The 266,888-nt window shown below is 52.6% G+C and overlaps 87 protein-coding genes across 87 annotated transcripts; 40 read left to right on the forward strand and 47 right to left on the reverse strand.

Annotated features, from left to right (window-relative positions):
• Window positions 1-4,279: 4,279 nt before the first annotated feature.
• J4E87_008179 (uncharacterized protein) lies at window positions 4,280-6,004 on the forward strand (the record flags this gene model as incomplete). The annotated part of the gene is made up of 1 exon (XM_049379770.1): window positions 4,280-6,004. One exon carries the CDS (start codon window positions 4,280-4,282, stop codon window positions 6,002-6,004), a length of 1,725 nt encoding a protein of 574 aa, XP_049230337.1.
• Window positions 6,005-7,106: 1,102 nt separating this feature from the next.
• J4E87_008180 (uncharacterized protein) lies at window positions 7,107-8,706 on the reverse strand (the record flags this gene model as incomplete). The annotated part of the gene is made up of 4 exons (XM_049379771.1): window positions 7,107-7,613; window positions 7,662-7,843; window positions 7,889-8,473; window positions 8,526-8,706. The coding sequence occupies 4 exons, from the start codon at window positions 8,704-8,706 to the stop codon at window positions 7,107-7,109; spliced, it is 1,455 nt and encodes a 484-aa protein (XP_049230338.1).
• Window positions 8,707-9,619: 913 nt separating this feature from the next.
• On the reverse strand, window positions 9,620-10,772 carry J4E87_008181 (uncharacterized protein; the record flags this gene model as incomplete). Its single annotated transcript, XM_049379772.1, has 2 exons — window positions 9,620-10,690; window positions 10,743-10,772. 2 exons carry the CDS (start codon window positions 10,770-10,772, stop codon window positions 9,620-9,622), a joined length of 1,101 nt encoding a protein of 366 aa, XP_049230339.1.
• Window positions 10,773-19,740: 8,968 nt separating this feature from the next.
• Window positions 19,741-21,867, forward strand: J4E87_008182 (uncharacterized protein; the record flags this gene model as incomplete). Its single annotated transcript, XM_049379773.1, has 2 exons — window positions 19,741-19,974; window positions 20,023-21,867. 2 exons carry the CDS (start codon window positions 19,741-19,743, stop codon window positions 21,865-21,867), a joined length of 2,079 nt encoding a protein of 692 aa, XP_049230340.1.
• Window positions 21,868-22,231: 364 nt separating this feature from the next.
• J4E87_008183 (uncharacterized protein) lies at window positions 22,232-22,694 on the reverse strand (the record flags this gene model as incomplete). Its single annotated transcript, XM_049379774.1, has 2 exons — window positions 22,232-22,479; window positions 22,535-22,694. The coding sequence occupies 2 exons, from the start codon at window positions 22,692-22,694 to the stop codon at window positions 22,232-22,234; spliced, it is 408 nt and encodes a 135-aa protein (XP_049230341.1).
• A 1,163-nt stretch (window positions 22,695-23,857) lies between these two features.
• J4E87_008184 (uncharacterized protein) lies at window positions 23,858-24,292 on the reverse strand (the record flags this gene model as incomplete). Its single annotated transcript, XM_049379775.1, has 1 exon — window positions 23,858-24,292. One exon carries the CDS (start codon window positions 24,290-24,292, stop codon window positions 23,858-23,860), a length of 435 nt encoding a protein of 144 aa, XP_049230342.1.
• A 515-nt stretch (window positions 24,293-24,807) lies between these two features.
• J4E87_008185 (uncharacterized protein) lies at window positions 24,808-26,541 on the reverse strand (the record flags this gene model as incomplete). The annotated part of the gene is made up of 3 exons (XM_049379776.1): window positions 24,808-25,231; window positions 25,293-26,109; window positions 26,157-26,541. The coding sequence occupies 3 exons, from the start codon at window positions 26,539-26,541 to the stop codon at window positions 24,808-24,810; spliced, it is 1,626 nt and encodes a 541-aa protein (XP_049230343.1).
• A 311-nt stretch (window positions 26,542-26,852) lies between these two features.
• Window positions 26,853-28,033, forward strand: J4E87_008186 (uncharacterized protein; the record flags this gene model as incomplete). Its single annotated transcript, XM_049379777.1, has 3 exons — window positions 26,853-26,907; window positions 26,958-27,236; window positions 27,285-28,033. 3 exons carry the CDS (start codon window positions 26,853-26,855, stop codon window positions 28,031-28,033), a joined length of 1,083 nt encoding a protein of 360 aa, XP_049230344.1.
• Window positions 28,034-28,891: 858 nt separating this feature from the next.
• On the forward strand, window positions 28,892-29,276 carry J4E87_008187 (uncharacterized protein; the record flags this gene model as incomplete). The annotated part of the gene is made up of 3 exons (XM_049379778.1): window positions 28,892-29,008; window positions 29,063-29,186; window positions 29,239-29,276. The coding sequence occupies 3 exons, from the start codon at window positions 28,892-28,894 to the stop codon at window positions 29,274-29,276; spliced, it is 279 nt and encodes a 92-aa protein (XP_049230345.1).
• Window positions 29,277-29,718: 442 nt separating this feature from the next.
• J4E87_008188 (uncharacterized protein) lies at window positions 29,719-30,974 on the forward strand (the record flags this gene model as incomplete). The annotated part of the gene is made up of 2 exons (XM_049379779.1): window positions 29,719-30,055; window positions 30,115-30,974. The coding sequence occupies 2 exons, from the start codon at window positions 29,719-29,721 to the stop codon at window positions 30,972-30,974; spliced, it is 1,197 nt and encodes a 398-aa protein (XP_049230346.1).
• A 1,761-nt stretch (window positions 30,975-32,735) lies between these two features.
• Window positions 32,736-34,418, forward strand: J4E87_008189 (uncharacterized protein; the record flags this gene model as incomplete). The annotated part of the gene is made up of 2 exons (XM_049379780.1): window positions 32,736-32,795; window positions 32,841-34,418. The coding sequence occupies 2 exons, from the start codon at window positions 32,736-32,738 to the stop codon at window positions 34,416-34,418; spliced, it is 1,638 nt and encodes a 545-aa protein (XP_049230347.1).
• Window positions 34,419-34,696: 278 nt separating this feature from the next.
• On the reverse strand, window positions 34,697-35,692 carry J4E87_008190 (uncharacterized protein; the record flags this gene model as incomplete). The annotated part of the gene is made up of 1 exon (XM_049379781.1): window positions 34,697-35,692. The coding sequence occupies one exon, from the start codon at window positions 35,690-35,692 to the stop codon at window positions 34,697-34,699; it is 996 nt and encodes a 331-aa protein (XP_049230348.1).
• A 1,295-nt stretch (window positions 35,693-36,987) lies between these two features.
• J4E87_008191 (uncharacterized protein) lies at window positions 36,988-37,947 on the reverse strand (the record flags this gene model as incomplete). Its single annotated transcript, XM_049379782.1, has 3 exons — window positions 36,988-37,221; window positions 37,270-37,582; window positions 37,775-37,947. The coding sequence occupies 3 exons, from the start codon at window positions 37,945-37,947 to the stop codon at window positions 36,988-36,990; spliced, it is 720 nt and encodes a 239-aa protein (XP_049230349.1).
• Window positions 37,948-38,713: 766 nt separating this feature from the next.
• On the forward strand, window positions 38,714-42,794 carry J4E87_008192 (uncharacterized protein; the record flags this gene model as incomplete). Its single annotated transcript, XM_049379783.1, has 2 exons — window positions 38,714-41,947; window positions 42,003-42,794. The coding sequence occupies 2 exons, from the start codon at window positions 38,714-38,716 to the stop codon at window positions 42,792-42,794; spliced, it is 4,026 nt and encodes a 1,341-aa protein (XP_049230350.1).
• Window positions 42,795-43,345: 551 nt separating this feature from the next.
• J4E87_008193 (uncharacterized protein) lies at window positions 43,346-45,524 on the reverse strand (the record flags this gene model as incomplete). The annotated part of the gene is made up of 4 exons (XM_049379784.1): window positions 43,346-43,719; window positions 43,755-44,807; window positions 44,918-45,393; window positions 45,451-45,524. The coding sequence occupies 4 exons, from the start codon at window positions 45,522-45,524 to the stop codon at window positions 43,346-43,348; spliced, it is 1,977 nt and encodes a 658-aa protein (XP_049230351.1).
• Window positions 45,525-46,761: 1,237 nt separating this feature from the next.
• On the forward strand, window positions 46,762-47,610 carry J4E87_008194 (uncharacterized protein; the record flags this gene model as incomplete). The annotated part of the gene is made up of 1 exon (XM_049379785.1): window positions 46,762-47,610. One exon carries the CDS (start codon window positions 46,762-46,764, stop codon window positions 47,608-47,610), a length of 849 nt encoding a protein of 282 aa, XP_049230352.1.
• A 1,760-nt stretch (window positions 47,611-49,370) lies between these two features.
• J4E87_008195 (uncharacterized protein) lies at window positions 49,371-51,684 on the reverse strand (the record flags this gene model as incomplete). Its single annotated transcript, XM_049379786.1, has 3 exons — window positions 49,371-51,286; window positions 51,345-51,530; window positions 51,579-51,684. The coding sequence occupies 3 exons, from the start codon at window positions 51,682-51,684 to the stop codon at window positions 49,371-49,373; spliced, it is 2,208 nt and encodes a 735-aa protein (XP_049230353.1).
• A 2,504-nt stretch (window positions 51,685-54,188) lies between these two features.
• On the forward strand, window positions 54,189-55,851 carry J4E87_008196 (uncharacterized protein; the record flags this gene model as incomplete). Its single annotated transcript, XM_049379787.1, has 2 exons — window positions 54,189-54,889; window positions 54,942-55,851. 2 exons carry the CDS (start codon window positions 54,189-54,191, stop codon window positions 55,849-55,851), a joined length of 1,611 nt encoding a protein of 536 aa, XP_049230354.1.
• Window positions 55,852-56,305: 454 nt separating this feature from the next.
• J4E87_008197 (uncharacterized protein) lies at window positions 56,306-57,887 on the forward strand (the record flags this gene model as incomplete). Its single annotated transcript, XM_049379788.1, has 4 exons — window positions 56,306-56,362; window positions 56,423-56,933; window positions 56,995-57,572; window positions 57,657-57,887. The coding sequence occupies 4 exons, from the start codon at window positions 56,306-56,308 to the stop codon at window positions 57,885-57,887; spliced, it is 1,377 nt and encodes a 458-aa protein (XP_049230355.1).
• A 408-nt stretch (window positions 57,888-58,295) lies between these two features.
• Window positions 58,296-60,134, reverse strand: J4E87_008198 (uncharacterized protein; the record flags this gene model as incomplete). Its single annotated transcript, XM_049379789.1, has 4 exons — window positions 58,296-58,752; window positions 58,807-58,901; window positions 58,953-59,023; window positions 59,075-60,134. The coding sequence occupies 4 exons, from the start codon at window positions 60,132-60,134 to the stop codon at window positions 58,296-58,298; spliced, it is 1,683 nt and encodes a 560-aa protein (XP_049230356.1).
• A 641-nt stretch (window positions 60,135-60,775) lies between these two features.
• On the reverse strand, window positions 60,776-64,268 carry J4E87_008199 (uncharacterized protein; the record flags this gene model as incomplete). The annotated part of the gene is made up of 6 exons (XM_049379790.1): window positions 60,776-60,943; window positions 60,991-61,742; window positions 61,795-63,231; window positions 63,280-63,928; window positions 63,986-64,030; window positions 64,083-64,268. 6 exons carry the CDS (start codon window positions 64,266-64,268, stop codon window positions 60,776-60,778), a joined length of 3,237 nt encoding a protein of 1,078 aa, XP_049230357.1.
• A 7,876-nt stretch (window positions 64,269-72,144) lies between these two features.
• On the reverse strand, window positions 72,145-73,351 carry CGA1 (Glucoamylase 1 precursor (Glucan 1,4-alpha-glucosidase) (1,4-alpha-D-glucan glucohydrolase); the record flags this gene model as incomplete). The annotated part of the gene is made up of 4 exons (XM_049379791.1): window positions 72,145-72,188; window positions 72,238-72,794; window positions 72,843-73,185; window positions 73,234-73,351. 4 exons carry the CDS (start codon window positions 73,349-73,351, stop codon window positions 72,145-72,147), a joined length of 1,062 nt encoding a protein of 353 aa, XP_049230358.1.
• Window positions 73,352-77,213: 3,862 nt separating this feature from the next.
• On the forward strand, window positions 77,214-78,932 carry J4E87_008201 (uncharacterized protein; the record flags this gene model as incomplete). Its single annotated transcript, XM_049379792.1, has 1 exon — window positions 77,214-78,932. One exon carries the CDS (start codon window positions 77,214-77,216, stop codon window positions 78,930-78,932), a length of 1,719 nt encoding a protein of 572 aa, XP_049230359.1.
• Window positions 78,933-79,940: 1,008 nt separating this feature from the next.
• Window positions 79,941-82,521, forward strand: J4E87_008202 (uncharacterized protein; the record flags this gene model as incomplete). The annotated part of the gene is made up of 5 exons (XM_049379793.1): window positions 79,941-79,994; window positions 80,153-80,295; window positions 80,563-80,647; window positions 80,698-80,992; window positions 81,044-82,521. 5 exons carry the CDS (start codon window positions 79,941-79,943, stop codon window positions 82,519-82,521), a joined length of 2,055 nt encoding a protein of 684 aa, XP_049230360.1.
• A 4,914-nt stretch (window positions 82,522-87,435) lies between these two features.
• Window positions 87,436-88,452, forward strand: J4E87_008203 (uncharacterized protein; the record flags this gene model as incomplete). Its single annotated transcript, XM_049379794.1, has 3 exons — window positions 87,436-87,690; window positions 87,746-87,991; window positions 88,039-88,452. The coding sequence occupies 3 exons, from the start codon at window positions 87,436-87,438 to the stop codon at window positions 88,450-88,452; spliced, it is 915 nt and encodes a 304-aa protein (XP_049230361.1).
• A 513-nt stretch (window positions 88,453-88,965) lies between these two features.
• On the forward strand, window positions 88,966-89,922 carry J4E87_008204 (uncharacterized protein; the record flags this gene model as incomplete). The annotated part of the gene is made up of 1 exon (XM_049379795.1): window positions 88,966-89,922. The coding sequence occupies one exon, from the start codon at window positions 88,966-88,968 to the stop codon at window positions 89,920-89,922; it is 957 nt and encodes a 318-aa protein (XP_049230362.1).
• A 95-nt stretch (window positions 89,923-90,017) lies between these two features.
• On the reverse strand, window positions 90,018-91,237 carry J4E87_008205 (uncharacterized protein; the record flags this gene model as incomplete). The annotated part of the gene is made up of 3 exons (XM_049379796.1): window positions 90,018-90,483; window positions 90,541-90,926; window positions 90,977-91,237. 3 exons carry the CDS (start codon window positions 91,235-91,237, stop codon window positions 90,018-90,020), a joined length of 1,113 nt encoding a protein of 370 aa, XP_049230363.1.
• A 1,806-nt stretch (window positions 91,238-93,043) lies between these two features.
• On the forward strand, window positions 93,044-94,748 carry J4E87_008206 (uncharacterized protein; the record flags this gene model as incomplete). The annotated part of the gene is made up of 4 exons (XM_049379797.1): window positions 93,044-93,606; window positions 93,658-94,038; window positions 94,092-94,542; window positions 94,590-94,748. 4 exons carry the CDS (start codon window positions 93,044-93,046, stop codon window positions 94,746-94,748), a joined length of 1,554 nt encoding a protein of 517 aa, XP_049230364.1.
• A 581-nt stretch (window positions 94,749-95,329) lies between these two features.
• On the forward strand, window positions 95,330-96,115 carry J4E87_008207 (uncharacterized protein; the record flags this gene model as incomplete). The annotated part of the gene is made up of 3 exons (XM_049379798.1): window positions 95,330-95,419; window positions 95,468-95,642; window positions 95,694-96,115. The coding sequence occupies 3 exons, from the start codon at window positions 95,330-95,332 to the stop codon at window positions 96,113-96,115; spliced, it is 687 nt and encodes a 228-aa protein (XP_049230365.1).
• Window positions 96,116-98,328: 2,213 nt separating this feature from the next.
• Window positions 98,329-99,053, reverse strand: J4E87_008208 (uncharacterized protein; the record flags this gene model as incomplete). Its single annotated transcript, XM_049379799.1, has 2 exons — window positions 98,329-98,505; window positions 98,556-99,053. The coding sequence occupies 2 exons, from the start codon at window positions 99,051-99,053 to the stop codon at window positions 98,329-98,331; spliced, it is 675 nt and encodes a 224-aa protein (XP_049230366.1).
• Window positions 99,054-100,268: 1,215 nt separating this feature from the next.
• Window positions 100,269-101,477, forward strand: J4E87_008209 (uncharacterized protein; the record flags this gene model as incomplete). Its single annotated transcript, XM_049379800.1, has 2 exons — window positions 100,269-101,211; window positions 101,266-101,477. The coding sequence occupies 2 exons, from the start codon at window positions 100,269-100,271 to the stop codon at window positions 101,475-101,477; spliced, it is 1,155 nt and encodes a 384-aa protein (XP_049230367.1).
• Window positions 101,478-101,945: 468 nt separating this feature from the next.
• On the forward strand, window positions 101,946-102,861 carry PHB1 (Prohibitin-1, subunit of the prohibitin complex (Phb1p-Phb2p); the record flags this gene model as incomplete). Its single annotated transcript, XM_049379801.1, has 2 exons — window positions 101,946-102,266; window positions 102,334-102,861. The coding sequence occupies 2 exons, from the start codon at window positions 101,946-101,948 to the stop codon at window positions 102,859-102,861; spliced, it is 849 nt and encodes a 282-aa protein (XP_049230368.1).
• Window positions 102,862-104,395: 1,534 nt separating this feature from the next.
• J4E87_008211 (uncharacterized protein) lies at window positions 104,396-107,087 on the forward strand (the record flags this gene model as incomplete). The annotated part of the gene is made up of 5 exons (XM_049379802.1): window positions 104,396-104,727; window positions 104,781-105,343; window positions 105,469-105,678; window positions 106,136-106,490; window positions 106,541-107,087. 5 exons carry the CDS (start codon window positions 104,396-104,398, stop codon window positions 107,085-107,087), a joined length of 2,007 nt encoding a protein of 668 aa, XP_049230369.1.
• Window positions 107,088-108,524: 1,437 nt separating this feature from the next.
• On the forward strand, window positions 108,525-109,544 carry J4E87_008212 (uncharacterized protein; the record flags this gene model as incomplete). Its single annotated transcript, XM_049379803.1, has 1 exon — window positions 108,525-109,544. One exon carries the CDS (start codon window positions 108,525-108,527, stop codon window positions 109,542-109,544), a length of 1,020 nt encoding a protein of 339 aa, XP_049230370.1.
• A 2,454-nt stretch (window positions 109,545-111,998) lies between these two features.
• On the reverse strand, window positions 111,999-113,563 carry J4E87_008213 (uncharacterized protein; the record flags this gene model as incomplete). The annotated part of the gene is made up of 2 exons (XM_049379804.1): window positions 111,999-112,809; window positions 112,857-113,563. The coding sequence occupies 2 exons, from the start codon at window positions 113,561-113,563 to the stop codon at window positions 111,999-112,001; spliced, it is 1,518 nt and encodes a 505-aa protein (XP_049230371.1).
• A 3,155-nt stretch (window positions 113,564-116,718) lies between these two features.
• On the forward strand, window positions 116,719-118,048 carry J4E87_008214 (uncharacterized protein; the record flags this gene model as incomplete). Its single annotated transcript, XM_049379805.1, has 3 exons — window positions 116,719-117,106; window positions 117,159-117,578; window positions 117,630-118,048. 3 exons carry the CDS (start codon window positions 116,719-116,721, stop codon window positions 118,046-118,048), a joined length of 1,227 nt encoding a protein of 408 aa, XP_049230372.1.
• Window positions 118,049-119,513: 1,465 nt separating this feature from the next.
• Window positions 119,514-124,130, forward strand: J4E87_008215 (uncharacterized protein; the record flags this gene model as incomplete). The annotated part of the gene is made up of 4 exons (XM_049379806.1): window positions 119,514-121,525; window positions 122,215-122,375; window positions 122,426-124,034; window positions 124,067-124,130. 4 exons carry the CDS (start codon window positions 119,514-119,516, stop codon window positions 124,128-124,130), a joined length of 3,846 nt encoding a protein of 1,281 aa, XP_049230373.1.
• Window positions 124,131-124,921: 791 nt separating this feature from the next.
• J4E87_008216 (uncharacterized protein) lies at window positions 124,922-125,941 on the forward strand (the record flags this gene model as incomplete). Its single annotated transcript, XM_049379807.1, has 1 exon — window positions 124,922-125,941. The coding sequence occupies one exon, from the start codon at window positions 124,922-124,924 to the stop codon at window positions 125,939-125,941; it is 1,020 nt and encodes a 339-aa protein (XP_049230374.1).
• A 509-nt stretch (window positions 125,942-126,450) lies between these two features.
• Window positions 126,451-126,978, reverse strand: J4E87_008217 (uncharacterized protein; the record flags this gene model as incomplete). The annotated part of the gene is made up of 2 exons (XM_049379808.1): window positions 126,451-126,924; window positions 126,976-126,978. The coding sequence occupies 2 exons, from the start codon at window positions 126,976-126,978 to the stop codon at window positions 126,451-126,453; spliced, it is 477 nt and encodes a 158-aa protein (XP_049230375.1).
• Window positions 126,979-129,667: 2,689 nt separating this feature from the next.
• Window positions 129,668-131,166, forward strand: J4E87_008218 (uncharacterized protein; the record flags this gene model as incomplete). The annotated part of the gene is made up of 3 exons (XM_049379809.1): window positions 129,668-130,423; window positions 130,475-130,589; window positions 130,646-131,166. The coding sequence occupies 3 exons, from the start codon at window positions 129,668-129,670 to the stop codon at window positions 131,164-131,166; spliced, it is 1,392 nt and encodes a 463-aa protein (XP_049230376.1).
• Window positions 131,167-131,334: 168 nt separating this feature from the next.
• J4E87_008219 (uncharacterized protein) lies at window positions 131,335-132,185 on the reverse strand (the record flags this gene model as incomplete). Its single annotated transcript, XM_049379810.1, has 2 exons — window positions 131,335-131,640; window positions 131,709-132,185. The coding sequence occupies 2 exons, from the start codon at window positions 132,183-132,185 to the stop codon at window positions 131,335-131,337; spliced, it is 783 nt and encodes a 260-aa protein (XP_049230377.1).
• Window positions 132,186-132,528: 343 nt separating this feature from the next.
• On the reverse strand, window positions 132,529-133,083 carry J4E87_008220 (uncharacterized protein; the record flags this gene model as incomplete). The annotated part of the gene is made up of 3 exons (XM_049379811.1): window positions 132,529-132,868; window positions 132,916-132,966; window positions 133,013-133,083. 3 exons carry the CDS (start codon window positions 133,081-133,083, stop codon window positions 132,529-132,531), a joined length of 462 nt encoding a protein of 153 aa, XP_049230378.1.
• Window positions 133,084-133,311: 228 nt separating this feature from the next.
• On the forward strand, window positions 133,312-134,781 carry J4E87_008221 (uncharacterized protein; the record flags this gene model as incomplete). Its single annotated transcript, XM_049379812.1, has 1 exon — window positions 133,312-134,781. One exon carries the CDS (start codon window positions 133,312-133,314, stop codon window positions 134,779-134,781), a length of 1,470 nt encoding a protein of 489 aa, XP_049230379.1.
• A 140-nt stretch (window positions 134,782-134,921) lies between these two features.
• On the reverse strand, window positions 134,922-136,514 carry J4E87_008222 (uncharacterized protein; the record flags this gene model as incomplete). The annotated part of the gene is made up of 1 exon (XM_049379813.1): window positions 134,922-136,514. The coding sequence occupies one exon, from the start codon at window positions 136,512-136,514 to the stop codon at window positions 134,922-134,924; it is 1,593 nt and encodes a 530-aa protein (XP_049230380.1).
• Window positions 136,515-137,452: 938 nt separating this feature from the next.
• On the forward strand, window positions 137,453-138,978 carry J4E87_008223 (uncharacterized protein; the record flags this gene model as incomplete). Its single annotated transcript, XM_049379814.1, has 5 exons — window positions 137,453-137,741; window positions 137,820-137,939; window positions 137,999-138,386; window positions 138,441-138,509; window positions 138,558-138,978. The coding sequence occupies 5 exons, from the start codon at window positions 137,453-137,455 to the stop codon at window positions 138,976-138,978; spliced, it is 1,287 nt and encodes a 428-aa protein (XP_049230381.1).
• Window positions 138,979-139,502: 524 nt separating this feature from the next.
• Window positions 139,503-142,468, reverse strand: J4E87_008224 (uncharacterized protein; the record flags this gene model as incomplete). The annotated part of the gene is made up of 5 exons (XM_049379815.1): window positions 139,503-141,143; window positions 141,193-141,739; window positions 141,933-142,093; window positions 142,153-142,292; window positions 142,366-142,468. 5 exons carry the CDS (start codon window positions 142,466-142,468, stop codon window positions 139,503-139,505), a joined length of 2,592 nt encoding a protein of 863 aa, XP_049230382.1.
• A 940-nt stretch (window positions 142,469-143,408) lies between these two features.
• RNR2 (Ribonucleotide-diphosphate reductase (RNR), small subunit) lies at window positions 143,409-144,844 on the reverse strand (the record flags this gene model as incomplete). The annotated part of the gene is made up of 4 exons (XM_049379816.1): window positions 143,409-144,031; window positions 144,081-144,414; window positions 144,509-144,748; window positions 144,812-144,844. The coding sequence occupies 4 exons, from the start codon at window positions 144,842-144,844 to the stop codon at window positions 143,409-143,411; spliced, it is 1,230 nt and encodes a 409-aa protein (XP_049230383.1).
• Window positions 144,845-146,166: 1,322 nt separating this feature from the next.
• Window positions 146,167-149,754, reverse strand: J4E87_008226 (uncharacterized protein; the record flags this gene model as incomplete). Its single annotated transcript, XM_049379817.1, has 5 exons — window positions 146,167-148,350; window positions 148,399-149,164; window positions 149,217-149,420; window positions 149,471-149,622; window positions 149,749-149,754. 5 exons carry the CDS (start codon window positions 149,752-149,754, stop codon window positions 146,167-146,169), a joined length of 3,312 nt encoding a protein of 1,103 aa, XP_049230384.1.
• Window positions 149,755-150,811: 1,057 nt separating this feature from the next.
• On the reverse strand, window positions 150,812-152,865 carry J4E87_008227 (uncharacterized protein; the record flags this gene model as incomplete). The annotated part of the gene is made up of 3 exons (XM_049379818.1): window positions 150,812-152,118; window positions 152,166-152,545; window positions 152,600-152,865. 3 exons carry the CDS (start codon window positions 152,863-152,865, stop codon window positions 150,812-150,814), a joined length of 1,953 nt encoding a protein of 650 aa, XP_049230385.1.
• Window positions 152,866-153,441: 576 nt separating this feature from the next.
• Window positions 153,442-155,423, reverse strand: VAC8 (Vacuolar protein 8; the record flags this gene model as incomplete). Its single annotated transcript, XM_049379819.1, has 7 exons — window positions 153,442-153,770; window positions 153,816-154,565; window positions 154,615-154,860; window positions 154,907-155,020; window positions 155,073-155,193; window positions 155,244-155,329; window positions 155,381-155,423. The coding sequence occupies 7 exons, from the start codon at window positions 155,421-155,423 to the stop codon at window positions 153,442-153,444; spliced, it is 1,689 nt and encodes a 562-aa protein (XP_049230386.1).
• Window positions 155,424-156,838: 1,415 nt separating this feature from the next.
• Window positions 156,839-158,743, forward strand: J4E87_008229 (uncharacterized protein; the record flags this gene model as incomplete). The annotated part of the gene is made up of 1 exon (XM_049379820.1): window positions 156,839-158,743. The coding sequence occupies one exon, from the start codon at window positions 156,839-156,841 to the stop codon at window positions 158,741-158,743; it is 1,905 nt and encodes a 634-aa protein (XP_049230387.1).
• A 1,726-nt stretch (window positions 158,744-160,469) lies between these two features.
• J4E87_008230 (uncharacterized protein) lies at window positions 160,470-162,577 on the forward strand (the record flags this gene model as incomplete). Its single annotated transcript, XM_049379821.1, has 4 exons — window positions 160,470-160,475; window positions 160,567-160,858; window positions 160,912-161,051; window positions 161,099-162,577. 4 exons carry the CDS (start codon window positions 160,470-160,472, stop codon window positions 162,575-162,577), a joined length of 1,917 nt encoding a protein of 638 aa, XP_049230388.1.
• A 231-nt stretch (window positions 162,578-162,808) lies between these two features.
• J4E87_008231 (uncharacterized protein) lies at window positions 162,809-163,341 on the reverse strand (the record flags this gene model as incomplete). The annotated part of the gene is made up of 2 exons (XM_049379822.1): window positions 162,809-163,081; window positions 163,141-163,341. 2 exons carry the CDS (start codon window positions 163,339-163,341, stop codon window positions 162,809-162,811), a joined length of 474 nt encoding a protein of 157 aa, XP_049230389.1.
• Window positions 163,342-163,669: 328 nt separating this feature from the next.
• Window positions 163,670-164,695, reverse strand: J4E87_008232 (uncharacterized protein; the record flags this gene model as incomplete). Its single annotated transcript, XM_049379823.1, has 1 exon — window positions 163,670-164,695. The coding sequence occupies one exon, from the start codon at window positions 164,693-164,695 to the stop codon at window positions 163,670-163,672; it is 1,026 nt and encodes a 341-aa protein (XP_049230390.1).
• Window positions 164,696-165,159: 464 nt separating this feature from the next.
• Window positions 165,160-165,747, reverse strand: J4E87_008233 (uncharacterized protein; the record flags this gene model as incomplete). Its single annotated transcript, XM_049379824.1, has 2 exons — window positions 165,160-165,570; window positions 165,622-165,747. 2 exons carry the CDS (start codon window positions 165,745-165,747, stop codon window positions 165,160-165,162), a joined length of 537 nt encoding a protein of 178 aa, XP_049230391.1.
• Window positions 165,748-170,186: 4,439 nt separating this feature from the next.
• J4E87_008234 (uncharacterized protein) lies at window positions 170,187-171,907 on the forward strand (the record flags this gene model as incomplete). The annotated part of the gene is made up of 3 exons (XM_049379825.1): window positions 170,187-170,374; window positions 170,426-171,647; window positions 171,701-171,907. The coding sequence occupies 3 exons, from the start codon at window positions 170,187-170,189 to the stop codon at window positions 171,905-171,907; spliced, it is 1,617 nt and encodes a 538-aa protein (XP_049230392.1).
• Window positions 171,908-173,694: 1,787 nt separating this feature from the next.
• On the forward strand, window positions 173,695-174,698 carry J4E87_008235 (uncharacterized protein; the record flags this gene model as incomplete). The annotated part of the gene is made up of 2 exons (XM_049379826.1): window positions 173,695-173,746; window positions 173,776-174,698. 2 exons carry the CDS (start codon window positions 173,695-173,697, stop codon window positions 174,696-174,698), a joined length of 975 nt encoding a protein of 324 aa, XP_049230393.1.
• A 525-nt stretch (window positions 174,699-175,223) lies between these two features.
• J4E87_008236 (uncharacterized protein) lies at window positions 175,224-177,461 on the reverse strand (the record flags this gene model as incomplete). The annotated part of the gene is made up of 3 exons (XM_049379827.1): window positions 175,224-175,832; window positions 176,122-177,277; window positions 177,457-177,461. The coding sequence occupies 3 exons, from the start codon at window positions 177,459-177,461 to the stop codon at window positions 175,224-175,226; spliced, it is 1,770 nt and encodes a 589-aa protein (XP_049230394.1).
• A 946-nt stretch (window positions 177,462-178,407) lies between these two features.
• On the forward strand, window positions 178,408-179,380 carry J4E87_008237 (uncharacterized protein; the record flags this gene model as incomplete). The annotated part of the gene is made up of 3 exons (XM_049379828.1): window positions 178,408-178,416; window positions 178,714-179,247; window positions 179,303-179,380. The coding sequence occupies 3 exons, from the start codon at window positions 178,408-178,410 to the stop codon at window positions 179,378-179,380; spliced, it is 621 nt and encodes a 206-aa protein (XP_049230395.1).
• A 7,452-nt stretch (window positions 179,381-186,832) lies between these two features.
• Window positions 186,833-188,075, reverse strand: J4E87_008238 (uncharacterized protein; the record flags this gene model as incomplete). Its single annotated transcript, XM_049379829.1, has 3 exons — window positions 186,833-187,486; window positions 187,538-187,947; window positions 188,012-188,075. 3 exons carry the CDS (start codon window positions 188,073-188,075, stop codon window positions 186,833-186,835), a joined length of 1,128 nt encoding a protein of 375 aa, XP_049230396.1.
• A 2,973-nt stretch (window positions 188,076-191,048) lies between these two features.
• On the reverse strand, window positions 191,049-194,805 carry J4E87_008239 (uncharacterized protein; the record flags this gene model as incomplete). Its single annotated transcript, XM_049379830.1, has 5 exons — window positions 191,049-191,076; window positions 191,234-191,504; window positions 191,559-191,775; window positions 191,825-194,107; window positions 194,158-194,805. The coding sequence occupies 5 exons, from the start codon at window positions 194,803-194,805 to the stop codon at window positions 191,049-191,051; spliced, it is 3,447 nt and encodes a 1,148-aa protein (XP_049230397.1).
• Window positions 194,806-198,095: 3,290 nt separating this feature from the next.
• J4E87_008240 (uncharacterized protein) lies at window positions 198,096-200,802 on the forward strand (the record flags this gene model as incomplete). The annotated part of the gene is made up of 5 exons (XM_049379831.1): window positions 198,096-198,123; window positions 198,359-198,389; window positions 198,443-199,559; window positions 199,606-200,603; window positions 200,655-200,802. The coding sequence occupies 5 exons, from the start codon at window positions 198,096-198,098 to the stop codon at window positions 200,800-200,802; spliced, it is 2,322 nt and encodes a 773-aa protein (XP_049230398.1).
• An 815-nt stretch (window positions 200,803-201,617) lies between these two features.
• On the forward strand, window positions 201,618-202,364 carry J4E87_008241 (uncharacterized protein; the record flags this gene model as incomplete). Its single annotated transcript, XM_049379832.1, has 2 exons — window positions 201,618-201,918; window positions 201,994-202,364. 2 exons carry the CDS (start codon window positions 201,618-201,620, stop codon window positions 202,362-202,364), a joined length of 672 nt encoding a protein of 223 aa, XP_049230399.1.
• A 485-nt stretch (window positions 202,365-202,849) lies between these two features.
• J4E87_008242 (uncharacterized protein) lies at window positions 202,850-203,720 on the reverse strand (the record flags this gene model as incomplete). The annotated part of the gene is made up of 3 exons (XM_049379833.1): window positions 202,850-203,013; window positions 203,078-203,302; window positions 203,363-203,720. 3 exons carry the CDS (start codon window positions 203,718-203,720, stop codon window positions 202,850-202,852), a joined length of 747 nt encoding a protein of 248 aa, XP_049230400.1.
• Window positions 203,721-204,583: 863 nt separating this feature from the next.
• J4E87_008243 (uncharacterized protein) lies at window positions 204,584-205,336 on the reverse strand (the record flags this gene model as incomplete). The annotated part of the gene is made up of 3 exons (XM_049379834.1): window positions 204,584-204,616; window positions 204,667-204,976; window positions 205,029-205,336. 3 exons carry the CDS (start codon window positions 205,334-205,336, stop codon window positions 204,584-204,586), a joined length of 651 nt encoding a protein of 216 aa, XP_049230401.1.
• Window positions 205,337-205,721: 385 nt separating this feature from the next.
• J4E87_008244 (uncharacterized protein) lies at window positions 205,722-206,502 on the reverse strand (the record flags this gene model as incomplete). Its single annotated transcript, XM_049379835.1, has 3 exons — window positions 205,722-205,939; window positions 205,997-206,449; window positions 206,499-206,502. The coding sequence occupies 3 exons, from the start codon at window positions 206,500-206,502 to the stop codon at window positions 205,722-205,724; spliced, it is 675 nt and encodes a 224-aa protein (XP_049230402.1).
• Window positions 206,503-207,032: 530 nt separating this feature from the next.
• J4E87_008245 (uncharacterized protein) lies at window positions 207,033-209,454 on the reverse strand (the record flags this gene model as incomplete). Its single annotated transcript, XM_049379836.1, has 7 exons — window positions 207,033-207,481; window positions 207,529-208,071; window positions 208,118-208,427; window positions 208,534-208,978; window positions 209,204-209,229; window positions 209,314-209,388; window positions 209,449-209,454. 7 exons carry the CDS (start codon window positions 209,452-209,454, stop codon window positions 207,033-207,035), a joined length of 1,854 nt encoding a protein of 617 aa, XP_049230403.1.
• A 6,855-nt stretch (window positions 209,455-216,309) lies between these two features.
• On the reverse strand, window positions 216,310-217,087 carry J4E87_008246 (uncharacterized protein; the record flags this gene model as incomplete). The annotated part of the gene is made up of 3 exons (XM_049379837.1): window positions 216,310-216,396; window positions 216,482-216,808; window positions 216,860-217,087. 3 exons carry the CDS (start codon window positions 217,085-217,087, stop codon window positions 216,310-216,312), a joined length of 642 nt encoding a protein of 213 aa, XP_049230404.1.
• A 715-nt stretch (window positions 217,088-217,802) lies between these two features.
• On the forward strand, window positions 217,803-218,309 carry SMD3 (small nuclear ribonucleoprotein Sm D3; the record flags this gene model as incomplete). Its single annotated transcript, XM_049379838.1, has 4 exons — window positions 217,803-217,850; window positions 217,907-217,967; window positions 218,020-218,149; window positions 218,198-218,309. 4 exons carry the CDS (start codon window positions 217,803-217,805, stop codon window positions 218,307-218,309), a joined length of 351 nt encoding a protein of 116 aa, XP_049230405.1.
• Window positions 218,310-218,695: 386 nt separating this feature from the next.
• On the forward strand, window positions 218,696-219,592 carry J4E87_008248 (uncharacterized protein; the record flags this gene model as incomplete). The annotated part of the gene is made up of 2 exons (XM_049379839.1): window positions 218,696-218,774; window positions 218,823-219,592. 2 exons carry the CDS (start codon window positions 218,696-218,698, stop codon window positions 219,590-219,592), a joined length of 849 nt encoding a protein of 282 aa, XP_049230406.1.
• A 70-nt stretch (window positions 219,593-219,662) lies between these two features.
• J4E87_008249 (uncharacterized protein) lies at window positions 219,663-220,472 on the reverse strand (the record flags this gene model as incomplete). Its single annotated transcript, XM_049379840.1, has 2 exons — window positions 219,663-220,273; window positions 220,325-220,472. 2 exons carry the CDS (start codon window positions 220,470-220,472, stop codon window positions 219,663-219,665), a joined length of 759 nt encoding a protein of 252 aa, XP_049230407.1.
• Window positions 220,473-223,034: 2,562 nt separating this feature from the next.
• J4E87_008250 (uncharacterized protein) lies at window positions 223,035-225,164 on the reverse strand (the record flags this gene model as incomplete). The annotated part of the gene is made up of 1 exon (XM_049379841.1): window positions 223,035-225,164. One exon carries the CDS (start codon window positions 225,162-225,164, stop codon window positions 223,035-223,037), a length of 2,130 nt encoding a protein of 709 aa, XP_049230408.1.
• An 883-nt stretch (window positions 225,165-226,047) lies between these two features.
• J4E87_008251 (uncharacterized protein) lies at window positions 226,048-226,983 on the reverse strand (the record flags this gene model as incomplete). The annotated part of the gene is made up of 3 exons (XM_049379842.1): window positions 226,048-226,452; window positions 226,507-226,782; window positions 226,840-226,983. 3 exons carry the CDS (start codon window positions 226,981-226,983, stop codon window positions 226,048-226,050), a joined length of 825 nt encoding a protein of 274 aa, XP_049230409.1.
• Window positions 226,984-228,457: 1,474 nt separating this feature from the next.
• J4E87_008252 (uncharacterized protein) lies at window positions 228,458-229,903 on the forward strand (the record flags this gene model as incomplete). The annotated part of the gene is made up of 2 exons (XM_049379843.1): window positions 228,458-228,898; window positions 228,953-229,903. The coding sequence occupies 2 exons, from the start codon at window positions 228,458-228,460 to the stop codon at window positions 229,901-229,903; spliced, it is 1,392 nt and encodes a 463-aa protein (XP_049230410.1).
• Window positions 229,904-230,476: 573 nt separating this feature from the next.
• On the reverse strand, window positions 230,477-232,259 carry J4E87_008253 (uncharacterized protein; the record flags this gene model as incomplete). Its single annotated transcript, XM_049379844.1, has 2 exons — window positions 230,477-232,084; window positions 232,137-232,259. 2 exons carry the CDS (start codon window positions 232,257-232,259, stop codon window positions 230,477-230,479), a joined length of 1,731 nt encoding a protein of 576 aa, XP_049230411.1.
• A 1,069-nt stretch (window positions 232,260-233,328) lies between these two features.
• On the forward strand, window positions 233,329-234,788 carry J4E87_008254 (uncharacterized protein; the record flags this gene model as incomplete). Its single annotated transcript, XM_049379845.1, has 3 exons — window positions 233,329-233,921; window positions 233,968-234,079; window positions 234,129-234,788. The coding sequence occupies 3 exons, from the start codon at window positions 233,329-233,331 to the stop codon at window positions 234,786-234,788; spliced, it is 1,365 nt and encodes a 454-aa protein (XP_049230412.1).
• Window positions 234,789-235,195: 407 nt separating this feature from the next.
• On the reverse strand, window positions 235,196-236,416 carry J4E87_008255 (uncharacterized protein; the record flags this gene model as incomplete). The annotated part of the gene is made up of 1 exon (XM_049379846.1): window positions 235,196-236,416. The coding sequence occupies one exon, from the start codon at window positions 236,414-236,416 to the stop codon at window positions 235,196-235,198; it is 1,221 nt and encodes a 406-aa protein (XP_049230413.1).
• Window positions 236,417-236,970: 554 nt separating this feature from the next.
• Window positions 236,971-237,999, forward strand: J4E87_008256 (uncharacterized protein; the record flags this gene model as incomplete). The annotated part of the gene is made up of 1 exon (XM_049379847.1): window positions 236,971-237,999. The coding sequence occupies one exon, from the start codon at window positions 236,971-236,973 to the stop codon at window positions 237,997-237,999; it is 1,029 nt and encodes a 342-aa protein (XP_049230414.1).
• Window positions 238,000-238,295: 296 nt separating this feature from the next.
• On the reverse strand, window positions 238,296-238,818 carry J4E87_008257 (uncharacterized protein; the record flags this gene model as incomplete). Its single annotated transcript, XM_049379848.1, has 3 exons — window positions 238,296-238,414; window positions 238,477-238,699; window positions 238,810-238,818. The coding sequence occupies 3 exons, from the start codon at window positions 238,816-238,818 to the stop codon at window positions 238,296-238,298; spliced, it is 351 nt and encodes a 116-aa protein (XP_049230415.1).
• Window positions 238,819-239,316: 498 nt separating this feature from the next.
• Window positions 239,317-239,938, reverse strand: J4E87_008258 (uncharacterized protein; the record flags this gene model as incomplete). Its single annotated transcript, XM_049379849.1, has 2 exons — window positions 239,317-239,561; window positions 239,617-239,938. 2 exons carry the CDS (start codon window positions 239,936-239,938, stop codon window positions 239,317-239,319), a joined length of 567 nt encoding a protein of 188 aa, XP_049230416.1.
• Window positions 239,939-240,369: 431 nt separating this feature from the next.
• On the reverse strand, window positions 240,370-240,865 carry J4E87_008259 (uncharacterized protein; the record flags this gene model as incomplete). The annotated part of the gene is made up of 2 exons (XM_049379850.1): window positions 240,370-240,479; window positions 240,547-240,865. The coding sequence occupies 2 exons, from the start codon at window positions 240,863-240,865 to the stop codon at window positions 240,370-240,372; spliced, it is 429 nt and encodes a 142-aa protein (XP_049230417.1).
• Window positions 240,866-241,909: 1,044 nt separating this feature from the next.
• On the reverse strand, window positions 241,910-244,695 carry J4E87_008260 (uncharacterized protein; the record flags this gene model as incomplete). Its single annotated transcript, XM_049379851.1, has 4 exons — window positions 241,910-242,331; window positions 242,380-242,802; window positions 242,851-243,961; window positions 244,012-244,695. 4 exons carry the CDS (start codon window positions 244,693-244,695, stop codon window positions 241,910-241,912), a joined length of 2,640 nt encoding a protein of 879 aa, XP_049230418.1.
• Window positions 244,696-248,889: 4,194 nt separating this feature from the next.
• On the reverse strand, window positions 248,890-249,909 carry J4E87_008261 (uncharacterized protein; the record flags this gene model as incomplete). The annotated part of the gene is made up of 2 exons (XM_049379852.1): window positions 248,890-249,802; window positions 249,869-249,909. 2 exons carry the CDS (start codon window positions 249,907-249,909, stop codon window positions 248,890-248,892), a joined length of 954 nt encoding a protein of 317 aa, XP_049230419.1.
• Window positions 249,910-251,232: 1,323 nt separating this feature from the next.
• J4E87_008262 (uncharacterized protein) lies at window positions 251,233-252,694 on the forward strand (the record flags this gene model as incomplete). Its single annotated transcript, XM_049379853.1, has 2 exons — window positions 251,233-251,570; window positions 251,704-252,694. 2 exons carry the CDS (start codon window positions 251,233-251,235, stop codon window positions 252,692-252,694), a joined length of 1,329 nt encoding a protein of 442 aa, XP_049230420.1.
• Window positions 252,695-253,126: 432 nt separating this feature from the next.
• On the reverse strand, window positions 253,127-256,075 carry J4E87_008263 (uncharacterized protein; the record flags this gene model as incomplete). The annotated part of the gene is made up of 4 exons (XM_049379854.1): window positions 253,127-253,366; window positions 253,419-253,615; window positions 253,677-255,722; window positions 255,769-256,075. 4 exons carry the CDS (start codon window positions 256,073-256,075, stop codon window positions 253,127-253,129), a joined length of 2,790 nt encoding a protein of 929 aa, XP_049230421.1.
• Window positions 256,076-256,329: 254 nt separating this feature from the next.
• J4E87_008264 (uncharacterized protein) lies at window positions 256,330-257,349 on the reverse strand (the record flags this gene model as incomplete). The annotated part of the gene is made up of 1 exon (XM_049379855.1): window positions 256,330-257,349. The coding sequence occupies one exon, from the start codon at window positions 257,347-257,349 to the stop codon at window positions 256,330-256,332; it is 1,020 nt and encodes a 339-aa protein (XP_049230422.1).
• A 596-nt stretch (window positions 257,350-257,945) lies between these two features.
• J4E87_008265 (uncharacterized protein) lies at window positions 257,946-265,416 on the forward strand (the record flags this gene model as incomplete). Its single annotated transcript, XM_049379856.1, has 3 exons — window positions 257,946-258,012; window positions 258,224-259,158; window positions 259,207-265,416. 3 exons carry the CDS (start codon window positions 257,946-257,948, stop codon window positions 265,414-265,416), a joined length of 7,212 nt encoding a protein of 2,403 aa, XP_049230423.1.
• Between the last annotated feature and the right edge of the window lie 1,472 nt (window positions 265,417-266,888).

Genomic DNA, 266,888 nt, shown 5'->3' on the forward strand with positions numbered 1-266,888 from the left:
AAAGTTACTACTTATCTATTATAACTTTAGTTTAGCTAGAAAATAAAGATATTAAGGTATAGAGCGTAAGCGCTACCTAGTAGACTAACTACTAAGTAGAATTACGTAGTGTTACTTTTTCTACTATATACTTAACCTAACGCCTATATTATTACTATTAATTAACGTGTCTTTTATAAGTAAGACTCTATAGATAGCCTAAGCCTATAACTAAGAGATATAATAGAGAATATAAAAGATATATAGAATAAGAAAGAACGCTATATAACTTATATTAGCCTACGTAGCTTTTATAATATAGGTATTATATTTATTATTATAATTATACTAATATAGTATATTATATAGAGTAAAAAGAATTACGTAAAGTATTAGAACTTACTCTTTTTAAAAAGAGAGGTAGTATAAAGAATTAAATCTATAATCTTTACCTAATTAGACCTAGCTTTATATTAGGTAAGTAGTTTATATAAGAAATATTAAAACCTCTATAAGTACCTAGATAGACTTATACGCAGAATCTTAATTATTACTTAAACTTAACCTTTACACGCTATAGTTTTAAGTAGTAAGTTAATAGCTAAGTTTTATAGACTATAGTTAGTAAGAACTTTTAAGTTATCTTTTAATTTAAAGTACGTAAACTTAGCGTATTATAGAAGTAAACTACTCTTTTTAGCTTTTTTTAAGCTAGACTAAAGTATTAAAGTAATAAAATAGCTATATATATCTACTATAGAATTATATATAGTCTTCTTAAACTTTTTAGCCTTTTCTAGTATAATCTTTTTATAGATAGTTTTATTTTTAGACTTAGTACTTTAAAAAAGTAGCTTTTATATAAAGTAGCTAATCTTTAAATAATATATATCTATTTAAAGTAAACCTAAGTATATCTAATACTTATAAACTTTTATAATAATATATAGAATATTTTAAGTCTTTTATTTTCTATAAGAATCTACTATCTTTATAGTTACTATAGTAGTACTATAAATTTTTAATTCTTTACTATTTACTCTATCTACTAATAGCTTAGATAAAAAGTAAACTAATAAGCTTTACTTTACTATAAGTAACGCTAAAATAAAGTTTAACTAAAAATCTCTATTTACTAGAGCCTTAATAAACTCTAATTAGCTAAGTAATACTTTTACTATTAGTAGCTTTACTAGCTTTAAGTAAAGTATATTATAAAAGAGTTCTAAGTTCTAAAATACTAAGTCTAAGGTAATATAGATAGCTAAGAAGAACTCTAGCTTCTTTACTTACTACTTTTTCTTAATTCTTAACTAAATAAGCTTTTAAAGTTTCTCTTAGACTTTAGATAGTTTTTTTAAAAGTATTTAGTTTTATTATACTTTTAATAAGTTATATTAAAGTTTTTTAAACTATTTTAGTCTAATTTAGCTAGTTATAAGTTAAATTTTACTAAACTAGTCTTTTTAGCTTTTTTCTAAGTCTAAGAAAGCTTTAAAAAAAAGTTCTAGACTTAATAGCTATAAGATCTCTTTTTATAAGCTAGATACTTAGAAAGTATAGTAGTATACTTTATCTTACTTTAATAGTAGTAAGCTAAAGTATTAAGCTTAAAGACTATATTATAGTCTTTTTAGTTTTAAAGTAAAAGTTTTTTCTAAATATTAAAAAAAAGAGTACTTATAAAGTTTATATAGCGCTACTTTTTTAAGTAGTTATTTAGTTTACTCTAAAGCGTATTAAGGTAGACTAAAAAAGAGTTAGAATTCTAATCTAGCCTTTATTTAGTCTACTTAAGTTTATTATAAACTATAAGATACTATAATAACTTAGAACTAAGTATATTAAGTATAACTACTTTAAGTTTTTTCTAAGTAAGTATTTAAAATACCTTAAGTCTTATATAGTTCTAGAAGTAAGTATTCTAAGTAAAGTAAGTAGTTTTATTAAAAAATTTTATAGTAAAGTCTACCTTTTAAGTACTTATTAGAAAGGTAAAAAGTACTTTTCTAAAAATAGCTTTATAATTATATATTTAGTAGTTATACTATAAGTAATTATGCGTAGTAAATATCTTTAAATTCTTAAAGTATAGAGCTTCTAAATTTAACTAGAACTTATTTTTTATAGTTAAAGTATAGTAAGTAATATTTACTTTAAAAGCTAAGTAGTTATCTATAAGTACTTTACGCTTTAATTCTTTAAAATAAGCTATATCTTAATAAGTACACTTTAATTATTCTTACTTATATAACTCTTTAAGTTTATAAATTAAAATAGCTTATTTATCTTTACTTTTAGTAGTAGTAGCCTATAAGAGCTTAGTTAGCTTTAAAATAGACTTTAATAGCGTATTACTATCTCTAATAATTAAAGCTAGATTAGTAATACCTAAAGAAACTTCTAATAAGTTTATAAGTTTCTTAGTAAGTAGTATTACTACTTTTAGAGATATAGAAGCTAATTTCTTTTAGTTATTATTTATTATGCGTAAGAATAGTATAGCTTACTTACTACTATATTATATTACGCTAAAAGAACCTACTTTAGAGTTTATTATATTTAAATAGTATATATAAAAGTATTATAAAGTAGAGTAATTTAAATATTAAATAATAGAGTTAGTTAAATACTAGATATATAATATTAAACTATAATTAGGTATATTATTCTAAAAAGACTAGAAATAAATTACTACTAAGCTATAATAGTAATTCTAAGGTATTTATAGCTAATGCTAAGTTAGCCTAGACTTTTTAGAGCTAGAACCTAATATAAAAACTATTAATATTAGAGGTATTACTATAATATTTAGTAAGAAGATATCTAGATCTCTTTACTAATTATAAAGCTACTAATTTATAATCTTAAAGCTATATAAAATAATCTAAAGAGAGTGCTTATAATAATTAAGAGCTAGCTTCTACTTTTTTCTTTATAGCCTTTTATATATAGTAGTAGTTTTACTTTTAAAATATAAAATATATATAAATAAAACTACTATTAGTATAAGATATATCTAAGATAATACTTTATATTACTTTTACTAATTTATATTATTATAAATATATATAGATAAAGTAAAAGACTTAGATTAAAAGTAAGTATATAAGATATATAGTATATAAGATAAATATAGTAAAATTATTTAAAATATTAGAGAATAGCTATAAATACTTATATTAAAGCCTTTATTAGTACTAATTAAAAGAAAAAAAGTAGAGATTAACTAGAATAATACTAATATAGTAAAAAAGTAGCTTAGTAGTATTAAGTATAATAACTTTATAGTATATAGTAAGAGTAGAATAAGATTAAAAAGTATATATATACTAATAATAGCTAAAAAGTATTAGAAATATTAAAGATAATCTTAACTATAAAATATAAATACTAAAAATATAGTAAAAAATAGTTAGATTATAAATAATATTACTATAATTATTTCTAAAGATTACTTATTAGTACTAAGTCTATATTAAGAAAAGTTTATATATTTAGAATATTAATATACTTTTAAAATATTAGTGCTATAATATTTTAAATAATAAAATAGTTTAAACTATAATTTTATATATTAAAGACTATTAAATTTATATTTAAAATAAGTATCTAATATTTTTATATATAAATTTTACTCTTTAAAAAAACTATATTATTTTAATATTTAATAGTCTTTTTATATATATATAAAATTATAGAAAAGCTTATAAATAATATTATTATTATATATATATTATATAAGATAATATTTATAAGTAATTATTTTATAGAAAAAATAAAAAATAATATCTAGAATACGCTAAAAGTATTTTAATATAGCTTAGAATATTAAAAAAATTATATATAATATAAAAATAGTACTATAATATCTATAATAATATATTATTTTTATATATAAGTATTAGTAATAATACTATATTTTATACTATAATTATTAGTAATAATATAAGACTACTAGTAAACTTTAGTAGAGTAAGCTATATATTAAGTTATATATTAGAGGTAATTTTAGCGTAAAAATAGTCTAACTATTAAACTTAGGGTTAGAAGCTCTACTTCTAGCTAGAAACATTGTTGAACACATTAGACTTAGAAGATACAGGATATGTAGCAGGTTTCCAAGATGCGCCGCGCCTTCTAGACGGTCGGTCCAACGCGTCATCAATCCCCAGCCACACTTTCCGCATTTCCGGGCAGGCGTAAGCCAAGCCAACCTACCCCGCCAGCAGCTGGATCGCAAACCTGTGGCTGTTGCTCATACACATCCTTACCTAACTTGCCCCCTCTATACCGTACCATGGCCGAACTAATATCAGGCATCTCGAAGCTCAATCCCTTCGCGAAGAAGGAAGTCGATGATGAGGAGAAGGGCGATTTTGTCGACGCGGGAACTGTAGCGGGCGGCGGTCACGCCGCAAGGCAGTCGCATATCACCAAGGACAAACTACGTGTCAGCGGAGCACTCAAAAGCTTCCTAGTCAAGGAAGGTGTTTTGCAGGAGTCCGAGGCTGGATTGAAAAGTGAAGAGCCGACTACGGCGTTGCGAGAATTGCTCGACAAGAGTCACATCAACGTCCCACCAGAGGCTATCGACAGGAACCATCCACTTCCCGAATACTTCATCAGCTCATCTCATAACACATATCTGATGGCTCATCAACTCTTTGGCGAATCGCATGCTTCTGCGTACGAAATCGCGTTGCATACTGGGTCGCGTTGCGTCGAGATCGACGCCTGGGACAACGACGACAACAAGGAAGAGCCGAAGGTCACGCACGGGTTCACGCTCGTGTCTAACATACCCTTCCGCCAAGTATGTGAGACGATCCGCGATGTCGTTGACAAAGAAGCTGCCAGTGAAAAGAACGCTGCACCTATCATGATCTCCCTAGAGAACCATTGCGACGCGCACGGGCAGCTTCGCCTCGCACAGATCATGCAAGAAGTCCTCGGTCCCCGACTCCTCAGCAAGGCCATCCGCGACAAGGGCACGCGCGAACAAGACGACCCCAGCAAGCATGAGCATGTCACCCTCGCTGAGCTTGGAAACAAAGTTGCGGTCATCGTAGAGTACCATTTGCCGAACGAAGAGGAGAGTAGCAGCAGTGATTCGAGTTCGGACGAAGAGGAACAGAAGCAAGCTCGCCAAGAGTATGATGCGAAAAAGAAGGCTGCTAATGCTGGTACTATTGTCCCTGAACTGGCCGAGCTAGGAGTATATGCTCAATCAGTCAAGCCTGTCAACAACTCTTGGTTCGAAGCGGAGCTTGAGAACGCACCACATCACCAACTCATCAACGTCTCAGAGTCAGGTCTGAAAGCGCATCTTCCCGCCAATAGCGCCAAGATAGCAAGACACAATGCGCACCATTTGATGCGCGTCTACCCCAAAGGAACTCGCATTTCCTCGAAGAATCTTGCGCCGGTACCATTCTGGGGTATTGGCGCCCAGATCTGCGCTCTCAATTGGCAAACCTTTGGCGCAAGCTCACAAATCAACGAAGCGCTCTTTGCCGGCTCTGGTGGCTACGTACTCAAACCAGCTGCGCTACGTGCTGGTGGCTCGGGTAACCTCAGCACCGGACGCCGGAAGAAACTTCGCTTGCACGTTGCTGGCGCTACAGACGTTCCCCTACCCAATGACCGCGAACATGAAGACATCAAGCCTTACCTGACATGCACACTCGTTCATCCTAACGACATGAACAACCTGCCACCAAAGCGCAAGACTGCTCCTTACAAGCCCCACAAATTGACCGGTTTCATGCACAAGGACAACTCGCCCGCAAACGATCCTATCTGGAAAGACGTCCTGCAGTGGGAGTATGAGGATAATGAACTGACATTCCTGCGCCTGTTGATCAAGAGCGATGACAGTTTCTCTCGCAATCCCATCTTCGCCGTTGCCGCGGTGAGACTGATGTACGTTACACCTGGGTGGAATTTCATTAGGATGCTGGATCTTGGCGGACACGAGACCACATGCACATTGCTCGTCAGATTCGAGCAACTAGACCTATAGGAGTGGTGGGCTGGGAGTGAGTATGAGAGTGATGAGCCTGGAGACTGCGGGAGAGGCTGGTTGTGTAAAGTCGCCAAAGTGCGCGAGAAGTTGTGCGGTGACGGAGGAAGATTTTGAGCATTCCATTACTATCCTAAACCTCCTACAGCACCGGATTTAATTCTAAAGAAGTGTTTTCGGTTGCATGCTTCTGCCCCTCGGCATCATAGCCCGAGGTTTTCTCCGAGGCTTGCAGATCTCTGCAGAATCCTGCAGATCCTTGCACTCACGACCCTAGACCCTGAAGGTTCGACTCTGCCAGGACAGTACAGTAGTGAGCACAAAGCCGCTCACTAACACCCGTTAATCTCCACTTGTCGAAACATGCCAAAAAACGCCCGAATGCGAACACGGACGCAAGCACCTTGCTCCCGCGCCAAATTGAGAGATACTTCCGTGGCGCGCCCATCCCGCATGTTAGCTTCGTACCTAGCTCGTGATGTCAGCGCCAGAATCTTGACCCCTACCAGCCCACCCACCCCTCACTACACCAACACGTGTTCGCGCCCGTCCCATATCACCAAGCGATACCTACGCTGCATACGTGCAGAACTCCAGGGGCGGCCCGTCGCGATACAGTGGAAGTGATTATACCACCTACATCTGGTGGTGCGTCGCTGTAGGCTCAGTGAATGCAGGGGATAAAGGGGAAACTCTAATGGAGTGTAAACCTTTGTATACACAATCGAGAGTTCCGCGTGGGTGGGTGGACAGTGAGCGAATCGGAACAACGGCCCAAGCGATAGCTTCTTACTAGCGCACCTACATCGTATGCGTGCACTCACGAACAGGTTTCTGCTTCCCATGGCCTGCCTGATCTGCATGATACCACACTTCTATGCGCATGGGGTCCCATAGCGCGGGTGATGGACGGTCCAGCCTGAACGGTGAAAAAGCAAAAGCGCAGGAAAAGCATGCATGCACCGATTGGGTCAACAGTCTTGCTGCTGTGAGCGCTACAAGCGATACCTTCGTTTAAACATTAGAGTGCGCAACGCGACCTATTACAACTTGTACTGCAGTGAAATACTCCGAGAAGGAAAAGATGTGCTGGACCAAATACTCAGACCTTTTCTCCGCTACTGGATCCGTCCTTTTCGGTTTCCGCAACATACCCCTCTTTCGCTTCTCGATCTCGAATAACGACTTCGTGGCCTGAAGTGATGCCTTCTTGCTCCAGGATATGGTTTGGTACTACCGCGCCCTCCTCGGCACGATTGTAATTGGTGTCTGTCATGTGATAGAATCCCAGGTAGTAGAAACTCGCGATACCCATCAAGTAAAATAGCAAGATGCCGCCTGCCTCGGCGATGAACGGGATTTTGATGCTGTCGAGGCCGAAGCAGATTGCTTCTCCTGCGCCGAGCACGCCGCGAAAGACGCCGACATAATGTGTGAGCTTCTGGGGGGAGTTCGTGAGGGCACCAATCCAGTAGTAGACTATGTTGTGCCACAACTGTGAGAAGACCCAGTTTAGCATAAAAAGGAAAAACACCCAACCGAATTTGAGCTCGTCCCAGTCTGTAGGGTTGGTGGGCGGATTGTTGCGATCATAGTTACGGGTGCGAATCTAGATAATGTTAGCACGCAATGGTGGGTGATCGACTTCGAGGCATACCATTTCCCAAACCCACGCAATTACTAGAGGTATACACACGCCAGTCAGACCGATGAGTCCGCGCTTGCGACGACCCCACCCAGGGTAGTCAAGAACATACTGCAAGATCCATCCTGCTGGTATTTGCATAACGACAGCAATGAACGAAAGCAGTGAACGGGTGCGGAGGTTGTTATTGAAGGCTATGAACGTGTGAGCGTTATATTGACGAGTGCTCGAAGACATACCATTGACCGATCCACTGTATACCAAGAATCCCTCAGCTGGCAAGAACGCGGGTAACATCATGAGAAGGACAGGGTCGGTGAAGACCCGCAGGTTGGATCTCAACTCCTCCCAAGCTCCTCTTGGTCGATCAACAGCAACGACAGAGCCATCATCTCTGGTGAGCTTGTGTGGCCGAAGCAAAGCCAGACATAGCAGACCGCCGATGACCATAATCGTGATGAAGGCGATATACACTGATCGCGGTACGCCAGCAACAGTGTCCGATTTTCTGTTGATGATGACCGGAATGATGCCACTAATGACGGACCCGAGCGCTTGCATGTTCATCAAGATGGTCGCATAAGACCCCTTTTCTCTTTCTTCCGGATATCCTGTCGCAACATAGCCCGCAGTGATAAAGACCATACCTGCGCCAATGCCGATGATAGGGCCAGCGGCATAAGGGTAGCCCGTCTTACCCGTCTCATCGTAATACCAGAGAGACCCAACGTACACAGCGTAGGTCTGGACACCAATGCACATTGTCAGACCGGGCCCGAGCTTATTCAGGATTGAGCCGCCAAAAGAGGACGAGAAGAACCAAACTGCGGTATGATCAGTATGCGTCGTCCTCTTAGATTGTGAATGATCGTGTACCTGCACATAATGTCGCATTTACAACCTGAACTACTTGCGCTGAGTCCGGCTTCCCACCACCAGCTCCAAGAAGGTTGAGCGCAACGTAGATGCCCGCTGAAGAGCCAACACCGAGACCAGCAATCAGCATCTGCACCCACGGTCCATGGTAACGAAACTGGGGGAGGGCCAGGAACCCCATGACGTCGCACGTCAGCTCTTCCGGAAAGAACAACGCAATGCAAAGGCAAGATGGAAGAAGGATGGATAACTTCAAGTGCGGAGGTGAACGTTACACTAACAAACAGACGGGCCGAGGAGGCGTGCGAAGGGTTTAAACTTTAAGCCATCCATGACTGCGCCTCGATGAGAACCATAAGAATCAAGAGTGGGCGCAAAGCGCTAACCCACAGCACAAACTCACACCCTCAGTACGAGGCGACCAAGGGCTGGATGCAGCGTCCACCGATAGATAGTACCACGTCAGAAACCGCCAGGGTCCTGACGCATGGTGTTCAAGGCCCCATGCATTCATCTGGCTTCTTTTGGCATTAATCTTCGTTAGCATCCAAGTGGCTTTGAAAGCTAATGCGCAGTGTGCTTACCGACGAACCAAAACTCCGTGATAGCGGCTGGCCAGATGCTAGCGTCAGGTTCCCGTACTGGGCTAGCTGACTCGCTAGGGGCGGCCCTCAACCCGTGAAGAGAGCTGGTGGCCTAGGCCAAGGAAAAAGAAATTGGAGAGCGTTGGAGTGCATTGGAGGTGCATTGGAGAACTCAAGTCCCGTGCTGAGCGCTGCACCTCGCGGGAAAAGGAAGTGGGGATGCTGCGTGAAGATAGGGCTCAGGTGGAGAACAGCATGCACATGCATGAGCAGATTTGTGACAGAATGTGCAAGCTTTCGGAAAATTGAGTTGTGGTGCGTTTGACGTTGCATAAAGTTGCTGAAACTGGGTTCATTAACGCTCCGAGAGCTGCTCCACCGTGGAGTGCGCTACGCAGCCGCCGGCAGCAAAACTACGACACCGAGCGTACGGATCCGATTGTCACGAAGGCACTCGTGTCCAGTGCGATGGAATCCCACAGACGGGCCGGCCCTCTGGCTGCCGTTGAATTAATCCCAGACCTGCCGACAACTCACGTTAATGCGCTTGGTTCCCATATAGCCCTTCCACTTCTTGTAAGTCTTCTCTTCGGCAGCTGTAGAACCAGGTGTGCCAGCTGGCCAGTTTGCAAGGTAATCTGGGCATGTGCTTGGTATCGAACGCGCCATCGCATGCCAAGCCCATCGAGCGTTGCCAGTGAGATGCACAACGTCGCCACTGTGGACTCGAATCGCAACGCTTCGTGGGGCGTTCTCACCTTCCCCGTCATCTTCTCCTCGAGCCATGATGAAGATGCCATCGCATCCGACGCTGAAGCTCGCTAGCGCACGTTGACACTGCTCGCTGACGTCGCGATGCACAGGCATAAAATCCTTGGCCGAGTACATCAAAACCACGCCAGATTCAGGCCGAATATGTGGGAAAAGGCCTGTCACAAGCGTTGTCAAATCTTCCGGAAACGGCGTCGCATGCTTCGCGTAACTACGCGTTGGCCAATCGTATTGTTCGCCGAGGGTCAGCCAACGAAGCTTGGTGTACAAGAATTGCTCGTTGTTCAGAGGTTTCAACTTGTCTGGAAGCTTTGGAGTCAGGCAGTCATCCGGATCTGACCGTTGGCGAAGGAAGAAGGAACTATCAAAACGCAGTCCATCTGACGTTGGTTTCGGGGGGTATGGTATATCATAGTCCGCCTGGAGGTTGATCTTATGGCCTGGATCTGCTAGGTCTCTGTGCATCAGACATGACGTGAAAAGAACTTGCGTCTCAGGTGGGAGGAGCCCAGAGATGACTTGAAGGCCAGGGAAGTCGCGATGCTCGAAGATCTGTGCGTCTTGTGCAGGTACAGAGAGTGGTTTGCCCCTTGCATACGCCTGGCAAGCAGCGTCAATTTGAGCGGCTGGGATGATGCCTGCTGGTCGCCAGATATCTTTGCGCTCTTCACTGAACTCATCGCGTTTACTAAGATCGAATATGTTTGGATCGGTATCAAGGTCGGCTTTGCGCATACTTTGATATCGCCAATGCTCTTTCTGAATAAATTGTGGCGGGGTAGCATGGGTGTCATGATGCACCGAGCCCTTCTGCCATGATCGTCAGCCAGACCCGTTCAATTAGAAAGGGTGACATACGAACACGCTCATTGGCATCCGTAGACAGATCCATAGCCGCGGCAGGATGGTAGAGGTATGGCCGGGCGAGGGGGCGTATCGGCACCTGGATCAATTGAGGCTTCCTTAATGGGAAATACAGCCGTTCCAGAAGTCGCATCAATTGCGATCGATCGCAGAGAGTTCGCAGAGATAGGGTTAATACGCGTGTTGCACGAGTAGCATCACGAGCGGCCAGACAGCCAGACCCAAGAAAAGATCGAGTGAAAGTCGGCCCGTGCGGCGGCTTATCGATAAGCTGACTAGCGTCTTCCGCAATTGTCCGTCCACGCCGGCGGGTAAAGAATTCAAAACATGCCACAAAGCACATTCAAGAAGGCGCTCTATGTTTGTCGCCATGGTCTGCTAACTAATCAGTAAAGTTTCTCTTCGATCTATCGAGGAGATTAGGATGCTCTCACTCGCCACTTTCGACCCACACAGCGAAGTGCGACTCACAATTCACAATATGGCATCATGGCCGACTGCGGGAAGTCAGCCTCGAGGTCTTTGAGAATACATCTTCGTGCGGAAGGTGGATTTATACGAGGATGTATGCATCTTCAATTCAGACGCCTAGTCACCAGCGCGCTTAAAACCCTCGTAAAACCTAACTCTCCTTTGATGGAGACGAATGCAACATGACTAGTGACATGATTGTGGAGGTATTTGGCAGACCTTATGAAAGAAATACCTCTGAACAATTCCTTTGTATGGACATGTAACGCACCAGCTTCTTGCGACTGCCAGGGCCTTCTTCCTCAATCCGATGCGACAAACACATGTTCCGGGTAGCTACGCAAATAACGTGGCGACAAAAGGCCCGTGTCGCCAGTGCTACCATGCCCATATCGTAATCCACGTCTGATACCCGTCAAAGTATCCATTTCCAGAAAGTATGCCAAAGACCGCGATGGGGCCCCTCGAGCAACGCATCTTTAACCTCCTTTGGCCACACCGACCTCCCACCAAAGATGATGCGGATATGAACCGACAGATCGAGGTAGTCGCTAGTAAGCATCGAAGCCCCAACTACGGTCATCGCTCTGACATTTACCCAACAGACAACCTCGCATTTATCGTTCGTTGGACTCTCACACCCATCGGTCATGAAGTAGATTTTGTGGTATCGATTCCGGTTGCGCTGGAAACTGTGCTGGCCGTCTATATACATGCGTGCGGAAGAAGCGAACGTATTCTTAGTGCATCAGCGGATACAGGCGAGTGTATTATTGGGGAGTTGGAAGAAGCCATTAGTAACTTTATGGCTGAGCATGGCTTGTAGTCGTGCCGATGGGTAGCTATCGTTCGACGTGTGTAATGGTAGCGCGTAAGACTTGTGGACTACGGAGCTGAGATGTGAGACATCAGCATGACTTCGGGGGCTGGGGCAAAAGTGGTCTATGTATACATGAGCGTTAGCAGATGGTGCATAAAAGCTCTGAGTTTGTAGATGGGAATGGGCGGGTGTACTAGGGACAGGTAGCCGCTATGAAGTCGAGCTACATAGGTACTTGTGAGGCGCTTCATATCTTGTAATAGGTACCTCGTTCTTTATGGACTGAATTGCGAGCCCTCAACGTGAAGCGCAGTCGTCATGGCGGGAACAACGACTTTCTCGCGAGGATGATTGTACGAGTAGTTGAGATGGGCGCAGTGGTGTAGGTGCCAATCTTCGTGCAGTGTCGACAACGATCTCGATCTCGATCGGCAAAAGGTACTGGTGTTGGCCCTTCGTATGTTGATAGGCATCATAGCAATGTAGTGGGTTACGTGAGAAGAAGGCTCCAATGCAATGTGATCGGGGCAAGGCTGGAGCGCGTAGCAAAACAGCCCAACGCGGCACAGCCTCGCGTATGGGGGCCACAATACCATTGCAGCCAACAAAACAACAGCGCTAGGCAGCCACGCGTGGGCAGTGTGACACAAAACATTCTAGATGTGTTCCTCTCTACCAACATACCGCAAGCTAACAAGTAACGCAAAGCACAGCTTTTGGTCCCTAACCCCACGGCGCACTACCCTCAACCAAACCTCCGGTGCCATGTCGCTCATACACATGGTTTGTATCGCATAAAGGGTGCTAAAGGAAGCTTCACACTACCTCACCCCATTCAGCCGCTTCTCAGACGCCACCACTCCGTTCATCCTTGCCTTCCGTGGCTCCGCTTCATCCTCGTGAACCTCGAATGCCACGACGCATGTACACGCCGCAGCGGACGATTCACAGGCACCTCCTTCCCGTATATTTTCGCTCAATTCGACCGCGTACGAGGTTGTGAGAAGCCTGACAACCTGGGGGGAATCGACGGGGAGAGAGCATGCTTCGCTCAGTTTGCGATGGCGCGTACAACCCGTGTGGGATACAGGAGGCTCGACTATGAGAGGTCAGTACCTTCTGAATCAAACTGGTGGTAGGTCACTGTTACCTCCGTTCGTTTCAGTGTTGGTCTGGTGTTCTTCTGTTTTGGCCCACATCCCAACAAAGGTCAGGTCACTACTATGAGTCCTGACAGCAGTACCAGTAGAACTGTTGCCGTTTGCTTGGGCAGTGCCGTGCTGATGGAATGATGATGAGGGAGGTTCTTGGCCATCTTGCTGAGAAGAGCCAAGGGTAGCCACGGCCGAAGTCACGGCCACTGGTGCTGAGGAAGCCATTTTGTTCAGTCAAGCAGTAGTATAGTTGTAGAAAGTTTGTCAACCACGTTTCAACAGCCGCGCGCAGGGTGCTACTTATACTTTGGCTGCCATGACATTTGCTAGGGTGTAGTGAGCCAGTCTCCGCGTGTGAGACAAGTGCTAGTTGCGCAGCGCCTCAAGCAGAACTTTAACAGACAGCACATAGCCAGGATGACTCGAATCATTCACTTCATCTCTCATTCGCAATGCCGCTTAGCCGTATCTAGAAGGTTTTCTTACTTGCCTCGTTTGCGCGGAAGCGGGAAGATAGCCACTGCATGCTCTTGTACCCATGGGGCAAGAGTAGAAGGACCCCTAACCCGGGGTGGGAGCGTGGCTGTGGATACTGAGATCCCACTAGCTGTTCGGATTGGAAGACCCCCTGATCATGGCAGTTACAGCCAGCTTCCGCGGTCAAACCAGACGCGAGATCCGTGGGGCTAAAAACGGGCTCAGGGCACGTTCTCCCACTGGACGGTACGATCTGGCCGCGGATGTAGTGCCGACTAGGCAGTGAGACCATTTGTATACAGCCTGGTGGTGCATAGAGCAGGGATCGGCGTACCGAGGATCACAAGCAGAAGAGGCGGTCGAGGTCGCCGGTCTGCTCACATCGGCCTTGTCGGGTGTTCACGAAATACGGCCCGGGTAACCCGCTTTGACACAGGAAGTGGCACCGGACCAGAGTTGCACAGCTTTTCCGACCCGAAGTCGCTGCTTATTACTTGCTGGCCATCCGACCTCCAGGACTGTGAATGATGAGTGGCGGTTTTTCTTTCGATCACTAGAACATTGTTAATTGTCTTTCGGAGGTAGGTTCATGCCACTTCCTCTAGAAACGAGGGTTCGGTGTTACGTTGCGTGAGGGGGTTGAGGGTTTGTCCCAGGCACGCTTGTGCCTTAGGATCTGACCCTAGGTGGTATAGATAAGGGACCTGATAAGAGGGTGACGAGAACAACAGCTCGAAGAAGCCGCTTCCCCGAGATATCTACACCATTCAGTAGTAAGCACCATCAGGGAGAGAAGCCGATGCGAAGACAATGCAAGGGTGCCATCAAGTCTGTAAGCCCTGTTCAGCCTTGACGGTCCAAACAGGAAGGAAGGGATGCAAAGCCGCTTCCCCGACAATTTCGAAGTGCGCAACAGCGTCATCCCACACTTTCGTCATCCCGTAATGTTACCCAGATGCATCACTGCCCTGGTGCCGTGACACGCACAGCCCTGCCGATTCCGCGCGAGGCAGTGTGTCCACATCAGCCTAATTCTCGGTCGCATTGCCTACCGATCAGCTTCCCAAATCTCTCGACCCGCTGCAAAGCGTCAAAATGGTATGAGTGTAGGAAGATTTATTCACAGCAAAATTCATACACGAGCGCAGCGGGGAAACAGGGGACGGCAAGTCCTTTGGCGGCCGAACGCTCGTCGCTCGTCGCACAAGCTATCATAAAGGCTGTTGCAATTATCTCCTTCGGGATTTCTAGCTCAGTAAAACGCAAGATTGAAGTTGCGCACACTCAGGATGAAGTTGAGAGTATTGCGCATCACCAGTCCGCACGCCAACGGTTTGGTAGACCAAAACTCTCAAGCAGGTGACTGCAAGGTTGAGGCTGGCCGAATGTCCTTCCACCGAAAGCTGTTGGAAGCTTCTAGAAGGCTGTCGGTTGTGGAAGCGGCAAAGCGTTACTTCTTCAGGCCCACGCGACGACCCCAGGCGCAGTGCTGGGGTGAGATCGACGACAAGATCATCGGCGAAAAGCGCTTTCCTCTACACAGCTGAAGATCCAAAGGCTCTTATGTGCATGATCCGTGCTGCTGCTATGAAATGGGTGCCATGGTCGGTAATCGAAAGTCTAACAGTCGCAACTGTAAGCGCTTCCCCTGCATCTGCCTGCATGAAGTGTGGCAGGCAATTTATCTGGTTGGATGTGAAGAAGCCGGAAGCGCGAAGCCCAAATCTCTCTCGCGTCCGTCCAACCCCCCGTTTGCAGTTCAGTTTCCCTAGAATGAATGTGCATATTCGATCATGGGTGACAATGCATTGTGTGGCTGTGGCATATCCGCAGCGCAGCAAACTCGCCACTGATTCTGCATTACCGTGCGACAGATGACTCAAGCCGCACATTACTGCGCAGCTGCGCATGAATCCCCGGAAGATCGAGGCGTCTCGTATGCAGTTCTATTCTGCCGCGTTTCTTCAAGACCGTGGTGCTTCAGCTCTGCTGGTAAGGCTCCGCGGAGAGTGTCTGAGCTAAGTTTACGGTGTTTTTTACGCTGGCAGCAGCGTAGGAGGAATAGTACCTCGAATCCGAAGAGGCTTGGTGTGTTTCAAATCTTATTGGAGTTCCAACTGGCAAACAGGGATATGGGCATTGCTGTATGATTTGCTGGCCGAATGCAGTAACGGAGCGAGGTTTCTCAACTGGCGTGGCTTCCTTTACACACCGCTATGTCAAGCCAAGGATCTAAGCGTCGTTGAATAGCCTTTTGCGTGTTGGCTAGGCCTGTGCAGTCGACGCTAGGTCACCAGGCTGACCATAACCGAACATTTCGTGGAATATGTCTGCCACGTGCTGTACGATGTAAGACGGAGCTGAAGGTGAGATTGAAGATTTGACATTGTAATGCGGAGATGCGATATCTTCCCCTTAGACCAGCATCGCGTTGCGGTTGCGATACTCACCATGAACCATAGTGGGCCTTCAACATCAACGAGTTGCTCGTAGTTAATGCAAACCACATGATGTATACGTGTTAGTCTGCATGTCGAACCGAAAATCGATGCTCATGGGATTAACAACGTGGGGGTATCCAAATTAAATCGTCAAGGCGTCCATGCTTACAAGCACAAACAATCCACGGAGATTTGGTAAGTGCCGTACCTAGACGCGCTTGCCATTGGGCTCGGGCTACTTCCGCTCCGTTCGTGCAAGGGTTGTTAGACTACAGTTAGCAGATTGGAGACTACGCCTGTCGTTCGACCAGCCTGGCGGCAATGGCGCAGTCTGTGGGTAGTAAGCTCGTCTGTGCTGATTGTGGTGGCGGCATCGTTGATGTACAGCAAGGAACCCATGTATGCTAGCGAAGTCAAGGCAATCGCTTAGCATGGGAGGTGACGATTGGTGAAATCCCTCCCAAGTAGGATGTAGTCGGGCGGAAGAAGTGTAGTAATACATTGTAGAGTACAAAATTCGGTAGCAGCTGCTGCAACGGTAGAAGAAAAGGTTGCCCCGATAAGAGAACGACACATCTGCAGCGGATTCGGGGACAAGGCTTGCCCGGAAATCACGGGTGCGGGGCTCAGCAAGCTGATGACAGGACGCTTTCCCAGCTGTCAATCCGCCTGCGCTTTGCTCATCGTTGCCCGGAGGTGTTTGTGGTAGCAGCGATCTTTGAAGCTCGAACGATCGTCTCGATCTCGCGAGCCATGTTGTCCCCTCTAATGCCCCTAGCAGATGCACACGTACAACCACTATTCGCTGAAGTACCAGTAGACCAGTCTTGCGTCAAGCAAACCGGTGGGACGTATTGGAGCATATGGCGAGAGAATGACGCTGAATGCGAGCCAGGATGCTGAGGACGGGGTCCGAGCACAGCCGCATGATACATGCATGGCGCATCTGAGGGTAACCTCCGTGTTCCGTTCGTGGCCGGACAGGACAGACCTTGGTCGTAAAACTGGAGAGAAAAGGCATCGTGTTGATTGTTGCTGCCCATCTTGACAATAGACGAGTGTTGCATTGAGCTTATGTGGTAAAGTACTAGATGTGATGCTTTGAGCTAGTGTCTCCATAGGTGGACCTCAAGGAGGAGAATGATCTTGAACGTACCAGGAGTCTCGACAAACTGTGCTTCCAGGGACGATTCGGCTGTGGCGGACCAAAGAGATCTCGAATTGTTGGTGTTGGTGTCGATATCACAGTGGCACTGGGCCTCTTTATATCCATACCCTCCCTATGTATTCCAAGCGGCGCACCGACCTCGCAAAAAGCTGATATCTAGCTTCTCCCTCTGCTGACACCCGGTCATGGCCAGTTACGGCAACATGAAGCATGGGACTTCACTAGTCGTCGCGGTTTGGGCAAGAGCAGCGAAGGGCCGGGGTAAGGTACAAGGATGTGACGGCAGTGAGGTGGCGTTCTTATCCTCCACAGCGGTGTCCACGAAGGAACTCGCATCGTTCAGTTTTGCACTTTGACATGGCGTCCGCATGCTGTCAACGAGAGTCTCAAGCTCCTACCCTTGTCATGAAGATCACTGCGAATGTTTTCTGCATGTGCGAAGATGTCGGTACAAAATCTAAGCTCTCTCATAGTGGTCGATAAAGCAGAAGTCTCCGACTTATCCGAGCATCTCTGGTTTCATAATGCGAAGTTCCAGTGAAAGGGGAATACAGGGACAGGGACAAGGGGTGTAGGGCTAGCATACATACTGAGGACGAGCATCGGCTGACGCAGGTACTATACGTACGAAAGCGGGCACGCGCATCGCGTATCTTGCCAACGTCAAGCTACGAGGCCCTGGTCGCCTTCATGATGCCGGTATGCTAGGATGGAACGTGCCAAAACACAGCCATCCCGTCACTATGACCTGAGAGCGTGGGGAACATAAAAGTGTGGTGGGTGCAACCTGCATGCGCTTGGCACGCATGTAAGACACGAAGATCTGCGACACCAGACCATGCCTGCACGCTCAGCAATATGCCCAGAGCTGCGTCGAGACAGCATCCAATTTCTTTGGCAGCATCTCGGCATGGCTCGGCTTCAGACTTGCGTTTGCGTTGGAACAAAGCTGCGGTCAATCTTAGCGATGCCCCTGGAAGGCTTACTGGCGACCCGACCATAGACCCAATTGCAGAGTTCTAAAACGCATGGTGATCTGGTTTAGTGACCTGAGACCATACGAGTGTTCGCGCGTCACCACCCCAGGTAGCGGTCAAGTGACGGGTGCAAGAAAGGCTAATGCAGGTACCAATCTTCCACACATCCTTGTACCTGGAGCAGCCAGAGCGAACTCGAGGTTCGGTTTGGGTGTGGGCCGGGTGGAGCAAGCTCGCCTGAATACCTGGTTTATGATGGCCCCTCTAGTGCCGTGTATTGAAAACACCCGATTACAGTCGTTTCTTGACGAAGAATGTACACTCATATACACGTTTATCTCATTCGGGGCCGGTGTTGCTCAATGGAGAATCTTCCACAGCTTCAGCGTAGGCGGCCATGGCAATCCTCAAGGTTTCAGGATTCTCAGATGGACCAAGCAGGCTGGAGGAGCAAAATGGACGGGATCATCCAGAGTTCAACGTGCAAGTGTGGTGGATTCCGACGCTAGGAAAGCAGGCAAACATCGGCGCCACCGCGTGAGACTTCTGAGTGAGCATCTGATCCTGACGCCCATTCGCGACAGCCGTGAAATTGTTTCTGCACCCGAATCTTGCCATGAGGTTTGCAATCGACGCTCCAATTTGCGCAGGACTAGCGATGTATACCAAGTACGCTTCGCAATCTCCTGAGACGAACTATCGAAGAACAAACGTAGAAGGCCAGACGATAGAGTGGCAGGTGCTCGATACTGAGGAGTGTGCAAGGACCAGGCGCTACCCCCATCAGGGATAGGCGGGGGATGCGCTGGCCGTCCTCTACACACCATTAGCTTAGATGCGAACGACCCCGGAAGACCGGTGAATTTGGCCCCAAGGCAGAGTGTCGATCGCAGGTCTGAAACTCGACCTCGAGGCAATGGAAGAAACGGAGATGAAAGTGTTGGCCGGTCCTTCCCTTCATGGGCTCACCGCAGCGTCCGTATGTCGCGTGCCTTCCCCGCCCGAGTTCTTCGTAGTTGTGGGATAACGGGGATGAAACTGTTGAGTTCGCGTGGCTGTAATACAGCTGCGAGGGCTGCTGAAAGTCGACGCGTATTCTGAAATGGTTGGGTGCTTGGGCGCGTAGTTGACGCCTGCGCATATGCGCGACGTAGACCCCACAGCCTTGTTGGGATGACGTAGGCAACGCATCGGCAGCCTGGTGAGTCGATGGAAGGATAGATGCCAAACTGGAAATACGCGGATCGGACGTGATGATGGCTCCACAGTCGATGGAGGTGGTGTGGTATTTGGGGTGGGGAACCGCGACGTTTTCGTGATGCGCTACTGTATCGGAACTTGCCGCTGCCAGACATCGCATGGGGGCGCGGGGAAACCGAGACCTACGTCGAGAATTATTAGGAGCCTGCAATAGCCGCAAACCTCAATTTTTGCACGATTTCGGTATTTACGGTTGGTGAGAACACCTACCATAACGATCACGACGCGATGAACGGCACGAAGGGTGCCAATGGCACATCGACAGGCCCCAAGCTTCTCTGGAAGCACTCCTCGCCCGAGACGACACCCATGTACCAGTTCTTGCAGTCAGTGAACAAGACACACGACCTGCAACTATTCGACTACTCGCAACTACACAAATGGAGCATCGACAACATCAACGAATTCTGGCAAAGAACGTGGCAATTTGTGGGTGTCCGGCACCAGGGAGCCTTCACATCAGTCAGTCATCGTAGACCCATCCATGTAGCCTGTACTTATAGACGATAGGCCGTGGATGAAGAATTGGCCATGTTTCCCCGTCCGGCTTTTTTCTCGGGAGCGACATTGAACTTCGCTGAGAACCTCCTCTTCCCGACCGCCGAGGTCAACCCCGAATCACCCGCCGTCATCGCCGCTACAGAGACTACACGCGAAACAGTGACATGGAAGGAACTCAGGGATAGAGTGAAGCTATGTCAGGCCGGCATGATACATTTTGGTCTCAAAGAAGGTGATCGAGTAGCTGGCTATGTTGCAAACCACACCAACGCGTTGGTAGCAATGTTGGCCGCGTCGTCGCTGGGGGCCGTATGGACCGCAGTAAGCCCAGACACTGGCGTTCATGCCGTTCTCGATCGACTACGCCAGATTGAGCCAACCCTGCTTTTTGCAGACAATGCGGCCTTCTATAATGGTCGGAGTCATCCAGTACTTCCCAAGGTTACTGAAATCGTCAGGGATCTCCCATCGCTCGAAGCCGTCGTCATCTTTCCTACTGTATCTTCAGTAGAATTCGACGTCACCTCTATCCCGGTACAATCTGGCAAAGCCTACGACTACGCAACATTCACATCACTGAAGGTTACGTCAGAACTCACCTTCAAGCAATTGCCGCCAGACCATCCAGTTTATATCCTTTACTCGAGTGGCACGACAGGTGCACCCAAATGTATCGTTCATGGGGCCATCGGTACGCTACTCCAACACAAAAAGGAACACATCATTCACTGCTCGATAAAACCCAGCTCACGACTCTTTTACTTTACCACATGTACTTGGATGATGTGGCATTGGCTGGTCAGTGGGCTCGCCTCGGGCGCTACATTAGTACTTTATGACGGTTCTCCGTTCCGGTACGTAGACAGTTCCGACCCATCGACATCTGTTCCAGACGACCTAGCAATGCATCGTCTGATAGACGAGTTTGACATCACGCACTTCGGCACGTCCGCAAAGTACCTTTCTATTCTGGAGCAGAAGTCGATCGACCCATCAGCTGCGGGACTCACGATGAATAAGCTTGAAGCAATCTACTCGACAGGATCGCCACTCGCTCCTTCCACATTTTCTTACGTCTATTCCGCCTTCCCTTCAACCATCAATCTCGGCAGTATCACTGGTGGTACAGACATCATCTCACTCTTTGGTGCACCCAACCCACTTCTACCCGTCTATGAAGGCGAAATCCAAGGCGCCGGTCTAGGCATGGCAATCGCTGCGTATGACTACACAGGTGCCGATGTCTCGATGTCAGGCGAACCAGGAGATCTAGTCTGCACCAAGCCCTTCATCTGTCAGCCAGTGGCATTTTGGGGTCCTGAAGGGGAGTCAAAGTACCGGAAGTCGTACTTTGACAAGTTCACGAACGATAAGAATCAGCCAATATGGCATCACGGCGATTTCGTGCGATTCGATCCCGAAACCGGTGGACTGTGGATGCTTGGACGCAGCGACGGCATTCTCAAGCCTGCAGGCGTACGCTTCGGATCAGCTGAGATCTACAATGTGGTGCTCGAGCATTTCCCCGAAGACGTCGCGGACGCGCTTTGCATCGGCCGGAGGAGAGAGACTGATACGGATGAGACTGTCGTGCTCTTTCTCAAGATGGCAGAGGGTCGTCAGATCTCTACTGATCTCGTCGGAAGGATCAAGACAACGATCAAGCAAGCGCTTAGTGCCCGTCATGTCCCAGCTGTAGTGGACGAGTGTCCAGAGATACCTGTCACTACCAACGGCAAAAAGGTTGAAGGTGCTGTCAAGCAGATACTTTGCGGACTCAACGTCAAGACGAGCGCGAGTGTTGCCAACGCCGAATGCTTGGACTTCTATCGAGAGTGGGCGAGGACGCATTGAGCGCTCAGTTCGGAGCTTTGCGCGAAATTCTGGATAGTGCGATTTACTCTGCCCATTGTGAAAGCCCATTCAGATGAGGCTCACGAGTCAGACACCTAGCTTGAGCCATGTCTTGGGGTCTCAGACTAGCAAGCCCCACTTTAACTGCAACCAGACCATCCCGTCACACGTCAGGAGCTGGGACATGAGCTTAACTCCACGACATTGCAAGGAGCAAGTAAGACAGCGGTGGTACTGGGTTCTATCACAGTGGACATCTCGTAAAATTTCAACCACCGAGGAGCTAACGCTTCCATCTGCTTTTGCCGATCATTCCTTACCCGCCAACATTACTACCTTCTGCTCACAACTGCCGCTGAATGCTTCAGAAGCTCGCAGCAAGCATCTCGTCGACCTTCGTACACAACGCGTCAACGACACTGACACCAGCCTCAAATGTAGCCTTGACAACGCCCATAGTACCCTCCGGATAGCGTGCAAGAACGGCAATCGCACCACCTGTCTTTGCCACTCCGTCTCCCGTCCAGCCTCTCATCACCACGAAGATATCGGAGGCGTTGATCGTCTGCTCAGTGTTCGCAATGTTGTTGTGTGCGAGGAATGAGATATTCTCTGATCACATGTCAGTTGAAATGCTAAGCGCGAAACAAATGGGCCTTGGACGTACGAGCTAGAACGAGGATCCTGCGCTCGAGTTTGACAGCGCGACTGGCGGCGGCGACTTGATCGACAACAGTGTCGGGCGCTTCATAACATTCGTTACGGAACGGGCGCATAAGATCGTAGATGCGCTGTTCGAGCGCGTTTGCGGGTTGGGGCGAAGACATTGGCAAGAAGGCTTGTTTGAGTTGACGTCAGGAGGTTGGTTATCGTCTACGGGTGTTTGTGGAAGGAGAGAAAGGTGTGGAAAGTGGTAACTACCAATGACGAGAACGCCAAGACACCGCGACTGCACTGAAATTATAGACTGAAAGCTCGAGTCTTCACCCTCACCGCTCATGTAATTGCCGATAGTGCTTTAAAATCTTCCTCCCTCCCTTCGCCGGTCTTCACTCTAGTCCGCTAGCACAGTGACTGCCTTCGCGCTTGCCCATCGCTCTCATTGTGGCTCCACCTTCACTTCGGGAAAGAAGTTCGCCAACGCCCTGTCACATTCCTCCGTCAGAATCTCGATTACGCTTTTCCCGTCTTCCTTCCTCGCCCAGCAGCGCATGACGGTGTGTGTATATCCGTTCCCGTTGACAAAGATTCCCATTCCAGCTATCCCCCCGCCGCCTTTGATGATAGTAGACCAGTTGCGAGAGCCGACAGAGATATCGATTGGAACGATGATTTTGCCGTACGAAGACTGGTTGTGGCGGATGATGAATGATATGTTCTCTGTGGGAAGGAGTCAGGCTTGAGTAGAAGTGAAGTTGAAGCGGGTAGAATGTCTGCGTACCACAAAGTATGAGAAGCAGGCGTTCTTCTTCTATTGCCGGTGCGGTGTTGGGAGCATTCTTGTAGCACTCCTCGCGGTAGGGCTGTAGGAGATCGTAGAGTCGCTGTTCAAGCGAATCAGTTGGCATGATGAGGTGATTGGTCGCGGCGTAATTGGTATATTGCAAAGTGGGGAGGATAAAGTGGAGAGATTTGGACGTACGAGACTCCCATGTAGGCAGCAGAGTGGACCTGGGGTGTTTGCGCTAAGGACAGAGCCTGCGTCACGGCATAATCAAATGCTGGTAGTATATTCTCAGTGAAACATAGAGGGTCGTGCGGGACAGCGGAATTATCTGAGAGCTATGACTTGGGATCTGGTATCATTCTTATGACGCGGATGCCGAAGGCAAGTTTGCTTTACAAGCCGGCCCACTGACTAGCAGTTATCCTCCCCAATCAAGTCGACCATTTCCAATCGCGGAAGTGCGAGGTTGTAGTCAATCTCCATGTGGCTGATGTACAAGCTTGTCACCACCCACCCGGTTTTCAATCATCGAACCCACAATCCCTAGTCCTTGAAGTCGCCATATCCATCATTCCCCTCGTTCTTGAGGATCTCTCTGACAGCCTTATCCACCTTCTCTCCGAGTGCCTGCACAACATTCTGGCCCGATTTGACTTGCTTCCAGACTACGACCGTAAAGTCACCTGGGCCGTTGTGGATGCATACAGTCGCCTTGTGACCGACTTCGCTATTATCGTGGCTGCGGATATCGACGACAGTGATTGAGATCTGGGACGCGAGGATCTTGGGACCGCCATGGTACTTGATCAGAAAGGTGATGTTTCCTGCATGTAGGCCGTCAGTTAGTTCATGTCTTCGTTGGAAAGCTTTGGACTTGCCGGCAATGGTCTCGGCGACGTCGGCAGGCAGACTGCCGCGGCGGGGGTCGAGGTAGGCGAGCATGTGCTGCTGTAAGGGATCGCGAACCATGGACGTCATTGTTGGGAGACGGTGTGTCGTCAATATTGGATATGTTGGAGGAGACTGTAGGTGGGTGTGAATGAGAAGTGAAGCAAGCCACTTGGCCGGGTCAGTCGTTTGGACACTACTAAGCAAAAGTGGAGAGGGCACTCATCTTCACATGCTCTCCCACATTGTCCTGGTCGTCCCGAAGCGGTAGGTAGTGCTAATTTGGTGGGTCAACGAAGATAAAAGCCTAGGGTTTAAGACAATGTTGGTATAGATTTCGTGTGGCGTCGTTATGATACCGATATAATGCTAAATCGCCTGTCGCAAGCATCCACCACCCCAAGCCAGCCGACTGCTCCCTTTGATGCATGCCCAAGCGTGTACAGTTGGAAAGATACGATACCCAATGCTGGATGATAATACACAATAGAGCCACCACATTACCCACCAATGATACAGTAAAGATACATGCAATACCAAATAAACACCTTCCTGTCCCGCACGCCAGCGCCTGACCGCGGCGCGTTTTGCATCTACAATCCTCGTCACCTGCCTTCCTTGATCTTTACACAATCAGCAAACGCGGGAAAGTTGCCTCTGAAGCTTGGGCCCAGTGTCCAATTATTCAGGTCGCGGAGGTGCGTTTCAAACGCGGGGTTGATAAGCCACTGATCGTCTTCCTTGGGTAGCGGACCCATGGATGTGATACCGGCGGAGGTATGCGCCGCAGGAGGCTGTGGGGTGGAAGGATCTTGCGGCGAGCCGGCGTTGACATGTGTGGAGAAAGGCGATGAGACCGAGACGGAGGAGGTCGTCGAGAGAGCCGAGGTATGGACTTTCGAAGCAGGAAGGAGACAGTCGCGGGGCTCATAAGGCCAGTTCAGGGAAATGGTAGTCGTGAAGGGTATGAAGAAGTTCTCGAAGGATACTGGCGGGTGGCCAGCGACGAGTTTGTCGCGAAGGCGAGGCCTAGAATAGATCAGTCATTATGTGTTTTCAATCGAGTTAAGAAGCGGATATTAGTACATACCATGGGAGATGATCGATCCATAACGCGTGAGCAGTGAACAGCTGAGAAGGTCGTGGCGTAGCCCAGTGTGGCAGCCGATCGTAGTTCTCCTGCGTAGGTTCGATCTGCCAACGCATGATCAGGAACATGATGAATACTATCGCAACCTGTTCCGGCCTGCCGCAGATGTCTGGAAACGTGCGCAAAATGTCTGTAAAGAGCTTTGACAGGGGGTGTGCATCTACTGCGCGCTCGGGATACGCTAGAGACGTGAAGTTGGGGTAGTGTGGTCCAACCAGGGTCTTCATGGGTACGCCCTCGGCAGCGCGATTCTGACGATCTTGCAGAAAGTCGAGCAGGATGACATCCAGAGGGCATGTCGCCGGAAGATTGCGAGGTAACGTGAGGTGGGCGACCATGCTCGGCGCATACATGGCATGTTGGCTACTACTGACGTTGCTGGGTCGCGGCTGCTGTGGAGGGGGAAGATTTGGATCGACAGCCCTCCTTTGCCCGTTGTCGAGTATGAAGTCTACGCCTAGACGCTCATCAAAGGGCATCTCTGACTGCAGATGGGGTGTTCGCGACTGGTCGAAATGCGGTCCGGGACTGCCATTGGAGTAGCGGCGCAAGTGGCTGTTTGGCGCGTCATTGGGGTATAGCCATGCTCTTCCTCCCTCGGTCACGCTTGGAGAATGTACGCCGTTCTGAGGTGAGGCCGTGGATAGCTCGTGGGACGCGATGTGGTACTGTCGTGGTTCGGTAGGTTGCACAGGCGCGTCGCGCTGTTGGTGAGGGTGGATAGGAAGGGGCGATCGCTCGGCAGCAGCTGCCAGTTCTACCTGCTGTCAACATTCGTTCCTTCTTTGGGAGTAGTCATCGTACCATTGAGGCCACCCGTCGCGCGCACAATAGGCTGAATGATGCTCAGGACGCTCTCGAGCCTCTTCCTGATGTCTCCGTTCTCCGCCTGGACCGCCTCCTTCTCGCGGAGGACGACTTGCAGGTCATGGTACGGCTGCTGGCTCTCCAAATCCCGGATGCGCTGATTGAGGCGATCGATCTGGTTCTTCGTGCGCTCACGGATGGCACGTTGAGCTTCGCGGTCATTTGCGCGCTTGCGGGCAAGCTGTTCGGGGGTGAGGTTGGCGACGCCACGCGAGTTGGGGCCAGTCCTGCGCTTTTTGTTGGGCTGACCATCGCCCGAACCATCGTCTCTAGGGGCTCCTTCGGGCGTGTCTGCCTCCGCCGGCGACGCCATGCTGATCATGGATGCGTGTGGGTTGCGACTCAGGACAGAAATGGACAAATCCTACCTCGAGTCATGACCCTGACACTGCAGCTGCGATGAGTTTTGCCTACAGCAAGCTAAGCCGGAGCAGGCCTAGTGGATGATCGCCGCCCTGATCGATCGCGGGGACAGCACGCGTGGGGGACGCGAACCTCGGGAATCTCGTCGGGTAACGCTCTCCGCACTTGCACGGCTCCCAGAGTCTAGATCCAGACGCGCGCCATGGGGTAGCTAGTTTGCTGTGGGTGCTGGCAGCGTCTTGCTGCCATCGCATGCACCATCACAACACAATGGCAGATCAGAATGTAAGCAAGCTGGGCATCGCTTCGGCGACGCTCAAAGCCAGTACGCGCCTGCATCATCAGGTCAAAAGCAAGCACTAACATCTTCGGCAGTGGGCTCTGCGCTGCAACGCTCCGTTACCTCACCCTTCAAAGGCGAGAATGGCTCCAACACGTACTTCAAGGACATCATGTTCGCCATGTTCCGGACCAATCTGGGGAACCTCGACCTTGCGCAAGACCGGTACATGAACGGCGCATCATCCACGCCTACGTACCTTCAGCATGCCGAGAAGTACAAGTTTGTTCCAGATAGCATCAAGCTGCCCAATGGAACACAAGCGCATTGGCTGGGTAGTAGGAGCGCGAAGAAGGTCTTTGTGTACTTCAATGGTCGGTCTCCGCTTTCCAGGATGATGGACATCTCACTGACATGAACAGGCGGTGGATATGTGATGCCATGCACACCAGGCCATATGCTATGGCTCGATGACTTCCAAAAGTCTCTCGGTCCCGGCGTATCCGCGCTCCTCCTCGCGTACGATCTCGCACCAGAAGCCCGATATCCCAGCCAGTTGAAGCAGGCAGTCGAGCTGCTTCACCATCTCGTGCACGTCGAGGGGCGCAACCCTTCAGACCTGATTCTGGGCGGCGATTCGGCTGGCGGAAACCTTATACTCGGTCTGCTTTCGCACCTCGCACATCCACATCCCGAGATTGCGCCTTTGGAACTTCCATCCAAGATCCATGCCGCGCTTCTCATCTCGCCATGGTGCTCTTTGACACAGACCAACACGCCAGCGTTCGTCACGAACGCACAACGCGACATGTTTGACGCGCGAACCCTTTCCCGCTGGGCCACTGCTTTCCTCGGCTCCTCTTCTCCATTCGCTGGCGACTTCTACAGCGAACCCGTTCTCGCAGCTCCGGAGTGGTGGGGCCCTGTTGCCGATTTTGTGGAAGAGGTTTTAATATGGGCGGGCGATAACGAGGTGTTGAAGGATGGCATTGAGGCATTTGCACAGAAGTTCACGCAGGGCTTTGGCAGCAATGGTGGGCTGGTCACTACCGTCGTAACGCCAAAAGCGTGCCACGAAGAGATGGTTGTGGAGCGAATTTTGGGTTATAAGGGCGATTCGGGCACCGGAAGTCAAGAGGTGGTGCAAAGCTGGGTCAAGGCGAAGCTGTGATTGTTGAAAGCTCGGATATCATACATATGTACGAATGAAAGACTTGGGCAACATGAGTTATGCGGCCGTGAAGACCACAATGCAGGTAGACTCAACCTTGGAATGGTGCAATGAGTTGCCAAAGATGACGTCTTCTTGGTCACGCTAGGCGGTAAGAACAAAAGGCAAGGACGACGATTGTAAATTGGGCGGAGTGCGCAAGATTCAGATCCAATGTAAGATGGCCTGTGGGGTATACGAGAATACGAGCCCGCGGAAAGGCATCCGTACTAGCGCGATCGGGGCCTTCGGAGACCGACCGCGGGTGATTGTTACACCTACGCCATCAACGTCCTTTCGTATAGCTCCTCGGATCTGGGAGGTCGGCGCCTCGGAGGCAATTAACTGTGTCGAAATCTACGGCGATCGCGTTTCCATGTTGCAATGTGGCTTCATGAGCTTCGTGAGCACCATGAGGCTCGCCGCGGACCGGTCCTTGGTATCGTCGTGACCGCATCATTTGCCGCTGACCTACCCAAGCGAGGTACCTGGACAACTACGCAGGGCGTTTTCGTTATTTCGCCACGGATAGTCACTCACAATCCTGTAGAAACTCCACTAGTGATCGGACGAAAAGCAACATGGACTGCACTTTCATGACGCGCATGATAGAGTGCAAGTGAGATGCGGCTTGGGTGTGTCACCACACGCGTCATATCACCATCCACATGTACATAAGCTGCTGTCTTCAGGCTCTCCATCGAAATCATTCAAATACCATTCGAATTCCATCCCAAAATGCCTTTCACCACACAGCTCCGCACTATTTCCCGACCCTTCATCCAACAATCACATCTCTTCAAACGAACTTCCATCAGAATGTCTTCCACCAATGAGCACGGCCAGGGTGCATCGCACGCCACTGGTCAGAGTGCCGTCCCCAAGAAGGTCCAGGAGGCTGCACCAAAGGGTCTCGAGGAGAGCCTCCCTGAAGGTGTAAGTTGATTATATCTACCTACCACGAAGTGAAGCATGTTAACATTGCCACAGGTCCACCCCACTGGCAGCAACCCCAACAGCCAGTCTACCAGCAAGACCCATGCTCTGAACGACGGCGAGGACTCAATCGTCCCCAAGAAGGTCCAAGAGATCGTTCCCGAGTCTGTCGAGCGAGGTAAGAGTTCTACATACAATGCAATAATGACGCGATTCTGACACACACGAAGCTCTTCCCAACTCAATCCACAACACTGGAGACCAGTAATCGCGTCTTACTACCCACCTAGGTAGTGCATGATTGGCAAATAGGAAGTTTACTGTATCATAATAATAACAATCAACGTCAATCCAAACGACATCGTGTTTGAAGCTGCTGTTTGTATTGATCATAGAGGAAATCGTGCCATCAACCCATTGAACCTCCACTTACAGCTGATAGTAAAAGTAGAAGACGTTGGAGTCGACATTACCTTCTTGTCCATCGTCGTTCTCATATGTATGCAAATTACAGCGCACCTTCTCTCTTTCTAAGACATGTCACAGGGTTGTTCGCGCCGAAGATTCCCGTCATCTGGTGTGTACCTGACGCTAGTGTCGAGCCGCGGTAAACATGACGTTGGCCGAGCCCCACCATCCCGCCAGGGCTCCAGATCTTTTCCTAGCCACCACGACAACACGCCTCTCTACCCACGTGTACGCATCTCACCATGGCCTCCGCAACAGCAGCCGACATCCAGGGTCCATCTCACCCAAACCCGGAAGGTCTCAACACATCGGCAAGCACGCAATTCCCGGCTGTCAACATCGGCACGCGCAACTCGGTACTCGCCCAGATCCAGGCCCGCGCAGTCGAGCGAAGCTTGAAGGATGCGTACCCGGACCGAACCTTCAACATTTGCCCCGTAGTGGTGCAGGGAGACAGGGACAAGATTACACCCTTGCAGCAACTGAGTCAAGGCGAAAATGCGAAGAGTCTTTGGACGGGCGAATTGGAGAGCATGCTGGAGTCGGGCGATCTGGATATCATCGTTCACTGCTTGAAGGGTATGTTCTGAAGCTCGCGCATTGAAACCTCGAACGAATCGGGCTGACTAGTAGAACAGACATGCCCACACAGCTGCCAGATCACCTCGAGATTGGTGCCATACTCCAGCGTGAAGATCCCCGCGATGCCCTCTTGATCTCCCCACGCCTGCCCAAGGAGACGACGCTAGCTACCCTCCCGCAAGGTGCCACCATCGGTACGTCATCGGTACGACGAGCTGCCACACTGAGGAAGCTATACCCACACTTGAAGTTCGCCGACCTCAGAGGCAACGTCGGTACGAGACTAGCGAAGCTCGATGCCGAAGACTCCCCGTACTCAGCTATCATCTTAGCGGCTGCCGGCTTGAAGCGAATGGGTCTCGACAATAGGATCACACAGTATCTGAGCAGTACGAGCGGAGGTATGCTTCATGCGGTTGGTCAGGGTGCTCTAGGAATCGAGATTAGGAAGAAGGATGCAGCTATGAAAGACATCTTGAGCAGTGTTCGATGCGAGCGGACGACAAGAGCATGCTCGGCTGAGCGAGCGCTACTACGCACTCTGGAGGGGGGCTGCAGCGTGCCTATCGGCGTTGAGACATCATGGAGAGGTGGCAAGGGCCTCACTATCGGTGCACAACCAGCAAAGGACTACGACATCCACGGAAATGCGGTAGAAGAGGAAGAGCCAGATGTTGACGATCAAGAACTAGTGTTGAGAGCCATGGTGGTGAGCGTAGATGGCACGGAGTCTGTTGAGTACGAGGCAGCCCGCAAAGTCCGAAGCTCAGAAGAGGCAGAAGAGATGGGACAAGAGGTTGCCAAGGTCTTGATCGAGAAGGGCGCCGACAAGATCTTGAAAAAGATCAACGTAGAGAAGCAGTGGGCGGCCAAAAAGCAACTCGAGGAGCTACAAGCCAAGGCTGCCAGCTCATAGATCAACCGCTATAACGATCAATGTATTACGAATCAGTGAAGCGCCCTCAGTCGCTGGTCTCGATGACAAGATTCTTTTTCGGGGCTTGCTCTGCTTCACTGGCTAATGAACACCAACATCTGTTTATGTGTTTGCGAACATATCTCTGGAAAGGAGTACTACCTGAGTATCGATTACTGCCAGCAGACAGGACAGAGCGGAATTTTCACAAAGATACAGACACAGAAAGCTCGTTGGTAAAGTTGTGACTCTTGGCCGCCTCGATATATAAGAAGTTTCGAGTACGCAAAGTATGATCTTCCTGCTATCAACTCCCCAAAACTACTAAGCACAAGCCTTCAATCGCTACAAGACTATATCACCAAAAGCATCTCTCCGTTCCGAAGCATCAAACCCACGTCATCGTGCGCAAAGCCATATACACAAGATCATCTCTACCCAAGGACTTCATCAACTTTTACTCCCGACATGTGCGAAGAAAGGTGGACCCAGTACAAGGACTGCAATCACGAGCATACCCCCATGAGGCGAACTATACGCTGTCATCGACTCGAAGACGATGTCAACGCAAGGCAGTGTCCGCGGTACAGTCGCGTGCGGCGGACCATCGGGTATCCGGATATGTGCGGCACCTGTAGGGCTAACGGGGCTGTTCCTGACGAGGGATTCAAGGGTGGAAGATGGGATAGTCGATAGGCTGCACGGAAAGAGCAAGCAGAGGGCAACATGAAGACGTTGACAGTCATGCGAGGGGGTGTTTGGAAATGTGTACAAATCTGAACAATTGTTGGCTGACTTGTATCCTATGAGACATATGCCACTTTTCGATATCGGGAGTAATCAGTCAGAAGTGAGGAAATCGATTTTGACTTGTACGTTTCATTGATTGAGGGCTCCTTGATGGAAAGAGAACGCTAAGACAAGGAAACTGAGGCCAATCAGGTATAACTGAACAGTCTCATTATCATTCCGATACTGAAATCATAGTACTCATCTTGGTCGCCTCCACGATATGGCTTTTTTGTTTGAAGGCGACTTTATTTTAGGAGCGGTGTTGCGAGCTGGCGACGACCTGGAGCTTCGAGAGGTTCGCCCAGCCGCGAGGTCACGTGATACCGCGTTTTCCAGGATGAATCTTGGTTCGGCACCTCCGGAACTTCGCGTTTGAGACATGAAGAACCTGGTAGCTTCCGTCGCTGGAACTCCAGGCTGGAGCACACTTCTCTTCCTACACATACCCCCGTTGTCATTCGATCTGTTGGATACGTCCATCTTCATCCAGAAAACATCCGTTTTACCTGGTCCTGAAGTATCGACTGCGTCGTTGCCGGGTTCGTTCAAGAGTTACACGTCGACGCCCATAACCTCGTGCGCGTCGCGTAACCGCGCCGCATCGCTCATTTTACCTACCTGTTGGGTCGACCAATCTCCGAGACAGGACTTAAACAGTACTTAAATTCAAACACAGAGCCCAAACTGGGACTCATCGAAAAAGCATCGTACTCGCGCTGGCAGCGCGACGCGTGCACGACGCTAAGGCTCGTCCCGCAATTAAGCTGGAGTCAACTAGACCCGTGGACCAAGGCTTCCCCACACAACGCTATGGGCATTCCAAAGTGCGTCTATGCTCAAAAACCACGACAAAAACTTACGATGGCAGATTACGGGACGTTATTGAAGGGTGTGAAGAGATAATTCCACTCGCAAAGCTAGCCCAAGACTGCTACTACGAGCATGGAAGACCCTTTCGGGTCGCTATAGATGCAGCAGACTGGCAGTTCCATAACGTCAGTGCAGCTCAGGAGGCTTGGATTCGAACACGTAAGTAGCTATTCGTTGAACCCATGATGTACTTGCTGACAAGAGCATGTAGAAGAGAGTGCGGCAAACCCTGTTGAGAAAAACATCTTTTTCCGCGTCTGCAAGCTTCTGACATACAACATTCGCCCTGTCTTCGTGTTCGATGGGCCCAATGCTCCTCCCAAGCGCGGTAGGGAAGCTGGGCGGAAAAAGAGTGAGAAGGCGTGCACTCTGCTAAAAGAGGCCCTAGATGGACTTGGTGTCAGTCATATTGACGCTCCCGCGGAAGCTGAGGCGGAATGCTGCAAACTTCAGATCCTGAATCTGGTCGATGCAGTATGGTCACAAGATTCAGACTGTCTGATGTTCGGTTGTACTTTCTGGATCCGAGAGCTTCGAACGGCACGAGAGCCGGGGAACAACAATCGTCACATCGGTAAGACCAAGAAGGATGATAAAAGAGTCAGGGTGGTCCGAGCAGCAAACCTGAAAGTCGACGGCGTTCATCTGAAGAAAGAAGGGTGTGTACTGTTCGCAATGCTAGCAGGTGGTGACTACGATGAAGTAGGTCTCAGAGGCTGTGGTACGAAGAACGCACTGGAGCTCGTCAAGGCCAGTCTCAGTTTCAGCCTATGCTCCAGAAAAAGTCAGCAAGAATGCGACGTATGGCGAGAGAGGGTCTTACCAAAGTTCCTTGCGAAGCTATCGATCAACATCGCCATCCCCAAGACATTTCCGAGATTCGAAATTCTACAAATGTACAAGAACCCTAGGACAAACACGGACGAATTCCTTAGGAACGCATCGGCGCTCAGCTCGAACTTCAACCAGCCACCCCGCGAAGCGGAACTATTACGGACGTCGTGTATCTACTTCAACTTCTGGAGCAAGAAGTATTACGACCACATAGGTCCCGTGCTTCTTTCGCGCTTTCTCTCCGAACGAAACAGATCCCTACCACGCGAGCTAGTACATGGAATTGAGCTTGCCAATACACGTGCTAAGAAATCTGAAGAAGAGCAAGAGCTAGCCACTTTGGAGAAGAAACTCAGTTTCTCGCCATTTGGCGTCACCATTCTAAATACGCCAGCAGAGTTTGAGCGTCGTTACAGCACACGCCCATGGAAGACTGACACTAGCTTCGACCCAAACCAGCGTGTGACATGCGAGATCCCTACCTTCTTACTGCAAGACACTCTGCCACTGAATGAGCTTGATAGATCAAAGTCTGGAAAGAAGACACAGCCGCCCAAACGGAAGAGTGCGGGCGAAGCCGAGCACGACGCAGACGCAACACCGAAGAAGAAAAGAGGTCGACCTCGAAAGGAGACTACCACGCCCTCTTCAATATCAGCCACTTCGCCGTTGACGCCTGCTAGTCACAGCAACGCGGCGGTCGACCTGGTAGACTTGGAAGAAGACCATGTCCAAGAGGCTATACGCAGAAGCATCCAGGATCAGACGTCGAAGAGATCGGGCCCTTCACCATCTGCTCACACTCCATCCAAAACCAGTTCGAGCACCTCGCGCGCTCTTGCGCACACGCTCAACGGTAGAAGCGAGACATCAAGGCCATCGAAACCTACTATGACATCTGGGAGGAGTATCTGGGAGACCGAGTGTATCGATCTGACTGAGGATTGAGTGATGTACTTTGGGCCATGGCCGTTAGCCAAAGAACTTGCGGAGTGTGTAAGGCTGAGTTATGGATGTGGCATCAACTACTGTGCTCATGTTCTGCCTTCCATAAAGACACGTTGGAGATAACATGTGGTTGAGATTGCGCTTCGCTTCAGGCGAGAGACGGTGTGCTAATGATGTTCGTTCAGTCTTGAATTGTTCTACTATTTTCGTGGAGACAAAAAGGATTGTGGGTATCATTGAATGAAAGTAGCTATACATGCGGACGCCATATGCCCAATCTACTGCTGCGGCTTGTACACCATACCTCCCGTCCTCGTATAAGCGTCTGTGCTCGCCGGCCCAGCCCACCGTCTACTAACCTCCTCTCTATGCTTGACCTCCCTCTCGTTCTGCACAGTAACACAGCAACAGCAGCAGCATCCCTTGAGCAGATCGCTCCCAAAACTGCCTTCTAGTTTATACGCGCGCCGAATACGTGTCCGCTGCAGCATAGGGAAAAGCCACCACAGTCCACACGAGAGACCCATGACCATGCAGTGTCCGTTCGTGGAGCTGTGACCAAGCATATCCGTGGGATCTTTCTTCGCGGATTTCTGGGACAAGCGGTACGAAGTGCGGCCGTAAAGGACGCAAGGGCAGAAAAGGCCTGTCAGGCAGGTTGAAGGGTCGGGGCTGCATGCGCAGATGCCGTTTGACCATTCGTGTGATTTCTCTAGCTCCATGTTTGGGTGCGATATCTGGCCTGGCTGGTGTGCAGCAAAATCTAGGCCGTTGGGGCCGTGTGCGGCGTCTGGGGAGAATACGGCGTGGAAGTTGCTGTTCTGGTTCGAGAAACCATGTGGTGAATAGGGCTCGTTCGGATACGGCGAGGTTCGGAGCGTGGGGGAGGTTGGATTGTCTCGTGGCTGCTCTTTGTGCATCGAGTTGGCGGAGATGGGCGTCATTGGTGTCTTGTGCGGTAGCGGCGAGGTTTGATGTGTGCCCGACGGGGGCGTAGGAGGGATGGGCGGCATGGCATACGTCCGGATGTTCGTGTTGATGGGTGACAGGTTGCTCATCTGCCGAGCGTGCCTGCTCTGCTGTGTCTCAACCTGTGGTATCTGATGAACAGGTTCTGGTTGTGGTATTGGCGAAACTGGGGAAAAGTGTTGCGCTTGCGGAGCATGCTGAGGCGAGTTGGGCGAGACGGGGGGTTTAACGTCATGCGCGTAAGACGGCGGCATGTAAGCTGTTTGCGATTGGGGCGGAATCATCGGGAGCTGCGCGTCAAGCATCGATTGGGGGCGAGGGTCGATCGGCGTGTATCCCACTGGCGATGTCGGTAGTGAGATGGGCATGGAATGTGGCATGGGTGGATCATTCGGCGAAGATGTGTATACGAAAGCACGCATTTCTGCGGGTGTCTGCGCATACGAGAAGTGCCGTGATGAATCTGTGTTGACTTGAGGTTGTTGAGGCCGCTGAGGTTGCTGAGGCTGTGCCGGCTGCTGGTATTGCTGAGGTTGTTGGTACTGCTGAAGCTGATGCTGTGGTGCTTGCTGTTGCGGCTGTGTATAGGCCGGGGCATCATCCTCGAGAGGTTGCTGCCATGAGAACCTGTTGTGCTGCTGGGAAGTCATTTGAGGCTGGAGCTGCTGGTTCTGTCCATGCTGCCGGGGATCCATGATGCGCGATTGTCCTCAAGGGAAGTATTCTTGCAACGAGGTACTTCTAATAGGGAAGACGAGTTGCGTGCTCTATCGTATGTGAAACCGGTGTTTACTCAGAGTGTAGAGTCAGCGGGAGCATCCGGTGGCACAGTCGTTATGAGCTGTTGGAGGTGAGCTGGAATATGGGTGGGTTCAAGCTGGGGGCTAGGAGGTCTGATATCAGGTCAAAGGGCTGCACGTCAGGTACATGCACAAGTACGAGGTCCAAAGAAAGGCAGCCCTGCATCAGAGCCGCCTATCGCTCCGGTTGGCTCTTGGCCATGCTCTATGGCGTAGGCGAGCAGCATAGTGGACGCAGATTCGTAGAGCTCCCGCCGTAAGATGGCTCTCTTTTTAGACTTGCAGTGAGGCGCGGGCTTGGCCAATTGAGGTTGGAGGTGAGGTGTGACAACGTTGTGGAGCGAGTCGGTCGGCGCTTACGGGTGGCTCGGCCCCAACCTGCAGACCAATCACGAGGCCCTCCCCTCCACTACGCGTTTTCGGCCACCGTTCCTGGGTCGCATTTATGGCCCTTCTCTTGCATCCGGACAAAGGCTCCTCATAATTGGAAAACGCCGCAGTTTGAAAAACAACGAGCACAGCCCGGTGGCGCAGAAGCTGCGGGTCCAGGATTGTTCACGTGTTTCAACGCGATCGAGCCATGTCCTACGATTGCAATGCCATGACAGCACCGGGCACGTGGATAAAGACACTGTGCTTGGAACTCCACATGTACCTTCGCAGGTGAGACACACAAAAGTCACGTTTGAAGTGGTGACAAGTTTGATTCAGGACTATACAAGGGCGGCGGAATGCGCGCTCGCCGTAAAGGTATTATATGAATCGAGATAGTGAGGGCCGGGACGAGATAAGGGTATGATCTATGCGTCCTTGTCCTGCTGGGCCTTTCCACGCTCCTCCTTGTTCTCCGCGCCTGGACGCTCAGTAGAGACGGTTCCTTGCAGCTTAGCGGTTTCGGCAACGCCCTCGCCCTTTTTGCTCTTCTCTTCCTGCTTGGAGATCTGCGAGGTGTGGTGGGTGTTGTCGTTGGAGAGTCCCTTTTGCTTGCCGGACATCTCGTTCTGGCTCTTGGTCTCGTCCTTGCGGGGGTCGGGCTGTACTAGTTAGCATCCTGTGCGCAATGAAGATGTTCATACACCGACCTTGTCGGACACGTCAGGAGATTGGCTGTCCTTCTCCTCGCTGTTCTCCTTGGTAGGCTTCTCCGGGTTCTGCTGATCGCTCTTTGGCTTCTCCTCAGACTCATCCTTGGATTCGTCCTTAGACTCGTCCTTAGATTCCTCCTCGGGCTCATCATCCTTGTTCTCTTCTCCGACGGTAGATCCGGTACCAGTCTTCTCGGCACCTCCCTCGCCGTGTGGGTCGCCAAGAGGGTGGTGTTCAGCGCCGTGGTTCGTGTCTTGGGTTAGGACAATGTAGAGGCCAACACCGGTGCCGACGACGGCTGAGGCCATCCTGGATATCTCGGTCAGTATCAGGTATTTTATAGAAATTGATACAATGTGTACACAGCTTGGCTGCTTTACGCAAGCGGAATAGCACTTCCACACACCCAACTACTCAATTCAAGGGCTGTGTGCTTCTCAATGGTAACACGCTATATCCGCATTCGCGCTCATCTGAATAATCGAAATGGAATTGACATACCATGGGATATCGCTGCTCTTAGCCTCGCCCTCGGGACCGTGGCCGCTGGCGTAGGTCCGGCGTTGGACAGCTCGTTGCCATGGCTGGAGCTCGGCAGCGCGGATAGACCTCGCCGGGCGAGCTGCGCGTGCCAATGAAGAAGCGCGGAGAGCAGAAGACCTGATGAAAGACATGGTGAAGCTGTAGAGAGACGAATTGAAGCTCGCGACGGGCAATTGATGGCAGACTCGGAGTTGGGATGCGCGCAAGAGAAGATCACGTCAGTCAGAATTATCGGTACGTCACATTGTGGCCCCTGCTTCCGAGGTCTAGCTCCGCGTTCTTGCATCACGTGTGCCCGACCTCGAAGACTCGCGAACCTGCGCGAGGCTGCAGAGCCATCGCGTAACGATTGTACATGTAGTATCAAATTATTATTCGTAGAGCTCGCGTAAGAGTGTTTCATCATGCTTTGTGAATGAAAGAAATTATGTGAAAACAATGCCATCTGCTCACACCTGATACAAGGGAAAAGCTGAACACTATAGAGCCTACGTTGACGTCAGGTCTCTACTTTGCACAGCTTGATCTTGATGTAGGCTCTAGGGTGTTTAGTTTTCCCTTGTTCAAGGTGTTTACGCGTTTGGAGCAGCTCTTGGATACCCTGTAATTGCATAGAGGCCGTGCGCGGGTTGGAGCTCTGAAAGCGACGCAGGCAACAATTGTCCAAAAGCTCCTCCAACCCGGCCACTGGTGCCTCCCTCGCATACTAAAACTGCAGCTCCCTCACAGGCTTTTTCCTTTCTCTCCCTCCCTTCCGCTCCCCACCGCGACTTTGAAGCTGTACAGCACCGTCAACCCCGCCAAAGCTGCCCCGCCACACCACACGCGCCCCAGACTGCGGGCTCACATCTGTGATACCAGACGCGCGAAGTGCTGCAGGCCTTCTAAACACCAGCCATGGCGCCCTCTTCGGTCCCGCCCAACCCCACCTCCCATAATGTCGCCCAGCTGCTCCCCCGCTTCGCCGACGATGACCCCGATTTCCGCTTCATGGCCCTGAGCGACCTGCACGACATCCTCCTTATAGCTCACCCCGGCCTCCTCCTCCACGATGATGTCGTCTCGGCCAAGACGGTCGAGGGTCTCCTCACAACACTGGTCGACACCAACGGCGAGGTCCAGAACCAGGCCATCAAGTGTTTGGGCCCTTTCGTCAACAAGATCAGCGATAAGACGCTGCCTGTCATGATTGACAAGCTCTCTACGCTTCCCACTGGCAACACGGTCGACCAGTCTATACCCGCTATGGCCCTCCGCGAAGTCGTCATAACCCTTCCCCGTCCTACCACCGGTGCTGCGCGCAGCAAGTCGGTACAAGATGCATACAGCGCCATCAGCAGGGTCCTGATACCGCGTCTGATCGGATACAATGTTATACAACCAGCACAACAGGGCCTGACACAACCGCCTAAGGGCATGTTGGAGTCAGACCTGGAGAAGGGTTCGGACAGCAACGCTCTTGATGTTCTCATCGAAGTCGCCAAGTGCTTTGGTCCTATGTTGCAGGATGTAGAAATCCAGGCTTTGCAGCAGATCACCTTCGCCATCCTCGAGAACGACCGGGCTAGCTCCATGATGAAGAAGAAGTCCGTCACTGCCATCTCGGTACTGGCCGGTTACTTCTCGGACCAGCTTCTGAGCAGTTTCCTTTCAAAGGTCATCGAACTTCTGCGCGATCCCCACCTCACTCGCAGCAAGCGGAAGCTGTACATTACTATCTTAGGCTCCATGGCCCGGTCGATCCCGCGCAAATTCGGCCCTTACCTAAAGACACTGGCGCCCTTTGTCCTGAGCGCCTTGAGCACACAGGAGCAAGACGAGGAGATGGATGTCTCAGACGACGAGGGTGAGCGCGACCCCGAAATCGACGAGGTGCTCGAAGCCGCCCTTATTGCTTTGGACGGTTTCCTTGCCTCCTGCCCGCAAGACATGCGCATGTACACCGACGAAACCATCGAAGCCGCGACCCGCTACCTCAAGTACGACCCTAATCTGGCGCAAGACGACGACGATGAGGACGATGATGACATGCCAAGCGACGAAGAAGACGCGCTCGAAGGCGATGACTTTGAAGAGGAGACGGGTTACGATGACGACGAGGACGCAAGCTGGAAGGTCCGTAGGTGTGCGGCCAAGGTACTTTACACTCTAATCTCCACGCGGAGTAACGGGGATCTTCTCGACGACGGAACTCTCTATGACCGGGTTGCGCCAGCGCTTATAACACGATTCAAAGAGCGGGAAGACAACGTACGCTTGGAGGTCCTGGCCACTCTATCCAACTTGATCAAGAAGTCGGGTGACGGACCCTCGCCTGTCAAGTTCGCCGACGAGACTCCTCAGAGTGGAACAATGCCACCACCGCCAAGCAAGAAGCGTCGTCGCGGCGGTAGCGATGCTAGCATGTTTGATCTGCAGGGTAGTTCGTCCTTGTCAATGGGCTATGCTTCACCCGCACCAGCTGGCACGCCTCCAGTCGGCCCTCGCGCAAGCTTAGCTAAGATCAGCCCGGAGATTGTCAAGGGCATCGCGCAGCTTCTGAAGCAGTCATCATGCCCGCCTACCACTAAGCAGGCGTCCATCTCTTTGATCAAGGACATCGTCATCACCCAGCGTGGTGGTCTCGATGGGTACCTCAACCAACTGATCAACCCTGTTGTAGAAGCTGCGAAGATTACTGGCGGTTCGACAAGTAGTGCTTCCGCTACCGCTAACACCTTACGTACTCAAGCTTTGCAGCTGATAGGAGCCATCGCCGATACTCACTCGTCCAAATCCATCCAGCCATATGTAGCGGCTATCATTGACGCGCTCCTCCGTGGGGTCAAGGATAAGTACAGCAAGTTGTCTATCGAAGCTCTGGCAGCAACAGAGCAGGTCATCAAGGCCCTCACACCTCCCCGAGCTGCTACAGCAGGAACGGAGAACCAGCAGCATCTAGAGCAATTGTTCGATGCGTTAGTCAACCGCATATCAGCGAACGACGCTGACGTGGAAGTTCGACGGAGTGCTATTCACGTCCTTGGATTGTTGCTTGGTAGGAGCTCTGGTGAACAAGGCCTCCTCTCCTCGCCAAAGCGAACGGCTGGACTTGAACTTCTGGTAGAACGCCTGAAGAACGAATTGACAAGGCTTGCTTCGGTACGTGCAGTTGATTCTGTCGCTGCCCACACCAAGGCGCAAAATGAGTTGTCAGCCAAATGGGTACAGAATGTCGCACTGGAACTTGCTGCACAATTACGGAAAGCCAGTCGCGTATTACGCGGTGCCAGCCTAAGCGCGCTACGCACTCTCTCATTGAATTCGCTATCACGGAGCCAACTCGACAACAAGACAAAAGCACAGGTGGTGGAGATGCTGCTTCCGCTGCTGAACGCCAGCGACCTGCACCTCCTGGGACCGGCTCTTATCATCCTGGCTACATTCGTCAAGGACGACGCGCAAGTCATCATGACGCCCAGCCTCAACGATGCCCTTTGTCAAGTTGCTCAAGGCTCGATAAGCGGAACGCCGTTGGATGCACTCCTCCAGCTAGTACGCACTATCGGAGAGCAAGGCGCCGGAAAGGCCTTGATGCAAGCACTGCTACAACAAGTCGGTGTATCTGGGCATCCAGAGGTGGTAGGCAAGGTCATTGGTAACTTGCTTGTATATGGTGGCAACAGTGTTGGCGTAAAACTTGAGCAGTTCATCACCGAGCTTGAGACGGCACAAGACGACAAGCGCAAGTGTCTTGCCCTGGTAGTGCTTGGAGAATCTGCATTGCGCCTTGGTTCGCAATCTACCATTGATCCCAAGTTGTTCATCAAGTACTTCTCTGCTAAGTCCGAGAACGTACCACTTGCGGCCGCTGTTGCGCTTGGCCGAGCCGGTGCTGGAAGTGTCGGCAAATATCTTCCCGTCATTCTGTCATCTATGGGACAGCCTTCTTCACCGCAGTATCTGTTCCTACACGCTATCAAGGAAGTCCTTCAGCATGACGACACGGAGTCGGAGATCATCCCGTACACATCAACACTGTGGGAAAACCTCGTTGTTGCTTCGCAGCTCGAAGACAACAAAGCAATCGGTGCAGAGTGCATTGGCAGGCTTACTATCATTGACCCGAAGACGTACCTTCCTCAACTTCAGGTAAGCCCTCATAGTTTTTTTAGTTTTTTTTTTCAACAGCTAACTTATAACCTAGGCGTTCTTGAACGACCGCAAGGAAAGCTTACGCGCCATGGTCATTTCTGCTCTACGATACACCTTCACCGATACCGATGAAGCCTACGACGAATACCTCCGCCCCATCGTTGTGCCTATGCTTGTACAGATGCTCAACGAGCCCGATCTCGAGAATCGCCGTCTTGCTCTTATGACGTTCAACTCCGCCATGCACAACAAGCCCGACATTATCCTCCCTGCGCTCGACCAGCTGCTTCCACTGGCCATGAAGGAGACCGTCATCAAGCCTGAGCTTATCCGCGAGGTGCAAATGGGTCCATTCAAGCTCAAGGTCGACGATGGCTTAGAGATCCGCAAGAGCGCATACGAAACTCTCTATGCTCTTCTTGAGAAGGCCTTTGCACGGCTGTCACCCATCGAGGTCTCCGACTTCTTCGATCGCATTGTCGCTGGTATCACCGACGAGCATGACATTCGAGTTCTGTGCAACCTCATGCTCACCAAGCTCATGGTCATTGCACCAGATCAGGTCCGCTCGCGTCTGGATTCTCTTGCCGAGAACTTCCGCACTGTACTTGCCGTCAAGCCAAAAGAGAATGCTGTCAAGCAGGAGATCGAGAAGATTCACGAAGGCGCCAAGGGCGTGCTCAAAGTGTCAATGCAGCTTAACAAGCAAATGGGCACCGAAGCCGGTATTGGTCAGGACGATTCACAGTCTCGCATCTGGGCACAGTACTGGGATCAGATCCAGAAGGAACATGAGAAGGGTCTAAAGGCTGTTGCAGAGGAGCTCAAGGAGCGTGATCGCTAGCGGCGCACAACTAGGCCCCCTCTCTGGTACCTCAACAAGTACCCAAGCGATCCTTCCCATCCGTTATATTTCAGTTTCCGCTAAAAGTTTGCGCGATGAGATAGCACTAGAAGGACATGAAGGGATGTTCGAATGCATGATATGAGAATGGCGCGAAAATGGGAAGTAGAGAAGGCAACTGGTGATCGCATCGAAGCGATATGAATACGAAACATGATACCATTCAAATCATCCCGGGTGAACTCTAGCATGTGCAGTGATGTCGTGACATGACCTATCCACCATCTCATTGGCAATCTTACCCAGCTAGCTTACTCATCCTCTCCATTTAGAACCCCATGTCTCCCAAAAAGACCCATCGCCAGCAGCGCGAAATGCCCCCCAACGACTGGCCTTGCCACAAACGGGTAATCAGTATAGCCCCCATCACCCGTCGTTATAAAGTGATCTGAAAGCGCCTTGTCTGTACTCGTCTCATTGATCCACTTCGCCAACGAGTTCACAAACAACGCTCTTGTTTCAGGTCGACTCGTAGCCGCAGCCCACATCTCCTAATCACTCTTGGTCCACAGGCGTCTGTTATCGAGGGGAACGCCGTACTTCTGGGCGACAGTCGGGTAAAAGTCCGACTGCATGGTGAAGAGAGATTTGGGGATTGCGCGCAGGTTGAAGAGGAGGGCTGGGAAGATGTTGTAGAGGATGCTGTAGGAGTCGGGGAGGTTGTAAGCGAGAAGAGTATGGTTGGTTGCGGGGTCTATGGCTGATTCGGACCAGAGGGTATAGTAGAAGTATGCGTTGCGTATCCATCTGCCTGCTCCATAGCCTCTGTCGCCATTGGCTTGGGCAATGACACCCATGCAATTTAGGGCTACGATGCCTTTTATTGCGAGGTTGGTGTTGTTGGCAGTGGGTTCGTTGAAGTCATCTTCAACTCGTTAGTACAACGTTCTTGGTGTTCACATGCTGCTTTGTACTTGCCTGTCGTGGTCTGATGCTCAGGGTATGGGCAATTTTCTACGAGGTATTCCGACCACCGCTTGAGGATATCGTAGTGGCTAATAAGGAATGCGGTGTCGTTGGTGGCCAAGTAGTACGAAGCTGCCAGAATAACCATGTTCGCGCTCTCTTCAACGGGCATCGCTTCTTCCCCTTCCTCATCGGGAACGGTGGAGCTGTAGTATCCTATGGCGTTTGGGTAGAAGCGCCCGATATCGTGCATGGCATATCGTTCGTGATAGAGTCCAGACTCCTGGAACTCGAAGACGGGCTTGAGCAGTAAGCGAAGAAGCTCCGGGTTTGCATAGAGCCAGAAAGGTAACGCGGGGTAGATGACATCGGCTGTGTTCACTTTGCCGTCTGATGAGATTTCTTTCTGAAAGATAGTTGGTCCCGTAGTGTTGTCTGCAGATTCTGTGAGGACGTTTGCGGCCAGGATCTGGCGGGCAGAGAGAGCGACAATGGCATAGTATGACTCCTCTTCAGATAGCGAGGCTACTTCTGCATGCATATCTGTCGCTTTATCCTCGGCATAGTAGTACTCCACATCATTTCGCAGCTTCATGGTCCAAAATTTGGCCTCTTTTGCGGTAGCTGGGTAGTCTTGGTAATGCCTGCGGATCATGTTGTTAGTATTATAATAGCAGTTGCTCGTAAGCCACCATGGTCGGAGCTCGACGTCCCCGCTAGCAGTGCGGTAGTTCACAGCAGGCTCTTGAGTCGTGCCAACAGTATACAGCGCTGACCCGGATTGACTAGACGCAAAATTATGCAAGAAACCGAACACTAGCATTTGATCAGGTGATGGTCCCCGAGACTGATTCTGATCGAAAGAATTATCCACTGTGTCGCCATTGACGAACTGCTGTCGTATAGTGGTTGCTAAACCGTTCGCAGTATCGAAGTTGGTGCTCATGCCGGGAGAAGAGACGTAGTGTAGGCTGCCCCAGTATGGTTCTTGCTTGTGGCCACGATCGGACCATGAAAGCTCATCCACAATGAGTGCTTCCCTTGAAGCTGGTTAGAGTTATACTGAACATACTTTGATTAGACAACTTACCAATGAAATAATGTGTCGGGGGTCTCCGTTCCCTTCGGCGGGCATTGAGTTTCGCCGAAAGACTCACCAGGGCAGTTGATGGTCCAGTCGGATGAAATGTTGCCGCCTGCAAGCCAGCTAGAATCGATGTCTGAGTAGAGCTGTACATTATGCGAGAGCTCGTCGGTGGCGGCCCACTCGACTTCCAGATAGCTGAGCGGAATACTGCTCTTACAAAGATCTTTTGGTAGAACAGGAGAGAAGAATCGCGCCTCTAATCGCACAGGTCCAGCGTCGAATGTAAAGTTACTGTAGTGGGAGTCGTAAGATACAGTAAGTGGAGTTGCTTTCTCGAGACCTTGTACGGAGGGCGAGTCTCCCATGTATTCATAAGCCGTTCCGTCTACGCGTATGATGCCACTCCATCCTATGGGATCGCCAGTCCAGAAGGTGACGTTTTGACTGTTAAGCGTACTGCCGCCAGAGGTTGTGCTCCAAGCACTGGTGTATGGGGAGCGGACTGCGAGAGGGATGGAAGGTGGTCGCAAAGGCGAGTAGACCGGTCTAGAGAGAGTGAGCAATTACAACACGGGTTTTAAAAAGACAAATTCGCTGTCTTACCCTGCTTGTTGAGCAATGGCGTTGCCTATATAAGAGAGGAGAACCAGAAGATATGAAAACATGTTGTCTGGCATTGCTTGAGCATACGGCACGAAACTGTCTTCCGTGATGTGATATATAGAAGGCATCCAGAGACAGAGGTCTGTACTCGTGCTCAACGGCGCACAGCGCCTGTCAGAAGGCATGGTGCCCAATAGCCGGATCGTTACCTCGATAAGGCTCCTCGCAGCATCGTGTTATACAGAACATGATTTTTGGGGTTTGTGTCAACGTAGATGCCTATCTAGGCAGGACCATAGATGAATCAAGTTATCCTCGCGTGCTTGCGCTCACGATGAGCATGCCGTTGGTCTCTTTTTTGCAGGTGCGCAACTGTTTCGAGCCTATGTTTTCCCCACACCACACTGCGTACGATATAGATGACTGTTCATCTGATCAGATCGATAGCGTGTGATGACCGTGCAAGCTTGCCCGGCCGCGTCGCGTCTCGACGCAGCTGGGAGGCCAACGCGTCATCTACAGCTTACAGTCTCCTCCTCATACAGGCGCGGATATTTCCACATATCCAGCTCACATGTGTTGTCCAGTCTCTCCATCTTTGTATGTCTCAGCGCGTGAGTATGGCTTTCCGACATTGCTGGCAGAGCCTCCGGGCGTTGGGCAGACGGAGGTTCGCGCTCGTGTGAGTCGGCACCGCGCAAGCTCAGTATCGATTGGTAACGACCCACGAAGGCGAGATGGGATACGCAAGTGTTGATATGACGTGTCAAACGTTGCATTCGTTCGCTGGGGGAAGGATGTGAGGCATGTGCTCAAAAGTCGCGTTGTTCGCGACAAGCAGAGGAGGACGGCGGACTTGCGCCAAACCGTTTCGGATCCGACATGTCCGGACGAGCCTCCTCCGGGCGCTACTTCCAGATGTCCGCTCGTTCATCATCTCTCAACCACAACACTACCACGTCGATTGCAGCTCTGGAAACGCCTGAATCACTGGCGAGTTCTCGCTATAAGTCATTTACGTTAGTATAGTGTAGCTGGGCGTAAGCACAACGCATGTCAGCCTTGAACGCCACCAGCCAATCTAGTCTGCCCTACAAAGGTGTAAAAACAGAGCAGTATGACTAAGGTCGATTCGTCGGTCTCATAGACGTCCGACGCGGTATGCATGCCGTAATCTTCATGGCTTCATGGCGTTTTGGCGCTGTAGAGATGACTACATAAGACGTAGAGGCAGCCGTCTTGCTGTATGCTCAGCACATCAAACCCTACCTACCTAAACATACATTGACAAAAACCTCAAAAGCTATCATTATGACTTCCAGTTCCCCACATCAACCAAGCCAAGTCGCTGCCCTGCTTGAAGGCCAACGCAAGGTCGATGTGTACGAGGCTACAGGTGGTGCCGTGACTTCCCAGTTCGCAGCACACAACCTCTCGCTCCTCCCATCCATGCCTCCGAATGCCATCATTCACGACAACGCTTGTGGAGCTGGCACAGTCTCTCGAAAGATTCTCTCCTCAGACATACCCTCAGGTCTTAGGATCCACGCCACAGACATCGACCAAGTCTTCCTCGACGCACTCCAATCAGACGTGCAGAAGAACTCCTGGCCCATCGACGTATCAAACCAGAGGTCTGAAAATTTATCGTTTCCAGACGACCACTTCACACACTCAATCAACAACACCGGCATCTTCTTCACCAGCTCCGCCGGTCTCGACGGCGCCAAGGAAATCTACCGCACACTCCAACCCGGCGGCACCGCGGTAGTAAACTGCTGGGAAGACGTCACCTGGCTCCCGCCCTTCGCACTCGTGCACCAAGCCCTCCGTCCAGAGAAACCGTACCCCGCACCGCCTATATTTTGGAAGGACGGTCAGCAGATCCAGAAAGTGATGTTGGAGGCGGGTTTCTCGCGAGCAAACATGAGAGTAGAGAAAAGTGAGGCATGGGCAAAGACTAGCGATCTGAGAGACTGGGCAGAGAAATCTTGGGCGTATCTGGGTGGTATAGGCGGATGGGCGGAGACAGATAGTGAGAGGTGGGATGAGGCAGTCGATCTGCTGGTGAAGCATCTTTTGGAGCAAGAGGGTACGAAGAGGGTTGGTGGGGAAGTTTGGATGAGGGCTAGTCAGTGGGCGGTTATTGCTACAAAGTGAGGCTAGGCGATGTCAGCTGCCGGTATTGTTGCAAGGAAATTGCTGATATGTCAAAGGGTTTAATTTATCATTGGGAGCTATAGAGTTCAAACATGTACTGCAGAGCTGCCAATGATCATCATGCGCAATCATCGTCCATAGCCATAGCTAGGCCTCTCCCTGCTTCCGTTCACTCATGACTCTCAGTCGAACACTGGTCTTCGGCATTTAAGCGCAAGCCATGACATAGATCATGCCAGAAGACGGACCAGGAGTGTTGGAACTAAAAACCGCGGAATGCTTCACGGGTGTGTTTGGTGGAGTCTTGGGCCTCGGTGGTGGTGTGGTGCCAGTTTTAGCGTCCTTGACAAAACGGTCAGCTAAACTACAGGATTAGATTGGCGAAAGATAGTACTCACAGAGGGCTCTGGTAGAGGAAGATCACCTCGTCTTTTTTCTGGCGTATTAGGCGGCGGTGCTGGCGAGGAAGGAGGTGTGTAGCCAGTCTTAGCGTCCTTGAGACAACAGTCAGTTCACTTGCTGATCAGGCTCCCGGAATGAGATCCTTACAGACGGCTCTGGAAGCACAAAGTCTTCTCGTTGCCTGTAGGGCGATGCGGGAAGACCGGAACGTGGATCCAGAGGCCTTGGAGGCTCCGGGCCAAGGTTCTTGTACGAATGTTAGCTTCTGCACGGTATATATCTTTTTACATCATGAGTACTTACACATTTGTATCCTCCCGGAGGTGTTGGAGGTGGGGTGTCAGGAGGGTTGGGCTCGGGACCCTTGCTTGAGTTCGGAAGACGAGGAATCTGTTCACCGAACAGAGGTTGGTTGATGTCGCACATGGTATTTGTGTAACCGATAGTTATTGCTTGAATGGATTGCAGGGTGCTGTTGCTAGTATTGTTGTGGATGCTGTAGCTGGGTGGTGGTAGAAGTTGCAGTGGTAGTTATGTAAGAATCAAGAAACGCATAGCGGACATGGTTTATATACCTCTCTCATTCATTCAATCTTCATGATTTTGTGCTCTTCAAGGGTACCGGCGTTTAGGGTATTGATGATACCGTGAAATGGATAGAGAATGGCGAGATTGCGATAGCGGGCGATTCTTGAAGGTGATACCGTTATAGCACTTGCGATCGATGAACCAAACACCCGACTCCAGCTCTAGTATGGATATCCAGATATTGGAGTAGCCTTGATTGATGCTGACTGATGGTTCGCCGCTTCTTCCAAGCCTGACCACGTTTGCGGAAACGCCCAATCACTCGATGTGGACACCTTGAGTGTTTAGCTGTGTGCATCGCGGAAATGACAAGGAATCACCCAACAAGGCAACGCAAAATGATTCTTCAATCGATACTGATAAGCCCACCATGGTGAGCAGTAAACATTAGGTATGTTACATATATGTACACGTGCAGTCGGACCTCGTTATTAACAAAGTAAGAACAGTCTCCCAGCGACTGAAACCTTCCAACAAAAGGTGGTATATCGAGCACCACCCAAAGCAACCCCAAGCATCGGTGCTTGACCACCATCCAACATCGATACAAAAGACAATTATAAGATGTAGCGAATGTATAGAGTAAGGGGTATAACGCAGAACATATGGTAAAGTAACAGCGGACTGGCCGGGTATCAGAAAGAATGAAGAGGGTGAATATTCATGCAAAAGGCCCAAACAAAAACCAGATCGCTAAAGGACGTGACAAATGAAAAGCAAAGTATGAGCAAGAAGAAGCAACGACAACGGTTATGCGAGAGGTGCATGGTTCACGCCATCATCATGAGCCTTGTACCGCGCTTCTGGAGGTTTCGCGGTCTATAATTGCCCGGGCCTAGGTTACTTCTCGGAGGTGCTGCGGCGCTTTGCGCATGTCGATCACAGTATCGCCGGCCAGCGACTTCAAAGTAGCCGTCGCGGAGGACGATGCGGCAGGTCGTGCACGTGAAACATCTTGGGTGAAACTTCTGGCGCAAATCGGTTTCGAGATATTGGCCTTCGATGCCCCGGTTGCAGGCATTGCACAAAGATCCGTTGAGCTTGTGGTAGTGCTGTTCGCAATATGGCGAGTTCTCGAAGACATAGAACTCCGCTGTCGGGAAGGGATCAGCGCACGTTCTGCACGTGAAGCAATGCTTGTGGTAGCGTCCCGTAAGGCGGCCGGAAGAGTCCTTCACGGACTTTCCAACAATTGGCTCCGAGCACCCACGACAGTTGCCTTTGCTAGCAGCCTTAGGTCGGCGCACGTCTTGTTGCTGGGGTTCAGGCTCGGCCATGCGTCTTGGTGGGCTTACATTGACTTGCGCCGGGTCCTGGGGTGTTGCCGGCTCTCTTTCGAATGTGTCACGCGGTGTTGACGCGCCCATCTGTATGGCGGGGTCCATTGGCGACTCAGGGTATTTCGCATATCCTCCAGGCGGAAACGTGTCCTGGCGATATCCCGGTGAAAGCGACCTTGGGTACGGCTCCGCCCCATCGGGCCGCATGTAACTCTTCGGCGCTCGAACAGGCCGTGCTTCGGCGTAGGACTCCGGGCTTGCGCTTCTCTCAACATTCTCCTCGACGATGTTGTCAGGACGACTGATCTTGGAAGTCTGGCGTGAGTGCGCAGCCTCGGACTCTGGGGGGCTTGATCTGGAGCTTGTCATGCTGCGGTAGCCCGAGCTGGCGTATGAATCGTCTGAGAAGCCAGAGTCCGAAGGGGTGTGGAGTGCGTTCATGGGCGCATCACCGAGCCCAGAAGCTGCTAGTGGCGGTGGACGTAAGGAATGCGTTGGCGCAAGGCCTCGTGGCATGTCGCTTTCCGAGCCACTTCGGCTTGAGCCGCGAGAAGGGAACATGTTGTTTGAGAGAGACATGAACTCCGGGGGGTCCAGATCGGTCATGTCTGCTGGCGGTAGATCTTTTTCTGAAGGCCTCCTAGGTCTTGGTGGGGGTTCTTTTCGCTCTCTGCTGTTCGGTCGTGACGGAATTGACCTTGCAAGGTTTTCTTGGGAAGCTCTGGAAGGCTTGGTAGATTCCTTCTGCAAGCGGTCTAGGAAAGCATCAATACCCTCAGCCTGTTCGGACGTGGATGGCAGTGGTGGCAGCGCATTGGCTCCACCCATGCCCGGCTTCGGGCGAGCAGGAAGACCTATGCTGCGATTGGAGTGTGCTGAACTCCGCGACGCATTCGATGTTGTGGAAGTACGCTGTTTCGACACGCTCTTATTACTGGCGATACTGCCGTTTGTGCCCATCCTTCTATGCCCAAGCGCCGGCCCTTCTTCCGCGAATGGTCTTGCTGCGCTTGATGTGCTCGGCCTTCGGTCTGCCGTTCCGTCGAAGGGTCCTGGTGCAATGCTGTTCATGCGCTTGGCGATGTTCTCTCCACCATCAAACCGGGGGCTGAGAGGTGCGAATAGAGGGCTTGGTTGAGCATAGTTTTGCTGGAAGGGTTCCAGGCGTTCTCGTGGTTGAGGTTTGGCACTCTTAGGAGTACCGTTCTTGGAGGGAAATCGGGGAAAGGCGCAGTCCAAGTTGGAACTGTAATCGGGCGATGGGGGTGCCATGGGTCGCCCAACCGGAGTTGTCACACTGCGGTTCATCTTGAAAGGAGACTTTGGTGGCGCCAGACCTGGGGATCGACTCTTGTAGTCAACTTGGTTGCTCATTGGCGATGGTTCCAGCGGCCGGAATGGTTTGTCTAAACAGATCAGCACAATGTCTACTACTCAAATTGATTTACTCTTCTGGATGCTTACTCGCTGCATTTGAATCGATTCTGGGCGGGGGAGGCATGCGCCCCGATTGCGCTGGACGTTCCGAGCGGTTGCTGAACGTGGGACCGCCAAAGGTTGCTGCGCGGTTCATCTTGGGCGACAGTATAGAGGGCGGGGAACCCATAGAGATGGTCGAGGTGGGCGACATTGGCTCAGGAGCGGGCGTTGCTGCAACTGATGAGTGAGTGTTATAGTGTGCATTCGTGGCGTACTCACCCGCTGGGGGTGCTGCAGCGCAGACATGGTCGGCTAAATGGAGGATGTCAATGTCCACCGCGCAGGATGAACACTTGATAGTCGGAAGCGTGCTCATTCGTTCCATGTTGGGCGCGTATCCGGTGCTGGTTCAGAGAGGGAGTCCGAGGCGGATCGTGCCTGGACATTCAGTATTAAGGCCGTTCACGTCCAGCGGAATATCGTCGTAAGGCTATCTCGAAGATGGTGGCACGGAGTGGGAGCAGGCAAGGTATGCGGCGGTGGTCGAGGACGGATGATGGGCGGGAGCGCCGAGAAACAAAGGTGCAGGGTTGTTGGATCCTCAGAAACGGTGTGGGTGGGCCTTGCTGAATCAGGGGAAGCACATGCGGGCGTCGTTCTGAAGTGGCTAGCAGCCAGGGACGGCAGCGGGATAAAGGCTAGCCTGGCTGCATCCTGCGGTCTAAGAGGCTGCTGGGCCCCACAATCGACACGCGCAATGTTGGGTATTTGATGCTAATGAATTATCCTCATGAGATAGATAATGACCGCGTCTGAGCGCCGGCCACCCACAGCCCGCCGAGCACAACAGGGCTGATCGGCATCAGAGATGAACACCCAATCGCCAGCCAGTCGCAAGGGACGACGCGCCCCCTTCTGCGCGTCTTTGTGTGTCCTGCACGTAACTCGCGCGTCCCTGAGATGCGGCGTCAGTGGTCGAGCACGGCGGCCGCCATGATTCGATGGCCATGTGCACGGGACGGCGGCCTGTACCTAGCTACCTGGGCATGGGCACATCGTGTGGTCCTCTCCGTGTCAGTTGCACGCACCAGAGGCGGCCGGCTGCGATGAAACCATAGTCGCTGGCGTAAAGTCTCGGACCCAACACCGCCGCAGTGACGATGTCACGGTTGCGACCCAAGACCAACAGAGTTCGCAAGCTCCAGGAGGTCGCAAATCGCGGCAACAACGTTTGCCAGATGCGTGCCCCGTGTATAGCCAAGTCCTGCAGCGACGAGCAGGTGGCTTGAGGCTCTGGTCGCCTGCTGCCCATGCGCTGGTAAGCCACCAGGGCCGGACATTACTCTCGGCCTTGATTGGCCACTCGCGGCATCGTTCTCGTTGGTCGATCGACGCTGCAGATACAAATTATCCATAACTAAGCGCCCCTTTCGCTACGTCAACAGTTTCTCGTCCGCAATGTTCCCATCAGCCATGTTCTCACGTCGGCGTGGCCCGCGACACACAGTGCTTGACATGTCGCAGGTGCTAGAAGTTTCGAACTGCTCGCATGCCGTTGCGCCAACTCCTGCCCTGGGGAGACCCATCTCCCTGCGTGCCTGTCTCCGTCTGCATGCAGCATGGTGGCCTAACATGGTTCCCTTGGCGAACGGCGAGGCTGATTGTCGATCAGCAAACTTCCCATGCAGGTTGCCGCATTCGTCGTTCTCCCAGCCGACCCCAGGGTCTCCCCCATGTTGCTTGCCATCGCGGCTAATAACACCAAGAAAATAATGTCAACACTTGTCTCGTGTGGACACTTTGCGAGCAAGCAGCATCTGTCATCTGTCAACAGTAGCCGTCTTGCATCGCCGAGACTCCACACAAAAATACGCTGCGGACTGTGTCGCGTGCCTTTTTTTCGTTCCGTAAACATGTCTGACGCACACAGCGTGTCGAGTGCTACCACAGTGCTTGACTGACGACATCACCGTGCTTTGAAACAGTCCGTGGCTCAGACACCGTCCAAATGCCATGCTTGCCATTCTGGCCCCAGGCCAATTCCCATATGCCTGAAAACTCTTACACATCGACACCCGGCTCCCGAGATCCCCTCTCTGTAGTGTTGCGCACGTGATGGCGGGGTCCGTATCTCCGTACCCGTACCTAGGTACTCTAGCACTAGCTACACACCTGTCCAGTGCGTAGCTCATAGGAGGAATTAAACAATTCCCACAGCGGTACACTCGAGCATGCAGAGACAGCTGTCCATGCAATGTTCCTTCGCTTAATGCCAACAGAGCGCTCTCGTCGCGTCGCTTACATCGTCACCTTCCCTACTGCGGTTGTCGCTGCTGCTTGTTGAGGTAGTGAGGGAAATAGTGGGGCAAGGCGAGCATCGCGAATACCACGGCTACGCGCCATTGGTGTTGTACGTCCCGAAGACGGCTACGGCGATAGTCATTAGCATGAAAAGTGGGGAGTATGGAAGGTACAGGCAAAGAAGCGGTGGGTGAACACGCTGTCCGGCAGGAAGCGGGAGCGATTGCGTACGATTATTGCTAAGTCAGCCGGACACGGGAGGCATTTATATCGCGACTTCTCTCCCTCGTTTCTCACCCCACCGCAACACACCATCGATTGTAAACAACAGCCCACTGTCAAGCTTGCAATCTCTCCCCCTTCTATCAACCACACCCAGATTTCCCCGGGCCATTGCCCAGCTGTCAAGACGTTTTCCAATCTCCTCAGCTCGTATGTGCCCCGCCATAACCCCATGGGGACCGCCTTTACTTACACTTGACAGGATCCACAACCCATTCGCCGGCCGACGCACTTCTCCCTCTGGGGCAGCGTCGGATTTAGACTTCCGCAACTAAGTTCACCAACTCAACAAGAACGTAAATCATCATGGCACCACACGCCGAAGAACGCGTCGGTCACGCGAATGGGTTCGAAGCGAAGGCAACTCCCAAGGATCTCTTTGTCGTCAGCTCTCCTAACGTAGAATACACCGAGGATACCATCAAGTCAAAGTACACTTACCGTACCACCGACGTTACCAAGAACGACGACGGCAAGTATGTTGCTATCCCCAAGGAGACGCTCTACGACTTTAAGGTCGACCGCAAGATCCCCAAGACTGGTGTTATGCTGGTTGGCTGGGGCGGCAACAACGGTACTACGGTCACGGCCGGCATCATCGCGAACAAGCGTAACCTCGTTTGGGAGACCAAGGAGGGCAAGCGTGGCGCTAACTACTATGGTTCGGTCATCATGGGATCTACTACCAAGCTCGGTGTTGACAGCAAGACTGGTCAAGAGATTCACATCCCATTCCATGACCTCCTGCCTATGGTCCACCCCAACGACCTCGTCGTTGGCGGATGGGACATCAGCGGGATGAACCTTGCTGAGGCCATGGACCGCGCCAAGGTTCTGTCACCGTCCCTCAAGTCTCTTGTTCGCAAGGAGATGAGCGCCATGAAGCCTCTTCCTAGCATCTACTACCCGGACTTCATTGCTGCCAACCAGGAGGAGCGTGCCGACAATGTTCTCGAAGGTACTAAGGCTTCCAATGCCCATGTTGAGCAGATCCGCAAGGACATCCGGTAAGCCGAGACTCAATGCATATCAACCTCACCTTTACTGACGATATTGTAGTGACTTCAAGTCCGCCAACGGTCTCGACAAGGTCATTGTGCAGTGGACTGCTAACACTGAGCGCTATGCCGACATCGTTGAGGGCGTCAACGACACGGCGGACAACCTGCTCAAAGCGATCGAATCTGGTCACGAGGAGGTTTCCCCGTCCACTGTCTTTGCTGTGGCCTCTATCCTTGAGGGTGTTCCCTTCATCAACGGTTCTCCCCAGAACACATTCGTTCCTGGTGCTATCCAGCTCGCCGAGAAGCACAACGCCTTCATTGGCGGCGACGACTTCAAGTCGGGCCAGACCAAGATGAAGTCGGCCCTCGTCGACTTCATGATCAGCGCCGGTATCAAGCTCACCTCAATTGCCTCCTACAACCACTTGGGCAACAATGACGGCATGAACCTTAGCTCTCAGAAGCAATTCCGCTCCAAGGAGATCTCTAAGTCCAACGTCGTCGACGACATGGTCGCTGCCAACAACGTCCTATACAAGGAAGGCGAACACCCCGACCACTGCGTCGTCATCAAGTACATGCCTGCTGTTGGAGACGACAAGCGCGCTCTTGACGAGTACTATGCGGAGATCTTCCTCGACGGCCACCAGACCATCAGCCTGTTCAACGTTTGCGAGGATTCTCTCTTGGCTTCACCTCTGATCATCGATTTGGTTCTTGTCGCTGAGATGATGACCCGTGTTCAGTGGAAGGCCCACACTGCCGAAGGCAGCGATGGCAAGTTCAACAACTTCCACAGCGTGCTCAGTGTCCTCAGCTACATGCTCAAGGCCCCTCTTACTCCTCCTGGTACGCCTGTCGTCAACGCTCTTGCCAAGCAGCGCGCGGCTCTCACCAACATCTTCCGCGCCTGCGTCGGTCTTGAGCCGGAGAACGACATGACCTTGGAGCACAAGCTCTTTTAGGTCTCTGGATGAACTGATGGCGGGCATGCATGTTGATGGTGCCAGCTGGCAGACGGCGCATGAGCTCTTGAAGCACATGTCACTCACGATTTGATTTGACCAACTCACTACTTTCTTTAAAGCAATAAAAATCTGTTTACGAAATCCGCACGTATATGCAACATTGTCGGTCTTCGGTGAGCTAATAGTGGTGATCAGGCCATACGATTCATTGCCTACGTATGTGCACATAACAGATATAGCCGATTGTGGTGTGGATGGTGCGACTTCCTTGTCGTGGTTCCAACGTGGGTCGCACTTGCGCAAACAGCAGGAACGCTCCTGCTTCGATCCTCACCTCATAAGTTACTTCAGAGACCGCCACACCAATACCTCCAACTCGCGCCAAACGAGAAAATGCCCGCGTCTTCGTCAATACAGTCTTACTTCTCATCTTCGCCTACGAAAAGCAGTGATGTCTTCACAGCAGAGGACGTACAATCCACTGCTGCGGAAGGAGCGACCACGGCAGGTACATGGGCTGTAACATATCTCCCTCAATGAACTTCAACTCATCGCTAATGTACGGAAGCCCACTCTCGACTACGAAGAAGCAGACCTAGACACACTTGAACCTGGCCCTTGCAACCTCACACTCATGGGCCGCGTCGTCTACTTCAACGACCAATCCAAACCCAGCAAATCGCACAAAGCAGCTCAAGGATGCATCAAAATCCTGCTCGCAGACGACACCGGGGTACTCACCGTGCGCCTTTGGTATGCTAATACTCAGTACAAGCTCAAGCTCGGCCAGCTGCTCAGCGTGTGGACGGTGCATATCTCGAACTCTTCAGAGTACAACTCACTAGCACCGAATACTGCGCCGCTGTTCACTACGATATTCCCCGAAGGTGAGAGACACTGCCATGTCATGGTGCATGAGAACAGCGATGATGGGACGAGGTTCAAGAGGCCGTATGGTGTGAGGGACAACAGAGTGCTTAGTGGGCTGATGACGCTGAAGACATTTACTGATGGCGGTTATGATGTCGAAGAGCCGAAACTACTGGTATGCGTCAAGAGTATTGGCGCGCGGAAGAAGTGTGCGTGGTCCTCCTCTTTACGGATATCTTCAAGGATGATTCACGGCTAACTTGCCAACAGACATAAACCGCAACAGCACAACCTCTGAACTCATAACACTCGGTATCTTCGACGACACATCCGACGGCCTACTCACCCTATACTCTTCCATGTGCGACTCGGCCTCTCTGTTCGTCCCCTCAGAAACAGTCCTGCTCATCTCAAACCCTGGATGGCGCATCGACAAGATGGCCAAGCTCACAATCAGCGGCAACTCACGTGTGGACATCGACCCCGACATGGGTGACGCGCGGCGATTGCGAGCCCTAGCACAGAGACTGACGAAGAAAGAGCATGTCAACCCGCCGTTCCCCATCGCTGACGATGTAGTCGAGGGGTTCGAGAATGCAGCCGCGAGAGCACTGTATACACTTGCGGATGTAGATGATGTCGCTCGCTCACTGTCGAGCAAAAGGTCCAAAGAAACTATCGCTGGGTACCTGAGCGTCATCATCACCGAACTCAATATCGTCACGCCGTTCAAACGAAATATGCTCATGAGTAATGAGTGCTGTGGTATACCCATCTTCGCCAACAGCACACAGGTCGTTTGCAAGCAGTGTGAGAAGCTTGTCGGACTGAGAATCAATCCTAGGATAGTAAGTCACGTCCACCCTTCGCACACTCCCTTTCTCACAATCCCTACTTCGTCTTCGTCTCTGACTAACTCCCGACCCTCGCAGCTCGGTCCCCTCCTCGATGAAACCGGCCAGATCAGCAGCGGGAAGCTCATTCTCTCAGACGCCGCCTGGACCCAATTGCTCGGTCGCTCGCCAGAGCAGCTCGTCGATACCCGGCTTGAAGTCCTTCGTTATCTGGAACAGCGCTTGCTGTTCCTGCGTATCTCAGTGGGGTTTGCGTTGAAGCTTGAAGATGAGATTGGGAGGCTGGCTGTGTGGTGTGTCAAGAGCTGAGTGAGAGTGACTGAAGGAGACACATAGAGAGATGAACAGGATGTAAGGTTCTGGAAACGAGATCTGTCATGACATTTCAAGAACGTTCGAGCGCACTACTTTGATCGAATGATTTGCCTGGCGTGGCTCAGAACGGATGTGATGGTAATCCTTCTCGAAAACATTTACACGAAAGAGTCTAGAAAACAGAAGGGTATATCGTATCCTCCCAGTCCATTCCCAAGGCCGTAAACACCATGCGAAGATGCGTCAATGATGTGTCTCTCTAAAACAAGGTGAAAAGGGTCAAAGAAAGTGCGCCACATAGATCATTCTCATAAGACCTCCTAGGAGTGTCTGTTCGGATTGTCAATCCTTGCCCGTTCCTGCCGGCAACTTTGTTTGGTATTGAGTGCAGCATGTTTATACTCATTGCTCGCCAAGTACACCAGCAAGGCCTCTCAATATATCGCCGACTCCAATTCCCTCTGTGCCCACTCTTTCCTTTGCTTCTCGATCCCGCTCTTCCAACCTCTTTGCCGCAGTACCTAGCACACGATCCGCTACCCGTTCGGCCGTTGCGCGATACTGTTCGATCTTATGAACACCGTCTGCGAAAAGGTCGATGTGCGGTTCTAGCGAGTCGGCGAGGGAGGTGAGATGTGATTGTAGTGCTGTAGGCGAAGTGAACGTGAATGCCGACGTTGGTGGTTGGATTTGTGATGACTGGAGGGAGGAAAGTATGGCGGCTTGGGCAGGATCGAGGAGGGACGTGTCGATTTCGGATAGTGTAGGTGTTGATGTCGGTATTGAGGGCGCGGGTGGCGGGGGCTTGGTTTTCGAAGCTGATGCAATGGCTTCCCATGCGGCTTTCTCTTCTTCGAGGCTGCTTCGCTGTTAGCATGGAGCAAATATAGAACACGCGGATTCTGTGACGTACCGCTTGACTTCCTCCTCCAATTCCTCCAGTGTGGCTTTGTTCTTCTCGTTCTGAGGATTCGGCTTCTTTACCACAGGTGGTGGGGCTACTTCTTCCTGTAAAGCTATTAGCTCATGCTCTTGCCTCGATGGAATTGATCCCCATACCCTGCTGAACCAGTCGGAAAGCTCGGGTTTGCTAGCGAAATCGTCTATAAGTTCTTGTTGAATAGCTCGCGCTGCGCTCCTGTCAGTCTTCGTCTTGTCCGCCCTGCTTCGTTTGGACATACCAGCCATAATCGCATTCGCGTTCTTCACGTCGCCTGATGGTTTTGCTGGTAAAGCTCGCGATCCGCACCATGTCAAAAGCTGCTTCATCCGTCGTGGTTCGGGTAGGCTCTGCTCGATATATTTGTAGAAATCTCGCACTTCGACTTCTGAGTGCGGTAGCGCTGCGGAATTGTTAGTATCCACTGATCCCCAGGGGCGCTTTTCCATGCCGTTAGGGTCCTGTGCCCAGCCCTCCTGTGCATCATTGCTTGACTCACCATTCGACTGGCCGCTGTCAATCAGCGAGCTTGCCCTTCTCCCTCGCAAGCCTGTGCTACTCCTTCTCGACCCATCTTTGTTGCCGCCTTTCCGCATCTCTTTGTTCCTCGTAATAACTGGGGTGTCCGCAAAGGGCAGCATGATCTTTTGAGCGTTGGGATCGCGCTTCTTCGCGACCTGTATCTTGTTGTGTGTCGGCGTTTGCACGCCTGCATACGCGCTCTTAGGCTCTGGCTGTGCCTCTGGAGCTGGTGTAGTCTGCTTCTTCCTTTCCTTCTCTACGGGCGCGGTCTTCTTTGTTCGTGATTTCGCCGGTGGAGGTTCTGTAGACTTGGGTCGCACTTCCAGCTGTCTACTGTCACCAGATATGCGCGCTGAACGCCGACGCTTTCCCGAGTCTGAGGATTCCGGGTCGGCTGCCGCCATTGACTGTTTCTTCCGCCGCGCAGTGGATTTGGCCGGTTGCGCTTCGGCAGCGCGCGCGAATGTTGCTGGTTCGTCCTCGGGTATTGGTTCTGGTGCCAGCACAGCCTGTGCCTTGGTAGTCCTTCGCGACGACGTGCGACGCGAAAATTGGAAGCCATCATCGTCCTCGTCGTATGCAGCTGCCTTTGCTGTCTTCTTTGGCGCAGCAGTCGCCTTTTTGCTCGTCCCGTTCACGTCCGCCTTTGCTCGTTTGGTCGTCGGCGCCGGCGCATCATCGTCGTCGAAGGCTTGTCTTGCGCTCCTTCGTCGCGTCGTGGGTCGGTTTGTTGCCATAGGAAGCGATTGGAGCGGTGGGCGCGCGAAGACGGTAGTCATGAGTCCAGTCGCTGCGTCACGGGAGTTTCGGGGAGTTGAAGTTCGGTCAAAGCGCGTGCATTGGCGCGACAAACGGGCGAGCGCAGACGGGGCGAGCTACGCAGGATGTGCGATCGGCGAGAGGCTGGTACGCGTGCAATTAGGTATGTGCCTGGGTATCCGGGGCTCGTAATGATTTGGCGGTAATGCGAATATCCTTAGGCGTCGGGCGTGGAGGGGAACGGTTGTCACACGGGAGCAAGGAAGCTGGTGTGTGCACCTGCCGCCAGCATCATCAAAACAATGGTTTTGGGACTAGCGCGTTCACGTGAGCCTTTAGCGCTCCCCACATCGACGAGCGCTGTCACTTCGGCTGCTCTCACTCGGTCTTGGATGCAGTAAGCCAAGGTTCAGAAGATGATAATGGTTTGTAGGATCCGCACCGGCTGCGCTGCATGTATATAAATAAAGTCTTCGTAGGAAGCGAAGGCAAAGCCGCTCAAAAACGCCCAAGAACAAGCGACTACCCGTGCCGCCAATCCATATGCTCTCATACTTTCATAACCACGTTACTCCAGACACGCCAGAACAATGTTGAATATCCAAGCCTGCCCATTTCCTTTTGTGTATTCCATTTCTTTTGCACTTCAACGGGGACTATTCTACATCCCAGCTCCAGGCATGGGTCCTTTCACGCCCGGCGGTGCAAAGCTGCCCTCAATGCGGCGTTTCGCGTCCTGCTTCTCTTCATTGGTGGGGTTGTTCTTGCGCATGTCGGGAACATGAGCTGGTCTGTTGGGGCTATGGCCGATGGACATGCCGACGCGAATCTGTCGTAGTTAGTAAAGCGAACTGATCGCAAAAGGCGGCGACTTACAAGAGTCTCGAGAGCCGCGTTCGAATTGTCTACGAGGTCCTCGTCGTATCGCATCTGACCTGGCTCAAAGAGAAGCAGCAACGTGCTTCCACCGAATTTGAAGTACCCCAGCTCTTCGGCACGCTTCACGTGCTCACCCTTCTTGCGCGTAATGACGGTGCTACCTACCATCATGGCACCGATGCAGATGACCATGACACGCCCATGGGCGACAGAGTCAATGGGTACTACAACGCGCACGTTCTCGCCGTAGACGTCCAGGGCTGAGCGAATAGCCATTGGGTTGACAGTGTAGTATTCTCCCTCAATCGTCTTCGGTTCATCCATGACACCGTCAACAGGAATGTGGAATCGATGGTAGTCTTGCGGCGCGAGCCGGAAGATACCAAGAGAACCACCGTGGTAGCGCTTTGCGTCCTCAGGGTATGCATCACCAAGCAGCCGCTCGACAGTGAAGTCGCGACCCTTGACCCAGATAGCCTGTGCTGAGTCGATCGTGTTGAAGACCACAGTTCGGCAGTCGGAGGGGGAGACGATGACCCTGGGATCATCTGGCGCAGAGCACGGACGCGCACCAGGCTTCAATGCTCTGTAGAAGAACTCGTTAAAGTTCTTGAATTGGTCTGTTGGCAATAACACCTCAGACATGTCAAGCTGATGGAAGTTGATGAAGGGTAGGATTTCCGAGGCTGAAGCAGGATCGTCGTACTTCCTTCCCTGTTTGAAACTGAGGGACTTGAGTAGTTTGCGAACTGCGATCAGATTAGTATGCGACATGGAATCAACAAGATCTGGATGACTTACTTCGCTTCTTTTCCATGCTGTTCGATTTGAGGCCCTTGTACAGCAATCTAATACCCAGTCGGACGTACACGCTCATGCGCTCTTCGTTGATCTGCCCTGTAAGGCGATCTTGGACAAGGATGTTGGCCGAATTTGCGCCTAGTTTGTATCCGCCGTATGAGATCTTGGTAATAACCTTGGAGTACCACTTGCGCTGGGCCTGACTCGAAGTGACAAATCCAGCCATGACAATGTTATTAACTTGTCTCCAATCTTGACTTGCGCATGTAGCAATGTGTGTAATGATATTAGCATCGGACCTCTTGTTCAACTTTGGTTGATGGCAGATGGGGCATTCACGGATCTCGATAACATGTTCTTCTCCCTTTTCGTCTGCGAGATCATCAATCTGGATGTTGTCGCCTTCCTCGCCCTCCTTTCCTAGTGTGTTTGTTTCAAGTACTGGAATGGATGTTGTCGAGCTGTCCTGGTTGATGGGTGTGAGCATTCCGGATGCTAACGAGGGAGTCTGCGTGCCCGATGCGAGACCGTTCTTTCGGGAGTCTCTGGCCTCCGTGGCCTGGAGCTGGTCTTCGAGGCAGATGACAGCTTCGTCGAACGTAAGCAGAAGGTCTCCATTGTGAGCATCCGCAAACCGCTCGAAAAAGCTGTCGATAGTCGACTCATGCAGGGTGGAGCCTAACGTGTCAAGCATGGTGGTCAATTCCACTTTGTCTAAGAGGCCACTCTCATCGGCGTCATACTGCTTGAGCATAGCTCTCCAAAATTGCTGTCGGAGGGCCTTGTATGGGAGATACTTTGCGCGAATGTAGAGAGTAGAGTTGTGCTTGTTGCCCCAGCGCTCTTTGTCCTTCAGCTCCAATGGCAGAGTATACATCTTCAGATCCTCATCATCTACAGAGGACGGGTTGATATTGACATCGCCAGCGACAGCAAGGTTTCCGTTGGAGTCGGCTGCAGCGTTTGGCGGAGCACCCAGAGCCGCGTTGGATTCTTGCGCAGATAGTGAACCTGTCGAGGTTTCCTTCTTCAGAGACGGCCGGCCTAGACGAGATAGACTGTTGGTTGAAGCAGAACGAGAGATGGGAAGGCGGAAGCGGGATTTCTTAGAACTGCCCGAATCAGAGGGAGAGATACCAGGAGAGTCTGATGGCTCCGGTAGTCTGTAGAGTCCTGTCTCTGGGTCTTCCTGTGGGGCTGTGGAAACGGCCTTTTCGATTGGGAAGTTGACAGTGCCGACATAGTCGTTGCCCGAGAACTTGTCCTTGTCGATGACAGTGAAGTTGACAGAATAATTGGTCTCATGCCGTAAGACTTGGAAGATGAGTTTCTCGTCGAAGACGGGGTTGAGGTTGTGGCTGATGGTCTTGGTACGGTACGTCTTCTTTCCGAGGGAGGTTACGACGAAGGGGTCCATGTCGAAGGTGGTTCTGGTCACTATTCATGTGTAAGTTCAGGCAGTAGCGCGCTGTTGGGGAGACTTACCATTGCGTTGTGGGGGCAGATCGGTGCACTTCTGGATCTCCAGGAAGAGCACACCAGCTATGTCTCCCGTACTGGAGTATTCGTAGGCCTTCTTACCCTTGACCTTCCTCCTAAGCCTGGCCAGCTTGAGCTTCTTCCGCCGCTTCTCCCGCTTCTCGGCCTTCTTGGATTCGTCCTGGGCCTCGTCTGAGCTCGATTCGTCGTCTTCGGCATCGGTGAGGTTGCTGTCGCCGCGCTCTAGGAGGTCTTCGTCGTCTTCGTCGGGGCTCGGTGTCTGTCCAGCGATGGCGTAGAACTTCTGGAGGATCTGCTCGGGCGTGGCGGCGAGGTTGAGGGGGTCGATGAGGGAAAACTGGATCTGGATCTCGCCGGAGACGACAGACTTCTTCTTGCCGGAGCGCCGCGACTGCAGCGGGAACCATTGCGGCTCCTGCTTGGTGAGGCCGTTCTGGAACTGCTCCTCGAGTATGACGTCAAACTCGCCCATGTAGTCCTTCCCAAAGCGGTCCTTGTCCCAGCAGACGACCTCGAGCAGGAGGCTCTGCTCGCCGACGATGGGCAGTTCGAGCGTCTCGTTCCATTCCGGGTTCAGCTGCTTGTTTATCGTGGGCGTGGTGAATTTCTCGTCGCCGAGGGAGAGGACGAGGTACTGCAGACATGCACGTCAGCGGGAGTTTGGTAGCAGTTCAGACGGGGCACGACTCACGGGGTCCGAGGTGCCGCTGCGGTCCTTTGCAGCGAGGTCTCTGCCCTGCGTCGCTGTTAGCTGGGGCTCCTCCGCGGGGAAGCGTGGGCGGGCGCACTTTGATGACATTGGCCCTCAGGACAAGGCCGGGCGTGGGCTGCTCGTTCATGGCGCGCAGTTTGGGGCTGCCGTTGCGGCTGGCGGGGACTGAGGTTGGGGTAGAATTGGCGCCGTTGGTGTAGCTCGACTGCTGCTTGAGGCGATGGGGGAGCGAGAGTTTGCTGGTAAAGGCTGGTCGCGGCATGGTGGGCTACGTTTAGGTGCACCCGGCGCCGGCGTGGCTACGCGTTCAATCGGAACGTGCTGGCCGGACCGCGGTAGCCAAGTGCCTAGGGAGTGCTTGACGTCGCGCCGGCGGTTGGCAGAACGTGGCTCAGAGCATGCAATATCAGGAGTATCACGAGGGTAGAAGAATCAAGGACGCGCTGCGAGTGCTGACAGCGGCCAGGTCAAGAGTGAATTGAATTAAGCTTGGGGGCCGCCGCATACCTTAGTGTCGGTACATGTGCACGCGCAGCCAGCTGAAGGAGGGCAGGCCCGCAATGTGTCTCTTGCGGCGTCGATAGGAGCAGCGCCTGCCGGAACTTGCGGCTGGGCCCTCTGGATGTGCCTCTCCCATGTGTGATCGACGACTATGCTCGACTTCTATGCATGGCCCAAGACAAGACGGCCAAAAGCAAATACCGCCCGCTGCCAGTTGCTGCATCTACGCGCGACTCAGCCGCCAATAGTCAGAGCCGAGAACTGTCTTCCATCTCCACCCGAAACCCACCGCAAGGCATCAGGGCAGCCGCAACCAACAAAACTCAGTGCAAGCAGCCCTAATCAGCCCTGCGCGTATTACCTCGATAGGAACCCCTCATTCCGCGCCTACTAGCCATCCGAGCAACCGGCCGCCGTATATATAGACATGCGCGCAAGCCTGTCACAAATGCCGCATATCTCATGCCGTCTCCTCTGTCTCACTAACGCGTCGCGCTGACGGCTTCCGGGCCAACAACACATCGTATACATCGCGGATACCTATCTCGATTGAGATGCTCCGGGACTATGCTGGGCCCTTACACTGGGGCTGAATGGGGCTACTTGGGAGAGCCTGCAGCTCTACGCGAACCGTCCTGTAACAAAATCCTCTAACCGCATCAACACTACCCTACTGTACTCCCAAAGACCACCTTCCACCTTTAGCGGGGTACATGTGAACGAGTGGGATCCTGCACAGCCCGCGCATCACTTCTTCCGATCTTTCTTGGGTCATGTAGCATCTCATCTTCGATGTACTGCATGGAACCACAAATTATACTGTCTACGTTGTCAGCCGGGAGCTTGTGCTCGAATCTGTGACTTGTACCACGCCCGTCGCTTGGCTCGATTCGTCAAGTTTCTGGCTGCCGGTAATTCAACGCGCGCCTTGGGCGCCCTGCATGCCGTCAGATACGTTGTACCAAACTCCAAGACGCACGTCGACTACGGGTAAACGACCTCGTTGGTGGGGCTTTTGTTGGATACTGTACCGGCAGTCGCGATCCGCACGCGACGTCATACCACCTCTCCACATTCTTGGTCTGCCCATCCGTTCCGCTAGCCGTGGCTGATGACGTGGCTGTGGCTGTGGCTGTGGTGGAATTTACTAATTGCATTCTCTCATCGATATTCAAAGGGACACCATTGCAGGCTCAAACAATCGGTCAACAGCAAGACTCCTTGTGGTAACAATCCATGTTGATTTCATCGTCGTCCAGCGACATGTTATTCTTTCTTGACTTCCAACTAATCTAGTTTACGGATGTGGAAGATGCGTAATTTGTCGACGAATCACCATTTTCTTCTGGAATACTTCGCACACGAAGGCTTTCCGACCCTGCTCTAATATGTCTTCCTCTCTTCTAATCATCTGTGTACTTATGTAGCGTGAACCTCTTGCCGACCACGATCAAAACATGTACACGACTTGAAACTTGGGTCTTCAGTTGTTCCATCTCCCGAGCTCTGTCATCGTGTTCGTAGTCGCGAGTGATGAAGAATGTGGAGTTGGGGGTTGAGCTCCTCTCAATCGTTCATGGGGTCGGACTTGTGGACGTGGACACAATAATCCACTGATGATGTCGAGGGCGCTGGGATCATGATTCCATGGTCTCAGGTGTCGACTCTCCTGGGTTGTTCTCGTCATCCGTATATAACTGCAGCAGCCTCGTTCAGGTACTCCAGGTAGCAGGCCTTTTTCGCATCCCGCACTGTCTCGTCTCATCCACCTCTCGCCGCTCGTGGCACGAGTGCCGGTCTCGTCGCAATGCTGCATCAGTACGAGGGTGATTGGCGAGAAGTTACTGACGCTGTCTTTCGGGTCGTCTGGAGATAAGTCGGTCCATCTCGCGGACTTTCCCCGGCTCTGGGGGGCTTTGCCGCAAAGGTGTACCACTTCCTTCGTTACGCAACCATCATAAAAGATCGATATCGAATCGAACGTTCTCTCCGCATGCAAGATTGAAGACAAGGTAATTCGTGCGCTTGCCGTCCAGGGCGTTGATGTTATTGTTGAAGGCGATTCCAGGACTTAGGGATAGACGAACGTTCTGGTAGGGTTTGTCGGTACCTTGCGGAATAACATGTCTCAAAGAGCCATGCCGGAACTATGGGCTTGATCTTCTTCCATTTATATATACTTTCTTGGCTTTCTTCCGAGGAAAGGGCAACATCGATATATAGGCGATCCCTGACGGTACGTAAAGTCATGAGAGGTGTTCTACTCGACTCGAAGAGTGGGTGTATTTGAGCGTGTTGAACTCCAGTAATGAGCTTGACAATGACGTGTATAACGTCAGCTCGAAGGATCCGCGGCATACGCAGAGACGCGCTCCGATGAGGCGTCAATTCCATTCGCTGGGATGTAGCCGGCGATGTCGTCCACGCGAATGTCGATGGCCAGCCCCCTCAAATCACCGCTGAAAGGCACGTATGCATTGAGAGTGGCGACGAAAGCAAGCAATGTCATCACCTCACTTACTGACACTGGCTCTCGATGAGACTTCTAGAAATGCTGATAATGCGTAGCTCTCCCCAGACGATTTACTAGCGCTTTGCCCGGCATTCTCTCTGAGATAATCTCTCTTCAACAGGGGGTTATATACGTGAGAATCAAATCCGTCATCTCGTCGTTGTCTCGTACACAGTCGCTCATGCGTTTTCGCGTAGCTTCGGCGGCAGCTCTTGTACTGCGCTGCGCTGTGGCACAGCACGACAGGTAGAGTAGTATTCCAGCCAAAAGGAACTTGCCATCATAATAATGCATTGCAGATGCCGTTTTAGAGTGATACAAACTCCAAGCCAGGCATAACAACGACAAGGTGACAGGGTATCCGTCGAGTGTTTATATATAGCGATGGCTACTACGGCCTCCAGGCGATAACAGTAGGCGTCAAGTGCGTCGACAGTACATTGTAATGAAAGTTGGCTTGGCAACGGTAACAACACTGCGATGCATTGGATTGAAGTTGGTCAGCCTACACATGTAGATATATATATGGTTGGGGTTGCTTTGAGAGAGGCGCGATCTAGTCTCAAGGCTCGGTAACGGGTGTTGCTGGTCTCTAAAGAGGTGACGCTGGCCTCTGCATACGTCTTTCTGACCTTCTTATCTCGTAAAGAAAAGAGTGGTAAGGTACGTCGAGGATGGGGCCAGAGGATGCGATAGGCTGATTGGTTGCGGTTGTGAACGAGGAATGCGACATGGTAAAAGGTTCGACATCGCCGACCTTTCTCGAACGAGAGAATATAACGTAAGAGCAGAGGGCAAATTCATCCTCATACATGCGTCTAGTTTCCTGTTCCTGGGCGATGGCATTGTCTTCAGCGTCTTCGGCTGCATAGTGGCTCGTAGTCTGCGAATCGCAATGCTCCTCGTAGGGAACATTGGTAGGGGTAAACCGAAGCGGTTTGTTTCATACCTAGTATATATAGACTCGTGATTCTCGTCTCGGCATGACTCCGGGGTAGGGATGATATCGAAGTAGCGCTCTGCTTGCCATCGTAATGTCTTACTTTCCCGCCTTGAGCTTGGTGTGATGCCCCCCTCACTTCGTCCTCGCTCTCAAGTTCCATCACAGCATCGACGTATCCACCACCCTCTTCTCCTGCATGGTATATCTGCATAGTTGTGTCGTATGGAGAGAGGTTCAGGCGCCGCTGCGTGAGTATCGGAGTGTTTGGTGTCCAGAGCGAGTACGTCTATAATGTCTAGTTGGCTCTCGTGTATATAGATATATTCCTCTCTCTTTGCAGATCGGACATGCGTGGGAGTACCGGAAATAGGAAATCGTGAGAGGCTGTGAGAGGCAAGCGAATGTGCTCCAATGGGGCCTCTCCTACCTCTATGCGCTTGCTTGCCATCCCGCGCAAGTAGGCTTCTTCACCGAGTGTCTTAGTGCCGTTCTGGAGGATCTTAGAGCGTAGGCGCTCGATGGCAAGAAGTTCAGCCGCCTTGCTAGCTATCCCCGCGTGCGTGTCAACTATGTGAGTGCTCGTCGATGCTATCTTCGTCCTCGTTATTGGCGGTTCCAAATTTGGGTGTCGAGGATACAGTCCAGACAATACGTCCATCGGATCTGATCTGATTGTGTATATATATATATCAATACGAAGGGCTTCCTTCACGGTGAAGCGGTACAGATTCAGGGAACGCAGATAGTAAGACCTTGTGGCTGTTAGCCTACTACGTATTAGCTATGTTGGCAGACTACGTACCAGAGTGTCGTCAGTGTTGTCGGAGAGCTTGGATGGCACCCAGTAAGGTCGGTACTGGGGGAAGGCCGCAGGTTTATCCAGCGCTTGGCTCAGCCGACGGCTTAGTGGAATAGGACACATAACTCGTGCCGAATGCCGTAAGCAGAAATAGAAGAGACCACACGGGATGAAACCGTAGGCAGTTCGTACGTTGAACGCCTACTGGAATGATCCAGACTTTATATAAAACCTTTCGAAGAGCAGCAGTGTCTCTGGTAGACTCTTTGACGTGTCGAGCGAGGCATAGCAGCCAGTCATCCATGACAGTAGACTTCTGCCTCTTCCCCAGATTACCCCATGCCTCCTACGGTTGCTTGGATTGGCCTGTGACAGCCTGGGAATGATCAGGAAGGTCCTGACATCAGTAGTACAGAAGGTATGGGTGTTCGTAGGCGCATGGGATATCTCGGAGTGGATCCAGGCTCCACAGGCGTGATGTCGAAGGACAATCCTTCGAGTGGGCTGAAGACTAGTGCGGAGGTTCTTGGAGATGCGATGCTTCTCTCTTTCGTAGAGTATCTCCTCGCGTATGAGTCGAACGACTATTGCGCAAACATTGGTAGCAGCATAAGTGCATGCAGATGGGTGTGCGCTATATATAGTTCTGAAGGATTTCGAAATAACACAGAATGTGCCGAAAGGCTCAGGAGTGGTGTATATACAAAGCTACATTGGTGCGTTCGAGGTGGCGAAACTGTTGGACTGAGCACGCCTGTGGAACCGCAAACGATGGGGATGGCAGAGACGATAGGAGTGGCGCAGTCGATAGAGCCGCGGATGGCCAGGAACTGAGCGCAATAGGCGACGAACCTGCCTCTGAGATAGTTCCGCGTAAGACGCCGTGGCTATAGAGTCTGTCGAAGGTCCATGACCTGGAGAGTGGAAGGCTGGGATCGATACGTCGACGTAATGCTTTATGACAGCAACGGCTAGCTCGGCGCAGAATAGTATTACTCTCTCTTTCGTCCAAAGGCGCTCGTCCATCTTTTTCGTCTCTCCAACTTTAAGTGAGTAATGGAAGTCATGGAAGTACCCGCATATCTTGAAGAGCAGCCATGTCGGGTGTCATATCTCTGCTCCGTATCAGGCATGTCGACTTCCTGAGGACATCGAGGAATTCAGGCCCAAGGTTGGATACGATCCTATGGGTGCCGGAGGCAGCGGGCCATTGGTAAGGTCCAGGTGCGATAGAAGCAGCGGCGAATGCAAGGGTCATATTCCAGGCCCCATGGCAGCCCTCTGCGCCTCCGGAGGTGCGCTATATAAGAACAAAGGAGACGGGATATAAGTGAACAGAGTGCAACGGTCCGGGTGTATATAAGAGGTTTTGGATGCTCAGTAATAGTAGGCTGGGATGGCTGATCTGGGCGAACAGTATGTGTCAAGATCAGAGTACGAGTCCTCTGGCCAGCAGACAAAGTGTACTACGAGGAGGCATGAGCCAGAAATAGGACCGGAAGAGAATATGATGAGACGTATATATTCTCGATCAGAGAGAAAGTACATGATTGAAAGAGAGGGAGATATACAAAGCAAGATGCAAGACATAGGAAATGAGATATGATAAAGACTTGAGTGGGAGAGAGGCAGTATAAATACCTATGCCTCAAGCAGCTGGCCATCTCATATCCGGTATAGATGGTACTGCAGGATGACTACCATTTCTGCAGCAAACAACATCAGCGCACCCACCGCTACCCGCTCACAATTCCAACCACGTAGCTGCGTGACGGAACCTCATCCGCTAACGGTATGCAAGAAGATGCCAGATGTCCAGACAGTAAGGCAGGGAGAGTGCCAACTCAGAAGCATCTACGCGGAGTCATTGGAGTCCAATGCGAGTGCTGAGACAAACACCGTGTATGTATGCGTGCCCGCATTGACTGATGCAGATTCGCGGCCGAGACAACACTCACCGCCTTGCGACTTTCGACTAGGCAATAGCATATGCAGATATACCCACAGCTAGAAGCAGCTTCCCTAGACAGCGACGTGTATGCAGCCTCCAGTCAAACATTGACTAAGCACCGCCAGTCGCGTTCCGCTACCTGCAAATATCGCACGATCCGAGATCTCGGTGTATGGAGTAGATATGAACCCTGGTGGTGAATTCGATACAGATTTTCACATGTAGTGAGCATTGCAAATCATTGAGGGGTAGATGTCGAATTGACGATGTGGTGGAGAAGGGAAGTCACGACCAACCCTCTGGGATGGCGCCACATCCGCGCTAACCGCATTCCCTTCCGCACTTTCACCTTGATAATCAGCCCGCACAAACAACATCACATTTACCATGCTCACGGGTCCCGAATCAAAACCCACAAGCTAGAAGATGCGTCATGTAAATTCCGAACCCAAACATCAGGTAGCGAACCAACAAAAGCACTGGATGAGGGCCGTGACCCTTGCTCATTGTGAGACTGACCGCGCATGTCCACTATCACACTATCGTGACAATAGCCGTAATGAGACTATCGCATCACATCGTATCGCATGGCGTCACATCGTAGATCGATCTGTGCCCGTATTCCAAGGGCAACAGCAGCCGAACCAGTTCGTCTTGGCCGGCCCGAATACTGACTTGCTATGGAGAAGGGGGGGAAACCAGAGTGTCGGGTTTGCCAGAAAGTTGTCCATGTTTGTGTGGGTGTGCACGATGCTGGTTCCCTTGCTTTGTTCCCGTAATTGTTCCGCGAAATTGTCCCTTTGTTTCTTTCTTCCGGAGACAAGGTTGCTCCCGCACTCTGGGGTCCGATTATGCAAGGTGTGCGAGCATTGACTTGTTGGTTGGGACCGAATTGATTGGCATGGCTTTAGGCGTTGCGACTGGGACGAGACGATTTGTAATATGATCTGATGAGGGGAGATGATTGGGAGGTTAAAAGTAATTCATCATTTCACTACATATCTCACACATGCTGTATACATACGAAGGCCAAAAAAGTGCATGCTGCGGTGAAAATAGACTTGGAAGAACAGGTAGTATTAGGAAAAAAGCTTCTTTTGGCAGCCGCTGTACACACGCTTCGCACGCCGTTGGAAGATTCTTTATATCAAAGGACACGTTCCAATTCCCAATCCCTCGTTGGGCCCAAGAAAACGTTAAAAGAAATAAGAAGATGAAAAGACGCTTCGCTGGTGGTGTGTTCCATGGTCTCTTCAGCCCGCCCGCAGGGTATCAAAGAGGTAGCGACCCGGGCCTGAGCAAAACCACTTCTCGACAAAAGAAGCGCAAACATGCAAAGCAATGTCCACAAACGCCTGTGGAGGACATGAGGCATGCAACCCGTGATTCGAGATCAGTTGGAAGATGTTCGTTTATCCCGCCGCCATTGCACTTATATCAAACCGCACAACCGCAGGTTCTCCTGAATAATAATGTCTAGAACATGTCAGCGTAATACAAGGATAGTAGTGTTGGGTAGTCGTACCGTTTACTGCAGCCATGACGAAGCGGATCTGCATAGTGTCTGTGGCACATGTGAAATGCGTGTAAATTTGCTTTGTCTCGTGTTGGTTGAGCGAAACGAAGCGGTTCAGGATGTAGTCACACGCAGCAGCGTAGTCTGGGCCGCCCTCGTAATCGGGAAAGTAGTTCTTCATGGGGCTGACGGGCAGCTTCTCCTTGAAGCGATCGATCTTGTTGAGGAACAGGATGATGGATGTCTTGACGAACCACCGCGAGTTGCAGATGGAGTCGAACAATGTGAGGGCTTCTTGCATACGGTTGACGGTCTCGTCCTCGAACAGCAGCTGGTCGTATTCGGAGATGGCGACGAGGAAGAGGATGGTGGTGACGTTCTCGAAGCAGTGTATCCACTTCTTACGCTCGGATCGTTGACCACCGACATCGAACATGCGGTAAGTAAGATCGCCGATGATGAAGGTAGTTTCGGTGATACCAGTCGTCTTGACACGCGATCGGAGCACGTCCTGGTCGTTGGGAATGTAGTCGGGCGCAGCGATACGGTCGATGGAGTCGAAGTAGCTGCAGCGGTTAGCGGTGTTGCGCTTTCATTGCACGGAGCATGCTCACTATTTAGCGGAGTCGTTGAGCTGGTACTCGCGCGAGCGCTGGAAGCACTGTTGGACACCGGCGTCCTTCCACAGGACTGAGATGGCGTTTCCAACCTCCGGGGGCAGGCTGTCGCCCTCAATCTGTGCCGGCTGCATGAAGATGGTCTGGACGTGGTATTCGGCACGTTGGTCGTCGAGCGGCAGCTCGAGCGACTCCATGGCCTCGAGGATGACGCGCATCGACTGGACGGTGTTGCTGAAGATGATCTCCTTGAACGACTCGCGCTCGTCGCGTGAGTATCCGCCCTCGTGGATGAGCTTCATCTGCTTGAGGATAGTCGACTTTCCGGACTCTCCGGCTCCTGCGCGCTGTTAGAGGCTGGCGACGTGGCGGGCGTCGCAATACTGACCGAGGAGCAGCATCTTGATCTCGTTGCGCTGCATCATCTTGTCGCGCTTGAGCTGGTTCTCAATCTCCTCGTTCCTCTGCTTGCCCTCCTTCTCCTCTGTGCTCATTCCGCAACCCATGATGGCGGTAGGGGACGGTGTCCGGGGTGATTATTAGGGTAGGGTGGGTGATGTTCCGTCGAGGCCGGCCAATGCGGAAATCTGGAGGGCAGAGTCAATAGGAGCTCAATGGCAGACAGCGTCGGCGTGGATGTCGTGCGAGTGCAAAGGGTTGGCGACTTTAGCCGTGGGCGAGGCGAGGGCAGGCGATGCCGATGTTTGCTCGCTCGCGCTCGACGGTGGCGCTTGGGTCCCAGAGCTCAGGCAGCGGCAGGCGCGACGGGGCGTCGAGAAGCAAAGGGAGGCTCACCTGGTATTACAAGACGACCCCCAATGGAAGGCGCGGTGGGCAGCGGTCGGATGTGGAAGGGATGAGGGTGGAGGACGAAGGTGAAGGGATGGCTGGCGTATGAGCGACGACGAGGCTCGCTTCGCTCCGAGGTCTCAGGGTTGCTGCACGGTCGGCTCGGGGGTGGATCGGCTGGGGGAAGCAACGTTGGCTGCGCGCTCGCCGACGTGTCGCAGCAAGAAACAAGAGGCGCAGAAAAGGGCCGGGAATGGGACTGCAGCGATTGCGACGAAGTACAGCCGTGGATTGACGTTTGGGAGAAGCAAAGAACAAGAGGCGAGTATGAAGAAGGCTGATGAAGGCCGCGAAAGGAGAGGCGCTTGCCCGCGAAAGGAAGCATCGCCAGGCCTAGCTAGCCTGCAGCTGCTCCCGGGCCACTCTACCACCAAACCCTCCGATGCCCATCTTGCAACGACTAGGTGCTAGCATCACTAACACCTTTTGCCGATTCCCCCTGGCTGGTTCGCCATCTTCGCTGCTTCTGCGCTGTCCGCTGTCTTGACGTGGAGACCTGCCTGAGCCCACCCACTGCCGACCCAACACCACACCCATCAGACGTGCCCGCCTGTTCGTCCGCCCGTCTGGCACCTGTTCGCCTGTTCGCTCACCGTAAGTTGGCCTTTGCCATTGGCCGCCGGGCACAGCAGCTCTATTCGCTGCAGCTCGCCCGCTCTTGCTGCAGGCCTTGGTGTCGCCTCCTCAGCCTCTGTTGCACTACGCGGTTTGACATGGAAGCGCTGTCGACAACACCGCCAGATGCGACTCCCGTAAATCCCGTCCCGCCTGAGTCTGACTAGCTGCGCTTCTAGAAGGTTTATGGAAATTTTGGACCCATCGAAAGAAGAGGGCCTTGACGCTTGGAGCCGGCAAAGCATCCAGGCACGGTGCCTTGAAACGCCGTCGCGTTTGGCCTTTCCTTCTCACCCGTCCTGTCTTGCATCTGCAGGCAAGGTCCCGGCCTCGCACTGCGTCGCTCTATCTGCTGCTGTTCTACCTCCATCAGCAGCCCGTGGTGGTGCGCTGACAGGTTTGGTATCACGCTTCTGCCAGCCACTCGAGTCGCTCCTCGGCCAAGCACTGACCGGGGGGCTATTGACTCTAGTCCCCTTACAGCTAGCCCCGCAACACACGAACATTCGCCAAACGTCCGTCGCATCGCTTCATCTCCCCGACTCGCGCGCTTCGGCCAATCATTGCGCAATCAGATTTTTGGATTTTCCCAAGTATCCTCGCCTCGCCTTTCTGCCGTTGCACTCGGCTGCTCGCTCGTCATGTCGCCTCAGGTCTGGGTGGATGCTGGATTTATGCTCTTCTGGGGTACTCAGCACTTATGAACATGAACGTGTCGCGGTCATGCGACTGCCATCTTCGTCCCGTCCTTGACGAAACTATAAATCACTAATCTGACTGGCAGCCGGGGCTTAGCCGTGCCGAAGACACTCTGTCTGAATACTATACTTCTTACCAGCGTTGTGCTGTTCCAGTACCCTTCTCCTGGGATGATGCATCAACAGTCTCAACTTCTGTCTCAACTCTTGCGCACAGTCCCGAGTCAGACTGACGGGAGGACCCACGAACGACACGTGGGAGCAATGACCGCCCGTGAATGCCGCTGAATAGGGGGACAGCTCTGGCCACGCGAACAGGTGACTACTTTTACACCTCGTCCATGGCTCGAAGCACGAGCATTCCCCCAGCTTGTCTAATGCCGAACCTTATAGTTCTATGCCTTTGCAGATACCATATCGTGGTTATATTCGCGTTCTCCTGTTCGATAACTTCATCTCCTGTTATCGTCAAGATCTGCGTCCCATGACGGAGTATGGCTGTATTCCACCTCTTCTCTCCGTGAGCTCCACATGCCTACGCAACATGCAGACCAAGTTATCCGCTTTGGTGGTGACGTCTCCACATAGCGACGACGTTCCTGCGTATTTAGCCATCTGGTAACCGATTTGGGTGGGTGCCGAAGAACATCCATATTTCTCTTCTTGAAGCTCTGTTATCTCGGCCTCTGGGCGCCGTTACAAGTCATGCATACTGCAGTGACAACGGGTAGCTGACGAGCTGTTGTCGATCGCCTTTGTAATTGCTGACTTGCCATGGTATCGGTTTGATCAGTGTGCGATTTGCGCTAAGACTGAAATTGTCATCTTTTGCGCGTTACTCCAGTCTTCAATTAGAAACTGGGACGAATATGGTTCTCTCGAGAGGTAGCACCAGATGTCGCAGCCGTTGTCACGAAGACAGACGATAATGCCAAACAGACGCGCACAGCCAGATGACGGCCCAGAATAGCCCATGACCTCGTCAGTCGAGTTTCGCGTCACCAACGCGAACGAACACCAATGACGCGGTTCTCGGGTAGTCGCTAACGCTGGGCTGCAGCGTGTTTTCGTCCCACGTAATGCACGTAGGCCAAGGCTCGCTTTTGTGTTCTGCTCGAAGTTTATACAGGCGCCGTGCAACGACTGGCTGACGTGGTAGACTAGCCCGAACCCCAGCGCTTAGCGCACGACGCGAGCGCCTAGAATAGCATCTTTGCACCACCACATCTTCGAAGCGACGACTCTCCAGTCAATCAGCCTCTCTCAATTCTGCGAGCGCTTACCATGGGTGTCAATGACCTCGAGAAGCCGCTATCGTGGCGCCTCAGCGGTTGCTCACGCAGGGCTCTGACATGGCGGCTGGCAACGATGCCAATACATATTGTCAGCCTACCATCCCCCACTTAATGGCTTTTGTATACATCAACAAAACTTCATGAGACGGTGGACGCGTTACGAATTTCCTTGAGTTTCTCTCCTTCAATTTCCTTGTTCATTCCGCTGCAGGTTCAGCGCTTCTCCGCATCTTCCCTCATGTCTAGACCTCTTAGTGAGTAAACTATTGTCATACGTCCATCCTCGAAGATGTAGCTAACACTGGTACAGATACTGTACAACTATGCTTATGAGCCACTTCAAAAGGCTATGGATCTCATCAGTCTTTATAATACTAGCTTCGCCGATGCAGGCAGCTCCCACTGTCGCTTCCACACCAAACTCCCTTCCGCAGGCGCTTCAACAGAATGTACCCCAATGCGCACAATCATGTTTACGGTCTTCGCTGGACGAAAGATTTCCCGTAGCATGTTCTGGTCAAGAGAGTCTTCAATGCCTCTGTTCTCGTTATAGTAATGCTGGAGAGTCACTTGGCGAAATGGCTCTCGGCTGCATCTACCTATCGTGCCCCATGGAAGATGCCCAGGCATCACTCAGTTCAACCTACGGGATTTGTCTGGGGCAAAAGGATGCGGTCATGCCGACCAAGAGTGTTCTCACGTACGTCGTGACGAGCGCAACTCGCACCATGTCGCCAACTATCAGTCTACCAACCACAACGAGCACACCCATCATCACATCCTCTTCACGAATTCAAAGCAGCTCTACCCAGACCGCTTTTGCCGATACTGTTCCTTCACTCCCGTCCGCTACTTCGTCGGCAACGTCTTCGCCTGTCGCAGCAACCACGGCTTCAAACAACCCTCCCAGAATGACACCTGCGCAGATTGCTGGACTTTCAGTAGCTGCGGTAGCAGCTTTTGTTATGGCGATTGGACTGATGGCGCTCAGTGTGTGCTTGCGCAGACGAAAGGAGCGACGGGTGGTCTTCGATGGAGACGAAAAGGGAGAGACTCAGCGAGGAAAGCAGCTTTCGACAAGATTCTCGCACTATGTCCAAGTAGGACACGGTACTGAACTACCGAAGCAGTTCCCCTTGGCGCCTCCGCGAGCTTTTCGCAGGGGCAGCAAGCAAGGCCCAGCACGTCCAGCGCAACGACTCGGGGTGGGAACTTCCAACAGTTCCTCAAATTCCTCGTTGCCACTGGATCAGATAGGTCTGGCCATCAGTGCCGAGCTGGATGGCAAGCCCGTGGTACCTCAGAAGGCGCCAAAAGTCGGCACAACGCATCAAAAGACACCTCTCGCGACACAATCGCATACCAGCACAGCCTTTCGGCCTGTCAGTACGATGACTCAGGAGACTGTCTTCGAAGAAGACGAGACCTCACCACACCGGAGATCCTCGATGCTGTTGCCCACGCCTCCAGTACCCATTCCTCCGATCCGCGCTCTACAGCCCTCTAGACGAGCACCAAACGTCGCCGTCAACCAGCGTTCAGTAGGACGTGGATCAGAGTTGTTTCTTAATATTCCTGTTCGTCACGAGAGGCCCCAGCCGAAGCAGATTGCTGCGGCAGCGACACGCTCTCATGGTGCACCACTACCACCTCAAGCGCAGCCTGCAACACGCCCGCGCTTGGCACCACCTTTCCAGATGACATCTACAGCCACTTCGTACGAATCAAAAGCGACGACTGCCAGCTCGCGCGACGCAAGCACATCTGGAGACATCATCGACTACTATTTTTCCAGTGGCCAGAGCCGTGACCAGACACCCAAGGCCAGTCCAGCGCGCATCGTCCGCCCAAAAGAGTCACCAAAGACTGTGCAGATTAAGTCCAAGAAGTCGCACGGTAGCACACTGTCGCGTACTACATCGCGAACTTCGACTAACCTACGCGATTCCCTGAACAGCCAGACGTCTTTTGAGACGACAAATGCCAACGACTCCACACCTGAAGATGAGGACGAAGACAAGCAACTGTCGGATGACAGTGCCAGCAATAAACAGCAGCTATCACCTGTCGCTGAGTCGCCAATCTCCAAGCTGCGATACCCAAAGGTGCCTCGGTCTTCGAATCAGCTGGTACCGCGTAGCCCAAAGAGTTCGCCACAGCAGCAGAACTTCAGAAGTCCACGTAGGGCCCCAGACGCGTCAGCACTTCTTCAGAAACGCAACAATGCTCTTCCGCCACTGCTACTCGAGTCCCGGCCTAGACTAGAGAGCCCTCACCGAGACCCGTTTACATCCCCGCCGCGTGTGACTAGTCCTCCGCGCAGGACTCGGTCACACATGCGCAGCAACAGCACAGAGTCGTGGAGCACGACACCTGCTTCAAAGACAGGTATCGACCGTAAGAGTCGCGTGCAGAGTGGCGCTTGGGGTAGAAGCCCAGTCATGTACGAGGAAGACGTCGTGCGGCCGTTGAATGTGAGGAGGAAGAGAGACGAGATGTCCGAGTTGAACATCGGCCGAGATGTAAACGTCGACTTCGATCGGGACGGATTGAAGAGTCCTGCATGGGTACCCCGACTCACGCCGAGGAAAAAGGGCGAGGACCTATTCCTGGAGGTCGGGTGGAGATGAGGAACTGCGAGGTGAAGTTCAATTCTTGATTACATAACCTTTTCTTGTGTATAGATTTTCTTAATGAATGATGATGGCGGAAATGGAGGAGGGGATGGAAGACGACAAGACTGTCATTTCCTTTACATGTTTGTACAGTACGAGATAGATACCCACAGCGCTCATTTATTCTTTTACGTATGTCGAAATTGTAACAATACACTTATTGATTCTCTATGGTTGACGCGTCAATCAAACAGCCTGGTTGAGCGGCCTTGGTACAGGGACTCCATGGTGTTGAAATGGTGATTAGCCAGCCAGCGGTATATAGCACGGCGGGCGCGCTATTTACCCAACTGCCCTAGCAGCCTAGTCTCACGTCGTCGCAGTCTCTCAGCGCAACCGGAGAATAAACAGGTTAAATGTCCGGCTCTAGTCGAGACATCTGTATTGGGGCTTTCACGATTGAGCCTCATCTACGCAGTTCTGTTTCGGCCGCGGCGCCGATCCCGGGTGTCGCGATAGCCGCCCGGAAGAATTCTGTCGCATCGTGAGTTTTCTGCATGGCGCAATAAGTTCGAGCAAGAGTCTGAGAGAGGCGTTCCCTGCGCTATCGGGGCACTGTGGTCCGCCAGTGCGGTCGTTCTCGGCGCATGGCGGATGCAGAGGGAACAGAGGCTGGCCAGGGCAAGAGGTTAGTAATGGACAGTCACTTGCAGCTGCAGCAGCGCGCCATTGACCGGCGGGACGAGACAGGACGAGACACGGCAAACCATGTCAGCACACGGCGCAGGCTTACTAAAAACAAAACACGCAGCAGGTGGGATGTGGCATGTTGTGGCAGAAAGTGCGGCGACTGGTTGATGTAATCGGGCTTTGAGAGACCCCACTAATACGTCCACTCTGGCGTTATGAGTGAGGCAGGCATGACGGCTAGCCACCCCACTATAACTACAAAACCTAAACACCAGCACGTCTGCGACAACTTCTCTTCTTTCAATCTTTTCCCCATCGACAGATCTGCCCATCATGCCGTACGGAAAGACCGATGAGCTCGCTATCAACACCATCCGCACCCTAGCGGTACGTTACATCCCTCTGTTGTTTTGGAGCCCGCCCCACCATTATCAATAGCTACCCCGCTAGCAGTCCTGCTCCCAACAAAAGTGGCAGCAGCTTGTTGGAGCCTGTTGAAGGTCGTTTGAGAGACTCAATGGCTGACTTTTGGTGTTTTCATATAGGTCGATGCCACATTCCAGGCAAACTCCGGCCACCCGGGTGCCCCCATGGGTATGGCCCCGGTGGCCCACGTTGTGTGGAACAAGTTCATGACTTTCAACCCCAAGAACCCTAAATGGGTCAACCGCGACCGCTTCGTCCTCTCGTACGTACTTTTCTGTACTTTTCAACACATACAATGGCAGTCATGGCAGGCTTGGAATCGCGCAATGATTCTGGGGCGGTCTGGATGAGAAGTTGTGGATCTCCGCGGCGACGGCAGATAAGAGAGCATTGCTTTCTTGATGTCAGCCGCTGTCGGAGATCCAGTTGTGGCTTTTGCACCAGAATCATCTCCGCGCAGACACAGTGCTTGCATTGGGGCTGCAACATCCCATGTTTTATCAGATGGAAAAGCTGACTGAGTGCCTAGCAACGGTCACGGATGCATGCTCCAGTATGCGCTGATCCACCTCTTCGGCTACAACGTCAGCATTGACGACCTGAAGAACTTCCGTGTACGTATTCAATATAATTCTACTGCCTGTCAAAACTAATTCCGCTGCAGCAAGTCGACAGCATCACACCCGGTCACCCCGAGTCCCACGACACCCCCGGTATCGAGGTCACCACTGGCCCTCTTGGTCAGGGTTTCGCCAATGCCGTCGGTCTCGCTATTGCTGAGAAGCACACCGCCGCCGTCTTCAACAAGCCCGGCTACGAGCTGATCAACAACCACGTCTACATGTTCTTCGGTGATGGTTGCGCTATGGAGGGTATTGCTAGCGAGGCTGCCTCCACTGCCGGTCACTTGAAGCTCGGAAACCTCATTGCCATCTACGATGACAACCACATCTCCATTGGTAAGTTTGGCAGAGAGTTCGAAAGGAAAAACGGGGACTGACGTCATACAGACGGTGACACCAAGTGCGCCTTCACTGAGGATGTCATGAAGCGATTCGAGTCCTACGGATGGCACGTACTGCACGTCGAGGACGGTGACTCCGACCTCGAGGGCATTGAGAAGGCCATCGCTGAGGCCAAGAAGGTCACCGACAAGCCTTCGATGATCAAGCTCACTACCACCATCGGTTTCGGTTCCAAGCTCCAGGGTACCGGCGGTGTCCACGGAAACCCCCTCAAGGCCGACGACTGCAAGCAGGTCAAGGAGAAGTTCGGTTTCGACCCCGAGAAGATGTTCGCTGTTCCCCAAGAGGTTTACGACATGTACCACAAGCACGCCGCCGAGGGTGCTGCCGCTGAGGAGGAGTGGAACAAGCTCTTCCAGAAGTACGGCGAGGAGCACAAGGAGCTTCACGCCGATCTCTCTCGCCGTCTGACCGGCGACCTCCCCGAAGGCTGGCAGAAGGCCCTCCCCACATACAAGCCCACCGACGCCGCTATTGCCTCAAGAAAGCTCTCTGAGAGCGTCCTCGAGGCGATCCACGATGTCGTCCCTGAGCTTCTGTCCGGTTCCGCCGATCTGACTGGCTCCAACAACACCCGATGGAAGAAGGCCGTCGACTTCCAGCCCCCTGAGCTCGGCATTGGCGAGTGGTCTGGCCGATACCTGAGATATGGTGTCCGCGAGCACGCCATGGCCGCCATCATGAACGGTATGTCCGCATACGGCACCATCATCCCTGCCGGTGGTACTTTCCTGAACTTCGTTTCATACGCCGCCGGTGCCGTCCGTCTGTCCTCTCTCTCACACCAGCGCGTCATCTACGTCGCTACCCACGACTCTATTGGTCTTGGTGAGGACGGCCCCACCCACCAGCCTATCGAGACTCTCGCCCACTTCCGCGCTCTGCCCAACATGATGGTCTGGCGCCCGGCCGACGGAAACGAGTGCTCTGCTGCTTACTACATGGCTCTTACCTCCAAGGGTACGCCATCCATCCTTGCCCTCACCCGTCAGAACCTGCCCCAGCTCGAGGGATCAACTCTCGAGAAGGCCATCAAGGGTGGTTACGTCGCTCTTGAGGACAAGGACGCCCAGATCACCCTCGTGTCCACTGGTTCCGAGGTCTCTCTCTGCTTGGAGGCCGTCAAGACCCTCAAGGACCAGGGCATCACCGCCCGTGTTGCTTCCCTGCCTTGCTTCGAGGTCTTCGACGCGCAAGACAAGGACTACAAGATGTCGGTCATCCCCGGCGGTATCCCATCGCTCAGTGTTGAGGTCATGTCCACCATGGGCTGGGAGAAGTACTCGCACGAGCAATTCGGTCTCAACCGCTTCGGTGCCTCCGGACCATACAAGGAGGTCTACGCCAAGTTCGAGTTCACCCCCGAGGGCATTGCCAAGCGTGCTAAGGCTACCATTGACTTCTACAAGGAGGTCAAGCCTCTCCGATCTCCTCTCGACCGTGCGTTCCAGCAGCTTATCTAAGCGTTTGCGCAGCGTAGGATCTGCTTTCTGGAAGTATTTAAGGTTTTGGAGCATCGTCTCTGGCTTTTAATGAGTGATGATATATAAGAAGCGGCAGCCCGCTTCATGGAGGAGAAGGGAAAGGCATAACCCGAATGTATAGAATTTGATTCCCCCATTGATAACGCCTGAACTGTTTTGTGATTCCCTAGTCCTTAAGAAAGTGAGCGCCATGTTGTCTATCCATGTTCTTCCGAGAGTAGTTGTCGTGGATTTGCCAAGACATTGGTTGGGAGGACCGTTGATGGTAGCACGAGGCTGCGCATTTCGTGAGCATTAGATCGCAAATCTGCGCGAAAGCCAAAACAAAAAGAATAAACGCGCATTCACTCCGTAGAGATTCCGCTGAATTGCACAGCTGTCGAGTTTCTCATATCTGCGAAAACGAGAATCTCCAGTATCACACTATCGCCCATGTTTCGCGCAAATCGAAGCTTTGTCTTTAACACATATATATTCGCGAACATCTCATGTATTGTCTAATGTCATCGGAAGCTCAACATACCTTCTCGACTTGACGGCTTCTCAATCGCCAACCACAAAATTGCCATATCACATCCAAACCAATAATGTCTTCTTCCAAAAGCACGCACAACATGAACGACGACCTTCTTCACATTGGTAGCTGGGCGACAGAGAGTACCAAAATAGCCCCTTCTTCTACCAACGTTCACGATTCTGATGACATCGTCCTCCAACCACACCCTGAGATCGCCACGACCGACATGCATACTGCGACTATACTCGAGGCCTACCTTCCGACCATGAACAAGAAGCCAAATAACGCATCCTCGCACTGTGTTGCAGCGACGAGGAAGGAGAATGTGCTGCATCCTTCCTCAACCAAGGGTACTACAGGCACATCTATTGAGCTAGCAGGAAGCGTAGCTTCTCACACTGGCGTTGCGGATCACTCCACTACAAGGGGAGGAGAGACGGGAGTACAGCCTAGAGATGGAGGATGAAATGTGTTTGGCCGGCAGCTTTAGGCGATAGACTGGTCGCAATGTTGAGTCGAGACCCTGATATTGATTGGGAATGCGATAGTTTACCACGAATTCCGCGTTTGATGTGAGAGATGCAGGATCAAGAAGTGAAAAGTGTAATGCAATATGGTATCTGGAGAAGTTTTTCTGATATACCATCGTGCAATATTCATGAACAAGTCGAAAAGGTGCTTAGCGACGGACGATGTGAACGTGGTACCAGGACGAAGCTACTCAATCTGCTGCCACACCTCTTTCAAAACCTTCCTTTGTGTATTCGCTCATATCGTGATGTGTTTGGGTAGGCTCTGTGAACTCAAGGGCTTGGATGTTTCCTGGCATATCCTCCGTCAGTGCTGCGTCGAGCCAGGTAGAGTCGAAACAAGGACTGTGCAAATGTTCCGCTTGTGAGTTATTGGTCCAGTTCGCTGAATTGTCGCACCCGAGGAGCATCGGAGAGTTTGAGAATTCGGTATTGTTGTGCCAGTACGAGGGCATAACGTATGACTGTGGATGGCACTGATTTTGCACCTGACCATTCAACGTGGAAGTCGGTACCGCTTGTTCTGGTATTGGCATCTCTCGTGTTCGTGTCGCTTGGGTTCGTACGCTATCAAGATAAGCACTTGACAAGTCTTGAAGACATCCTTTCACGATGTCCTCGACCTCGTTCTTCAAAATCTCTCCCATCAGCGTGACTTTTCTCTCCATGATAGCCCAGCAAGCTTTGCGCACTTTTCTTGGCAACTCACGGCAAAGCAAAGCGTAGAACTGTGTGAGATCCGGAGGCTTTGGGAACTGTCGTTTGGACGATGGTGCTGTAACTTCGGCATCATGCCCGTAGTCTCCAAAGCGATTAGCGCCAGAACATCGGAGGGACGGATCGACTTACACGGAGAAGGAACTTCGAAGGGACGCGTATCTGGAAACAGAACGCAATATACAAACTTCCATTGGTTCTCCTCGTTACCAGCCTGATGCATGCTTTGTTTATTTTTCAGCTTCAATAACTGCTCGTTGTCGAAGCCTTCTACGAGCTTCGCATCTGTCACCGCGCAGCCATTTGCGGAACGCGAATGGGCCGTTAATGCTGTGTCATCGACAAATGTCGTATAGCAACGTTTACAATGAGGAGGTAGGGCATGAACACGGTAGAGATGATCTCTGTGGGAGAAAAGTTAGCCAAGTCTATTGTGGTCAATGCAATGTGACAGATCATACTTGAGTTTGGCGATTGTAAGGAAACCTGGCCCTGAGCAAGCCCGCGATGACCGATCTTTGAAGGGGTCGTGCTTGAAGTAAGGACATGCGAATCGTTTGGGCGATGCGAAGTTTGGCTCCATCGACCTATCATTTTTCCTTCGCCGCTTTCTAGATCCATCATCATCGTCGTCCTCGTCATTGTTGGGGTCGTCCTCGCCATCTTTGCGTATGTTTTCGTGAGTTCTCTTCTTTGCACTGGATCCAAGATGTCTCTGGGATGCAGGAGCTGAGTCTTTTGGGGGATCCGTAGTCTCGGAGTTTGCGCACTCAGTATGCAATGTCGAATCACGCGTAGTAGGGACGTTGTGGGAATGAGCCACCAGTTGGCCGGAAGCCTGCTCTTTGGAAAGATGACTGGCCTGTTCAGAGCTTGGGCGCTCATTCCGCATGAGAGAGCCAGATGTTGGAGAGATAGTGTAGCCTTTAGGCTCTTGAGCGCGGAGAGGGTCGACAACCTCAGTGTTTCTCGTGTCTTGTGCATGCTCCAATGGTGTCGAATCCCGAAACCGTCCTCCTCTTTGATATACGTCGATGTTCTCATACTGGAGAGGTGATCTCACCGCCCCAACTTGGTCGTTTCCAACGGCTATGGTCGGATGTAAACCGCCGGCATTGACACGGCTGGACAGGTCAGCCTCGCTTTTGAATCGCCTAGATTCGTTGGCGTGTTCGGTTCTTGTTTGTGTAGACGCATCCGCTGTACTTGCTGAAGAAGGGTTCACCGCCGCAATGAAATTGCTGCCGAGTTGAATGTTCGCATGAGCATCGCTTTGATGATTTCGAAAGCCGAGCTGATCAGTGGCAGATGCCGAACGAGCATTGCTGGACGCGCTATACTGTGTTCGAGTCAGTGAGCACCGGTTAAGTGGCTGTGCAGCATGCTCATCTGGAACGACATCTCTTGTATGCTTCGTCCTGGCATGTTCCACTGTAGCTTCTTCTACAGGCTCGCTTTGGTTGCTTTCTTTGATTGCCCGGGTGGTGGAGTTTAGAGAAGCGTCGCCAGACATGGCCACATCGCTATGCGGTTGCCCAGACGGATGATCCACTGTGTATGGCGTATGATGTTGGGCAGACTTCTGGGTAGCCTGTTGCTGTGGATGTTGCAGAGGCTGCAACATGGATTGGATTGATGGGACCCGTTGCTGTGGATGTTGCATTGGCCGCAACATAGATTGAATTGGTGGAACCCGTTGCTGTGGATGCGTGTATGACGGGTATGCTGAGTATGCTGAGTATGCCGAGTATGGTTGGGTCAATCTCAACCCATCGTTATCCTTTTGAGTCTCTTCTTCCATGTCCAAATCGCTGATACCGATTCCGCTGTCTTCAAAATCATGATAAGTTCCATTTTCTAGCTTCTTTTGCGCACTGCGAAAGGCTTGGGTAAGATTCTTCAAACCTTTCTCCATGCACTGAACCGTCTGTTAGCGACGATGCACATGGCAGCATCATTATCTGGGGGTCAACCATACCTTTGTTTCAACTAACTGCCACTTCTCCCCGACCCTAGCCGCAAGCATAGACCACATGTCTCGTCGTATCTCCATGTACGCTTGAGCAAGAACATCTAACTTAACACCATCCCATTGTTCAGCGTTTTGGCGTTCCATCAAACGCTCGTGTCTCTTGCGACAAGCATTAGGCGTCTTTGATGGAAAATGCTTTGGGCCGATTTGATTCCAATTGAGCCCATTAGCACGTGCTTGGATCAAGGTTTCGTCGTCCCTTGCTGACCATGACGAAGACTTGGTCCCTCCTGCTGCTGAAAGAAGGGTGTCATTTCCTGATTCCCGTGATTTCTCAATCCGATACGCGCTATCTGATGGATGCCTCTCTACTTCTGGTTGGGTCGTATCGGGGCTGCGTGACGCCGATGGTAACGTGACGCACTGTAATCTGAGTGCTGGCGTGAAGCGACCGCCTTCCAGACCGACACTCATTATGACGGATGATTTCGTGGAAATGACCGATTTCAAGGCCAACGGTCGCGATTTTGGTCACATATGAAGGATGTCCGCTCGAGTGCTGGCATTCGCACAAGTGCGCGATTCTTGCGCGATCCTCGCGCATTTTCCTGGATTCCCAGCGCTGGAAATATATCAGCGCTTACCGGCGGCAGGCTGTGCATCGACGTGCATGTCTTCTGATTTGGAGGGAAGGCTATTGGATAGTGCCCGTAATAGCTGTGGCTGAGCCTGCCTTCCAAAGCTGTGAGGATACACATCTGTGCCCTGGTGTTATTTAAGACTACATATTGTATAACGGTACGTTAGAACCAGTACAGATTGTGTAGTCGACTGGCTGAGGCGGCTGTGTTGGTTGGACAGAATGATCTGTTTGGCTTCTAAACCCTCTCGACGCGTCGCGTGGTGTTTTCGGCAGGTTCTCCATTTGACAATGTATTCGCAATTGGCAACAAGCGGGCAGATAAGGCCTCACGGGTTCTGTAGCTTCAACATAAACAATTGGTGCAACGCGAGAATGTGATGTGGAAACGAATGTGGTGATTGTGTAGTCGATGGGTAGGAGAGCGGCAGCTATGACGAGGTCGGCGGGCTCTCCTCCGAGGCCGCCGCATCATCAACTTTTCGCGACACCATTGCCAGTATCACCACGCATAGCCATGATGTCTCGACCCGACGATGACAGCGCTTCCGCTAGAAGTATCAGAAGACAGCCATCGTCGCGCAGCCTATTCTCCGTTCCCACTCCAATAAAGCAGCTGTTCGACCAATTCCCGCTCATCACGTATCCCGTCAACGACTTCCCACAACGCGCACCACAACATCACGACACCCATGTACTCTATGTATTCACTACTGATGGAGGAGCAATTCGAGGCGCACCATCTCATAACCCAGCGTGCTTGAAGTGGCAGGTCAGTCCATGTCGACAGGTGCCCATACCCCACCAACAAGCTCACATTGTCGCAGGCGTACCTTAAGTTTTCCAAAATCCCCTTCAAAGTTGCCTCGGCAAACAACCATGCCTCGCCCAGCGGCTCGCTACCCTTTGTAATACCATCATCGCCAGATCCTTACAGACGGACGCAGCCTGTTCCCTCGAACAAACTGCAACGATGGGCCATGAACAACAGCGAGAAGGCAATAGAAGAGCCTGGAGATCTGCGCTACGAAGCATACCTGAGTCTGCTAGACCATCGGATACGGAGAGCTTGGGTACGTCCATCGCCAGGACGACTTGGCTCATGGCTAACATATCCCAGCTCTACACTGTCTACCTCTCTCCCAACTTCACCACCATCGCCGAGCCCCTCTACATCCTCCCAAGCTCCCGCAACTCCTTCGTACGCCTTACCATATCCCGCGAACTACGACTCGCCGCCGAAACCGAACTGCTCAAGTTCTCGAGCATTATCAACGACGAGACGCTCTATAACCAGGCAGACGAGGCATTCGCAACACTAGAGACACTGCTGGGTAAAGACGACTGGTTCTTCGGCGCGCAAAGACCGGGCTTGTTCGATGCTAGTGTCTTTGCGTATACACATCTGCTATTGGATGAGCAACTGGGCAAGGATTGGGTGGACACGCGTTTGCGCGACGCGCTAACGACGCGCACACGCCTGGTCACGCATCGGGACCGGATACTTGCTAGATACTTTGAAGACGCGTCTTGAGTTAGGACGATACCCAGGAGCAATAATGGAGTGAACGCTGTACGAATCTCTCCTCAAAGTCGATTCATGAACATCACGAAACAGCAACTATGCGCATGCGCGAAGCATACCGTAGCTCTCAGCGGCTCGGTTCATGCCGACTGGGAAGGACCGAACGCATGTTGAGTGAAGGTCGGACGTGGCGGACGCCGGGGGCAATTTAGCGCGAGCCAGAACCCAGCAGATGCAGATGTGACTCACGCTACGGAGACATGCACGACATATCGCCTAATTGGGCAATGCTGGATACATGCTGGGCGTGGAGAGGGCGTGCAGAAGAGTCATTGGCTGGAGCAGGCTGGCATATAAGACTTCGCCAGGCACCGAGCAGGAAAAGCATCAATCCTCAGGAACTTTACCCCACTTCAGATCTGCAGTAACCATTCGTCATCTGTTTCTAGGCCCAGCCAACCAACTGCCATCTACAATCAGCGAACAGTCTTTCATTCCGCCTTCGAGAGCACCATTACCAACATGACTCAGCCAACATCCATCGATATGACTTTCGACACGTCCCTCATTGACGTCAACGCAGCTGCCAATACCTCCTTCTCGACCACTGAATCGGACTCAACTGTGGATGGCCAACAAACAGCAAAGCGTACCCAAACCTTACAACCGACCACGGCTCCACAAAAGCCTTCAACTCCAGTCCAGCACATTCCGACTCAAGCCGCCTACGACCAATGGGCTGCCATCTACGACACCGATGGCAACATGTTGCAAGCGATTGACGATCTAGAGCTCCAGGCCCTCCTTCCAGAGTTCTTATCCCAAGTCAAGAACAACACTGCAACAGAACAAGAGCTCCTTGTACTGGATCTAGGATGTGGTACCGGACGTAACACGGAAAAACTTGTGCGATACGATTGGAACGGGAAGAGCGTTAAGGTCACTGGTCTGGACTTCTCACAGGGCATGTTAGATGTCGCTGCGAAGAAGCTGTCGCCGTTGTTGAAGGAGAAGGATCAGCAAGGGGTACGGTCAAGACTAGAGTGCTGCAACTGCTTTCCTACTGTCGATAACCCATCAGGCTCTCCGCTACCTGCGGTATCAAACCTGCGACCCGTTCATGCCGTCACATCCACTCTAGTCCTGGAGCACATCCCACTGAAGGACTACTTCGCCACACTTGCTGCATTGCTCTTACCTGGTGGTAACGCCTTGGTCACAAACATGCACGCGGACATGGGACGCGTCAGTCAAGCTGGGTTCGTCAATGCAGAGGGTGTCAAGGTTAGGGGAAGCAGTTACGTTTACACAGTGGAGGAGACTGCCGCGGCAGCCAAGACTGCAGGACTTGAGGTAGTGAATGTGAACGAACGGGAAATGAGGAAGGAGGATGTAGAGGGTGGTGCTGTGGGAGAGAGGGGTTGGAAGTGGGTTGGTACAAAGGTTTGGTTCGGAATGGTTTTCAGAAAGACTTCGTGAGACACCTGTGAGCCCTGAAACAGAAGTAGATACAACGCTAAAGTCAAGCAATGGGTATAGACATAGTAAGCTGTGTGACAGCGTAATTCGTAATCTCATGAAGCGTGATAACTAGGAAGCATCTTCTCCTCGTCGTGCCCTCGCATACTTCCATCCATATTCTGCGTCGAAGTTTTTGATCCACTTCTCCGCAGTTCTACGAGGTGCACTTCGTCGTCCGCCTTTCCAATACCCTCTAGCGTCTCGTCTACCGTCCTCGCCATCGTTGTGTTGAACAAGCTTGCATCCAGCATGCTTCTGCTTGGCTTGCCTCTCCTTTTTGATGGCCGATTGGGCGTGCCGTCGTCTTCGTTTGGATCCGAGTTGTTTTGCGTCGTGCCGAAGCATTTGGGTACCAGCTGAGCGAGGAATCTTCGGAAGGCTGGCATCGACACGCATATTATGCCGACGTTGATCTCGAGAATGGAGTATACGCCGGACATGAGGTTGTCGTACATGGGATTCGTTGATGTGGCGTATTTGGCGACGGCGCTGAGGCGGATGCAGGAGACTATGATGGTGCTGAGATATATTTGTTAGCATGCGGCGATACTTTACTAAGTGAATGGGTTGTCTCACATGCCACCGACGCCAAAGATCGCGCTGAGGAAGACCTTTTTACGCGAACTGAGCTTCAGCGTCATCAGGTTTGGAATCGGTATCAGGACGATGGCGACGTCCAGACCGATGTTGAACGCCGCTGCTACCAGGTAGAACAGATTCTGGTTGATACAGTAGTCCGGTGTGCTCGTGCCATCCCATGAAGTCCATACTGCGGAGATAGGTCTGCAGGCAAAGGTCATCGTGAATGCGAATGCGATGGTCCAGAGCACTGATATGACGATAAACACCCAGATCCATTTTCGGGTCGTCTCCGAGGGAAAGATGCGGAGGAAGAAGAATAGGAAGGCAAGCTTGGTGAGTCCACAGCAGAGGAAGTAGGATATTTGGGAGCCGTAGGTCAGCTGTCAAGCAGTCAGTAGTCATCCAAACACATTGAGTGTTGTGTGCTTACCCTCAAAACCTTGTAGATATCGCTGTGAGGAACTACCCAAGTGTCTTTCCCGAAACCCAGCTTTGGCGTGTAGCATTGTATCACCGTCACTGGGAGACACGCTGCTTCGGCTGCGATTGCAAAGACATCATCTAGCCCGAACGAGTTCTGACTGATTGCGGACCACGTGCGGACGGTGACGGCGGCGAGAGCAACGGAACCCGCAGTGATGCCCGTCAAGAATATGACGTTGGATCGGTCGCGAACAGGCCTCTCGCACATGGTGGAAGTGACATTGACAGCAGCTATTGTTCGCCTCAGGTCAGCGCGGTTGATGGATAGTCTGGTGGATTCTTACTGAGAGACTCTTTGACTGAACATGCGCCACCCACGCAGGTCTGGATGGCCGCGTTTATGGATTCACTTTCACAGATACATTGCACATCAGTGGGTGCGCATGTTCTTTGGGCAGTGACAACATTCTGGAAGCATTTTGCCTAGTACTGTCAATGGTAGACTCTCATAGAAGTGGAGGAGGAACCAGGACTTACTGCGCATGGCGGTAGCATGTTCAAACCATCTTGTGCTAGAGCTGTATGCACAACACTACTCAATGTTGTGAGCCCTATGACGAGCACCTCGTTCCACCGCATGTTGAGTACTAAGAAATATCCAAGAAGGCGAGCCACAAATACGACGACCTGTCGATCCTCGTTCAATGATCAGTGATACATATAGTATACGATGGTGGTGAAAAAGCAGAAGGAAGGCAGCCATGGCCAAATGCCATCCCGAATCTTGGGTATCATCAGCACGTTTCCGTACATCCTTACCAACATCCCGGTATTCGATATCCCAGTTGATATTCAGGAGAATTTGTTTCTGCTTGACCTGCGTAGGATTCGAGGCGAACTCTACCGAGCAGGCTGCATGACAGACGTGCCGTCCCAGGCGGCTCGGCATCCGGACACTACCGAAACGGTTAATGGGATCAGAAACCTAGCTGAATTGAGTCCTCGCCGAAGTACATATCGATGCGGAAGTTGTTTTGTGAAAATGTAGTAAGCCGCGTAGTGAGTAATCCGATCAATTCTTAGAGTGCGTGGCTACGCCAGTGTACAAAGGCCCGAATGCCTACTACACGGCGTTACCCTCACGACCATAGTATTCCTGGTGGCCTGGGAAAAAAGATGGAGAGGCGTTCAAGGTTGTGCATCCACCATCGCGGTTTCAGATCCTATTGGCTCCCCGCGGAAGTCCAGATATCCACACAACGTCAAATTGATAGTCTAGACGTTGTTGCAAGCTAAGAAGCGGCTCTTGGGCTTGCGCATTTGTAGACTATAGTCTCATGCCTCCTGATTATGCATCTCTGGCGTAATTGAGGCGGCATTGGGGGACGGTAGGTGTGTGGAGGGCCGGCTTCGCTTCGCTTCGTGGCAGCGTGGGGAGACTGTAGACAAACACACGAGTAAGCTGCGTCGATGGTCGACAGCAAAGTTAGAGAAATCACAAGTCATGCAGAACTCTGGAGACGGCAGGCGGGATAGGCGACACGGGACGGCGGCTGAGCCTGCTATGAACAGGGTGTTGCGATTAGGGTGCTGCCGTGGACACCCTTGCAAAAGCAACCCCCATTCGACCATTCCGAGCGCGGCAGCATCCTTCCGACTCCCCGCCACATGGCAATGAGAAAAAGCGATGCTGGACAGTCTGGACACATCAAATTGAACAACGAATAGTTCGTGGGTCTTCTAAGCGACTCTTGTTCAGCTGGCGAAGCTGAGAATATCATGAGTTTGCTTTTGCGACTCGTGTAAAGCGCACACCATGGCCAGAACGCGAGGGTCTGCGGTACGCCCCGGCACTTGCAGCGTGCCCACAGTAGAGAGACCCGCATTTCGGCATCGTCTCTCCTTTCAGTATACTGGGACGGCCTGTTCGAGTCGTAGCTCGCTATCGGGGGCCTGAAAGGATTGGCTGCAGAGTGCTGCAGTTACCGATGAGCGACGATGGAAGATAATTCCGTCTGTCCCCTCCACCATCGTTCGCGTGGTGTTTCTGTCCTTCAACGTCGGGATATGCAACATGACGCTTCTACATGATGTTTTTCTGGGTGCACATCTTCGATCTGTCCTCTTGATCTACCTTTCTACATCTTTCGTCTCATACTATCTCGTCTGGACCATCTATACTCGAACCCTCCATCCACTAGCCAAGGTTCCAGGACCATTCTGGGCATCGGTATCACGAACATGGCTTATGTGGCACCATCACAAAGGCGACATTGAGATTATCGAGCGCGTTCTTCACCAGAAATATGGCCCCATCATTCGAATCGCACCCGATGAGGTAGTGACGACCGACACCACGGCCATTCCACACATCTACCCGGTTCAAAAGGCCCTACAAAAGACGGATTGGTACAATCCATGGCGACCATCAGGACTAAACAGCCAGCCGGACTTGTTCACGCAGACCAACGAGAAAGCGCACGCAGCGTATCGAAGGATTGTTGGAGGTGTCTATTCCCTTTCCAGCATACTGAAAAACGAACCGAATCTGGATGCGACCTTGGAACTCTTTCTTGAACGATTGGGTAGCTTCGCCGATAGCAACGAAGTATTTGACTTTGGTCTTTGGCTCGAGATGTAAGTTACAAATTAGCTTTCACCGATTTCACAGTCTAACTTGTGGATTAGGTACTCGTTTGACAGCGTCGGTGTCGCCTTCTTCGGTCAAGCCTTTGGTTTTCTCAAGGACAGCATCGATTACAACAACTACATCCACTCGGTCCATCTTGCAATGCCATTTCTTACCCTTCTAACAGTCACTCCGTACTACATCCGACCGTTCCTGCTTCTGGTAGCTGTGTGCATCCCGAGCTTACTGAAGGCTGTGCTGGCTGTGGAGGATATCAAGAAGACTGCGATTATAGAGACGAAGACAGCTACCGAGAGAACCCTTGAAGTGACGGGAAAGCGGCCCGACTTACTTTCTCAGCTGCTGGCGATTGTGCAAGAAAAGGGAGAGAAAGTCAACTACTCGCACAGAGAGATCACATCGGACATGTGGGTTGCAATGTATGTGCACTGACAGAACAGCTACCCTGGAGTATCATGCTGACTGTTATTAGCATGGCTGGAGCTGATAGCACGTCCATCGCAATGCGCTCCGTTTTCTACTTCTTGATGAAGAACCCTGAGAAACTGGAAAAGGCGCGCGCAGAAGTCGATACGGCCTTTGAGAACGGCACCCTCTCATCCCCAGTACAGTACAGTCAGGTATCTTCTCTTCCATACCTCGTAGCGACTGTAAAGGAAGCCCTGAGATTATTCTCTCCGTTCTCGGTATCGATGCCTCGGTACGCCCCGAACGAAGGAATCACTCTGTGCGGGAAGTACATCCCAGCAGGCTACACAGTTGGAATGAACCCTTCAATCGTTTCGCACGACAAAGACGTATTTGGAAAAGATGCGCTAGACTTCGTTCCCGAGCGATGGCTGCAGAGTGAAGATCGTACGCGGGCGATGGACAAGACAATCCTAGGTTGGGGTGCTGGAACAAGGACATGCGTTGGAAGGCCTGTGAGTGCACCGTGATCACAAAGTAGAAAAGTACTGACAATACACAGCTCGCTTTGACACAAATCTACAAAGTGACTGCCGAGGTATTGCATCGGTTCGACTTTGAGATGGCACATGACAAGCCATGGAAAACGCACAATGCTTCTTTCAATGTCCAGACCGGTGTTGAGTGCAGGTTCAAGCGAAGAGGTTCGACCAGACCTTAGTTGCTCAGATATAGTCAGTATTTCGGTTACGCAAGCAAGACCGTCGCAGTCTGAGTATAGACGAGACCGGACACACGTAGTTATCGCCGCAGTCGAAATGCACAATCAGAAGTTGTATGCAGTGTACTGAGCTTTTCCTCTCGTGTGCGATTAGACCTTGAAAGACCGCTTTTAGCAGCTTTTGGTGTTGTGTTGGTCCAAAGAAAGTTCAGGCCTCCTTATGGTTGCCAAAATTAATGAGAAAATCATGTTAGAGAAGACGCCGACAATGACCTAGTTGAAGATGCATTGTCTTTGGCGGTCGGCTTTTGCTTCCCCAAGAAGAGACCTCGGGATGCAGGGTTCGGTGTTTTACCCAATCAAAAGTCATCATGACGTCAACCTCTGTTCATGGTCCCATGTGCATTCTCAAAACTTCGCCATTTGAGACGCCGATAACATTTCCTGAACGGCGATTATCATCGGCGACTTCTACAAGCAACTAAGATTAAAAGCAAGGATAGATTTCATATCTCCAAGGCCTTACCAGTCGTAGCATCAGTCAACACTGAGAACCAATATCTCCCAGAACACAACACAACATGGACTCGCTTCCCGTAAACAACAAGACGGCCGGTGAACCTGAGAGTGCATACAACAACACACTTGAAACCGGTGCTGGTATGACTCAGGTAAGCATAATCTCGCTCGTATAGTGACTACGCTAACCAATTGTACAGAACTTCGCGCCAGTCAAGAGGATATGCGCTCACCTCAACGCCTTCCACGCATACGCTCACGACCCCAAGCGCGATGCAGTCGAAGCAAACCACTACTGCGCGCACCTGAACGATGAAGTACGCCAATGCATCCTCTACGACTCTCCCGAGAAAGGCGCGCGGATTATCGGCATCGGTAAGCATCCTACTTCCTGAACCGCAAAATCTCATACTAAACCAATAACAGAGTACATGATCTCCCCCAAACTCTACTCAACCCTCGACGCCGAAGAGCAAAAGCTCTGGCACTCCCACGTCTTCGAAGTAAAGTCCGGAATGCTAATCATGCCGCGTCCAACCGGCGTACCAGAAGCCGCATGGGAGGTAGCCGAGAACAAAGAGATGGAAGAAGTTGTCGAGCTGTACGGCAAGATCTACCATCTCTGGCAGACTGACCGTGGTGACAAGTTGCCGCTTGGACCCCCACAGCTGATGACGAGTTATACGGCCGCGGATCAGATGCCGGATTTTGAGAAGAGGTTGAAGGAGAGGGATCAGCGCTTTGATAGCGATTATCAGAGGAAGAAGGGGGTGAGGGAGTATATTGAGGTGCCGAAGATTCATGAGAATGCTGATGCGACGTGGGCTAAGGGAGGTGTTGGTCATTAGACGAGCATTGATGGAGAGGATGGTGGTGTGAATCAGGCATTCTTGAGGCGTTGGCGATGCATGTTGAAAGATGAGGGGAGGGGGGTAGGCAAGAACTGCATGTAACATAGGTGGGCCAAAGCTGTTTCGCTGAATCGATGTTAAGTTATGCTAAAGTTACACAATACTAAGTACATAGGTAAGAAGCAACATGCTGCTGAAGAAAACAACGTAGCAAACACTCGAGCTCCCCTCGTCTCTCCATCGAGTCTAGAGCCAGCTCTAAACCCATACCTCACACCTTCTCGTCCACGCAATATTCAAACCCTAAGACAATATCAACACTAATGACCAATGACACCCGTTCGTTAAGTATCCATCACGATCGATCCTGGGTGTTAATTCTGGGAGGGTGGACTGGGAGTGTGGTGCAGAAGGCTCCTCATGTTCGATTTCCTCGGAGGCTGCTTTCCTTCTGTATCTCCAGTGTTCCGTCGCCTTGTTGGTCGTGTATCATCATCCTCCGATGGTGGACTATGTCTTGGCCTTCCGGATGGGTTGGCGGTTGTAGCGCCCATTGGGGTTGCCTGATAAGTCGGTTCTCGAATCGGACGTGGGGTTATGTATAGAGTTTCAAGAGGCTGAGTAACAGCCGCGTACGGGTCCGAATCTGAGGCTGTCTGTTGCTGACGCGGAGTTTCAGGAAATGCTCTGCGTGCGTCATATCCAGGTCGACTTGCGTCATAGGGATGTGAGTCTTGCTGTGAACCATAGGTAGCAGTTTGACGGGGAACATATCCTTGAGGGTGATGTGGAGCATATTCTTCAGCGTAACCTAGCTCGAGTCTAGGTGGGGGTTGCTGGAAGGCACGTGGAGGTTGAGCTTGCTGTGTGAACTGTCCAGGTGGGGGGTTCTGTGACACAGGCGCACGCGGCTGTTGCCGTGTAGACTGCCGGGAGCGACCTGCTTGAGTAGGCGGCAAGTCCCATGTATGTGCTCTTGCAGGTGGAGGGGGATCAAGAATCGACCGCATTTCTGATCGTGGCTGTGGGGGCTTCCGGGAGCTACCTGCTTGAGTAGGCGGCAAGTCCCATGTATGTGCTCTCGCTGGAGCTTGGGAGGCATTAGGAATCGACGATATGGGTGCTGGTTGTTGCTGCGGGGGCTGCTGCGCATCGTAGGGATGAGGATTGTGTGCGTCGTAGTGATGTGGGCGCAGCTGTGAATCATAGGGAGTAGCATGGTGGGGAGGATGTTCTTGAGTGTGGTGTGAATCATGTTTTTCGATGAGGCGTGTAGCATGTTTTTTTTGGTTGCGTGGAGCAGGTTCTTCATTGTTATGGGTAGGAAGTTCTTGATACCAGTGTGAGGTAGGTCTGGTCGGAGGACGTCCGGTCGGAGGATGCTGTGAATACTGCGTAGATGGGTCGTAATGTTCAAATGTGAAGGCCGGGGCAGCCGGGGCAGCCGGGGCAGGCTTTTGGACTGGTGGTGGCTTATAAGCGGCTCGCGCGGCATCGTCTTTAGCCTTTTGCGCTGCATACCATCGTTTTTTTTGTTCGTCGGTCACTACCCTCTTCGGCTTCTGCTTATCACCATCCTTTCCCCCGGAACCCTTACCCTTATCTGGTACTCCGCTCATGATGTAGACTTATATAAGAGAGGCTTGGGCTGTGAAATGTGTTTGACTAGAAGTATATACGGCCGTTGAGCGTAGTGTCTTATGAAGCTGGAATGTTGGTCAAGTTCGTTGTCGATATAGTCGAATGATGCTGTAAATGGTAGTGTGTGTATGCGTTGTCTGTGAGGTCTAAGGAAGAGTAAGTGTAAGTGCTGGGGCGGCTACTTATAGCCACCAATGCATCGTGGGTTCTTCACAGGACGAAGCATTGCGTGCTTGCAGTATGTGATTGTGTATGCGTGATATTGATATCCAGTCGTTCAACTCCGAGCCTAGGTCCCATATCTGCAATGTCTACATTGTACATTGAAGAGCATACCGGAAGGTTGCGTGATCCTTATGCTACATTAGCTTCCGCACAGAGCCACAGGTGAGGGGTTATACCGAATCTCGTTCGCTCTTCACACATCAGGCCTTTGACAGGCGAACCAGTGGCTGGATAGGTGAAGGCCTCAGTATGAGCATGCGGATCGCGCACAAACACTGTCGTATCCGTAGCTCAGTCCGTTTCTGAAGGCGCCCGTAATGACGGCAATCATCTTGGCCAGCATCTCATGTTGACTCTGTTGTGTTTTGCACGACCTCGATGCTCGCAGGATCTCTCTTCTCGCGCCCCATCAGCTTGCCCAACACATCCTTTTCCTTATCGCTGTCTTCCGCATCGCTCGCGCTGTCCTTGTCGCTGTCCGCGTTCGGGTCTTTTTCTTCGAGAACACCTAGTCCGAGGTCCTAGACACTGTCAGCAGCGCCCTACGATACCATCAAGATCCATTACTCACCATCTCAATATACGGCTCGCCCTCGTCCTGTCCCTCTACAGATTCCAGACTCTTCAGCGTCCCGGCCTTCTTCTGCGCCTCCAGCTCCTCGTTCGCAGCCTTCAACTGCGGCAGAAAGTCTTTGAGGAAGCCGCGAATGTCTGGTCCTAGATCTTCGTTGCCCAACTTCATAATCGGCTTCGTGCCTCTGTTGGCGCGGAGGTTTACGACGCCATCTTGTGATTGTGGCTCTTCAAGCTCCATCTCTGTGTCCTCGCCATCGTCGTCTTCCTCCTCGCTTGAGCTCTCGTCGCTGCTGGGCTCTTCGCTCGATTCGGATAGTTCGCTGTCGCTATCCGAGGTGCCAAAGTCGCTTGCATTCGTGGTAGAATCGTCTGCAGCGTTTGTCGACGCGAGGGCGGAGTCAGAGGATATCGAGGGCGGCGAGGACTCAGGCTCGTTGGAGAAGCGCACGCGTTTGCTGCGGTGCGCGACGGCTTCGTGGACGTATGGCGACATAATTCCTCCGTGGTGTTCGATATGGGTAATCTTAGGAGAGACGGTTAAGGACGTCTACGCGTTTGGAAGTGGGTTACAAAAGTCTGGGGAAAAAGTTGGCCAAGATTCAAAGTTTCGCGCAGACGGGTGCAGATCTCGCGCCAGGTAGCGAGCCGGAGAGGACCCTTGGCTACGTCACCGCCCTCTCCAGCACATGGCGCCGACAGCCAATGCCAACCAGATATGCACACATGACATGTTCAAGTACATCTGTAATAATGGGATATCCCGTCAGATGCTCCACAGTCCAAGGCGTGCGGCTGCAGATTGGCCTGAGGCAGAAGCGACTCGTTGGTGTCAGCAGGGGTCGTGAAACGGCGTCTTGAAACGTAGTTAGAGCGGGCGCCTGCATGGCTGACTTGTGCTGTCCGAGGGGTTAAGCCTCTTAAAGCTCCAGCTGGCCTCGTACATATCCGACCTCACCCCTTCTCGTCAATCTTTACAGTCTCGCTGCTGTGACCCTCCTCTCTACCTGTTCTCATAGCTTTTGTGACGCTGTCTGCAAGAGTCGGTGTGTCGCTGCCCCGCTTCCGACTTTCATCAGTATTCACCAACCGTGCCCAGGTGTGCAAGGCTCAATTGTCTTTGCGCGAGATTTCTGCATATCAGACATTAGGTATGTACTCATTCTCTCATGTCTTTACAATCTCTACAAATTCATCCATCTCCGTTCCCGTCGTCTCTTTCTTGCCACCCGATCGAAAGTCGGCCTCAGACTTGTCCACATGCACCCATCCATGGATCTTATCAAGATCGATCTGCCCCGATCCAGCATCAGTATCAGATGATTGCATATTTCCCTAGTGAGCATCTGCTATCGTCTTGCGCGTTCTGCTATTGTGCCAGCATGATCAGATTTCATCGAGCCCAACGCTGGGCGCTGGTTGGTCCACTCGTCTTCACCTCCAGCGTTCACCTTCACCACCGTCATTCAAGCGAGCCCACAATAGAATTCCCTGATATTGTTTGTCTTTGCAATGAGGAGGCTGGGAGAGCATAAAAACTTTCCAATCGCTCGTCCTTGACTGTCTCTCGTCCATCACACTCCAGTTCTTCACAAGCCTCCACAATCTGCAAACCACCATCCGCCAGTTTTCTATATCTATTCAGAGACACTCAGTCGTCACTTCTTCTCTCTACATCACTCTATCCTATACCGCATTCACATCCATCACCATGACCATGAACGAGACCATTCGTATCATCGGCATGCTCAGGGCCTCTGCTGCTCAGAACGCTGACCAGGCCAAGCTCAAGGAGCGCGAAGTTTTCTTTGCCTCGGCCACCGAGACCCGCAAGAAGCTTAGGACTGCAGCAGCTGCCCGCAAGTCCACCTCCGTCTCTCTTCTTGAAGACCTCATCTACGCGACCAAGCACGGCGTACCCTACCCCAACGAGCCCCTGACGTACGAGGCCAAGGTCGCCGCTGATCGCATCCTCGTCACCCTCAACAAGGCCATTGCCCGTGAGACCATCCTCGTCGTCCCCAACGTCCAGCCCAAGGAGACCTCCGAGGACCTCGCCAACGACCTCGCTATCGAAAACAGCAAGCGCATCTTCACCGCGCGTTCCAACATCAAGGAACTCCAGCTCATCAGCAGCAACCTCGGCATCCCCATCACATCTCCCGCCATGGCTGGTCGCTTCCCGGTGCTCAGCACCTCTGACCTCCCGAAGGCATCCGCTGAAGAGCAGTCGGCCACAGCCTCGCCTGCACGCGGCACCGCCATGCTCAACAACATCTTCAAGTCGGTGCGAGTACCCGAGTTCCGCTTCAAGTGGATGTTCTGGGCAGAGAAGGGTCAGCAAGCCGCGCCCAAGGACAAGGCGGCTTCAGAAGAGTACCTCACCCGCCCCAAGCCGCTTGGAGACCAGATCGTCTCCGTCAAGGAGTTCTACCAGCACTTCAACAACATCCCGGTGGAGAACCTGAAGCTGCGAGACTCGATACACCTCTTCCACCTGGGTGTGAAGCCGGTCTGGGAAGACCCCCGGAATACGCGCGGCGGCGCATGGTACTTCAAGGTCAGCAAGGACGTGGCGGCGCAATTCTGGCACGAGATGTGCCTGCTTGCGGTTGGTGACGTCCTGCAGGGGGCTGTCGAGACCAAGCGTGCCTGTAAGTTTATTCCTCTCCAACATTTCACACGTATTCAAGACTAATCATCAACAGCCTTCAACGACGACATCTGCGGGATATCGTACAGCGTTCGCTGGAACGCTGTACAGATCGCCGTCTGGAACCGGGACGCGGAGAACGAGGATGGCCGTCAGAAGCTTCTGGCGGTCATCCTCGACAAGCTGTCAGAGGAGCTCCGGCCGAAGAAGGAGGACAGCTACTGGTACAAGGCGCACAAGGAGCACAAGGGCTTTATTGAGCAGTAGTGAGCCGACCTTGTACCGGTAGCTGTCGCTCGGTTGAGAACGAGGTGGTGGAGGAGCTGATGGATGAGGCGGGGAGTACGTAGACGGGCTTGAGCCACACATGTGCATATCAGCATCGGCGTTGATGAATACATCCTTTTCGACACGCACATGAGTGTCTTTGTTGATCCACAGAATGCCTTCTCCCTGATCTGACAGCCCCTCTTTCGTGACTTCCTCATACACGGAAGCGTACCAGGGTCGGGTAAGGGAACAATGCAACAGCCTGGACTATCTAATGAAGACGCCTCAACCCGCCGGCATGTTCTCGTTCTGCATCCGTGGTGGTAGTGTTTGCGCCAATCACGGGCATCGTTCGCCGCAGACGCTCGGACCATATTTCCAGTAGAAGCATCATCCACTTCTCACGATTCTCCGCATCTTGCCTGCCGCCGCCTCACCACACCAAACCCGCACAACCCGCCAACCATGGCCGCGATACCCACCTCCCTCTTCCGCTGGGTCGTTCCTGCCGCCATCGGCGCCAGTGTCGTGCAGAGCTCGCTCTACGACGTCAAGGGCGGAACCCGCGCCGTCATCTTCGATCGTCTGTCGGGAGTCAAGGAACAAGTCGTCAACGAGGGCACCCACTTTCTGGTACCATGGCTGCAGCGGGCAATTGTCTTCGATGTCAGGACGAGGCCGCGGAACATCAGCACTACGACGGGCAGCAAGGACTTGCAGATGGTCACACTCACACTGAGGGTGCTGCATCGCCCAGAGGTCAAGCAGCTGCCTAAGATCTACCAGGTATGTCTATGCCACCCCGCACTCGTGCAGCAGGCAGCTTGAGGAATTGCATCTAACGCGCTAGTAGAACCTCGGTCTCGACTACGACGAGCGTGTCCTGCCCTCCATCGGTAACGAAGTCCTAAAAGCCATCGTCGCCCAGTTCGATGCCGCCGAGCTTATCACCCAGCGAGAGGCCGTCTCGAACCGCATTCGCACCGACTTGCTCAAGCGCGCCAACGAGTTCAACATTGCCCTCGAAGACGTCTCCATCACCCACATGACTTTCGGCAAAGAGTTCACCAAGGCCGTCGAAGAGAAGCAGATCGCACAACAAGAGGCCGAGCGCGCGCGCTTCATTGTCGAAAAGGCCGAGCAGGAGAGGCAGGCCAACGTCATCAGGGCAGAGGGTGAAGCCGAGGCTGCCGACACAATTTCAAAGGCAGTGGCCAAGAGTGGTGACGGCTTGGTGCTGATCAGGCGCATTGAGACACAGAAGGATATTGCGCAGATGTTGGCGAGGAACCCCAACATCAGCTATCTACCCGGCGGTAACTCTGGCGGCAATGGCGGTGGTTCAAGTGGAGGCAGCTTCTTGCTGGGCCTGAGGTCATGAGCGTTTGAGGATGTGAAAGGTTGAGCGGAAGAGGAAAAGAAGATAACAAAGAGCTGGACGAAAGGCGAAAATGCATAGCCAGCGGGGTTGCTGTACAATATATTGACATGAGCATGATAACGCTTCTCTACAATCGAAGGCCGGAGTCTCTTCTCACCTCTCATTGTGTCTACACGTACCAGGCGTAGTGTCGGCTGGGAGGTTGTCTACGAATCATCCCCACTGTTTGCCCTGCTGACACTGTTTTAACACTATACAGCACCTATGCATCGAGCCGATCGATGCTCATTATTCAGCATGCTCCGAGAGACAGCAGCTTACACAACGATCGCAGAGAGAATAACGTACCAGTGTATGATCACGCGAAATATTGTCGCGAGAACTGAAATACCTCCTACACCTCGGCTCGTGTTTGACAAACCTTACCGCCTGAGGCCTCTCAGGTTTCGGTACACATCTCTCCGCCCAAAGATTCAAAACTTGTTCATGCATTGCCCGAGAGGAAACGGGCTTTCGGAAGCCGCGAGGCCGCACGTGATAGTTCGCATGCATGGTCTGCATTTGGCATCCGGATCTACACTCGGTGCGGACATGTTGCGATTCGGCAATGGGGTGTGGGGGTGTTTCGTGTGACGCCGGGTTATAGGCCTGGGATGCTGCTGTCCGGGAGGCGGATCACGTTGAGTCGGATCAGAGAGTTGGCGACTTGAAGTTGGGGGAGAGGGCCGCTCATGCCACGTGAGAGATAGATGGTATCGGAAGCATCCAACCACCGCAACTTCAATGCCTACATGTTTTCTTTTTCTCACATCACGTCCATAATCACCAAAAGCTTCGTCCTTATCGTTCGAGTCCTCTTTACCGATGATCAGCCGCAACCATCCCCAGCTATGAGACGTCATGCAGGATCTGTGTTCCACCTTGTTTCGGAAGGCCGCAACACCATCATGGCGGGGGGACTTCGTTACATCCTAGCCGCAGATCCCGAGGGATTCACAGACGTCAAGCGGTCAGCGATACTTTCCGATGGTCGCTGAACGTTCCGCATGAAGACGACACCGGTGCTGGAGGAATACAGGCTGTCTCTCAAGGCAACGACAAAACGATGGCGGTCAAACGACTGCAACACGGCACATTTGCGGGGGCCTGCCCACAAAGTGTTCGTGTAAGGTAGGAGAACCGCTGCGCCACGCTATTCACTCAATGCGTGACCTTGTCTTTTGCCAGGCTGTCCAAACGATAGGGTGGGAGAAGTGGTGTCGAGTCTGGCGTTGATGCCCCAGGTTATCAAGCGGCATTCTGTTGTGGCTGAGCACTTCAACAAGCCGGGAGCCAGCCAATCACGCCGCGTGTGGCCGTACAGCGTGGCTTGACGGTTTCCTCTCATCGAAGCAGGCTCACCGGCAGGCACTCTGCAATGTGCTCCGCCCTTGGATGATTCCAAGTATATACATGCTAGCTGCGAACGCGAGAGGCGAAGGTTGAGTACACGTCGTCTCTTCTTACGTCTTCGGACCGCCCGTCTCGCTTAGCAATGGCGATCCAGCAGCGCAACAAGCAAACGAGCATTATCCTCACCTTTAGAATCCTCCAATTTGTCAAACAGCTTCGTCGTCGTGTCAAGCCGCGTGTGCAGCATGGCTCAATCGATGCGAGCCCTCTTGGCATCAGCCTCGCGCCGAGCCTCCGAAGTGTCGCCCAGAATCTATCACGGATCAGCGTCCAGGATGCGAAGCAGTCGCGTCGCGTCGCCAATCGCATCTGCAAGAGTCAGAAGGGTGCGACGTTCACTCGACCGTCGCGCAACCTGCAGACGCCGGCTTCGGCTGCTCCCGCAAGTCGAAACCTAGGGAATGAGGTGCAACAGTACGTTCACGGAAGCTTTTGTTTAGTTTCAACTACTGAACCTGCGGGCCTAGTATGCTTCGCTACGTCGACGGCAAACTCCATGTAGCGGGAAACGCGTTCTCGTCTATCGCGGACAGCGACAGGCTCTTTCTCAAACACGACAACGCGTCGATCTTGGAGGCTCGTTCCATGAACGAAACTATCCAGCTCCTCGTGGCAGTACACGAAGCGATCAACGTGCTTGCGGGGTGTCGCCGGCAGTATGGTGACGACTGGCTCTTGGCCCAAGGGCTTGACCTCGGACTGATCCTTGACGAAAACTTCATTGCCAACTATGAACATCTACTGCTGCGGCTACAGACAGACCTAATCGAGTCCTTGGCACGCAAGGCTCTGGAGGAGTTGCTCTGCGGCGATCACGACAAGAGACAGCGCAAACTCCTGGCCTGGTTTACAGAGTTCGCTGAGAAGCCACAAGCGCTCAGCACCTTCCCATGGACTATCAAACCGTCGCTAGCCGTTCTGTGGGGAGTTTGCTGGATGTTTTACGAGGGAACTGGCAAAGACCGCGTGCCGTACAACAACGTGCTACACAACCTCAATCTGTCGTGGGATACCGATGCATCGTCAGACTGTATGTGTTACATTTCTTTCCGCCCGATGAGGCTTCTGCTCAGGTGGATGACTGGTTGCGATTGGTCGAGCGTGAAAACATGAAGAAGGTTTGTGGTTATCCCGATTGGTGCTAATGCATTGCAGACCTCAGCTTTGGCCAAGAGCTGATTGGCGAGCAGCCGCAGCATGCGACGCCTGCGACAAACGTCCATGTGGACCATGCTCCATTCCAGGCACGAAACACGGAAACCTGGGAGCCCGATCTGAGTTTGAATGGTCTTGCGGACAGGCTGCCAGTTCCAGTCCTGCGGGTTAGTCAGGCTGGAGAAGGAGCGGACCCAGAGCCGCGACCAGGTAAGTGCCTAGTGTCCCGTGTCCGTTTGAGTTGAGTCACGACTTCTCTGCCTACCCTGGGTTTCAGGCTGGACTTGTTCGCAGCTGCGACTAACAAATCCAAATCCAGATACTTATTATGGCGTATCCGCACCAACCTTCCAGGCAGTTCCGCCCGTTAATTTTTATTCGCCTCAAGATCAAGGCATTGCTGCGCCACCTCTAACGGCCTTTCCGCATCTGGGCTCCGACCACGAAATTCCTTGGCACTCATATACGTTGCCACCTCAAGACAGTCCGCGTCATCTGATCACTTCTACTCAAGATCCGAGAGTTAGAGTCACCGGAGCGGCGGGAAGCGATCTCTTTGCTCAGCCACAAACTGCCTTCGCGTCTCCCGGTATATATCAACCAAGCCGCCAGCCTCAGGCCCAGCAACACAGTTACAACCCTCAGTATTTCAACCTTGGATATCCAGACATCATGACTGAGCTTTCGCCAAACCCTACTTCCATGCAGGTGCCGCACGAGCACAAGCGGAACATTTCCATCAGCTCGCTCACCGATATGCCTACCCCGGTCAGCATGAGCGCTCGATCACCTATGACCTCTCCAACTGCTGGCGAACGACAAATCATCGTTACAAGCCCGCCCCGAAGCCACAGCAGGGGACTTTCTGTAGACTCTTCGCAAGACGGCGATGACGACGGATCACTACGGAAGAACCACAGCTACAAACGCGCCGAAGAACCACCGCGCAACGAAGACGGCAAGATGGTGTGCAAGTATCAAGAATGCCGCGGTACATCTTTTGACCGAAAGTGCGAATGGAGGTGAGTGATAGTATTCCCAGACTCACACGAACAGACACTGACGTTTACAGCAAACACATGGACAAGCATGACAGGCCTTACAAGTGCAACGTCAAGGGCTGCGAAAAGCTCCAAGGCTTCACTTACAGCGGTGGCCTTCTTCGCCACGAACGCGAAGTTCACAAGATGCACGGCGGTACCAAGAAGTCCCTTTTCTGCCCCTTCCACGACTGCAAGCGCAGCTCAGGCGCCGGCTTCACACGGAAGGAGAACCTCGCTGAGCATGTCCGTCGTGTTCACCGCAGAACATCAATGTCGGCAGATATGCATGGCTTGATCATCCGCCGCGACATGGTCAGGCGTGAGATGGAGGGGGGTTCTCCCATTCCTGAGTCACGCACCTCGGAGTCACCGTACAACCGCACCATGGACTACCGCGAGGAAGATGAGATGAGTCTGAAGCGCAAGCGACTTGGCTCTGACTCTGGCCTCTCGGACCGTGGTAACGATGAGATGCGCTCTGAGATCAAGCGCCTCCGACAGGAGAATGAAGAGAAAGACTCGAGGTTACGGCAGCTTGAGCAGGCAGTCATGGCTCTTCAACAGAGTCATAGGTGATGATGATAACTTTGCGTTGCTCTCACTCGATGCATTTTCCGGCGTTCTTCCGCTTAGCCTCATTCTCTGTTCCATAACTTCACTGTCGCTCACTGTACATATCACTTGAGCGTTTTTGTTTTCCCTGTAACACCCCTAAACTGTAATATCTCTTTACTACTTACGCACTCTACGCATGGCTGGCACATGTTCACCCACGATAGCTATGATACCAAAGACTGCGATGGAATGGGTTGGAAAGGGGAAGGAAGGGGGGATACGGACAGATGATACCTCGCTCAAATCTATAGATGGAATATGCCACTCTACACTATTGTACTGTAATTTAAAAGATAGAACCTCGACAGTCTCGCTCCTTCTTGCACTTTTCGTGATCTTGTCGTCTGCCGCGGTATGAGGTTGAGTTTGGCTTTTGGCCCCCAAAAACAATGCACACCTTAGCCTCGTTCGCAACGCCCCTGGTGCCTAGCAGGATTGCCTTACCCGCGATGTCTTACGGCAGAAGGGCGCGTGCACTAGCTGCCTAGACAGACGTTCGCATATGCCCAGGCAACCGTGCCGCTATCCATGCCGTTACGGGTGTGATATCCGAGTACGAGGTGCATCGCGAGAACCAGAGTATGCACTGCGTAGCATCACGTCATTTGCGCCCTAAAAAGTGCCTTCCACAGCTTCCGGCTTATGCTTCCCTCAAAAATTGTGATTACGGTTGTTGCCTTCTCGATGCGGTGATCCGACGGACTCCGAACGGACATTCGCCTTCTTAGTCACCATCGCCCCAACACAGGCTTCAGCTTCAAAATTTTGGGTAACATTCCGCTGAGGCAAAATTTAGCCACAGCAGCCACGTCGAGCGAAAGTATGACTCCCACCCGCCTCTCCTCATCGCCCAACAACCCAACAACCCAACAACTGTCGTTGTCGCGACCTGATTGGGCGCCAGGCCAGGCCATGTGACAGCGTGTTAGCGCGTTTGGTGCAACGTGTTACGTGTCCTGATGCCTGACTGTGCCGTGTCTTGCCGCCTGTTGGCAGTGGATGTGATGGGGAGAGAATGGGATGGAAGAGGGTAGATGGGATGATAAATGGCGGGTGTGGCGGTGCATAGGGCCTGGAATCGCGTGGGTGGCAAGGGTGCGAAATCGTGGCGTTGGCGCCTGGCTGCGGCGATCATTGTTGGACCTGCATGCGCGACACGCTGCTCGCTTGCTTCGTGACTGCCCAAGCCTGCCCAGGTGACCTCGGGAGTATCAACACGACGATGTCATAACTCTGTAATTGCTTTCGCGTACGTCGCAATGCTTCCATGATTAGCAATATTGGGTTTACGATTGTGGAGCCTGCGCGTAGGGAGGACGCCTAGCTGTGCCGCAATGCTTTGCCCTTCACGCCGCACAACACGACGACATCATTCTCCTTCTCTTCTTCCCCATCGTTATGTCCAGAGGCAGAGGCTCCGGCAACTATAGAGGCCGGGGTAGAGGCCGGGGATTTAGCAAGCCCAACGTCCGCGTGCTATACCACGACCGCTTCGAATCACCCAGAGAAGACGAGCACAATGTCAACCCTGCATGGTTTGAGCAACAGAAGCAGCGTCATTCCCAGAACCATGACCCAAGCCTTCGCGACTGGCTTGCTACGGAGGTCGACGCGTTGAAAGCATACCACGATGGCCACATGAATGCAGATGAGGCGGCATTTTCCATGACTCACCCAATTTCCACTTCGCCTGTACCAGCACTAGGAGGCTATTCTGATGAAGTTCTGGCTGTTGATGACTTATGGGGAGTCATCATAGACGCTCTCATGGAATGGCCATCCACACGTGTCCCAGACATCTTTACGCTACTGAATGCGATCGGAAAGGTGCCGGGTTACATCCACAAAGGCGAGGCTCTTGCTGCGGGGAAAAGGCTCACATGGGCACGATTCTCGTACTTCGGCATGGCCTGGCACGAGAGGGCTCACTATGACATCCATCCAGGCCAAATTTGCCGGCAGTATTCCGATTTAACCTTAGTCGAATTAGGACGGAAATCTTATTTGAAGATGAAGGACCTCGAAGCTCAGTTGTATGCGAACCACGTGTTTAGGGTGGACGGGGCAATGATTCGATTCATCATCTGGGCGCTCGAGAAAGAGATCGACCAGAGCGACGAGCAGCTTGCTCCAGATGAAGCTACTGCTTACGATCAAATCAAGCTTGACTGGCACATTCCCGCCGTCTCATTCATGTTCAAGTACAATGGGAGCGAAATCTACGACGAAGTTGTGACGATAGGATTGGGGAATTTGACAATGGGTCGACTGCCAGATAAAGCAAGGGAGTTCCAGAATGGAGCTGAGCGATGGTCGTTTTGGAGGAGACGTTTGGAGGAGTTGTCTCAAGGAGATTTCGATGACGAGGTAAAGGCCGCTGCACAGGCAAGCTTGGAGTACATGTCATCGGTCGTTTAGCATTACGAGACTTTATGAATGAAGAGACTGCAGCACAGGTTATGACACGTACCAAGCGAGGGATGTTAGTTCGTTCGCGGTGGAACATTGTAGCTTTGTTGGTCTCTGGTGAACCACAGCGAATTCTGAAATACATGTGGGCGCATTCGAAGACGTGCACGCTATGACAATGCAGCCTCTTCGCCGTGTAATCGCTGGCAATTGAGCGCAGGGTCATTGGCCCACCCGCGGTTCCTCGCGAAGCGCAAGCCTCCCGCTACCAAGAACAGCACCCTCGGGAATTTTTGAAGAATGTATGGCACAGTCAAAGTCCCCGACTTCCGGCCATCGATTATCCCATCTCCCTTCATCACCTCCTTGCGGGTGACTTCCTTAAGCATGGTACGACTCAGCAGCGAGATGTCCACCCCGATAGCTACACCTCCCGCATCCGAGACAGGCGCACGCTCGCCAACCCGACCGGTCACCACCCCCGGCGGTGATGACAATACTATCACCAGCGTTCTGGGAACCATAGCTTTCATGTGCACCTTTTTTGTGCTCATTTTGAGCATTTACGTCACCCTATCCGGCACACCCGACGAGTCGCAGATATACCCTATCTGCTTGTTGGAACTACCAGTTGAGCGCCTACTCGCTCTTACTAGCCAGAGGAAGCACTAAGCATATACAGTTGTTCATGATAGTCCTTGTAGCTACCTCCGCCGCTTTCTCGAAACTCGCCTCTGCCACACATCCAACGACCAATCGAGTATTCCTAGCTCTTCCTGTACCCCTCTTGGTTCACCTTGCCTCCTATGGCATCTGTATCATTGTTCCCGATCCAGTCACACGCCTGCATGCGATATTCCTTGGGTTGCCCGTAAGTCTCGCCATATCAGACTGTCGCATGGTGTCCTAATGTCCGCAGTTTCTTCTATTCCTGATTTCAATGCTGATTTTCAGTGCTGTTTTCCCTTCTCCTACCCCTCGAATCGAGGCAAGTCCGCTGAATCTGATGGTATGAGGCACAGTGAGAGAGGCATCTGCGTTTAGCTCCACATTTTGCGGATTCACGAAGCGGGTATTGCGGATCATGAGTGTTTATACGTCCCACAACCTCGACAGGTTGTACGAAGAGCCATCTTTGTACTCGTACGGGGAAGAAAAGGCACTGACAAGGAAGTGAGAAAACGCGTAGCTGTATTGTACGGCCGGTACACGTGGAGATTCTCGCTACCAAATGGCATGACCTTGAAATCTCTTCTCATACCAGTTTAAAAGATTCCGTCGCGTTCGATTCTCCTGTGTCTTCACAAATGACAACTACCAATTCTCACCCTATATCGAACTACGACGACATGACTCAGTCTAGATTCACCGGAAGCTGCGGCGCTCATCAACACGCCAGTACCAGCGGCTCATCACCTTTCCTCTCGCTACCTGCTGAGCTTCGGGTGGAGATTTATCGATCCATCCTCGTATCATCGGGGCCTGTCGTGCTACCTAGCGACGGCATCACCAGTTTTCGATCTTGCGATGGCAACCCTCGTGGTGTTGCCCTCTTACGCACTTGTACGCAAATCTACACCGAGACAACGAATGTCTTGTATGGCGAAAACCAGTTCCGAATCAAATCCGGGCGTATGGCTTGCGGCAGCCTACTTTGCCTCCCTCGATCCAGTTTCCGTCATCTCAAAGAGCTCACGATCCCGGCACCTTTCCGGGGATGTATTCGTCGCCCTCCTTTTCGGCGACAGCACTCGTCGAACGTATCTGACTACGATCTACAACCAGACTTCATCAATCCAAACCTCTGTCGGACGGATCTTCCGTCTAATCGCGCAATCCGTCAGCTTCTCAGTGCAATCGCCAACGCTCCGCTTATACAGCAGCTCAACCTGCTATTAGACAAACGCAGCGCGTACGAAAGAAACTATGAAGTTTCACTGTACAACTCGGTTTCTGGGCGATACCACGCCTTCATCAACAACGAGGATGTTTGGGAAGATCTAGCAGGTCTGTTGCGGGTTAAGAAAGCCTTACAGGTCACAATCGTCCAGCACCACTATCCAGTCCCGCAATTCTTGTCCACAAAAGCAAAGCGATTCTTACGTGCTATGAGATCTCGATTGGGGGTGTGGGATGTGCGTGATATAGATGAGTATAAGACAGATTACCCGTGGAACGATTATAAGACTATACCTGCGGCGAGGGAGGAGGACAATCCTGATGAATGGCTACGGGCGGTTCGAACTCTCTTCGAAGACTAGCGGTGTCACTCATAATATCCACGGCTCCTGTGGAAAGTGCACGTTGGTGGAAAGTACTGGGCTCTTACAACGTTTCGCTGTCATACCGGAGACGAACGAGTCAAACAAGACTGGGCCCGTGAACAACAGTCTTGTATACTATGTTCTTAATTAAACATCTACGTTACATGTCATTATCTATCCCAATTACACCAAAGTCGTGCTACACGAACAAAGGTCCGTACCCAGTTCCATCACCTCTTCCAATATCCGCCATCATCGGTTTCTCGTAAGCCACTCCATTGTCTGCCTCGCCCTCGGTAACTGGCAGCGACATCTCCCTCCAGTGATCTTGAATCTTCTTCGCACTCTCCAAGAAGCGGTCTTGCAGCGCTGTGTATCCAGCTACGGCTAGCTGCCAGTCTCGCTTCTTGAACTCTCCGTTAATCATGACATGCCTGATGTCGCCTACGTTCGCGTGCAACATAATGGCAGCGATCGGATCGGTCCAGCCAAGTACACTTGGAGCGCGCCCGTTCCATACCAGTAGGTCTGCTTTGGCTCCAGGTGCCAGGATACCAATGTCGGATCGTCGCAGTGCGAGCGCTCCGCTGCGAGTCGCGAGAAGGAAAGCCTGGTTGACAGACATGGGATTCTCGGCGGGAAGATGGCGTCGATCAACGACTTCGCGGTAGAAGATCTTCCTGACACTCTGGAGCCATAATCGCGCTTGTGTCAGTATATCCGACGAGAACGTGAAATGTGTGTCGATGCCTAGAGCTGCTTGGTCCATGATGAGGTGGCTGTTTGGGTGCAGATGACCGTAGTGCATCTCGGACTCTGGGGTGGTGGAGATGTAGTGGTTGTACTGTCGCAGGAGTTGCGCGTCGGTCGCGCTGTGATAGCTGGCATGTGCGAAAACGATCGGGATGGATTGGTTGAGGAAGTCGAATTCGTGCAAGACCTCGGGGAAGTTTGGAGCGCCATAAACACCGCCGTTTGCGTGCGTTGAAACTACGGATACATTCTTCTCACTGGTAACAGTTAGTTATGTGCTCGTTCTCGTGGGGTGGGTACTAACATTGCTAGATCAAGAATTTTGCGCGTTTGGTCCCTGTTGGTGCTAGCGAAACCATCGTATGAGATGCCTAGCTTTGTAGGCGAGCTGTCAAAGCGCGCATCGTTGACCAAGTCGCGGAAGAGGTCCATCTGCCCCTCGACGGTAAAGTTCGCATAGTCTTGGAAGTAGTAGGCAAATTCAGTCCGTACTCCGCTCTCAAACGTCGCGTTCAGCGCAGCCATGGCGTGCGCTGCGGACCAGGTGCAATGAGGGTAGTCCAGAATGGTAGTGACACCGCCATTCAGGGCCTCGTACAACCCGACGAGCTGGCCAATGTACACATCCTCGGGCGTGAAAAACGTATTGGCGGGCGAGTCGGTTCCATAGCGTTCAAAGTATCGCATCAAGGTCGTGTTCGATCCCAGGGTCTTGAAGGCCGTTTGCCAACTATGACGATGAGTATCTATGAAGCCTGGAGAGATGATGTCGTTGGTGGTATCGATGACCTCCAGATCAGTCGGTAGAGTTCCATTGTAAGATCCAGAGAAAACAGCGGTTATGGTGTCGTTCTCGACCAACACAGAACCGTTCCTGACAATATCGAGATGATTGGCAGAACTGTCCCAACCAATTACTGTCCCACCGGTAAACAGTGTTGCTGCCTTACCAAGCGAGACGCACGATGCGAACGCAAGGAGAGAAAGCCGGCCTGCACCACCAAAGATCATTCTGAAGGAGTTTGGTTAGACGTAACTTGGCTCTGCGGTTCCACCGCGACCAGCAACTTATACTCCATTGTCTACGCGATCTGATCTCCCGTCTGCTCGATCGTATCGTAGATGCCGACTCTTGGCCGACGCGTGTGAAAATTGTTCATCGAATTCATCGCTCTTCCACATTCGATGACGTTCAGCCAAGAACAGACCTTGGAAAAGCTTGGGAGAATCTTCACGATGGCCGCTTCGGCAGAGACGGAACACAACCGCTTAGGCCACCCGGAAGCAATGCCCGGTGGAGCTGGACCACAATGCAGTGTTTTCCGCACACGCCAGAGAGCGGTCAGCCTCTCTAGTGCAAAGGTCACATGCACCCAGCACTGGCCCTTCTCCTGAGTGCTTAAATACCGCTGTTCCCTCCTCTTTTATTCTGCATACTTACCTTCTTGCGATGACCCAGCTCAAAGATTGGGTTCATCTAACAGTCTCGTCTGCATTGCACAGCGCGGTATGGGACTGTTACGAGCTTCCTTCGGGGATCTCGGCGGGGCAATTTTTGCTGGTCTGCTTTCGAGCTTTTCATTGATCCCACTACCCTGGTGGTGGATTGAGGAAGAGTTTTCGTTGAATCGTGTGTGCGCGCGCGCGAAGATGCAGGGGTGACGGCTGAAGCTTCTCACCGCGACGAAGGCTCGCGAAGGTTTCGCTGTGTCGAGCTGTAACGGAGTAAGGTCGTAAATGTACGTAGTAACAGAAGACGCGAACGCACATAACTAGTGATCTAGTGACTTGCTCGCGCTCCGCGGGCTTTGTGGCTTTGTACCTGCCAACTGGGTGTTGCTTAGCTTGGCGCTGCCAGATGGGGCGCCCATCGCTATCTCGAGATCATTGTGCGACCACCAAACCTTCGATGACTGTACACGCACCTCTACGTCTGGCAGTATGGGCTGAAGGCCAATGAGCAAGCGTGTTCCATGATCTAAGATAAGCTTTGCAGTTGGGGTCGTGGTTCTGTCTCGAATACTGCGACATGCGACCAACTGGAATGCGCCGAGCCTGCAGCGCCTGCACCACCCGAGGCCAATAACGACTTCACCTTCGCAAAGGACCGACCTACCCGAATACCAGTCGCCTGATCTCCTCTACTCTCGCGATGTAGTGTTGCCGCATTGCCGTATTGCCGCCTTTATCCAAGCTGCATCCTTCATAGGCGCGCGTATTCTTCGAGGAGTCAGATGACGTATGAAGGAGATCTCATACAGGCGTTCCGGTATCTCGGCACCTCCCTGTAAACGCACTACTAATGCTCAAGTTCTCTAAGTGCTTGAATTCACCAGAAGATCATTCCAATCACAACAAATCGCACATCCAACCATGAAAGACACCTTACCATCAAACCGCATAACGCTCAGAGTCCACAACAACATACCGTGGCGATACCTTTACATACCCGGTGTATATGCAGTTCTTCTTGGAGGTCTCACATTCTCTCACTCGTTTGATTACTGGACGATGGACCCTTATCCAGGTAAGGCCATCGGTTGCTCGAACATTCTCGCCGGTGTTCTGGGTACGGTCCTAGTCTATATTGGTATCGGCGCTTGCATGGGCTGGTACTTCTTCAAGGATACGTATTTTCGACAAGCGGTCGGAGTAGATCCGGCAATAATTGACGTTTCCGGGATGATCAACGAGGAAAGATTCTGGAGAAGCATTACACAACGCTACCCATGGCGCTATGCACAGAAGCTTGGTCTATCGCTAGTCATTCTCGCTCTCTTCATAATAGCTTATGGAGCGGACATGCATCGCATGAACCCTGGATCGACAGACTGGACAACGGTCCTTCCGATTCGATTCGGTATAATGCTAGCCATTATCCTCAAACTGGCGGGCCTCGTCCTCTGCATGGGATGGCATGTATTCAAAGATATAGAGATAGGCAATACAGAAGATCAAGAAGAATTAGGACCTCATAGGACTTACAATGTCTCGACGTTGGGTTCCCCAAATGTCACAACATTCGCCAACCCCTTCACTCATCCATACTTGAGCGCTGTTCCTCCTACAATATCTACTGGTTGTACATTGTACAGTGCTTTCGCTGCCTCGGGCATACTTACTCCTGGCGGGCCCATGGCTGTACGCCCTTTCGTATCATTGGCAATCGCTACTTGCCTGAACATTCTTCTAGTTGTCGTCGAATTCATGGGCAATTACAAAAACCGTGTGTCCGCCATGCAGGAAAGAATGGCTGAGATCGATATGCGCTTAGGAACGGATTGCGACAGGTCTGGAAAGATAGAAGAAACGACCCAGCACTCGCGCATGACCTGACCTGTATCGCTATGGAGACAAAGGGGGCCATGCTGGACTCCGCGAATGACCACGGCTCGTCTACGCACTACTTAAAGGGTCATGAAGAAGCGGACTGCTTCTACACTGTTCATCGCGAAGACACCCGATGTGGGCATATCATGGGAAGTACACAGAGCAGGAAGTGCAATTTGTGATCAAACCACAGTTTCACTTCGTGGAAACAGGATAGTCTGCATACTCAAGTATTGAGGTCAGATCGGGCTGGAATAGACGCAATAGTAGTAGTAGTAACTCGTGATCACCTGGGGCGAGACAGATTGAGCAACCATTTGGTAACGGCCAGCTAAGCGCTGCTAGACAAATGCGGCGAGCACTCAAGTCTTCGGCGCGACCTACCTAGAGATGGTAGTATAGTACGACTCCAGATTTGCGAAAGCAGACACGTCGCAAACGTACCTAGGTACGCTTGGATGCTTGCAGAAGCCTCGGCCGAGCTCCAGCTCAGCACGCTAGCTGTCATCGCGCGCAATAGCCCGCACCCACCGAGAGCGTACATCGCGTTCGTTTTGGCCTACCTACGCACGAAACTTAGAGGATGATCTTCATGGCTGGAGTTTTTGGCTGGAGTCTCGTTGCCAATGTTTTAGACTTTGTCACGATGTGCGACGTGAGGGGCAGTACCCGATGTCGACACCGAATGGCAATCACCCCGCACGCCCGCAGGTCCGGTGCCGCAGATCATGTACCGGTATATAGATGTACCAAAAGTACATACCGACAGCACCTACTGTGTTACCGAATACGCGAAGCACTTCTTCTGTAAAGCCGTACCGCTATAATATCTCACCATGCCGCTGCCCACTGAAGTCGTCCAAAACCTGAAGCAGACCGTTGATGCAGCCTGCGCGGATCCAAAGACATCTATCCCAGGAACTAGCGTCGTTGTTGTAGGGAAAGATGGCGAAGAACTCTTTGCGCACGCCGCTGGCCAACGTGGTGTCGCAAGCAACGAGAACATGACTCTCGACAACGTGTTTTGGATCGCATCTTGCACCAAGATGATCGCCGGGCTTGCCTGTATGCAGCTTGTTGAGCAGGGACAGCTACACCTGGATGATGGCGATGAGTTAGAGAGGTTGGTTCCGGAGCTGAAAGAGACGAAAGTATTGCAAAAGGATGGTAGCCTGGTGGACAAGAAGAGGAAGATAACCCTGAGAATGCTCTTGACGCATACCGGTACGAGGCCATCCTCGCAAAGTTGAATCCTCTCACTAATCATGACCCACAGCTGGCTTTGGCTACACATTCTTCAACGAATCTCTGTGTGCCGTATTGGATGGGTTTGACGAGTTCTCCGGGGACGTCAAGGACATACTTCAGCCGCTGACTTTTCAACCGGGCGAGGGCTGGCAGTACGGCGTAAACATCGACTTCGCTGGCCTGGCACTCGAACGCAAGACTGGCATGTCGCTAAACGACTACTGCCTCAAGAACATCTACGAGCCGCTGGGATTGAAGAATATAACCATGTTCCCCAACGAGGATATGAAAAAGCGACTGGCGTCCATGCATCAACGAAACCAAGATGGCAGCTTGGTCGAGCGAGATCATCTACTCCTCAAGCCCTTGAAGGCTTCAAGCAACGAGATTGGCGGCATCCTGAACAGCGGAGGCGCAGGTGCTTTCGCAACACCATCAGACTATGCGCGTAAGTTGCCCATATCGCAATATGTACACGACACCACTAACAGAGTTTAAGAAATCATCGCAACACTTCTCAACGACGGAAAGTCGGCCAAGACCGGCGCCCAACTCCTCAAGAAAGAGACAGTAGACCTCATGTTCACGAATCAAATATCACAGTTCCCCGACTTTGGTCGTCAGGGAATCCCAGCGGCCAAGCCTGAGCTCACAAACGCTATTCCAGACATATATCCAGTCGAGGGTAAGCCTCCTCAAGGCTGGGGTCTGACGTTCATGCTGTCCAACGGAGGCCCGACTGGTCGGTCCAAGAGTACTGGGTTCTGGGCTGGGCTCCCGAACTGCTGGTGGTGGTGTGACAGAGAGAAGGGAGTCGGCGGAATCGTTTGCAGTCAGATCCTGCCGTTTGGCGATCCCAAGGTGCTTGGATTGTGGTTCGACGTTGAGACGCAGATCTACAAAGCCTTGGGGGCTTGATAGTATGTCATGTTGGGTGACTCTGCTTATGCAGTCGGTCCGTTTTGTTTTGTCGGATTCGGCCGGATGGACGTGATCGTCATTGTCTTCATATCGAAACTCGCGTCAAATTGCACCCTGAGGACCGGCCGATCTTCTTGCTCTCTTGGTACACTCTTTGAGAAACGTCAAAACCGTAATGTTGGGTCGAGAAACCTTGAGTTATGCTATGAGTGTAGTGCACATCACACCCCCACATCTTTTTAGCGTCATGTGTGGCATACAGGGTTGCATATGGGCGAGAGATAAGCCATGAACGGATACGGCGCACGAACATGTAAAGAACCTGTCGTTTGAGCTGCGATTCGAGCAGTCTTTCGTGCTGGCAAAGACGTTGAAAGCCGTCCGTGGATGCCTGTGTGGGCCGATCCGATGCTCGTTCTCCGTAAGTAGCCTGCCTCGAAAGTTTCGGAACAGTCCGATCGCCAGTCGAGGGACCAATTATAACATGGATGGCTGCAGGCTCAGAGAATAGTGCCTAGGTCAGACCGAGCGTCCGGTACAAGCTGTCCCGTGAGCTGTCTGGATGCCGTTACAATGGAAGAGGCAGTGCTTCCTTTGGGGAGAAACAGGCAACTCAAGACAAGGAACATATGATGGAATAGCTTCGATCGACAGAAACGGCCGTGCAGCATCCATAATCGTCAGTGATGAGCCGGACTGAAGCTTGCGTTGAGCATCGTTGTGCCCTGCCACGCGTTAGCTTTCCCCGCATTTCTGTGTTGGGATGTGGGTCCTAGCCGGCGACGCGGGGTGTGCATATCAGCAACGCACTTGCCTCTTTGCATAAGCAGACCTCTCGTGCTTTTCCCTCTTTTCGACTGACAATCCGAGCAGCAGCCATGAACTTCGTGGACGTGCAACCAAAGTCGTTCCTCGATTATGCCTGGACGTCGCCATCTTCGGGGGCGATGGCAGCCACGAAACCGTCCAAAACGAGTCGGAAACAGAACAGATGCTGCGACCAATGTCGAAAAGGGAAAAGAGCGTGCGACGCCGCAATTCTAGAAGACACTCTTTTAGAAACGAGCAAATCTGGAGCAACCCCTACGGTGTTCCATTATAGTGGTAAGACACGCCTTCGTCGATGGTACCTAACGCGCAAGCTAACCTGTCAGATGTTTATGGGCCGCTAGCTTCGTGCGGTAATTGTGAGAAGACAAAGAAGAGCTGCACATTCGAATGGCTGCGCTCACAACGCGTATCGCAAGCTTCGCAACCAGTGTCGACGACTTCACCGCCAGCGAAAAGGCGCCGCACAAGAAGCAATTCGACCAGCCGAGCACAGAAGCCAAACCTATCGTGCCAATCCAGCGCAACCGTGAAACTAAAAGAAAACCGGGATCCGCACGGCGATGACCTTCTGTCCCATACTACGCCCGTGGAACTGGGCGTGACGTTTGGAGATTTTCCGTGTGGCTCATCCATGTTCACCACCGATCCTACAATCGCATTCTTTGAAGAACCATCGCAAGTATTCGAGAAAGAAGGGACCGGAGATGAACCAGAACTCGCTGGAGGGTTTGCCGAAGAAAGCTGGACTATACTCGGTTGCGACTCTGGCAGAGGCTCGTCTCTGAAGACAACATCGGAGATCAGCGATGATAAGCGCGAACGCGACAGCCCCTCTGAGAGTCAGGACACCAGCAGCATAAGCCCAAGTAATCCGCCTTCTACCATATCGGATGGAACGATCGCTCGTACTAGTCTCAAACGGCGACGCTCTAGCTCCTCAGCATCAATCTCAAACGGTGCGCAACCTTACCCAGTGATATCATATGCCAGCGATCTTCTTTCATCAAGCAACAATGCGTATCTGACTGAAAGCCTGCTGAGGATCTATCATGATAGTTTCGAAAACGCACTTGCATGCTGGGTCACAGAAAGAACCTGTCCCTACAGTGCAAAATCGGATAACCTGCTAGCCACAAACGCTAAGCCTGATTGGAATCGAATCTATCACAGAGTGGTGCGCCTCGATAGGCTAGCCTCAGCCATCAGAGGGCGCAAGCTTACTCAAACGGAAGACCGCGCAGCATCTAGAGCTCTAGACTTGGCGGTCTTTTCCTTCGCTTCACAATGGGCACAGTCCAGTCCCAGAAGCAGAACGAAGTACCCGTTCCACAGCACCTCGACCGATGGTGGCAGTAGCGTTTTTGATAGCATCGAGGACGAATGCGCACCGGCTGGCGTGAACTTTGATCGTACCCTGCAGATATCAGCGTGGCATGAGGCGCGCAACGCACTGCAAAAAGCCGGTGAAGTGGAGTCCTTCCGGGTGGTACTTGCACAGATCATTTTCGCCCTGACACAACGGCCTGTGGAGGCAGAAGGGGCTCAGGATGAGCAGAACGCTCTGTCAAAGACCGAACTACTGGCGACCGACGCCTGCACGGAAGTCCCGATGGAACAGACCCCTATGCTTTCGACCGATCAGGACGTCGATGAGTGCGCGGATCTGATGTCGAAGTTGGATCTCGCTATTGAGTCCGACGGACCTCCTGTACATCTTGAATCAGGCCTTCGACTCATTCACTCCTTGAGGTCGCGCATGACCATGTCGAGAGAAGCGCGATATAGCAACCCCGGATCAGGGCGCTCCGCACGGCAACGACGCTCACCCGTTGTGCGTCTTGAAGACGCTGATCGTGCGACAGTGGACCTCCTGTTCTGGGTCGGTGTCATGTTCGACACGCTATCGGCAGCCATGCACAAACGACCACTGGTGGTGTCGGATGAAGATAGCGATGTAGTCATGAGCGAAAGCATGCAGATTGAGCACTCGGCCCAACAAGCGGCAACACCTTCCTCTACAGACGACGGACTGTGGGACGACTACTTGTTTTCTCGGCAACAGCAGAATCCAGAACATGCGCCCACAAGATGGCCATGCTCATTCGATGAAGCCGCAGCTGCGTTGTGTGACGCAGCCCCAGTCAAGGTATTGCTGTTCAGAAGAGTCTGTCGCATCCAGACGCTTCTCACAAGAAACGCACGAGGCGCGAAGGTCGAAGAGGCTGTCAGTGCCGCAATGGATGTGTGTAACCACTGGGATGCGCTGTATGCACCCTTCGTCCGAGACTGCATACAGAACCACGACCGCCTTCCACCGCGCGTCCAATCATGGTACGTATGCGTCACCGGACACTGGCACCTTGCGACTCTCCTGCTTGCGGACTTGATGGAAGTGGTAGACGAATCAGAGCTTGGACTCGAGGAAGCGACACATCAACGGAATATTAGTGCCTTCATCGCGAAATTCCGCGAGAACCAATGCCGGGTCCTATCAGACCTAGCGAGCTGTGCATGCCCGCGCGAAGACGCATCATTCGCACAGTCCGAGTTCCATTTCGCAGTCAACGAAGGCGCACTGCTGACGGAGCCATGGACTGTAGTTTTGATTCGCGCGTTCGCCAAGGCAGGCGTACTGTTGCTTGAGTCAGATACTCTGCTGCCGTCAGACCTGGATCGAGAGGATGCTTTCCAACGCGCGGATGCTTGTATTAAGGCGTTATGGTTTTTGGGTAGAAAATCGGATATGGCCCTTTCGGCGGCGAATATCTTGGGAGAGGCGTTGAAGCTGCGACGGAAAAGTGCGCAAGATCGGGTTAGCGACATGAGCGTCTTTTTGGAGAGTGAGCTGTGGCATGATTTGGAAGGGGCGTTTGAGGTGGACTGTGAACTATAAGCCAGCCACAATGTACTATTTTCGTGACCATGATGCGCAACTTGACAAGATGAGGTGGAAGAATGAGTACTGAGATGGATCGAGCCCTGGAGGATGCCCAAATGGCGCTTAGCCTGGAATGGCAAATCACGTGTTCTCGCGTCGCGCAATGGAACTTTGGAAGGAGCGATAGGGAGATTGGGCGACGGTCAACCGCGCCACACCTTCACTGTCGTCTAAATCAGCAAACGATGTCTGATTGAGCCTCAACACATAGCAGATTTGCCTTTCGTCCCTTAGCATCGGCTGTCCCAGCCTGCCATAATCCTCGCCAATCGCGCTAAGACGCGTGCAACGGTCGGCTAGCCGACCTCCCATCTTCCCCACACCCACGTCATGGGCCTTCCAGCGTAGGCCTCCAGACCAATTGGGATTTGAGCTCCTACTGACGCCTGGACAGGTTATGGGACACGATTAAGAAGCACGAAGAAAGCGTACCCGTCGCGCAACTCGCCGAAGAGCATCACCGGCGTCATGGCAGGTCACTTCGCATTGCTGTCGACGAGGCCGATTGGCGCTTCAACAACCTCACTGTGCAGCAAGTCTACACCATACGGGAGAGTCAGTAGTACACGCGTCGTCTCTGCTTTTGCTTTTGCTAATAGGACCAGCCTCCAACGAGTACGCCTACCAAGGCATCGAGAAAGCTATGTTCTACCGTATCTGCCGCCTTCTTACCCTAAACATTCAGCTCATATTCGTCTTCGATGGCCCCGGTCGACCTTGGAAGCGGGGAAAGCGAGGTGGAGCACGGATAAACTACGAGGAGCAGCGCTTGCTCAAGGAGATGCTGCAATACTTTGGGATCCCATACCACGAGGCCCCGGGGGAAGCAGAGGCAGAATGCGCTCGTCTGCAGATTCTGGGCATGGTTGACGCTGTTTGGTCGCAAGATTCTGACAGTCTCATGTTTGGCTGCACCCTCTGGCTACGCGATCACCGTGTCGCGAAAGAAAAGGGCACGACAGACAGGTCCAAGGAGAACACCAAGAAGAATGGGAAATACGCGAGCGTTGTGCGAGCACACGATCTGAAAGAGAGATATGGCCTAGACCGAGAAGGACTTGTGCTCTTTGCTATGCTTGTCGGTGGGGACTACGACGTGAAAGGTCTACCACAGTGTGGGCCGTCTCTAGCCCTGCAGGCAGTCAAGCAAGGACTCGGTCGGCGGCTTTGTGCCTGTCGAGATCAGATGGAGTGCGGCATGTGGACTGTGGAGCTGGCCATGTTCCTGGAGCGGAGTGCTCGCGGGCGCGCTATCGAAATCCCGCCAGCCTTTCCAGACTTCAAGATCTTACAAAAGTACTACAAACCGAAAGTCACCAGCGACGCGGATTTACTTAGCAAGTCGCGCCTCAACCTTGACTATGTTCGCCCGATCCAGGAGCTGAAGTTGCTTACACTTACCAGCGAGCGCTTCAACATATGGGGACGTTTATACATGAACTGGGTTGGGCCTGTGCTGCTGACACGAAGCCTCACCGCAAGAGATCCGTCTCTACCACAAGAACTGGTCCACGGAATCAGGCTCACAAAGCAAAAAGCGAAGAAAACCGACAACGAAGTGACCATACGCACTTTCGAACGTAAGCTGACCTTTTCACCCTTTGGCGTCACTACCCTGAGCAGAGCCGACTTCGAGGGTGAGCGTTTAGGGTGCTGGAATGGAGACAAGCAGACCTTGTTTGACCCAGAGCATCGTGTCGAATGCGAATATCCTGAGTACTGGCTGCGTAAAGTTCTTCCACCGGACGTACTAGAACCGCCCCCTGCACCACCAAAGCGTACGCCAAAACGCAAGCGACCAATAGCTGAAGTTGGGGAAGACGGCGAAGCCTCAGGCACAGCTAAGCGAAAACGTACGAACAAAGGAAACGATATCTCCGCTACCCAGGCTACATACAGTGCATCCCCCAGGAAATCCAGAGGACCAGCTGCGAAGGCCAAGTTTCAAGATACGCAGATGACGCCGACAGCACAAAAGATCTTCGATTATATTGCACTCTCTGACTCTGAAGATGAGGATGGGCTTTCTCTACCAGCCAACACTCGCTCTCAAGAACCTGCATTGAATCAACCGACGACATCTCACATTATTGATCTTGGTTCGCCTGAGCCGTCAGATCAGGAGAACGATTCATCCGTTTCGGATCCTTTCCGGAATCCTGTAGCAAACACATTGCCATTCGATATCCCAGATGAAGAAGACGAAGAGCTGCAGTTAGCTTTGCGGCTAAGCATGCAAGATCAAGGCGCCAAGATCCCCCCAATACAAAGGTCTTCCGCTTTACCTTCTTCAAATCGTGGCAGATATGAAAGCATTTTTGCAATGAGAGAAGCCGGTAGAGATGTACACGGGGCCTCTGTACCTGCTTGGTCGCTTGATGAAGCACTCAGCGCGGCTGTGCCATCCAGAGTTTCTCAAAATCCCCGACGAGTGGAGAATGAATCGCGCATATCAAGTATGCCAATGAGAGGTGTTCACGCAGGTCTTATAGGAAGGGAACCAGTCGACCTACCTGACTGGTCGCGCCCTCCTCCGCGCGCTAATCTATTGCCAGTGTCTGCAACTCCACCTTCGAATCCAAATACAGAAGATCAAGTTACACCATCTCCTGCACCTACCGCAGCTGAGATACGCGCTGCTCGGCTTCGACACTTCGCAACGACATCTCCCGACCCTGCCAAGGACGTAAAAGAGCCACGTACTTCTTCGCTTGCTGTCATGACAAACAAACAACCAACAAGTACTTATAAGGTACCAGTGGGGGTTGAGTGTATTGATCTGACGGATGACTGAGCAGCATATTTGTCTCCACTCATCATTCACATGTTATATACCAAGTACACCCACTGTTAATACTATATTACGAGCTATACACGAATATGTGAAAGCTGTGTCGGTTAAACGCTTACATGCATAGCATCACACATCGCCTGGGCTAAACAGCTCGAAGGTGAATGACTGTGGCGACTGGACTCCGTCTGCGATCATTCAATGCAACCAGGAATTTTGCTATTCGTTGGTGGCAACCCAGAGCCATGGAGGATAAATGGGCTACCCAGTAGTCTAAATGCGTTTATACAACTATAGACCTCAACCGAACATGGACTCGTCATCTGCCACATACCAAGACGTTGTTGACCGCGTACTCGCCGTCTCTACACTCACGGAAGCACCATGGGATGAGCCGACGTGCTTTGTCTGTGGTCGAGAATATGGAAGCATCGGTGCAGGCGTCGAGACACACCTGGACTTCCTCAGCCAGCTACCGGGAGCATACAGGAAGACCTTCCTCGAACAAACCGTCGAACCCATCCGGACACCGTGTGGACATGTCTTCTGCCTTTCTTGTCTGAGTGTGTGGTTCAAAAGAAAGCGAAGATGTCTTTGCCCCATGTGTCGCGAGCCGATTGAGATTCCCTTCCTCTATGAACTAGAAAACACAGACGACGGTCGACGCGATGTCGGCATCCAGGGCCTCTCCCTATCCCTGCATATACCAACATCTCTGGCAAAGGAGACGTACCGCATCATTAACTTGCAGACTCGAGAACTGCTCACCACTACCGCTCCGATGCCGTTCCAGTGGAATGCAGAAGCCATGATCAACGATTTGCCCATTATGATGATCAACGTGGCTCGTCGCTTCCATTACCAATCGTTGAGAAAGGCGGAAGGGGTGCCTAAAGATCCTACTTATATGAAGCGACATAATCCAATACAACTCGTAGCGACTGAACCTCGGTTCAACGATCTCAAGTCTCTCGGGCGCCCTGACGCACCACTCGCCAAGCACGCAGATGCTTTTGAGATGTACCGGCTCGTATGCGACCGTATCAGGGATCTTGAGGGCACAGTAGGTGACGGCTGCGGTCGATGCGCAAACTGGGAGGCCTTAGCGCAGGCATTGATGTACAGAATCATTCGACAGAAGATGCCTCAGGCCGACGGAGGTATCAGCCGGATGCGTTGGCGGCACTATGTGTGGTGCGTGATCAAGGCGGTGTTTGTCTGGCAAGCGTACTGCGAGCGCGCACGTAGGTTGATGTGCCTGCGTACACAGCAAGTGAGCGTTGATACTACAAGGACAGAGGAGGGCGTCCGAATGTATCAGGTGGGCTGAGAGGAGTCTGATTATCAAACCATCATCTAGACATGGCGTGAAGCATTTCTCGAAAATCGTTCACATTTCGTCAGTTAATGTGCCATATATGATGTCCGTGATCTCATCATGCTGTATTGAATCCTGTGAATGGAAGTTTGTCCTATCCATTTGCGAATTGTTCACGCCTTAGCCAGAGACACAACGCGAATCTTGGACCCTACGCGAATAAGTTGGTCTTCCACGCTCGTTTCATGTCCACCCTTCTCGCGCAGTGAATCCCAATAAAGCCATCCGTAGTGTTGGGTACGTGATGAACGGTGCCACTTCGTATGGCCTTCATCGGCGATCGCAGTAGGCTGTGAAGCCGTTGCCAAAGTTCCCTGTCGGAGCGGCCTTCAGATGTCGATATCACAGCTCTAGTCAGGACACCAATACCACCTGCCCACTGCCTGTAACTTGTTTCGCAAAGTTGAAGAATGTGTCTTGCCGCCATTTTCAGTGCTTGTCCTTCAGTGTGTAGCCTCCCTTCATCGCGGCAATCCATTCCCAGCAGCACCACTCGCGCCACTACCCCCACTCCCAGAACTCTCACCACTCCCATTCCCCGCTCTAACTCCCATCCTCGCACCGGGCTGCCTGGCCAAAGCCAACCTCAACGGCTCCTCTCTTCCCTGCCCAACAATCCCACCACCGCTCGCAACCGCCGTTCCGCTGCCACTCCCGCTTCCGCCGACCATAGGGCCTCTCCTCAGTAGTTCATCAAGACCTAGATCCCGCCATGTCGGCTCCTTCTTTGTCTGTGTCGCTCGCTGGATGCCGAATGCGGCGTGTTGGTCTGGGACGACGTCGTCTTCGTCTTCGGGGTTTACGGGTTGGAGGTGCGGCGGGATGTAGATGTCTTCCGGGGTGAGTTGGGAGGAGGTGAGGTTGGTGAATTGCTCGAGGAGGTCGGCGTGGTGCGACGAGTGCATGTGCAGGTAGGTTGCTGTTGAGTCGCGCGTCTGTGGGGGTTAGTATGGGGTTATTATTAAGAGGGCAGGGTCGTCAATTACCATTTTGAGGTAGGGCTTTATTTTCAGAGGCTTGCGAAGGTGTGTCTAGTATCTTCTCCGCTTTGTGCTTGTACTGTTGTATCGCCGTGTTGTTCGTGTTTGTAGACGCGGAATCGCGCCGCGTTAGGACTGAATGGCGCGCTAGCCTGATCCGGATGCCTATGAGGATTACGCATATTATGCTTCAACCTCACTCCATCTCAGTGATCTTCTCTACAGTTTTATCTATGAAAGACCTTTCATCAGTTGCTGTACTGTTTGTTCTGAGGACGAGAGGATGATTAATGCTTACACACTCCACTGCACACGAAGCCCCTGTGCGCCGGATCAGTAACAGCACTATCAGAATGCCGATCGGTTCATCGAGTCGATATAGCCATTTACCCCGTCTTGTCGTGGAATACAGAAGGTTTCCTCAACTGACCGCATCAAGGGTTGCACCAGGCTTCCATTGAGTACCCGGTACCTACGTAGACAGGTTGTCAAGGATCATTCGCCTTTGGAAGCATACTTCGTTCGAGACGTCATCATCGCGTCCCGAACCAAGGATGCAACGACTCAATGAAGCAATAACACGATTCTGGACGGCGATAGTCACTCTCAATGCTCGTTACGCGCAGCGACTCGCCCCGTTTAGTTTGCCGAGGCCTATTCCGCTTCTCCACCTGTTCACGAACTCCACGCTATGGATAACACGTCATAAGACCCAAACGGTTGATGTCTTCAATCCAGTAACTAGCACCTCTTTTCTGCAAGATCTTTGCTCCCATCTCCTTGTCAAAGTTGTCCTATTTGCAATTCTTCTCCGCATTGCAGGCTATAAAACTTCCAGTACACTGTTCACCGAGAAAGCCCCGTTCCGCATTCAATTACGATGGCCGAGGGACGCTGCAACTGCGGAAGCATCAAAGTTTCCATGCCTACTATGCCTGAGCAGTCCGCTATTTGCTACTGGTATGTATCACCACTGTAGCCTCTATCGGCATCATATTGACTAGGAAGCGCCAACTGCCGCCGCGCAGGAGGAAGCATCGGATCAATCGTATACATTCTCGACAGTCCCCAAGTCACAATCAACGATCCGAACAAGTATCTCAAAGACTACCGAGACAACGACACGAAGAGCGGGAACCCGATTACTCGTCAATTCTGCAGCAACTGCGGGTGGTTAGTTGATGGCCCACGTAGCATTAGGGAAAAGTCTAGCTAACTAGAGAAAGCCCAATCACATCTGTACTAGCTGGCGATAAGATTGCGTTGAAGGGTGGACTGTTTGATAAGATTCCCGCTCCAGGGTTCAAGTCTTTTGAGCAGGAAGAACCGAGCTGGATGAAGACTGTCTAGAGCTGGCAGAGGAAGACACGATTGGAAGTTACACATCAACAGCTGGTGCTATACGAGCAGAGATAAAACTTGATACTTGGTCTCGAGAAACGCATCATGCTAGACTTCAAGGCCTTCGGCATATACTCAAGACCTGCTTTTCGACTTCAGTTCGTAGCCCATCCAGTGCATCTTCTCTCGATAAGGTTCTTTTGCCTCCGATCTTGTTGTGGCCATCAATGTAATACATCGAGAACCCAGGCCGGTCGACATGCTGCCCTAACACTAGGTACACGGTCTGTGGGTCGAACGTCGGGTACTGGTGAGCGCCGACGATGAAACATAGGTTCGCTGCTGAAGCTCAACAAACGGCCCAGACCTTATGGTAAGAGCAACAAATGAGGGATAGGGGAGTTGGCGGAGCGACTTACTAATTAGTTGTTTCTTTTCTAGAGCCGACATGTCTGTTTCGATTTTCATGAGTTCAGTAAGGCGAGCACGGAGCTCTTCGTTTGCTGTAGGGTTGGTCATAATCTCGCTCATCGTCATCTCGGTACAGTGAAATGGTCTACGGAGAGTGGCGGCTTGGCTGCGTTCTTATATCGAACACGGTTTGCTACTTGACTTAGGTGATGCAAGCAATCTTCCATGCTTGTCGCACGTCAAAGTATGTCAGATGTTGTGTCCATGAACGAGGACTACGTCTTGTTTCTCATACAAGAACGTGTTTGCTAACTATATTGAGAGGCGCTTGCTGAAGCTAAAGATTGCCATGTGCTCGATGGCAGTCCGACACATTACTCGGTATGATGGATCCTCCGTGGTATCGTCTCTGGCATTGGGTTGGCCGGCCCAAGCCAGGACCACACTGTTGGAGCGCGACCCGCATTACGCAAGTATCGCATTAGCTGAAAAGTAGAGTCTACACACACCCTAGATGTCATACGATAAAGTCGTGGTTTGTCGGCTGAGGATCTCGTTTAGGTAGAGTGGGAAGGCGCGATGTTCTCACGCCTCACGTGCGCCATTCAACCGACTCTCCCGGCGCTGAAGCTAGTCCTCCCCACATCAACCCACTCTGCCGGGTCATCTATCTCATCAAACGACGGCAACAGCCCCAAACCTCACTGGCCTCATGCATCCCCAAGACAATCTAGATGCAGGCGCAATGCAACCGCCAAGCAGCCAGCACGTTTCAGCAACAGGGGTTTCGGAGATCATTACTCGTGATTACTCGTGAAACGTGGCTTCCTATCTCGCGCGATTAATTCTTCCGACGTAGAAGATGTTGACGTCTGGCTTTTTTGGACTTTCTTTCTTTTTCGGCATCATTCCAGGAAGGTAGTTAAGAAAGTAAAGAGCTTGGAAGATGGTCACAGCAACATGGCCGCGGCGACGGCATTCACCCAGTTACTTCGCCGTCTCCACAGCACTTCTCTGCGCATCGACTGCCAGAGCGGAACTTTTCTACACTGCACGCAGTCCCGTTATTCAGGATGGCCTTATCAACAAGCCTGCAACAGTTTGCCCCGTGGCTCAGGATGGCTACACTTCAGATACCTTCCCATGGACGCATCACCCTACATGCGTAGACATCATACTACCCAGTAAAGAGAACGAGAGCACAGGATCAGATGTTCATCAGACATTCTGCGCCTACACCAATGCCAACTACAACAACGGTCGCGGCATCAGCTTTGTTGTGAGTCCCGAGGTCGCGGCTAGCGTGACCATGGAGACGTTTGGCATGAGCATTGGGGGCATGGAAGGTCAGGTGGGAGAAGAGATGGGTATGTGGGAGGTAAAATACGCAGGAGAGAAGGGCAAAGGGTTGTTTGCAAAGAAAGATATCGCCGGGATCTTTCCAGGCGAGAGCTTGATTGTGCAGACTCCTGTGCTGTTCGTCGCTAAACAGATACTGGAAATTCCGGAGATGCCGAGGCCACAGCTCGTGTTGAAGCAGGCGGTTGACCAGTTGCCGACAAAAACTAGGGAGATGGTCAAGAAATTGGATGTCAATGTAGATGGCACTGTCGAGGACATTGTCACGACGAACGGCATTGCTGTTAAATGGCCATGGGTTGACGAGCTGCCCCAGCTTTTGGCAGTTATTCCCGAGGCCGCGGTAAGTCATGACCGATAGACTTTCCTTTAGATATATGCTAATTTAATACAGCGCATCAATCATGCTTGTCGACCAAATACTCTATGGCGTTTCGACGACTACACCCTCTCATTTGAAGTCTTCGCTCTCAGAGACATCAAGCCCGGAGAAGAGATTACGAGAAGCTGTAAGTAACTATCCGCGGAAAAAATCAACGGAAGGACGCCTCTAATCACTCCATAGATGGCTTCGAAAAACGTGCTCGCCGACGTCGCGTGAAGTCTATAGAAGCGAACTTCGGTTTCACCTGCGCCTGCCCTCTGTGCACCGCAGACGACGACGCAACAATGGCATCCAACGACCGCCTCTCAGAGATCAAAGCCCTGAAATCCGTCCTACCCACCGATCCAGAAGATTCACCGCAGCTTCTCGGCCTTCTCCCCAAACTCATTGAGCATCTGGAAGAGGAAGGGCTCCTAACCGAACTACCCCAGTATGAAGAGATCCTAGCGTACACGTGGAGTAGTTTCGGAATCGAGGATCGGGCGAAGCACTGGGCAGGGAGGGCGCAGAAGCATTGGGCTGTTGTAGCGGGTAAAGAGAGCTGGGAGCAGAGGAGGTGTGGGGAGTTGGAGGCGAATGTTAGGGGCCATCAGACTTGGATGACGTGGAAGGGTGATCCTTGGGAGGGTGTTGGTGAGGGACATCCGTGGGATGAGAAGGAGGGCGATGGACATGATCATGACCATGGACATGACCATTGAGTAGTGTTGCTGTTGTACCGAAGAAGGAGACGAGTCTGTCTTGAAAAGAAAGAAGACATATGTAGTGTTTCTCGTACTGGAGTGTGTACTATGCAGCAACTCTGAAGCAGTGATCATTTGCATCATACAACAACAGCCTTTTGTTTACACCTTGAATATGAGTTGATATCACTCAAAGAACCTCCCATCTCCATGCACACGATCTAGTTTCCAAACAAGCGTCTCAATTCCCGTCTCGCCCCAACCACCCTCTTCGGCAGCCTTGCTCACACCATCACTTAGCGCCTTTGCAACATTTCCATCCGGTGGCCCCGCGAATTCATGCATAGCCATCCAGTTCGACGGCTCGGGATGGGGTTCATCTGTCGTTGGCAAACCCTTGAGAGCGCGAGACTGCGCATTAGTCCTCGCGTAAAGGAGTTTGAAGCGCAGTGTTCGCATATACTGCGGGGACTTTTCGAGCGTCGAGATTTGCTAGAATATTAACGTCAGTATCGAATATACTAAAAGGATTCACTGGGCATGGCACAGGATGAGCATACCTTTTGGAAGAACGCAGTGACCTGTTCTTCTGCTGGCTGCTTTTCCGGTCGAATGCCTGACGTGATCACATACTTCGGTCCACCTCCTTCTCCCTCTCTTCGGTTCGGTGCCTTACCCACAATACCCAGGTAACTAACATCCATATCCGCCAAATCATAAATCACACCACTACCAGGTAGCGCATTACTCTTAAATCCTATCTTCTTGAACTCGTCGCCTAGCGTGAATGCCAGATCTTCCATGGGATAGCATGCTAGGAATGGCTTTGGGTTCTGCTCGTTGCCGATAGAAGAGGACTTGTGGATATCAATGAAGCGAAAAGCAGAGTCGACGCCGGATGTAGAGACTACTTCCGGAATGTGCTCGTTGTCATACCAAGCGAGAAACGTGGGCTCGGAGAGTATGTCTTTGGCGGAAGGGGAGATGCGGGAGCGAACGAAGAGGATGCCGGGGCCTTGGATCGCGGAGGTGGACATGGTGTTGTGTCTTTGAGGTGTCGAAGCTGAGAATTTGAGCTGTAGGATGAAGGGGAGGCAATACGATGCGAGAAGAACTGTTGGACTTTGGTGGGAGGAGTTATGTCTTGCAACGCCATCTCCAGTGCTGGAAACAACTGAACGCAATGCAGGATCGGAGATCGGGTATACATTGCCGAAGTGTGGCTAACCGATACCCCGCCTGCGTCTCTTCGACAGTATCTGTGTCTATTCGTCATGGGATGCAGTAGCAATGTGTCTTGCTGTTCGTCATGTTACGAGCCCTGGCTGGGTCGTGGGTGTTGTTGTATGCATAGCTCAGCAGCTTTGATGCCAAGGTATATCACAGCTTTGATTTCTCCGCCAGCAGCTTTTCTAGACCAGTCTTGAGCTGGGTACTCATGCCATCCTTTCCAGGCCGGCGGCTGTCGCGGTCCACGAAGACGTGAACGAACTCGCCGACGGCCTTGACCTCCTCTTGGCCCCTTTCGAAGACGCCGATCTCGTAAGTGACCGAGCTCTTCCCAAGCTTGTTGACTTGTAATGCGAGGTCTACGACGGAGGGGAACTCGACAGGGGCGAAATAATCACAGTGCGAATGTACGACAAGGCCGATCTGTGGGGAGGTAGGTGGGTGCAGTGAGCAGTGCTGGATGAGGTACGTATTGACTACAGAATCGAATCTACCAATAGTCAGTATTCGTCCCCTAATGATATGTTGAAGACCTACAGATAGTAATAGACGCTGTTGTTCATGTGGTGGTACATGTCATTGTCGCTCCTTCCTGCTGTCAGTACCGAGAAAGGCGTCGCGCGAGAAGACGCACCATCGTGTCCTGTATTCGAGTTGAAACTTGTAGTCGGCCCGTGTACGCGACTTCAATGCCTGCTGTGCCATGTTATCTCTGCTTGTGGTTGGTGTTGGAGGCAGACGCGTCTCGGACATGAAGACGACGGGCTAGTTGGCTGCGTCACCCATCAGCCTCGGCTTGCGCAGCATGGATTTCTCCCACACGCACCTCAACCCCTCTCCCCCGCGATTCTGGCGCCCTCTCCGCGCATCCTCGCATACCTCGCCTCAAAGGGCCGCCTGCCTGTGCCCAAGACTCGCACAGGCTCTCCCTCCATGGCCCTAGTGCCCTCGCCCCCGCGCGACAAATACCCGCCCCTGCCCGACGACAAATTTCCCTGGAAGGAGCCGCCCGCCGTCGCAATCACGCCCTGCGATCCCTGGCCGCGGCCATACTACCTCGAAGACGGCCTGCGCAAGGTCACGCCCTACCACTTCACATACAACACCTTCTGCAAGGAAAGATGGCGGGGCAGAGAAATTCTCGACATCTTCTCTAGCGAGTTCCGCGACCGGCCCGCCGAGTACTACAAGCAGGCCATAGAAGAGGGTCGCGTAGTTATCAATGGCCAGCCGGTCCCGAGCACAAAGACTATAGTCAAGAATGGCGATGTCATATCCCACACCCTCCACCGCCACGAGCCTCCGTGCACCGCGCAGCCCATCGGCATCGTTCACGAAGACGACAACATGATCGTCATCAACAAACCCGCCGGCATGCCCGTCCACCCCGCCGGCCGCTACAACTTCAACTCTATCATCGAGATCATGAGGGCCGACCGTGGCTATACCTGGAACCCGTTGCCGTGTAATCGACTCGACAGGCTCACCAGCGGCATCATGTTCATTGGCAAGCACAAGCAGGCGGCAGAGGAGCTGAGTGCACAAATCAGAGGGAGGACGGTCAAGAAGGAGTACATCACGCGAGTGGTAGGCGAGTTCCCAGAAGGAGAGATCCTCTGCGAGAAGCCTATCTTGCAAATCAGCCCGAAGCTCGGTTTGAACCGCGTGCGCGCAAACGGCAAGGAAGCGAAGACGGTCTTCAAGCGGTTGGCATACTACCCACCCAAAGACGACGGAAATGATGGCGAGAAGCAGGATGGAGAGACAGGCCCCAACGGTCAGCCGTGGAAGAAACTCCGCGGTTACTCCATTGTGCGCTGCATGCCAGTAACAGGCCGCACCCACCAGCTCCGCGTCCACCTCCAGTTCCTCGGCCATCCCATATCGAACGATCCCATATACGCCAATCAGCGCGTCTTCGGCCCCGCCCTCGGCCGCGGACAATCCGAAGACGAAGACGATGAAGACATCATGTCCCGCCTCTCGCGCATGGGCAAGGAGGAAGTCGCCGACGCGGTCGCATACCACGACGAAATGGTCGATGCCTACAACAAGCGGAAAGCGGAGCGAATGACCGGGGAGAAATGCGAAGTATGCGATACAGACCTGTATAGCGACCCTGGTGTGCACGAGTTGGGTATCTACCTGCACGCGCGAAGGTACAGGTGTGAGGAAGGGAAGTGGGATTATGAGACTGGCTTGCCTGAATGGGCGTTGCCACCACCTGGATACGAGGGCCCTACAGAAAGCACAGCGGAGTCTGATCCTTTGGCCGTGGATCTCAAGAAGCTGGGGTTGGAGGACGATGAGGCCAACGAAGAGACGAACACAAACGGCACCAAGGACACAAAGGCAGCAGCTACTGCGTCAGAAGAACCGAGCACTACCAGTGCAACCACTTGAGCGTTGACGCATTGGAAAATGTTGTATATACACAAAAGTTCGAGCATATAGAAGTTTTGAGATACCCATCAATGTATTCTTACTAGCACTGTATTGATGCTCGTCACCTATTGTGAGGATATCGCTCCGTATAATTGAAGCTAATCTTCCTCATCGTCATCGTTTTCATCCATTGTATCTCTTCTCTTGCCAGGTATCCTTTGTTTGCGCTCAGTGAGATCTTGATCATCCTCATCCGCATCGGTCTCGTCGCTGTCCTCGGCATATCCCTCATCCTCATCATCGTCCTCGTCTCCGTCCTCATCTTCCTCCTCATCATCCACACTACCCGTCCGAGGCGTCCCCTCCCTCTCCCTCAACTGCGTTTTCAACCCGTCCAAGATAGTACCAAGCCTTGCTTTCAGATCTGGATTCCAAACCTTACTCATCTGGCCGTCCATCTCTTGAATCTTGCTCCTCAACTCTTCCGCTACCTTATCTTCCTCGTCATCTTCTTCGTCGTCATCATCCGCAGAGGTTCCAGGACCTTCTTCGACTTCGATCTTGCCTCCAAACACAGCTGCGAAATCGTTGGCGACTTTGCGTTGAGGAATAGCAAAGATGATGTTTTCAATCGTCGGAAATGTCTCAGCACCAGTCGATGGCGATTTGCTGTTCTTCTTACCTCCAGATAAAGAGTGAGAGCTATCACCACCCAAGACTTTCGCAAAAGCCTCCGCAACATCTCTTACTGGATTACCATACGCTCCAACGCCCCAGGCCCCGAGCACCAACGCCTTAACCCCCTTTTGTTCCGCTATCCTCAACACACTCCTAATCTTGCTCTCTACAATATCCCTATCTTTCCTGCTTAACCTTTTCTCTTCCTCTTCTTCCCCTTCTAGTTCAGGAAATCGTAGCATCCCCGCACTAATAACATCGATGTACCAGCGCTCCGTGGGAGAAAGCTCACCTGCGCTATCGCCGAGAGGAAGGGCAGAGCGGAAAACGAGCACGTCGTGTGTGTATATGCCGCCATATTCGGGGAGGCGGTAGAAGGATTCTTTGAGCGAGGGCAGCAGCGTTGTGCGTGCGCAGAGGGATTCTTCGGCGGAAGTGGCGCCTGTTAGGAGACCGCCGCCTGGACGGAGGGGAGACGCCATGTTCAAGATACATGGGTTGGGTTGTTTCTTCGACGTCTGCTTTGATGTGGTGGTCGCGGTGGCATGGTATAATGAGGGATTGGCGAGCATATGTGCAGCTGTGAGGGCATCCGTCGTTATCATGCGTATGCATCGCGGTTTCCTAGATGGATCGGGTGTTGATGTTGCAGTACTACTCAAGTCGAGATTTGATAGCCCTTCGTCGAGAGAATCATTGCGTTTCTTGCCTCTTCCCTTTGCCCTTCCTTTGCCAGCATCTCTCCCCACATCACCATTCCTCGCATCCTCCTCTTCAACATCGTCTTTCCCACCTTTGACCTTCCGCCTCCCTTGACCCTTCCTCTTCACATAGCCCGTATCTTCACCACCCTCAACACGTGCACCATCCCTACTCTTACTATCCTGCCCCACCGTGCCGTTCGGCCCCGGGTTCGGAATAAGCTCACTCCCGTCCGCACCTCGCCTAGCTCTTGCATTTGATGCCAATATTGCAGGAACGACTTTGTTCACCACGTGCCGCGCTTGTTTGGCTCGGATATCTTTGCGCACGGCGGGTGGCGCAAGACCCTGTGATTTTTCGGTGCGGCCCATGACCGCGGGATTGCGCGTATCTCTAGTTTCCTGGTTGGGAGGGTGGAAACCTTCGTAATAGAAAGAGGCGACGTGACCAAAAATCCGAGAGGGTCTTGCTCAAGTTGTTGCTGCTATTCGCGAGTACTATGTTGGTTGGTCTGGTCATCGCTGGTTGGTTGAGACTATGACGTTTTTGGGCGGGTCTAGAGCTAGTGGAGCTAATGCCCTTCGCTCGTCGAGCTGCTCCCTCCTCGCTTTCTACATGCACCACGATCTTCAGGCCCAGGGCAGGCGTTGGTGATTGTGTTGCGCATGTGCTCCTTTCCATTGCTCAGATCACACCCCAAGCGTGGCCGTACTACTGACAATCCACTCGTACCATTGCATTCCTAGGTCTCGGCGGAACTCTTACATAATTGTAACAGATCTGCAGTATCTCAATGACTTTGACTCTCGTCAATCGGATCACGCAGAGCTCGATACGCGTTTGAAGGTTCAATTGTTGAAGAAAAGATTGCGCGAATATCCACAGCAATGTGCCTAAAGAAGACACGATCTTCTTCCTTCATAGTCACAATCTGGAACCCAGTCCACGATATGGAGAACAAAGCCGCTTCTGGGCTGTCTTATGTTAATTTACCGCTCAGTCCTCGTTCCTGAGAGGCAGTTCAGGTTCAACAGAACGCGCGTTCATCACAAGGTGGGCACTTCGCTCCGCCAATTTGTTCTCGAGAAGGAGGTCTCGCGATTGCATCATATGGATGAAGTGGGCACGACCCAGCTCAACAAAGGCAATAGAGGATACTTGCCTTCGTCTTCAACCACAATCTAAGTCTTAGCATCTTCGCGTAGCTCTTGCTGAATTCATACATATACTGCCTTCCTCTCCTTTCCTCCTTTCTTCTTCATCTCTTCTCTCTCCATATATTACCAACAAACTGAACATCAAAGACAAGATGTTCTCTCTAGTCCAGTTTTTCGGACTTCTTACTATGGTGATGGCAACCGTCTTCGCAAACTTCGGCAACAAGTCGGTTTGCGAGCCTCTCTTCTCGGGCTCTGGCCCCAAAGTCTTCCCGGACACCCCCGAGGCTTTCCAGGCCTACACTCCCTTCTCCGATGCTGCATCATCGGCCGTCACTCCCCCTGGCTACGTCCAGTCTTACTCCAACCTCCTCACTACGTACGATGAACCAACACAGTTCGTCCACTACGTGACTATGGACTCGTACGATGTCGATCTGTGTAAGTACGACTCCGCACTGGAGAGCATCACACCAACAAGTGCATAATGGCTTCAACAAGTTTACTAACTACTTTCAGGTGCTGCCGAGTGCGACAACGACGCCAAGTGCAATGCTTTCACCATCTTCTTCGAACGTCAGCCCGCCAATGCGCCTCACGGCACCCACTGCCCCAACCCTGAGTCTACGACTCACATCAGTACGTGTCTTCCTTCGAAGATTACGTGAGACATCAACTAACTTCCCGTCCACCTCCAGAGTGCGACTTATGGTCAGGCACCATCCTCCCCAACATCGCCATAAACGAAGGTCAGACCCGTAAGGACTTCCACGTCGTCATGGCCGGCGCCAATGCCTACGTCAAGGACGTTGTCACGCCCGATGTCCCTGCAGGCTATGCCCTTGAGGCGTACGCACTCGGTGCTGCCATCGAAGCCCCTCTTGACTGCAACGGCGAGGACACCTACATGGGCATGAGGTACTGGCAAGACGGCAAATTCGATGCTCAGAGGTGCATCACCGCTTGCGAGGAGACCAATGATGCTTCGGGCCGCCAGTGCCACTTTGTCAACACGTACATGCAGCGTCGCAACAACGTGCCCGTCGTCCAGCACTGCGCCATGTTCTCCAAGTACTGGCCTATCGAGTAAGCTATCCCGCAAGCTATACTTCCTTCGACCTGTTTCTGACTGAAACGCAGATTCGCTACCAACGTCGGCCAGCTACGTGGTAACGATGAGATTGACATCTCCGAGACTGACTCTTACGGGTAAGCTCATCACCTCCTTCCTCTTGACATATACTCACCGAACTACAGTATCCGTCACATCGTCGACGACTTCGCCGCCTGCCTGCCCAGCGACAAATCTGCCTCAATCGCATCCACCACACTGGCGACCATGACTCGTGCCAAGAACGTGCTTGCAACGCCGTCTTCCTCCTCCTCCTTCGACTACCCCAAGATCGCTCCCGAGACATTCAGCGACTGGGACCCCGTCATGGAGACTACCACATACACTACTCCCACCGCCACTGCTTCTTCTTTCACCACGCCCATCATCGCCCCGGAGACCTTCTCAGACTGGGATCCCGAGTACGAGACGGCCACTTTCGATAGGCGTCGCCTCTTCAGTCATCGTCGCCAGCTTGTCAGGCCCACTGGCACAGAATTCGTCACCGATGTCCCTGATTTCGCGTCGGCCTTCTCTGCTATCCCTGCTATCCCCACTGTCCAGTAGACTGCTCGCTCGCTCGACATGACTTATCATGTCAGTGGGAATGACGTCGCAGGCGTAGAGTCTGCTTGTTCGAACCTGCAATTTATGAGGTAGCGCGGACGATACCAGCAGATTTGAACACGGACATGATCGGCCATTATGGTGTTTGAGCTTTTGGTCGTTGATTTGGTTCTATGGAGCATGGCCCACTTTGAGTGACATGCTTGAACCACACAAAAACATCAGAAAATAGAAAATACCAGAAAACAATGTAAAAATTAGAAAAACAAACATTGCCACCTTTGTGTCTTGTATCTGGTGACGTGATTATTCGTACGATGGAAACGAGGATTTGGTGCTGACACTTGACGAACTACAACATGCGGACCTTTTCGTGCAAGTTTGCAAAGTGACTGGATATCGTTTCTCGTCTGTAGACTTCATTGTGATGCGATACACTTCCGACCCCTGTGTCCAAATAGGCACGAAAGACTTGTAATGTGCAGAACTCCAAACCCCATATACGCACGAACGTCTACATCGCATTACTTCTTGTCATCCCCCTCCCCCTCGCTCCTCTCATCCGTCAGCCTACTAATCTGACTAAGCGTACTCATGCGACCCAGCAAATCCGGTCTTTCCGCTTCCTTCTTGTTCCCAGCCGTCAGCGCACTCTTGTCGCGATTTGTCCAAAAGAGCCAGCTCTGGCCGTTGTACAAAGCAAGAGGGTTGGTAGAACTAGCTCTTTGCCCTTGTGACTTCTTTTCGTCCTCCGGCTCAGCAGTAACAGTGTACGGCTCTTTGATTGGCGACGAGGCTTCAGATTGTGATGCACTGCGTAAAGATGTGGTGGTGCGGTCCATGGATATGGATGTCTTGGGTGTACCCGTGGGCTTGGTGTCGAAGGTGTCGTTCGTTTTTGTAGGATGCAGGACGGGGGATTCGTGGGGTGTGGAGTGAAAGCTCAAAGCAGCTAGCGACTTTCGAGGTGAAGCGCTGCGGCGAGGGAGGGAATTCGTTGAGTCGAAGCTGGCGTGCGATATGCTTTGTCGCCATGTCATGATCCGGTCGTTTGGTGGCTGTGTAGATACACTGTCTCGCCGTGATCGGCTGGTCCGCGATATGATACTGCTGGGTCGTCCGATACCCGACATTCTCTTCATGGACGCTGTGTCCCACTGTTCGCTCAGCCGTATGCGTTTTTGGTGGGCACAATCTTGTCTGAAAACCTTCAGCGCTCCGGTATAGTCTGCTGTAACGATTATGTTGCCGCCTCGATGTGCCGAGCGAGCAACGTATGCCGGGCTTTCCGCAGCTTTCTTAAAGTTGGTATCTGTGGGTGCGGGTGTCGGATGGGCTGAACCTGCCTCTGTAGGCGCCCGCGACGAAACGACGGACTCAGCTTTTGACACTAGAGTGACCGGTGGTGGATTGCAGAGGTCGAAGATGGGATCTTCCGATGCGCTGAGCAACTGCCGTGTCTCGATGGGTGCCATGACAGTACACGTCGTGATAGAATTATGAGCTTCGAACATTTCCACCGGACGATGATTCCTCTTCTCGCCCTCTACCGTAGATGTCGTCGACCAAATGTACGTTTTCCGATCCTCGCTTCCACAGATAATGTGTCCACTGCTATCAGCAAAGGTAGCTCGTATTTGACTGCAGTTGTTTTCGTGACCACGGAACTTCATCTCTAGAGTCTTGTCCTTCATGTTGTAGATGCGCAGCCTCGAATCATTGCTCGATACCAAGAGCTTCATCTCACCACTCTCGCTTCCTGGAGGCCAGTATGTCGCTTGGATTCCAGTAATCTTGCTGCCCTTCGCGTTCTGACCGCGAGTCGACTTTACGTGGAGTTGCGCCTGCCACTTCAATCCTTCAGTATCGTAAAACATGCAGAGTCCACCGAGGGTACCAGCTATACACGTCTTTCCGTCGGGCGTAAACGCTACTGATGTGATCATGTCTGGGACAGTGATCGAAAACGCCACGCTCTTGTCGGGGATGCTCCATAGCCGCAACTTGGCGTCAAGCGAACCAGCTAGGAAGAATCGGTCGTCCGTAGGGTGAAACTGAATGGAAGGAACAAAGTCGGAATGCTTGAATGTACATAGATTCTCGTCTCGGCTAACGTGCCATAGTCGAACGGTTTTGTCCATGGAAGAGGATAACAGGAAGTTGTTCTGGTAGGTGTCAGCTAATGCATCAATGCCTCGCATAAATTCGACATACCTTGCTCCAGCTCAAGTCCAGGATCGTCGACGTATGTCCTTGGTATTCGCGGACGGGCTTCTGCTGGAAGACTGGTGCGCTGAGTTGGGCATGCGGATCGCTCTCGGTATTCTCGTGTGCGCGGCGTCCTTCTGGGCTGTCAATCACGGCCCACACCCGGATGACTCTGTCCTGACCACCAACAGCAAGATACCTCCCATCTTTGCTGAACTCAACCGCCCAGATAGGATTCTGCGTAGCGGCCGACCCAGACTGAGGCGCAGGGTTTGATCCAGCAGCGGGGGGACTCTTCTTATCCGATCCAGAGCGTAACTCCTGCGCCAGGAAGACACGGTCAAACTCCTTCTCCTTCTTGAACTTTGTCCTCACTTTGATGTATGCCGGAGGATGTGGTATCTTCGGACTGAAGCTGACATTGTCGACATAGAGCTGGGCATCCATACCCTCTGGTCGTCGGTCGTCTGCCTCAGAGCCATTGTCGCTTGCGCCATCGAGGGTGCTCTTCTTTTTGTTGCCTCCGATGAAGCGACTAAGGAATGACACTTTCCTACATACATAGTCAGCCTTACTGGTCACACCTGGAGCTAGCGTCGGCAATGACGATCAGGCCAACAAGAGAGCGAAGCGCGAGCTCAGCCTCGATACGCGGGTCCTGAACCTCAGTACGAAATACGCGCTAACCCTTGGCATGTAGCCATATGACACCCCATGCGCTCAATTGAACGACCATGTGCACTTACTTCTTGTCTGCCTTACCCCCGCTTGTGTCGCGGGCCGTCTCTCCACTCAGTTTCTTGTCTGCGTTCGCTTCGTTGGGTGACGTTGGCGATTGGATCGGCTCGGTGTTCTGGGATCGTAGTTTCTGTACGGCGGGCGACGTATTCGTTCTCTGGAGGATTTGCTATACGATAATGCGCAATTAGCGTCCGTCTCCGCATCTCGAACCTTATGTGTACATACTTGCGAGAGCGGGTCCATGAGTGTTTCGGGCAATCTCTCTCCATCGCCAATGTATCCATTGTGTGTATCGCCTGCCGGTTGCGCAGAGGGTGTGGTGGGGCTTCGAAGTTTGGCGGAGAGTTTCTTGTTGGACAATGGGCCTGCGGATCCTGGAGTAAGCATCTGTCAAGTTGCGACGTGACTTGCAACAATGGGTACTGGTGTGTGACGTACCGTCTACTGTGATTGAAGACGCGTTCTCCTGGTTCTGGAAGTAGGAGCCTTTGCCAACGGCAGGTGGGTCTGTCACCTTGATCTGGGGTACGGTGTCTGCCATGTTGACTTGTCACGAAGCGGCATGGATCTACCCCGGCGCCACCTCAATGTACTTGACACCCTTCGCTGAACACACGGATTTGCGTGCTGCGACCTGGTTCAAGTGGTAATCATAGAATATGCACGCTGCACTAGAATAGCGATAGAGTCGGATTTTGTCGCGGAGGGTCGCGGATGTTTACGAGCTAGCCTGTCGTTGTCTGGTGCACCAATTCTGTACGCAAATGCAGGGACAGGATTACCAATATCCCCATAGCGCGCGATTGGTTAGAAGCAAGTAGTCAAGGTGTCGCAAACTGCAGAGCTGAACATGGCGCTGGACAGCCTGCAAGTATCCAGCTCGCTTGTGGCAATTCCACAGGATGGCAGCCGCGGGACGCCTCACGCATGGCTGACGTCATAGTAGGCGGTACCTGAGCGAATCCTTCCAAGGGCAAGGTTGCGGGCCTGGGCGGCGCGTAGCATCTGCAGAGGAAGTCGCGCGCATGAAGGCTACTGCGAGTAATCCACGTGGTAGAAGATATGGGCAGGTATCGGCAAAGCTTGGTTCGTTCAAGCGCATGCTGTCGCGTGGCGTGTCGGACCGAAGCTGCACGCGTCATGCACGAGTAACATCATGAAGACCTTCACGCGTCAATGGAGATGTGGTAGTGGAGACATGTATATATGTAAATGTTTGTATTCGTGATTATTCAAAATGATAGAGTCGTTGATCCCATCGCTGTCGCGTACTATAGCTATCCTACCGCATCACTCATCCAAGAGGCCCATCCCAGCTAGCTAGCAACGCCATGACTCCAAAGTGCGAAGAGTGGTTACTTCAACAAATGCAAAGGGGGTATGTGAACGAAGATGCCCGGCATCCGTGCCAAACCCAAGCGTCCGAAGTGTTGTACAGTAACTAAATCGCAAATAAATAACAAGAGAAGAAGTCGAGGCGTCTAGAAGTCCTCGTCGAAGCAGAAGTCTCCGGACTGGCCTTGGGGCTCAGGAGCGGGCGTAGATGAGCCGTCCTTCTCGTGCTTCTTTGTGCTAGCCATGACACCAGCCTTCTGGTAGTCACCGACGCGCTTCTCGAAAAAGTTGGTCTTGCCGGCTAGCGAGATGTTCTCCATGAAGTCGAAGGGGTTGGTGGCGTGGTAGGCCTTGGTGTTGCCAAGAGCCAACAGCAGACGGTCAGCAACGAACTCGATGTATTGGCACATGAGCTTGGCGTTCATGCCGAGCAGAGCACATGGCAGAGCGTCGCTGAGGAACTCTTGCTCAATCTCAACGGCCTCGGTAATGATGGCCTTGACAGACTCGAGGCTGGGCTTGTTCTTGAGGAGAGAGAAGAGAAGGCAGGCGAAGTCGGTGTGCATACCCTCATCACGGGAGATGAGCTCGTTGGAGAAGGTAAGACCGGGCATCAGGCCACGCTTCTTGAGCCAGAAGATGGATGCGAAGGAGCCGCTGAAGAAGATACCCTCAACAGCAGCGAAGGCGACAAGACGGTTGGCGAAAGTAGAGTTCTTGTCGGAGATCCATCGCATGGCCCAGTCAGCCTTCTTGCGGATGCAGGGAACTGGAACGCGTTAGGTGATGTTGCAAAGCACGTTGTAGGTATAACTTACTGTTGTCGATGGCGTTGAAGAGGTAGCGGCGCTGCTTGGGCTCGCTAATGTATGTGTCGATGAGAAGAGAGTAGGTCTCGGAGTGGACGTTCTCCATCATGATCTGGAAGCCGTAGAAGCATCGCGCCTCGGGAATTTGTACTTCGCTCGAGAATCGCTCGACGAGGTTCTCGTTGACGATGCCGTCGGAGGCGGCGAAGAAGGCGAGGACGTGGGAGATGAAGAAGCGCTCGTCATCGTTCAGGCGGTAGTTCCAGTCGTGGAGATCCTTGGAGAGATCGATCTCCTCTGCGGTCCAGAAAGAAGCCTCGGCCTTCTTGTACATCTGCCAGACCTGTAGTAGACATGTCATTAGCAAGGGTATTGCTTAAGTGGGGTTTGACGCGTCTAGTCACGCGTAAAGCGCGTTAGATCGGAGTGAAACTTACATCGTGGTACTTGATGGGGAACAGGACGAAGCGTCCAGGGTTCTCTTGAAGGAGGGGCTCTTCGGCCTCCTCCTCCTTGATCGTGGGCGCGACGGTGGGCTTGACCTCCTCAAGGTCATCCTCGAAGTCATCTGGGATGCCGACGATGGGCTTGAAGGTGTTCTCCTTCTGTGCAGGCGAGAAGTCAAGCTTCTTTGCGGGCGAGTCGTTCATCTTGAGCGAGTCAATCGCGGATGCGACCTTTTGACGCGTTAGCATGGACGCGTCTTGCTGGGTACAAGTACCGGAAGTATCGCGACGTACCTGCTTGGAAGGCGTAGACTCAAGAGCAGACATTGTGAAGAGAAAATATGTGTGGAGCTCTGGATTGTGTGAAGAAAGGCGAATGTGCAGTCAGGATTACAAGAGGTATCGCTGATGTGGGCTGATGATGGTTGTGGTGTAGAGAGAGACGAAGAGCAGACGCGACTTCACTATAAATCCGCGTCGAGACGCTAGCACGTGACTGGGCGATCGGCTTTGGCCAGCCACTAACGCGCCTTCCTCGCGAAAAGACGCTATGATCTCATCCATGTGCGGCTTCGATCACCATGACTTTTGTGCCCTATAAACATCGGATTACATTATAAATCTGCCTGAACTACATAATCGAGCACGCGCATCCTAATGACACCCATATTGCCTTCTTTTCGTCTGTTGGTCGTCGACAATCATCGTCAACGTCTTCCAGCGCGTCGCCCAGCCACGAGCTTTCACGTAAAAACCGTCTGTGCCAGACGCGTCGCAACGCGCTATGAGTCGAGTCTCCCCACCACAACATGCAAGGGCCGTTTCCGCGACTAGTTAGTCCTGCATTTGGCGGCTGAACAAAGGCTTGGAAATACATTTGAAACCCAGATTGGCCCGCCTCGAGGCCCGTCTCGACGCTTGCATTGGCTGCCATCTGGCCGTGCTCGTTCCGGCCTCGGATCAGATTAGATTTTCTCTGATAATGATCTGACGCTGATGGCTGGTTGGCTCCACTCGACTCGTCACACGCCGAGTTGGACATGTTTTGGCCCGAGAACGCGTCGTGAGACCGTGTTGGACGCGTCTGAAGCTGTTCCGTCTATGCGATGCTCACCTTCCCCTGACTTGCTCCCTTATCCCACACATACTTTGTACGGGTTTGCGATCTCGATGGCGTTACTACGCGAGTGATCCCCACTAGTTGACTGGACGACGCGTGCTCGGACGCGTCTGAGGGTAGTCGCACTAGGTGTGGGGGAGACCACTCGGCTCACTATACGGCGGAAGTTTGCACAAAACTAAGATCGACTAGATGCACATGTTCTGGAAGCAATTTGGGGGCTTTTCGATAGAGGTTTTGGATGGTTCAATCGTTGATCGTGGTTGGAATGCGTCATCAGCGAACTATATTCATGGCATCGGCGGCGTGAAAGCCTGTACTGTAGGCAGACCTGATCTAGACATACGCTGGCATTGCGTGACCCCTTGACTCACGCTACTAGGCGTGACTAGAGTTTGTGTCGCATTCAACAGCAATGTTTTGAGTAGAAGTATACATTGCCTTGCATACTACGTACTTGCTACGATATAATAGTCTGAATGCAGCAAACCTCGGGATCCACGCCGCATCGCCGCCCATTTCATTCCCCTCAAACCCCCAGTCCCCGGATCAACGCCACCAACTCCGGGATGCGGAAAGGTTTACAGATCGCCTCATCCACGCCTGCCTCCTTCGCCATATCGATCTGCTCTCTTCTCGCGTTGGCACTGACAGCGATAATCGGCACATGCCCGCTCAACTCGCCATTCCTCTCCATCTCCCGTATTCGCCTCGTGCAGGTCAAGCCGTCCATTACAGGCATCTCAACGTCCATAAGAACAACGGATAGCGGAAGAGGCGGTGTTTCGCTTGGTGTCGGAGAGAACGATGTGCGCGATAACTGGGAGAGAGCCTCAAAGCCGTGGTTTGCGACGTGAATTGTGTGTCCTAGCTTTTTGAGTTGGGTAGATAGGACGCGTTGATTTATGAGGTTGTCCTCTACGATGAGAATGTGGTATTTGTGGTCATTGGTTACTCTGCCATCTTCCTGATCTTCCATGGAGACGGCGGTAAGCAGTGCTCCGTCGGGGGCTTTGGTATCGCCCTGGATGATCTGGGCCTTGGACCGACTCGACAGGCTGTCTTTCTTCTTGTGGCCGTTTGTGGTTGAAAGGGTGTTTCGATCTTTTGCCCTCCGTGATTTGATGTAGAATGTGAATGTTGACCCAACATTATGAACGGAGGATACGCCGATGCTTCCGCCTTGCATTTCGGTGAGTTCGCGCGAGATGAACAGGCCTAAGCCTGAGCCGCCATACTGAACATGTGTCTTTGGGGACGCCTGCGAAAAGCGTAGGAATAGTTTGGCTTTATGCTCGGGAGACAAACCGCATCCTGTGTCTTTGACAGTAAAGTGTAGATAAAACGGCTCGCCAGCGTTGTTCCATTCGGCCTGAGTCAAGAAATCTTTCCTGACGGCTTCCTGAGGCACATACTCGACATCGGGCATCTGTTCTGCCTCGCGTGATGCGCTCATAATTACTTCGACCTTGCGGATTTCTTGGCTTTGGGTAAACTTGATGGCGTTGGTGAGCAAGTTAATGAGGACCTGTAGAACTCGGCTGGGGTCCAGTATCGCCCAATCAATGTTCAAATCCGCAATGGACGAGTCACATCTTACTTCCAGATTCACGCGAGCTTTGTTCGCCTCGTCCTTGAACATCTTGTAGGCGTCCTGTAGAAGAGCCGAGGGTTGTAACACCGTGGGACTGATCACCAGCAGCTTTGAGTCCAGTTTTGACAGAGTGAGGATGTCGTCCACAATTCGCTTTTGGTGCGTAGCGCAGGCTTGTATCGTATCGACTGCGTCTATACTGGTGCTGATCAAGCTTTTTAGTTGTGTTTGAATGACAGGTTGTAACGCCAAGGTATCTCCGCTCGCGAGTTCATTGATTTCGTTCAGGGATGAGTATATGGAGTCTGCGCATTGTACCATCGCGCTCAATGGATTCCGCATCTCGTGAGACGTCATATCAATGAAGTTCTCCTGCTGCCTTTTCGCCTCGAGCGCTTCTCCGACTCTGTTCTTCTGAATAGCTTCAAGCCATACCATGTGACTGACATCAGTCATTGTTCCCGTCACAGTCTCATCGGGATACGCCGTCTCGCTGACAAGAATCCAAGTGGGTGTCTCAATACCGTCAGGACCCATCCACCTCTTCTTGAGGTTTATTGTGAAGGTATGTGGTCCTCGTTTGCGCCTGGCGACCTCGACTTCATGGACACATCGCTCTATCAGATCGTCATCGATAATAGTTCGCCACTCTACTTGATCGATGGGCACTTTGGGATGGTCGGTAATGCGGAACCACTGGTCGTTGACATATCTCATCGTCAAGTCTGGGTTGAGATGATATAAACCCACTGGTACGAGCTCCGTAAAGGAAGCTAGACGTCGCTCTGCTTCCGATCGCAACAGTATGGATTTAGTCGCTTCTTTTTGAGCACTGATGTCGGTGTTGCATCCAAATATGCCTGTGACAAGTCCGTTTGCGCCTTTGATAGGCATACATGCTGACAATGTCCAGAGAACGTCGTCGGCAGCTTCTCCGCTCTGATGGTTCTGATCTGGTCGCTTCCATCGTATCTCAAATGTCGCCGGTTCGCCGGATACAAGCATCTTCCATTGGCTATCCACCATAGCTAGGTCCTCCTCAAAGACGCACTCCTTGTAAGCCGATACCGGGACCTCGAGGAAGTCTCTCCGGTGGCCAGTCTGAGCAAAGTACGTTCCCTGAATTGATATTAGTTGCATTCAGTTTCCTGAACGAAATGTCCTTACGTTAGCATGAAGCAATATGCCATTGACATCGATCTCAAAGTACCCCAGGCCAACTTCGTCCGCGATATCGTGGAAGTTGCGGAGCTTTTCAGCTACGTGACTGGCTTCCAGTGTGAGATTCGCAACTTCTGCATTGAGAGCTGCTCTATCCCTCGCAGCTTGTTCTTCCTGGAGTTCGCGTTTCCTGATCTCTTCCTCGTGAAGCGCTACTGAGGCCGCAGAGGCACCGAGCAAGTTGGAGAACACCTTGATCCAGTCCTTGTACTCGTCGTCAAACGGTCGCCGCGTATTCAGGCCGAGAAGAAGGTACCCTACTATAGTTTCGTCGTAGGTCCTGATCGGAACAACAATGAAATGTTTCAGGGGATCTCCAAAGCCTCGCTTCTCGAGATCGTGGTATAGCGACTGCGGCAATATACCCTCCTTTTCCTGATACATAAGTGCGGTCCCATCGCTTGCCGCATCTCGCATGGCGCGGGCTAAGCCGTCATCGCTGCTGAGATCCAACTGCGGAGGTATGGCCGGGTGGTTAGGCTTGTAGCCAATGGCCCATTCGAGCGTACATTTACTAAGTGCTCCTCTCGGCGAGATATCGGTTTCCGCCATATCGTGTAATTCGCACTGTGAATATAAAACGGCGGCCGGAAAGTCGTATTCGAAAGGCCTGACGGCATCGGCCAAGCTGTGCCAGAAACTTTTGGTGCTTCTTGCCTTGCTAGTCAGTTGGCCTACTTTGAGCAGGGCAGCGACACGTCGTTCCAACAATCTATGCTCGGTGAATCAGTCTGTCGTTCGTAGCACACATGCAGGATACCTACCTTTGTTTCGTCACCTCAGTCACGATGGAGTACATGCCGTCGATGTGAACACCGACAAGGGGTACCAAGCTCCACATGAAGAAGGCTTCCTCTACAAAGCCAAATCGTTCAACCATGAAATGATACTCTTCTTCTGGAGCATCTGCGAAACGTGTCTGCTCTGAGCGAGCCATCGTGGCACTAACAGGATCGGCGAGTTCAGGCCTGGAGCGAGTTAGATGTTTGATCATTGTATGTGCACGTGAAGTAAATACCAAGCATCAATAATACTTTGACCAAGGATAGCGGGATGCCTTGAGCCACTAACAGAGGCATACGCGAGATTGTACAGTATGGTATGCTCGGGACCAAGGAAGAGAGCCGTTGGCCGCGTTTCCAGCATCAGTGTGGTGACCAGAACGTTGAGCTATCAAGCTGTTAGCACGAATAGTAAGATGTCTCAGCACTGCGTTAGCAAAGCATAGCAAGGGAGCTACATACTAGTAATAAGTTAGCAAGACATCTTGAGAGCTATTCGTGATGGCTACTTTACCTTCATAACCCCAGGAACTGATCGGGCCAAGTGACGTCTTAGACCAATTGACATTTCGTATATGTTCGACATGTGCGCGTAATTCTGGCGACTGAATTTTGACGGTAAAGATGGTGTCTGGCACTGGTTGCAGACGTGGTGAGGGCAGCCTCCCTCGGGCAAATTGCGCGGGCTCCTGCAGGTGGCCATGCTGTTCATCATTTGGCGCTGGCTGCTCGACGATGGTGACAATCAACCAGCGCTTGCATGCGAATTTGGCCCATTTGTATCGGCCATGCAGGAACTCATTTTGATGGCGTGCTGCAACTCTACTGGCAGGATCCCACCAGTCTCTCAGCGCGGAATGTGAATGCAGCGATGATGCGATATGTTGAATCGTGAGTAGGGCGGTGTTGACATGATGTATGATGGCAGTCGGGGCTTGGCAGTCGACGATAAAGGTTGGCCGTGGGTCGCTGTCGTATAGCTCCCGGATGTCCGCTTCCATGGTGGCAGATCTGCGTCGTCAATGCTGTGATTGGATGGCGCGTGGAGAATGCTGGGGATAGTCGCGGGAAGGTGCCGAAAGCGCGCCGGAGGTTATTATATCGTTCCTATCGCATGCAGTGGCTGAGATGAATCCGTGATCTTACAGTGTGCGAAGATGCAGGTGTTGCAGCAGGAAGCAGGTGCACGAGTCGGCCGGTCATGGGAATTCGGAATTCGCTACTTGCCACCATGGGATTCCTGGCCGAGCGACTAGTTGACGCAGCAGTGACCTAGATCCGCCTCGTCCGTCGTCGTCCCCACGCTACGTCTATTGTCTAGAACTTTGGCATGCACGCCTTGGTAGTCTTACCGAGCCGATTGGAACAAGGCGCGAAATGCTGCGAGTTACTGTTTCACGCAAAACGCCCGTTCTTGTGCAAATCGTTATCTTCATCTCAAGCAGTTGTTTCTGATTGGTGGCGGACTTCAATATCGGTCCTGGGAGATGCAGTTACATATGTACAATCCATTAACTTTGACTGATCCCTGTAGCGCCAGGATATGCATGTCACGAAAGCCTGGGTCAAATCAAACCCTACCCTAACATTTCTCCCCAGTTTGGCACCACCACGAACTTTCCCTTCACTCTACCAAGACTTGTTGCATCGCCCCCGTCCTCCGGCGCCGTCCTCTCGCTTTCAGGTCGGATGCTAAGGCTAGCAACTTCCTGGAGGAAACTGGCCTTTTGTCCAGGTGTAAGCTCGTAGCTTGTGCCGCCCCAGTCCAGTGTCGTGCGGCCGGATTCATGCACACGCAACTTCCCTACCAACCCACTCCCGAATCGTACGCCCTCCTTCGATCTAGCAGAGGGGTCGGAGAAGCTGCCCTCTTCGAGTTTGATCTTTGGATCCGGCTTGACTGATGGCTGCACAGGCGGTTGAGCGGGCTGAGGGTCGGAGGTCTCTTTCTTGATGGACGGTGGCTCCACCGCAGGCATAAGGGGTGGTATTTGAAAGAGGTAGACGTTGTTGTCTCGTACCGTAGGCTTCTTCTCCGTGCTGGCGGCGTCTGCCATAGGTACATCGCCGGACCCGTCGACCTGTGGTACTTCTTCTGGACCTAACTCGGCTCGGATATGACGTAGATTGGACTGGAAGCGTGCCCATTCAGCGCGATCCTCATCGGTTTGGAGGATTGGCTCTGCTATAGGTTTCTTTCTGAGTTTAGGCTTTCGTTCGGCATCTGGTGACTGTGGTTCCTGTTTCTCTGCGGGCTGAGCTGGATCTTCAGACTGACCCACCTGCTCAGCATTGACCATGTTCTCGTCTTCACTAGTAGGTTCAGTCTTGACAACGACGTCTGAGTCTTCCGAATCATGCCAGACGCCCTTGAACTGTTTCCGCGAACCTGTGATCTCCATGTCCTTCGGTTTGCTCTTGGGTTTCCGGCTTGTTTGTTCGGATGCAGCATCTTTGAGTGACTGCCCACTCGCTTCTGCCTGCTCCAATATCTTCGCCGCGGTTTCTGAGCTTGCTTCTGTGTTGATGCCAAATGTCCGTTCCTGGTGTTCTTTCCTGCCAATGCGAACGGGTAAGGCTGTTCTTGCTCCGCGTAAGGTGGGTGCGCTTTTGGGCTTGCTTTCGTCTTCGTCAGAGGAGATTTCGATCAAGTCGATGTCCTTGCGCGGCACATCAGCCTCGTCTTCTTCATCAGACGACACAAGGCCGCCGTCTTCTCTCTTGATAGATGGACCGCCTCCACTTCCTCCTCCGCCACCGCCGCCTCCACCCGATCGGGAACCGGAGCCTCCATAGCTGCCGTCCTCGTTCTTGACGCGCTCTGCTCGTGAGCCTGATCCTGATCCGAAACCAGAGTATCCGCGATTCGGGTTGTTCTTCCTGTCTAGTCAAGGTCAGTACGTAGAACCATTGCCAGAGCGAGTGACATGCCTTCCTTGGAGCTGCCTAACGAGAATGGTCCACTGGCAACACCACTGAATCCACCTCTGGCGTTTTTCAGCTTGCTGGCTTCTCGTCTTGCTGCCCTTGTTGCGTCCGCCTGCTTCCTAGCTTCCGCTGCAACCTGCTCCTTTGTCCTTTCTCGGTCGCGGGCAGCCAATTCCTTTGCAATAGCATCTCGCTCTTCCTTGCTCCTTCGTCCGGTAAAGGCGGGGGTTTTGACGCCCCTCTTCCCTCGAGTTGTGCCGCCGCGGCCGCGTACAGACGGTGATGCAGATCGCGAAGGAGGCACCGAGCCCTGGAGACTGCCGAGTCTTTGCACTGGAGCGCGGGTGGTTGGTTCTGCGCTAGGCTGGGGTGACGCGACAGCCCTGTTGTACATATATCAGTACTGCCGTCAGGGTGAATGGGGGAATAGAGCATACGATGCAGTCGTTGAAGGCGCCTCAGAGGCTTGCGACTCCATGGCTGCCGACGCGCCATCACCACTAATGACTGGTTTCGCATCGCCGTCTTCTTGCTTGGGAACCACAGGCTCAGCAGCAGCTTCCGAGGCGTCTGCGGGAGCTGTGCTTTGCGGGGTCGCATCCGTGGATTCGCTCGCGCCAGTCGTGGCTCGCCCTGCTACTGCTCCTCCTCTTGCGCTGCCGCGAGCGCGACTAGCTCCCCGTCCTCTTGGTTTTGGCGGCATTGCTGTTGTACGAGTGTTGTTAGAGGGTGGTGCGTGGTGACTCGCGCAACGCTGAGAGTCACAAATATTTTGGCTATCGATAACTCGTTAGCTCCAACGCGACGTCACATGTCTAGGTGAGGGGCCTCGACTAGTCTCTGGCATAGATCTGTCGGCGCATAAGCGGATGCTCTCGCCTTTCACTATTCACTTTACAACGGGCCCTGTCACATAGTCATAGTCGAAGAAGCATATCATCACCAAAGGCTACGAGTCTCGGAACATCATCTAATTCATTTCCTGACGACCGAAGCCTCGATCCAACTCTATCAATTACAAATTTGTCCGCGTCGAATGCTCAGGTAAGAGTAGTGGTAAGTTATGTGCATGCCAATGTATGTAAAAAGCCCGCTCCGCCAATGCTCGCTAGAGATACTGAGGATGATTGTGCTCCCTGAACGCCAGCCTCCAAGATGCCCAAAAGCAGTGTGTAACATGAACGCATTAGCAGAGAACCGGAATATGGCGGATACGAGCAAGAGTGCCAACGCGATGAACAACCGATAAACAGGGTATAAGATGCGATCCAACTCTTCTCTATCCTTCGACGAGAGTTTTGGGGCTCTTGCCAAGCAGCTCAAGACATCTGCGTGCGAGGGTGACGACTTCGCCCTCGCCGTCTTCGTTGTCCTCATCGTCCGATTCGATGTTGCGCTCGGCAATCTCGGTCACCATGTCGATGATTTCGTTCGATTTGCCAATGTGCTCCATCAGCTGTTGGTCTTCCGATTCGAGTAGCTGCAGCAGTGTCCAGATCGCGATGTGCTGGAAGGTTGGGTCTCCGCTCGCCAAGAAGCGGCGGAGGTAACCGTGGATTCCGCCTGCGGGTTCCGTCCAGTTCTGGATGAATATCGAGTAATCACCCACTGTACTTGTTAGCGATGATTGTAGTAGCGACGAGTTAGACTTACCCTTGGAAGAGAGGTTTCCCAGAGCGGCCGCGCTGTTGCCTTGAACCTCGATGCTCTCTGACTCGGTGAGTGGAATGAGTACATCGAAGACGCCCAGGTTGAGTAGATGGGGCTTAAGCTCCTCACTAAGGGCAAGAACGGCAATTGCTGCCGTCATCTCAGACTGAACCGGGAGTCGCACGTTGAGCACGAGCGACTTGCATTTCTGCACGGCACCCGCCTCCAAAACCAATTGCTTGTTCTTGTCTGAGCTTGCCGCGAGGTTGCGCAGGGTGGAGATTGCGTGGCACTGGATCTCGTCGTTATCGGTGGAGCCGAGCAGATCTACCAGGGGCTTGAGGAAGCCAGCTTCGATGATGGGCGATTCGTTGGCAGGGTGGATGGAGATGTTTCGTATGCATGCGACGGCGGATAGGATAAGCGGTAGGTAGGACGATTGCAACAGGCGGAGGAGGGAGGGTAGACCACGAGCGCGCACAATTTCGAGCTGGTAGCGTTCGTCCGATGCTAGGTTACGGAGAGCGAGTGCAGCCTGGCACTGCACCTTGGGCGAGGACGACTCCATGAGGTGTACCAAGGAGCCAACCAGCCTGCCCTCAGTCTGTGCCAGCTTGGCGCGGTTGCTTGCATCGACAGCGATATTGCTGAGGGCTGTGGTGCAGTAGTACTGGACATCGACATCGGACGAGGATAGCAGCTGGACGAGGACGGGAATAGCGCCAGCGTTCACGAGCTGTTGTCGGTTGTCGTCTGGTACTGTGTCAGTGCAAAGCATGATGAAACACTGCGAGCATCTTACCTGAATGCGTCATGTTCAACAGCGCGCCGGTGGCATTCCTCTGCACGCGCATGTCTTTGGACTTTGCTAGTCTTGTGAGAGGCTGCAGTGCGCCGGAGCGAGCGATCTTCGCTTTGTTGTCTTCGTGTGTCGCCAAGTTGGTGATGCACCCGACGGCGTTACATTGCACCTCGACGTTGGGCGAGTTCATCTGCTTGATCAATGGCGCAAGGCCTCCCAGTGCGACAATGGCTACCTTGTTCTCGGCTGCGATAGTTAGTCATCGCGTCGATGATGTAGGGTGTGAACGTACTGTTTACCGCCAGATTGCCCAGGGCGGCACTCGCTGCACGCTGCACTTCGATGTCGGGGTTCTGGAGCAGGAACAGAATAGGCTCCAGGGTGTCTCGGTCGACCTCTCTGACATCTAGACGGATGGTGTTAGATGCTGCATGTAGGTGTGGTGCCGGGTCATGTACCTCGCTCTGTTATCTCGGCAAATGTCAAGCTTGCGGACCGCTGGAGATCGATGTTGTCCGAGTATACCAGCGTACTCAGCGCACGGAGGGGTTCGCCAGAAAAGAAGTCGGTCTCGGCTCGCTGCGCAAGTTAGCATGGAGCAGCTGCAGCAGAGGCGGTGGGCAGCGTACGTTCTCGAGGAAGCCCAGCAGGTCGGCAACAGCTTCCCGCTCGCTGTCGGCCAGCACTGGGTCATATATGCTGTCTCTCGAGCGGCCTGTCAGATTTTGTCAGCAAACTCCCACGGCGAAGATTTGGGTCGACTGACCGCCGCAGCAGAAGAATCGGTAGCAGAGGTCGGAGACGCCCATGGCTGGAGGCGCAGACGGTCGCAGTCCGGCCGAGTGAAGCTGGTGTCGGGTCTGCAGGTTCAGCCAACAATGCGGTGGCGCAGTGAAGAATGCGTGCAGCTGGCGACGGGAGACAGGTTGGGCCGGTGCGATGGGTTGATGAGCTTGGTGATGTTGTCACCCGCCCCAGGGTGTTGAATCGAGCTTGGCAGATGGAACTTGGAGGTGTGCTAGGCGGGCGGCAGCGTCGCCCGTGCATGCAGTCAGTCAACAAGCGTCGAGCTAGCCAGCTTCACGTGAAGACGACTTCGATTTGACAGCAGAGAGCCGCGTGGATGCGTGTGTGCAGTGTGTATTCTGGCTGCGATGCGACCCTCGAGCAGCTGCGCGGGCGTTCGCGCTCTTCCAAGGCCCTATCGCAACGATCCCAGCAGTCCTATAAGATGATGTATATGTGCATTTCAAGCTTCCCTGCCTCCGCTATCGTCAACTCGGTCAAGTCGGCGCGGCTTGAAGGGTCCAGCGATGCAGACAGGGACCCCGGGCAGTGCCTCTTGCTGGTCGCCGTGACGAGCCAACCGCGTCGAGCTTCACGGCGGCCGCAACGTCATGTTTCGGCCGTTTGACGTGTACAACCAACAATGCGCCGGCCAGGTCACAATTATGGCCCTCATGCTGCCCTATTCGCCTTTGCAACGCCCGGCGTCATGTACGGTCTAGCGGCCCGCCATGCAGGCCATCTGTCGGACGCGCCCCACGTCCTCTGTCACTGTTATCACCGCCTGCCAAACCTCATGAATGAAGCCATGGTGCTGCGCAGCTCGCTGCAGAGCCTCTGTGCGGGGTAGCCGCTCTCCTCGCCCTCTACCCGTCGCGATGCGGCGACGGCTGCTTGGCTATCTGCTATCCCATGGATCATCCAGCACACCTACCACGCTAGACTGCCCAGAATCTTCACCGAGCACCCACTCGCTATGCGCAAAAGCAGCAGATTACCCTGCGAACGCGTCCCATAGGCGCGCATAACTGCATGGCTGGTTCACGGCCGCTCACGTGCCTCTGCGCCCGCGCCTCCGCTGACGGCCGCCTATTAACAACATGCGTGGGGGAGGCTCCGAGCGGAGGACCAGAAGCAATATTCTGGACAAAGAACTATGCCCTCCTTTCCCACTTCTGCCCTTCTCCTCAATCAACTACACCCCAGATCCATCAATCAATTGCCACCCCGAGCAATTTCCCCAGGCATACCGTGGCTCGGCGCGCGTGCAATTTCCTCGTTCCGCTAGCACTCCGCTGTCACCAAGCCCGAACATAATCTTATTACTTTACTTCCCGGTTTCGCCCTTCGCCGCGCGACTCACCCCACGATCGCCGCACACATAATACACCCGCTCGCCGGTGTAAAAAGAGGTTTGCTCTCACTGTGAACCGGTTTAATGGCCCCAATTTCAGAACCCTCACACACTTTCCAGAAGCTCAAACTCGACACCTCGACACCCCACAAACCCGTCGCTTCCACCTTTGCATCTTTCGCGCCTCTAGCCCGTAAACAGTCCCCGCACAACCACCATGGCCAGTCCCAGCTAACCGCCGAATTCGCTGCTGCAGAACCGCAGAACATCTCGCGCGCCTCTTTCCCTGCGCGTGACCACCATGGCGCCGACTTGCGCGCCGAGTCCGACGATGAGGGCTCCCTGGCTGTAGGCAGCAGCGGAAGTGACGAGGATTTTGTAGCCAAATTCAGGCAGCGAAAGACGAGCATCAGCTTCAACAATGAAGTCCGGCTCGACACGGGAGAGGGCGTCGGCCTGGGCGTGCCCGTGCCCAAGTCTTCACGGCAGTCGCATTCACGCACACCCGAGAATGGAAGCTACTCGGATGGTTCGCAGCAAGACTACATGGAGATGCCCTACACCATGCGCCGCAACATGCAGTACCGCGTTGGAGAGTCCCGATACCCACTCGCCCAGTCCACCGTAGACGACCTGGCCAACGACTCCGAGTACCGCGACCAAGTCGCATCCTTGACGTCTGATGCTACCGCTTCGCCGCCGCTAGACGAGGCGCAAACGCCCCTCGAGGCGCCGTCCGAGTACATGCTCTCGCCAATGCCTGCCACCTCCCCCATGGAGTTTCCCCTCTTCTCGCCCTCTCCGCGCCGCGGCGGCCCACCTCGGACCAAGAGCTGGCGATCGGAGATTGGCGAAGATGGCAGTCTGAAGAGGACTAGCCGTCGATCGTCTGCCCGTTCGGGCCGTTCTCTGTCGTCCATGTCGCCGGCTGCCTCTTTCCTGGCGCGTTACAAGGCGTCCGAGGCCCCAATCAAGGCGCCCGAGCCAGACGACGAAGGCCAAGGCATTGGCTATGACAGCGAGTACATTATTGGAAAACAGATTGGCTATGGTGGCTTCAGCGTCGTGAAGGAGGTCACAAGCATGGAGAACGGCAAACCTGTCATCGATGCTGTCAAGATTGTGCGCAGGCTGCAACAGGACAAGTCTGAAATTGAGAACGAACAGATCCAGACGCAGTTCGACCATGAGGTGGAGATCTGGCGCTTCCTACGGCACCCCTATATTCTTCCCCTCCTCAGGGTATACACCACCGACTATGCCACTTTCTGCATCACCAGGCTGAACAAGGGCGGGACTCTCTTCGACCTGATCCGCGACACACGCCGCCAGAAGAAGAGCGGACTACCAGCTCACTTGGTGAAGCGCTATGCCTATCAGCTGGCGTCAGCCATGCGCTACCTGCACAACGACGTCCAGGTTGTACATCGCGACATCAAGCTCGAGAACTGTCTTCTCGACATGACCGTAAGCGACGCTGAAAAAGACGGCGGCGATCTTCTCCTTTGCGATTTCGGCATGGCAGACTTCATTGTCAGCGACCAGCGCGATGGTCCCGAGCCACACTCGATCGGTGACAACCAGAACATAGGCCCCGCGGAGACTAGTACTTCTATCGCTGGTAGCCTACAGTATGCGGCTCCTGAGTTGTTCAATACACCTGGACCTGTATTCTCACCTGCGGCGGACATCTGGGCGTTTGGTGTAGTTGTTTTCGCTTTACTCACCGCGACTCTACCTTTCAATGACGGCCTCGATATCAAGACCATTGAGAAGATCAAAAATTGCGAATGGGACGCGGATCTCATACGTAACGCAGAGTCGGCCCAAGCAGGCAACATCGACGATGCCCTCGCATTAGTCAGGGGCTGCCTTGAGGCTGACGTTGAAAAGCGCTGGAATGTCCATGATATCCTGGAGTGCGCATTGTTGCGCGACTGCGAGCAACGCTTCGAGCACGTGGCTCGCTCTTGGGTTGCAGAGTCATGAGCTGATGATTTTCCTTGTACGAGTTACGTTTGGTGTTGGACAGGCCTTGGATACCCGGTTTGCATTGCGTTTTTTCTTGCTCATACTTGGTGTTCGCTTATCATCCGGCATTCTGCGATTCAGTCACTTCCGTTGGCTTTTGGATACCCTGCACTATTATTCCACTCATGGTCCTAGTCTTCCCGGCGTTTTCTTATCAATAGTTGGGTCAAAGGATGGATGGTCTTATGATGCATTGTACTTTACTTGGCTGCCAGATGAGCGTGGTTTTCACCACAGACTCCATTATCTGTCATGCCCGCGGCGACTATCAGCGGCTTATACAACCTCATATTATGATGAGCTTTCTGCAATGTATTGTCACTACTCACAAGCCTTGTCTGCCTCATGATCGTTGTGCTCACATGGTACTTGACAACTAACGCACACAACGTGGCAACGTTGTCCAAAAGACCTACAGTCGTGGTCTTCGTGCTACTGCGTTGGACCGGTGGTAACCCCAGATACAGAACCTGCAAGCATGTCGATGGCACTTTCCGGATCCGCGCACGCCTTCCCCGCAGTACGACACCCACACGTTCCGTCGCATCCACACATTTTGCTTCAAGCACGGACGGCGTTGCGCTATCGTGGCTGGCTCTGCTCGGGTATCTCACACCCACATATGATTTTGCGCTGCGAGTGCTTTAGCTCCTTCCCTATCCAAACGGTTACAACGCTAGCAGTGCGCTCGTGTACTGTAAGTACCACTCCTTCCAAACCCGCGGTTCAACGTCACTCGCACTCTCTACTACTGGACACCGGTGCTCCGTCGCTCATCAACACCGCAGCAGTCGCATCACGAGGATCGTGAATCTGCCAGCGCCAACTCACGTCGCCACTCCTGCCGTCCTGGAAGCAAACCGTTGTTTAGCGCCTTAATTGCGCGTGGTGGATGCTTTACCAAATCAGGCAAGGCCTCGTTTTGACGCTCGTGGAGTGCAATAGAAAAAGGTCGCCTGATTTCGCCGACTGATTAGCAGGAATCCGAAATCATGTCTCGAGGACTGATCAGCCTTGTACTCACAGACGCTAGCTAGCCTGGCATAACCTTATGATGCACGTCAGGCGTACCTCTGCGGATGCGGTCAACCACTGCATATCCCAAAGTAACCAAGAGTCTTGGCCACCGATAAAAAGCCTTGTCAGTGAGCTTCATGGACTTTTTGCCTACAATGTAAGGTGACACTAAAGTTTCCCCACGTGGTGTAATATTAAAAAGGTTCGGTGCTACGCCCATGCTGTTTAGGTTCGCCCGTAACTCTTCCTGACATTTGTATCGTCACTTGAACGTTAAATCCAAGCTAGTGCTGACCGTAGAGCTGTCAACAAACATCACGGCCCCTTCGACAAACGAAATGGCCATTTTCACGCACCGGTGCCTGCATCTTTCATTGCTAGCTGCAGGGAGCACGTGGTAATACCAACGGAAGATCGACTCGGGATTTCGTGTCTATATAACCTTCATATTCCGTCTCATTCTAAGTTTGCGCGCATGCCCGGTATCAATATTTTGCATCCTTGAAGATGTATCTTTCCATTCTTAGTGTGCTGTGCACCTTCTTTCTTACTACTGCTGCTGCACAATCTAGCTCGACCTTCACTCCAGCTCGACCACCCTCTCTACCACTGGCCGTCAAGAGTCCATATCTGAGCACATGGTTCCCTGCCGGTGGTGATGGAGGAAATGGAGGTTATCTTCCAGGCCAGTGGCCATCATTCTGGACGTAAGCTCCCTCTCGACGCTATGTGTTGGATACATATTGACACCAAGCAGTGGTCAGATTCTAGGATGGACTGGAATGGTCAAAGTCGATGGCAATACCTTTGTGTGGATGGGGAAACCCGACGGCTACAGCGATTTCGCGAATCAGACATCATACGAGTACACGTCGACCAAGAGCATCTTCACCATCACCGCAGGCGATACGGTTCAGCTGAAGGTTACATTCATGTCACCACTAACTCCAAATGACTTTAAGCGTCAATCTCTCATCTTCTCGTACATGAACGTCGAGGTCTCGTCTCTAGACGGCTCTCAACATGATGTGCAGATCTACACAGATATCAGTGCTGGTAAGCATATCTAGCTCCCTTTCAAACGTGTGCTTGAATTGACATGCAAATAGAATGGACGTCTGGTGATGTCGCTGCTGTAGCTGAGTGGAGTTACGGTACTACATCAGATGGTATCGGCTATCACAAGATCTGGAAGCAAAACCAACAGTCTTTGAGTGAGGTCAACGACCGCGCAGAGTGGGGTAATTGGGTAAGTAGTCCACCAAAAGGCATCGAACCATTATCTGACTACAGCAGTATTATTCCACAGAAGCAGTCGAGGGTCTTACGCACAAGTCCGGCGCAGACTCTGAAGTCCGCGATGCCTTTGACAATGATGGAAGCCTCGACAACGCGGAAGACTCCGAATTTCGACCAATTAACGCTGAGTGGCCAGTGTTTGGATACGCTCTAAACATGGGTTCCGTCGGTTCTGACGTGAAGAGCCAGCTGTACACTATCGGTCTATGTCAAGACGATGCTATACAGTTTCTAGGCGCCGACGGCCTCAATAACGTGCCATCACTTTGGAAAAGTTACTTCCAAGACGATCTCGCCGCCCTTTCTTTCTTCTATAAAGACTACCAGGAGTCCAACAGACTCTCTACGGAGCTCGACGACAAGATCTCCAAGGATTCCAAAGCAGCTGCAGGGGATGATTACGCTATACTGACTAGCTTAGCTGCTCGTCAGGCTTTCGGTGCCACTCAGCTTGTCGGCACTCAGGACAAGCATTACCTCTTTCTCAAGGAAATCTCATCCAACGGAAACATGCAGACTGTGGACGTCATCTACCCCGCCACCCCGATCTTCTACTACACCAACCCAGAGTTAGTCAAGCTGTTGCTTGACCCGCACTTCGAGAACCAGGAGAGTGGGCACTATCCAAACAAGTTCGCTATTCATGACCTGGGAGCGCACTACCCCAACGCTACCGGCCACCCAGATGGTCTGGACGAACATATGCCTCTGGAAGAATGCGGAAACCACATGTTCATGATGCTCGCATACGTCCAGTTATCTGGCAACACCGACTACATCACCCAACACTACCCCATCCTCAAGCAATGGACCGAATATCTTGTAGAAGAAAGTCTCCTCCCAGCCGATCAACTCTCTACCGACGACTTCGCCGGCGCACTCGCCAACCAAACCAACCTCGCACTCAAAGGCATCATCGGGCTTGAAGCCATGTCCCAGATGGCGCGCATCATCGGCGAAACAGCAGACGCAGACAACTACACCGCCATCGCCCACGACTACATCACCCGTTGGATCGACCTAGGCATCAACAAGGCCGACAACCCGCCTCACTCTATTCTCAACTACGGAAACGAAACCACTCACGGTCTGCTATACAATCTCTACAACGATCGTCTCCTCGGGCTCAACCTCGTGCCCCAGGAAATCTACGATATACAATCTGCCTTCTACCCCACCATCAAGGAAAAGTATGGCGTACCCCTCGACACGCGGAACCGTTACTACACAAAGTCCGACTGGGAGATCTTCTGTGCTGCGGTAGCGAGTAAGGAGACGAGGGATATGTTTATCGGGGATTTGGCGAAATGGGTGAATGAGACGCCTAACTCCCATCCTTTTACCGATCTCTATCAGACGAATGATGGGACGCAGCCTCCTGGTATTGACTTCAAGGCTAGGCCGGTTATGGGAGGCTTGTTTGCGCTGTTGTTGCTTGATAGTGAGGGGTTTAGTGCGAGGAAGAGGGTGTTGTAAGCTACATCCATAGCCTGCATACTCAAATATTGAGGTCAGAACGGGCTGGAATAGACGCAGTAGCAGTAGTAGCTACATCCAGATGTAGCTTTTGGAGACATACCGGCGAGTATTGTGTTCATTGTCGTACAGGTAATGTTTACGGTAGTCAAATAAGTCCTGCGTAGTCTTCTTATTAACACCGGGCGTCTTGACAAATCACACTAATGCTACTTCCAATGCACTTTCTGCTTACTTCTTCCCCTTACCTTTCCCTTTTTTGCCCCCATTTCCTCCACTTTCTCCTGCTCCTTCTCCATCCAAATCCGACAACGCCTTGTCAGCATCGACATTGGCGTCGTACTCCACATCCTCCACCCACTGCTTCGCCACGAAAAAGTGCCATGTCGCTGCCGCTGCAAGCCCCATCACGAATACCATCGAGAACAAAGTCTTGAATATCGACCATAACGTTATACTAGCGAAGTACCGGAGCCATGGCGTTACGATAGCTTTTCTTTCCTCCTGTGTGGTATCAGCATCGAACATCATCGTCTCCGATATTGTGTAGGAAAAAGACGAACCTCCAAATCGGGATTCACACAATATAAAAGCAGGACGAGCGCAACGAGTATGAAGCCCAAGAGGATAACGGTAAGGACTTGGATGACCGCAAGCAAGATCGAGATATCGCGTGTTGTACGGAGAACCTTGAAACCCGCCGCAACAAGAGGCGTGACTTGTTCGAATGCAGCGTTGATTTGGCGGGAGTACGGTATACCCATCTTGGGCGGTAGCGTTGCCGTCGGAAGTAGCTAGTTCGTGGCGCTGTAGGTATTCGCCCTGGGTACCGTCAAAAGAAAGAACATAGACTAGATATTAGCGATTAAATAGTGTATTTGTTGAACCAGAAACCTGGAAGCCTGGATGCATGACATAGCGGGGTCGCTAGATTGCGCATGCACATGCGCGACGGGAAGGTGCGATGAGTGGGTGGAGTGCAGATGGGCCACTGACGTCATTTTGACCATGACGAGAAGCAAGGGTGAAATGAGTGGTGTTGTGCTTTAGCGAAGAGAGATCTCGAGACAACATTTATCAATGTGACTATCTTCATGATTGTCCAACTGATGCCGCATCAATTCCCTCGAGAAATTTGACAACCGTCTCGATGAAGTACCGCATTGCTTGACCACCAGAGAGCTCATGGTCAGCATCGAATGGAATGACCTGACACTGCTTACTCGCCAAACCATCTGGAATCGTATCAACCCATCTCTTCAGCAAAGCCTCCTTATCCACGGTGGAAGGTACCATCTCGTCCTTCTCTGACATCAGTATCAACGTCGGCTTATCCAGTTTGCCGAATGTGGACTGGAGAGCGGAAACTGGTAGATCGGAAGAGAAGAAGTCGTCGTCGCCTCCCACAGAGACTAGAGAGTGCCAGCGGTATGCCGTTACCGGAGACGTAATGATTGGTGGGATGAAGGAGCTCAGCATGATGGTCTTTTCTTCCCCTTTGGCAATGAGAGATTCGGCGTGCTTGAGGCTGGCGGAGAGGAGGTCTTGTGGCATGAGCAGTCCCGCTGTCTCGCGATCTGAAGTTGGGGCTTGCATGATGTAGCCGTCAACCGGGGGAGGCGCTGGCAGGGTAGTTGCGTATGTCATGATGGCCTGACATCCTTCTTGCTCGTCAGCAACTAGCAAAAACCGAAGAAGAGTATATCCTCTCCGTGGCAAAGACTCACCGGTGGAACTCCCCATCAACACAATCTTCTTCATCCCAATCTCCTTCAGATACTGCACCAACACCTTCAAGTCTTCAGCATCCTCCTTCAAGCTTCCATATCCGAACCCTGTATAACTACTTCGCATTCTCAGCTCCCAGATACTATAATGTACATCAGTTCCCTCCTTCAGACTCGCTCTTTCCAAGGCGTCGCTCAAGGGTCCTAAGTAGTGGGTTGTATGCGGACCAGTGCCCAGCCCACCAACAAAGACCAAGGCGTTCTTGCACTTGGCAGAGTTGGAATGGCGGCGCTCGTATGCACATGCCTTTGCTTCGGTCGGAGGAATGGGGTGGACGTGGACTGAGAAGGGACGGAATTGAGGTGGGTGGGTTGGCTCGGAAGTCGACATTGTGGAAAGACGGATGGACTCCTTGTTGCTAGAGTAAATCTGGCTGCTTCACATCTCCTAGGGTCTTCTATATGCCCTCTTACAGACTCTTATAGTCTCTGTCTCTTAGATCAGCATGCCATTGTCGCCAAGAATGCGTAGTCATGAGTGGGCCATCTGCGTATAGCGACGTGCGTCATTGGTGTGTTCTTCACGAAGGATTCGACGGGCGTACGTCAACTTGGGTCGATGTGCTAGCATGTTGCGTCTCTGGTTTGCTTACGCTGATCAGTGCATTACATGTTAGATGGACTCCAGATTGACTGCACCTTGGGAGCACAGGTGCGTTCATTGGCATTCTTCGCGCCATATATCCATTGTATAGCATAATCCATAGTCTTGACGTATGCCTCCTGGGCATAATTGCAGTCTAGAACTCTATTCGTGTGAATGCGATCTACCCATGGTCAAATCTCTTGTGTTCCTCACAAGAAGGCGGCCGCAGCCGCCGCAGCCATGACGCCGAACTCAGCCCCCAGCCATTGTCCAGCAAGTGCAGTCGGCATCGCGGCTCCCTCGGAACCCGTCGTGGAGGTAGCCCTCGCCGCAATGACGTTCCTCACGATGCTGAACTGATCGCTGACCTGTTGTTCCTTGAACGACCTCGCCGCACTCGGCAGGGCTGTATACCAATCTGGCTTGGAGAAGTATGTGGGGGTCTCATCGGCCATGGTGACTTCAGCTGGAATGCTGTAATTCGAGGCGGTGCTGACAAAGGCGTCGATTTCGGAGCGCGCGGACGTGAGAGAGGACTGGTAGGGCTCGCCGAGGGATTCCGTGAAGCGACCGTACGCTATTTGCGCGTTGAGGAAGACGGAGGTGGTCCAGCTCTGGGCCTGCGTAGTTGTCAGTACAGCGGTAGACTCCCAGGTTCGCGCTCAACGTACATCGGATGGATTGGCGAAGGTTGGAATGGCGGACGTGGGAATTGGCGGTTCTGTGTAGACCATGAAGTCGCCTCTTACCACTCCCGCCGCTGCAGTCAGTAGAAGAAGGCCTGTTTTCGCAAACATGATCCGATAGATGATGCAATGTCTACTGGTAGCGAAGGTGTGTGCGAAAAGCGAACGTGGAGTAGATAGGGACCGAAGTGTGTTGTTGCTAAGTTGGATGGTGTAGGACGTCAACTGCGCGCCTTCGGTGGCACACCCAAGAATTCAGACGCGGCCCCAAGACTTCTTTCCTCGTATCAAACCGCTACTGCTCCACATTTTGCTGATCGTGGTCGCAACGTCCTGGGCGCAAGAGACTATTGGGCGAGTGTGGCTATGCACTGCGAAGGATGACGGCGCGTGCACGCGGAAAGTCCACGGAACGCGAAAGGACCCACTTTAGCTGACCAAGACGATGACAGAACATCTTCACGTCTCTGGACAGCCAAAAAGCTGACGGAAGCCATATACACCTATAAATATGATGTTTAGCAATGCCTCAAACTGCTGGCAAGCTACGAGGTGGGCAAAGAATTTCCTCGTTATTGAGTGCGCCTAGGTAGATGCTGCATGCATCGCCTGCCCTACGCCTCTGTCAACCATGGAAAGTTTCCCATTCCGTACATATCGACAGAGCGCAAGCCCGGCACTAGGTCCAGATTCTGTCTCATTTTCAACGATACCTGCACTTGTTGCCTGCATAGCCATCACGCGCAACACGGTAGCCTCTTCGATTGGAGCCCATACGCACAAGGCCTGACGTTCAACGAAGGGTTTCATCGTTTCCAACAGTCCCAGCTCATCAACGACTACCATAGTGATGACTGTTCACACCACTCAGTCTGGCGGACGCGATACGATTAAGACGCAGTTGTGGTGGGGTACAACTCTTCCAGCAGTCCCGTGTCTGCAGTTCGTTGTAGTCCGTGTCTGTGGTGTGCGCAAGTCTCGTAATATGAGCGCTTCGTTCGTCGGTATGCATCATCAACTAGAAACCTATGATCAGCTGTTGCGACTTAGTGAGCATCTCGTTTTCCTGTCTGCAAATTGACGCATACAAACAGTGCGCGCGCATACAACCTTGTCCTCGTCATTGGGGAAACCGAGCTGGAGAGGCAATGGATGGGAGTTGCACAGTTGGTAAGCGCACCCAACCAATACAGTGTTTGGGCTAAGGACGCTCCTCCTCAGCATCCGTCGTGGCTTGCAGCATTATTCTCGGCATTGCCTCTTGCCTCGTTGCTTCGACTTGAGAACAACTTGTCGTCCTGCAAAAGACTGAGTTCCCGGATGCTTTGGTGTCTGTCTTAGATAGCTGAGAAGGTCTATCGTGCGCGAATAACCTGTAATTCGTGGACGTGGCGTCTGACCCAAAAGCGTGGATTCGACGGGGTCCCCGAGACTGTAGTCCTTGTTCGCAGTTTTGTGACATATACAACAAAGGTTAACAAATACAATACCCATTCGCCGGAAAGTGTGCGTAAGGTCAGAAGGCCGATCAATTGACACAGCGAAATATGGCCATGATATTACTTCTCGGTCCGATTACCGGCGTATAGGTGTCGACACAGCGTTTAGAAATGAAATGAACGCGGTCCTACTCGGAACAATGCAGCTCATATTTCCTTGTCAAGATCAATGGCGAGCTGACGGTCAGCATGAGGCATATCTGATTGAGATGCGTGCACCCAAGATATGGGGGTGTGTTGTGCTCAGCATCCCGACGTATTCGCGCTCAACGCTCGGCGGGTATACAAACGGCGCACACACAACGAGACATGGCGCCAGCTGATACGCAGAACACGGTATGCTCTGAGCACTGCGATGTGTCGCAGGATGCGCATACTTGCTTGGCCGAAAAAGCAAAGCCGCAGGACATCTGCAGATGGCACATATCATACACCGTTGTACGAAGGTCGTGTCGATATCGTCAGATATCATGCGTCGGGGCAGGATACGATGAAAGATCGGAGGCTGGCAGCCGTTTGGTATAGGCTATTCTTGTATTGTGCCCAGGATATGGGCAGTCTCTTCGCATGTCTATTTTCAGGTCTATTAGAAGTAACAAATGAGTGAAAGACAGAGGACTGAACGTCCATGGACGGCGATCACATACCACTAAACCAGAGAAATGGAGGACTGGGTCCGATCACTACGACATACGACGAACTATTACACCTCGAATCGGCACTGACCGTCCCAACTGGCTTTCTTGCGATGTTTTACCAAGTGGCTCGACTAGAGCAGCCACCGAGTCGTGATGAGAAGCCTTTTAGCCTAATACCCCAGTGGCAAGGCTCTGAGGATAATTGTGTCGATTCGTGGCGCGGCGCTTGTGGTGTTCGACGGCGGCCAACGGGACGGAGGCTTTGGTTAGGACCTTCAACGATCTCGTGCTCGCGCAGCCGCCTCGAACGGTCATTCATTGATTTCTGCCCCTGTAGAGGAAAGAACGGCTGGAGATCCCGACAACTACGACGGTCCGAGCGTGGGATCTCGTTGAGTGGCTGCGCATGATCGGAGTCGGAGTACACTAAACCAGCATCGGTACACCACATAGTCATGATTACTGTAGACTATTCCCAGCTTTGGTGGCTCCTCTGGCTGGAAGCGAGGTTCAAAGGATTCGGTGTTGGTGGGCGTTGTGGATACTTGGGCTGACTCCGTGCACATTGTCTGGGGTGATCCGACAGAGTACCCTGCCCATCTCGTGATGCTAGTTAACCCACAGAACAAAGCGATGTGATTGCGCGACCTTTAGGCGCCCTCAATGTACACAAACCCACCATGCTGGGCGATGCATCGGACATGGCTGCTTTTGATGCAGTCAGACTTGACTTTTCGATAAGACAGAATGCCAACGCAGGCAAAGATTGCTTAGGTGCGGGCGGGCACGGCATGCAAGAGTAGCCAAGTCTGCTGAAAGCCCGTTCGGGATCGCTAACAAGCATTGAAGAAGCAATTGCCGCATCAGCCGCGCATGCAAGCCCTTTCTTGTGGATTCCAAAGGAAGGGCACAGCGGCCAGAGCATCCCGCGAAGGAGTCGAGGGCGTTCAGGGCCGTGGGAAGCTGCAGGCAACGCATTCAATAATTGCTGTGATTCAGCCGGTGCAGGCTGGGCAGCGGGATGCTTAGATCTCATCTACCTTATGGCGTCTTCGGCTGATCAAGAGTGTTGGAAGATTGGCATTCAAAGAAGAGCCAGCCACCCGTTGGCGGCTTGGCCCAGACATCGCCCAGGCGTAAGCGAGACCGCCCGTTTATACGGTGGCCGAATCACGTTGACAGGACGCTAATCAGGGATGGTGCTGCTTGCAGCATGTGCTATCAAATAAGACGATGGTAGGATGTGTTAAATGAGCCCGGTGAAGCAGTTGCAATGTATCGCGTGAGGTCTCCTCGGAGCGCGTTAGCTGTTGTTGATCTCTGGGGAAGCTGTCTGGGGAAACCTCTGGGGAACGGCTCGAGGCGCTGACGGTGCAAGAAGAAAAGCGGGATATCGCATTGCAGATGTGGAGTTTCCGCGGAGTGTGTTATTGAGCTGGATTGGCCATGAACGAAGGAGCGTTCTGCCGTTCGGCGCTAGCCCGTGCCTCCCATCCATCACGTGTTCGGGGCATCATCGAGTTAGCAGGCTGGGGAAATCCGGCTCCATCTTTCCGCCAACCACGCCTCATCACCTCGGCTCCGCGTGCTCTGCTGTTTTCCCCAGGCTGGCCCCAATCATTATGGGGAGACCCTGAAAATGCGCTTGTCAGACCCACGTTCTCGGTCGCTGGAGTCGTGAGCTTAGAGTAAGGGGTTAGTGGCTGGTTAATCTATTCAACCGTAGCATGCGACACTCTCGCAGCTGATCACGACCTTCGAGAAGGTTGGCGGAAGTGTCAAGCCTGTATGGCCGAGCCGGAACAAGGTCGCGGCTGGAGGCTTGTCCTTGCCCAGGTGAGCTTCACGAGGGCATACCGGGCTGGCGGGCCTTGTCGCACTGTAGGTATGTATCCATCAGGCCAGGTCCAACATTTCCATCACAAGACAAATGAGCCTCATTGCTTAGGCTTCTTGTTGTTCTTGACGGCTGACCGTCCCGCGCGCCGAGGCCGACTTGACACTGGTAACAAGATGATCCGTTCATGGGCAAGACGAAGCTTGGGGTCTGGGCAAGCTACCCTTGACCCCACCGTTTTGGGCAATTTGCCGCCCACTCTACCCCATACGGCGGTTCATCCGCGCAGAGTGCCACACATTTCTCCAGTCGAATTTAACCGGTCCGCTAGACCGTTGTTCTGGAGCCAAGGTCCTCTGCGAGGATAGTATCGTGCAGGCTGGGAGGCATATATATGAAGCACCAACATGTTCAATCTATCCAGGCTCAGCTGCAATCAGCCCAACCCGACAAGTCAACAGCTTATATACCCTGCTGCCCAGGACAGTGTAAGGTTGTGTGTTTCAAAACCAACCTTCGCTCATTCCCTCGTTACTTCGATTCAACAAGCAGTCTACGGACTAAGAGTCGGACGCCATGGGTCTCTACCAGAAGTTCACGCCCAAGATGGGTGCCGTTGCGAAGAGCAGGTCCGACGTCGAAGCTGCTCAGGCTGAAGCTCCTCACCTCAAGAAAGTCAACTGGAGGTCCGACGCCGGTCTCCGCAAGCTCTACTTCTACGCCTTCTTCATCTGTATCGCTTCTGCGACCACAGGTTACGATGGGTAAGTCTTCCCATTACTGTTATCCAATTGACCAAAGCTAACCCACCCCAGTTCCATGTTGAACAACCTTCGTATTCTGCCCAAGTGGACGGAGTTCTTCGGCGACCCAAAGGGAGACACTCTCGGTCTCTTGACTGCTCTTTACTCCATCGGTTCGATTGCCTCGCTTCCCGTCGCTCCCTTCGTTGCCGATCGCTTTGGACGTCGCGCCTGCATTACCTTCGGGTGTGTTATCATGATTATCGCAGCTTCCATCCAGGCCGCCGCTAAGAACCTCGACTACTTCATGGGTGGACGTTTCCTCATGGGTTTCGGAAACTCGCTTGCTCAACTCTCGTCTCCCCTGCTCCTTACCGAACTCTGCCACCCTCAGCATCGTGCTCGTGTCACCGCCGTCTACAACTGCTTGTGGAACGTTGGTGCCATCATCTGCACATGGTTGACTTTCGGTACCAAGCGCATTGAGAGCGACTGGTGCTGGCGTGTACCCGCTCTTACCCAGGCTGCTCCTTCAGTCATTCAGTTGGCCGCTATCTGGTTCATCCCTGAGTCCCCACGTTGGTTGATCGCCAAGGAGAGGAACGAGGAGGCTCTTGCCATTCTTGCCAAGTACCACGCCAACGGCGATGCCAACAACGCTACCGTCCAATTCGAGTTTGCTGAGATCAAGGAGACTCTCCGCCTCGAGTTCCAGTACCAGAAGACCTCCTCCTACTTCGATTTCTTCAAGACCAAGGGCAACAGGTACAGGCTCATGCTCCTCGCATCTCTCGGTCTCTTCTCCCAATGGTCTGGCAACGGTCTTGTCTCCTACTACGCCACCGATGTCTACAAATCCATTGGTATCACAGACGCTGACACCCAGCTCGGTATCAACGGTGGTCTTACCATTCTCTCTCTCATCGTCTCCGTCTCCTGCGCTCTCCTCGTTGATCGCGTTGGTCGTCGCCCACTCTTCATCTCTGCCACCGCAGCCATGTGCGTCACCTTCATCGTCTGGACTATCGCTTCGTCTCAACAAGAGGCTACCAAGAGCAAGGCTGCTGGTCAGGCCGTCATTGCCATGATCTGGATCTTCTCCGTCGCTTACGCGCTGGCTTGGTCTGGTCTGCTTGTCGCCTACACTGTCGAGATTCTGCCCTTCAAGATTCGTGCCAAGGGTCTCATGATCATGAACTTGTTCATTCAGATTGCCCTGACCATCAACCAATACGTCAACCCTCTCGGATTCGACAACCTTCACCCTACCTGGAAGTTCTACACCATCTACGCCGTAAGTCTTGCAACTACAATCTCTAAGATGAACTATTTACTAATTAAAACTAGTGCTGGATCTTCCTCGAGCTCATCTTCGTCACTGTCTTCTACGTCGAGACCCGTGGTCCCACTCTTGAGGAGGTCGCCAAGATCTTCGATGGTGATGAGGCTGAGGTTGCTCACATCGACATTGAGCACGTTGAGAAGAACGTCATGACTTCCGGCTACGAGAAGGATGACAACGTCCGCATTGAGCAGGTCCGATCATCCCAGTAGATGATTTGATCTCTCGTGTGTATATAATTGCTGCTTTGATTGACGTGGAATGATGGTGGTTGGATGATTTTGCTATATACCAAGTATGCATGTCCTTCGCTAGTACTAGTAATCGATATGCGTCCTCTTCTCATATTAAATCCCGCTCTGTGATTTGTACATCATGCGTCAATAACGCCCTGCTCCATCTGACTAACCTCGCTTACTTGCCGCCTTGCCTCCTTTCTCTGTCTTCGTCTCTCCATCTTTGCCTTGATAGTGGCTTTGATTCCCGAGCAGCACATTACTGAAGAGAACAGTGCACTTCCCATCCACAGCAGCGCGTTAATGAGGTCGCACCACACAGCTCTCTTCATGCGCCCCACATCCACATTCTGGTACCCTTGCTCGATGTCCCCGCTTGAATAGATCGTATAGAAGAGGCCGAAAGAGGCAATCCATAAGACCGCCAAGATCCATTCCGGGATCCAAGTGACACGGTAGTTGCGTACTGTTACACTGTCGATGACTAGAACCAACAGGGTAAGCCCAAAGACGACTTGCGCAAATATGAAGTCGGTCTTCGAAGTACTCGTTGCATGGCTCAATTCGATGGCGTAGGATATGCCCGATGCAAGTGCGAAAGCGAGTTGGAAGATACGGATGCTGAGACGGAAGAGGGATACGGCGGGCTTGTCGAGTTTGGCATTTACTGCGGACTTGAACGAGGACGGGGAGATGAACTGCGACTTGAAGTAGGGCGGTGGTGGTACGGATGGTATCGAGTGGGTCGATGAGGCCGATGAAGAAATTGTGGATGGCTTGTTGTAGACGGGTTCGGATTGCTTTGGTTGACCCATTATGATTACTTCGCTCGATTAGGTGTTCGGTACTTCGGAGTAGAATTCGTGAAGAGAAACGTGAAGATGGCTTAACTTGGAGCAAAGCAGCGGGTCATCCTGTGGTTATATGTGCACTCAGACTGCTGACGCAGCTAGTTTGGGTTAAACTCGGCACAATGCACGAGAAAGAGCTTTTCATGGTACTATCTTTCTAATTAAGTTGTGCTAAGTGGAGCCAGATAGGTGTGCCAGACATTCGTCCCTGGTAAATGCGTATTCTAAGAGGACACGAGCGAATGCGAGAGCTGGCGCACTAGCGTCAACATCGGAGGGAAGAACCCGCATCGGATCAGCAACGATCAATGTAACGCCGCTGCACTCATCGTGGTGGCTTAGCTACTAAAAGGCTCCTGATTAGGTGACGCGTTGGGAAGGGGTCAATCAGGTCAGTTTTCGGAGTTTTCCTGTGCTGGAGATGCTTGCGGCGTTGCGCAGACCTCGCGGAAGGGGTTCACGCTAGCAGCAATGACATCCATGCATGCCACTAGCGGTTGCCGTCTCTTTTAATACGCGCTCCTCGCTCAGAATACGCACTCTGGCGTCTCAACATCTTCATCAACAACACCAACATGCAACAAGATTCGCCACTCACGGAAGCCACATCAACTTCGAGGGGAGGGTCTCTTCTAAATTCACGGGAGACTTCTCCATACGAGCAAAATGGGAAAGCTACGGCAAGAACATCAAAGATAACGAGGAAGTCTCATCGCAAGTCGCGGGCTGGATGTGTTCATTGCAAGACGCGTCGCATCAAGGTACGTACCTAGATAGTATTTGAGTATCTCGAAGATCTTTGCGACGTCTCTCTTGAACAAGGCAGCAGAATTGGTTTCTTGTATACAGCATGCCGAGCTCTCGTTGAAGGACAAAGTTTACGCTCAACGTGCTAACGCAATACCTAGTGCGATGAGGGCAAACCATTCTGTACCAATTGTAAACGACGGCAAGTCCGCTGCGAGTACCCAGCAACGTCTACTATCGTTCCAGAAATTGCTGGCCTACGACAACCCGGCGGCCTCCCACTATCTGAGATTGAACTCACGTATCACTGGACGACAACTACATGCCACTCGTTATCAGCATGGCCTGCCGGCGCTGCACGCGTACAATCGTCCACAGAGGAAATCGCATTTAAGAACGAGCATGTGCTACACCTTGTCTTCGCATTCACGGCTCTCCATCTCGCTTCATGCCGGCCAGACCGCAAAGAATCCTATATTGCTACTGCAAACCATCACTACGAATGCGCGCTAGCACTCGTCACTCCAGAAATAGCCAAACTCAACCCCTCCAACTGCGATGCGGTTCTTCAGTCTGTCCAACTGATTTGCTTTGTCAGTTGGGCGAGAGGACCACAGGCTGGCGAATACCTTGCTTTCGGTAAGCACGGTAGATCGGAGTGGCTGGTCATGTTTCGTGGAATCCGCACGACACTCAGCGCCTTTGAGATCGACAACTTCGCGAAGACACATGCACCGGCAGTCCGTAACAAAAGTCGGCTTTTACCAGTAACAGACGGGCCATTCGAGTTCGAAAGGCATCTTGAAGAGCTGAAAGAACACATCGGTATCGCGTCTGAGCCTTCTGATCGCGACGACAATGTGCTCAGCGTGGACGTCCTCCAGGAGATGTATTCGAATCGCTACGGTGGCAAGGACGGTGAATACCATGTGGCGTTTGGATGGCTCTACCGAATGAGCGATGACTTCCTCGATCGCCTCCAAGAATGCGATCCGCTGCCACTCATCATCTACGCGCACTTTGTCGTTCTGATGCACGACATGGAAAGATTCTGGTATATGAGAGGGTGGACACACCATGTTATGAGTGGAATCTTCGAAGCTCTGCCAACGGAGCATGAGCCCTGGATACGCTGGCCCATGACCTGTGTCGGGTGGATAGCACCTTGATGCATCTACCGTCCGTCTGTCGTAGGCTCAATTGACTTCTAACAAGCGTCACGTGTATGTTCAATTGAGGTGTATGTTTTAGATTGTTTTTCTGATATATGGGGCTGCTTCTCCACCACCAAGCATCGAATTCATCTCTGAAGCGTCACATCATGTCCAGACCCAAGGCAGTCATACCAAGGCAGTCATGATTCCCGCGGTTGAGCATGCTTATTCCCCTAGTGCGACCGTGGTGAAAATTCAATCAAAAAGACCCAATTCCTACTCATCGCAATCGGCCAGCGCGTGTTGTTGCCCTGAGATCAAGCGGAGCGACCGTGAGCCTCTGTTCGGTCTGACCTACGGTCAACCGCACGAGGGCCGCGTCCGCCAGCGCCGGAAGGACGATAGGGCAGACTTGTATGCATAGCAGCACGAGTATCTTCGTACCGACCCATACCGCCCAAGTGGTATGACCTATGAACGGGATCTAAAGATGAGTGTAGAAAGTCAGTATTTGTCTCACATACAATTCGTACAGGAATATTACTGACAAGGTACATAGTCGCCAGTCGGAAGATCGTAGGTGATCGCTAGCTGGGGTTGCCAGAGAAAGGCTACTGCCTCTGAGAGGGTGAACATGACCGGCGCATAGGAGCGTTGGGCGTTTATGACGTCAATGGCCGCCTCCTTCCTCTGCCTCTTCCTCTCCTGTTTCTTTTGTTGGCGCCGCTGGGCAAGGACATCTGCAGATAGTGAGGGAATGGCCCATCGTTCTTCGCCTTCGTTGATTTCAGTACCCTGCCCGCCGCTGGATTGACCTAGAGAGCGCTCGCCAAGTTTTCCGGTCGTCTTGTTCTGTAGAGCGTACTTTGAGTGGCGCTGCTCTTCGGCGTGATCCTGGAGAGCTTTTGACCTGGACGAATATGCGGGGAATACATCGTCGAGCTCGTCGCTCAGCGTCAAGTCAATGACTTCAGACGTCTGACTGGGAAAGGACTTGGCTCGGGAGCTTTCGGTAGGTGCCTGGGCCTTTGGCTGCGTTCTCATATATCGCACATCGTCTGTCGCAGTAGTGTCGTCGGCCCCCTCTTCCGCTTGCGCTGTCATGGCGTTCGGTCCCCTCTGTCGCTTGGTATGAAGCTGTGGCTGAGACTGCGACAATTCGGGATCCATTCGCGCACGTTTCTTGGTTCGCGCCATGGTGAAGCGAGGTGCAGTATCGTTATTGGTGAGACGTTATAGTGTGTAGTACGGGAAAAGCCCTCGCATTCAGACAGTTCAGACCAAGAGGTCGCAGTCGCAGTGAGTTGCGATGGTTCTGCAAGTTGTAAGTCATCCAGGTGAGGTGAGTCCCAAAATTGCCGCTTGGACCACCAACAAACGCTCGTAGAAGGCGCAACCACGTGGTAGCAGCTATTGTACGGCTATTGTGTGATCAAACCCGACCTTTTCTACCAGTCTTGGCATTGAAGTCCTGGAGTGCTTGTTTGAAGCCAGGCCAGGCGTCTCTGACCAGGGGATTGCCCTCTAGTGTTCGTAGGTAGTTTTCAGGCACGTCGTGTAGTCGCTTGCCCAGGTGAATCCCTTTGTGGAATCTCCATGTGTCTGATGCCGAAAGAGCGTTCGATCGAGACCCTTGTGCGTTCCGTGTGGGAGGCTGTCGTGGCTGCGATAGCTGAGCTTGTGTCTGTTGGGTTTGAGGGTGGTCTGGCTGAAGACGTGCCTGCCCCGGCCTGTGGTACTCGAATGCCTCCAAAAGGCACCCATGTCTTCTGTCCCTGTATTTGTATAACTGACCACCGATCATTTTGATGTAGTTTTCGTTCACATCGGTGAACCGCTTGCCCTTGTGCATACCGAACGTGAAGACGTAGTCGCGTCCCGGATTGTACTCAGGTGTTGTCGGTCCATCCGTGGACTCTTCGCTTGTGTCGCTGCTGATGCTGATGACGCTCGATCGGCGAGATGCTGTGAATGGTGCGTGGGAGATGTATGCGGCCGAATCGGCAGAGGTGTCCTCCTGGTAGAGACCGTAGCGCACTCGCGTGGTTGAGGTACTGAGTGGGTAATCGCGCAGATAGAGCTGCCTGTATACTGCGACGGCGGCTGCCTCCGTAAACATTATATCCGCTTGTGGTTGTATTCCCCGGCCGGTCGTGGGCAGTGGCGCCTGCACGTTGATCTCGATATCCTCGGCCTCATACATGTCGCCGTCGAGCAACTCATCGCCGAATTGGTCTGAGTCGGAACTGTCGCCGTCCATGTCGAGATCAAAGTCGTCGTTGCGTGAGGACCTGTAGAGGGCTTCGAAGTTGTTGCCACCAGAGGAGAGAGGTATGAAGTCTTGGCCCGATTCGTTCCTGCCATTCTTCTGCGCAAAACGTCCGCCACGTCCTCCGCCTCGCCCACCCCGTCCTGCGCCACCACGGCCTCCTCCTCCGCCTCCTCCGCCTCCTCCGCGGCCTCCACCACGCCCGCCACGTGCTCCGCCGCGCTCGCTGCGTCGAGCGTTGTGTATTGCCTTTTGCCGTGCTTTGTGTCGTATCGGGGGCGGTCCGGTTGGCTTGGACCCTCTGGATTTCCGGTTCGCAGCCGCACTGGCGCGCCGTTGCTGGCAGGGGCGCGACATTGCGACGGCGGTGTTTGGCTGTGAGTGAGTTGAGAAGAATGACGAATTCCAACTTGTGTGCTCAACGTCAGACTTCGAGACGCTCGGCCCCACGACTACCGATTCGGCATCCCGAAATTGCCCTTTCTCCCCCTGCGCACGTCCAACACCATGGACCCTGAATTTGCATGCGACTGTTGCGCACCTGGGCGCAAATTCACTGGCCTGAAAGACTCAAGCTTTCGTCAAAAAGAAGTACGAATATGAGACGGACGTTGCCCTCAACACTCGCTTATATTTGAACCCTTGCTCAACACTGCGACAAGAGGCCATGCGAACCCAAATCTCCTTGCTTTATCTCGAAAGCCGTATTGCATCTATATCTTACCAACAGCATTCAATGGCTGCCGCCTGGATGATTACAGAGGCTTCGAACTGGCAAACGTACTGATATCGATTCCTTTAAAGCGACGCAGCGACTCGTTTGCATCAGCCGTAGGTATCCATGGATCTTTGCCAGCCTTCTTTCGCTAATCTCCAGGGCGCTCACTAGGGCGTTCAGCACGCGGAGGCCAAGCCGGTACATCCACTTGCGCACAAAGTTGACTTTGCTGAGCTCTGAGGTGTGTGGCCGTGGATACACAGATGCTCTCATGCGCGGTGACAATGGACCAAGGAGGCAACAACGTTGCAGTCTCTTGAAGAACAAGGGATCTTCGTTGTGGATAGGAAACATCAGAGACTTGAAACACCGAGGTCAAGAGCTCAAGCCAGCGTGGATGTGACGTATCTGCGTCTTCCTCTGTTAGCATCTCGAAGGTGCGCATGCCTTGAGGATGGTAAGGCCATCTCTACGATGATCATGACTTCATTGCGCCGCTCCCAATTTCCTGGGCCCCTCGACCCTCGAGCACCGCCCATCTCACGTAACCTTGCCCAGCGCAATAACCCGCGCCGCCCTCATGAATACATATTCTTTGCAGACCCCCACATTCCTTGCGGCTCTATGATGCACCTCATTGCACGGGGTGGATGCTTGCCGCTGACGTTGCCGCCAGAGCACTCTATTTGAGCCACCGTGCCGCAACCCCGCATATATCAGCCTTGCACAACCGCCGCATGGTCCGAGTACTCAAGCGGGATCGCCACACCAATATAGTAGCGATGAACAGATAGACAGGGTGAAGAGCGGGTAGTCCGGCGTAGTTACTCTGAAACGAAATCTCTCTATGCTTTAATAAGGTACAAGAGTACCTGCTCGTCAGCGCGTCCTGTACCTGCATTCACTCTCCCTTGCATCTTTCAGCTGGCCTTGGATCCGGTTATCCGCTCGTCTTTGCCTTACTTGACTGACTGCGTCATCAAATCTACTTCCTCTTCTCATCGAAAAAAATACCCAACACTACCAAAAGCATTCGCAAGCAGGTCTTCAAGATGCACACCAACACCTTCGCCATCCTCTCTTCGGTTCTCTTCCTCACGCCTTCACTATGCGCAGCGCGCGTCCTCCCTCCTCAGCCCCCGCGCATTCTCCCCCGCGGTGACGCACAGTCATTGCTGTCATCGTCCGCTACATCTCTGGTCGACAAATGCACCTTCACCCTCTTCCACAAGCAACTCATGACCGCTGCCCGACCAGCTTCGACAAGCGATGGCAAGATCAACTACGTCCAAGTCGACAGCTTGGAAGACCACATGAACGGAATCACTATCGATCTCGCTTCTTCGAGACCCCGGACGGAGCGCAACTCGTATGTGAAAGTCTCCGCGACGCAGATCTTCGAGATCGATGGACTGGTGGATGACACCAAGTTGACTATCTACGGCTCCGATGGAGAAGATGCGCTGGTCTTTGAGTACGATGGGCTGAAATGGGCGACCGAGGGCGGGAGCAAGAAGTTGCACCCCGAAGCGTGGTGTAACACCGGTTCCTGGGCGGAGAGTGGGAATGGAAGCAGGGTATGTCATTCCTCTGGGTTTATACGAGAATCTTATTGCTAATACTCATCTGCAGCAACGATCAATGGAGTGCGCTTTCCCTTGCGCCAAGATCGAGGACGACGAAGAGGATGAGAGGGAAGAGCTGCGGTAGATCACTTTGATCCAACGTAGGGCTCTGGATCAGCATTCGATATGCTGCTCATCTGATCATAGCAAGACTCTTTGGAATTTATTTTGTGATTACTTTCTCTAACACTTGATACCCATCCAAAAAGAATGATAGTCACATCCAATGTGAAAGCTGTAGACCCGCAAGGTTGAAGCTAAATTCATTCCATTTCGAAACAACAATAGTTTAAATTCATCGATCTGATTGAGTGATGTCAGCGTAACAAACTCCGGGAAAGGAAACTGGTCCATTCCGCAATCGAAAGTCGACTCAACGCTATTCCCCTCCTTATCTGTTGCCGAACGTCCAAGCATCTCTAGTCACACCAAACCACTCCATCTCCTCGTCTGTCTTCTTTCCACACTGACAACATCCCCCTTCTCTGCTCTCTTCCTCCTCGGCCGGCATCATCATCCTCTTCTCCAACCACCTCGCTAACCCCTCATCATCACACCCCGTAACCTTCGCAACACCCACGCCCCTCACCCCAGTGAACAGCTTCAAGACCGAATTATCAGCTCCATCAAACATACTCTGCCAAACCTTGACCTGAAGAAACTCCGCGCCAGAGAATGCAGCCGTAGCTTGACTACTGGTAAACCGGGGATCGGTATCCAGACGTAGTTCAAGCTGCCAGCGCGTGATCTTCGTGATGTTCGTTGGAGACAAGATTGGCTTTTCGGGTAAGGTCAGATGTGGTAGGGCGGTTAGGAGAGAGCGGTGGGCGTGGAACACGTGTGTTGTATATAGTAGATCTTGGGCTTCTTCGTGGATCTTGCGACATGTCCGGAGGATGGCTGGGTAGACCGCTGGAGGTCTAGATGACGTGGAGTATGTTGCGAGATCTTTGTGGTGCGGTGTGTTCGGGCAGAGGAGCTCTTCGTAGATTTGGTTTCGAAGTTCTGCCGGTAGACGGAAGAGGATTGAGGTTTGCTGTGGGTTGGTTGCGCCCCTTTCCATTGTGGTTATTTCTGGTGCCATTGAGGCAAAATACTGCGCTTGTACTGATTCGTGCGTGACTGGGACGGACGAGAATAGCGAGGTGGTATTCGGCGTGCTTGCAGGGAAAGGCCATGCATCATCGGTCGCATGCGTTCTGGGCATGTTGAAATGTGCTGCGAAGTAGTATGCTGTTGCCATTGTCGATGATTTTGCCCCTTTGTTTGTCTAGCCTGGCAATGAATTGGAGATGGTCGATCGATAGCAGTGATGAACCGTCGTCGTTGATGTATTTCGAGGTTGACCACTCGCAATTTGCAGCCCTGGTGGGTCAAATCGTTTGGTTACCAGTCGATATATATTCCTTCAAGATTCTATGACGGTATGCTGTTCGTTGCTGGTATCTTGGTTTGTCTTTGTTCCGATCGGGTGATGCTGACTCGGGGAGTTGTCGCTGACGGAGGTCCGACAGTCGATGATGATAAGCTTAGAACTATGTTATACAACACTGTCGGTTTGATCCGAATCTTATACAAAGCAGTTCGTACGTGATATTGATCTCAGTCACCTTATCGTCAGTATCGTCGTCTGCTCGCGGTCAAGTTAACATTCCAAGCCTCGGTCCGAAAAGGGCAAGATCGTCTGCGAGTAGCGTGAAAGTCGCGCCACATACATCGGGTATCACCCCACCGCCATTTGTTGACCTGAGATCATTATAATTGTCTCTATGGCTGTTACACACATCGCACGATGGATTTCCTAACGCAATTGCCCAATGCCTCCATATATACAGAGTACGGGTATCGCACAGGCAGAGCGCAAAGTTGAGTCGGCGCTTCGGTCTTGCCCAGGTGGGAACAACGCGTTGGCATGCTAACCCCGCCCGCGGGGGATTACCGCCGCAGCAGGCGTCACGTGGAGGCACTAACCGCCGCCGTGATTACTAAAAGTGTCGTATCCTCATCACCCATCACTCCTTTACTCCAAAACTGGCATCGACCAACACAGTGAAAACAATGAAAAGTTAGCATGTTGAGCTCAGACACCTATCTCTACACGCGGTTGGCATTGCAATTGTTGAGAACGGTGTTACATTGACGATACAGACATATTATTCTAGTAGAGCCGGCCTTCTCCCTAAACGACTCGGACGATCCACAAGGACCATACGCTCCACTCTCAGTCCATCACGCTCAGGCCGCCGTCTCCCATTATGATCCACACATCTCCACCATGCCTCCAACAGCATTGTTATTTGGCGCCAAGTACGGTTGTTCCGCCAGAGACGCCTTACTGGCATGGCTCGCGGAACTGAACGGTGAAGCCGCCAACGCTGGACCATTTGCCGCCAGCGTTGCAGGCTGCGCCATCCTTGTTACGCTTCTTATCCACGCAGACAACCTGGCAGTCTTCCGCAGCACCAAAGTTGTTCTGTAAAGGAGCGAGGCCGCAATTAGCTCACTTTTCATATCCAAGAACTTTGAGAGACTTACGACACTGGCGCAGCAGTGCGAGCCATCCTGAAAGAGACATTGGCAGATGTGGGAAGCTTGAGCTCCGAACACGATCGTGAAGAAGACCGCGGCGACGGAGAGAAGGCGGACCATGATGACGAATTGAGAAGAGAGGGTAAGTTGAAGTAGAGTTGGGTGTTGAAGTAGTGAGGGAAGTATTGCTGGTCGCTGTGATATCCTCACTGCAGAGGCGAAATCACCTGCCTTTTTAACATGTTCTCCTGTATCTATCACATTATCCTGAAGGCGAAGCATTTCGTTAGTATCGTGATAGCAACATGGGTAAAGCGGATTGATTAGTCTGTTTTCGGACCTTCTCGTGTATCTCTTTCGGACCTTTTACTACCTGCTCAACCAGGTACCAATCTCGGCTTCCTTCCCCAACTGTTCTTTACACACCGCAAATTGTAACTAATCGAGAGGATCTAAAGCCTCATCGGTACACCTCTCGACGATACTTCGGTGGCCATTAACAGTGGCCCAAGCACTGGACCTCTTAGCTTAGCGGAGCTTGTCTTTCTAAGCCAAGATAGGACTTGGTCTTCAACACGTGGTTAAGATATACGAGGTGTACTTGCGCTTCATAGGTAAGTACCGTGTTCATCGCATAGCTTGGTCTATCAGAACACCCCTGAGGTCGTATTTTGTTCGGCCCTCAAAGTAGCAGGGAAACAATGGCGATAATTGTCACTCTCGATTCCACCGCAGTCACCTGTGAGAGAGCCCGAGGCATTCGTCCGGAAGCCAACAAGACAGCGCGTATCTCTAGACCCTAGACATCGTGAAGTATATATAGCACATAGGCCCGCCCTCTTCGTTCACCTACTCCACTTCGTACCAACCTATCTCCATCTTCTTCCAGACCAACGTCAAGATGGTCCGCCTCTCCGCCGTCTTCGGCCTCCTCCTTACCATGGCCGTTGGTACCCAGGCTTCTATCTACTGCCAGTGCTTGTACCAGGACGGCTCCCATTGCTGTGTCGCTGTACGTGCCTCGAACTCCTTAGGGAGAGAGACACGGGACTGACCAAAATGTTAGGATAACAATGGCGGCTGCACCAGATCTTGCTTGAACGTCGCGCCGCTGTTTGAGGACGACAAGCCCTGCAATGCTGGAGGAAAACACTCCGACGTGAGCTTCTTCACCGCCCAGGGCCGCCATGCATGCAACGACTAGGTTGGTCATGAAACATTCAAGGGCGTAAGAGGGAGGTAGGATAAGGGACGATCAAGACAACAACTTGGAAAACGTATAGCGAGCTCGGAGATGACCGGCTTTGGTGGTGCTGGATGACATCCATATAAACCATATCCTCATAATTCCATTGTCTTCTTGTTCTTAGGATGAAGGGGTTCTTCGCACTGGCTTTGCAGCTTTTAGTTCTTATCTAACATTCGTCTCCCATTACTTCTTGTCTTGCTGACCGTTGCTATCATACTTCGCGTAATATACATGCATCGTAAGTCGTTTAAGTGCCATATATGACAACTAGTATGTCCAGATCCAAATCTGCAGCTGGAATGAAATCTAACTCTTTCTTCCATAAATTATCAGGCCCCTCATCTGCACATCACTTGTCATCATACAGCCATGCCCGCTATGCCAACTCCAACAGCTGCAGCAAGGCCCTTGGCCCAGCCTACTCCTTGTGTAGGTGCAGCGTTCACCACGATCGTCCGCGTCACTCCTGTCTTACCAGTGAGCGTACCCATACCGATCGATCCTGACCCTGGAAGTGGGGCGTTCGTCTGAAGAGGCTTGAAATCCAGCGATATAGTGTATGGCCACCAAGTGGAATATGTCCCTCCGATCCATGTCTCGGCCCACACCACGGTGTAGAAGGGTACGTTGCTGAATGGTTTCGCCAATCGCGTAACATCTGCACCTGCAGTTCCGGCAACATTGATGGGTGGAGCTGCCGGCGCGATGGCATTGACAGGAGGCGCAAGAGCTGGTGGTGGTATAGGATTGACGACAGGATCAACAGCGGGAACAGGTATAGCTACAGGCGCAGGTAATGCAGGCATCGGAAGTGCAGGATCGACAGGAAGAGCTGGGGCAGGTTCTGCAGCTGGTATCGCTGTAATTATGGCTGGTGGTTGCTGAACAGGCGCAGGTGCGCCCTCGACTGGAGCAATGCCGGGTCCTTGACGAAGCCTATGCAACCGTTAGTACCCTGTCACATCACAATCCTCTAAATTGGGAAGTTACTCAATGCCGCCCACGCCAGCGATAGATGTCGCAGTAGGCGAAACCGATGTAGGGACCGAAGCTGGGCTCGCGCCTATTGTTGTTGTAGTCTCCTCTACATCTGGCAGGTACTCAGACTCAGCGAAGAGTCTACCGCTTATGATTGCCGATAAAAGAAGGACGTAGAAGTCTTGGACGCGCATCCCGTCCCGTGCCGAGAGGTGAGAGAAGGACGCTCGGCTGCTGTTGTCGAATGTGGGAATTTGAGACTGAAGCACCAAAGCCTGACCTCGAAAGCTGACAGACCGACCGGCAGATGGGATGATATCCCAGACTCGAGCTTCACGCCAGAAGAAAAATCGGTGCAGTTACTCGTGTCGAGTTTGAGACAATGTTGCGATGCCGCTTGGAATTTGATATGTATCGTACTGCACAATGGAAAACAACAGGTAAAGTCTGAACAAGCCAAAAGAGCCAAAAGCCAAAAATCGAAAGCCTAGAGACGCGCGCGAGTTGCTGAAGCCAAAAAGAGCGTAGACGTGCAGAAAAGAGTGTGGTTGAAAAGCTGCAGTGTTGATACCTCGCGATAAGGATGCAAATGCAGCGACTGGACCCTGAACCAGAACAGCAGGAGCGGCTCTCCTTGCGGATAGGAAGCAACTGCCAGCATCTCTATCACGACTGCCGTTATACATTACGGGAAGGTGTAGCTCCTGCTTCATGGCCATGGTACGACTTTGGAGATGGCTCTAACTTACCCGATTGATCCCACGGCGTTATTTGACACCTAGGCATCGTTTACGCTGCGGGTCGTTGGGCATACCTGAAAGCTCATGCGACTGAAAACATACTTACGAGTCCCTATTCATGCATTATGTCCATACACCCTATCTGTGATGCAGTCCCTGAGCTACCTAGGTAGCATTTACTGTGTACTGAAGTCGTCGGTCCTGATACATCCGTTAACAGATCTCGGGATCGGCCAACTAGTTCCATGCATGCAAGTCGAGAACGCAATGTGGCTATGTAAGCCGCAATCGAAGTCGGAGGTCGTCTTGACAACACAGTCTCGCCGACCCGGTTCATCGCACCACCGGCGAACGCTAATGCAATGCCAAACAGAAACAAGCCTTTTCCCGCTCAATAGTGCATCCTGAAGAGAGCAAGATTGCCGCCATGCTGAAGCTTAGGTGGCTGCAAGAGATCTGAGCAACGCAGGGGGCGCGCAAACACAAGCTTCATGCAGGATGCAAACAGGAGGGGATCCGATGCAGCGTCTGGTAGCCGAGGAGCGAGGATAAAGGACGCGCGAGTGTAAGAAAACAAGAAGAAATCAACTGTCTCCAGAAGCTCTCCGGTAGTAGCGTCCTATCTCGATAGGTGTCACAACGAGCTCGAAATCGAGTCATCTCACGACGAAGTGTCAGAACATCTCCTCGCCACTCTCAGCTCCCAATAGACTTGCAGCCCCACTATCACGGGAGTACCTGGGCCGTCTTCAGCAACCGCCGCTCCACCAACATTAGAGTCCAAATTGCCGGTGTACAACGGCGCCGAGTTACAGGCCCATTACGTCACTGAGCTGGCACTACTACTGTGCAGCTAACCCCAAGTACCGAAACGCACCGGCAGACGCCACAGCAGAAATTTGGCGCGGGTACGGCACTAGACCGCGCACCAGCGTGCAAGTGCAAAACAACACCGGGGAGAGTTTAGCGGTCGCAGTGGGAGGTTTCCCGGGCCTCGTAGGTTCAGTCTATAGTCGTAGTTTGAGACTCGCGTTGAGTCGAGATACAGGATCTTCAGGCAATTCTGGCAAGCTCGCCGGATGAGCTACATGCCGCGAACATGTTCTCTGACAACTAAGTCGCGGACGCGTCCCGACAGCAGGGCAAGATTTCGATAGGCTTGCATAGCGCGTCTGATTGGCGTTGTTGGTCGTGGACTGGCCGAGACGCGATGGAGGGTCTTCCGACGCTTCCGGAGTGAGGCTCCGTTGGTCGTAGCCCGGCCAGCTCCACTGAGCAGGATATCAGCCATCGCAACTCCGATGCTAGCTGAGTAGTTCTTGCGCGTATGCAAGGTACAGTTGATGCAAACTGGGATCTCTGCAATTGATGAGATGCAGGGCAACACCCTTTTTCATCCCATAGTGCGTGTCAGAAATGAGATGATACGAACGACCGACTGCAAGAGCAAAGGTTAAGTTGAATTGTTTAATTTTCTTATGGCAGTAGCTGTCATAGGCTAGGATATATTGACGCATAATGGTCTAAGATGGTATCTTCCGATTCTTTTCTCTTTCCAATGCAAAAACAGGCGACGCGATGGTATGCGGCATGGGGGTATGAGGGCCGAAAGGACGGTTGTGGAACAACAGCTTCCGGCGGAGTGCACTCCGATACAATAAGTAAAATCTCTGCCACAAAGGGCCGAGGTAGAGAAGGAGCCGCTGCTGGACCAGGGCAGAAGGCGTGGGCAAACGGGCTGACTGCGCAGAACCCCGTGCGAAGGGTATATACAAGAAGAGAATATATAAAAGGGTAAAGACACTATAGGCGGTGCTGCGCCATGAGTATGTTGCTGAATCAAAGAAAAGTGTGAGGCGGTGCGAAGACGGGCCCGTGTAGAAGTCGAAGTGAAAAGTGCAAATCGGACTGCAGTAGTCGTATTACTCCAAGAACGCTGTAGAAGTGGTCGTATGCTCGTAAAAGTTCCCAGCCCATGGCCCCAGATATAGGGAACAAGTGGAGTGGGAGGAGGCGGTATTAACTGTCCTGATAATGTCTATTACGCCAGCGTTAAGCTGAGAAGTGTGACGAATAAGGGGACCACGATCGATAATGATTGCGCACCGAATGTGCTGGTCGCGCTACCTGTGTATGTTGTTTGACCGGGTGTCATATCGTCTCCATCTTGCGAGAAGAAGTAGGTTTTCGCTGCCTCTGGGCCCTTGCTCTGATCCGGTGGGCTCATCTGGTTAGGGATGGCGCAGACTTTGGCGGGGTCATATGTCGGGCAACGCTTCTTGTAGTCGTTCTGCGAGCGTTCGGTATCAGTCGAGTTGAAGTATGACTTCATGTACGAGATGGTCATGACGGTGTCTTGATCCGGGGGTCCAGCAGACCACGATGGGTCACCGTTGCTCCAGTGGTTCAGGAAAATGCCGCCGCTCTCCGTGGGAATGTTCTCGGTCATCTCGTGGAGGAATACACCGTCAACGTAGAAGGCGACGCGGTTAGGGGTCCAGTCGAAACGGTACTCGTGGAACAGTTCGTCCGGACGGAAAGGGAGAGCCTTGACTTCGAAGCCGTTTGTTCCTTGAGCAGCGTAGCCGTGCGTAACGGATTCCGGGCTTTGGAGAACGAGGTTTACGGCGCCTTGGGAGTTGTTGAACTGGTGAGACAGGAACTCCATGTCAATTTCTTGCGAGTTGTTGTGGTACTGTGCTTGTTAGTCGCGTTTGAGGTTGGTGAAGAGGGTGTGGGATCATACGAAGAAGAAAGCGCCGCACGTTCCCGAGGAGTTCGACAGCTTCATGCCGACACGGAAGCTTCCAAGTAGAGAGTCGTTGCGCATCGTGACAAGCTCGGCTCCGCTAACGAGACCATCTTGATGGTCGCCGCGAACCCACAACTCTAGTCCGGCATCACCGCCATGGTCTGCATCACCCGACCAGCCCTTCTTGAACGGGTTCGTGACAATGTTTGTCAACTCCATGCTCTTTCCAAAAGGCCCTCTAGCATTCGTCGAAGTAACATTGTATTCCTGCGGCTGCCAGCCCACCTCTTTCAAGTCGTCGGTCGAAGTATGTAAAAAGTCATTTTCCATGAGCTCTGTGAAGACGGCATAGTTCGAGTCGCTTGTGCTGTTAACCGAGTAGCCGCATTCGCAGGCAGCGTTGGCTGAATGAGGTTCACCGGTCAGCACGAGTTCACATTAGGAGCCGCAAGCGAGGAGCCGACTTACAGAAGCGGGACAAAGCGAGTAATAGTAACGACGACGTCGCGCACCAAGTACTGCGGGACAACATGTTGAGAAGATTAGATTAGAAGCGAGTGACTGTAAAGGTGAACCCTTTGCGACGGACGGAAAAGAAAAGTAGTAAAGAGCGTGCGAGGCGGGAGTCGGGTGGTTGATGTGCAGCCGGCCAAAAGTAAAAGAGGTCGGACGGCTGATGGCAGGCAGCGCAGAGGCCGATGATGAACTGCTGGGCCCTCGTGTGCAGAAAGGCAAAGTCCGGCACGCACGCCCAAAGCAGCGCAATTACGGACGCAGGAACCACTCACGTCGCCCTTGGGGTCTGGGCACCTCCGCTATTTTCCTCAGGGATCGCCCGTTAATGCCACCGAAATAACGTGTACGAGGTAACTTTGTGGGTCGCCAGGCAGGTCCAAGTCTGGGCTAAGAGACGTAGCGCACGTCTAAGCTGCTGCTCCAGCGCGGAGTGTCAGTAGCTTTGGCGTATCGTATGCAGGAACCGCCTTTGGTCAGCTGGCTGCTATGGCTGGGACGTGGTGGCTGACTGGGAGAACTACGATGAACGCTGGAGGCGGCTGGTGAGAAGACAGGACTATCTCCGCGCGCCTCCATTCGCGCCTCCTCCGTGCCCATCCGTCAACGCTGCTGTCACCCACGCTGGGAGGCGCGATAACACATGCACCATCCCTCAACCCCCTCAGATGCTCGGAGCCACAGAGCCCATCGACTGGCCAGCGTTCACCACAGCCGTCGCACTACCTCGCCCTCCTTGATTGGCCACTGCCTTGATTCTGCCCAGTCACAATCGAGATCGCACCCAGCACAATGTCTTGTGATTATATCCAGGCGAGCGTAGTCGCAATGCCCTCCTGAATGCTTTGCTACGTGCGTCGCAAAGCTCCTATTCCAGATTCCCGAGACCAGGCACCCCCACTGCGGCCGTCTTAGACGAGTAACAGCTCACGAGCGCCATGCATCCTCTGCATCCTTTCAAGTCTTTTCCGCTCTTAGTGACAGCCTCGGGGAATAGCGAGCGTATGGCAGGCCACAGAAAACGCCCCTGCCGCGCCGTTGCTGTGCACGCCTGATTACAGGGTAACGCAATGCCTGCGAGTGCAGCAAGAAATTACCCATCGCTATCAAGCGAGGAGCAGGGTGTACGACGCTCTGGCCGCATCGATGATTACAATCTCAACCTTCTGCTTGATGAGGTGCCATGACGATGCGTGTGCTCAACATGTTCATAACGAAAAGTTGGTCGCATCCATAGACGAGAAGATGTGCATCTGATTTTGTTTATTGCTGATCACCCGAAGTGATAGGCGCCAAAGCAATGCAGCACCCCTATTCCCCATTCCGGCGGACCTCGGATCCCACAACCCACAACACCAAGGCTCAGCAACATCAGCAACCCGCCCAAGCTCTTGTCATCCTCTTCGCACAATCCCAAGTCCTGGCAAGACAGCACATTGTCCACCTCGGCATTATGTCATAAGCCTTGATGGCTGCACACTGCACCGTGCGCCCGCGTCTTCTGACAGGCCAGAAACACAAAAGCTGGGGTATGCTACCACAACGGCTGTCGTTCTTTTGGCCACTTTCCCTTGTCAGTAATCTCCCTCAGATTTGATGTGAGGATGATCCTCGTCCGGCGTCACTCGGCAACGACCGCATTGGGTCATATCTAAGACGGCACGCTCCTGCCGAGCTCTCATGGCGACTGCGCATGCCATGGAAGGATGGAAGTCTGGGGCAATTATTCCATGAGGCCGTCGCTGGGCGCCTCGGTGATCGTTGCGGGGGTGAGGTTACTGTAGCGCCTGCCTCACCTCCGATGTGTGTACCTAGTACCATGTTGCGCTGACCATTGCAGTGGGTGCGCATTAGGAAGCAGCGTTCCTAGCTCTGGATCAGTCACGATGCTCACTCACGTCGGATGGACAACATTCCTGCGCGGAATCTGAAATTTCCGCACAGGACGATCTGCCGATGAGGAACACGAGAGTATCCATCCGCGAGCACTAAAGCAGTCTGACATGTTTGCACTGGGGTGCAAAGTTTGCGTTGCATCGTAGAGTGCTAGTGCTCATCCACGCGTGTCTGCGATATGCACTACCACGCTGACGATTTGACGATGTGAGCATACCAGCCCAGATTGAGATCCTGAAGCTAGGGCGGATTGCTTTCATTCCTTCACACGCCGGCAGAAAGTATAGAGTAAAGTTCAAGGCGAGACACCGGCCAGCAGCGACGGAGAATGCCTCACCCTCTAATGGCATCCACACACGCACAACTAAACAAATGAACAACTCATCGCAGCACAAGTGACGATCCCCACCCTACAGCCCTATCGTGAACTGGTGTTTTGTTCACCGTCACTTTCGCGTCTGAGTCGCTCCGTTAGATCGGCACCCTAGCAGAAGTCAGAGTCAGGGTCGACGGCGATACGAGGTGGAAAGAAACGCCGAGCGACCTTTGCCGCTCGTCCAATAACCAGACACGAGCCCTAGACTAACGGACAAGCTACAACACGAGAAAGCGTCCAGGAATATGCTTCATACGGGACCCTGGGTCATGATACTGCATGTCTTCGCCACAATGGCTGCAGACACTGAATATAGAAATCGTAATCGCGTGTGAATTAGCTACGAACTGCAGAGATGCGCGCCGGCGACAAAAAGACATGCCGTTCCGCTACCTATGGAACAAGAAAGATTTTCCCAACCGCAAGCGCCCATCATAATCTCCCGTCCCATGAGCGGAGCTTACCGGTTCTTGCGAGACCCGAGAGAGAGGGAGGAAATTATACGCACCCGCGTGAAGCGTTCGCTCTACGCCAGCAGTAACCAAGGTGAAGATCAAAAAGCCCAACTCGTTTCATTCCATCGTTAGGGGGTGTGGGTAAACCAGAAAAGCAAACGCCGAGTACCGAAAAACAACCAAAATACTCCAAAGATTCCTATGAGAAACAACAATGCTAGTGTTTCGTGCGAGGGGGGTATCATCGTCATTTGTCACAATCTCATCACAAGAATCCACTCTCGGAGAGAAGCCTAAAACGCCGTTAGCCCCATCTTCTCTCCAAAAGACGCATTCACATCCCCGCTTTGTTGCTGTGTCCTCCTCTTGAAGCGGGGGTTTGATTTGAGTTTTTCTCTCTATCCTTCTAGCCCAGTTTTGGAACGATCAAAGGAGAAATAGGTAGTGTACCTTGCAATCTTTTCGTCCTCGCGTTCTCTTGGCTCGACGCTCAGACTCATCTCGTACATCTCGTGCACGTCGCCTGCAGACTGCATGTTGGTGAGGATGTAGTCTTGCAGCTCGGGCACGGGCTGTAGTGGGTATGGCACGTTTTGGTACTGCTGGATGTCGCGGATCACTTCGGCGGTTTTGGCGCGCTTTGCGAAGTTGATGAGGTTTGTGCGCTTGATCAGCGATGGAATACCATCCTCAATGAAGGTCAAGTCGGTGAGATAGACACCTGGTAACATGGATTAGCCGGCTGATGCAGGGATGCTGCTGGGGCAGTACATACCGAAGAAAGGGATACAGGGTGGATTCGCTCGATGGAGCGTATCTCGGTACTCCGCAAAATTCTTGGTGCTACCCATGAGCTTGCGCATGCTTTCCAGGGTTGCCATAGAGCGCTGGTTGACGGCGCTCCAGGTCCTGTTCAAGCGGTGAATAGGTGCTGTTCCTAGCGCTGAGATGATAGAGGTTAGTGTAGAAAAGTTGTTCAGCTGCCTGCATTTCTGGTTTGTGTCAGCAATGGATGTCGCATGCACGCGTTCGTTGACTTACATCTGCGACATTGACAAAGTGCTTGATGACGATCACTCTGCGCTTGACGTCTTGTTGTGTAAGGATCATCTGTGCGACCCAGTTCGTCAACTGATTGGAGTGGAGAATAAGCGCCTTGACGTTTGCGGCCGGATCAGGTTCACCGGGGGCAAGCTTCTTCTGCCATGTCTTGTTCAAACACTCCGTAGGGCGAATCTTTCCGTATAGTCTGGATTCGATGATCGTGAGTTGTCGGGCGAATTCCGTCGCGTCAATGTCCAGGAACTTGAGCTTCTTCATGTGTTTGGGCAGAATAGGCTGCGGCGTTTGTGCACTCAACGTGAGGACTAAGCGTTTCGTGGGCATATCTGGGCCGCGAGACCTTTGCTCCACTGATGTCATCAGTGGTGCCGCTCCAGGGGTGCTTGTTGTGGCAACATGATCCTTCGCAAAATTGTACACCCGCTGGATCAGGATGCGTGCTTCCTCGTCGTTACCTTCCATCCAGTAATTGTCGAACCAACTCTTAAGAATATTGACAACTCGGAACCGGATCGGCTTTTGTTTCTTGTCTACCCAGTGCTGATAGTCCTCCTTGGCCAGTCCATGGGGTGGTTGTATACTCCATCGTTTGACCAGCATCTCGAATAGCTCAGAAGCCGTGGTGAATGATCGATACGTAAGCAGGAAGGTGTTGTTGAAAGCTGGATCGAGACGGTCGTGACGCGTCAGTTGCTCGACAAGACCAGCCAAAGTACCACCCTTCAGCTGTGGTGGTACGGATTTGTGATCGTAGGATATTTCGCCCTCATGGTCGAGCTTCAAGTACTCGGGGGTTTCTTCGATCGCCTGCTGTGGAATAACAGGGACTTCACCGAAGAAGTCCTTGAGCTTCTTGTTGCTGTTGGCTGATCGTACTGGCTCGATCTTGCCCTCGTCGACACCAAGAGGTGTGCCTGCACTGTACGTGTCTGCCTTGGGAATGTTGCCAAGCAAAGGTCTCTCTTGTCCAGATGGCCCTCGGGTATGGTTTGGTAGCTCGCTATCGGTGTTTCTCCTTGGGTCTGCACGGCTCACAATGTCGGACAGGGGGACTGTATCCGAAAGTTGTTGCAACAGACCGTATTGCTGGGTGCACGTCGATTCCAGGTCTCGGACAACTGCTCGCACCGCATTGATGCGGTCCTCAAGTGAATCACCACGTAGTTCCGCCCACTCGTCTCCCAAGGGTGCGGCTACTCCTTGACACGCAATCACGAGTTCAGATACGACGTCGTAGGCCTTTTGCTTCTGGACACTGAATTCGCTGAGTTGTTGCCCGTGAGTATCTGCGTCGAGAGAAGCGAGGTTGATCTGTTCAATGGTCGAGATCCAGGGTCGGCACGCCTCCAACACCTTTCCTGCGGCACTGCATACGTGGTCACCTATCGCTTGGTGTTTCCTATGTGATATAACTGGGTCTCTGACCATCAGTTGCTCATCCAATCGCCGGAGACTGGAAATGATCAAGCGCTTAACATCCTGCAGTCTCTCCAATACGCGCGAGTCAAGCTTGAGAGTTGGTTCAACGGAGGGCTCATAGTCGTCCTGGTCAGAGTACATGGAATTGTTGGAGTCATGGGTGTCAGTTCCGTTATTCTGCCAACTGCCTCCGGTGGTGTTGCCGGCTACAAATCCAGGCACGAGACGGGGAATCTCTTCTCCGCGCTGCTGGCGTGCTACTTCGACAAAACCAAAGACTCCGTTGAGGACGCCCTCTGCTTCTTTCAGACACTTGGAATAGGAATCGGGGGGAGGAAAGTCGGAGGCAGCGATATGCGAAGACAGCACCAACTTTGAGAATCGCGACATGGTCTCGCGGAAGTGAGGGTACAAGGCCTTATTTGTAGATATGATAGAGGGGTTGCCGGAGTGGTTGTCCGTAGTCCCTGAACCAGCAGCGAGCAGTAACCGCAGGTGGTCCGAAACGTCCTCGGCGCGCTTCACAAACTCAGACCTGTCGCTATTGTTGATAGCCTGCTTGTAGCGCTCTATGGCACGGCGCATGTCCTCCACCATCCTGTTCCAGGTGAGAGGAACCGGGCTCACGTCGTCGTAGAACTTGCGCGTTTGAGTCGTGGTGCCGTTCGACGCGCTAAGAGCTGGGCTGTTCGCAAAGGAAGTGGCCGTGGTGCCGGTGGGAGGCATGGTGGAAGAAGCTGCGAAGCTCATGCCGCTTTGGTCGTAGGACCTGCCAGGGTAGCCCGCGTTCATTGACTCCATCGAGGTTGCGGATGAGAGGCCATCGGACAAGCGCTGCCTGTGCTGTGGTACAGTGTCAGTACTCGCTCCACGTAGAGTAGCGCAAAACTTACGCGCGAGCGGAATGAGCCCTTCATGCCGGGCCCTTCCAGGTCAGACGCTGACGTCTCGTCGTCTGTGTCCTCCATGTGGTACCCGGAGCCTGACGCGAGCAGCTCAGCTGGCGGTCGCGACATGTCGGGGATGAAGACGTCGGTGCGGTTGCGTGGGCCGCTCTCGTTCGCAGAAGGCGACTCGAGGGGCAGCTCCATTGTGCTGACGCCGGTCAGGGTGTTGAAGTAGAACAGCATGCCATCTGGCGTCGCCTGGGGTATCCAGAACGCGGCCTCCTCCTCTTTGTTGTGCGGCACATTATTGCGCTCGAGGGGCAGGATGGTGTCGTTCCCGCCGCTCAGCGACTCGCCGTCCGACGTGTCGAACTCGCCGCCGCCCGTCGACCGCGTTTCGTGGTCGTCGTCGGCGTCGATGCCGTCTCTGTCGCTCTCGATGTCCTCGCTCGGGCGCTGCACGACGGCGCAGTAGTTGCTCGGGAACCAGCCGCGGACACCGTGAATGACTCCGTCCCACCAGCCGCTCTCGAGCTGGGTAATAACCTGTATTATGTCGCCCGTCCGGAAGCTGAGAGATGTGCGGTCGTCTGCCTGGTAGTCATACAGGGCGCGCACATACATGCCGCCCGCGTCCGTGGTGCCGAAGCTCATGGCGTTGTAACGAGTCTACGTTGTTGGCGCGACCGGCGTGTGGGTGGAGGAGGCAACAACAGCCCAGGCGCGAGTACCCCTCTGCTCAACCCAGGGTTAAAGTAGACGCGGTCGCAATGTGGGCCGACTGAGCTTACGCCTTCGAGGATGTGTATTAGAGCCGGGGGTTGCTTGATTGGACTAGAGGGGGACCAGGCAATGAGGAGCCTGACGTTCGCGCTTAGCTGAGCCGGAGCAGCGAATCCAGCCTCGTAGCAAGCTCTCTCGTGTGATTATGGTTGAGCTGAAGAATGGGTTCGAGCGAAAGAAACGCAACACCAGGGTGGGCGTCGTGAGCAGCGGTGGAGTGGGGACGCGCTGTGCCATCCATGGATCACGTGTTGGGCGTTGGATAAAAGCAGCTAACAATGTGTCAAGAAGACCCGGACCCGTCCCCAGCAGGATTATTCTCGGAATCCGCCAACATGCTACATATTGCCCTCTCATGCACATCTATCTGCCCTGCCGACCTGCAGCCGTTTGTGCATGTACTCAGTGTAGCCAGATGGTAAGCGATGGTCCCTGAGCGGGCACATTTCCATGGTTCACGCCGCAGCTGTCAACGAGGCTGTCGTGGCTGTCTACACCGACCATGCATGCTATACATATGCCATTGATGATACGGCCCCACCGGGCCCTCATTGTGGTACGCAACAGCTGTTGACGCCGCAGAGCCTGGCGATGCAGTGGGGACGGTGAACTTTCAGTCAGTTGTCATCTAGAACACTGTCTGACTCGTTGCATATTCTCGGGATTTTGCGCTATGAAACGTGGTCCTCCAGGATAGCGAGGACTTCCCTCCCGTTGCGGGCGGATACCGGCGCATCGAGCATTGTGCGACCGTCTATCTTGCACCACCTGTAACGTTTTGCATCTACCGTCCCTACGCATTTCGTTTGCACGGGATGTTGCTCGATGCCCCGCAACTCAGCGGGGGACCTTTGCTTGTTTGTGCTGCTATTTGTATGAGGATTCCAATCCTGAGGACTTCAGGCAGTGACTGAGGCGTGGCAATGCTACACCATGATACTACAAAAGCATGCCTATATCACTGCATCCGGCGCTGTATTCCGCGGCCCTTTCGGCCATCTGGGTGAGAGCGGTGACTGACACGCGCATCTCATCGTGGAAGGTGTGATGGAAGCTCGGAATGATTATTGCGGATCTTAGTGGCCGATACCAGTCTCAAACTTGCTTGGTTTGTCGCGTGGAAGCGGAAAAGGCATTTGATGGGTTCTGCGACACTGGCTGGTGGGCCGGAGGATCAGCCATCAATTGATCAAGATCTTTGCTGTTCCCGAGACATGGGCATTGTTGAGAAATGAAGAGGTGCCGTTGTAGAAGGAGAAGCTCAAACGAAGAGCAGGATGCGATAGCTGCCGTGCTGCACGTGGGGGCCTGCAGCGACATGCCGTTCAGATGTCATCGGAGTATGCGCTGAACCCAATGGCAGACTCGCTGCGTCCTGCAGGGCCGAAAGGGCGTACCTTTCACATGGGACTGGGCATGATGGCACGTCAATATACCGGCTTGAATTTGCAGCCACCATTCGTCTTCACTGAAATGAGCTAGATGTTTGCCTCGATCAAAATGAAATTACCTGACGGCGTAGGCGGATGAGTACGGCCCTGCCGCGTCCGTGAGCGCGCGGAAGGGCCATGCAGTGCCACTTGAAACCACCATCTGCTTCTAAAGCATTACGGCAAGCGTGCTAGCGCGGGGGGTTTCAGTGAAAAGTAAAGCCCCTCGCTGATACAGTGGTCGATGAGGGGCCGTTAGAGGGGTTGTAGAAGGCATGTGTAGCGGTGGCTTGTGTTCAGGAACGGTGAGGGTAAAAAGGTGTCATGGCAGCAAGAGCGTTTACTAGGCCGCGACCGACGCTATAAGGTCCAGGATTATACGCGCTCCCCCGATTGAACGAAGACAAGCGGGGCATAATTTAGCGGACTCTGCCACTTTCTGCTGACGGGAAGCTCGATCGTGTGTAGGTGTTGTCCCGAGCCGAAAGACCTCGGCCAGACGGGTCGGTGGAATCGGTGTGTCTGTCGACACGCAAGAAGCACCGTGTTCGCGGCGTTGAATGTTCGTGTGAGCTCTGCAAGCCGTGGCAGTCTACTGCAGGTGTGGACCTGACTAAATGCCAGTGTGGGTCCGGGGAACGGGATCCTGGCCCGAAAGTATGGATAGAGTTCCAGAGGGCAGCCGACGATCGTCTTGAAATTACTCGTGGCACGACTTGCAAGTATCCTGGGCGTCATGTTGTGAAGGTGATTACCCCTCTGCAACCCCTTTTCCCGCGCCCTTCGTCATCGTGCAACACAGACCAGCCGCCCTGGAGGGAGGGGCGACGGATTGTTTGGTATTGAAAGCTGTTGCAAAGAACTGGCGCAGGCGTCCCTAGGTGGGAAGTGAGGCGGTGAGCCACCATCTGCATGGCCTGCATCTGATAACTGGCGGCCCACTACTCCTCCAAGAGTGTACTCGACCTTGTTCTTACCGCCACTTTATCTGGACGGAGAGCGACAGCGGGTGCTCGTTGAGGCTCTTGTGGGAGAACCATTGGACAGCCGGCTGCCATGTCGCACACCTGGGCCCAGAAGCCGAATGGTTAGGGTTACCCCGGGTTGTAAGAGTTCGTGATGATTGTTGTAGTATCAGAGGTTGTTGATGGCCTCGGTGTGTGATAGTCAAGAGAACCTCGGAAGAGTCGCAGCCTTGGGTGGTAGCGAGGTGCCTGCCACTGTTAACCAATCTGCCACATACCTATGTATACAAACACATGGCAGAGCTAGCAGAAGCAACGCAATTAATTGACACTGGACAAGTCGTGTTAGATACACTAGCGTTCCCGCAAGCAAGGATGGCGGAGTATGTATGGTGTGCCAGGTGAGGGCTGGCCTTGGGGCTTGTGCGCGCGACGGCGGCCGAGGGGGGCTCAACTCGCCCTTTCCTAATGTCTCTCTTGAGATCCCCCACCATCTCTTTCCAACAGCAACCAGCAACCCTTATCGTTCCATCATCGCGCGCGTAGCCATACGGTGCTGACGCCCGCGTCTTCCTCTGTCCTTCTCCAACCGGCATCTTTTCCCAGCTTATTCGACGCCAATACGCGGGATGAACGAAGGGCACAGCGATTCCAATACGACGCCCATTACCACCACCACAATTTAACACCTTATTCCATCCATTGAGATGGCGTCAAACTCCTCGCCCGCCGTGCGCAAAACAGGCGCGCCTGAAAAAAAATACAAATGTCAGCAGCACCCTGCACGAGGAGCTGTATGTGAGAACATCTACTGAACTTCGTCCAGGCCAATTTTGCAACCGCGCTTTCAGCCGTAGCGAACATAGATCGCGCCACGAACGCTCACGTACGTCAAAACTCCCGTCTTTTCTGTCGCGATGGAGCTTCGCTGGGCGGGGTAGCTGTTTACGCGTTCGCCCCGCGCGTACTGTCGTTGCTACCTGCCCCTCAATTCGCCTTGTGGAAACTGTCGCTAATCATTCCTCACAGACACAAAAGAGCGACCGTTCAAATGTGCCAAGTATGTTCCCCTACACAGATGCATTATCATTAATATGCTGACTTCAAATCTAGGTGTCGCTCGACATTCGTACGTCGCGATCTCCTCCTACGACACGATCGCACCGTTCACGCGAAGGATGGTGGCGCGCCCCTCCCCAGCGAGCAGAAGCGCCGAACGAACACCAAGGCAGCCGAACAGAAACAAGCGACGGCCGAGAGCGCGACGACACTCGAACGCATCGAAGCCGAGAACGATGCGATGCACGAGGATGAGGACCTCAACGCAGCGGCCATGTTGATGACCGACTTCCACCACAAGGCAATGGCGAGCCAAGAACCCGAGATGATTCCCGAGCACAACGAGCCCGTCATCTCGCCCACGGGCCCATCCATGATGGAGCCTGTCATCCCATACACTGCCCCTGGCCAGAACATGCTTCCGCAGATGCCGTGGCGAGACTCAATGGTGCCTCAATCCGAGCCCAAGTCGTCGCCCAACACCCACTCAGCCTTCAACAGCGCCAGCGCGCTCGGTTCGCACCCCCACCAGCTTCCACCCCTTATGGAGCGCACCATGTCTGGCAGCGACAGCCTCGCGCCTACCTTTTCAGCAATGAACGGCGGCAATGGATTGGGTACCCCTGGTGCTCTATCGCCCTACCCCTCCATGATGGGACCCGTATCACCAGTCGACTACCGCAAGTCGCCCGGCCCCAATCAGGCTCTGATGATGACCCGCGCCCCTCAGCTGGACTCCGAAGAGCAGTGTGCAAGGATTTACGAGAACATCAAGCAATACGACAGCGAAAACTCGCTCTTGGAGACGTTCCACTTGCCTAGTCTGAACACGCTGAACCGCCTGTTGAAGACGTACTTCGATCTGTTCCACCACCATCTGCCTTTCTTGCACCCCGCCACCTTCAACCCCACCGAGGTGTCTGCCCCGCTATTGCTTGCTGTGCTATCGATAGGTGCTCTGTACATCTTTGACCAAGACCAAGCCTATATGCTGCACATTGGATCAAAGGTCCTTGTCAACCAGTTCCTCCAGAATAAGGAAAACTTCAGTTCGCGCAAATGCCCACTATGGACGATGCAGAGTACCCTGCTCAACATGATTTTCTCTAGCTGGAGTGGTGATCCAAAGGGCCTTGAGTGGGCTTGCTCGATTAAGAGTCTTCTTGCCAACGTACGTACAAGTGTGTCTTCTCATGATCGCCACTAACACATCGTAGATGGTCGCTGGAAACCGGTACGAGCTCAAGCTCCGATCAGATGCTCGTGATGGCGCTCAGCCAAACCATGAAGAATGGGTTGTCGACGAGCAATGCCGACGGACTTACTATGCGGTCTATATCTTCTTCGGCCTACTGACGCTCACCTACAACCACACTCCTGCAATGGGTTTCAACGAGTTCGACACCCTGGAGTTGCCTTCTTCAGAGTCGCTCTGGACCATGGAGGTTTCGGACGACGAAGCATGGCGCGAGAGTCTGAGTGCTTCCAGGATCATCACGTTCCGCCAAGCGCATGACAACCTATTCCAAGGCGAGACTGCTCGTTACAGTGCTTTCGCCACACGCGTCATGATCAACGCACTGTTCCTCGAAGTATGGTACCACAAGCGTAGCCCTGAAGCTCTCCAAGACGTAGTCACCGAGTACAAGCTTCGCCTGGCCCTGGAAACATGGGAGAAATCGCTTGAGCTCTGCGAGCCTGAGACAGTCGTTGTCCAACTGAGCGCTCCACACAAGGGCCATCCTCTCATTTTCAACGCCATGGCGCTGTACAGGAATACCAGGGCCCGACTCGTTGTCGATCTCAAGTCCATCCAAGAAGCTCTCCGATATCACGACTCCTACGAAGTAGCTGCTGCTATGACGAATGCCCGCGACAAGGTCCAGCGTTCGCCAGAGATGATCAAGGTCATCCAAGAATGCTTCGATTGCATCGAAGTTGCTGCCGTGCAAGGCATACGCTGGGTCGCTCGAACTTCCGCTACCAACTGGAGCATCGAACATCCACTTACCGGCATGGATCTGATGGTCATCTTGACGCTATGGCTCTACCGGCTGGAGCACGACGAAGAACCAGCTACCGAGGAAGAACTAGCGATGTACAACAAGCTGCGCAATCTGTTTGATGACGACTCCGTGGATGTCTACGGTGCAAAGCTGAGCTCCACTGTCGCGCGACTATGGGGCAGCATGATCGACGAGGTCGTCGTTTGGGGGTATGTAAATGCTTATCTATCTTTCAGTAACCTGGCACTAACGATGTTTAGCATCACCAAACTTATGGGCGAAGCTTTTAAGCTACATTCGCAAGCACTTGTTGGCTACGAAGATGCCATGTCATCTCGATCTGGATCCGCTACGCCATCAATGGCTGCTGGTGGTGTCCAAGTGCTCGAGATGCAGATGGCCTACTAAGCGAGAGACACGCAGCTGGTCGCGATCTCCCACGATCTTGTTTCCATCTCGCGTTACTTTTACAGACTGTGGATTTCTTCCTATATTTCGTCCTCTCCTTGCACTTGGGAGCATGGCAAGGAGTTTGGCGCCCCCAGCATCGGTCTATTGCTTATTTCATTTTCATTTCATTTTTCTCAAGATCGGGGTAATACGGCGCACAGGGCGGGTCTGGTCCAGATTCCTACACTCTCGAGCTCATGCTCTACTCATTTGGCATTCTTCTAATACCTCTCCCTCGCTCATACCCATCGGCATTTCTGGACTGTTGAAGGCTGGCCCTAGGCGCGTTATTGCTTCACTTCGGTTCTGCTACTAGCGCTGCCTTTGTTGCATTCTTGCTAATATCTATTTCTTTTTGCCTGTACTTCGGTAATGCCTTTTCTTGGTGGCATTGGGCTATTTCCTTACATATACCATAGTATGTCATGATTCGACTTCGCGGTGACGGAGATGGGGGATATTACGGTAGTGGATATGAAGTTAAGGTGTAAATCGGTCTCCAATAGTACTGTATGAATACGTCTTCCTATGCCATCATGACTTGGACGCAAAACAATATCTGCCTTACTGTGACGTTTGTGTTTTGCAAAGTTGAGCACCTGGGCATTCGTGAAAAAGGCACTAGTCGCACAGACCACCCCGGGGCCCGCTAGCGATGAAGCTTCATTCTCTTCCAAAATTTCGCGAAACCGACCTCAGCACGACGCATTACCAGCCACCACATCTTCGCATTTCTAATTCCTACCCAAAACCTACAGTCGCTTACCCACACAATGTCGAAAGATATCGAAGAGAAGAGGCTGAAGAAGGAGAAGAAGGACAAGAAGGAAAAGAAGGAAAAGCGCGCAGAGACAGACGGCGTGTCCAAGAGCAAAAAGGACAAGAAGGAGAAGAAGGTCAAGGGCGATGTCGAGATGGTAGACGCGCTCGAGGCTGAGCTCGAGAAGGAGCCAGAAGTCTCAATGGTCAACGTCGTGGACGGTGATGAGCCGCGCGGCGCACTCGTTCCCTTTGCCTTTCCCCTCGCAGACAACGACAAGGAGGTCAAGAAGATCCTCAAGACCGTCAAGAAGTGTATGTTTTCCACTTCATATGTGTTAGCCTGTTGGCGCACGTGAAAGAACAAGACTGACGTTTATCTTGCTACAGCCGCCAAGTCCAAGACCCTCCGTCGCGGTGTCAAGGAAGTCGTAAAAGCGCTGCGCAAGTCCGCTGCTTCAGGTGCCGGATCCTCCCTCGACGACCCTAGCGCCATCGTTGTCATCGCCGCCGATATCTCGCCCATGGACGTCATTGCGCATATCCCCGTTCTCTGCGAAGACCACAACGTACCCTACATCTACATCAAGAGCCGCGCGCAGCTCGGCGAGGCCAGCGCAACAAAGCGACCCACCAGCGTGGTCATGATTGGCAAGGACAGGATGGGCAAGAAGGCCGGCGAGGGCGACGAGGAGTTCACCGAGGCATACGGAGAGCTTGTCAAGGTTGTTGGCAAGGCTGCTAAGACAGTGAAGAAGTGAGAGCAATGCGAGAAGTGGAGATGAAGGTGATCGACCGTGTGTCGAGTGTATTGTTCAAAAGGGAAATGAGGAGTCTGGCGTTTTTCACCCATGGTTGGCTGATCAGTCCTCCTAGTGTTATTGTTTCAATTCTAGGCATCGAGCTAGGCTTGCAATATACCTCTACAAAACTTCACGCGCTCATGCCAACGGACAGTTTGCTCACGCGTCGCCTGCTGAACCAGCTACATTCACGGGTCTCACTCATGAGGCCTACACAAGACACTGAACGGAGCCCTCTGAAGATCGCCTGCAATTCGAGGTGCGATCCGATAAAAGAATGTCGGGTTTATGTACATATCAAGACAACCAAGTATAAACACGAAGAGAACTCGTTCACCACCCGCCCGCAGTTGACATTGTCAGTCGCAAGTTCAGAACCAAGGCCCTAGAGCCCATAGTCGTCCAATCCTCTGCATTCGAGCACAGAGCTCTGACAACAGCGCCTAGTTAGCAGCAGTCCACAGCGCCGGACCAGGGAACGTGTAAGTCGTAGGATTGGTGTAGATGTTGAACACGATACCCGGCATGTCCTTTGTGTACAAGCTGGTACCAGGAACGCCAGCCGTCGGTGCAACAGAGCCGCTACCACCGACCTTGAGGTTCAAGCCTACAGCAATACTTAGCATATGATCTTTTTACATCGAAAGCAGCCTGGAAGATGAGTGACCTACACTGGGGGTACAACTGCGCGCCATTCACGTTCTGCCCACCGTGAAGAGCAATGATCTCATGACGGATAACGTAGTTGCCAGGAGCAAGTTTGGCGGGAAGAACAGTGGAGACCTTGAACTTGTTCTTGATGAGCGTGTCTGTAACCCAAGTTCCAGGGCTGACGATGGCAGATTGAGAGATCTTGGACCAGCGGAGAGCACTGGGGGTTAGAGTGGTGCAATCGCCTGCATGAAATAAGTGATTAGTAAGAGTGCGCGCTGGACTGGTTTAAACAGATGGCATACCGTTGCAAGGCGCGATGTAGTTGATGATCGGGCCCTTATGACTATCAGGCCAAGTGTTCCACTCAAACTCAATGGTATCCCCGGCGTTGACGTTAGCGTAGAGACGTCCTGCAGTGGCACTCTTGTGGCAGTTCACATCTGCTGTGCCGACGGATGCGGGCTCGACGAAACCGATGTCTTGGTTCAATGCGTCCCAGCCTGCGGTTTGGGGGCGGCTGTCTTTGGAGAAGTAGTACCACACGGGGTCGGAACCGTTGGTGAAAGTGCCCTTTACGTTGACACCTTTGACGAAGCCGTGGGCGGATGCTGTGTCGAGAAGGACAGCGATGGCGCCGAGGAGGAGTGCGGATGTGTACATCGTGGAGTGTGTGAGAGAATGGTAGCGAATGTTGTTGCTTTGATGCTGATCCGTTGCACTTGTTTCTACCTACTCTTATATGTCTTCAAAGGTCTTCATCGTCTGTATGGCTTCTCATGATATTCCCAATCAGAGACGGAGCACATCGACCGATCGTGTCAGGTAAGTCAAGGATCACATAGTACTGTTAGATGATTACAAGTCATTGCCTAGGGCTTTGTAGCAGCAACGGGCATAGCCGCTATGGCGAAACATAGCTTGTTGTTCCATGGCCACACACATGCAGCGCGCCGTGTAGCTTCCAAGGCTCTTGATAGCTCAGTGTTCCAATCACAAGCGAAAAAGTTGATATTGTGGTGATATTGAAACGGCATCCGAATGTGGTTGTGGCACACAGCGGCGCGCTTCGCGCGTCCCTGGTTTTCGTCTGGGGTAATCTATTCTCCCCGGGAAGCCGCAAGCGAGCAATCTAAACACTGAAAGAGCAACGAATAGTGATCATATGGCGTACAAATTGAAGTCACACTCGTCACACGGGAGTGTTGTAAGGTTGCGGACGTTGAAGGGAATTTTTCCGTTGGCTCGCTACTGCTACAGCGGAAGGTGCACGTGGCGGGTGGAGTACCTCGTCCATGACAAACTCTAGCCACTTCATCCGTGACAAACTCTCAGTTTTTGCTCGCTACAGGAAGGTCTTACAGAGGTTGTGTGTAGGGATCGATATCCTAGACGCCGACAAAGATGCTGGGTTGTCCAGCCTGACCTGGTCTGCGTCTATCGTAGACTCAAACTTGGGTGCTCGATCAAGCATGTGGCCTTCAGGACTTCTCTGACATGATTTTCCTGTCTCTACCCAAATTGGGTCAGCGTATGTGTGGCGGACGGTATGGTAGCACCTGCGCGATGTCAACACAACCCCTGTGACAGCAGTAGCTTTCAGACATACCATCTCGCCCTTTGGCTTTTGACCCTGTAGCGCTGTCTGCTCTTCGCCAGCCCTCTGGGCCTCGCTCTCCTCTTTGTCGTCCAATTCATGCTCGATCTCAGCCTTCGTTTCCCTGTCGTTCACTTCCTCTTCGCCGCCCATGTCCTCGTCGCTCATCTCGTACTCTGACCACGCCTTTTCCTCTACCTCCGCGATCTCAAGGTCCTCCTCCACTCCGTCATAGCATGCTCCTATAGCACGAAGCACATCTACCTCGACGTTGGGAAGTGGCACAGTCTCGGGTCGTTGCTCGTCGTTGAGCAAAGCCTCCCTGAAGGTATGCAATTTAGTTTCTGCCTCCGAACAGTATAGAGGAAACTGACCTTATCTCTTCCAAACACTCGCGAAGGTCATCCAGCGTCTGTTTCACCACCGGATTTGGATCGTTACCATACCTTTGCTTCGTAATTCGCCAAAGGGCTTCACCCTTGACGTAAAAGACGTATGCTTCATCGAAGTCATCCAGACTACCTGCAAGCAGTGTGTAACATGTGATGCGGTGATACCTAGGGGTATCGGAGTCGGCGAGTAAATTGCGCAAAACCTCGTTACCTTTCTCAAATTCGTCTTGTACGAGTAGCTCAAGAGCAGCGTTGAAATCTCTCGTAACCCAGCAATCTACTTCATCCATAGTGGCCATCTGGAACTTGCATGAGGTTGACGTGAGGGTGGATGGGTGGATGGGTGTGGGTGGGAAAATCGTATTTGTGGTTTGTGACGTGGGTAGCATAGCCACGGATGGAAGATCTAGCGGCACATGGCAGACAAACGCTCAAGGACCACGGGCCTCTAGGCCCTACGTCATTGTATGGCAATCGGACGTGAGAGAAGGTTAAGAAGCATCCAATTCATAGAACGATAGAACACTTCAATATATATACCTAAATCTCATGAAGAATATAATCCAATATGATACACGCGTTTCCAAACTCCATGTAACAGGCCCTGAGGGCGTATGCATACAGATCCATCGCATCAAGGCCAACACTTCAGTCTCCTTGCAACCTCGACATATACTACCTCCGCATCTTCCGCCTATGATGCTCAACCAAATCATTCTCCAGCACCATGACAGCGTCGAAATGATTCTCGCCGACAGCCTTCGCGATGAATTTATTCTCTCCCTTCCCATCCACATATAAGCTCGCCTCCACGGACTCTCCGGCTCTCCTGCTGATGATCAAGAACTCCTTCTCATCCCTGACCCCGAAATCGGGTTCGTATATGGCACGACCTAACAACTCATTAGTATCGTAAAACACCGCCAAACTTGGACAAACGCCAAACTTACCAACAGCCATCTGGCCCGTCCTCGCTAGCCAGGCCATAGCGAGCGCCTCTCGCTTATCCGGCACCCTTTCACCTTTCTGCTCCGCTAGATTTCGTATATCCCGCGCCGTCTCCTCATCTTCCTTGTCTCTCTCCCACTCCAGCTCGCATTTGATTCTTGGTCTGATGTTCAGGCCGCGGTCCATGTCGGAAGAATTCCATGTGAAGTGCTCGTGTTTCCAGTCGTGTGCTGCTGTTCTGAATGAGCGGTGTTCGCGGGTGCGAGCGATCTCTGCGGGGTTGTCGACAGCGCGGATGTGCGTGAGATAGTGACTAGATGAAGAAGGTGGTAGGACTTTGATGGTGATGTGGTATATTGGTGCGATCAAGGCTGCGCCGTGTAGTTGTGCAGGGCTGGTTGGCATGATTGCGCTTCGGGTGTTGGGGACTTTGCGGCGATTGGAGATGTCGGGATCTGCTAGTAGTCAAAAGTAATTGGATTGGTGAGTATTAAAGTCAGAAACTCATAGTAGCCACATAAATAGTCCGCCCAGTCAGTGAATTTCATTTGTACTAGCCGGCTGGTGAAGTGTCGCAAACGCTATGCGAACGCGGCTTCAACAACGCACCAGCTCGCACGATATGCCATGTCTGTTTGACAGCTAAACAAAGCTTCAAGCATCGTGTAGTTTCACATTCCATATCCCACCTCTTGAAGTTGCGAATCGTGGTGCGTGCTGGACAATGATGATTGCGGCGTATAAAGGGTAGAATCACTTTACACGACGCGTCATGTGTATTTAATAAAGCAAGTTCTTAGTCAAGTACTAGACTGTCTGCAAGGTTGCCTATTGCGGAAAGATACGTCCGGCAGTATCTTCTAAAGAAGATAGTCACTGCTCACGGAGTAAAGAGAGTCGTAATGACATGTCGCGTAAAATTGTTCGAAAACGTTCGCCAGTGACGATTCTCAGAACCTACGGGTTATGCCAGTCCCACGCTGAGCCATCATCTGAACGAGTACTCACGCCATTGGGAAAAGCTACATGGCCCAACTCCTAGTATCTGCCGCCGGGTGGGGGTTGGCCATACTGCTGCTGACCTGGGTAACCGCCGGGGCCTCCTTGGGGCGGTCGCTGCTGGCCATACTGACCTGGTGGAGGTGCTTGTTGACCGTAGCCTTGTGGAGGTGCGCCGGGTGGAGCACCGTATCCTTGGGGCGGATGCTGACCAGGGGGAGCACCGTAACCCTGGGGTGGCTGCTGTCCATAGCCTTGCGGCGGCTGTTGGCCATAGCCCTGGGGTGGCTGTTGGCCGTAACCTGGAGGAGGTGCGCCATACTGGCCAGGTGGTGCGCCGTAGCCGCCAGGTGCAGGGTTGCTCTTCTCGTCCTTCGAGTCGTAGCTTCGATCAATGGCACCGAGAAGAAGCTTGATGATCCAAAGATCGGGTGTAAGATCGACAGGAGGGTTTGCGCGCATCATCTCTTCCTGTTCGTTTTCGAAGTCTGATTCTGCGTTAGCACAGGTCTAGTCTGGATCGTATGAGACTTACTGGACGTGCAGTCAACCATAGGGCCAACCTCGGGTTCCTCATCGAGTTGACTGAGGAATTTCCTTGCGGTCACATCGTTTCCTACCTGAGCAAACTCGAAAGCGACAGCACCACGGCCGTAGGGCGTCGACTGGAGCTGTCTGTAAGTCTCCTTGATGACCTTAAAGATCTCGCCGGAAGGCTCTCCCGCTGGCTGCCCATCGGTGATGGCAATGACCAATACTGGCTTTTGCATCTGTCCTGAGCGTGCCTTTGGGAGTACTATCTCCTGGATGACTTTCTTGTCCATAGAGGTACCCATGGGTGTGAGGCCCTTGAAGTTGACGCCACGCATGATCTCTGCGACCTGAGCCTCAGTCGCGACGCCATCTTGAAGAGGTCGACCCTGTTGGTTGCGAGCTCCCGAAAGATCGGTGTTCATGCAGCGGACAGAGATGCCATCGTTGTCAAAGAGAGTTGCAGCGAACGAGACTCGGTCCAAAATAAGGCGCAAATCTGTGATACGGCTACCTTCCTCTTCGAACTGCATGGATCCACTGTCATCTAATGTGTGTCAGCTTGATCACGATTCTCGAGCTGAGCAACTTACCGATGTATAGCACGATGTCGTAAAGCGCTAGCTTTACAATGTCATTGGCAATCTCCTTCTGGATCTTCCAGCGCGAGATGACTTGATTGATCTTCGCGGGCGCTTGTTGAGCAATCTGGTCAATATGTTGGCAGATTGGGAAGTTCTGGAGGCCCTTCTCTTGGATGCAGGCTTGCAGAAGCTGCTTGTAGCCCGCGATCTCAGCTGGTCCGGCCTGAACCTGTTGGGGAGGGGGCGGGCCGCCGCCATATCCTCCTTGTGGTGGAGGTGCGCCATACTGGCCCTGCGGAGGCTGTCCTGGTGGTCCACCCTAATATCACGTTAGTCTCTGCACAAATCTTCGCGGAAAGTCACTAGCTCTGCGCCTTTGCTCATACGTGGGTTTGAAAATCGAAGAAATCTAAATTAGTACGAACATTCGGTTGGAAAGCGGGCTGCTGGCCGTAAGGTTGGCCATATTGCTGCGGCGCCTGTCCGTAAGCGGGTTGCTGTGGTTGGCCCCATTGGCTTTGCTGCTGGTAAGGCTGTTGTGGTGGTTGCTGTCCATACGGCGGCGGGACCTGTGGCTGATTCCATTGCGCGGGGGGCGCTTGACCTGGTTGTGGGGACTGTGGGAATGTCGATTGAGAATACGGAGATGAAGGCTGTTGTCCTGGCGGTGGTGGCGGGGGTCTGCTATACCCTGACTGCCCTTGTGGATATGGTGAAGATGCGCCATATTGGGTGGGAGCTGCCGGTTGCGCAAAAGGCGACTGCGGCGGCGCATACGAACCAGGACGCGGAGGCATAGGAGGACCAGGCTGTTGTTGTTGCGCATAAGGATTTGGCGCCTGCCCGGCGTTGGGCTGATAGGCAGTATAGCTAGATGACATCTTGCTTGATAGAGGCATGTGTGGCTAGGTCCAGGAACGAAGTGTGGCGGAAAAAGTCCAGAGTGGATGCCGGGCGTGCGATAATTTATTGGAGCCAAAAGCAAGTGGAGAACTAGAGAAGAGGCTTGCGAATGCCCAGTCTTAAGTGGCGGGTAGGGAAGGGCGATGACGACGCAGAGCAAGTGACAAGAGAAAGAAAGAGCTTTGGGCTTACCCCGGGAGCACCGGCACCTTGGGCACCTGGATACGCTTGATACTGTGGCTGTCCAGGCTACGTTGCATTAGTGAATCATTGCCAACATCACCCTTCACTTGAAGACTTACGTAGCCGCCTTGTCCACCGGGCGGAGGATAGCCAGATGCAGCCTGAGCCGCCTGCATCTTAGATGCGAGCTTCGCCTGGTTAGCTATGACGATGGTGGGGTGGAGGGGTAGCTAAGGAGCTGGCTGATAACATACACCCATCTTGCTATTTGCGTGTAAGGGTTCTGGTGCGTGACAGAGGATTGAGAAAGTCGGACAAGGCTGATTCTTGAGATAGGAATTAACAAGGTTGAGATGGAAGGTCAGGTTATAATGTATGCCTTGCGATGTTGGCAAGAGCCGAAGCTGACGCGCTTACCTGCTAAGCCCCCGCCGGTGCACCGCCCTAGTCACGTATTGGTTAACGCCACATGGCCATTGTTCATTGCACACCAACACCGTGGCTGTTCGTTATGAAATGTGGGAACGCGTGAGGCTGTGCCTTCGGATAAAGTGACGAACGAGCGGGGCATCATCAGGCAACCGGATTTTGTACCAAACATTCTTGAGGCATGTGACGCTGCCGGCCAAAGACCCTGCTGCGCCTCTGCTCCATCTGACTGACCGTTACAAGTACATCTACATTCGTATAGCGCCCGCAGCTTACAAGGCGATTGATGCGCGTGGTGCTCTGAGTTGTGTAGCGTTGTTGCATCTTGACGCGCTCATGTTTAGGTCGTTAAAGCACGACAAACGTCCAACTTCTCGACTTACGCCGGTGCATCTTGATACTTCCGCTGCTTCAAGCTGATTTTTCACGGTGTCACTGGCTCAAATTTCTAATTCTGCTTTCTGCTCGACATCTATGGTCTAAGAGTTCAGAGTACGTACATAACCGCGATACTGCCCATTACCTGCCTTCTTTGGTAGTAATTTTAGATCGCTCCAAACTGGTTTCGAAATAGTTTTCTCTGATACCCACACTGATCTCATAGCCGTCAAGCGTCTCAGGCTCGGTGGATCTCTCACCACGCTCTGCTGCGAGCGCAGCTCCCAGGATCGTACCAAGTTGAGCCTCATCTAGCACGTTCACTCGACGGAAGTCCATCAGACTTGGGAGATTGCAATACTTGAAGCGAATATTCTTGCTTGGAGCTGGGTAATGGAGGCTTCCGTAATCCAAGATAAAAGCAATGCCCTGGACTTCGTATCTTGTCTCAGGTGGGGTGCGGTGGTAGTCTTTGTATACCTCTAACACCAGGGCGTTGTGTAAATGCGTTGCGCCGGCGAAGACTGCAAGTCTTGTGCCCTCGGCCGAGATTTTCTCACCCGAAAGATACGTTATGGGATGAGTGGCCTCACGAGTATCGCCTTTCTCAGCGACTTGCTGCATCGAGGCCCAGCATCCTTGTGTATTCTTGCTGATCGCGCAAGACATTATGTCTGCTATACTGCCATGACCTGTTCGATGGGGTCTGTTGCGTTCAGTCGCTCGATGCTGCGACTGTTCGGTAAGAGCATTGATGAAGGCTCTTTGAGATAAAGCCACAGCGGCTTCACTGGAAGTTACTAGCCGGCTACCCAACCAGCGATACTTAAGGAAGTCTTTGAACGCACGCATACGTTCCGGTTCTGCGTTGAAAGACTTTACTATCCTTTGGACTTCTGGTGGTAAGGAAAGCTGAACCCCTTTCTTAGTATGATACCAGTACTCGTACCGATACGGAAGATAGAGCACGTCTGCAGCGTTGAGAAATTGCAGTGATGCAGTTATCTCAAGTCCTCGAGCCAGTACAAAGCTGCTATCCCTAGTACCTGGTGCCACCTCAAGCGCGTATCTTGCAATCTCTTCACGATCTAGTGCCAACACACGACGGAACAGGTTGAGAAAGTCCCGCTCTTTCCACAGATCCGGCTCTCCACCTGCACATTGGTTTTGCAGAAGCTTTACGAATAGCTGCTTACTTGACGTGTTGTAATCAGGAACAAGACGATGCGCGGTCTCGTGATTCTGAGATGTAAGACCCAGCAGTGCGTATACTTTATCGTGAATAACGCTGCATCGAGACTCGGAGAATTCCTCGATTAACCACCGGAGTTCGAACTCCAGTGGCCAATCATAACCAGTGCGAAGCGATCGGGATCTCTTAGGGTCTCTATAGGTTCGATATTCTCCCCGAGATATCAGAAGTTTGAGGCCTGGAATATCCGGTTTGTCGTAAACGTACATATAGATCGCGCGGCCCAGCTCATCTGCATTTGCCCGGTACTCGCCTAGCCAGATTTCCAGAGTCGGCGGCAACAATGCTTCCTGGACAACCCACATGCGGCACCAGTATGGCTTCTGGAGAATGTTTATTATGGCCTTCTGGGTCCACTGCCTACCAGGATGGTGATCGGGTATGAAAGGATACGCCACGGTTTCGTCGGTGGTCGTCTCTCCCAGCCACGCGATGACTGATCTAGCTGTCGAATACAGGTGAAACATCTTGGTAACTTGTTGGTTTCGCTCCTCGATATCATTTTGGTTTATACCTGCATCCGCAAGTTAGCGCCCTTGAAACACTAGTCTCGCTGACCTGTACTCACAGATAGCATCAACCCACAAAGTGGCATTCTTATCAGTGTTCCAGGAGCGAAAGCGACGTAGGAAGTCCCAAAGATTCTTTCCGATCTCGATATCCACGCCATTACATTGTATGCTACACTTCCCACTTTCCGGAGACCATGTGTATGACAGTGCGTGGTAGAAAAGGTGTTCATGCAGTTCTGCGTGAGAGAGAAAACATCGTATCGGCTCATGCGGCTCTCCAGGACACACCTTGAGCAACCGAATGGAGTTGGTGTTCGGATCAAGAGGTCTATACAGGAATACCGGCATGCCGCCTGTAAGATTATCCAAAGCGGGGCCGACCGGGTGGAATCAGATTGCCTGCGCTTCCTTGACCTGTAACTGAACTTAGGGGGATAGATGAGGATTTCAGCCACCAAGCTTCCAGTAAGCTCAGGCCGCGTGAGGCGAGTGTCATCGAGAGAGGGATTCTCGGACACCGGCGAGGGCAGCACATGTTTGAAAAGTAACATTGCGTGACTTGCGCATATGCTGTGACACAGTGTGTGATTGCCACGTTGTCAGCGAATCCAATGCCGGTCTTATGACGAAGAGTCGCGTCGAATCCTTAGCGAGTGGGCGGATGCAGGTGTGCTGGGGGATGGGCGCTTAGTTGTTTGTACCCGTTTGTAATACACCGAGTGGGCTTCCCAAGTACTGGTTCTGTACTTTAGCTGATAAGTAATAGAGGAATAATTCTTGCATAGCGTTGAGGCATATCGTTCTAAAGTCTGCTGCGCATCTGTGTAGCTGTGCTGAGCGGTAGCCCAGGGGGCGGGCATGCAGTGACGAAAGAAACCGTGTCATGTCTCGGAATACTTGCTGGCTACAATCTTAATTAGACCACCTTTTTGTGTACCTTCCTTATTTATTGAATAATGTTACTGCTAAAAGGTATGTGAAACTAGCAGGATCGCGTGCTCTTCTTTTGGCGCAGCGCATTTTTGAGGAGTGGCGACGGCGATCACTATCATGGCTATATTCGTCTCGTATTGGGCCATTGTGTATCTTTATACGTGCGAATCGTTGTGATAGTCAGAATCAGAGATCCGATACAGGTTGTCGAGGGGGAAGCCGCCACCAGCCGTGTCGGCGGGCGATGCCCCGCGGGCCGCAACCCCGCCCGCCCTCAACTCAATCCATACGTACGATCATGCACTCGTGCATACACTATTTACTTCACGTGCGGAGGCGGTCCTTGATGACTTGCTCAACTTTGCGTAAATAAATTTCTTGTCCTCATATTAGCATCTATGATCCAGCAGTCAACATTCTCGCGCTTGGCTTCGCGACAGTCGGCTTCTTGTTTCTCGCTGATAAATCCAGACGCGATAGCCTGCACGATGGCTCACTAGCATCTCATCCTGGCGCACCGATTTTGACTATCGGAGTGCGTATCATGCAAAGTCTTACTTTCGGCTGGGTCCTCTGGAATCGATAAATTCAGTGGACATGGGAAAAGAACTCACCGGTTCGAGGGTGATAAGACTCGCCAAATATTAGTGATCGAAGTGAGTGGTGTTAGAACGCACGTACTGAAACATCCAACAGGCCTTGCAAATTCCCACAATCTTTACTACATACATATCACGAAGCAGTGATATATGAAAGCATCGATCCGATTGCGATATATGAATCAAGCACGATAGGAGGGCTTCATTTCTCAATTTGATGTTAACCTCCTGTCCGTCTATACCCTATAGCAAGACCACTTGTCCCATCCACCATCGCACCAAGCATATACGTTGCTGCCGTACTGCCTCGTACATGCTGCAGGAGTGTCGACATTCAAGCTTACACCGACGCCCCAGCCTTCAGCTGAGCATCGCCAGTCGTTGCATGAATTTCCGACCCGGCCAGCAGTCAAAGGCGCATCATACTGCTCACGGCAGGCTCGGGGCATGTCTATGCCGCCGAGTCTCTGGCCAGCTGCCGCTGCAGCAGCTGCTGGGGCGACGAGCGCTGCTGGGGCGCCAGATGCTGGCACGGCAAGGAGGCCGAAGCTGATGATGGCACCGAGAACTGTAGTGTGGGTGACCATATTGCTGACTGTACACGAGCGAGTTGAAGTCAGTAATCAGAGAGATAGGTTTCTATGTCTCAATTGGGGGAAAGGGAAGATCTCAGTACTGCAACATACCTAGGTATTCGATGAAGACTGATGCGAACAGGTAGATTGTGTCTGGGTCTTGAAATTTGTAGAATTGTTGCTGTGTGCTCGGTGAGTGGGTGACTATAGACGGGAGCTATTCAAGGTGAAGAAGGGTAGTTTTTATAGTAATTTGCTCCTGCTTCGACCATGCGCCTTCATGTAGGTCGTCCAGGCATATTGATTACTAGCCACGTCACAGCTGTCGACCAGATCATCTTACTTGTACGCCAGACGTTGGAAGGGAGGGGAAGGGGGTGGGTCTATAATCGTTTATGCTACTATGCGGCGCAGCTTGGTGTAGCCGAAGTAGTGATAAGCAGTCGCAAACATATGTGGCAAGGCTCTGGAACTTAGAGCATCTTGTCTTCCAAATTCGGACGTTATACATCTACCACTATGGGCCCGCATCACCTATTAACTCTTTCTAGTCCCCTTACGCACCCCGCCCTGAGCCCCATCCCTTCCATTAGTCCGCGCACATTCTAGCCTTCTGCTACCAAACAGTGCACATACGAAAAATTGGCGTATGTCATCAGTCTTGCCAACTTTGTGTGGAAGTCTTGCTTACGTTCGCGTTCTTCAAATTTGGAAACGCGACAAACCGGAATGAAGGCTGCGAATGAAGACTCGCCAAGTAACCCATACAGAACGCGTGAGAGTGAATGTGTTTTAGCACCCGAAAGACCTTGCACAGTCCTCCTTGAACACGGATCATGAAAGAATTGGACGTAAAACCATCAACTCGAAAGCGACATGTCAGCCACAAACGACAGGAAGAAAGTGAATTTATATATTTCCGTCTATGCCTTGTAGCAACCCCAACTGAGCGCATCTCCATTGCACCGAGCATACACTCCAGCACCATATTGATTAACGCATGCCCGAGGAGTGTTGATACCCGTCTGGAAATTAGTGTACGCATCCCAGCACTTCCAACCGTTGCATGTACTATCAAACCGAAGAGCTCTCCACTGAGGTCCAATTTCCTTAATACAATAGGCGTCCATGTTAATGCCCTAAATCATCGATGTACGAAGTTAGTGTCTGTCTCATCAAGATTGCTTCCATGGGAGAATTTACCCCTAGGTATTCACCTGCTGCTGCTGCGGCAGTGGCTGGTTCAGCAATGGATGCAGGAGCAGCAAGGGCTACAGGATCGGCAACTGCTGCTGGAGCAGCAACTGTTGGCGCCGCGAAGAGACCGAAGCTGATGATTGCGCGGATAATAGTGGTGTGAGTGACCATGTTGGCGGGTGCGTTCTAAGTAAAATTAGCCATCGTAAAGGTGAGCGTATATCATTGAAGTTCATGTATCGTAGATCGTGCTAAAGGAAGAAAATCGTTACTATGACATACTTGATGAAGATCGCTGAGGACAGGCGTATTTTATCTAGCTCTTTCAATTTATGAAGGGTCTGTTGCGTATTACAAGAATGAATGGGGATGGGGAAGAGCTGTTCGAGATGAAGAAGAGCCGTTCTTATAGCAATTCCTTCATCTTTGAACACACGCTTCTATTAGGTCGTCAGGGCGTAAGGCGTATTCTTTGTCGCCCGGTTCAAAGTATTGGACGAGGCTATCCTCATCGCAGGCTAGAGTTCTAGGGCGTAAGCTGAAGTGACATAGACCGGCATGCAATGCAGTCCGGTGGAGTTCCGTTCATGCTGACATGCACCATAGCTTAGAAAAGACAGGTGAGTCTATTGACAAGCGGCCCGATCCTACGTAGCGAGTCTGCTGGAGCTAGATGCACTTTGTAGTAGATAGTATCGAGACAGGACTGCTTATCTATCTGCTCTGGGCTTTGGCGTTGACAAAGTGTCGAGCCTAGACGGAGGTGAACTCAGATGGGGAAGGTCTGAGGTTAGGCCCTCCGTAGGATTCGAGTGCGGGGCCAGCCGAGCACGCAGGGACTTACATACTAAGCGTAGGATTGGTTCTGTTAAATAGACTTTTCTGTCGATGTTAGCGAAGGCTGGTGAAGGATGCTCACTACAGCATCGTTTAAGGTTTGTGGTTAGGAAGTGTGTCGCTTGCAAGGGAAAACCCACCAATCGTTGTTTGGGTCGCGACCTTACAGTAAATCTCTGAAAATCTTCATATGTCGCGCAAACAGAAGCGGACAGACTCCAATGACAGGCCACGTTTGAAGTCATCGCTAGGTTTCCATGTGTATCTCGTAGTGATGCAGAACGAAAGAAACCCCACGATGAAATTCGCAGGAGAAATTGTGGTTTGCCGCTCGGACTGAAATCATCCGTCAAACAAGCAGATACGATTCTTTCTGCTCAATAAGTCTGTGCTGCCTCATGTATTACTCGAACTGATTGCGGCTAGGATCGGGCGCAGCGTATCCTCTCCTGAAAAGGAAGCTCTGCAGTCTATCCTCAACTCTCGCAAACTACAATTCCGTTAGCCTCAAAGACATTATTTGCGACTCCGTTAGGTCACGATTTAGGATGCGCTCTCTGAGCTGAAGCACTTACAAAGCCCCGTCCCTGTACTCCATCTCTGACCCATACTCCATATCCACCCATGAGGTTTGCCATCATAACGTCCGTGGACAGGCGATCTCCTACTATTGCAATTTGATCTGGTCTGGTCACACCAGAGTCTGGATGTGCCCTAAAGTAAGCCATGACCTCTTCCTTACAGCCAGGCTTCTTGGTGGTATGTCGCAACACTTTGACACCGGTGTTGGCCTCCAAGACATCGGCCTGGGCATAATCCTTATCGGATGATGTGCCAGCTGTGTTGGACACTATCAAGAGTTTTGAGCCTGGATAAGCGCGTCGCAGGCGCTGGAAATGATCCTAAAATGGTGATTAGTAACGTTCTGGGTCGGGAAAGGCGCGTAGTAGTACTTCATATGGCTTGTGAATCTCATCGGTATGTGGGACAGCAAAACAATTGTCTTTGTCGAGCACTACAGCTTGGATGTCTACCTCTTTCTGCTCGTTGACCCCATCCTTCCTAAAGGCTTTCGACAGGGGAATGGGTAGATGATTGAATGTTGAGACTGTATGCTGCGGGAGACAAAGAGTCGGATTCCAAATCAGCCGGAAGACGTTTAAAGTGCCCGAGATGTTCATTTGGGATGCAGCGTGGTATGATTGCGATGGTGGAACTGGATGGTGACGCGCTTGTTGCGCGCTGCTTTTCCAGGGATGTTATTTCCGACGGTTCCGATGTCGTTCCGAGCAACTATCGAGACCGACCGCTGCAATCAGTACCAGCGAGCTCCGCTTAGCCTGCTTATACGTTTATTCAATCGAAGATACAGAGTGGTATTAGTGTTATTAGTGTTCAACAGAGCTCTGGCACTTTTCGCTGCGCTGCTGTGGAGCGTACGGCTATGTCATGGAGAGGAGAGAATCTGGTATCATAGACATGACAAATATATACTGAAACACATGACAACGTGCTATATGAGATGGACGCAACTTGATAGGGTGTAGCTTGAACAGACATCGAGTTCTTGATGAGGAGCAGGCAGCAGAGAGGGATGGCATGATGACTAAGACATGGTCCAAGCTCAACCTCAACTTTCTGTAGACAGCGATATTAGCACCGCGCACGCGCTCTGCACCCACGACACCCGAGACTGCGCCGTGCACTGTTACCGACGACTCCTGCGTACCGAGAAGGCGACGAAACCCACGAAACACAATCGCGCCCCGATCGCGATTTGCGACCACGACACGAAGTCTTCACTTGTTGCGATCTACCACCATCCTACGGCTTCGAACGCGCGAAGGACTCAACTAGTAACACCAGTCAAATTGGACGAGAATCAATACAAGCAAAATGACGAGCACTATCGGCATCCCAATCAAGCTCCTCAACGAGGCAGCAGTACGTTCACCGTCAATGACTCTACCAGTACTTGAGCCTGCGCTAACAGGTCCCAGGGTCACATTGTCACACTTGAAATCACATCTGGCGAAGTCTACCGCGGCAAGCTGATTGAAGGTACGTCCCCATATCTCTCTTAGCTCTTAGGCGCTATGCTAACCAGCTACAGCCGAGGACAACATGAACGTACAGCTGAAAGACATCACTGTAACCGCCCGCGACGGCCGCGTCTCACATCTCGAACAAGTATACATTCGAGGAAGCCATGTGCGATACTTCATCGTTCCAGACATGTTGAGGTAAGACTTATGCCTTATTGGAAGGAGACAGGCACTGACAGGTCACAGGAACGCACCCATGTTCCGATCGAGAGGCACAAGGGGCCGCGGTGTCGGTCTTGCGCGTGGAAGGGCCACAGTCAACAGGGCCAGGGCCAGCACTCGCGGCGGTGGTCGCTGAACGAGCCGAAAGTTACGGGCGAAAAGACAACATAAGCAGAGAGCATGCTACCGGAAGCGAAGCAGCAGCGAGGACGCGCCATTTGGTGCCAGGACTAGACAACGGAGGGAAGGACAGGTATGCAACCAGATCGTTCTTGCTGGACATACGCTGAAAATTGGGATAGCCACAAATTTGATGATACCTTTGAATGGGATGAATGCACATTTTCACATCACCAAGAGTAGCGCGTGTTGAAAGAATGTCCGGCGGCATTTGAAGTGAAAACGCAACAGGGCGTAGTCGCGAATGTCTGATAGTCCCTGCGGCAGGCGGGCGCCTACCCCACGTCCAAAGGCGAGACCCCCGAGAACTCCGCAACTCGACACTTTTTCAACCAACACAACATGGACATGGAGATCAAGAACCCACGGCGCATCCTCGCTATCGGTGCGCCGGGAGCAGGTGTACTCCCGCTGCTGAAGGGTACCTGATACACCCTCTGCATTACGCGCATCTACTGACTCGGCTTAGAACTCACAGGGTCCGCCCCAGAGCAAACCTCGGAAACCACGGCCGGCCTTACCCACGAATGGCGTCTCGAGACCAAATACTACACCGCGAATCTCCCTATATGGGTTGATGAGCTCAGCAACGTCGCGGAATGGCGCACCGAATTCACCAAACCAGAAGCTCGCGAGGTCGTCACCGCGCTCGGTGCGTGGATATACTGCTTCAAGAAGCCAGTCGAAGCAAAGGATCTGGAAGTGATCAAAGACACCATGCAGGCCGTTTCCGATGTCATCGAGCGTGCCTGTGGATACGGTGGTGACATGGTGTGTTTGGCTGTCGCGATGCCGCAATCCATAACACCATACCTTGAGAAAAGCAATGAAGACTGGGAAGAACTAGCCATGGACTACGGTTTTGAATACGTCGACTCAGAGAAGAAGGGCAAGAACGAGTTTGGCGAGGCGACAGGAATAAACAGAGTACGGGAAGCGCTTGAGGCTGGGGAATGGGAAAGCATGGCGGGTTTGGACTTGGGCGAAGATGACGACGGCTTTGAAGGCAGCTTTGCGGCGGAAGAAGCGGAGATGAACATGGAGCTGTTTGGTATGAAAGGTGCGCTAGCCGGGTTCGACGACGACGAAGGCCAGGAACCTGGAGACAAAGAGGTCGAAGACCTGGAGGTCATGATGCAAAAGATGGTTGCGATTAAGGAAATGGGCGAGGGCATGGAAGAGGCCGAGCGAAAACGTTTCGCTGCAAAGGCAGTGAACGACCTGCTGAAAGATCTATGATACGGACATATCTGGACTGCCACAGACACTGCCGAGCACTATCGTAAATGCCTACCTACCAGCGACTATTTCAACTCTTCACCCCGAAACACAACAAAAACGGGAAATCCATCTCTCTCGCCGGCTTCCCATCCTCAGCATCAACCTCCTTCCGCAGAACAAAGGCTTCGTCAACCCTCACCTCATTAAACCCTGTCCCTAACAATAACTCTTCCATCTCGCTTTTCTTAATCCCATGCCTCTCTACACCCGGCCTCTTACTTATCGGATGAAACGGTACGGCCTCCGGTCCAAAGTCCTCATAATCCGTTAACGCGACCATACCTCCAGGCTTCAAGCACTTGTGCATAGTCGCAAGGATCTCCGCCATCGAAGGGATATGATGTAGCGTCAAGTGAGAAACCACAAGATCAAATCGGTACGAATAAGGCGGCGATGGAGCCTCTCCTCGATGGGTAGCAAGGAGCGCTGCTGCGCTTTGCAGTTCATGCGAGTCCGGGTTCGTTAGGAAGTGGTTCACTGAACAGAGATTTGGGTGGTCTGTTGGAAGATCCGCAAGCTTGGTGTCGAAGGCGCTTATCATGCCATCTGCTGTGTCGACGCCGATGAGGCTGCGTACGTGTGGAGCTAGCATGAAGGAAAGCAGGCCAGTTCCGCACCCAATTTCTAGGACGTCGAGATCTGTGATGCTCGTCAGTTCAAGAGCGTAGTGGGATGGCGGCATGATAATACCTTTGTTGCTTCCATCTTTGAATGCGGGCACATAGCGCTTGATGGCCTCGAGTGCTTTTGAAGTTGACTCTACGTGTTTCTCATTCGAATCCCATTCTAGTGCTTCTTTGCTGAAGCGCGCGTTGTTGATCTCTTGACTAGTTGTCATGACGTTGGTGATGTGAAAGTTAAAGGTTATGTGCTTTCGAGGAAGGACTGAAAGGTACTAGTAGCAGTCGTGCATGAACAGTTGTAAAGCAATGCTGGGGTGTGTCGTGATTGATACGAATATGTCATTGTGTATACGTAGAATGTTGTGCGGGGTTTGCGGGCATGATGCGGGGCGCTTCCGTCCTGGGGATGACCGACAGTCGCGACTTCCTGTAATCGTGTCGCGGGACACAAACAATCAATATCCGCCTTATTCCCCCCGCATCCTTGTAGAACTTTCCGATTCGCTAACTGCAGTCCCATCACTGCAAAACCAGCAGCCGGGATTCTCGAGAGCTCGGCCTTGACGTGGGAGAGGCTGTGCAGCGATGCCTTCCTCGGGCGATTGCACTGGCTGCTTTTCAGCCAATTCTTTACTTCCCCGCTCTTTCCTCTCACCTCTCCTCAGTATCTCAGATATACGTACCGCGTGAAGATAACAGGGATATCGGTGTCTAAGCCTCTTCACACTAAGATGATCAAATGAGAAACTTCAGCTTGTTGCGATACAGCACCAGTACCATCACACGAAAGAGCTTGGGAAGAGATGGCAGCCTTGGGCTACACACAGCTGGATCGAAGCAAAAGGGCTATTCGTCTCCTCACGGTAGCGCCTGGTGGCCCCGACGATCAGATTCAGTGCCAACTCACGCATGCTGATCTCGACGAGCGACCTTCGTTTATCGCCTTATCGTATACATGGGATCAAGGCGGCGGACAAGACGAAATCCAATGCTGCGGGCACGTTGTCCAGGTCGGCAAGAATCTATGTAACTTCCTCCATCGCTTCCGAGTTTGGGATGAAGGTCGCGGAAGTCGGCTATGGATCGATGCGTTGTGTATGTATTATATGCGATGTGCAGATAACTGTTGGTTGACTGATATGGAAAGGTATCAACCAGCACGATATTCACGAGCGCAATCATCAAGTCGGCCAAATGCGCGCGTTGTTCTCCACCGCCGCATCCACCATTGCATGGTTAGGCGAATCGGATGGCAACTCTGATCTAGTCTACTACGCCATACTATTATCCGCTCCACGACAGTCCCTTGGCCTTAACAATTTTGGGACACGCAGAGCGCTGAGAGATCTTCTGAATCGAAAGTACTGGTCACGCGTTTGGGTCATACAAGAATTCCTTTTGCCTGTGAAGTTGGATGTGTGGTGGGGCAGATGCCGTGTCAAAGCCAGCGACCTACATCAGCTTGTTTGGGCTATGACTGGATTCTCCTCGCGTAGCAAACCGCAAGACTATCACGTATGGAACACGCCTGGGAGGGTTCTGTTGCTTTACAGGACGAACTATCAAACAATGTGTCGTTTCGAAAAACACGACTACTGTAAGGAATTTGCGGACGCAATGACACTACAGTCCCTATTACGATCTTTTTCCTCATCTCAGTGCACGCTTATCCACGACAGAGTGTACGCTCTACTGGGAATAGCAAGCGATGTCATATATTCATCTGACCCAATTTCACCGGACTACACCAAATCGCCCACGGAGCTGTCCATGGACGTGCTACGGAGCCAGTACGGAAATCAAATTCCTGGAGTTAAACGTGCATGGATCTCGATCGAACTACTTTGTAGTGTGCTTGGATTGACCCGTCGGGAGATTGAACAATCTGCTTTCGTGAGAGCTCGGAAGATCGAACGAGAAACTCGCGCTCTGGACCTCAGTCATCACTCCGCCCTATGTTTCGATTGGGTCTCGCCCGTTCCCTTGCCGGAAATAAGCACGCCTCGTTCCAAGCATCACTTCTACAACATCGTCAGACTAATGGAAAGGGAGCCGGGTTGTTTGACGGCACTACAGGATTACCTCGATTACTCCAAGCAGCGTAAGCCACTGGGACAACGTCCCAAATGGGAATCCATCTCGATGTTGCTTGGCAAGGATATGTCCACCGTTGGCCGGGCTGATATTCGACCCTGGACCAACATGTCTGGGTTGACGATGGTACCATTCGATGATCACAGAGAGAAATGCGCTACAGATCAATCTTACGATTATCTGACCGAGTCTATATGCGAACAGTTTTACAACAGCACGTGGATACCATTCTTCGAAACAACAGTGATGGGATTCATGAGAAGAGCTATCAATAGACCCTGTGACACGGGACACGGACCCTGTAAAAGCCATTGTCCAATTGTTGCATCTTATCGCTGGTTTGGAAGATATGGGTCTGCAATAGTGTGGGAATGCCCTGGAAATCCAGTTCATGAAGTTGATGCGTCTTGCGATACTAGTTTGCAAGACTGGTGTGTAACAGGTACCGCTTTCATTTGTAAGTGGGAGGCAGATCGATCTCACCATTGAAGCATGCGATCCTTCGCACATACACCTTAGGATTTAGCATAGTGGAGACTTGATGGGAAGACAAGATTGTTAGTGGACAGGTACGGTAAGGAAGCAAAACACACCGTCTCATGACTGTGCGCCAAAGCTGATTGAATATGGTGAAACTTCAAACCATCACTCAAGTATCGTTCACACACTCGTCTCTCTTCAAATTAATCATAATCCCCAGCAAACCCACGCCCACTCCTCCCAAAAAGCGCTTCAATCGCCGCCGTAGCCTGCAACTGCGCATGCGTCTCCTTAACCTTCTCCTTCTCCCGTTCCAACCTCCTCACTTTCTCCTTCTCCCTCTCCAACTCACGCTCCTTCTCTCGTCGTAGCTTTCTGAGTTTCTCATGCTCGATATCACTATACTTGGCCCGTTCGTAGTCCCTCAACTTCTCCACTCGCTCACGATCGCGCTCCTTCTCACGCTCCAAATCACGCAGGCGGTCGATGTCTAGCGAGGAGAGTTGACTAGTGACATCGTGGACGCTGCGCCACGGGTCTGGTGTGGATGCACGACCGAGGAGAAGTGGCGAACGGCGACCAAGGGTCAATGGGTGGGCGGAGTAGCTCATGGAGCGCTCGGTGAGCAGCCTGGGCGGTTCATGCGGTAGGAATGTAGACCAGCTGTACCAACCGGCAGCTTTGAGTTCGGCACGAGCTTTGTTGACGTCGTTCTCCAGCGCTCCACTGGAATCGATGGCGTCGAGAAAGCGCATGCGGTGGGAGCTCTGTTGACTCTCAAGCTTGATCAGGTTAGGCGGCTCAATGGTGGTGAGGCTGATTGACGTAGTGTGGTACTCTGGGTTCGAAGTGTTTGGCGCTCGGACGAGGAACTTTCGCGCCCAGTCCTTCAGATCAGAGTCTGGCTCATAGCCTTTATAGATCTCGTTGAGCACGGCTACGGGGTCTTCGTTGAGGATGCCATATGCGTTCATTCGATCGAGAGCATAGCTCTTGCAGTCTTCGAAGCCCATCAATGTACCCAGCTTGGCGAACTGTACATCAGTCAGAACGCAGGCTTCACTGGTCGTTGCTTGGGGTTTGATGATGGGTGGGCCTCGACGTTCGATGCCCAAACCTGCTGCCGCGGCGGCGAATGGGCGTGGGTCAGGCCGGTAGGAGCCAGTGTGCAGAAACTCCAGGAAGCGGACGAAGGTGTCTTTAGAAACCTCCTTGTGTACCTTCAGAAAGCGGCTACCCGCCTTTTCAAATGCCCTCACCACGCTCAGAGACTCTTCAATCTTGTCTCCATCAACGAGGACAGGCTTGTCTTTATACATGAACTCGACCGACTTTGCAGAAGGTCTAAGACGTGCACGGTGTCTCGTCTCGAGCTCATGACGCCGCTCATTGTACGTTTGGACTTCCGGCTCGCGGACGCACTTGGGCTGGTCGAACAGCGGCTTGCAAACCTTCCCGTACCACTTCTGCACTTCGCTCTCGGATGGCCCCTGCACGATGCTATGGCAGTGGCTGCAATACCATCGCTCCCGGTCCTCACGCTCAACTACTTCTCTCCTTCTTGGACTGTAATATTCCTCGGCAATGTAGCGAATGTTGGAAGGGCCATGTCCATAGTTGAGAGGCGACAACTCCCTCCCGTGCACAGCGGAGAGCTTTTTAATGGTAAATATGATCTTACCGAAATGCACGCCATGATCCAAGCGTCCATAGTCCACCTCGTCTTCTTTCTGTGCGCCGCAAGCGACCAGAAGGTATGCGTGTATCATGTGATGGATCAGAACAGCGACGATGTCTTTCGCCTTGGCGTATTCGAGCGCGTCCAGATTCAAGACGATAGAGATACGCTTGACCTCAGGATTTGGTCCTAGTCTGTGGGTGTAGGTGGCACCTGAGACGTCGGTACCCAGGGTGTCAAAATCGAGGAAGACTGCATTTTTCAGATGACCGGCAAAGAGTACTTCATCGAGCTTGTTGAAGATACGATATGGGATCTCCTGGACCAGCCCGTCCCTTTCAAGTGTCGCAGCCCGTATCCGTATATTCTTCAATTTCTCGGCTGTGTCAGCCCAATTCTGTTCCAATCGATCAACGATAAATGCGACTGCCCAATCAATGTTCCACCCAAGATTCCTGTCGCACCTGAGGAAGGGATCTTGAAGTCGGACAGCGACGCTCGATAGCGGTGGACGATAATCATTAGGCTCGAAAGGGATGTAGAGATCTGATTCTGAATCAGAGGGGTAGGACTTTGATCGAGCAAGCGCTGCTCCGCCAAAGAAACGATCACCATACGGCAACAACGCATATTGATCGGGAGAGCCGAGCGTCATTGAGTAGTGAGAGTGATGTGAAGGTCCGAGAGTCTTGGCAAAAGGTCAAAGAATCAAGAATTGATCGAACCTCTGCGGGAGGGTAGTTCCATTGCTGTTTTATAGTTGGGTCGAGCGGGAGGCCGAAGCGGATGATGGCTGCTTCCAGCCGGCGCGACGTAGTCGTTGGCGGCAGCTTCTCCGTTCGGAGAGTCAGCATGGAGCACGAATCATTGTTGATGCGAACGTAATGCAAACGCTATCACGTATTGTTTGTCATGGGCAAGCCAAAGATCTGGGTCGGGGTTCGTTGGGCTACGGGCCAAGTGGTATACCATTGGGTCGATACTGGAAACCCGAAGGTTTACTTTGATCTGACAGCTGCGCGCGCCATGCCCATGGGCCAAGGTCGCGTGGTACCATGTAGGCGAACGTAACGCAAGGTTGCAAAACACTGGCTGCTGGAACGGATGTGCTGGCGCTGGTAGGTGGGCGGCTTTCGGCGCCGCTTCTCACTCAGCCTAACAAGTGTCAGTACTAACGGAGACATGCCTTGTGGGGATTAGATGCGAGGACGACATGATGGAGTTGACACGGGTCGAAGGCTAGGTGAAAATAGTAGTATTTATTTAGCGAAGAGCGCAACGAACGCCAGTCGCGGCTCCAATGATCGAGCAGGAAAACAGATGGGATATACAGAGCACGTAAAGGGGAGCGAAAATGAAAGCGCACTAGATGGTGAAGCGCCTGACTGGTAGCCGAATATCGTTCCCCGAGTTTGTCGTAACACATGAACAAAGACGGGTGATGCCTCATTCTTAGCCGCTGGGGTTGCCACGGCTGATCGGTATATAACAGCGAACAGGAATCCGGACTATCGCGCTGTCATTACCAGCCCTGACATTTAGTAGCGTGGGCGGTCGTCAGGACGACCGTACTCGTCGACAGGCCTTCCGCTGACGGAGCCAGGACGCGAACCAGGGCGCGAGCCAGGGCGCGAACTGGGACCCACACTCCTGCCGCTGCCGTCGCCGTAGTGCTTTCGCCTGAGAGCGGCTAACCTCTTCTTCTTGGTGTGCGCGTTGATGTAGGTGCCGATGATGAAACCGACAATGTTAAAGAAAGGCACCCAGGTGGTCTCGGGCAGGAACTGCTGGGCGAATGCCAGCGAGATGGGCGAGACGATCCAGCTGACCTTCATGACAGGCCAGAAACCGGCCCTGACGGTCGCCTTGACTTGGTGGAAGGTGCGCGCGCCCGCGATAAGGGCCATGGAGACGAGGTAGACGCTGTTCTGGATGGGCGAGATCTGCAACTGTTAGCGACGTGCTGACGATTGATGGCCGTTCGGGTCAGGACTCACGATCAAGTTGCTGAAGAGAATCTGCAGGACCTTGGCCTTCAAGCTCTTGCGCCCCTGGAAGACCTTCTGGAGAGCGCTAATCAAGACGTGTCCAAGGGGCGCGCTGATCAAGGCACCGTAGATGGCCATCTTGGGAACACGCGAGGTGAAGTAGTGGCCCGACTTGCTCCTGTCGTGGGCGATCCACGATGCGAGGAACTCTTGGAGACCAGAGAGGGTGCCCGATGTCAGCATCTTGGTGCGCAATGGGTTGCTCTGCAGCTGCTTCAGGTAGGCCTGGCGCGCGTGCCGTCAGTGAAGGGCTCGTCACATGTTTCGTCGCACAAGACTCACAGCGAGATATCCATTGGGACCGCCGCCTTTGGTGAGGGCCTGGCCGAGCTCGTGCATGAGGTCGCCATCCTTGACTTTGCTCGCAGCATCGGCAACGGCGGCCGTCGCCTTAGTCGTCGTCTCCTTCTCGAATTTGACCGACATGGCGCCTCAATGCGATGCGACAGCAGCAGACAGCGGATGGGCGCGTGTGGGAGATGGGGCTGCGGTCGACGAGGTGTTTTGTGGGGGAGGGTTGACGAGCTGGCCAGGCGTCGGGATGGCTGGGGATGAAGTGTAAACACCTCGGACGACTTGGGTGCTCCGTGCTGCTAGCGCCGAGCCCAAGATGCGGAAGCGCGTGGTCTGGCACAACAACACGACCTCGGTTTCGGCTATGGGTAAGGACGATAGTGCTCAGCCAACTTCCTCAGTTCCAGCCTGCGATACCTGCAGACTCTTTTGAGGAATGCTGATGAAGCTGGGCCACACGGCATGCCGAGGGCGCGTTCGCCTGATGCTTTTGGCGGATGGCAGCGCGTCGGAAGCCGCCGCCAGCACTTGTTTGCACCGAGCCAGCTCGAGAGTCGCTCCCACGGCTCATTACAGGCTCTGCACCCAGCGACAATCGTGATTTACGTGGGCGATGGCGAGTACAGTCATGCGCAGGGTTCATCGCGGTAGGGGACCCTTACGCTGTCGTTGTCGATCGTGAAGTGATTTCCCTGAGCTCTTATCGCTGACTGATCCTGGTCCCTTCAAAAGCCGACGACATCATCACCAGCCCTCGTGTGAGCAATATTCTCATGGAATGTGCACCGAAGGGGTAAGACATCAAACCGGTCCTCCATGATTTAGACGTAGCCGTGAGTTAGCACCTACACGTTCAGATAACATGCGTCGAGGTGCCACAATGTTGGATTAGACACATTGTTTGTACGACCCCAAACTTCTTCGTAAACGCCATCGCCTCTCATTTCCTACCCCTCACATGGCATCACGTCCTGGCATTCCACCTGGCCTGATCTCGCCCCGCATGGCCTTCTTCGCTCACCGTGGCTTTCTTTTCTTTGTCCTGCTCCAAAGCGTCGTCAAAGCGCTTTCGTTCATTTCATTTCGTCGTTTGTATTGCGAGACAACAACAACAAACAGTCAAGGCACGTGCAAAGACCGTCAGAGGGCTTCAACATTGGTAAAATCGGGTACCTACGAGGTCAGGCCAAACCCGCAACGTGCAAAGCCGCCAAGTGGAGCATGGCCAGCGGGTGACAACTCGTGTGAACGGCCGTTTCCAAAAGACTTAATTGGTTTCGACTGCCCTCTTCCTTCCGTCTTGCTAAAAAAATTACGAGTTGATTAGAGACGACTTACCGAGGTCGCTCTTGCTACGCCGCCGCTGTCTTAGGGTCCACGCCTTCACTCACTCCTCGCAGTCTAGCGTGAGTGCACCTGCCCTGTCATTGTCTCGGAACAGCAACTGCAACTGCCACGCTCTTCCGGCCGCCCACCTTTGGTCCTCCTTTCTGCGGATCAATTGTCGCGTGTGTCCCCTCCTGGCGACTTGAGGTCTGCATACAGCCGATCGTCAGCGATTGCGAACCTACCAACCCGCGGTATTCACCTCGACCGGACCTTCACAATGGGGAAACGCCTGCGAGTCCCCAATTGCACCCACCTGGACATGGACCGCGTTTTCGGTCAGGAGCAGCACTGCGGCGTCTGCGGGCGCTCGCCATCCATCGGGTTCCTGTACGAGTGCAGACAGGATTGCGAACCCCATCTTCTCCGCACACTACTAGCTAGGGATCAGGATAGCATCGAGCCAGTGAAGTCTGCGTTGCGCCAGGAGTTGGAAAAGATTGGGTTGGGTGAGAGTATCATTATCACAGCGGAGAGCGGACATTACACCGACAAGCAACTGAACAAGCTCAAGGGCCTGAAGCTTGAGCTGCAGCAGGTCATCTCGGACACGCAACAAGCCGCTCAAGCCAGCGATGTCGTCTCTAGACTCACCGCTGCCATGGCTAAGGCGCCATATAGCACCGACGGGGCCTTCAACAGTATGCCTGATATGAACGCAGTGAGTAGTTTCCGATGTATTGAAATTAGCAAACAGACTACTAATCAGCCACAGAAGCCCATGGGATGCAACGTAAGAGCCTGCCACACCTGTCGCCCGTACTATCGAGAACGAATGTACATCCCCTTTCAAGCGGTACTCAACGCAGAGTTCCCGCCCATGACACGAGAAGACATGGAGGAGCTCCCAACCAAATCTGCACACATCATGCGTACCATCGGCACTCGAGTTCAGCCATTGCCATCCTCGACAACTCTAGGCACCTCTCCATCGACATTGCCCAACTCGAATTCCTTCGCTACATCTGCAGGCTCACCACTTACCGCCTCTTCCAACACAACCGATTCAAGCGAAGCGACGTTCAAGACGACGCAAACTGACATGGACGAGATCTCCGCTCAGCGTCGCCCCCGCCGACGGTTCTACAAGATGGGTCGTCGATCGTCCGTGGACATTGCCCGCTCCCTTTCTCGCGGATCCAGTCTCCTCACACCTCAAGGTCTCAAATCCGCCGTCCAGGGTATCTTCCGCCCAAACCGAGAATCCAGCTCCGAAGGCTCTAATATCACGCTCCCACTTCCAAGGACTGGCACAGTTCGCGATAACACGGGTTCTCCGCCTGTAGGCGAGTTCGACCTCGGAGCTTTACGTCGCGTTCGGAAGCAGAAGGAGCGCAATGAGGTCAAGAACGGAACGTATACGGGTGGCTTCGAAAATGTTACCGCACAAGCCACGGCGCCCAGTGACCCAGCGTCAGGAAACAACAGCAGCACCGACTCCGAGTTCTCGGTATACTCATTTACGACTGAAGAGGAAGAGAACGTCGTAGTAGAAGGCGTTGCTATCACGGAAGAAGCAGCTGAGACGCACACACCCGATCTTGTCGCTCTTAACGTCCCTGCTATTCATAAGCTGGAAGCGGTGATCAAGACCGCAGAGGTCGCGACTACTGAGATTGAAGAGGACGCGGATATTGGATTACAAAGCATCATGACGCAGGTGTAAAGAGAACTACAGTCTGAATTCCTGGGGCTGGCACATGGGTGGCCAGTAGAAAAGCGGATAAGGAGTTACGGTTTGATGATTTCATGACAACGGAGAAAGATCATGGTTCAAATGAGAATACGGCTGTTAATAAGGGAGGGAGGCGAACGGAGGAGGAGACTTGCTCACACGTCTCCTTTGATCCCCTCTTCTTGCTCGGATGATGACTAGAATAGTATCATTATCCGTAATTTAAAACTTTGCTACACTTTAATCAGTTGGAAGGATGAACACCCTAGAGCCTACATCAACGCTAGACTTCTCTAATGTGGTTGTTTTGTCCTGGTGTATCCTTCAGATCTTTTCAGCCTTTCTCTTATACGAGGTGGCTAAATACACTTAGTCAAGATTGCAGTTAGTCCAATGCAGGCTGAAAGCGAAAGAAGTTCCAGATTCCTCATGATACCAATAGTTATTTCCATGTGCGGATTTCACAGGGTAATCATGATATTCATCTTTTCGTTCCACACCTATCATACAAGTACAGCGTTTACAATGCCATCCCCAGCCAAGCCTCATCATCCTCATAGTTCTCTATTTACGGCCAAGCTTCCACCTAGCGATCCTCGTCTGTATGTCATCCCAGGTGAACTCTTTCCTCTTGAGCCCCTCCTGCTCACCCTCTTGCAGCACAACAGTCGGTGCTCCAGATCCGCCTCCAATGTTCTTGACCTGACCACCGAAAACGTGACGGGCCACTCTCCTCAGATCTTTCACAGTAACATCCTCAATCTTCTTGCACATCTCCTTGACACCCACTTTGCGGCCGTGAACTTGGACTTGCCTGCCCAGGTCTTCTAGTTCCACCATTCTGCTTTCGAGGTTCATGAGGAGCGAGGAGCGGAGTTGGTTCTTTGCGCGTTGGACTTCGACATCGTTGAGGGCAGAATAGCCGGTTTCGTCGCCGAGGGATTTGAGCTCGCGGCACATGACCTCGAGCATTTGGGTGACGTGTGAGGGGGCGCATGATGATGCGATGCCGAAGAGGCCGCTGTCGGTGTAGCTGTGGTTGAAGGCCACGCAGGATTCTACCCATCCGTGCTGGTTCAGTACGTTGGTGTAGAGACGCGAGTACATTCCCTTTCCTGGGCCACCTGCACTGAAGGAGCCACCACCGCCGAGCAGTGTTTGTAGCGTCGCGAGGGCGTAGATGTCGGGCGAGGAGATGGGGAGGGCTTCAAAGGCGAGGTGAATGTGCGACAGGCGGGGGAGCATGGGGTTTGCTGGTGGTGGGATCGGCGGTAGTGTGAGGAAGCCACCAGTGTACTGTGAGGGTAGCGATGTATTTATCGGCGGGAAGTTGAGGTCGAGTGATGTGTTTACGGAGGCGTTGGAGGTAGCCGATGTGGAGAGGTTCTTGAAGAAGGGTATCTTGGAGAGGAGTTTCGAAGTCTGCGGCGGTGCCCCGGTGGGTGTAGGGTGGTCGGCCGTGAACATTTGCTGCTGCGGTGCGCTGTTAGATGCCGAACTGTTAGAGCCGAGACCGATGAGCGATGGGCCGGTGCCCTTCTCCATGTCGCCAAAGTACTCTTCTGTCAGGCGGACAGCTTCGTTGTGGTTGACACCGGCAAAGGCAACGACTATCCGGTCGGGCTTGAAGAACTCTTTTCGGTATGCCTCGACAACGGCGCGGTTGATGAAGGGCAGGCGCTCCTTGGGACACAACAGAGGGTTGCCCAGGGTGTTGTCCTTGAAGGCTGCCATGTGTACCAGCTCCGGCAAGATCAGCTCTGGCTTGCTCCAGATCTCTCCAATCTCGTAATCGGCCGTCTCGAGCTGTTGCTGTACCTCGTCTTCCGTCACCATTGGATCCCGGATCGTCTCGGCAAGGACACCGACGGTGGAGGGAACGGCAGAGTTGAAAGTGGCAGACTGGTACATGACCGACTCTCGGCTAGACGCGCATTGTATGTTGCCGCCCAGTGTCTCTACCTTCTCCATCATCTGGTCGCCGGAGGTCGAGCGCGTGGACTTGAAGGCCAGCCGGTCGATGATATGGCTGACTCCGCGCAGTGCATCGTTCTCGTACCGCGAGCCGGCGTCGACGTAGACTCCGATACCCGAGAAGTGGCCCGGCAAGGCTTCGGTTGCGACGCGGATGCCATTGGGGAGAGTGGTGATCTGGTCGAGTTCGGCGGGGTCCTGGACAGCAGTTTAGAATGGCTTCGGCTTGCTACGTGAACTCAGTGCTAACCCTCTCTTCAGCGACGGCCGTGGCCAGGCTCCGTCTGCCTGCGCATGGTGCTGACCGTGTGAGCGACGCCGAAGTCTTGGACAGCCCCCGGGATAGCGGTCGGTACGTGTGCGGTCTTAACATTTCTGGCGTGGGTGAGTGCTGCACCCGTCGCGCGTTCCGAAAAATTCCCCATCTTCGGATGACATGATGTCACGTGCGCGGAGACCCAGTGCAGCGGATCCCTTACACCATGAAGGCGGCCCCACACCGCAACGCTGCGATCAGCGCATGAACTCTATCTAACATGGCCATGTCGGTTTGGATGCTCACATATATCCGCGGGGAACTATATTTAGTCGGACAAGCGCCGCCGTGATGCAGACACATGGAGCACGAGGGCGGAGGGGTTTCAGACACCATCTGCCATCTGCCATCTTGTCATGGACCTGGACCTGGACATGGGCATGGGCCTGGCAGCTGTTACCGTCCCGCGTGACGTTCAGCAGTGCATCTGGTAGCGACGGCCGACAAGAGCTGACTTCATCATGTCGACTCTGGAACCCTGTTACCAGTACATGCTAGAGGTCCGTCTTCTTGGTAGTCCCGCATCGCCAGTCTAGAGGCGGCCTGCTCCTCTTCTGGTTTGCTTGGCCCGTCCAGGCCGCCCTGGCCTTGTTCGCGCACCATTGCCAGTGTGCATTTGCATTCATCATTTGCCCCAGTGCCGCAGTGTCTCGGACTCTCCCACCCATGCGTGCTCTTGTAAACGGGCAAACTGCGTCGTCTGTCAAACGCTGTCGAAACTCGCGCATTCACATTCCCGCCCACGCCAGCTTCAGGCCTTAATCCTCGCTCTGCGCCGCTGACGGGGGTGATGTTCACCACAACAACAACCCCAGCCCTCCCTACAGTTGCGACTGCCGTCCCCAATTCGCCCTCGCAGCGACCCACGGGCGTCCACAGAGGTATCAGCTTCCTCCGAAACCTGCACCTGCACTCCGGCAGCCAAGCCGACGCTTCACGTGAGGACTCCCGAACCGGGACACGGCCACGCGCCTCAACACACACTCCACCTGCCTCGCCCGCCTTTGCCTCGTCGTCCCACCAACACACGGCCGCCCGTCCAGATTCACTGTCGAGGAGCCACACGGCCGATACCCACCCCCAGCCTCCCTCCACCGACTCCCCGCCCACTACCCCCAAACCCACCATGACGAGAACCCGTTCCGAGACGGCTCAGCCCCAACTGCAAGTGCGCAACAACACCGGACCCACGCCCACCTCAACACCAGGGCCCGCCACCGCCCAACCCATGGAAGGCGCCACCGAGAGCGCGGGCGCCGTCAAGCACCTCCCCTCGATTCGTTTCATCCCGCATCAGGACCCCCGAGCCGGCAGACCTTCGCTGATATTCCCCACCATCAACCGCACCCTCCCCGACGAGAGCGCGATTCTTCGCGTAGGAAGATACTCGGAGCGCGACAACCTCCCTGAAGTCCAAACCAATGCCCCGTCGGCTGCGGCCATCGGCTTCAAGTCCAAGGTGGTCAGTAGGAAGCACTGCGAGCTGTGGTGCAAGGACGGCAGCTGGTATATCAAAGACGTAAAGAGCTCCTCAGGCACCTTCCTGAACCACATCCGTCTAAGTCAGCCGAACGTCGAGTCAAAGCCCTTCCGCATAAAGGATGGCGACATCATCCAGTTGGGCATCGATTTCCGTGGCGGCGAGGAGATGATCTTCAGATGTGTCAAGATTCGCGTCGAGTGCAACCGCGGCTGGCAGCAGGGACTAAACACCTTCAAGTAAGTTAAGTTGTCTGCGCTGGAAGCCGACCACTAACCCGCATAGCAAACAAACCCATCAACGACTACGCGCACTTGCCAAGAACAAGAAGGAGGTCACGGGAGATAACGCTTCCACACATACGTCTGAATGTGCGATTTGTTTGATGTCCATAGCCGTACGTACTCCCATAGTATCGACACCTAACCGTACTAATCAGTGCACAGCCATGCCAGTCGTTGTTTGTAGCACCCTGCTCCCACGTCTGGCACTACAAGTGTATCCGTCCTATTCTCAATGGACCCACATGGCCCAACTTCCTCTGCCCAAACTGCAGGGCGGTCGCAGATCTGGAAGAGGATGTAGAAGATATGGGCGAGTTCGAGGACTGGGAGGGTGACGAGGAGGTGGTCAACGGTGACACGGCTCCTCACGCCAGCGCGGAGCAGGGCGACCGTCACGTCACTCCCCGTGCCTCTGTCGCCCAGATCAATGGCACCGATTCAGACGGTGGTGTTGATCTGACGGATCTACACCACCAGATCACAAACATCGAGAACCAGACTGTACTAGAGACGCCCGATCGCCGCCTCACGCCACCAACATCGTCGGTCACACAGCCAGTGTCCATCAACGTCAACGGTGCGAATGAGTACGTGGGACTATCGCCTCTGTATCCTGCCGGCAGCAATGGCCTAAGCCCTGATCGCGTACAGGACGGTCCCATGACCCCAAGGAACGACGCCGGCCCTTTTGTGCTCGATGGTAGTGCGGGAAGAACAGCCGGCAGCCGCATGCGCGAGACATCTCCGCCGTCTGACTCCGACAGCAGTGGAGCGCGAAGTAACAGCGGAGCACCGACTCTACCTCCGGTGCGATTTGATTAGCCGATCCGCAAACTGAGCGTGTTGCATCTTTCAACTTCTTTCTCTTGGAAACCTCTCCTTTCGGGCTCAGTTGCATATTTCCGGGCGTTATGGCGTGTACAAAGCGATTGTTATGATCTCCATGTAGGTCTGGGTGGGGGGATCATGTTGCAATGTGTTATAGTTCAAGAGTAAGCAAGACATACAGGAGGGCGGAAGAACGGTAGCTAATGTATTGTAACAAAGTCAACCAAATCTTCGCGCTTGCAGTTTTCTTTCCGTGTAGGACACATTCGTTTGGCCATTGTGCTTCTGGGGTATCTACGCTATGGAAACTCGTAAAGACCAAAACAAACATTAGTTCGTGGCTGACCCTCTCGTTATCTCGTCGTACTCCATCTCTTTCTTCAGACCCAGTCGTTGCATTTTCACTCGCAAAACGACTCACACTCAAACATACCCCCCATAGCCCTCCCCTCGTGACTCGCCCTCCACTCCTCCAACAACACCATGACCTCCTGTCGCGTATCCTCAATGATCCCATCCATCTTGATATCATTCTTATCATACCCAAACGGATCCTCTAACTGCACGCCGATACCCTCAATACCGTAGAGCGTGAACGCAATGATAGCCACAATGGGCACACTCCACCACCTGTAATCATCGACAATGGCAAAAGGAAGGACACATGCATACAGCGCCAGGACCTGCTTCTGGTGGATCAGATGCGCGACAGGGATGGGCGTGCTGTGAATAGTCTCCATAGTGCCGTAAGCAGAAACGAGAGTATTTAGCTGAACAGTCATCTGTGAAGAAAGAGGTGCGTGGAACCAGCCTCTATCGTGGCCGCGGCGGATGTAGCCTTCCAGTAGAATCGTGAGTTGTAAGGGCAAGCCAAGACCTTGATCCTCGTAACCCATCAAGCCTTCCGGGAGGAGCGACACGTATTCGTCCTTCTTCATAGGTGTTGTGCCATCGCCGTTCTCGAGGGTGGCAGTCGATCCGCCGAGAAGCGGGGTTGTGCTTGTGCTGTTGTTTGTGAGAATGGGGGGATAGAACGGGCCGAAACTACCAGTGCGGTCGATATAGCTGGGGCGTCTGGAAACAGGGCGGGAGCGGTTTGGATAAACGCTTGGTTGAGGAGGCAAGGTAGCTAGACTGGCGGGTGGGATGTTGAACTCCGCGCGGAGGTTGTGTTTGATCGAGTACAAGACGGCTACTAGGACTCGGACTATATTCTCTGTATCCCTTCTTTCCTCTTCCGTTGCATGGCCATCTTTGTCGCGGGAATTGACGAGACAGATCCGAGCGAGGTTGCGGACGCAGGTTCCGATTGTGGTGAGGCAGTTGCGGCCTGTCCAGAAGCGGTCGTAGCCGGTGCTATTGCGGAAGACTAGCATCAGACCGACTACTATGGAGAGCGAGGGTATGATGGTCGCGGGGATGGATATGCTGTCCACATAGCGGGTATCGATGTAGACGATCAGGACGGTGAAGAGCGAGTGGAGGAGCACGGGTATGAGGATAATGTCGTGTACAGCGCCCTTTGAGAAGCGGAGGACGAGAGGAAGACGACGGGGTTTACGGCGGAAAGCGTGAGCGAGAGGGTAGGTTGGACGACGCGTGGGGATCTCTGGTGTCGACATTTTTGCGGCGGTGGAGGTGAGAGCGAAAGCGATGGTATTCAACGCGACCAGGCGGTGTATAAGAAGGTGGAGAGAGAGCCCGCTCTCGTATCTTCTCCCCGCGATAGATGAGGCGGTATGAGTGGGGACGGTATGGGGAAGACGACGAGGTGGCAGGGATCCGCGCCGTGGGCCGAGTCGAAGCTTTCTATACGAAACCCAAATGGCATAGAACAAAGTCCATGACGACTAGCCTTCGCCACGGGATTCTGCGACCATGGCTCACGAGACCTCACGCGATCGGTGATGTGAAGCTAGTGGTTGAGCTCCTCAGGGTCCATCTCCCGTCACATGTGAATGAAGACGGACGGGTCGTCGCCAAACGTGGGCTCCACGTGCGGGCCGATGACGCGATAAGCAACTTCCCGAGCAAACCTCGGTCAACACGCGGGTGGTGTCATATTTTCTCTACGCGCGACATCAACAACACCATGCAGGCTCGATAGCACCGACACTCCTTTCTGCTCGCCTCCAAGACTCCCTTGAGCGTCTACCCTAATACCCACTTTCTCAACATGGAGGACTCGCATCCGGACTCCACTACCATCCCTTCCTCTACCAGCACAAAACAGCCAACTCCACAACCCGATGCGAAACCTACACCCACACCACCGTCGCGATTGACAACGATACAAAAATTGCGCTTCCTCCTCCTAAGATACCTCGCCAGAACCGCTGGCACCGCAGACCGCACGCTCGTCCGCCTCTCCAAACTCCTCTCCACACCCAGCGGCACCGACGTCCTCCTCTGCACAACATCCTACACCCTAACCCTCATCCATGCCGTCCTCTCCCGCGTCCTCGAACGCCGCCTCGCATCCATCGCCACAGAAATCGCCGAGAAAGCAGAGGGTGTCCTGCTCCCTGGCGAAACGCTCATAGCCAGCCTCCCAGCGCCCACGAGCACAAAGGTCATCGCACAAGTAGTTGGGAGTTCAAAAGCGCTTGCGGCTGTCATATCCGATTTCCGCATCTTTGTAAGATTATGGGGTGTGCTGGGCTTGTATACTTGGGCGCGGGATACATATCAAGACCGGTTGCCGGAAGATGCGAGTAGGAAAGAGAAGATATTGAGAGGGCTGACGTGGACGGCTATCATGTCCTGTATTGGTTTCCAGGTCCTGGAAAACGGCGCGTACCTGAGCTCAAAGGGTGCGTTGACGACGGCGAGTTGGACGGGCGATGTGGGTAAAGCACGGGAGAATGCGTGGTGGCTGTGGAGTTCGAGGTTTTGGGCTGCGTATGTGGGTGTTGAGCTGGTTCGTTTGGGTGTTCAGCAGTATTACGCCTCGTCATCTGAGTCGATATCGGCGAGCTCGGGTGATGGGGAGAAGGAGGATAAGATCCAGAGGGAAGAAAGGATCAAAGCTAGGAAATTGGAGAACTGGCTGTGGTGGAAGGATCTGGCGTCTAATCTGGCATATGCGCCCATGACTGTTCACTGGTCGCTAGAGCAGGGCTTGTTAAGTGATTGGGGTGTTGGTGCTTGTGGTATGGTTGCTGGTGGGGCACTGTTGGCTGACGCGTGGAGGAAGACTGCATGAGCATGTGGCAGGCTCCATCAAGGGGGATAGCACCGCACCGTATTCCTCAAACTCACACATTTCCTACCGCGAACCATCACATGGCCAGTCAATCACGGTTGGGTTAAAAGGTTCGATTGTTCTAAGTACGCTTCCGTCTCGTGTTGAACAGACGTTCAGACGTACAGAGACAGATCTACAAAGAGCGGGGTGAGATAAATCGGAAGAAAGGGAATGGTAATGACTGTCCAAACATCCACGCTGTTGCCAGCTCCGTCTACGCCTCATCCATCACTCTGTCCAACAGATGCCATAATCTAGCAAGTAACCTTGTAGCTCACTTTGCCATCAACATTCTTGCATGACTGATTGTAGTTGGGCTCTTTCTTGTACACAGTAAAGTCACCAGTGCACCTGTCTCCAGAGTAAAGGTTCACTATACATGCGTCATTAGCGCCACGATCGCAAGTCCGAGAATGCCGAGGGCCGTAGACTTACCTTGGCAGTTGCCCTCCAAGTAGTTGACTCTGATGCTCGCAGCATTGGGTAGGTCACCGCATACGTCCTTGTTAACCGTGGGGTAGTGGTTAAGGCGTCCTGGTTCGCCACTGCCCATGCAGCCTCGGACGTCCCAGGTGTCGAAGTCGGCCTGGAAGGCACTCACGCTGGCGCTCATGACAGCGAAAGCGGACAAGGTGGTAATAGCGGTGGAGAAATGCATCTTGAAGTGTTAGACTGGAAGGTTTGATGGTTCGAAAGAGTTGTAATGTAGTGGATATGGGAGTGGGAGAAGATGTGTTGTGAGCTGTTTGGGTGTGTCTCTTCATAGACTTTATACATCTTTTCACATGTATAGCCTTTCTCATCAGATACAATGCTGCCTTCACTGATCGGACGTAAGATTTTGTTGGTTTCATGCCCTTTTGCCTGCTACGGTCACTTCGTCAGATGTGGGTGATCATCGTGTCAGTTGCTGTTGCGACGACATGGTATCAAGTGGGACTTAAGAGGGAACTATAGACCTCATGATGTTGGCGATGAGGTGTCATGGTGCACGTTGAGCTGATATTATGTTGTTGGCTGGGCGGTTACACAGTCAGGACCTCAGGACCCTTGACGCAGTAAGCGCGCGTATCCAATAGCTTGATTTGAGCAAGGTTTAATACGGAGTGATATAGCTCGATATGATCATGCGCTTCGCATAGCCTTCCCTCCTCTGAACGTGCGCAGTGGACGATTGCTGGTTTCGGACAGCTTGGGACTGTTGTCGGTGAAGGCATCGAAGATGAACACCGTTATTACTAAAGACATTACTGAAATAGACACACAAGCGTCTTTCTACTCTGATTCAGAATCATGTTCCGATGATGACTCGCCACTGGGACTCTCAGTCCTGCTTCTCTTCGCAGAGCGTGGCTCGTGAGGATCTGTTCTACAGCCCTTAGCATCACCATACCCCTTGCAACAACTCCAGACGAAACCTTCAGGATACTCCTCACGCATTTCTTCGGTATCGATCACTCCGTGGCAGTTTTCATCATGATCGGTCCAAAAGTCCTCATCGTTGTAAATTTCCAACTCTCCTTGTAAAGACGTGAGTAAGAGGTTCACACATCGTAAAGCTCGGAGACTTCTTACCTGGATGCCATACAAATTGTTCTTCCTCTAGTATATCAAACTCTTTTTCACACTGCTCGCAAATGTCGTAGCGGCGACCGCGCTTCTGAGCTCTTGGTAGCTTGAAAGCGGAATTGTCTGCAAGCGGCCCATCAAGAAGCGATACGGCTGGACGCCCTGCCTGTTCTTCCTTGACAAACAACTTATCGTGTGCTAGCTTAAAAGCTTCTGGCGACTCGTTGCATATTTCGAGCAGGACAGTTCGTAAGCGCTTGTGGGTCGAGGTTTCAATGACTTCTTCCAACTCTTGTCGCGCGGGGTCTTCATTTGTGACGCGTGACATTGTGTTTCTCAAGTGTGATGACGGGTGAGATGAGTTCGTTGAGGAACATGCTACGCGTCCTTCAAGAAAGTTCGCGACAGGAAGATTGCGGGTTGAGCGGCTCACTAGTACAAACACGAGATAGCGTGCCTTCCGGACGCGCTACCACGTGAAAGCACGCCACACTTCGATCTGAAGTCGAAGTTGAACTCATCACGATTCAACAAGAAGCTTGAAGATGTATTCAATTGTTTTAAAAAAGGTATATACATGAATAACCTACCTCCACCATATCCAACACTGGTGTGCGGGTGCAAAGTTCTTTGGGAGGCACATCGATCCTTCGTTACAACTCGCCGATGCACTGCACTCTTGGACCGTGCAAACTGTTCACCCTCAGATGCCGCCAACGACCCTCTGATGATCTTGACGATCAGTCCCTCACAGCAAGTTTACCATCCGGAGCAAGCAACAAACGCATTGCCACTGGCACCAGTGTGTGTAATCTCTCCCGCACGCTGTCCAGCAGTGTTGAAGATGACACGATCAGCACCTGGAGAGCCTAAACACCTCAGTCAGCATGCATACTCTAGTCGACCTCGTTGATCATGAACACGGATATGACTTACCACCAGTGTAAGCACCCGAAGTCCTCAGCGGGAACTCCTCATACGGGCCCGAAACCAAAAAGTCAAAGCCCTCATAGTTGTTATACCGATGAGGGTAAGTCGAGCTACCAGCTTCATCTCCGGCCTGGTAGAGCTTGTAACCCGCGCTGCGTGCAGCAGAGACTTGGGATGAAGTGTAGCATGTTGAGCCGCACTTGACGTAGCAAGATTGTCTGGACTCGACGGCAGCAATCTCAACGGGTGCCTCTTCGGAGACCGAAGTGGGGAGAGCGAGGGCAATGGGCGCAATGAAGAGGAGGATGTTGGTGAGGAACTTCATGTTGGCGGCTGGGAAAGTATGAGACGACGAGCGAGTGTCTTGTCGGGAGTTGTGTAACGAGGGATCGGTGGGGCTGGTAGACCTGTCTTCCAAACAAAGGGTGCTACATGGTAGCTTTATACTGTCTTACTACCTGTCACCCCAGTGTAGTCTAATGGTAGTCCAGCGGTCGCCTCCGAACCATCTCAACCCTAAAGTGGAAGATCATACTCGAAAGCAATTAAACCCGGACACAGAGGACCTTAGCACCTTTCCGGAAGGAACAATTGCTCCGCGAAGCCATGCAGTGGAGGCTCTCTCAAGCTGGGGTAGGGGAACCTATCACAGACTACTACTCCAAGCGTGGCACCTACAACACCATACTAAGCGCAGACCCTCGGTCCTTTCATACATCCACCACCCTCTCACGTTACCCCTCCCCATTCGTTCACATTCAATATCATGCATGAATTCCCGCTACCAAGACAACCGGAGCATCAACATCCCCAGCACCATCCCATGCACTCAGGACATGCGACTTCCGCCGATCAGGAAGGTACGGACAACGATTCGCCGGTTATCTCCCGGAACTAAGATGATGTGTTTCAAGCTGCTTATCGCCGGAGATCTGGCGGTGGTGCACATGTGCGTGTTCGATAGGCTGAGTGCGGTTAGGGATCGACAGGGAAACGCGGCAGCTAACGCTGGATCTGGAAGGTGGGCCTGGGCATTGGGTGTAGGAGGCATGTAGACTAGGAGATCGACCTCCACGACGGTAAGTGCGGATGGTAGTAGAAGCGAGCGCAGCGATGCCGGCGGCTAGGGAGAGGTGTCGATTACTGAGCGAAATGTGCCGGATGCGGTCTTGACCGTTGTTCGGTACTAAAGATAAGCAACCCGCCCAAAATGCACTCACTGACCGAGCGCGAAGATGGGTAGAACATGATACAATCTTCGCAATAGATAGAACACGATAACAATATCATTATTGTACACTGTAAGCCTGCCTTCCGCGGCTATGTAAAGTATGTGCTGAGATCCAAACCAGCTGGCAATGTGCATAGCCTAAGCAATATAAGCATACAATCCGTCATCTTCTCTTTCTAAGAATTCCTTCTCGATCAAGCGATCAATGTTTCTCTTGATACCGCTGACCTCCAGTGTTCCTCTGTTCCTCGTCGCTGAGATGGTCTCGCTGACCAGTTCCGCGTGGCTAATCCTCTTCCTCGCCTTGAGGATCCTTACAATGGCAGCTTGCGTCTCGTAGTTGCGATCAGCAGCGACACGCTCGTGCGTCTCCTTGTTCTCGGCTGCTGTTTCCTTGAGCTGGACGGTGTTGACCTTGATACGATACTTGGGGTCTGTGAATGAGGCGTTGAGTGTGAAGGTGTCAGTTTCGTTGATCTCTCGGCCTTTGGGGTGCTTGGTCAATGGCCGGACTTTCGCGCAGGCTAGGGATTGTAAAGTGCGGTTAAGCTCGGCCGGTGCTGTCAGATGTTAGTAATGCCACATAATACATGTAGTGCGCGACTTACGTAGTCCAGTGGCTTGCTTGAGATACTCGTAGTCAATGTGCTCATCATCCGCTCGGCCGTTGAAGAGCAAAAGAACGATAGCCTGGAAGGACGACACCACCAACTCCTTGAGTCCCTTGGGAAACCTGGCTTTGATCTGGCAATGGGCGAGCGCGTGCTTGAATTCCAGCTTGCGTCCAGAATGCTTGACTTTGTAGTGTGCTTCAAACTTGTTGATCGCAGACTGGATCTGCGGAGGTAGAATTACAGGGACTGTGGGGTACGTAGGCCAAGCTGACGCAGAAAGGACGTTGACGTTGAGATCCAGGCTGAGCTTTTCGTTGCGTTCCTCACTAATATTCTTGTACGAACTCATCTCTTCTCGTGACAGTTCGATGTCGCGGAACATCTGCTCGAGGTTGGCGGTGAAGCCGGCACCACATTCTGCAGTACGTTAGTATCTCAGCAAGTCGCAAATAGGTACACACTTACCAATCTTAAGTCTCGACAGCATGCTCCTCTCAGCGTCTGCACTCGCACTTCGGCCCATCAACAATCGTCTGGCCAGATCTTTCTTGTAGAAAGCTTCAAACACAGCCTTGCCGTGCAAGAAGCGGAACAAATCGAGAACCTGATCGAGCTGATTATTGACTTCTGTGTCTTCATCGAAAACACCTTCTTCGTTATCTTCTTCAACTTCTACAGCAGCGGGCTTGTCTGCCTTGCGGCTAAGCTGTGCTGGTATCGCTTTTGCGCCTCCCCTCAGCAGCATGTCCACGTACTTGGCGATCATCTCGCCAGTCTTCGAGTTGTCCGTGCCCCAGCTTGCACTCGTTTTCTTTGTCTTGTTCATGAACTTGTCAAAAGATTCTCGCAAACCGTGACCCAACTCCTCATCTCGGTGGAAAGACGCCTTCCACAATGTGTCTAATTGGCGCTTCAATGTGAGCAGTTGTATCACCATGTTATCCTGCTCCTTGTCGTTAAACACAATAGCTGTGCCTTCGTCCTCAATCCACTTTGTGAACCCTGGCCGTAACTTTGAGCCAAGTTTCCTCCGTTCGAGTAACGTGTACAGTAGCTCAAGATCTTCAATGGCGTTGGTTTCGAGGAGATCCGCAAGCTCGTCTTGATTGGTCAGTCGCTCCTCCTTCTTCGATATCAAGTGGTCCTCAAATAACGTGAGGAGCTCTCGTTTGGTGGTGTTCGGGAGGCTGAACATGTCGACCCTCTTCATCTCGCGATCCATGAGTGCTTTCGAACTGCGGACGTATTCGGGTAGGGACTTTTCTGAACTCTCTGTGTTTGCCCACTTCGCAACGTATTCCTGACTGATCTCCATCAAGCGCGGCTCAAAGGAGCGCGTGTAGACTTGCATGTCGTGGAACATATTGACCGTCTTGGAAAACATCTCGCTGTCCAGGTCACCTTCTATCCGGTCATTAGCGACAAGATCACAGGCACCGTCGACAATGCGCGGGTTCAATTTGGAGTGTTCGAAGATGAGGGAGCGGAAGAGGCTGATCGAGATTTCGCGCAGGGACTCGTGTCGTGGGAGTAGGTAGGCGCGGTCGAGATAGCAAAAGATCCAGTCAAGGTATTTCTTCAGTTTGTCAGTAAGACAGCGTGTGCACGTGTACGGGTATTACTGACCATTTGGCTGTTCCACACTACCCACGCCTGGAGAGTTGCCCGCAGTACGTCAATGTTTGGCCTTCCCAGACTCTCCTTGACCTTCGCCTTCAGACTCCCACCCACGTAGTCCTTGCATTTCGCAATCAAGCGTTCCTTGATGTCTTTCGCCATATTTTGGCGACATACATTCTCTACACCTCTGTATAGTTCTTCCAGACTAAAGTCCACATCCCCCTGCCGAAAGATGGTGTCCAGAGCCTTCTCGATCTTCGCCCATGTTTGGTCCAGGAAGACCCTGGGGTCCACCTTCCTCGTGGGCTTGAAGTTCTTAACCACCAATCGCTTGGGACCATTGTTGGCGTGCATGTTGGGCGCTGCTTTGCGCATGCCATTCCGTTGCCCGTTGGCTTTGACAGGGCTGTTGTCGGGGCTTGACGTGATGTCTACCACGTCGGCATTGTTCGATAGTCCCGCCTTCTTGCTGGGGAAGTGATACATTTCTGCTGTGCTCATCTTCGTAATCGGCGCTGGGGGTGTGGCGATCTCGGTGGTGGGGATCGGAGAGCTGTCTCGTCGTGTGCGCTTGCTAGTGGGTGAGAGCGGCGCTGCGGAGGCGAGCTTTGGCTTGGATTGTGTGGTAAAGAGCTCTTTGATCGTCTTGCCCGAGTGCTTCCGTTTCAGTGCACCTGGATTGGCTGACATTGGGCGGACGTGGGGAGGACCCGGAAGCTGATGATTGCGGAGCTGTTGCTGTTAAAGCCGCGGCGATGGCAGTGACGCGCTTGATCCATGCCCCTTTCGGGTACACTAATGACGATATCGATAACGACGGAGATCTGAGGGTACATGGACAGACAAACCTCTTACATCTCATCTCGTATGCGCACATGGGAGCATTCAATCTTTCGTCCAACTATGCTTTGACGCGGCTGTTGAGGCTCTGGGTGCGACAACATGGTTGATGATGTACTGTGCATCGTGCCGCAGATCTGTCATCAGCCATTGACACCCGCCGCATGCATGCAGCTCACATTGCGATGTCATCGTTTCCATCCTTCTCCACAAGCTCGCATCTCGGGCGAGTGAGCAACATTCTGTTGAAATTGCTTGCAAATAGAGGGTGCGTGGATGCCCAAGGTTGTTACATATTACCTACTTCTAGCGCCTACATCACGACCACCGACAGACATCTGGCTCAGTCTACTTCCCTCTATCGGCTCCTCATCTTCCGTTTACAAGATATGATTGCGAGATCACTCAACGTCCGCGCCGTCGCCGCCGCTGGCCCTCTATCTCGCCAATGCTACCCAACATCCTTGCGGCGTAGCTAGCTGCCATCGGGTTCTTTCTATTATCGGACATCTGTTCCTCCTCTAACTTCTCTAGCGCCTACCCGATTGATGGAGATACCGGCTGAATTATTCCAGGCTGACACCATGAAAAGGGAGTTGGGGCTGAAACCTTGCGGTCAGCCTTTGCACATGTTTTGGCCGCCCCTTCGTCGTACACTCGCCGGTTCCTTCGCTTCAGTCATATCTTTTGTCGTTATCATCGCGCCCACCCTTTCTTTTACGTTTGCGCGGCCAAACAAACAACAAAGATCTTGTTCGTCAGCTACAGCATTTGCACGCGCATTAAGTTGCCAGCAATGCGACGAGTTGCGGTCACCCCACGCGACAATTGTGGGGTATCTACCCGTAGGCTTCTCCAGACGGCTACCGTTTGTGGAGACGCGCCGGGGGTTCTCTATGTGCGCACGCGAGCCTTGACCAGCAGGAAGAATGGAAGTGAGCACCAACACCGTAACATCGATGCTAAGTGCTTTCGCTATTGGTCACACACGTCAACAGTGTTTCGATAGACTCGGCTGTTAGCCTCTGTTGATGGCCTTCTAACCGGACAGACAATGGCTCTACCACACTTCCAAGGTCGTTGCCGATCAGCTTCAGCGCTGTCAAGATATAGCAACGGCACTCCCCGTCGAGAGTAACACGCTACCGCCATCGCGGAACGTTCCTCGTATCGCAACCATTGCGTCCTGTGGTGGGTCTCTGAGGCTACCAATAATAGTCATTTTGTTGCTATTGTCGTGCCACACATGAGCAGCCAGCAGGAGGCCAAAAGACGCCACCGCCTAACCTCTTGAGAAACGCCCGCAGCCCTTTGCATATCACCTGCAATGTCTCGCACCTGCCCCTGGTAAGGCGAAGCCTAATGTCGACTTTTGTTCCCTCTCTCCACACTATTTGGAGTTGCCAGTTTTGTCACAGGCGAGACTAGTTTACCCAAACTCTCATCTGTCTCTGACAGTAGCAAGATTACGACTGCAAGAACTGCTGAGAGTATGCGCCTCCAAAGACCAAGACCGAGGATACTGGTCTGTGATTGCTCGAGGTTAACATGTGAGACGGAACACGGGGCTTACTTCCTCGCCCACGCGTCAACGACCCGCGCGGGATGAGCCATCCTGCTGGTACCTGACCGTACAACTGGGCCTTGATATCACATCCGTGCCTCAACATCACTGCCCAAGCAGACCATGACATCTCGCTGAAAGCTCGTCAGCCAGGCCACGCCATCTTGGAAGCAGGAAGAGTGAGACTGAACGATCCAGCGATTGAGCCTTACTCGACTACCGTAGCAGGTGCATACCCTTAGCGTGGATAGATGTGATGCCAAAATTGGAAACATGGTTGGCTAGCACGGTCTCTACGTGACGTCCCATTCCCCGAAATGGAAAACGCTGGTATGTCCGCCTTTCCATACCCTAACACACAGACCGTGGCCCCATCGATCCCAAACCTAGCAGACGCTCAACCCAACCAAGCCGTTCAGGGCTAGCTGTCTATCGACGTAGCCAACAGGACGTCGCGGCAACATACTACTCACTTGATGGTTTTACGCCATTTCGCCCGTTTACTCGACCCTCACTGGCTCTCTGGCTTCCGATATCCAGCATTCCTCAACCCGCTCGCCGTGAGACCTTCGTTATCAATCTTTACTGCGGCCAAGGGGCACTGTCTGAACAGTGGCTTGTTCATCCTTCCTACAAGGCTCACTGGGGCTTGCATCCATTCCCTCTCAACCCACATCTGTGTTACCGATGGTCATTTTGCCACCCCACGTCCTCGCTGGCTCGCATGTATATCAAAAGCTGCTCCGTCGGACGCTGTTCAAATGCCACTTCCGCCCTTCAGATGACACACGCCCCAGTCGCATACAACTCATTGTTCTCCTGACTATAATCGTACCTTGTCAACAAAACGCATTCGGAGTATTGACTAAGCCGATACATCATCACAATACACATCACAAACCATGAGTCGGGCTCCACGGCGCTTGGCCAAGTCTAGTAGGTCGGGCCCAGTTGCGATCTCGCCCAATAATGGTATGTTCGCTCCCAGCAGCCGGGCACGCACATATACTAAAGTACTTAGCACAAACAACACTGGGCCGCCCTTCTGCACCATCATGCCCGTACCATCACTCAATACTGCTGCTCAAAGTCGTGCCTGATGCACTTCAAGATATGCACCCCATGGATCGCTTCATCGCGGCGCCCTCATCACATCACCCTGTGGCGTTCACGGAAGCTTTCAAAGTCGGCACTGCTGCTTCGGATGGATGTACTTGCATCTCAACCACAACTGTCACCTTGGAATTACCGTCGTAGATCATTATGGTGGATGTTGATATACTGCACGCACCCCACCAAGAACAAGCTTTGTTGAAGGTCGGGCGTCGGCCTTTCAAGAATGTGGAATTGGTGAAGCCCGGAAGCAGAACTCAGAAGCGTTGGTGATAAGATATCACACAGGGAATGTTTAGAGGCGCACTTTGATTACTTTGTATCTCGAATAGAATTGAAACACTCTCTCCTTCAATGACATGAGCTTCCACAAAATCCGTCCTAACCTCAAAACCAGGCATCAAGCTCTCCAGGGCTACTGTCGGTCGTGTAGCGTGAAACCCTTCTGTCACATGTCGTCCCACTTTTCAGCGACCCTCAACGTCTTGGCTTCGCGATGTTTTGCTTTTGCAAAAGTGCCACAATCCACGACCGTTTCGCCACCTACCCAGTCGGGAATCTCCGCCACGTGACCATGCTTGGCAAAGCGACCTTTTGCTTTCAAGAAATGCCGTCTTCAACGGACTTCCAAAGTTACCCCAAGAGGCAGTATCCATGCGCCTTCATGCCAAGGCTATGTGACAGGCCTGCCCTCTTATTCCAGCGGCGATCGACAGTGCCAAGGTTCTCTAAACCTTCCCATTGCGGGAACAGCGATGTCTTGCTCTCAGGATTTTGATGTCTTCGATGGATTTCCAAAGATGCCCGATGCGGGAACAGCGAGCTCTTGCTTTCGAGAAGTGTCGTCTTCAACGGATATCTGTACGTGCCTGATGTGGTATCAGTGAAGTCTTGCTTTCACAGAAGTGCCATTGACAACGTTTATCTGTATTGCTGGAGTGGAAGCTGGACTTCTACTTTGCTGTCGGGACCATGCCGCCCACCAGCATCGCCCAAAATGCCGCAGGGACAGTCTTCGGACACTCTAGAGGCCTATATCCTATCTACTAATCTATCGCAGATACACTTCCAAGCACAGATCTTGCTTCATTGCGACGCACCTCGCGGGACGTCCAAGCCCATTGACATGTAGAAGGGATTTGAAATGCGATAGGGTTTTCCACGAAGAGCTGCACATTAGCTGACTGTCTTCTTTGTGTACTTCTATCCATCCACATCGCTGTTATCAGATCTCATAAAAAAGCGACGCATTACTGCTTAATATGACAACTGATTGCGATGCTTCAATGAACCATGCAATCTACATTCACAGTGTAGCACAATGTATATATGTTTGGGGTATCTCATGATCGACCAAAACCAACACATTATTCCTGCGTCCCTCTCTTGGCAGCCATCATCTCACGATACTTGTCAATCATCTTCTGACGCTCCTCGCCCAACTCCTCCCTTTTCCTCAAGCTACCAGCCAGTTTGGGGACATTTCCGACTTTGGCGCCTGCACCATTCTTGACCTTGAAGATCTCTCTCGGTACCTTGTCGAACGTTGGCGGCGCATGAACGATGTCGTGCAAGCCCTTCCGTTCCTCTCTCTTCTTCTTGAGAGCTTCCCACTCGTCTTCGCTGCCATTGTCCACCTCGCCCGCCAGCTTCCTGCGTTTGCTCTTCTTCGCCTTCTTCTTCTTGCCGTTGACCGTTCGTGTAGTGTCGAGATCAGCCGTCTTGTCCTCCCACATGGCATCCAGCTCGTCTTGCTCCTCTTCTGCCAGTTCCGCCGCCTCCATCTCCTTCTCTCGTATCCGCGCTTCTTCTTCCCTCCATCCCTTTTGTAGACGCTTGAGGTGCCGCTCGTGCTTGGTGACTCTGTGATCGCTGACACCTGCGACCTTTTTGCCGGACTTGGTGATGCCTGACATGGGCAACGCTGCGTCAACTCGCGCGCGGAATTCGTGCATCGACTCTCCAGGTTGTATCTTCAGCGCAGTAGTCGGTTGCACCTGCTCTTCGCTCTTGTTGTTTGCATCATCCTTCTCCACTGCCTCAGCTGCGGCTTGCTTCTTCTGCTTCTTGGTTTTCACCGTGCCGTCGTCGAGCCCTGAGCGCTTCTTCGGTCCTCCGTTGGAGAAGGCCATGAGCCGTTGGAAGGCCTTGGGGGTGTCGTCTGCGCCATAACCTTCGACTTGGTTTACTTTGCGCTTTTTGCCTTTGGTAGCTGTGCTGAAGGTGCGCGCCTTGCCGACGGCGAGGGGAGCGGCGTGGACGTTGGGCGGAAGGTTGAACCTGTTGGCGACGGGTCAGATCACGGTCTCTAAGTGAATAGGCTTGCGAAAATACGAAATGACGTACTGGGTATCATCCTCCTCCACGCGTCTATGTTTGTGAGGCATATTGGGTATTGGCTGGCTGTCTATTCGATACCGAGTCCCGACGGTAATCAGTCGATGGCTGTCGCAAAAAGTTACGGAGTCGCGACAGGGATTATCGGGCAAGTGGGGATCGGATGTCTTGGCATTGCGCGCACGTGTCGCTCGGCTTCACCCCGCCATCTTCACTTGCGGAGGTGCTACAAGACATGGAGACAATACACACGGCCTGCCGAGGCGGTGCTTGCGATGCTTAGAACTTCCGGCTTACCGCCTCATCTGGAAGCTTTCAAGTGTGGCGCAGGCCCAGAACAGAACGACCGAAAACCTACAACGTACGCTGGGACCAATCACGGCAGTCGTGTGGCCGTGTTCAATTAGCTCAGCGAGAGACGCAGCATGCAACCCGTCAATCCTGGGAACACGACGCTATCGAGACTAAATGCATTGTTTCGCAATCAAGGCAAAAATGATGCCCCATTGTGACAGTTTCGGACCGAAGCCATCACCACTACGCGTCCGGGCAGGTGCAACGTGGATGCGTCGTCTATCGCTACCAGTCCACCGCCGCATTCAAATAAACCACTGAGTGCGCAAGCTCAGCAACGTGCCCATCTAAAGCACAACCTTTCTGATCATCTGCTCCGACTTTCACCAGACCGAGTCGTTAGCATCTGCCGTTGAGTGTCGGTCATCCTCTCACTCGCAACCAATCACCATCGCCAGCCGTGTTGCGTGCCCGAACTCGCTCTCCAGGCCGTGCCCCAGTTCTCGAACGCTGCTGGGCGCTGCGGCTGTCTCGAGGGCTTGCATGCTGATAGCCCGCACTTTATCTTCGTGGGTTGAATTCGTTTCACGGGTGGGCTGGCCGATCGCACTCTGTCTCGCAATAAGTAGCCTCCGACCCAGATTACTCTTGACAACTCCAAGTCCTTCGCCTTCAATCCATCGACACCCAGAATCTTGAGAGGCTCTAGCAAGGAACTGGACCCTGCGTTTTGCGCGACTTTCTGGATCCTGCACTGAACCGCGGAGGTGCATCGCGCCAGTCTAGCCTCCTCCGAACCCAAGGACGGGACAATAGCCAGTCTGGATCACCGGTACAAAGCTCGTGGCGTTTTAGAGCGACTGTCGAAGAGGAAGGTGTGTTTAGCCAGCGAACGCCTTGGTTTTGAGGTGCAAACTCGCCCGGGCGAGCAAAGACGACCTTCAACATCTCAATTCTTTCATCGCATCCTCCATCGTTGAACAGGTGCGCTGCACATATTCATGTCGCTTGCCCCGCCTCTCAGGGTCCAGCAAGTTAGTCGTGCCAGATCCTTGCCTGCGATTGGCTCGTGCCTGAAGATGGCTACCGAAACCCCCTCCACCCAACCTCTTCTACGCATCTCTTCCGACTCGGAATCTTCTTTCGATGCAAAAGCACCTCATGTTTCCTTGCGCGAGCTAGAAGATGGCAACGGCTCCATCTTTGCTTCGGACGAGGAGGAGATAGTATCGCGACCTGGGTTCTGGCGCCGGCTAAGAATGAGCATTCGAAGACGGAATGCAAAGTTGCGGGTCGACGAGGACTGTGGACGTGTGAGGCTACCGGATGAAAAGACGCAGTCGAAGAAGTATCGAGTGAAGAGGAAATATGCAGCTAAAGCCTGTGTTATAATACCGCTGCTGGTATTCATCTTCTTGTAAGTGCCTGTCAGACCTTAGCTTCCGCGCCTTCCGGCGGCAACCCTCTCATTCGACAGTCCCCTGCCCTACATGCAGCTGTCATCCTGTGATGATTTGGAGAAAGAAGAATAAGTATACTGACTCTATTAGTGGTGTTCTTCACATCGTCAACGTATTTCTCGGCTACGTGCCTACCTTTCTGGATGATTATGTAGTCTCGTCGTTCGACTCGAGTGTGTTAGACAAGGCGCAGCTCTTAGATATAACACGCGACGTAACTCCGGTCCCTTGCCACTCGCACAACGACTACTGGCGCCGAGTACCGTTGTACGACGCCCTGCGCTGGGGTTGCACAGGCGTCGAAGCAGATGTTTGGCTCTTCGATGAGGAGCTGTACGTTGGTCACAGCACCAACGCCCTGACGCAAGATGGCACCTTTACGTCCATGTACGTTGACCCATTGGTCAAGATGCTAGACCATAAGAACGAACTCGGAGACTTCTCCACTTCATCCAATGTCAAGAACGGCATCTTTGACACCGAGCCTGCGCAGACTTTGGTCCTACTAGTCGACTTCAAGAACAACGGCCACGACATCTTCCCCGTCGTATCGCAACAACTCAACGCACTCCGCGAAAAGGGCTACCTCACCTACTTCAACGGCAACACCACCATCGAGGGCGCCATCACTGTCGTCGCAACCGGCAACGCCCCCTTCGACCTCATCACCGCAAACTCAACCTACCGCGACATCTTCTTCGACGCTCCCTTGGACAAGCTCGATGAAGGCTCAGTCACCACTCGCGGCGGCCAAGGCACAGTCGGCACAACACCCTCGTCCCACTTCGACAGCACAAACTCATACTACGCATCCGTCAACTTTGGCCACTCAATCGGCACACTTTGGTTCGGTCGCATCACCGAAGCTCAACGCCTTAAGATCCGCGCTCAGATCCAAAGTGCGAAGGAAAGGGGACTGAAGTCGCGCTACTGGAGTGCGCCTAAGTTTCCCATTGGACTGAGGAACAGGGTGTGGAAGATGCTGGTTGAGGAGGATGTGGGGTATTTGAATGGCGATGATCTGCAGGGTATGACAAGGTTGGATTGGGGGGTTAAGAGACACTGGGGTTTGATCGGTTGATTGAGACCACTGACCCTTAAGAAGAGTGGAGGAGAGATGAAGATACGATTTTACGTGGCATGTATGGCGTTCTAATGGAGTTTGTACTTGTGGGGGACCTAGCATTACAGTTCTAGGTGGCATTAGTTGAAGATACCCGATAGATGAGATTACAATCAACCATCTTTCTCATATCCCCAAGTTGTCATCGTCATGCAGCACGTTATTTCACGGCGACCGTTCGTCATCAGCGTATCGACCTGGATGAACGGGAACAGTGTGATCAGAAAGTCATATATACATAATCTCAATCCAATAAGACCAATAAGGGAGTAGCGAAGTCATCGTCATCAACATCAACAAAGAAGCTTCTTTTCCGCTTCACGAAACGCCAACAGCGCCATACAGTCTATACCCAACACGAAGGCCGTCGTCATCCAGTCATTCCTACATCTAGAACATACTCCAACCCTTCTTCCTTCGCTCATCCCTATCGTCCCGGCGGCCCATCATGCGCTTCTCTCTTTGTTCGAGTTGGCGCAGACCCTCCATCTCCTTGAGTACGTGTTCGAGAAGGTCCTTACGACGCACGACATCGAGGTGGCGTTTGATCTTGGGGTCTTCCTTGGCGAAGCGGTCGATTTCTTCTTGGGAGAGACCGCGGCCGAGACGGGCGTCGAGTTCACGTGGGAACTAGAGGGTGTTAGCGGAAGTTGTGTGGGTAAGGAGAGGGGCAATGGCTTACAATGTAGTAGAATTTGCTTAGCAGCTCAGCGTCAAGGAACAGATCGGCAGTCGTCGTGAGCTTGTCTGCGACGGCGTCGAGGAAGACTTCTGGGCAGTGGTATTTGTTCTTCTTGCTGGCGCATTGCTTGCTCTTGATGGCGAGGAGGCGTAGTTTGAGCACGTCGATACGGTCGCGGAGGAAGACAGCTTCCCGGCCTACAGCATTGTTAGTGTTGAATTCGGGTGAGCAAGATCTGCATAAGAGAATTGGACTTACCCTTAGCAAGGAGTGCAGAGCTGAAGCCGCCGGCACCGCCAACTCCGTCACCTTCAAGAACAACTTGTCCGCTTCGTACGCGGTCAATGAACGACATTACGTCCCTGACTCGCTTGCGGCCACCAACTTGTTCTTCAAGCTGCTTTACGGCAGCCTCGACGACCTTCAGCTCGTCCTTGAGCACAGCTGTGACATTTTCCCGACCCTTTGCCCATTCGTTGTCCTCGACTTCGATGCGGTATTTGTAGGGCTTGATGCAGATCTCCAACTCGTCGGAGATGTCGTAGGAAAGGTCTTTGAGGATGGAGGTGGAAGCGTCGGTAATGGCTTGTCGGGCGAAGGGGTGGGCTGCGAAGCGAGAATTGGTGATGAGGCGGTCGATGTGTGCTTGAAGCGCACTTGCGACGACGTTGGTAGCTAGACGTCCGACACCCAATTTTGTAAGTGCAGCACTGGAGCTGTCGAGCTTGATCTGCCATATTTGATCTTCGCCATCGATATCAGCTTTGGCAAGGTTCGTGAGAGGGTCGGTCTCGGGGAACGGAACGCTAAGGTCGTCGAAAGGCCTGTTCCAGTAGCGCTGTGCAAGCAGATTGAGTACCTGCTGGTCAAGCTCGTGCTTGAGTAAGTCACGGACCTGTTGGCGACCGAATTGCTCAGTAAAGCCACGGAAGGAGTGCTTGAAACCATCTAATGATTCCGCAAGGTATGACTCTGCACTGATAGGTCGCTCGTTGTATTGAACCTTGTATTCGTATCGAGCGTCCTCGAGCTCCCTTTGGATAGCCTCACTTGTTGTCTTAAGGCTGCCGGCCATTGTCTGCTCGAGCACATGCATGAGCTTCTTCTTAAGGTTCTGGGTTCCGACGGCGAGCTCTGATCCTTCTGAAAACTCGGGATGCGAAGAGAAGTACGCTTTTTCGTTCTTTGTAATCGCATTGGTGATGTTGCCGTTGCCACGGCTGAAGAGCTTAGAGCCACCAGCACCAGGTGGTACCCGACACACGACACCGACGTATCCCAGGCGCAGAGCATACTTCTGATCGCTGAGAAGGCTGGCACCGCGTTCAGCATCCACAAGGTCCATCTTTGTAATGACACCAATAGTCCTCTCACCTCGAGGGTCCATACGTCGGGACGCTCGCAGCGCGGTGCTGTTGGCCAGATCCACGTCGGCGGCGGAGATGGCGAGGATGACATTGGGTGCCTTGATGTATTTCTCGCAAAGCTGCGAGATCTTTTCCTTCAGCTGCGGGGGCTGGTCTCGGCCAACGACCTGGATGTAGCCGGGCAGGTCTATCAGGGAGAGATCGGGGACATTTGGCGAGTAGATGCGCAGTTGGATAGGGTCATCGGAGACGCAGTCGCTCGCTGGTACAGCCAGGTTCAGGTCTGTCAACGTCTTCTGCACCTGGCTGAAATCTGTGACCTTTCCCAAGCCGAGAGCAGGGAATTCGCAGTACTCTGCGTGCGCATCTGGTGTGTTGACGAGTGTGAGCTCAATGGGTCGTCGCGTAACCATGTTGTGTCCTTTGGGCAGGAACTCATGGCCTACGATGGCTTCCAAGACCGAACTCTTTCCGGACGATTGCGATCCGATGACAACGATAGAGGGCAACGTGAGCGAATCGGACTGTCCAACAGTCTGCAGAAGCCCGCGTATCTCAATCATCTTCTTGGTGAGCATCATCATCTGCTCGTCTCGTGCGATCTTCTCCGCTTGTGGTCTGTCTTCGTCGTCTTCCTGGGCATATCCGAATGCCGCCGCTGTTGATGCACCGGCAGCAGCAGATCCAGCACCGCTCTGCTTGGGTTCTTCGGGGCCCCTGCCGCCACCGTTACTGCCACCACCACCAGATTCGTCCTTGGCGAGTAGGCGCTGTAGCCATTCTGGGTATTGCACGCCCTCGAATTCGTCCTTGGTCGACTTGAAGCCCTTTTCTAGCTGGTCGAAGAAGCCATTTGCCGTGCTGAGTGCGCCGCCCGCAAATTCGGTCGCGCCGTCTTTGGTTCGGTGGAAGAGATCGAGTGCGAATGTTCCCGCCTCTGTTTGAGTTAGAGCCAGTCAATGTGTTAGCGTGTATGTACATACGGCCAGCTTGGTACTGAATATATGAGACGCCTGCAACGACAGCCCCTCCGGCAGCGGCGCCTACAGTCGCAAACTTGCCAACCAGCTTCGGTATGACGCGCGCAAAGGAGATGGAGCGTGTGGCGGGGATGTTGTGCAGCGAGTAACTACCCAGCGGCCATGGTCGTCGCTTCACCAGGCGTAGGCCGGCTTGGTTGCGGAGGAGGCCACCGGCGGGCAGCGAGTGCGTCGTGTAGAAGCGCGGAGTGAGCAGCGGTGAGCGGCGTGCGATGGTGGAAAGGCGGCCCGCGACGAGCCTGCCGCTCATATTGACGACAAAGAGACCACGACAGGTCGGTGGTAGGGCATAGGGTCAGGTAGGGGACGTGGGTGCGCGGCTGGACGAGCGTTCAGGTGCGGCTATGCACGTCACCCATCGACTTTTGGGACGCCGGGTGCTTGGGCCTTCAACACGCCGCGTGGGGCTGCGAGTCGCTCGACGAACAACATCGAGACACGACATCCAACCAGTTCTGCTTTTCCATTCATCTACGTGGTCTCGGGTATCTTCAAATTCTAGATTCACTTCAAACACAAAATTGCCCTTTCCCCGAATGCATCCAACAGCGTCCCTTCCTCCTTGATCATGTCTCTCAACCAATTCCTCGAGCCTTCAACTTCCCTGCTGGCGAACTTGACCAGGACAAAGCCTCTCACGTTCGCGGCACTCCATATCAGCCCGTCGGCCTTTTCTCTCTGCTGCCTCTCATACCGCCTCTGCTCATGCGCTTGAAGCTCTGGCTGCACCGCGTCGCCCCAGTTCCTCCCACCAATGCGCGGTAGTGCCTCGAACTCGTCCAAGAAGAACTTTGACAGTGACGAAAAGATGGGGCCACGAACGATCAAGGTGCCGAAGACAGAATAGCTGTCCATACGTGATGAGAGTAGCAGCCCTGTCTTCCCATGCTTGTCTAGAATGAGGTTGTCTCGTAGAAGCAGTCTCCTTTTGCCGGCATTGTCTACGGTCCAGACCTCGTTGCGACTCTTGTATTCGTAAATGTCCCAATTCTCTCCCCGTGCCGAACGGCCGCTCGTGACCCAGTCGCAAACACACAGATTACCTTGCTCTTTCTCCAAGTGATAGATCTGGGACTGAGAAAAGGCTGTGTTGGCAAAAGGCTGCACGGGATCGGGGAGATAGACTAAGGCGGAATTGTTCTTGAGATGTATGTTCATATGTTGTCGTGAGACTAGTTCTGGAGTAGGGGTCTTGAAGATCTTGGTCGACCCTTGCGTCAACAGTATCAGCCGTGTACTGCTGTCTAGTCTGACTTCCAGGTCTATGCTGTCTCCAGCTACGATGCCTCCACCATAGGTCAACAGAAACACTGTATGAATGAGACAGGGGGTGACTGCTGCTGTGGCGTCCTCTGCTTCTCTGCCATAATTGGGTGGTGCTAGGGGATCTGGGGCGACTAGCTTGAGTGGGTATTGATATGACACGGTTCGAAGGACAGGCGTATCTGGAGGAAGAATTTCGAGGATTATGGATCCATGGCCAGGTTTTGATGCTGATGTACCGAAGGGAGAGATAAAGGACATGTCGGAGTGCTATTAGTGCTTGCAAAAGATCATCTTTTACTAAGGTCGGCCCTGAACATGTGTATTGATTTGCCTAGGTGCGGCGATGCATTCAAATCTTGAGTAGCACCAGTATGTGCGCCTGAAAGAGCAGCGGCTTCCTCTGGACGACGGGATGGCGACTATCAGATAAGTGAGTGCACTCGCCTGCGTGCCTGCCTATTCGATTAGCGCGAGCGCGGACCAAGCCGCCAAGGCGCGACGCGGGGCAGGTTTCTTCCTCTCTTAGTCACTTTTCTGCAGCTCCCAACCCCACCTAAACGCTGCCAAAGTATCTACCGATTCGACAACTTTTGCACGCGTTCGAAACTCGACATCGACAACTTCTGCATACTACTCCAAGCGCCCGCCGGGAATTTTTGGTATTCTCGACACACCGACTATTGCGCCCAGAAGTGATCCACAACAGCGGCAGCCACTCACAGCGCGATCTCACCCAGTATCTTCCCGCAGTGCGCGTTCGAATCGCCGCATCGCCACTTTTGACATGCATTAAGCGCGTGTCATCGAAATCTCAATCACACTGCCGGAGTTGAAAGGGGGCGGGTGGTAGCAACATGGCGTCAGGTTTTGACAAGCTGTTGGAATTTCTGCTGTCAGAAATTGCACTTCGCGGCATTCAAGGTATGCATGACTCGTTGCGCGTGTAGTCGTTACTTCCGTTCGCGCACTGGCCTTCGTCTGAGTGACTCGATACCTCTATTCCTCCATGAGCTACAACGCCAGACTGTTTGGAAGGGGGAGTGTCGCGTTCGCTTCACATTGATCGCTAGTTTCCCTTTGCTTCATCCTTTTTGTCATTCACTCCATCGTCTCATTTACTGACATGTCATAGGTGCTACTAGCGCCGACTTCCGTCACTTCGTTGAGACTTTCTACAAACAAGGCGTCGATAACGGCGGACCCAAGTCTGATGATGGTGACAGCCGTCTTCCTTCGGCTGGACTTGGCCGCACGTTCTATGAGCGTCTGTGGCAATGGCTCACTGATCATCCTGATATCCGCATAGTCTACCAACAGGAAGTTCGTCAATACACTCTCTCAGAGTTCGAGGCGGCCGAGCTACACGAGACTGGTACCATCGGCGAGACACCCGCGACAGGTTCACTTCAAACTTCCGATCATCCCATCAAAGCAGTAGAGCAGCCTTCCAAATCTCTCTTTGCTTTGCGGGACTCTCTGCGCCAACACATCCTCGGAGATCAACATGACCCGCAAGACCTCTCCACTCGGTCGCCCGGAACTCCCACCCATCCAAAATTGTCACGACCGCGACGTAACCTGCCAGATGGACCGCATCGTACCACAGCAGTCTTCGACGATCCCAGCCCTGACATCACTGCCCCTCGTTTGTATGCGAGTCAGAGCAGGGTATGGCAGGCGTTGACAGGCCACGGTATCGACTTGAAGAAGGTCCCCGCCATGGAATTTGTCTTGCTCTCTCTCATTGCTGCCCGCGGATCGGCAGGCATCACACAGCCCGAACTGATCAACGTCAGTGGCCAGGATAAGAGGTCTGTTCCGCATAGGACGGATGAGTTAGCTCGCAAGAACTACATCAGCAAGATTTCTGTACAATCCAACAAGATGCGCACCAGCCTCTGTATACACAACAAATTCGTCTCTCAGAACACCTTCATCGAGTCTAGTGCCGTTGAAGACGTGTATCAGGAGGACGGTACGTTTGTGGTCCGGAACTTTGCTCAACTCCTGTACAACAAAGTTGGCCAAGGTGGCATCGTTCCCACGCGATCTATTAGGGAGAAGCTGGTAAGTGTACGGCCTTTATAATCATGTGTCGCCTTCTAACATCACTAGGGTGTCCCAATGTCATCCTGGAACAAGCGCGCCACCCAGGGTGCAATTATCCGACTGGATCAAACAGGAATGATCAAGCGACGTAGAGTTCGTAAGAAGAAGTCTGCCGACGCTTGGATCACATGCATTCAGGTCATGCGCGCGCCACAGGACGAAGACGTCAGGAACCTTGGCTTCCGTCGAACAGCTCCTATCACGACGGATGCGAAGGGCGAGCTACGCGATGAGGATGTCGATGGCGACTCGTTGTTGAACGATCTCAATGACGACATGCCAGACGATCCAGATGCCAATGTCAGCGACCGAGCTAATGCTCAGCCTGCTCCTGATCAAGCTGTCAGCATTCCCCCGCAATGGACGCCTGACCGCTTTCTTCCGAACATGATCTTCAATGCTGCTGCACTGGCTGGTGCGCAGGGTTGGGACGCTGAGGTTCTACGCAACCGGATTGTCGGGCCCTTTTGGAGACGGCCCATTGAATCGTATTTCACCCGTGTGACCAATGACTGGGAGAAGACACAGCCTTTCCATCTGCGGCATTTGGCTGTCATACGAGATGCTGGTAATACCAAAGCCAAGAAGTTCGTTCACTACCTCTATCGCACGTACGAGAATTTCCAGAAAGCCGTCGATGACGAGATCGCTGTCTGGGAAGGTGTTTCGGTGCCAGGAAAATCTGCGAAGAGCTTTGCGAGCGAGGTGTCACTCGACGCGTGGGGCTTTCCAACCGTCAGCGCGAAAGACTTAGTTCGAAAGACTGGTGCAGCAACACTATCTGAAGCTGGTCTGGCCATTGTGAAACCGCGCAAGAACGGTCCACGTTGGGATAACGGTGTCGCAGAGCAGATCGGTTATCAGAAGCACTCAAGTTCAATGCTGAAACCTACAACATCGGATACAGCAGGTCGGTCCAAGAAACAGAAAGCCGTCAAAGTCAAGCCCGCCAGGGTGCAAAAGGCTGCTAAAGCTTCTAAGACGCCTTCAACCATCTCGCTTACTCCCGAGCAGAAGACCAAGCTAGGACTGCATCGCCATGCTCGCTTGAGCAGACATGTTCAAAACCAAATTCTTGCTCATCGCGAAAAGACCGGTGATCCGTCAGCAATACCTGACAGCATTGAGCACGGTTCGGCAAAACGTCCACTAGCTCAGCCGTTAATGACAGCAGAAGAGCGGATAGCGAAGGGTATAGCACCAAAAGGGCGCATGCCAATGGACCTGGAGAACCAAATTCGAGAGGAACGCGGTTTGCCTGTGGTGGTGAAGAAGGTGAAGAAACGGGCGACGAAGTCGGCAACCGAGCCTACAGTCCTCAGCAACAAGCAAAGGATAGCTATGGGTTGGTCGTGTCAGGGTCGGATACCAGACGAAATCATTGATGGTCTACGCCAGGAGCGCAAAGACGGCATTCCTTTGGAAAACTCGAACATCATTGCTATTTGGGACGCCGAGATGAAGGACAGGGCGAGGAGAAAGAAGGAAGAGGGCGCAGGATCCACCAAAAAGCAAGCCTCACCCTGCAGGGGCAAAGATATCGATGTCTCTATGGAGAACCCCGAGGCTGACTATGTGCCTGGACCTACTCTCACGGAGCCGGGGACTGGTCATGTCTCGCCCGAGCCCGTTACCGGAAAGCGGAAGGCGAAGGACGTGGTCGCTACCCCAAGAACGTCGAAGAGACGCCTCACCAAAACTACAGTTTCACAGAGGTCAGAATCCAGGACTGTGGCATCGATGTCGCCCTCGCCCACTGATGTTGGAAGTCCGTCCAGAAACGCAGCTTCCCCTGTCCGTCCTGATGATCATTCGGGCCAGTCAACTACAGTACACATCGCCCGGCCTTTGACGAAAACATACGTTCCGCTCGACGCCTCCAAACTGGACGCTCGAGCACGGGGTGTGGTTGATCAATACGACAAGCGATGCTCCCCAGGCCTATTTCTCAACCCTCATATGAAGCAGAAGGTTGCGCGAGGTCGACCACGCAAGGCCTTGATGGCCACCTTCAAGCTACCGCGTCTAGCCGATCTCGACTGGTTTATAACAGAATCGGAGCAGGAGCAAGGCGCAGTTCAAGCTGAACGTTTTCAAACACCCCAGTCTGTGCAGAGCAATGTTACCCAGCAACATGGAGCAACGACTCAACCACGACAAGGCACTTTGGCCGAAACTGTACCAGATCCGCATATTGAGGCGCCACTCGCTCATCTGGAAACCATCCCACATAACTTGACCCCGGCTCAAACACGGTCACCTTCTCCAATGCAACTGCAGTCACCGATCGGGATGCAGACGCAAAAGGATGTTCTGATCCACGAGGAGTCATTCATCTCTGCTAGACAGTCAGTCCCACCTGATAGCGAGCCGTCACAAGATAGCAATGAGGTCAACAAAGAAGAAGCGACATCGTCTGTACCAGACGCAATGGTCACTAGAAGCGACGACGTTGTCCCCGCTATAACTGCAGCCTCCGCCAATATTGAAGAGTCTAGTGATGTTTCTCTCAAGCCGACACAGAAACAACTGCCCCAGACAGTCGTACCAACACCTCGTATGGTGGGCGGCTGGGCCGCCATCAATGCAACCGAGCGCGCCCGTATGACACCGTATCAGAGCCCTTATGCCGCCAGCCCAAGTCCGGTAGCCCAGTCGTCGCCAGCTCCCGTTCCCGAGGCCAATTCTGGTGCTCCTCCGCCTAATGCGGTTCACAGCGCTATCGTCGAGACCCCAGTACCGACTATCCCGGGCACCAAACCAAGGAAAGCACAACGTGGTGGCATTGCAGGAACCCAACGCACGTTGAGGCAGAACCTCATTCTCGAGATCATCAAGATGTGCGGCGGTGTTTTTCCAGGCGGCGGTGAAATGCCACGACCGTTTCTCACGCTTTGGGAAGAGCGGCACCCGAACATCCCGAAGCCTTCTCCTAGCACCATCACCGAGACGCTCAGGAACATGTCTGTAGACCCGAAGTTCGGATTGAAACATTGGAATTTTGCCTCGCAACACCAGAACATGCCAGGGACTGCCGTTCGCAGGATGTATACATGGGCACATCTGAACGAAAGGAGCCCGGAAGTCCTCAAGTTGGCGCATAACATGGCTCAATATTCCCAAGTCAAAGATTACAATGCCCGTAGGTCAGAGAAATCACTCCTGTATTACCCAAAGGAGATTCGTGATCTGATTGGCGAGGTCGTGTCGCACCAACCGATTGAGCCCGCTCCCAAGGACGAGAGCATTATCCTCAACCAATTGAATCCTGAACTCGAGAGGCAGATTACTGAAGCCAAGCTTCGAAAGCGCAGCGTGTGGTCGAAGCAGAAGAGGCTAGAAGCCAAAGCCCGCAAGGCTCAGAACGCTCAAGTAGAACAAGCATCTTCTAAACAGCTCGCGGACGGCAGCGGTGCACCGCGCACGAAGCGGGCACGACTGGCTAGTTTGAACGACAAGAGCAAGAAGTTGCGTCGGGCTCCTTTGTATACCGCCAACATGGGAGCTTTCGACGAAGACTCCGACGATATGGCAGATGATGAAGTTGCTGCTGCCACGGCCGCGAAGTCCGGGCCGATAACGCTCATTTGGACGCGTCCCATCGTTGCACCGGTTCCGGAACGTGAGCACCAGTCTGATGAGGAGCCGCCTGAAGACGATGAGAGCGATGAGGAAATGCCTGATCTGGTCACGCAACAGGCGCCCAACAACGCTGTCAGTGAGCGCGACCTACCACCCGTGGAACAGCCCGTCGTGGAGGATTCTACTGGAGGGGTGGCAGCGGACGAACCTGATTCCACTGAAGCCGACAAGGTTGCTTCTTTGGCTTCTAGTGAGCAGGCTACAGACGGACCTGCTAATGTGAAGAAGAGCAAGAAGCGTGTCCGGATTGCAGCTCCGCGCGACCAGTCCTCGAGGAAGAGGGTTCGGATCTCTCTAGCAACATCTACATCTGCACAAGATGCAGCAACCACCGTCCACTCCAGCACGGACGATGAAGCGCGGTCAGGATCGGAGGGCGAAGATGAGCCTGAAGACAACGACCACGCTGTGCCGTCCAACGCGAAGAAGCCAAGGATGAGGAACTTTGGTGGACGGCAGCGAGGCAGGCCAGGCCCTACTCCCACTCTGCTGGAACGCCTTACTGGTCTGACAGGTGATCCGAACGATCCGATCTACCAACCTCCTCAGCGTGCACCGAGACCTGGAAGAGCAGTGCAGACATGGCGCGAGCGCAAGAGGACACGTCTTAACAGGTTTAAAGAGGAACGTCAGTATGCTCAGGCTGCTGACACGCTGGACGACTTCAAGAAGCTTTTCTACACCTTCATTGTGGTGTCTTCGCTATCTGGGAATGACCAGCAAATTGATTGGTGCCTTTTCAAGAACATACATACTGGCGACAGGTTCTTCGACATGGCCAAGGCCAAGAAGCTTTGGAACTGGATGCAGACGCACATGGCTGAGCAAATCCGTGAGCTCACCACAACATTCCAGTCACTTTACTTGGAAGCGTATGAGACCGGCAAAGTTGCTTCTATCGAGGATCCCGAGACGCACGACTGGGCAGGCCTCATACAATGGGCTATGCGGAAGTGTGCCTATCCCGATCTTCCTCTTCCCGTCTTGAGGCAAGCACTGCAGCAGTTTGATGTCGATGAGTCAAACTACGAGATCATGGATCGGGTATTGTGGTACAAAGCTGCAACTGCAGATCGGACGAGGACAATGCTTCAACTGCAACAGTCTTTCACCGCTCCTCTCCATCGATCGCGAAAGGCAACCTGGTCCTCCGACGACAAGCTTCTCAAGGCACGGTCATGGATTCGTGCAAACACGGCTACCCCACAAGCACTCTACAACGCAAACTTGGCTCACGAAAAGTTCAAGGATCTCGGCGAGACTGTACTTGTCAACGTCGTAGGCGATCTCGTGGACAAGCAGCATATCAGGATGCGCAAGCTCAAGCGTCTCTTGCCCGGCCGTAACTACAACTTTACGCAAGCTCTAGCGAAGAAGTATACACGCCTGTTCCAGCTCGACGACTTCATGAACGCCGTGGCAATTAAGAAAAAGATGGATGCTGCGTTTGCCGACGAGGATGCAGGGTTCTACAACATGTCGCGTTGCGAAGACGACGGTGCCTTTGCGGCTATTATGACTATGGTGAACGAGGGTATCGTCAAGCTTGTACCTCAGCTACCACCAGTCAACAGCGACTTCGACGCCGCACTTCCGAAACTGTCCAAGTGGGGTTTCTGCGAAGGCGGTTATAACCACCGCGCGATTGACCGTGCTCGGTTGTTCTGGGATATCCACGTTGTACCGACAGCAAGCTATAAGTTCGGCAACCCACTACAGCCGTTGACGACACCACCGTCACCCATGAATGATGCCGAACCCACAGTTTGGTCAGACTTGCCCGAGCCGCCTCTGCCTGGCAAAAACGATTCTGGCGCGCTACTACCCATTTGGAGCAGTATCGACGGCCAATCCGTGACGTGGCCGTGGTGGTACCGGGTCTTGAACTTGGTGCTACAGCCTTTGATTTTCTTGGCTGGTGCGACTGCTACCGACATCCACTCTCATTGTCCTGAACATACTACCGAGCTCTTCGAGGTTGAACATGTTCTAGACTGGCTCCAGTCCGTCAATGCAGTCAAGAAGACGATTGGTGGCGGCTACATTACCCTGCCAGGTTTCTGGGCTGCATTTGGCGACCATCTGCGCGACACGGAAGGCGACTGGTTTGGCGAGCACGTCAAGCGCAAGGCGAAGAACCACGAGAAGCAGCGATGGCGCGTCGATTACAACTTGAGGCTCTCGACACTACAGGCACGTAAGGCCGTAGGCACTGACGCGACTCCTGTTGATGAAGAAAGCGCTGCGAGTGTTCAAGATATCGGCCCTCTGGAGACGAGTACTAGTCGCGAGATCCTCAAGAACCCGAAACAACAGTACCGGATCATGCACCGCGCCCTGAACTCTGAAAAGTCTCTTGCAGAAGAGAACGGATCGGATCCTAGACCCGCTTCCCGCTCTGCGACCCCACAAATTGGGCAAGAGCCCGTTGCAGACCCGGCGGCAAGCGGCACACACACTCCCGCGGCAATCAACATGCCAAGTGAGGACGTGGAGATGGTGGATGCTGACGTGGACGCCGAAGGAGAGGAGGACATCGACGCTGAAGGAGAGATTGATGACGACATGTATTGAACATGTACGTACGGTACGGGTGGTGAATGATGCACATGAGGCGGTGTGGGTGGGCGGTGAAGTTGTTTTTTCCAAAAGTTTGTCCTTTTTACATGCATAGCGAGGCGCGTACTGTGGGATGATACCACGATCTGAGAAGAGAGGCGTCAATGCCAAAGATTCTGTACAACAGTCGGAAACGTATGAGTAATGCGCGATGCGGTAGTAGCAATAAGTCTTCGCAAATATGTTTTCCAAATGTGCACTGTGACGATGCGCAGCGCGAAATGTTTGATGGCTGGTCATGCAATGTTCCTGGCCTTCGGCGGGCAGGTGCTTCGATGGTGAGGAGGGTTGCGGCTGCAGCCGCCATCGCACTTACCCGCGCGTGCAAACTTCAACGCGCGATCGAAGAGACAAACACCATCACCGCCTCGGAGAACACCGCATAGTCATCAAGCTAGAGTTAAATACTATTCAACCGTCTCCATGTTGCCTTTCGTTCTCTAACTCAAGACGTCCGTTCCTGTTGGGCGTTCATCCGTAAGCCCAGCAAGAGCGAACGCTTTCATCTTCGTATATACTTGAGTCCATCTCACTCCTCAAATATATACACACCCATATGCAATGTGTTGCGTCATCATCCCCCTCTCAGTCCTGGGATGCTGCGCAGTTTTGATCAACGTATGCATCGATATATAGCAGACCGGTGTCATTCCACCGTAGGATCTCGTGCATTGCGAACCTCCTCTCTGGTATGCAAACTTCTCTCATCTAACGAGACTTTGGCACCGTACTCACTACTCTTAGGATGAAGAACGACTGCTAAGTCGACTCGCACTTCTTCAGACCATGTCGAGCGACACCGTCCCGTTATCTACAAGAGATGGTCGGCTGGTCAACTCAACGACGCGAGTACACTGAAGGACTTTCTCACCAGGTGGGGGTGGAGCGGAAGACCGAATGCCCAATATGCATTTCGGTGGACTGTCTGTTTTGCATTGCCGCATGACCACGACCTTTTCTTTCCGCTCCTAAACCGTCCATGGCGAACGTGCGAGACAGGTGGCAACGATCTCGTATATGACCAAAACCAGAAGAACCTTACGTGCTCGCTCCCTGGTTACAGCTACATATTGTAAGTTTTATTGGGTTTTGAGTAAGATGTTGCTAACCGGTAGTAGATATATACCTACACCTTTGCAGCCATGTGGAGCTTTGGCTGAGCCTGGATGTTCACGATCAAGTTGTTGTCGCCTTTGCGAGTCGACTCCTCGCTATATATACGTACTGCGCATGGATACAGAGAGACCTGGGAAGATGCAATGATTGCATCAAAGCCAGCTACCTTGTCATGGGACTTCTGGTCGCGTTCGACAGAAGAAGATCATGACCCAGCTGCCGATAACGAGTGACAAAGAAAATAATACGCCCTTCGCTCAGACTGGGGATTGGTCGTGGTTCAGGCGAACGGTGGCTGACGACAGCTCCTG

This window comes from Alternaria ethzedia, assembly GCF_023757985.1.
Source record: "Alternaria ethzedia strain BMP 0044 chromosome Unknown scaffold_25, whole genome shotgun sequence".
NCBI classification, from domain to species: domain Eukaryota; kingdom Fungi; phylum Ascomycota; class Dothideomycetes; order Pleosporales; family Pleosporaceae; genus Alternaria; species Alternaria ethzedia.